This window comes from Miniopterus natalensis, chromosome 5 (genome assembly GCF_054644295.1).
Source record: "Miniopterus natalensis isolate mMinNat1 chromosome 5, mMinNat1.hap1, whole genome shotgun sequence".
NCBI classification, from domain to species: domain Eukaryota; kingdom Metazoa; phylum Chordata; class Mammalia; order Chiroptera; family Miniopteridae; genus Miniopterus; species Miniopterus natalensis.
The window spans coordinates 58,897,781-59,186,138 of NC_142085.1; the positions used below are offsets into that span (position 1 = coordinate 58,897,781).

At 39.8% G+C, this 288,358-nt stretch overlaps 5 protein-coding genes across 7 annotated transcripts; 3 read left to right on the forward strand and 2 right to left on the reverse strand.

Annotated features, from left to right (window-relative positions):
• Nucleotides 1–27,134: 27,134 nt before the first annotated feature.
• CCN6 (cellular communication network factor 6) lies at nucleotides 27,135–38,837 on the forward strand. The gene is made up of 5 exons (XM_087817563.1): nucleotides 27,135–27,188; nucleotides 29,665–29,959; nucleotides 33,379–33,621; nucleotides 36,542–36,735; nucleotides 37,761–38,837. Exons 1-5 carry the CDS (start codon nucleotides 27,141–27,143, stop codon nucleotides 38,040–38,042), a joined length of 1,062 nt encoding a protein of 353 aa, XP_087673689.1. The 5' UTR covers nucleotides 27,135–27,140; the 3' UTR covers nucleotides 38,043–38,837.
• A 149-nt stretch (nucleotides 38,838–38,986) lies between these two features.
• TUBE1 (tubulin epsilon 1) lies at nucleotides 38,987–51,425 on the reverse strand. Its single transcript, XM_016217539.2, has 12 exons — nucleotides 51,378–51,425; nucleotides 51,205–51,278; nucleotides 50,556–50,608; nucleotides 47,840–47,897; nucleotides 46,387–46,502; nucleotides 44,960–45,081; nucleotides 43,735–43,922; nucleotides 43,353–43,528; nucleotides 42,438–42,578; nucleotides 40,865–41,005; nucleotides 40,095–40,269; nucleotides 38,987–39,792 (listed from the first exon to the last, which is right to left on the reverse strand). Exons 1-12 carry the CDS (start codon nucleotides 51,400–51,402, stop codon nucleotides 39,634–39,636), a joined length of 1,428 nt encoding a protein of 475 aa, XP_016073025.2. The 5' UTR covers nucleotides 51,403–51,425; the 3' UTR covers nucleotides 38,987–39,633.
• A 175-nt stretch (nucleotides 51,426–51,600) lies between these two features.
• On the forward strand, nucleotides 51,601–63,288 carry FAM229B (family with sequence similarity 229 member B). 2 transcript variants are annotated; one of them, XM_016217561.2, is made up of 4 exons: nucleotides 51,601–51,697; nucleotides 57,964–58,119; nucleotides 59,745–59,883; nucleotides 61,064–63,288. In XM_016217561.2, exons 3-4 carry the CDS (start codon nucleotides 59,759–59,761, stop codon nucleotides 61,179–61,181), a joined length of 243 nt encoding a protein of 80 aa, XP_016073047.1. In that variant the 5' UTR covers nucleotides 51,601–51,697; nucleotides 57,964–58,119; nucleotides 59,745–59,758; the 3' UTR covers nucleotides 61,182–63,288. The 2 variants fall into 2 exon arrangements, with proteins under 2 accessions (XP_016073047.1, XP_016073048.1); XM_016217562.2 differs by lacking the exon at nucleotides 57,964–58,119.
• A 4,980-nt stretch (nucleotides 63,289–68,268) lies between these two features.
• On the reverse strand, nucleotides 68,269–185,438 carry LAMA4 (laminin subunit alpha 4). Of its 2 annotated transcripts, none has more exons than XM_087817565.1 (38): nucleotides 185,099–185,438; nucleotides 150,731–150,832; nucleotides 143,775–143,899; nucleotides 138,457–138,537; nucleotides 134,549–134,763; nucleotides 132,291–132,386; nucleotides 127,828–127,979; nucleotides 125,918–126,028; nucleotides 120,262–120,373; nucleotides 117,134–117,301; nucleotides 116,749–116,942; nucleotides 112,776–112,892; nucleotides 108,527–108,675; nucleotides 106,223–106,364; nucleotides 105,279–105,375; nucleotides 100,929–101,045; nucleotides 99,220–99,399; nucleotides 96,401–96,540; nucleotides 94,116–94,289; nucleotides 93,087–93,232; nucleotides 92,505–92,667; nucleotides 91,565–91,698; nucleotides 90,926–91,097; nucleotides 88,349–88,480; nucleotides 87,098–87,240; nucleotides 85,541–85,679; nucleotides 84,698–84,835; nucleotides 82,917–83,050; nucleotides 81,646–81,810; nucleotides 80,700–80,853; nucleotides 78,579–78,766; nucleotides 77,178–77,367; nucleotides 76,218–76,373; nucleotides 74,826–74,985; nucleotides 72,977–73,107; nucleotides 71,800–71,893; nucleotides 71,195–71,314; nucleotides 68,269–68,735 (listed from the first exon to the last, which is right to left on the reverse strand). In XM_087817565.1, the coding sequence occupies exons 1-38, from the start codon at nucleotides 185,288–185,290 to the stop codon at nucleotides 68,590–68,592; spliced, it is 5,469 nt and encodes a 1,822-aa protein (XP_087673691.1). In that variant the 5' UTR covers nucleotides 185,291–185,438; the 3' UTR covers nucleotides 68,269–68,589. The 2 variants fall into 2 exon arrangements, with proteins under 2 accessions (XP_087673691.1, XP_087673690.1); XM_087817564.1 differs by having other exon boundaries at nucleotides 132,312–132,386; nucleotides 185,099–185,348.
• A 61,909-nt stretch (nucleotides 185,439–247,347) lies between these two features.
• RFPL4B (ret finger protein like 4B) lies at nucleotides 247,348–248,199 on the forward strand. Its single transcript, XM_016217479.2, is given in 1 exon segment — nucleotides 247,348–248,199. A coding segment is annotated over 1 exon segment (852 nt).
• The last annotated feature ends 40,159 nt before the right edge of the window (nucleotides 248,200–288,358 follow it).

The following is a 288,358-nucleotide window of genomic DNA, read 5'->3' on the forward strand; positions in this document are numbered from 1 at the left end:
TATGCATTCATTGGTTGATTCTTATATGTGCCCTGACCCAGGATCAAACTTGCAACCTTGGTGTATCAGGACGATTCTGTAACCAACTTAGCTACCCCGCCAGGGCCCCCCTCAGTATTAATACGAGCTCCCACTCAAGTCCTTTATTATCACAAGGGGAGACTGGACTCATACCAGAGAGATGAGGAGTTGCCTAATCTGGGCTTTGTGATTGCTCACGTATAGGGCGATCATCTTCTCATCTCCTTTCTTCTTAAATTCAAACTCAGGTTTGTTTATACCACACAGTGATGCCTCCGGAGCTATTTGAGCAGGAACCACCAGTCTACCTTGCTAAGTGCTTAACTGAAAGTGACAGAAACCCAGCTGACACTAACTTAAGCACCAAAGCGAATTTGTTGGCTCACGTAACCAGTGTCAAGGGCAGCCAAGCTTCAGGAATGGCTGAGCTCAGGCACTCACATTACATGATTAGGAATCTGTAGCTCTCCATTTCTTGGCATGCTTTCCTCTCTGTTCTCAGGCAAGCTCTCCTGACCTTATGAGCCCCCAGCAGCTCCAGGCTTACATCCCACTGGCTGGAAACTTCAGCGAAAGGAGAGCCAAGTCCAGCGACTGGGTCTCACTGGGATGACTTGGTTCATATTCCAACCCTGCCCCCAACACGGTGGACTGTGGAACATAACACCCTTGGACTCTATGGAATGGGAGTGGGTAAGGAATAGCTCTCCGATAGAAAAGTACCAGAAAAAGGGTAACTGGATACCAGACCATCTCACCAGCAGGTGCCCTGTCTTAGATTTAAGTTTCCTTCCTACTCCCTTGAGCTCTATCCTTAGTGGACAAGCATCTCATACAGGGGCCTGAGTTACAAGTGCCCACTGAATTCCCAGCTCAAGACAGAAAGTGCCTTTTTTGAAAGTGAAACAATGAGGTTGTTTCTTAAGGAACTTTAAAAAGAATACTTCCTCCTCCACTCCCTGCTTGAATTTAATCTTTTATATTTCCATCAGAAATAATTTCTAGTGTTCTTTCATCTACAAATAAGTGCTGGTGTTGTCTTTGTCTGCATGTATTATTTATCATTCAATTCATAGTGTGTCTCTGTCGATCAGCCTGTGGGTGTACGCGCCTGAATTTAAATGAGAATTTATCTGTGTGGTCAAAGAAGTCCTTTAGATGTCAGCTCCCAGAAAGATGCTGGGAAAGGCAGTGCTTGGCCTTGGGCAGCGAGAAGGAAGCCTGCTCTGGAGCAGCTGGGTCTACAGGGGCCCGAAGCCCTTCTCAGCTGTAAGATCTCCAGGCAGGTGGATCTAGAAGCACCAAGGGCATCTCACAGATCTAATGCAGCCTAAAGTTAGCCCCATGAAGAGTTTCTAGATTACATGATGCAGCAATGCAGAGCAGGTGGGTACCTTGCGTCTCGCAACTGATGAGAGCTCATTGCCCATTCTCCTGCTCAATGACATGATTTCCCTCGCAAGAGGCAGCTGTGAAACAAAAGGAGCCGAAACACAGTTCGCTCGTTCCCTTTAACTCTTAAGTGGTTATAGGTTTTCAGAGTTTGTTGGTAGAAATTATAGGTGCTACTTGCAAAATAATAATTCTACCTGGAGCCAGAGGCTGAAAATAATCGTTCTCCAGACACTGAAGAGCTTCTGTCCCCATGGCAACAGGTAAACTCTCAGATGTAAGTCAGAGTAACAAACACCTTGCAGACCTTTTGCTCACTCTGTGGACCTGGGCTTGGTTTTGTTCGTCTGGGAAATGTCAGCAGGGTCAGCAGCGAAGGCCCGGGGCGTCGCAGGCTGAATGAGGAGCAGACCAGACTTTATCTTGATAAATCCCTGAGAGCAGATCTCCCATTCTGATGCACTTTTAGAGAGATTTTATTAAAAGACTAGATGCTTTTTAAGAGAATCACAAGTTGGGAAATTTCCTTTAGAGTTAAAAAAAAAAAAAAAAAGACATTTTTAGGCAAATCCCCACAAAGGGTTTTTTCTTTCTTTCTTTCCTCTCTTCCTTTCATTCTCCAAGTATATTAAACAAGTGATTTAAATACGAGGCACAACAGCAGCCAAACTGGAAAGACAAGACTCAAATGTGAATAAATACAACATGTGTCATATACACTAAATGCTGCGGCCCCGTGACACAGGCCTCGATTCACACAGGTCAGTGTGGCCTAATAAACTTGAAAGAATGTCAAACAATAACTCCCTTTGTGAATCTCATTTAAAGAAAAGGTTTCCACATCAAACACATCCTCTGGGGATCGTGTGCGTGCGTGTGTGTGTGCGCATGTTATTAGACAAGCTGTCCCTACAAACCCGCCAGAGCCTGGGCTACATGCGAATTACGACTCTTGGATGTGACTCCCTTCCCTTCTTCCCTTTGTTTTCTTTTTCTCCTGTTCCTCCCTCTTTCATTAGCACTTTTTATAGAGTATCTCTTTATTTCCTAACTTCATGGAGGTCTATGTTCATTCCTGATGGGGTATCTTCCATCACAGCACTGTGAAACGTGGGCCTAACTTGCAGGTTTCCGCACTGTCCCTCCCACTGGGGTGTGGAGTTTATATTCTCCGAATGGAAGTCCTCTCTGGGCACTTGAGTTGCGCACTATCTTTTTACTTTTTGGGGACAGGGTTTACATATGACCTTCTCTTTGCTCCACAAACACAACTTTTCTTTGATATAAGATGGTGTCCGACTTGGTGCCTTTCAGAGCCCCCCTCAGATACAACAGGGCTGGGTGGTTGTCGTGAAGAGTGCAGACCCCAAAGCCACACCACTGGGGTTCATGTTGACGCTCTGCCACTTTGGCAAATCACTGACTCTCTCGGTGCCTTTATTTGCTCTTCTTTCAAATGGGGATAGCAGCACTCACATCATGTTGTGAAAATTAAATGGGTTATTTGCACACCTGGGCTTCCGTGAGCATGGCCTGATGAGTCTAACAGAAGTCACCGCTTCACAGGACTCGTGCGAGGATTAAATAATAACACACACAAAGCATCTGGTGTGGTGCTAGTCACACCGCAAGCACTCAATAAATGACAGCAAGTGTTATCCCTCCAGTCTTGTTGGAGCCTGGTCTTGTGTCCTCTAAAGTGTCACAGTTATAAAAAGGTAATTATACCAGCCCGGTATCTTCTAGAAACTCTTGAGAGAACTTTATATCTTTCTTGAACTAACTCCTTGCGAGCTGGTGCTACTTTACTTACGCCTCTTTTCATTAGCATTAAAGTAACGTCTCACACTTTCTCAAACCTAGAATTAAAATTAGAGGCTGCATTCATTGCCCTCAGTTACATGAGGCATAAATAAACTTCTCTGAGAGACTTGGAAACTTGCCTAGTTCAAGGTTAATTAGCTCTATTATCTCTGGAGTGTGTGCACAGGGTGCATTCCTCCCACCAACTTAGAAACCTTGTTATTTAAAGACCTTTTAGTGCTTGGGAGGGGGCCACAGAGCAGCGTATCTTGAAGGGTCAAGGCACCTCTACTTGTACTCGGGTAGGGGAGGGTGTGGTACTCCTGACCACAGTGATCAAGGGTTTGAACTTCAGCGACAAGACTTCTGTGGGGAGTTTTTAGAACAAAGTGAGCCTTAGCAGTAGTAAGAAGGACTCAGAAGATAGACTTTGGATGAACCAGTCAAGTAAAGTCTCTGGCATCCATCCTATCTTTTTTTTTTTTAAATATGTCTTTATTGATTTCAGAGAGGGAGGGAGAGAGAGAGAGAGAGAAACGTCCGTGATGAGAGAGTCATTGATCTGCTGCCTCTTGCATGCCCCCCACTGGGAACCGATCCCACAGCCTGGGCATGTGCCCTGACCAGTAATCGAACCTTGATCTTCTGGATTATAGGTCGATGCTCAACCACTGAGCCACACCAGCCGGGCTCCATCCTATCTTTATCAGATCCTAACATTTCAGTTAGAGCAGTGCAATGGGCATTCTCTCTGCTGTTCTGGAGGGCAGCTAAAAGATTCTTTTCAGGAGTGCCTCCCAGGACAAAGCACCTTGAAAAGTTGTCAGTGAGTGCTGCCTCCAGGTCCTTCCTCCCATTCTCTCTGGAGACTTCTCCCGTCCGGGTTTTGTCCTCAGCTCTCCATTCAAACTGCTCTTGTTGAGATGGAGTGAACTCCACGTTGCTAAACCCAATGCTCTGAGATTTCATTATATTGGACCTTTCAGTGCATTTGACACAGTCTACAACTCTGCTCTTTCAAAAATGTTCTCTGCTTATGTCTCAGAAGCCTCCCAGTTTTCCTCTAGCCGCCCCAGCTATTCCTTCCTGGTTGTCTTTTATGATTTCTCCACATATCCAGGACTTCTGAACGCTGGAGGGCCCCATGTTTTGGACATCTTTTTCTATGTGCATTCCCCAGGTGGTCCAGTATTAAGACAGCAAATACTACCCTTATGCTGATGAGGCATAGATCTATACTTCCAGCTTGTACCTCTTCCCTGAAACCCAGACTCATAGGGAATTGTTTATGCAACATCTCTAGGATCTCTGTGGTAGGCTGATAAATGGCCCTCCAGAACATACTCACATCCTAGTCCCTGCCACCTATGTTTGTTATCTTTAAATGGCAAAGGGGACTTTGCAGATGTGGTTATGTTAAGGACCTTGAGATGGGGAGATGATCCAGGTTCATCTGGTTGAGGCCTAAATGTAATCACATGTAACCTTACAAGAGAGTGGCACAGGGAGATTTGACACACAGAAGGGGAGAAGGCATGGTGACCACAGAGGCAGAGATTGAAGTGATGCAGCCACAAGCCAAGGGATGCCAGCAGCCGTTAGGAGCTGAAAGATCCCAGAGGGGATATGGTTCTTCTGACACTTTGATCTCAGCCCAGTGAAACTGATTGGGACTCCTGGTGTCTATAATTGTGAGAAAATGCATTTTTGTTGTTTTTAGCCATCAGGTTTGTGGTAATTTGTTACAGCAGCCATAGAAAACTAATACCATATCTGATAGGCTTCTCAAACCCTATGCACCCAGAGCCACACTCCTGAGATTCCTTGCAAGCCTGCTCTTCTCATAGCACTTCCTGTCTCAGAAAAATGAAAATTCTGTTCTTCTAGTTTCTCAGTCCAGAAACCCTAGAATCATCCACAATTCCTCTCTTTATTTCATATTTCACCTCACACTTAGTGAATCCTGCTTGCTCTACCTTTAAAATATATCCAGAATCACCATCTTTGCCACTAACATCCAGCCAAGCCACTGTCACTTCTTGTTTGAACCATTGCAAAAGCCTCTAACTTGTCTCTTTGTGTTCTCCCTTGCCCTTGACACAGTGGAGAAGAGACCACAGACCACAGATCCTTCTTATGCCTCCCATGGCCCCAACAGCAGAAGCCAAAGTTCTTATGATAACTTCAAGGCCCTCTATGACTTGGCCTCTGTTATCTCCCTCACTTCATCCCCATCTTATACTCCTTATCCACTCTCATTCCAGCCACACTTGCCTTCTTCTTGTTCTTTGAGTGTTCCTGCCTCAGGGCCTTTGCACTTGCTGTTCCTTCTCCTTGGAATTCTCTTCTCCCAGGTATCTGATGGTTCACTCTCTCACTTCTTTTAGATATTTCAACTGTCATCTTCTCAGTTAGGCCTCCCTGGTATGCTATCTAAAATTGCACCCCCAATGTAAATCCTCACACATATCCCTACTTTAATTTTCTCTTTCACTTTTATAACTTTCTGACATAGTATATATTTTACTTGTTTATTGTGTTAATTGTCTTTTTCCCTCACCAGGATATGAATTCTATGAAGATGTGGATTATTTTTTTTAGTTTTATCCATTGCCATAGTCCTAATGCCTAAAACAGCACCTAGGACATAGTAAGTGCTCAATAAATACTTGTTGAATGACTGATTGAATGGATTTCCTGGTGACCATTTTGGCCAGGAGAATATACATATTTACATTCTTTCCCAAAGTACCTGTGAACCCACATACATTTAGATTAAGGTTCACTAATGATCTAATAGCAATCACCCGCCAGCTAGTAAGTGGCAGAGCCAGGATTGAACCCAGTTCTGTGCTGTTGAGACCACACTATGCTATGCCCTATGCATGGACAGAGAACAGTAAGAGTGGTGGTGGTGCTGGTGGGGGTGGGGCACTAAATATTTGACTATGGTAGTTGCAGTTATTGCATTTATATAGTGCTCAGGGTATTATTATCTGCCCTCATTTTTATGGGAGAAAAAAGCACAAACAACAACAAAGAAGAATAAAATTGTAGCAGATGTTTTACAAGTTTTATAGTGGATTTTCTGTGCTTTTTACTATTCTATTGTATTTCTGACAGTTTTGATATTTTTTGTCTAGGATTTTAGGATGTTACATTGAGACATCATGGAGTAAAAATGGGGGGGGGGCATGATTCCCCCTACCCTGGAACTGGCCTGAAAGCTAATGACTTATTTTTGCATTTATTAATCAGAAAAAAATTGTTAAGCCCTCCTATTGTGCTTGGCAGTGTGTCTGGGCACAGGAGTACCTCTGACCATGTCAGACATAAGACCTGCCCTCTCAGAGCTCAGTCTTGCAGGAGATGAGCAATTCAGATAGATGCTGTGGAGGGGAAGTACAGCAGGTCACAGGGATCCAAGGCCAGAGACCCTGGAAAGAGGGTGATGATGAAGAACCAATGTTTAATGTTGGTGGACACTGAGTCAGTTCATGAAAAGTCCTGAATTTATTTCCATATCATAAAAGAAACAATACTGTGGGTACATGTGTAAAGCACTTAGGTTGCTTTCCTGTTACTGAGCGATGAAGAGAGTTGAAAAGGGATGGAGTGAGGTAAAATCAAAATTAGCCGAGTCCCCTGTACCTCAGAATGTGATCTCATTTGGAAAGATGGCTGTTGGCAGGTATTGCTTTTCTGTGCCCCTTCAATTGTGCCTCTCACACCTTCACCCCTACCCAGCTTACATGGTGTCAAAGATCGAGCTGGAAAACAAGCCACTGGCCAGTTAACAGTTACCCAGGCAGTGTCAGGAGTCTTGCTTCTGCTCAAGACAGGGTCCAGGCTGACCTCGGTCCCAAACACTGGAAATCACTCTTTCAGTCACACTCTTCCCTTCCATCGTTTTACTAAATGGCCCGTGGCACAGAGCACGGGCAGGTCCAGAGGACACACCCAGGACCGCTCTGACGGCCAAGAAGGGTGCAAGAGAAGCCAGTCCTCAAGTGACAGGGGAAGACCCACTTGGCTGTCAGCGTGGTGCTGAGTGTGCAGGAGGCAAGAGGCCTGGCGAGAGGCCAAAACAGGTGCCAACTGACAGAGGAGGGGCAGCCAAGACAGGCCAGTGCTAGGAGAGAAACCTGACACTTCAGGACTCAAACAAGTTGGCCACAGACTGGTTTTCATTAATTCCCGAATGATAAAGAGGAGGATTGTGTCTCACATCTCAGCGCACACCATCACCTGAGCTTGTGTGTTTAGAGCTTTCTAAGTGAGCTGCATGTCAACATGGCTGCAGTTCTCATTCCATGTACTGGTCCAGTCTTCTCCCAGCAAATGCTTTGGCCATGTCCTCAAAGTAGTTTATTAAAGAACCCTCCCAGATGCCACTTTAGATGCTTATTGGCTAGAGTTGACCTTACCTGATAATTCAGATCTATCCAGGGGTCAGAGCTGGAAAATTCAGAAAGCCATACTCCTTCCAGAATGAAAAGGCCAAATAAAGTGCAAACCAACTGGTACAGCTAAGAAGTGTGGGATCCAGAGAAGCCGCAGGCTTACACCGGTGTTAAATGATGGTTTAGTCACAGATTAAAGACAAAAGCGTGGAGCCTTCGTGGAAAAGCCCCAGCTTCCTGCTGCTTGAGTCTCATATTGTGGGAAGGGAAGGGTCTGTTGGAGAAATGCCGCGCTGTTTTCCACCGCTCTGAGATTAACAACAGTTCAGACAAGTTTAAGAGAAGGGGATTTAAGGGGACCACAGCAAGAATCATGCCACCTGTTGTGTGTGGCAGGCTCAACTCACCACACCCCTCTTGGACGATTCCTCCTGCTGGTACTCGTTGCAGACAACTTATTCCTTAAGACAATGACCTTGGCCCAAGCAGATTTTCTCTTGTTATTATGTTCGAATTATTATGTTTGGGCTAGTTTACAAAGTGGAAGTTGCCCTAGGACTGGGCTGAGGGTCAGATAAATGTGCCATGGTTTGTGTCCAGAAAAAAGGCAGGAGGAGTGATAAGAGAGAACTCCCAGAGGCCCACAGTTCTATTCCAGAGGGATTCAGATGAGATCTCCTCTGCTGAAGGTTGTTTGGAAGCATCCTCCATGAATTAGTATACTTTTCATCTGAAAGATATTCCTGTTTAAGATTCAGAAACCATCTCATTTACTCCTTAGTATGCAGATTTTCTACACATTCTATGTCTTTGACACTGTCAAGATGTGCAAGATACACTAGAAGGGATTTAGGGTTAGGAAAGCACAAGGAATCACGACATTTAAGACTTAGTGATCAGCATGGACTGTCCTTTAGAGAAGTGACCTGTTCAGCAGGGATGCAGCAGGCATGTTGGTGAGTCTGCTTCCCGTCTCCATGTTCTCTGAGGCTACTGTCCCTGGGGCCATTCTTGGGCAGGAGGAGAATCTGGCAATCACAGTGGCTTCTTTCCTCTTTTGTACATCATTTCTCTGTAATTCAGCAATTAGTGGGGGAGAGGGGGGCACCCGTTTTCTACCAGCACTGTTCTCTTTCAGCTCTCCTCCTCTGTTTCTAAGTGATCACAGAGATTCAGGGAGTCAAAAGTCAGTGTCTTCAGGAAAAGGTTAGACCTCTATCCACCCATAACCTCAAAATAATTTTAGAAAGATCTGAACATCATACTTGTGTTTTGACACATTGACACCCAGGACCCACTGATTTAGAGAAGATGACTGTGTTTTTGGTGTGGGATAATATGCTCAATTAAAATCATTCATGCATGCATGTATTCAACAGATCTGGACATCTATCATGCCACCAGGTTTTAATTACAGTTTCTGACCTAACCTTCTCTTTAGGCTTTTTGTGTTATGGTCCCACCCTACTTACCTGATCCTACTCCCCATTCAGATATCTCCTCTTTTACTGACTACACACAAGGGTATATCACAGTGTTCTACAGTCAGTTACCATGCAGTGTTGGTTGTCGACCAAGCCAGCATTTGTGATACTTACTGTTGGTCTCATCACACCACACCTGATCATAAAAGCAGCAAGATCTCCAATAACTATTTGGCCCATTGGTTCATCTGCGAAGCCCCAACCTTTGAGCATGCACAAGATCATCCACGAGGAGCATCTTGGGCTGCCTGGTGCAGCAGAAAAGGGATATTTTGAGAAACAGGAATCTAGGGCAGTTTCTGCTTTGAATTTGGGACCAAAGCTAATTTAAAAGGCTGCCAGAAATCTGGAACCACTTTGTTGGCTGGAAGTTGTTGATGAAAGCACGAAGAAGAGTATTTCCTTTTTCTCGAGGCCAGTTTATCACATCCTGGAAACAGTCCTTGGATCACAGGCCTCTGCTCTCTGTGCTCGAATGCCTTCATTGGACCCCATGTCCTTTTCGTCGGGTTATCCTCTCCCCCAGACTGAAATCAACCTCATTACTCTTCTTTAAGTCTTGCCCACCCCCCCACCCCCATGTTTAGGCCAGCATCTTTAATCCCCTTTCTTCTGGCTCTTGTAATTCATTACCATCCTTTCCCCCTTCTCCAGAGATGACCTAAAATCTCATCAATATCCAAATTATCCTCCCCCAAAGTGTTTATTAAGGGACTCTGCTTGCAGTGCTGGGCTGGGCAAAGCACCAAGTAAGGTCATGGAGTGAGGCCCATGCCCCTTGGGTGTGTTGTCCTTCCATAAACACCAACAGGAATGGGAGGGTCAGGACTTTGGGTCAGTTAATACTTCTTTCTTTTCCCTTTACTCTTTCTTTTGCATATTATTATTTTTTGTCTGTAAAATGGGAATAAAATAATTTACCCAAAAGTTCTTTGACAACTGCAAAGCCCCATGTATGTACTTGTTGCTATTTCCATCCCCTGGCTTCATGCCTGGCACTTTGGGTTCTTGGTAATTGTTTGTTGAAAGAGTCAGTGAATGAATGAGTGAAATAAAAAATAAGTACAGCATAGGAAATATAGTCATTAATATTGTAATAACTATGTATGGCACCAGGTGAGTACTGGAAATATCGGTGGGGAACACTTTGTAAAATATATGACTGTCTAACCACTATGCTGTACACCCAAGACTAATACAAAATAATCATGTAAACTGTAATTAAAAAATGTTTTTAACTTAATAAAATTAATTGAAAAAAATTTCCTATCTCATGGATAAAAAATATAGTCTCTATACTCTGCTTAGCACCTGGTTGAGAAGAAGCTACACACACTCATGAAACACCATGAGAACAGTGTATAACAGCACCTCATTAGAGATGACCTTTTGGGTAACAGCCATTATCTGAAACATTGTTAAAAACCTGTGTCCCCAGATCAGCCAAAAAAATGTCCCTAACCACATGCACCGAAGTGCATGCAGTTTATTCATTAAGGAGGCCTTCAAACATAATCTGTTTATTCTTATGATTTTGTTAATTGCCTAACAAACACGCTTCTCTGGGGCCCCAGCCTCACAGCAACATTTTGGAGTAAATGGAAAGTAGAACTTATTGTGGGCCTTGAAGGTATCACTGTGATAGACTCTGCCTAGTGTCTTAACTGGTGTTTTTACTAATGACCACTTCTGATCCAGTGAAGTCTAAAGTACATTTAGTATCTTCTGAAATCATTTAGGTTAAATAATACATTTGAGAAATTTGTATGCTTAAAATGTGAACTCCAGTGGTCAGAAAAATGCAGGATAAGTGTAGCATGGCTGTCACCAGGTGCTAGAGGATGCTGTCTAGGTTCATACATAGTGATAAGATCAAGCAGAAGCTCACAGCGGCCACCTCCTCCGAGAGGGGGGGATTTGAGCAGTGACGGCAGGTGTGGTAGCAGGTGCCTTACTCTGTGCTCAGTGATATTCTAAGTGCTTTACCTGTATTAACACATTAAATCTTCACGACGACACCGTGTCTCAGAGAGGTTGAGTAACTTGTCCAAGGCTACACAACAGTGAAGAGAGGCAAGTCTGGCTCCAACTCTAGGCCACTCATCACTGTGCTGATTGCTTCCCCAGGTTTTAAACGAGGGGAATAAAACTCATTGGTATGGAGAAGAGAGCAACAGGAGCCATGCATTGAGAAGGGATAATGAAGAAAAAATAAATGATTAAAATTGTACTTTAAAATATTGTGAGATAAAAAAAAAAAAAAAAAGCTGCCATTTACTTTTCTGTGTTAAAGAAATATCCAGGGGAGAAAAAGTGTGGTTTAGGGAATTGTCTGAATGATGCATTTGAAGAGTCTATCATTAAAGAACAGGACACATCCTATATTGTGGGGTGATTATAATTTCACAAAGCTCTTGTTTGTGTGTGTGTGTGTGTATAAGAGAGAGAGAGAGAGAAAGAAAGAGAGAGAGAGATTTAGACTGTGGTGTAAAAGATTTTTCTTACTGAGAGTTGCAGTCAAGGGACTTTGCAAGTCCCTAACCTGTAGAGCGTGGTGCTCCACCAGGACAGAGCTGGCTGGGGTGGGCCAGGAATTAGGGCCAGAGTTGCTGCTCATTGCCTCTCAGTCTCTTGTGACCTAACAGCTCCATCTGTGTCGCCTGCTCTCATTTCCAAACCGAGGGCCCATACCTGACCTACTTGCTTGAGGAGCATTCGGAGAGCAGTTATGTTCTCCAGGGGCTCTTATTGACCTCTCAGGCAATAAACAAATGTGGACCAAGCACCTACTGTGTGGAGGGCCCTGTGTTAAGCACCTAGGGTTCTGGCAATTTTGGTCCAACAAATATATGTCTGATGTCAATTTTAAAACCAGCAGAGAGAAAAAATTGTTTTGAAATGGGAGAAAGGAAACAAAGTCCTTCCCCTGTATATCTCCTTAGCTGGACAAGCTTCATTTAAGGGTTGGGCTTCAACTGTTTTCCTTTCCAGTGGGTATGCTCTGAGTTGGCACACAAATTCAATGTGTGAATGGTGTGGGAGTGGAAAAAGTTGCATTGCTATTTCTCTTCTTAAAATTAACAGTGGAATCCTTATGAGAGTAGTGTAGGCTCCGGAATGTGCCTCTAATGGCATAATTAGGGAGTCCTCCATAAAAAAATAGTCCTCATTCTTGCCAAAATCGGTACCCCCTCCTCCACAACCTCCTCTGAGAGGCAGCTGACTGACAGTTGCTCTGCAGGTTTCTCTAAGTCCTGGAATTTTGCTGTCAACAGAGTATCCACACCCTGGCCATTAGGGCTTCTCAGGTGAGGGTTACAGATGTGTCTGCCTGCTCTGCAGTCCCGTTGCCCTTAGCTTCCTGGCTTTTCTGAATTCACATGGATACCTCAGGGATCTATAATATGTGTACACACCCCCAGGCGTGGTCAGTCCCTAGTGGCTCAAGGCTACTTTGATGGGGAAGGGCCTTTTACACAAACGTAGTCATCATGGGAACTTGTTAGAAATGCAGATTCTCAGACCCCACACCAAGTCCTGCTGGATCAGAACCTGCATTTTAACAAGACCCCCCCCGTCCCAGGTGATTTATGTGCACATTAAAGCTTGAGAAGCGCTAGGACGGACAGGTGAGAGCAGTGAGCAGGTGAGAGCAGCTCAGAAGGCAGTCTAGATTTCTGTGCGGAGTCTCAGACAACCAACCAACTAACTAGCCAGTCAATACCTACATTTCTGTGGAACATCTACCACGTTTATCATGATAAACAGTATTCATGATTACCTGTGGGAGAATCAGAGTAATAAAAAAGTGCAGTCCCTGCGTTTCCCAAGTAAAAACTCCCTCATTGTGGTTGCAGGATCAAAACGATAACCTGGCCGGGGAGGGCAGTAAAGCGGAGGCATCTGATCATTCTGTGGTTCCAGCAGCTGCAGAGGGTGGAATCAGCCACGGCTCCTGCAGCTACTGATTGTGATATATTATATGGGTGGTCAGCGCCCGCAGTAGAGGAAAAACTCTGATTTTGATGAAGGTAGGCACCGTGTCCTATTGTGGCTTAAACCTTCTTCAAGAAATTCATCAATGAGAAGTTAGTAGTGATGGAATGGTTATAAAACCATCCTTCAGCGATACACCAATTATATATTTAAAGTGTTCCGGTTCTTAAAGCCACGTTTGACCCTTCACTTTCTTACTGTCCCAGTGTCCACCGTGCATCCCAGGCTATTAATTTTTCTAGAAATTCTTTTTTGCCCAGCCGGTGTGGCTCAGTGGTTGAGCGTTGACCCATGACCCAAGAAGTCACTGGTTCCGTCCCGTCAGGGCACAGGCCCGGGTTTCGGGCTTGATCCCCAGGAGGGGGCGTGCAGGAGGCAGCCGATCGATGATGTTTCTCTGTCATTGATGTTTCTATCTATCCCTCTCCCTTCCTCTCTCTCTAAAAATCAATAAAAAAGAAAAGAAATATTTTTCATTCACTTCTTCCCCCTCACTTCCTGTGCCATCCCTGCTGTCCAGTCTATTATACCTTTTGGTTATAAACAGCTATTAGGTGACTTTCTTGTTTCCAGAATATTTCCCCAAACACATTTTAAAAATTCCTTTAGCTGCACAGAGTTTCCCAAGACAATGTTCATCAGGCCATTTCCCTGCCCCACGAGCATGAGGCTGTTCCATCTGAACTTCTCCTCTTGGACTTCAAAGCTTCTGTGAGCTAGCCTCGTGCCACCTGGTTAAACTTATCATTTATGTCCCAAATATTAATCAGGTTTCTCCCCAATATAATTTCTCTGAAAAGAGAAAAGCCACTTTATATTTAAGACTTTACAAAGCGTGGTGCCTTTTGTAAAGAACACCTATAATATGGTTATTTTCTCAAGTACTTTATTTGGAACAAAAATTGCTACTTAGACAACACGTATCAGGCTAATGCCAGTTTGGGATGCTTATTGAGGTTACCTGTTAGAATTACTTACCAAAAAAATGTAAGCAAAAAAAATTTAACACAGTTCAGTAATTATTTCTGAGAGTATGACCTCATTTCTAAGATTTTTAAAGTAATTTTTTTTAAAGATTACTTAGAAAAATACAGCAAGAGGTTACTTTGTGGAGATCATGAGTCATGAGTATGTAACTACAGGAAGACGGTAAAGAAAAACCAGTCTGACCTAATGGGATGGAACTGGTAAATTGGCAGCTTGGATATAACATTTAGTAACATCTTTGAACCTAAGATGATTATATAGATGGTGTGCTCGCTAAAATTGTGATGGATGAATCAAAATACAGCTGCAAATGGTAATGAGGATGATGCATATGAAGATATGTAAGAAGTGTTTCAAAAACTGGGTTATAAGAAGTGAGAACAGAGAAATCTGGGCTTGTGTGTTATATGAGATATGATTCTGAAAAGGCACATGCATTAGACACAGAGACGTGCTGCCCAGATCTCCTTTAAGGAGGAACTTGCTGCCGAGAGGTCAGTACCATCGGGGCCTCCCTGGGTTGCAGACAGTTCTGCAGCCTAAAGTCTCAGTCTTGGGGTAGCCCCATCCAGTGATGGAGCGAGGTACAGATACAGAGGCCTGGCCACCTTGGCTTCACTTGGGATCACTCTGGGAGGCTCCCCACGCTCCCAGCTCCCTGCAGTGTTGGCAGAAGCTTTGTCAGGCCTATGTCACAATTTAACATCTTTGCCTAACCTGGCTTCCTCCCCTTTCCTTTCGCAAGTGTTGGTCTCTCATAAACATTTTGCACCCCAAACTCCCTCTCAGCATCTGCTTCCAGGGAACCCACCTTGTGACAGTAAGGATACTACATTAACAAATACTGAAAAAAAAGACACTGACCAGTTCATCTACATTCTTACATGTTTATACATTCAGGCTGGCTACAAAAAAAAAAATTTTTTTTAAAATCATCTCATTGAGAAAATTGGATATCACCTTATAAGCAAGATTTTTTATTTGTATACACTCCATATTCCCACCATTGTTGTATTCAGGTGGGTCCTCTCACAGTCCCTCCCACCCCATGCCCACCCCTTCTCGAATCCCATCCCACCCCACCCTTTCCTACTTTTAGATTCTGCTGCATGCTGGTTTTTCCTGCTCTCTGGCGTATCTATCTAAATTGGACTCATTCTTCAGGCTCTTCAAGGAAGGTACCACTTCCTCCACAAAGACCTCCTGGCCTTAAGCAGCCCTCTCTTACTATTCTTTTATTTTAAAATTAAGTTAAATTTGATTTTAACAATACAACTCAGTTAAGCACAGCTATTCTCTGTTTCACGTAAACCAGATACCAAATTCCTACTTCCTGGTACCTGATATGACACACGGCATACAGAAGTTACCCATGAAACACTAGTCAATTGAGTAGAACACATGCATGATAACATCAATATTGAAAATATTAGGAAACTTATCCAGGAAAGTTTAAAATTTAAATGATACTCTGCAGCAGTATATTCCAAAGCCTGTTTCCTGGATCTTTTTTTTTTTTTTAAGTTTTTATGGTCAAATTTATATGGAAAATGTTGCCTGCCATATCTTCTTATTGAGGATGAGCACACTGGCTATTAAATATTAAAAGATCAGAGGACTCCTAAAAAGTAAATAATTCCAGTTGACTTTATTTAGCCCAAACTACTTTAATAAAAATACATTTATTTTCCTTTTGAAATAGCATCATTTAGCATCCCTGTGGAGTTGGTGTTGAGTAGAGCAGATTCTGGGAGCCATGCCCTGGCAGATAGCAAGGCCTGTGTCAGCTTGGAGAGCACGGCTAGACCTGGCTGCCAGAGAGATGAGCTCTGCGTGGCAAAAGGGCTGATGGCTGCTATTCCCAAACCTCAGGTGGGGAGCGTGGCTCCACAGGCAGGTGGAGTAGAGCACCAGTCCGAGCACAGGAGGCCAGAAGAGGAGCAGTGAAAGGTCGGGCTGGCCATTAACACCAATGACTCAGTAAAGGCTCACTTTGGGCAGCCAGCCTCATCTCTGGCCAAACACTGGAATCACCTGGGTAAGCTTTAAAACATCCTGATGCCTGGGTCTAACCTCTGGAGATGCTGATGCCATTGGTCTGGGGTGGGTCCCGGGCACTGGGATATTTAAAGCTCCCCAAGTGATTCTAATTGCAGCCAAAGCTGAGAGCCACTGCTTCAGGGAAATGGGAATGGGGATATTTAAAAGACATTTTCTGCTATACTCTAGGTTTCCTTTACTGAGTGTACCTGTTGTACCAGAAGTTGCTCTGGGAATTTGTCAGCCCCTGCTACATACATAACTGTCTGTGTTGCCCACCTTGGAGCCTGAGCCTCCGACTTCCAGTGGGGTCTGAGGACCCTGAGCACTGACACCACCCAAGAGCTGGTTAGAAATGCAAAATTTCAGGCCCCACCCAGATCCTAAACCACAGTCCCTGAGCGATTTGTATTTGTTTGAGAAGCTATGGGCTCTGGTCTCGACAGAGCTGCCTTGTGAAAAACAGCTCCACTCCACTTAAAACCTGTGATCTGGCATGTCTACTTGTGTGGCTGTGTCTTAATTCATCTTAATGTCAAAGGCACATTCCTCCCCATCAGCAGTCACCTGGCCTCTTGTACATCAGTTCTGCCACCATTGAGGATGACTGACCATCTCTTGAAGGAGCCTCCAGGGTCCTCAAATTGAATTTTTCAAAGACCAGTTAATCAATATTTTAAGTGAGGCAATCCCGAATTGGTGAAAAAATGTCTAGCTGCATTCCCCTGATGTGGTCAAAGCAGACAAAAACCAGAAATGTATTTTTATTTATATAGATGAAAAATGACGTCAGAAATGGTTCTTTTCCTTCGTTGTTTCAGATTTCATATGGAAATAAGAAATTAGACCCTAAAAATTAGTCAGGTCATTGAAATGAATCTGAGCCTGGTACAGAATAGTCTGCTTATCCAGGTGTTCCTGAAGAGCTAGGCAGGATGCATGAAGAAAGGGGAGTTAGGTAGAACCCTCAAATGCCAGAGGTGAGCTCTTCATTGTAAAGGGTTGTGTTAACACATCTAACTCCACCTTCATACATGATCATGGCCGCCCCATCAGTGACTGTCTAACAGCTTGAGTCTGAGTCTAATTCTGCTGCTTGTTACCTTAACAGAAGGATTTAATTGTGAATTTTCCTCACCATGAAAAACAAACAGACCAAAACAGTCTCATACTTTTGTAATGAGAAGATGTTCTGGATCATCAGGCTTGCTCTTTCTTTCTCCATTACCGAACTCATGGAAGGTCTGTCATTCAGGGGCAGGGGAGAGGGGGAAAAGTGGCTGACTCCTCATTCCACTCTGGGAAAGTGCTTATGCATTGACTCATTAATTAGCTCCCTTATTCAACACTTACTGTCTTCTGTTCTCTGGAAGGAGTCCTAGGCATTGGGTATACATGCCCTTGTCCACCTAAAATTCAGAGAAGAACCCACAGTGGATAAACCATCCAACTAAAAGTTTCCAGGAAGAACTTTACACAAAACTATAAGATAATGTTTTATCAGTAGAGAATACTAACTTATTAATCTAAATGATAAGATCATCATAAGATGTTCAGGCACATCCATTTTACATAGAAGATGAAAATTTGACTTGTATATAAATTCAGTCATTCTGAAGACAACTTACTTTTCTCTCTCCAGAGTACATCATCAGCCCAAGATCTGATACTGGTAATTTTGGGAGCAATGCAACATGTGTGGTATCTGCACAGTCCTCTGGACTCTTCCATTACAGGCTGTGCCATGTATAATAATCAGGCCAATGTGGCCAAGCAGCAGTCCAAGCACCATAGGATCCTGCAAGAATTGACAGAAACATACCCGCCTTGGGGACTGGAGCAGTAATATTAGTTGATGGTAATGCAGCCAGAGCCCAAGGAGCAAGCTGTGTTTGCTTTTGGTCACTAAATTACTCGAGGGGGTCAAAGGGAAAACCAAGGTTCTTGGATACAACCCAAAGACCCCCTCCTCCCTAGCTTATGCAGAGAAGGAATTCACTGGAAACATAATAGGTAGCTCATGGAATCAATAGGAAGGCTGCAGAACTAAGCTTGAAAAGGGGAAGGCTGGACAGGGGAACCAGTGAGGGTCACATGAAAGGAGACATCTGGTCAACACTGGCGCTGCCCCCTTTAGGGTTGGGCTCTGAACATCAACTGCACTGTGGCGATGACAAGCATAAGTCATGTTGGTGACTTCCAAAGGAGCATTCAATTAGCCCAGCCTAGGTCACATATTGACACGGTAGCTGTCAAGGGACAGAGAAAAGTGTCATTTAGCAACCTTCAGCTCCTGGAGTAGGAGATGGGCCCTGTCTCCCACCAAAAGGCATATTCTGGAAGATTTATTTTCAAATGAGAAAAGGGTGTGAGTGCTGGGCAGCCAAACACATAGCAAATGTTCACTACAGATAGTAACTTTAAGGTTGTGTCTCCCTGAGTCCCCCTATTCATGCCCCTTGCCTGTGGTCAGAGACTGCGAAAGGTTAGGTGCCCCTGGCCTTCTACACAGGAAAGAGGACAAGTTAGACTTCCAAACAGAAGGATGAACACGTTAGGCCTCTGCTGAATACAGTTACCAGGAACCCAACCCAAATTGACTTAAGGGAAATAGAAATATTATTTTAAGATTAGCGGGGAGGAGTGTATGTCATGGAGCCCAAGGGCTAATAATTGCTAAGACTTTGGCAGTGACACAAGTCCAGTAACTTGAATGCCGCTGGAATTCTGCCCCTAATGTTATTAAAATTAATAGTAATATCTGTGGAACACTTATTATGTCCTTGCATTTATATTTTACAATCACTCTATGAAATCTGAACTTAAATCACTGCCAATCTACAGAGGAGGAGGTCTGAAGAAGTTACGGTATGTGACCAATACCACACAACTAGTAAGTGAGGAGCAGGTGTCGACCCAGAGCATTCTCCTGCCTTGGTGCAGACCATTGTCCTCTGCGCCTCAGCTCCATGGACCCTGAATTTCACATCTGCTGTCCATCAGCCCAGGGCGAGATCACACCTTCCTATGGCCCAGGTCCAGTCTCTCAAAGAAATGACTGTGATTGGCCAGTCACTGCAGGTGCTAGGGGTAAGGTTAGGTGCTAGGGGTAAGGTCGCCCTGAGTGACTCTGCCATAACCAAGCAGATAAGATTTATGACGGCTGGGGGCTTCAGGGGCAGGTCAACCGTTCCCAGAAAATAAGGGCTGCTCGCAGCCAAACAATTGTTAACTACAGATTTCAACCTTGCCTCTTGTGTGACTTTTCATTTTTGCCTTACCTCCAGCAAGTTAGAAATAAATTTAATTTTTAAAGGCAATGGCTAACTCATTCCATGTGTCTGGGAACATCTAATTCTCTGCTCTCTTTCAAGGAACTGCTTTCTTCTTTTATTTTTTTTAATCACTGAAATTTTTTCAGTTTTCCTATTTCATGTTGTGCTTGAATTTTGGTAAGCTAACCTAGAGCCTTTATGGAAGGAAGTGAGGTATAAATCATAGATTAACAGAGAAAATGACTACAGAGTTGTGCTATTCAGCATGCTAGCCCCCAGCCACGTATAACTATTTAAATTAATTAAAATTAAGCATAATTCAAAATTCACGCCTTACTTCCACCAGCTGTATTTTCAGTGTCCAATAGCAAGCACGGTATCTATCTCTAGGTTAGGGACTGTTTCCATCATTGCAGAGCATCTACTGGGCAGTGTTGCTGCAGAGGCTTTCACCAATGGCGTGGACTTTCCTCTGAAATAATGAGCCCCCTAAAGGAAGAGGCTTGCTCACCCGAGATGCCCTCAGACTCCCAGGAGCTGTGAGTTGTGGTTTCCTTCCCCACCGCTATGCTTCCTGCTGATGACTTTTTGACTTGCTTCTCTATTTGTTTTCTCAAAGCCAACATTTGCATCACATAAACTTGAGATACTTGTTTTCTATAGTAAAAAAAAAAAAAAAAAAAAAAAAAAAGGTGTACAACTGTAATAGGCACTTTTTTGGGGGCTGGAAGGATATTTGTCGCTGATACTGAAAATTTAATGCGAGTACACAAAGAAAGAGGGGTGTATTACCAATGAAAATTATAAGTAATGCTTGGGAAAGACTCAATGAAGTGTTGAGTCTTTACAAAGTGTGTTGAATTATATTTGGTGGTTACCAATCCGAACAGTATCTAGAAGGATTCTTGAGTCAAGAAGCTTTGCATTGTCATTTTACAGGAAACCCAATGAGACAACATAGAGGATGAATTATGTATGTGGTTTGCAAAGAAAGAGAACAATACAGCACTCTAATAAGAAAATCTATATTCAAAGAAAAGGCGTTGGCCCAATAAAAGGATTCGTGAGTGAACATATATTTTCAATTTCCTGTTACAATAAAATGTTTGTGTGTATGGTATCTTTGTGTGATCCCTTTTGTCTGAATGGGTTATCGCCCTCTCCTGGCCAGGAGGGAGCGATGCCACCCAGGGATCCCACGGAAGCCCCACCCACGGCTTCGTTTCAGAGCATCTTGTTTTATTTTGTTAGAATGTGCAGATTTCTGGTTGCAATGCAGGCTGAAAATGTAGCCGTGGTTAAATCAATATAATTAAATTAGTTTACATCCAAACTATTTGCACCTGTTTATATGAGAATGTTTTACGATTGGGTGGTGAACATCCTCACCCCACCCCCGCACGATTCCATTGTCTTTTCATGACATTCGGTAATATTTTTAAGCAGATGTTTATTTAAAAGGCAGTGGCCTTCAAAAGTACAGCTGAGATTCCCTGGTGCCGCTACTCACAGTGACTGTGAAATAAAATGCATTCTGACCCTGGAAAGGTGCAGCTTTGGGCGAAGGAAGGAAACAATGCGCGCGGCGGAGAGCTCCGCCCTCACACATCAAAGGGCTTTGCCGATGCGGAAAGCGCCTCGTAGCTGCGTTCGCGAGGCTGCGGGAGACGGCGCGATGGCGCCGGGCTCCTCCCACCTCTGCGGCGCCGCGGGCGGCAACGCGGGCGCTGCGGCAGAACCGCCGCCGCTTTCTTCTCCGCGCGCGCGGCCACCCGGCGCTGGGGAGCGGGTCCATTGCGCCATCTAGAGTCCGTCGGTGCTCACTGCAGGTCGGGTCTGGAAGTCAGAAACTGCCATCTAGAGTGCACGGCGGGGCAACGGCCTCCGAGAGCAGATCTCATGTTAGAAGACAAAAAAGAGGTGAGTGAAATGTTTATTCACTTCCTGAAAAATGGATAATTTTAAGGCTACAAACTCCAAGTGCCAATCATGTAAAGTAAATAAAGATTATCAAGCACCTGCCAGTCATTTTGTGAGGACCAAGACTATACCAACAGGTCTCATCAGTCTCCACTTTGACCTGACTCAGTCCAGTAGGGAAAATCCAGATACATGCCCAGTTAAATTTGAGTTTCAGGTTAACAACAAATGACTTTTGGTATATGCATGTCTGCTATGCACTAGAAAAACTTAACTGGCTATCTTATCATTACCATTATCATTGTTTTTATTAGCTACACCAGGCAATCCTCCACGGAGATACACGATTGCAGTACAGGTTTTACAAGGCCCAGCGGTGGTGCACAAAGGGCTTGAGGAACTTTGTTGGGGTGCTGGTTGGGAAGGCTTCTCAGCGGATGGTTCATGGGCAGGGTTCCCCTGGTAGAACAGCACAAGCCAAGGCAAGAGGCAGGGGGAACTCACAGCACAGCAGTCCTGCACTGCTAGAGGAGGGGAGAGGCCCGAGGGGAGGTCACTGCGTCACAGAGAGCCTTCCACCATGCTACCCAGGAGCTGGATTTTATTCCACAGGCAACGGGGAGTGAAAGAAGGGTTTTGAGGAGAGGGGCGTGGTCAGATTTGTGTCTAAGGAAGATAAATCTGGCAGCAGTGTCAAGGATGGATTGGAGAGGTTAAGAAGCCTGGGGGTGGGGAGGCCTGGAGGAGACTGTCCAAGGTCAGTGAGCTCGTAAGTAGCAGAGCTTGGATGCGAACTGGGTTCTTCTGGCTCCAAGTCCAGCATGCTTGACACCCAGCCAAGGGCCTGTCCGTCTGATTGGATTATGGTTGACGCAGGCAATCATTTCTAAGACCAGGAACAACACACCACATTATGCATGCTTTTCCTTCCCTGAAAGATGAGCTCCACCCACATTTGGAAATACAGAAAACACCTTGTCTCCCTCTCCTCTCCCTTCCTGCTTCTCATGTGGCTGCTCTCAATGCCTGCATCTGATTAAGGCAGCCCTCTTTCCCACACAGGGCTCCCCCTGCAAACCAGACTAATAGGGCCAAGTGACAAAGTGAATTAGACCCCGCTGAGGTATTTGGCCTTGTTTTCCTTGGGCCACAGCCTGACTTTTTGATGCCCTGGGAATGAGGGCACCTGTTTCTTTTCAAGGAGACTCTGTTGTGAGGCCCACGCAGATGGCAGGGCCGAGAGTTGGCGGTTGTCAGGGGGCTGCTCGTTCTTGGACCTGGTTCACTAAAAGCTGGGTGGGAGGCCAAGCCGAGCCTGGCAGCTCTTCCAGCCCTCCCTGTGAAGTGGGGCATTGGCAGCGCCTTAGCACGCACAGCACACAGTGCACAGTGCCATCCCTCTGAGGATGCACAGGGGCTGGTAAACTAGGCTCGTGTAGTCCGTGGAGGAAGAAGACAGGATACACCTATGCGCTCATGCCTGTCTCATGAGAATCATGTTGAGATCCTGAGGCTAGAGCTTTGTAAAAAAAGTTGGAAATGCATTTAACAGAAGATATACGTATCGGAAAAAAGTAAGTGAGAAGTGCAATAATGAATAATAGAAAACGGGCACGACAGGATGCAGTGGCTAAATAAATGTAAGCAAAAGTATAGACACGCTTAGCTTTAGTAGTTATTGGGTGATGTAAGGGAGCCATTTAAAGTCATCAACAAGTTTTTACTGATAAGCTGCCATTCAAATGTCCTTCAGCACTGTTGGGACTGCAGTAGCCACCAGGCTGCAAATTATCAGAGATCTAGTTGCAAGCCCTGCTGGTAGCCTATAGAGAGCCAACGTTGACCAGACAGAGGGCCCCAGCATTGGTTTTGGTTCCAATGCCTGGCCCCAGGATTGGTTTTGGTTCCAATGCCTGCAATTTTTTTCAGGGGAGAGTATACGCTCAAGGAGAATGGTGATTTTGTGAAACTTACGATATTTTGTAGCAAGTAGGACTGTGACTCCACAAATCCAGGAATATAGAAAATATCCATTTCTTTCTCATTAAAATGAAAATTTTAATTAATTTTTAATTAAAGTTAAAATGAAAATGAAACCTGGGTCCTAACCACCCCCTCCCATCTCCACCTGCAGATAAATTTATTTTAAGCTATTATTGGTGCAGTCCCCCTGATCCCATCACCAACACCATCAGAGGTTGAACAACAACCCAGGAGACCTTGCTGGTGCCTAGGAAAGGGCCAGGCCTCTCTGGTCTTCACTTGCCGAGCTGTCTTCCCACATCCTGACAGACCAGGTGTGTGCAAGCACTAAAGGCTTTGCACGCACACAGAGTTCCTCGGGCACTTGCCACTGCGGACCCCCAGCACTGGTCAGTCTCCTGGGAGCACTCTGGCACCCCAGGTTCCTCTGGGCTTTTCCACTGCCATGGGGACAGCTGAGCGTCCAGTCCTCACCCAGCCACAGCTTCACTCACTTCCTCCTCCTCTCGGTACCTCAAATTCTCTCCCCTCTCTCCTCTCCCAGCATCACCTCTTCAGTGAGATCAAGCCTCCCTAAAAGGCAAGAGAAAGCATGCCAGCAGCGTCCTTTTCCTGCGTGGAGGGTGGATGGAGGAAAATGTAAAAGGCTTTACTAACTTCTGGAAAATGAGAGAAGGGAGCAGGAGGAAGAAAAACGTTGAGACTACAATGCTGATTAGTAAAATAAATCATCCTGCTACAGGATGTGATGTGAATGACAGGCCACGCGGAGAGGCAGCAGAGCTGGGGGTTAAGTGCTTGGAATCTTGGTTCCACTTCTTGCTGTCCATGCGGCCGCGCCTCAGCTCCCTCATTCATAGAGCAAAGATGGTCTTAACAGTGCCTGTCTGGCGGCGCTGCTGTGAGGTTCTGAGTCAATACGTGCACAGCACTGAGCACAGTGATGGGGCGCCTTGAGCACTCATTGTTAGCTGCCGTTATCACTACAGCTCTAGTCTCATTGATGCAAAAACACCGACCCTCCCTCCCTCACAGCACCCCCGCAGTGCATGACACACCCACAATGCCTGTGTCTTCTCAGGGCTAACAACACCGCCATCTCCACAACCAGTAAGAGGAGAAGAAGGGAGAGGGGACAGGAAAGGAGAACTCATCCTGCGCCAGGTGTGCTGACAGGAGGTGTGGGTTCTGATCTCTGCCTGCCCCCACTGGCCGACCCAGCCAGGAGAAGGGACTGTGCTAGCTGTGATGACGGTCCTCGTAGCGTGCTTTCAGGAATCTCATGGGAAGGGCAGTGGGATGTGCTCTTTGCAGATGGAGCTCGTCACCATCAGGGGTGTGCATTTTGCCAGTGGAAAGAGCGCTGGACCAGCAGTCTTCCTCAACTCTTCAGCTGGCTTCATCTCTCTACTCGAAAAATCACGCTTCCTCCTAGATGTCTCTGTGCCCCCTAATCTAACTTAGCTCCTACCTGTCATTCTCTCTTACAGTTTCTTGTTGTTCAATATTGGCCTTTATTCCATTTAATTATGGATACTTGGTGTCTTTGTTTAGTGTCTTCTCTTGCAGATTACATAGCTCTAGAGGGCAGGGATTAAGTGTTTTATTGACTAAGTACAATCACTTAACTTCAAGTTTTTAATCTGTTAAATGAGAGAGGTAATACTGCTTTCCCCTACCTCACTGAGCTGTGAAATTAAAAAAAAGATAATACATGTGAAACTTCCTTGTAAATCACAAAACATGCTGTAAATATTAGTTATGCTCAGTACCACGTCTGTTTGAAGGCACAGCACAAGCCGAATACTGGTGAAATGAGCTCCTAGACAGATTAGCATTCTGTTAAATGGGGTGATAGAGGAAAGTGCTGAGGACAGGATGTACACCGTGATAGCTCTTATTGTCTAAACCTCTGAAAATATCACGTTCACCTAATCCACCCATAGCAGGCTTGGAATGGTTTAATAAGAGCACGCCTGCGGCTGGAGATGCCTGAACACAGGTGACAGCGAGTAACCAAACGCCCATCAATTCTGCGCACTGGGGGAGGTTTCACAAGTTAGTTCTCAACTAAGATGGTCCTTTTCTACCACGAGGTAAGGATGGTGAGGATGACACCTTCTCCTGCCCATGGCAGAGATAATGCAGAGGGAGGGAAGCTGTTTCCAGAGCAATGGTGGCTGCTGCCCCCATTTCACAGGGAGCAAATGGGAGGAGCATGAGTCTCCTAAGTTCAAGCAGCGCACAGACGTGTCTAAATCACAGGCGGGACAGTGCGAGCTGGGCAGGAGGCGTGTAGTTGATGAACTGCTGGTCCTGGGCTGAGACGTGCCTGCTTTGGGTGGACCAGCGAGGACATGAGAAATGATCCATCCTCATGGACAGATATCGGGAACCTAAAGATCAAATGGTGTTAAGCTAGAAAGAAATTGATCAGATTGGACCAAAGCAGGCACCTTTTGCTTCACTAGGGCCATTTTGGGTTTTGCCCTGTTTACTAGGGAGGTGGGATAAGGAGTTGACGCCATGAAACTACACTGGGTATTCCTTGTTGTTCGGTCTGTATAATTATGGTTTAATTAACTGCTTGGTAAGCTGCCTAGGGTTTGTTTGCATGTTTCGCAGTGTCCTTGGCTCTCCAAGGACCCCAGATTCTGTGTTGTTGGCAGAAAGCCCAGGTTTTCCCTAGACCCTCAGCACAGGCCTGAGTGAGTGTGACTCGCTGTCTTTATACAGCTGTGACTGCCTTGGACAGAAACACAGGTGAGCAGGGAGTCCAGGCGAGGTCAGGTAACAGGAAAAGGTAGGATAGGTAACAGGTCAAAGAGAATAGAGGAAGGCCCTGGGAGGGGGGCAGGAGGGTGCACCGAAACTCCATCCACAAGAAGACAAAGCCCCTTCACAGATGCACATCAACGTACATGAACAAAGCCCAAGGTCGCCTAAGTAGGATAGGCAAAGGTCACACATGGCCAGACACAGGAGGAGATGGGGTGCCCACACGTGCCAGGGAGGTGAGAATTAGCAGGAGAAGGGGTACACATCTGTAATATGGGTTTTTTAAATCTTAATTTGTTAAATGAATGACTGCCACTAGCATAATTGTTTTGTTTTAGCCCCAGAAGGGCGGGGTTAACTTTACTCTTAGCTGTGGTGGGACTGTGGTCACAGAAAGGGGCTTCTCAGGCCAGGTACTGCAGATGCCCCCACGCCCCACCCTCCACCGTGTCCCTTCCTTTTCTCCCCCAGTCATAATCCACCCGGCGTGGGAAATGCGCCGTGACGGAGGTCCGTTCAGGCACTGGGGGGGGGGGGGTCTGGAAGCTGGAGGAGTCAGGGCAGGCCTTTGGAGACTGGCCCATGCGAGCGGGGAGGCCGGCGCAGGCCGTGGGCGGGAGCCGGCGGCACCCTGAGCTTGGGGGCCGGCGGCACCCTGAGCTTGGGGGCCGGTGGGAACGAGGCAGCACCGGGAGGGCCTGGCGCGGGCAAACCCAGGCCCCAGGGCCAGGGCAGAGAAGGCGGGCGCCTCGAGCCTCACCATTTGCCCCCAGGCCCGCTCTGGGCTTTAGGAGCAGCTGGAACCTTTGCTCAAAGGAAAGCGCCGCCTGGATCAGCCGGCTCGCCCAGGGAGGAGGTGCCCACGCCCTCCTGGCACCCTCCACGGCCCGCGGAGGTGGGTATGGGGAGAAAGTAAACAGGGCACTGACACAGACCCGCCGAGGCGGGGGCAGAGCCGCGGGTGCAGCCGGGGCAGGGACAGAGGCGGCCTTTGTGCGGCGCGGGAGCCCGGCCGCCCGCGCGGGCTGCGCTGCGGGCCTGCGCCCGGTCCCGGGAACATGCGGGGGCTGCTCCTGGCCGCCCTGCTCCCCGCGGCCCTGTGGCAGGTAAGCCCCTCCGTACCCCTTCCCGGCCAGGCTAGCCGCGCTGATTCAACAGCGCAGAAGGCGGGGGAGAGGAGGGGAATGCCGTGTGGGGCTGCTTCAGGGGACGGGGCCATTTTCCTTCCAAATGAGGCTCTGTTTCGGTTTATTAGCTTCTGCGAGGCAGTGGAAAACATTTCTCCCTTTCGGGTAGTGGCATTTAATCCGCCCTCCGATGCGTTCGGGCAGCTCGGAAACCTGAGTCGTGCGTGTGTTTGTATTGGAGCGGAGCACGGCCCGGAGCCGCGCCCGGCCGGCGGTGGCCGGGGCCCCTGTGCGCCCTGCGCGCCGTGGCCGGGGCCCGTGCGCCCTGCGGGCCGGATCGGCCGGGGCTCGGGCCGGGCTCGGCTCTCCCTGGAAAACAGGACCGCGGCCCTTTCTGCAGTGAAGCCTGGTCTTGTCTGAAAGGAGCACTTTGGAACAGACGCTTATATTTTGAAAACATTCTATGCCTGTCTTTTCTCAACCCATGTGTGTCTCACTTGTCGTGAAAGGGAATCAGTCCATGGAGACTTGGACATGTTTCGAGCAACAGACCAAAGGGAAGTTTAATTTAACGTGACCGATTCATTGCCTTAGTATTTTTTAATAAGAAGATTAAAACAGTGTGAATTACTTGTGGGTTTATTTACACGGTGAAGGTTATTGCTTGCATAGAAGAAAGACAGCTTTTGAAATCTGGTGACTTTGCAGACAGACGTGTCTGTGAGTTAACACCTCGTTGGGTGGTAAGTAGTAGATATATCAGAAAACGTGGGATTGAAAATGGTCATATTATATAGGGAGCGGTTTAAGATCTTACAAGCACCATAACAAGAATCTCAGTGGTGCAGTTTGTTCGCTGGTACTGTTAGGCAGAGGGGCACATTTCCCCAGAAGAAGTTGAGAGGGGGCTGCCTCTCTCTTGTTCCACCGCTCTTGAGAAAAGTCCTGTCATTACTGTGGATTGAGAGCTACAACATGGATGTGCCCCACATAAAAACCAAAACAAACATAAAAAGGTGCTATAGATAGAGCGATGAGGAAGTATTATTTTGATGAATTTTGCCATTATAAATTGTTGAGGGCTCTGATGGTACCTACCATTTATTGAACATTTCATATGTGCCAACCACTGCGCTAGCCACTTTCGTCATCATCTGAATGCTTGTAAGGTGGTTATTCTTAATCCCATTTTTACAGAGGAGGACTGAGGCTCAGAGATCAAATAAATGGGAGAAAATTATCTAAGACCACAGAACTATGCCGAAGCTCAGTTTCGTTGTCAATGCTCTCATTTTCTATTCACCATTCTGATGGCTCTTGTTTTGAGATTCTGAAAACAATCAGTGCCTGAAGAAAAGAGAAAAATACAGTTCTTTTACCCACATATTTGTCATTTTCGAGACTATTTTTCCCCGTATTTCTGAATTACTGTCCATTGTAATTTCCCTTTAGACTGAAGATCTTCCTCTAGCATATCTTGTGAGGTAGGCATATTGGCAAAAATTCTCTCAGTTTTGTTTATCTGGAAATGCCTTTGATTTCATCTTCAGTTTTGAAAGATAGTTTTACTGGAGATAGAACTCCAGGGTGACAGTGTTTTTTTTCCTTTCAGTATTGTCTCTGGGCATTCTGTTCTCCCCCTCCCTCCTCCTCCTTTTCTAAAATAAGATAGCTGGTTTTTTTTACAGCAGTTTTAAGGCCACAGCAAATTTGAGAGGAAGGCGCACCGACAGTGCACCAGGGTTTTCTTTTCCCCGCGTGCTCACCGTTCTTCGGAGCAGAGAATGTGCAGGACAAAGGGGAAGCCCGGAGAACCTGAGACCATTCTGACCATCTAAGCGAAAGATGAGGGTGGCTTACATCACTGCGGCGGCAGGGGGCTTGTTAAGAAATAGAGTGCCTGTAGGCTGATGGGATCGGAAGTAGAATGTAAGAGAAGCGTCAACAATGACCTGGCTCCAAGGTATTCTGGAAAAATGAAATTGGCGTCCGCTCAAATAGGGGTGAAGAGTGGATTGGATGGGAAAATTGGGAGCTTGGTTTTGGTCATGTTACTTTTGCTATACTCATCAAATACCTGAGAGAGGAGGTCTGTTAAGTAGGCAGTTGGAGTCTGAGTTCAGAAGAGAGGTGTGGGTGGGAGATATGGGATATAGTGAGGGAAGATACTGAAGAGGTCTTAACCACAGAGGGCTCCAGTGTTGAGAAATGGGGTCGAGAAGGAACCAGCAATGGAGACTGAGAAGCAGCAGTCAGTGAGAGGAGGCGTGAGAAAGTGAAGTGCTGGGAGCCGAGTGAAGAAAAGCTGAAGGGGAGAGTGACTGTGTCAAATACTGAGAGATGATTATAACTCACTACACTATAGCTTAGCAATTTGGGGGAAATCTATTTCTATAAAGCCTCTGAAATTAGTTTGAGGAATCATTTCTAACATCACCTTTATCATCAAATGAAGTTCTGCTGCAGGGCACAGGGCACGGGGCCATTAGACGTGACTCCTGAAGGAAGGCCTGGAGAAGTATCAGAAGTGCATCATCGTAAACAGTTCTGTCAGTGGCCCTGTAGATGTCCTCGGAAGCCCAGTTGCCCTCCTGGAGTGAGCTTGGTGAGGGATGGCTGTGGATGCTGTAAAATCTGTGCCAAGCAGCCAGGGGACATCTGCAATGAAGCTGACCTCTGCGACCCACACAAAGGGCTGTACTGTGACTACTCTGCAGACAGGCCTAGGTACGAGACCGGAGTGTGTGCATGTAAGTGTCTTCTTCTGAACCTGCTAGAAAAGGCTGAGTCTAGACAGGATATTTTTTCTGCAACTCTTAATTTGGAATGATCGGCTTAGCTTGGCTAACTATAAGGTGGCTTTAGTTTTTACGCACCAATGGGACTAGCTTTGTCATATTGGACACCATGTGAAATGAACAGATGTTTACACACGTTCAGAAACTTGTTATTTTAATTGCATTGAAGTAATCTTGCAGTTCTCAGATAATTGCTTTTAATGGTTAAAATACAAGAAATTATGTAAATAGAGTCTGATTTCTTAAAGTTCCTCAAAATGACAGTTTTTGTTAATATTGCCCAAAGCAGTCTGAATTCAGCCTTTTCTCTAACTAAAAAGTAATCTTGCTTAAAATGTAAGGGTATCTATTTAGTATTCAGACATACTGCTTTAATCTCAGCCTTACCAAATAACCATCAAGTTACTGTATGTTTTACTGAAGCAGATCTGTAAAAAAGAAGGTAGGGGCACCCCAAGTCACAACCTGACCCTCAGCTTTATGGGGCTTAGCTCTGGAGTGTGATTGAGACCATCTAAACCTACATTTTGCCAGTAATTCAGGATGTCGATTTAGGATTAAGAAATAAAATTTCTAAGGGAAAAGAAATAGTCATGCTAGCTGGGCAGTCACTTTGTAGAAAAGCCCAAGGCTTTTACTCCCACAACTGAAAGGTAAATTACTCCCAGAAGTTTGGTTGTGAGCACGGAGTAAGAGCAAATCTTCGGAGATGGGCTGCACATGTAGAGCCACTCCAGTCTGACAGCCCTCTGCCCCTGCCATCACTGTGTTAGGATGTAGGCCATGGGTTCAAGTCCTAGGCTCCAGCTGCTGGGTGAGCTTGGTCATGTTTAACCTCTCTGTGCCTCACTTACACCATGTGCGCTTCCTGTCTTACAGGGTTGCTAAGAGGATAAATGAGGATAATCCAGTGTCTGGTATACAGTGGGCTCAAAACTTTAGCTTTTATTTGTGGAAACTCGACAGAGAAGTCATGACCTAACCGACTCTGTCATTCAGGACACTCCTGTCTTCGAAACAGTGCTGGGCAAGCTGTTTCATTAATCTGACAAACACTTAGTGACCAGCAGCTGGGGACACAACATGGGGGCAGGGGACGGGGAGGGGGGAGAGACAGGCCCCGCCCTTACATTGTCAGAGTTGACTGTGTCAGACAGATCTTTCCACAAATCATTTCACATACTGTGATGAGTATTTTAACAGAGCGTAGCCATGAGGTTGGGGGTGAGGATGATCTAGAACTGGGGTCACAAACTAAGCTCTGGTGCCAGATCATGGCCCTCCCCTGATTTTATACATAATGTTTTATTGGAACTCAGCCACCCCCATTCAGTTACATAGAGTCTACGGCTGCTTTCTAATGGCAGAGTCCAGTAGTAGTGACGAGGCTGAATGGTCTGTGAAGACTAAGATTTTTACTATTTGGCCCTTTACAGAAAATTTGCTGATCTATGATGTAGATAAATGGTTTTTAAACTTTTTGGTCTGAGGACCCCTTTAGTTTTAGAAATTAATGAGGACCCAAAGAGCTTTTGTTTAAGTGAGTTATCTCTATTGGTATTTAATAGATTTGAAAATTAAAAATATTTGCTAATCCATTTAAAAATAACAAAAATATTGCAAACTAATAGGAATAATATGTAATTCATGAAAAAAATTTATTTTCCAAAACAAAAAAAATTAGAAGAGTGGGATTGTTTTACATTTTTGCAAATCAAATGTTTAGCTAACAGAAGATAGCTAGGTTCTCTGCTTCTGCTTTCAGTCTACTGCTATATGATGTTTTGGTTGAAATATATGAAGGGAATCCAGCCTCACACAGATATATTATTGGAAAAGGAAGGAATATTTTAACAGACTTTTCAGATAATTGTGAATATTCTTTTTTGATATGATATTAAAACTTGAAAAGTGGTAGTTTCTAAAAAATTAGCTGCATCATGGAATCTAAAACCACATCAATGAACCACATCAATATCAATCTCTGTGACATTAAAATACATTGGTCCATCCTAGACCTACTTGGGATGGGTCTTTTACTCATGCATAATTTTGTACTGTGCATTGGTTATTTAGAAAATATCAGTTTGGAACAATGGGTTATGTAGAAATTCCAAATGATACATGTAATTATATAATATTTTTAAAAATCACATTAATCCTAATTCTGTCAGAAAAGTCTATATATTGGGTAGCTATAAAGTTCTCAGAGGTAGATACAAGTTTTCCAAAATTCTAATTTTTGCTTAAAAGCTTGAATTCTATCTTTGACAATAAATACTGTCAGTTGTTTTGCTTGAAGCTACAGCCTCACTTTGTTGATTTTCAAGAAAATGTCTGCCAAATACCCAGTCTGAATAATCATGGTTTATCTGTCAGTCATTTCTTCAGATGAAATTCCCACTAAAAAAAGTGGTTGGTTTGGCCCACAACTCAAACAACAGTGTAGGTGCTTTTAAGATAACTATTGTACTGTGGTACAATACCTACAGAGATGTTCTGTGTATATATTTCCCATTTTGTTACAAAAACTATTAAAAAGATATATATTTGATGGTTAAGATTTTTTAAAAAATGTAATTTTTACTGTGTCTTCAAGGACATTCTTTTTGTTACAGTGCATTTATGTACAAGTGCGCGGCAAGGAAAAATACAATGATTGACCTATATAGTTTGATTCATGCTAAGGTGCCAACAGCAGTCTTAGTCACCATTGCTTTTGCACCATCAGTGCAAATATCAACACAGTGAAAAAAGTCAGTCACATCTTAGTACTCCAAAAAAGAGTTCTGGCCTTGAAGATTTTCTGAAAGGGCCTCAGGCATCGCCAAGGGATCGGTGGGCCACACTTTGAAAACTGCCGATCCAGGCCAGGAATCCCTCTCAGAGGTCGTGAAAGTTTCCTCTAATTCTCTTAACAAAAAAATCAGTTACCATGCAGTACTTATAGTTAAACAAATTATAAATTTTTTCAGCCATTCACATGTCTTAACTTCCTAAGAATATGTCCTATCCCATTGTTGGACATCTGGGGAAACCTCAGTCTCACCAGCCCCCGGCCCATCGCTCAGATTTACAATCTTTATCTCACTGCTATACTCATTGTGATTTTTTAACTTTACTCCAGAACAGGGCCTGTACTTGGGTTTTAATTCTGGAAGCCACCCTTTGAGGCTCACAGTCTACAATGTAATGCTAATGTCTCATTTTCACCTTTTACAGATGTTCTGTGAAGGAAGCTCCAGATGGGGCCTAAGAAATCGAGAAATACACTTTGTAAAGGACATAGCTGTTTCCTCTGTGGCTTATGATGGGAGGGTGAGACTATCAGTTATGGCTTCTTTGGCAATTCTGCTTTTTTCTCTTTTCAGACCTTGTAGCTGTGGGATGTGAGTTCAACAGGGTACATTATCATAACGGCCAAGTATTTCAGCCCAACGCCCTGTTTAGCTGCCTCTGTGTGAGTGGGACCATTGGATGCACCCCTTTGTTCATACCAAAGCTGGCTGACAGTCACTGCTCTGGGGCTAAAGGTGGAAAGAAGTCTGCTCAGCCACACTGTGGCCTGGGACCATTACAACGGCAGCTTTCAGCAACCCACAAAACAACGCCAGGTGCTATAAGTAGAACTACTTTCCATGTCTGACTTACTGTGGTTTTGCTTCGTGTTCCTCGTATGCACCAGAGGTGCTCAGAAAGTACTTCCCGATGGGCGGCCAGCGTGAGATTAAGTTGGAGTGTGCCGTTTTACTCAGTCTCTGCTTCAGGCAGTTACATTCTGAGTATCTGAAAAGGAAACTTTGTAATGTGTTAGTTTTTTCCAGTAAAATATTCCCATTTTAAAAAGCTCTACTAGGTCAGGGAAACTCCTATTTGGCTTATTCCCATTCAACCTCTTCTCAGGAAAATGGACCCAATGTTGTTCATACGTACCCTGGAAAAACTGTTATTTATATTCTTATGTATGGGCAAGAAGTGTGAACCACCAGTTCCAAAAATTCTCATAGGCGACTTTTCTATTTGATAAAAGCAGAAATGGAAGGCTACTGATTATAAATATTTGAGGATATGTTTTGCATTTATAAATATTATTTCCAAAAATAGAAAACTACTGATGTAAAATTATCCTAGGCATTCTTAAGTGGGTAGCCCAGGTATGTATGTAGTCAGGAACATGTAATGAGACTCTTTGTTTCTCATCTTGAACACCTGTCATTTAGAGTCAGTATATTCATAAACTTTGTATTCTGGTCTGCTCTAGGTTAGCATCTCATTTCAGTGCCAGGGTATTCTGGGGACAGGAGTTTCAAAAATGCCAGCATATGAAGCACAGATAAGGAAGGACTTAAAAAGTGCAAAACTGATGCCTGGTTATTATTCACATCTGTGTTTTCATTCAGAAATCAATGCATTTTTCTTGAAATTTGGAGCTTAGTGAATGAAAGATGCCAAGGAAATACAGAATACTTATGCTAAAAACTCTCAAGTTCACTTGTATCATGTGAAATAAGTTTTAGAAATTTAAAAACTAACTATATGAAAAGAAAATCCTCAGGGATTCCAATTATGCCTATTAATTTGAAAAAAATTTAATAGGTTGCAGTGAATTTGCATTTTTTTCAGAATGTACAATAACAGTTGGTTTTCTGCATTGGATCTGAGTGACTTAATATAAGTTCTTATAACTTCTTCGGTGAGAGAGACCACCTTGTTGGTCTCATTTGTAGAGTGAGAGCAGTTTCAGTGGGTTCACTTGGAACCTGGTTGGAGGTGTCAGATGGTCATTCTTACTGGTTAGTGCTTTGATACAAAAAACAAAACAAAAAACAAAACAAAACACTCGAGGAAATCTGGTAATTGAGAGTTGGGCCTAGGTAAGTTTCAAAGGAAACTATATGTTCAGTCTAATATCTCTCTTCTGCTTAACTGTGAAACTATATTTATGGGCCCAAACAGGAGTTTGGTGTTTAAAATTAAGCATAGTGACAAATACCCACTTTAAGATATATTTGTGATACTAATTTATATACATGGTTAATTCCAGATGGTTTCTGGTTAGAATCTAGCTTTTGCTTGGTCAGTATGAAGCATGCAATGACATAATGCCCCTGTGCTTTTCTCACTGCTCACCAAACACTAAACTTTTCTTTAAAAATCTCTTCTAGTTTTCTTGCTTTTTAATGAATGTTAAGCAGATTCCTGAACTGCAGCTCTTGGCTTAACTTTAGGTGGGGTTATCAGTAATACAATAATCTAACCTACCTTTATTTATTGCAGATGCGTGCCAGGCTTTTAATCTGCTTCCTGCATTGAGGTCTTTAAACTGTTGTCTACCTTCCAGGTATCTTCATGTTTCTGCTTCCTCACCCTCAGTTCTATGTGCAATTGCAAGATCCTACTGTAATAATACTGACAACAGTATTAAAATATTTTATACAAAGATAGCACATACTTCAGTGACTGATATTTCCTATCAAGAAAGCATTTCTGGGGGGTCTTTTTCAAGGTTTAAACTGACATTTTGAAGTAATGTAGCCAGAATTTTGCAGTTGAACACTGCACAATGTTATTCCCAAAGCTCCCATTTTAGGATGCATATTAACCTTCAGGAAACGCTCTGAGACAATAAACCATCTATAGTTTGCTGAAAATCAACCAAGGGCCAGATTCATCCATGAGCAGAACAAGCAGCTCCCAGTGGGTTTACAAGGAGGCAGACGAAGGTTATGCTCTCCTTGTATTTTCTTTATGTCTTCTTTATTCAGCCCTTTGTTTCTGCTAAGGAGCAGGCCGCGGAGGGGCTCCGTCTGTCTGCCCACCCACCCACCCATCCATAAGTGCGTCCATCCACTCATTCTCCATGCCTTCCCGAGTGACTGAAATGGCTAGCCAATGGAGAGATACCACAGGCCTGACACCGCAGCGAATGAGTGACTAAAATAGAGTACACATTTGCCATGACTTAACATATGAGCGTTTAGATTAGTTCAGTGTAATATGTTTTCTACAAGACTAGATTAAAACAAGTGGAAGAAAAATAACTGGTTTTACTGATAGTTTAATTCTCAAATATAACTGTTATATTTTAGATTTTAACATATCATGAAATTTAACATTAAAACCACATCATTCTGATTGATATTTTAAATTCCCTAATCCTACTACGGTCTATTTCAATGTCTGTTGGAAATATCAAGCATGAGGCAAGAACCAGAGAAAAGGCAGATATCCATCAGAACATAAGCTTTAGTACTCAGAGGATGGGCTAAGCAGAAAGAAGCAAATGGTATCTATTCTGTTTTTCAAAGATAAAGAATTTTATTCTTTCTAAAAAATTGGGCTGTAACACTTGACTGAAAAGTAATTTGGGAGTGGGAGAATGGTGAATTAGACCATAAGCTTATTTTATTCTGAGTTACATTATATAAAAATAAAGGTTCAGATCTATTAAATACTATTAAAAATGATTAAAAAAATCTATCTACATGAGTACATATATATGTAAACACATGAACTTTCCCACCTTTATTTTAGCTTATAGGCATCTCCCACTTATTTGGAAAAGAAAATGTCTTGTGCAAGCAACGAAGTGGACCCCTTGCTCCAGAACATGTGGGATGGGAATTTCGAACAGGGTAACCAATGAAAATAACAGCTGTCAAATGAGAAAAGAGAAAAGACTGTGTTATATTCAGCCTTGTGAAAGTAATATATTAAAGACAGTAAAGGTAAAGTTTAATTAGATTTAACTTCATTATAATTCAATATTAATAGAGTCCTGTAAAATATGTGCACATATATGTGTGTTTTGGAGGGATGGAAGGTGTTTGGGTCTCATAAAAATAAAATCACCTTATTATAACTCTTAAAGTCAAACTATCTCAGCAGAAAGCAGTTATTACTCTAACTGCATTTTATGGGGAAAATTTTATCACCTGTTTAATAGTGCGGGTCATGATCAGCCTGAACTGTTACAGTACTCTACCAACTGTTTTTTAAGAGTAGATCCTTTTTAGAATCTAACTTATTTCTATATTAATTTTATGTAGTGAAATCAAAGCAATGGATAAAAGATTTTGACTGTTACATAATTATGAAAACAGACTTTATAGACATCACAGAAGTTCTGATCTTAGTTAAATATCACCAACTTGGAGGGGGAACCACATCATTTCTAAAATACTGTGCTTAGATAGTACTTATCAATGTTGATAAAATACTCTTATAACTAGTGTTCGTTTTATTTCTAGAACTATGCAATATGACCGTCTCAAGAGTAATTTTTACAAATGCTACAAACACTTCTCATCCCTGCTATTCACTATTAGAAGTTAACTCAGTTTTAAAGGGATGAACATATTTATTCACCTATTCCTGCACTCAAAACTGTCTGAGCTGTGTAAGGGAATTTGCTAATTTGTAGGTAAATAAACATTTAATAAGACTTAGCTCTTGATATTAAACAAAACAGAGAAATTTTCATTTATTGTGGAGCGAGGTAAAAGGTAGACAGCAATAATCACTGGGGACTGGGTCCTATAACATGACAGAGCCAGGACAGGGAGGACTGACACCTCTGGTGAGAAGGGATTTTAAACGTAGAAAAGAAAGTTACTAAATAGCAGCTATTAATGCCCTGGAAATAATTTATGTCTGTGTGTTCGTGTTGTAAAATGTTCTGTTTAGTATCACTTTTCTAATCTATTGTAATCAAATTTGAAGAATGACTTCTTAATGTTATGTATCTTTTTAGATCCCCAAAGGAAAAACCTGTCAACCTACTTTCCAACTCTTCAAAGCTGAAAAATTTGTCTTTTCTGGATGTTCAAGCACTCAGAGTTATAAACCCACTTTCTGTGGAATATGCTTGGATAAGAGATGCTGTGTTCCTAATAAGTCTAAAATGATTACCATTCAATTTGATTGCCCAAATGAAGGGTCATTTAAATGGAAGATGCTGTGGATCACATCTTGTGTATGTCAGAGAAATTGCAGAGATCCAGGAGATGTATTTTCTGAGCTCAAGATCCTATAAAGCCAAGCACATGGGGGAAAACTTAGGTTAATCATATCATTACATCAGAAAGTTAGAATGGTTTTAAAAAGGTGGCAAAACTACCTTATTGGTTTAAAATAGTAAGAATGCCCAGCTATTTTCAGATGACTGTATTTAAAGCATTAGGAGCTTTTAAAAAGATTCTCCTACAAATCTATGTAAAATTTGAAAACCTTAAAATTGACCTCTTACTTTAAAATGTACCTTATAATCATATCATACACAGATACTTTGTTCCACCTACATTTTCCATATATAATGGAAAAACTACACAGTTTATAAGAAAGCATTTTATTGTATAAAATAATCTGGAATACTTGGTTGAAGGTGAGTAAAAAGCATATTGAAAATTTAAAACTTTATCTGCACTTCAACAATGTAGCCTAGGTTCCATTCAAATGGTAATAATTTTAAGGTGAACAAAATTCTTGATTAATTCCTAAATAGGAGTAAGGTTAAACTGTAAACATATTTATAATTTCCATTGCCCTATCCTGAATATCAGTGTATTAAGATTTCTTTAGAAAGGAGAAAATGGAATTTCATTGGCTACTACTGACAACTGTAATTTAGTTTTTATACCAAATACTATAAAAAACAAAATATCCAAGATAAAGACCAAGAGCAGTATCCTTACTTTGAAAATGACATTACACTAAAGAAGGCACACAACAAAATTTTTCGGCTTGAAAATTAAGTTGTTCCTAAAAATTACTTTCTGAAATGATAAATCCACATATGGATTTAAAATATAAATTGTGATTAAAGATAAAGATTAAAGATTAAAACTGGAGAGTATAGTAACTGGAACACTTTCACTAGACCATGATGGCCATTTACTGTAAAGTTTGAAGAAGACACCAAGCTTTGTAATGTTTGTTTGTATAAATGGTGACAAGCAAAACAATGATAACAAGTAGCACTGTTTAAAAATATGAACATTTATTATTATAAAGTCAATGAGTTTGATAAAGCATTATACTTAAAAATAACTGAATACAAATACATGCTAAAATAAATGTAAACTGTGATTCTTCTGAGTGCAAACGAGGTTATCCAAAGAAGAAACAAAACCTCGACAGTTGTAATAAAGCCTCTCCCTGAAGTTAGTGGATATTACACAGAAATATTTATATTGTGGTCTCCAACTCCCTGTAATTATTTTTAAAGAATCAGAAGAATTTAAACAATATGAAAACATAAATTATAAATAAATATAAAAATATATCTGTACAAGATTTTTATTGAAGACATGATTCTCATTGTATAAATGCCTAAATATGAGTATAAATAAAGTAAAATGCTGAAGAGCTCTATTCTCTCAATTTTAGAAAAAGGGAATTTTCTGAAGACAATGTTTGAAGTTAAGGTACTAGGACTTTACTAATTTCACATACTGGTATTATCAAAAAACAGTCATAAAATGGAACAACCCTTTCAGACAGAAATACTTCCTAATATGGAAAATACAAACTGGGCTTTCTGAATGACAGAAATTCTGAAACAGAAAGGTAAGATGACAAAAACAATGGGAAGTGAAGAAAAAGGAAAAGCATTTCTGGGTTCTGTTTTACACAGCTACGCTCAGTCTAGGGAAGTCTTCCACAGGCATGCTTTTTGTGGCATCCAGTTGGTTGTACTCCTGAATGAGTGCTGATAGCGATGACACAGCTTCTGTGAAATAGCTTTCCTCCATCCCTTCAATTTGCAGATAGTGATGAAGATGAGCCTATAAATAAATAAACTGAATATGTCGACTATTTTCAGGAAATTTAACATATTCAACTATCCTAGAACATATACATTATTAAAATGATAGTTCACTCAGATTTACAAGAGGAATGAAACTCAAATCCTGTAGACTCATATGATTTCTCATTTAGATCGTCTGAGTGAGATTCTGCTCGTCAGCTATAATCAGTACAATGAATATAGGAGACAGGGTCACCCTGATTTGTAACAGTACAATTCTTGGGAATACATCTTAAATAGCCAAAACACACATAGTTACAAAGGTGTACTGATAATCACCTTTTTCTTGTAGAGCCTCATGAATCTCTCTCTCAGTTCCATGAAGGTAGGCTTCACACACGTGTTATTTGCTAAAGCTAATAATGAATGGGAATGGCCCACAGGAGGTACTGAACACAGGCTGGTCTTCCAGCCTTCTTGATTCCAGGAGACAAACTGTAGAGAAGGTTTTAATCTGAGATGCAAAAACTCAAGGTAAGAATTAAGATACTTAAAAATGTCTGCCATGTTACGGCAGCCCACATTAAACTAGACATTACTGCATTACTGATGGTACCATTAGTTTATAGTGGAAGTTATCCATTTTTTACTGTTAGCAGTATTGTGGTGCAGTCTGGACATTTAGTTGGAGGACATTAGATTGTGATGGTGATTCAAAAAGCTAGAAAAACATTCCTTAACATCAGAAATCTGGGGATAAAGGTACTATAATTTACTTTGTAATTCAACACGTCAGTTTTCCTAAAAACACTGTTAATAAATAGTAAACAAACTTAGAAGCACTGTAGTGGTGGTAATAAACATAATAATTAAACTTTCTGAACACTTTCAGGAAATAAAACACATCATTTAGTACTTGTAAATAACAACTCTGTGCTATTCTTCTTCTACAGTTGAGGGAAATAAGCCTTGGAGAGCCTAAGTAGCTTGCTCAAGGTCACACCTACTTAAGTGGCAATGTTAAAATTCGAAGAGAGACCATCCTAACATGCTACACTGTCACAAGCAGTACACATAACAAATCATCTTGAAAAAATATAAAATCAAACCTTTCAATATTTCTGCGAAGATCTGAAATCTGGACATTTCCTCTAACCATGAGGGCACAGGCAAGGTAGAGACTATGTTTGGGATCGGCCCGAATTAGCTGGTGATCTTTACTAAAGGCATCTGAGAACATTTGATCCAACCTAGAACAATGAGAGTCACTATTTATACGAAGTATCACATCTTTCTTCTATGTATAACTATAAAATGAAAAAACAGTCATCTATAGGTAAATAAACTTTATACGCAAATATATTCTAAATCTCTGCTATGATTTTCTTAAAGCAATCTTTTATGGAATACAAGAACAGAGGAAATCACATATCTTTTGTTTTGGAATAAAAAGCTCCTGCAATATATTGATGGTTTCAGGTAGCTACAAAATGTTAACTCTATCATGAGTGGGCTCTATGGATTGACTTTGGAAACTTGTGTCATTATTACTTATTTCAGTATGCCTATCTACTTCATAGTATCAGAATGATCAAAACTAAAAGCCTACAACATTAAGAGAAAATTACTTTGTCTCTGTAAAATATATCATAAATTAGTTAGGAATAATAATGAGGAAACTATCAAAGGACAGTGTTAGGTTCTATTAAAGATGAAACTCCATAGTAGTGTTCCTGAAAAGGGAGACTTTTAAGTGAATGAAACCTTTTAACTTCATTCTTTAATCCTTCAGTTAAAGAGGGGAAGATACAGGTGACTGACAAAATTTATATCTATCAATACACAGCCTTGTAGGTCCTTAATATGGCCCCACTTAATTCAATACAAATATGATTAGGTTCCTTAGGTAACTCGAGCCAGAGCTATGTGTGCTGAATCTGCAGAAAGTCTGGGAAGAACTACAGATATCACACTATGCTGCCTACTCATTTGACAGATATTTACTAAATGCCTACTATGTGTCAGGCATGATTCTTAGTGCAAGAGACCGAGCAGTGAACACCAACAAAAAATGTCCTGCTTTAATGGAGCCTACATTCTATCCTGATTATCCTACAGCAAGGATAGAGGACTCACTTAGGAGATGGTGAGCTATGGGGAGGTTCACAAATCCTCCACTATTGTATTCAAAATTTTGGTGTGTATGTGCTTCCTGAATTTTTATGGAGTCAAGGAAACCCAGAAAAGATTAAGAACTGCTAAACAAAAGTGGTCAAACTCATTCTTGATTTACCTTTTGTCACAAAATATAAAAACTAGTAAGCAGGTATTTATAACTATTGGATACTTACCTTTATTTACATTAGAAATACGAAATTTCAAAAAACATACTCATGTCTTATTTTCATTTGATAAAAATGAATTAGGTACAGAACTAATATTTATTATTGAGAAATTTAGTTATTAGATTTAATTTCAAATAGTTAATATTGAAATTTTTTAAACAATGACTTCTAAATAAAGAAGCATTCATATAATGGAAAAATGGCTGCCATCAATTTTATATACTCACAAAGAAAACGATATGAAGAAATAGTCATTATAAACTTTTCTCTTAAAAATTTTTTTAAAAAAAGGTATCTCAAGTTCTCAAGTAACTGGAATAAAGTTACTATAGCTTACCTTCGAGGAGGAATGTTAACATCTGCCAGTGTATACAGAGGTGTTAGGCTTGACACAAGATAATGCAGTTGAGGAAAAGGAACTAAATTCATGCTGATTTCATTGAGGTCCATATTAAGGGATCCTTCAAACCTCGAGGAGCTAAAACAGTAACATTAAAGCATGAGAGAAAAAATTAAATTTAAAATTATACACTTTAAATGTAGCTTGATTTATTCAGTAGGCATTTTCTTAAATCCTTTCATACCCTGTTCTTCAGTAGATGACATACTCTTTTTTCCCCCCTGTATTAGTTAAATTTGGTATCATGAACATGTATAAAGATAATTAAAATCTATAGCAATTCTTATTTCTGCCTTATCTGAGGTGTAACCAACTTACTATTACAGTTGCTCCTTACATTTATAAAAATATCCTACTTAAAACAGACATTAGATTGAGTTGAACACATATAGGTAATTATTCTGTAATCTTTATAAAATTTCTCAAGGGTCTGCTCAATAAGCTCCATAATTTGGAATATAACAATGCCAAAGCAATCTTTTAGATTGAAGTCAAGGAAATATTTTGGATCAGCTAATGAGGTACAGATTAGCTGGTTTTAAAAATTAAGACATTCTACAGCAAAAAAAAAGTTTACTTTTGTCTAACCAAGTGTTTCTCAAGTGTTATCTATCACAAAACCTTGTATTATTTTAACACCTATTAATAGTCCATGGAATATACCTGGGGAAATGCTCCTTCGGAGTGATAGAAATTAAAATTATGGTCTATCACTCCCAAGGTTTGAAACCACTAGACAAAATAAAAGAAGCTCCGGCAACTTAGAATAACTAAAAATATCCTATTACAAACATCATGAAAAGCACAGTGAGGTTTTTAAACTGTCCTTATGTATACTACGCTTAGGATTACCTTGTTAGGTTGAGCAGCAAATTTGCCACAATGTTGTTCATTGCATCAAAAGGCTTTTCCTGCCGCTTTTTAAAAGCTCCAGCACTGGAAGTAACCAGACTCTTTGGCTTTACAGTTGTACCCAACTTTCCAGAATTCACCACAAGGTCAATTTTGCTAATGATGTCAAATAAAGACTTTTAAGAGAAAAATATTGGGAAAGAAGTTTATTAAGAAGAGCACACATAGGTGACATTCTATCAGGAAAGAAAAAAAAACAATTTAAACTTATTTTTTCTCTTAGATGGGAAGGCTGAAAAGTACTTTTCATATAAACATATAAGCATAACACAGGAATGACTGTATATGCAATATGTCCGTAAATTACAATGTCATTTCTTACTTGGTTGTCAATGGGCAACACACAGTCTGCATGCTCATTAAGTTCCTTCATTGCCAACATGCTATTATAAGGTGAAGTTATGACATCATCCTCACCAGAAGGATAAATTGAAGTTACAAATCTATATACTTCTGGGAATTCATCCTCAAGCACCTTTAAAAGAAATGTGCCAAGTCCAGATCCTGTTCCTGAGGATTAAATTTCAAAAAGAAAACAGCATAAATGGTTCAGAATATAATTGCGAGTAACTTGGAATTTTATGTTTTTTTTTGGTGTAGAAATATATAAGAACTTTTCATGTTCAAGTTATTCCTGATTATATATTAACTTCTAATTTCAGATAAAGAAATGAAGACAACATGGGTAGTGAGGCTTAAAGTTCTGAATTCAATCTCTGGCCCTTACTGTGAGGTTGAGAGGGCTTTCTATATTTCATTCTTTTTCATATTTAAGTCATATCTATATGATGTGAAAAGAACTGACTGAAGGGTAAAAATCAACTAAGACAGCATTCAGTCTACACTTGATATTAGGCAACTTAAAAAAACAAAATATCTTAACATCTTTGGTGTAGTACAGAGTAGAGTAGCTCAGTTGGTTAGAGTGTTGTCCCAATATGCCAAGGTTTCCGGTTTAATCCCTCCCTGGTGAGGTCACATACAAGAATCAACCAATGAAGGCATATATAAGTAGAACAAATCGACGTCTGTCTAAAACTCAATTAAGAAATTTTAAAAAAAGAAAGGCTATGATGTTAAAAATACTAGATGAAAGTGAGGGAGATTTTTTGTTGTTGTTAATCTTTAATGAGAAGGACTTTCTAACCATTATACAAAACTAAAGCCATTATAGAAAAGATAGTTTTGATAAGGGATTGCATAAGCAAACTTTTAGGAGAAAGTCAACATTCCCAAAAAGCTCATATATACTGAAATGTAGCTGGAAACTAAAGGTAGAAGAAGAAAATTTCAGATTCCATTCTATTAACTGTTTTTTTTTCTCTCTATTGACTCTTAAAAGGATTTATTTTTTAAAAATGGTAATAGTGACACACTTTGATAAATATTTAAGATAAAAAGCTGTTTTGTACATACATTCATAAACACAAACACTCTTCATAGTTCTATCTTTATCAAGCATAGGACTAAAAACAAGACTTATGTTTGCAAATGAATTCCTAGTGGCACTTTCACATTGTTATAGGCGAATGAATGAATAACTTTACCTCCTCCCATGGAATGTATTATAAAAAAACATTGCAAACAATCACAGTGCTCTGCAGACTTTCTGAGTTTCTCTAAAATCTGTTCTTGATAAAGATTGCCAAAAATTTTGTGTCCCACAGCCCTGAAAAAAAGAACATAGATTTAAAAACATTCCTTGCATTTTATTATTTCAAGATTTTATTTCTGATATAAGTGAAAAATTTATAGAGAAACTTGAAAAAGTATTTTTACCTCATTAAGTAAATCCTATTCCTGTTTCATATCAATAAATCATAAGCTATCTCAAAGATACTAGGTAGAAAATTTAGTAAATATATATATAATCCTCAGATACCCTGATAAAATAGCTCATTATCAATGGATATTAAACTATGGTTTTCTAAATTTATCTTCTCATTTTTTTGTTATAATTACAACAAAACAAGATTTTCAGTAAACTCTAATTGCAGTGAATTTTACATATTAAGCAGAATGTGGTTAACTGGAAAGACAAAAAATTTAAAACTATTTTGGTTTAAAATATGAGAAAAAGATTGGTCACATCATGCTGTTACTAGATGAAATGGCACACAGTAAAAACTGATGTTCATGAGGATCTGTAAGCCTTTTTATCTGCCCAAATTTGGAAGTTCACTATGAAGAACTAAAAAATATGAATCCGTTACAACATGCAGTCAAGTATACCTCAAAAGTTACAGAATAAGTTATTCAACAATTAGAGAAAAAGCCAGTTGTGTGGTCAGATGGATTCACTTATTTAATGAATGGTTTTCCCAAAATAACTCTCGCGAGGGCACAAGATTCAAATTCATGCTTTAGTAAAATTACATATCACTACACATTATGAACCTGAGGAATGATTGCAAATAGTTAAAATAATAAAGATTAGATTTGCAAATAGAGAGGAGCTACTTAATTTTCTAAAGTCTCAATGTAAAATTTTAAATGATCATTGTTGGTGCTTTTTTTCCTATTAAGGAGAAGCAACCACTGGAATTTAAGGGCGAGAGACCCAGGCTGAGCTTGAATGCTGGGACACCAGTCTGGCTTGGATCTCTGTATCAATTCTATTAAATCTGACCACCTGGAGAACTTGATAGAGTCAAATAATATAACAATTAAAATACTTAAAACTTTTGTCACTATTATTATGCAAGAATCAATTTACAATGAGGAATTTAGTAAATCAATTTTTCGTGATTCATCTCTTATGAGAAAAAAAAAGAATTAGGATATAAATGGCTTCCAAAAATTATGAAACACCATCATTTATCAAGGAATAGATGATGGCTGAAAGGCCTAGAGTTAGCTATAACTTAGCTAAGTTATATTTTGATTTCATGTCAGCAGAACCTATTAGAATGAAGATAAGATGGTTCATTTTTTTTAGATGACATTTTCTTTTTGATGTTCAGCATATTCTCACCAATTATTCCCTGAGCCAGAAATATCAGTGATGAGCTGCTTGCTATCAAATACATCTCTCAAAGGTCCCTGAAGAATTTCATTTACCACCCCTTCCTCCATGTCAATCAAGACAGCCTGAGAAAGAGAAATAAAATTGAATTAACATATTTTTCTTTAGTCACTCTGTAAGTGAAAATAACTTGTGAGCTCAAAGTTGCATTGCTCTTTTTATAATTTAAGCTTAATCAAGTCTTTATTTGAATCTTTATGTAGACTCTGATATAAGAATTAAAAAATAATTTCACGCTGCTCAAAAGGTGAAATCAAATAAAAGATGGATTCTAAACACCCTACTCCAAATTACCAAGTGTGTGGAGGGTCGAATAATCCCTTCAGCTGATTTTCTAACCTTTTAGTTAGTTAGTTAGTCATGTGCCTATGTGACTATAAATTTCTTGAGAATAAGGTCTCAGAAATCTAGAAGGTAACCTTAACCAGAGAAAATTATGTAGGATGCATTAATGCATTTGCTCACTAGGAGCAACAATGCTGCTCTTTGTGAATCACAGCCAAAAACTGTCCAATTCAAGACAGTGAACTTATTATTATGTGTAAATCCAAAGCACTAGGTAGATGTCAAAGGTGACAACAGGGTCCCTCCTCCAAGTAACTCACGATCTAATTCATTGCCACAAACTTCACTGACATAATAAATAACCTCTATTACTAAGAACATCAGAATATAAAACATAACATTATCTATGGAAAGAAACAGAGAAGGCTAGAAGAAAATACAGCAAAATGTAAGCAGGAATAGCTTGGCAGTAGGATTATATACCCACTTCCCCAACTGTCTTGTGCTTTACTTCCTATATTTTCTACAGTGAGGAAAAAGAGTTAAATAGTTAAAGAAACAAAGCAAAGCTAAAAAAAATATTCTGAAATAACCTCAGGGTACACTATAAAGCTATTAACTCTTTGATTCAGTGTCACAAAGAAAGTGCCTGGTTTATGGGTTTTTTAAGTTCTATGATCATGTAATGTTAAGCACTTACTACATATGCCACTGTTCTAAGTACTTTTACGTACCACCCCATTTAATCCTCACAACCCCATGTATAGGTACTATAATTATCCCTACTTTATGCATTGAGGAAACTGAGACCTGGGAAAGTTATATAACCTGGCTATGATCACCCAGCTAGTAAGAACTAGAGCTGAGATTTAAACCTGGCTAGCCTGGCTGCAGAATATTGACTTTTAACCACCAAACTATATGCTCTATCATCTTATTGAAGGGAGAGAGTCAAGTTTGATATTTATAGAGTACTGGCTCCAGTAGAATTACAATTTGTGAATTCAATTATTTATGTAGTTAATTAACTATGCCACTGTAAGCTGGCAACTAAAATAGTATCACACAGTATATTAGAAACACATGCGATCTAAGAATCCAAGTATATGTATCTTACCCGTGCTTTTAAAGAACAAATTTTACCCTTGGAAATACTGCCACCATCACCAACCACTCTGAAAGATAAAAAATAATTTAAAAAATCACAAGATCTTTCAGGGCTATTAGTGCTATCAGGTATAAAGTTAATTTCCATTTACAGTGGTGCCTTGGTTTTCCAATGTAATCCGTTCTGGACCGTTCAAGTTCTGAAACGTTCAAAAACCGAGGGATCAACAGCCGACAGCTGGGCCTCAGAATCTTGCCCTCAGCGGAAGCCATGTGGGATGTCTGACTTCTGAGGCATGTTCAAAAACCTAAGCATTTCCTTCCGGGTTTAGGGCATTCGTAAACCAAAATGTTCACCAACGGAGATGTTTGAAAACCGAGGTACCACTGTATATAATAATGCTACTTATAGGCCAGGTGAGACAGACACAAAAGATAACAAAGGAGCAACCATTCCTAATCTTCTCCCTTGTTTATCTTCCATTAGGCTAAAGAAGTGAGGTACTTATTTCCCTGGTTTTCTTTGTAGTTGGTGCTGGCCAGGTAATCCAGATGCAGTTGGTGCCAATTCTTCTGTTTTCCTACTTTGAACGTGAATATGGATGTGACCCCTAGATTGGAGGCTGCCATTTCATAGTTATGAAGTAATAAACATGAAGTCAAAAAGTTAACACACTGAGGATAATGAAATGATAGACAGGATCTCTTGGTCTTTAAGGCACTTCTCCAAACCTAGAACATCCAATTTCCTGATTTATCTGTATCTGAGATAACTGGATACCTTTATTGCTTAAGCTGTCATTAATGAGGTTTCCTGTTATAGCTAAACCCGTATCAACTAAGGTACTAGTTATATACCACTATCTAAGAGTGTTCCTAGAATTTCATGTTGAACATAGTTACCAAAGTAAATAACCTAGGACCAAAACATAGTGTATGTGTTAATATTGTTTACAAGGCAAAATATATGAAGGGAAGCAGAATTGAGCAGAAAATGCTGTAGGTCAGGGGCTAGTAAACTACAGTCCTCTAACAGCTGCTTGTTCTCTTAAAGTTTTATTGGAACACAGCCACACAATTTTGTTTATGTACTACCTGCATTCATGCTATAATGCCAGAGTTGAGTAGATGTGACAAAGACCTCATGGTTTGCAAAACCTAAAATATTTACCATCTGATCCTTTACAGGAAAGGTTTGCCAATCCCTGGCATAGGTAAATTCCTATCACCCTGTTAAAAAGGTATGATCATTTCCTCAAACAGATGAAGAAGTGTACATGAAGAAGTGGTCTTGTTTTCAAAAGATTTTTTTGTACTAACTTATGAAACAGATGCTACATGTGTTGATAGTACATGGAAAGAGCAATATATGCCAAGCCCATTCTCCCCTTCTTCTCAAACTTGACACTGGGGAAATAGTAATGTTTGCAGGTTAAATTATAAAACAGAGTAGATGACAGTATAGTTATATGAAGTCACCTTAATAAGAGGGAATAGCTCCCAGGCTGAGTCTCAACTATGTAATACTCAGTGAAAGGACTGGCATCAAGAATAGTGGGGATGGGAGTAGGAATTTAGTTAGAAGCACCTAAAAGGAAGTATTACAAAAACAAATTTGAGTCTCTTAATAGTATTTAGGGGAGAGGATGTTCTGGTTTCACAAACAAGAGGGAATATAGGCTATATGACAGATATCTCCATATAATGAAGATAAATGACACCAGCCATTAGGGCAATACACTGAATTTTCTTGGTCTGATTCCATGGTCACCAAGCGACCCTCTATTAATTAGCTTTTTAGGTAGATTTCCTACAGAAGAGAATGTGCTTTTGAAGAAAAATGAGTAGAATCTAGACTTCTTGAGTTATAGTTTCTGCTGTCAATTAACAAATTGACTTCTGCTTTTAGTTTGGTATATCTGCCTGTACTAGACAGCACTGGGCCCATTCTCAGGGTGTCAACAAGGTTTCTGAGTTTATAAGCCTAAGGGTCAGACTCTGGAATTCACCAAGAAGTGAGGACTAATTAGCCTTGCCCAGGAGATAGCTGCTTCAAATACCCAACCAATTCAAATAGAACTGGAATTTTTATAGAATTAGATTAAAATTGGATATTAAGTGTGTTATTTTTGAGTTCAAGTCCACCACAGTTTAGCTTTAAGTGTTTTGAAAATGCATGAACTTAACAGTTTAACTTTCAAAAGCTTATAAACTTTGAATGCCAAATTACTCTTTCACATAAAATATTATCTGATTATGTATAAAAGGTAATCTGACAACTGCTTTTCTCCCTTTCAGCGCATTCTATTCATAGAGCAACTATTCCTGACCACAAATAATATAACAGAAATATAAACAATATATTTTTCTTTCCAAAGTTCGCCATCACTGGATGCATTAACAACATATCCTACGAGCAATTTTCAGCATTCCTTTAAGTGAAACTTTATTTACAGGTCAAGTTAAAAGAAGGCACACTAAAGGTTCTTTTTGCTGCTTAATAAAGCCTTCAAAGAAAACTTATCCTACTCTGAAGCACAACATGAGAATAGTAATGATATGAGAGTAATGAGAAATATGCTTTTAATGAGAAAAACAAACAAAAAAGCCAAACATCTTCTTTACAGTTATTAACTGTTTTTATTGTCCTTTGAAGAATTCTCTTCCAACCTGTTGACATGAAAAGTAATCATTAGGCTATGTGACAGCCTTTAATCTCATCTTACCTCGTATCCACATTTCTAAAGAAGCTGCTTATCGCCTCATCATAAATTCCTTTCTAAAAAGAAAGCAAATGTTTACAACATTTAAGTTCAGCCTCTTTCCCAAATGAAGTCCATTCAACTTAATAATCCCGCAATCCTGAAATAGCTGGTATGTGGCTATGCTAAGAAAAAGCAAATCCTCATAAAGTGCTTAGACTGAGTCTTCCAATCCAGAGCAGAGTAAATGCCCTGCGACCTACGAATTAAGTTCAGGGAAGGATGCAGAAGGCCCCACTGGACTGGAGAATCAAAGGAGAGCTTTCTCTGAATTTTTGGTGATCATTTTAAAAGCTGACCACTTAAATCAAGGAATACCACGCGTTTCATATTTTACAAAGTACTTTCACATATACTATCTCATTGGTCTTTACAAGAATCCTGATAAAGAGGAGACCCTGAGAATTAGAGGAAACTTAAGACCAAGGTCTCTGGCCAGTTCCGTTTAGTCTACTACGTGTCTAACGCCAACAGACGTTTAAAAACCAGTTTGTTCTCTACTAATAAGATCCCACACAACGTATACCGGCCAGATAGAAGCTCAGTAGAGGAACTCCTGCCGTCCGTCGGGAGAGCCTGGGTGACAGCGGGGGCCCGGGGGCGGGGCGGGTACCTGGTTGACCGCGGCGTGCTCCCTCAGCGCCAAGTCCCAGAAGCAGCAGCCCACCTGGTTCCCGCACTGGCCGACTGCGACGAGGCAAAGAAAGGGAGGACACCGGACATTAGACGGCTGACACGGCCCCCGGGCTCCCGGCCGCCGGGCCTTCCCCTCCCGGCGCAGCTTACCCTGTACCACCACCGACTGGGTCATGCTGCAGCGCAGCCCGCGCCGGGCCCTCGGGAGCCCGCGCGGACTTTCGTATTTCCCCGCCCACCAACGGCGCTCTCCAAGGGGCGGGGCGGCCGTCAGTCAGCTGCCGCCGTAAGTCACGCTGCTGCCGCAAGTCGCTGCCGTCGCTACGCTCTTCCGGTTCCGGCTGAGATTTTCCGTCAGGAGACCGCCTAGTGCGCCTGCCTCCCACTGTTACCATAGCGACTGCGCCTCTGGACGGCAGATCCTGCTGCCTGGTCGACATCCTTTAGCGTCGGCAGCGCCCGAGCCCAGGGTAACCGGCGGGTGACTAGGCTTTGGAGTGGGGTTTTCAGCCGTGTGCCCTTAAACTGCCCGTGGTCGCTCCTTAGAGTGTTGGTCTTTGTTCACAGCCTCAACACCAGGGTGGGGGGTCAGATTCCGTTTATTCAGGGTCCCCGGGACGCTGCGTTAGTATCTCTCCGTCCAGCAAGCCCTTTGTTCTGATACAAAACGGGGAATGGCGGTGAGCCCAACGCATCCTCAGACCGAGCGGGTGGCGAGATGACGCCGCGACGAGGTGGTTATGCGCTTTGACAACATGGCGCTTAGACCCGACCAGTGTTGGCGGGAGCCGCGGGCTCCAGCCGGCGCTCCCAGGCCCTCGGCGGTACGCGGGGGATTCTGACGCGGACCCCGCGCCGAGACCCTGACGGTCCCGGTGAAGAGGCGCCGTGTGAGGTGCGGCGGGGTTCAGTGGGCGCGGAGGTGAAGGAGTACGGGTTTGAGGGAGGAGATGGAATGAAACTGAGGCGTTTATTTAGGTACAGTGTTTAGATGGGAGGAAGGAGGGGAAGACTGAAAAAAAATCCAGGCATTCCTTAAAATGACCAGCTCCTTAAAATTGTCTACTTTCAACCCTTATTGATCAGTTTACACCAGATTTCAATGAAGAGCTCCAGCACTTTTTAAATGAAATGAACATTTATCACAAAACTTCTGAGGAGCTACAAAAGTTTAGGAAGACTCCATTAAAAAAAAAAGTTAAATTATATGTGCAATTAATGTGTGATAATAGGAACACCTTATTCCTCCTCCAGGATAAGTAATAGTTTTTACTACTTTTTTCTGGTAGCTGGGAAGTGGAAGAGGCGCTAGGTGGTTCATGGCCCTGAGGCTTTTCCACATTGCCAGTTGGATGTTTTTCACCTTAGTACTTACATCACTTATGATTAATAGGCAGCTTTTAATCAGTTTTTTGCAATTGGTGGGTTTTACCCTGAACCCCTTATTAGTGAGCATTGAGTCAGTGGTGCAGGTGCAGTCGGGCACCTCCAACATTTCACTTCAGGTCTTGATGTTGAAGTCCCAAAGTCCGGGGCCTCCAAAATTTGCCAAGTTTGGTCCAGTTTGTAGACAGCGATGTTTGTAGGGGTGTGTCGGTGAGCTACGGTTCCAGCCTCTCTGGAATTTTGGCCTCTGCAGAGCTCTACCCCCCAAGCAGTGGTTCTGTCCCAGTCATCATTCCCCAGAGGTCATACGTTGGACCCAAGTTAAATTAAAGTCTTAACAGGGCTCAATAACTTTATTCTGGAGAGAATAAGACTGAGAGACAATTCTGCTTAAAATTCACAGCAGGACCTTACATACCACCACTTCAGGACCTCCGTAGAAGCAGAAAATGTTTTTAGATACAATTTATACCTTCCAGGAGTCCACACTGAAGTCATGAATCTGAGCATATCCTGGAGTTGAATACTCTCCTAATTAGATGGACTGAGAACCTCGTTTAAGATAATCAATATACTCAGAAGAGCAAGCAGAACCTGTCGTTCTGGAAAGCTACACACAACTCTAGCGAAATTCTGTCTAATATAGCGTCTGATACAAACACAATGAAAAGGAAAATATTACTTATCATTTACACTCCACCTGTAAGGGGAAGAACAGGTTTCAGATAGGCGGAAAGAAGTCAAGGGGAATTTACCCACACAATAACAGGGTATGGTAGATTGAGTTATTATTCTAAATTCTTCCCTTCTGCACACGACTGTGCAGAACCCCCTGGTATGGTAGAGTAGGTAGAGCATTCATCTTTGCCTCCTTGACTCTGGGCTTGGTCATGTGATTTTGACCAATGGAACGATGTCAGGTATGAAGCTAGAAGGGGTTTTAGATGTGCTTTCATGCTTTTGCCTCTTGGACTTGGCTATTTTTCCTAAGAAAAACTGCCTCAGGTGGTTGCTGTTTCCAAAATGATGAAGACATGTGGATCATATCAGTCTGAATCTCAGTTGTGACGTAGAGTCCTGCTTATCCTGGTCAAACCCAAGGAAGGCAAGTGAAGACCAGCTATTCAGGAGACTGCAGCCCTATGAGCAAGAAAAATATTAAAATATTTTTGCTCTAAGCTGTGAGATTTTTGTAGTATTGGAGCAATGGCTGACTGGCAAACCAAAAGAATAGATTGGGCAGAATTTCATGTTAAATATGAGCAAGAGAAAAAAAATCATTGAGAATCATACAGACTACTACTGAAAAAGGAAGGAAGGAAAAAGGGAAAGGGAGGAAGGAAGGTAGCATCAAAAGATGGATGAAGTACATGACCTGGATAAAACCTCCTAGGGGGGAAAAGAGGAAATTCATCACATACATACTCTTTGTGCTTTAGAGGAACTTAAGAATATGAATTCAGTAATACAGGGACTTAAAGATGCTAGCAGTGTATTGAGAAGCAAGCTCTATGAGGGCTGAGTCTTGCCTGTTGTGTTCACTACTATATCCATACAATAAATATTTGATGAATAAATGAACTAAAATGGAGATAAAAGAGCACTGGAAATTAACCGAAGGCCAAAACACCTTGAAGAACTAGTGAATAATTAGAAGCATGAAGAAGCAGACTAGAGAGCTGAAATTCAAATTACTGATGCAGAGGAAAGGCTTAGAAAATCAAAGAGAATACTGAAGGCAAAGACAGAGGTACTAAATCTCTTAGAAGACAGTGTATATGTAAGAGACAGATACAGTTCACCTCAAGATTAAAAAGTGCCCCTGAAATAAAGAACACAGCAAACGGAAGAAGAGATGTCCTTACTGATATAAAAATTATAGTAAAGGAAGAAAAATCTGTAGTTTAAAAATACACTGTATTCCATGGAAAAATTTCTACAGAACAGTCAACACTAAGGTACATATCTTGGCTGTTATTCAGTTTTCAGACTAAAGAAAGAATTTTTAGGTATCCAGGCAAGAAATGAGGGGGGGTGTTAATGGAGAAAAAATAATTAGGCTTCTTTAGACTCATCTATAGCACTTAAGTACTGGAAGATATGGAAAAAATGTTACAAGGACCTGAGGGACAATAGAATGTGTTCCAAGAAAATGATACTTCTGTAGCTTTTCAAGTCATTAAAATATCATTTGAATTTCTGGGTACTTGATCAGTTTTTATTCCTGCTTGCACACTGCATTTCTGAGCCTATCTCTTTTAAGGAACTATAGAAATGGTCCCTGAAAGAATAGCCTTCTGAGCCTATCTCTTTTACATATTACTGGACAAACACAGCAACATCAACTAAAATGTTATTAACATTCTTCCAACCTCTTCGCCTAACACTAAAGTTCATTAATCATCTGCCTTCTAAGTTATCACAGAGTTCTCCAAAGGTTTTTCGAATAGGCTTGCCATTGAACAACGTAGATACCTAACGATCCTTTCAGCTTCCAAGAACAATTGTCACTGCTCAACCAGTGAGTGCTCTAATGACTTATATTTTAGGTTTTTATGGCAGTAAGTCTGGACCTAAGTCTGTATAAATCAGGATAAATTTTGTTACACTGTGGTACCAACCAACCCCCAAATCATTTCACCCAGCAACAGCAGAATACATATTCTTTTCAAGTGTACATGGAACATTTACCAGGATAGAGTGTATTCTGAGCAAAAACAAGTGTCAGTACATTTGAAATAATTAAAACCATTCAAAAATGTTCTCTGACAACAATGGAATCTAAGAAATCAGTAACAGAGAAATAACTAGAATATTCCTAAGTATTCGAAAACAAAATAACATAGTTCTAAATAACCCATAGGTAAAAGAAGGAACCAAAAGGGAAAATTTTAACTGAAGGAAATGACAATACAAAATTTCTGGAATGAAGGTAAAGTAGTGCTTTGATGAACATTTATAAAATTAAATGCTTAGGTTAAGTAGGTCTCAAATCAATGACCTAAGCTTCCATTTTAAGACATAAGCACATTAAGCAGAAAAACGTAAATACTAAAGATTAGAGTGGAAATCAAATAACTAGAAAATGGAAAATAGAGAAAAATCAGTGCAACCTACAAATGTTTCCTGAGAGATTAAAATTCTTTTGTGGGCTTCCTTGCTCATAAGATAAAGTCTAAAATCTTTAACTTGGATTTATGTTCCAGCATGGTTTAGTTTCTACTTATCTCTCACCTGATTTCTTCATTAATTTTCTCAGTTGTTCCTTCAGATCTTTTGTCCTCTCTACTGGTAGATGACTTTTGCACACGCTGTTTCCTTTGTTTACCCCCTCCCCAACTGTCTCAATGTCTTTTCTTCCCACCCATTTCCATCTAGTTGATGCCTACTTGTCCTTTAGATTTAGATTTGATATCCTAGCCTAGCACATCCCCTGCCCTAACCTGTAAATTCCACTAGGATGGACACTGTGTGTTTTCATCAATATTTTATTTTCAGCACTAAACATGCCTGGCTGGTGGATTCTCAATAATTAGTAGTTGTATGAGCGAATGGATCTGTTTTGTTAGGATATGACCAGTTCAAACACCACTCCTCTGCATCTCATGAATCAGTATCCTGAGGATTGAAAGATCATTATTCTTGAGCTTATGAAAATTAAGGAGAGTATTTAGAGTTCACCGTCGCTGCCACCCCTCCCAATCATTTATATTTCATTTATTCATTTCTCTGTGAAGATCTGCTGTAGAGTCAAGTTCATTTTTGTCTTCTGGAACATTTCATGATTAAGGCTTTGTCATGTTTGATTTGTTTCATGGTATCACCTATACTAAAAAAAGAAACTTGGTACAACTTGTACCAAATAAACTAGTAAAAAAAATAAATTAGAGGAATAAAAGAATATTCCACATGAGAGACTTTACTCTGTAGTTTGAAAATATATGGATCCCTAAAAAGTGAAATCATGCCTCAACACTTTAATTTCAGGAACTATGAAAAAAGATGAGAACATGCTGATTTAATTTTTGTTTCCCAGATATTGTCTTTATTACACATTAGATTTTTTAATTCCTCAAAACAATTCTGTAGAAGGAATTATTATTCTTTTGCAGACAAACTTTTAGTGATTTGCTTAAAGTCTCAGTTAACATGGTCCTAAAATTCAAACCGAATTCTAATGCCAAAACCCATTATTTTCTCATGCCACCTTCACTAAAAATGGTAAACTATTAAAATTTCTTCCCATCTGAAGGATCAGATATCTAGGGCCTAATGACCTAACAATGTCCAGCAATTATTTCAATTTGTCTGACTGTGACACAATCAGTTAAATGGTTTCTCTAAGCGAAAATTGTGATCATCTATTCACTGATAGCACCCTAGTAAGAAAAAGAAGTTAGAGGTAAGGTTTTTTCAATCTAACATCAACTAAATTATGTAAAATGCCAATTTCCTATAACATAATCATATAAAAACAGAGCAGTGGGAAGTTAACATAAAATGTAGGTAGTAACAAAGATTTTCATTAAATGCAAAAATGCTTACTAACATTTAATAGTTCAGTTACCAGCTATGAAAATTGAAAAAAAAGGTTAACTGAAGAGTAAATTTCTGTCTTAAGGGTTAAACCTAAGTATTACACTCAGTAAGATTACTGTTGACATAGAAATTAGGAAAGGGAAGGAAGTCCAGAAGGTACATTTCAGCTTGTTGCTGGAGCTATGAATTGAGACACTTTATTCTTTAGCAGGTAGAAAACTATGTGAAAGAATCTTTGATGTCATAATTTGTGGGTGTCGCTGGGACAGTTTATCATCATTCCTTTGGCGAAGATGTTATGAACAGAGAACTTCAGGGTCCAGGGGACAGAACAGAGAGGAGAGTACAAGATGCATTATTCCTTTCTCAGCTGTCACTGTTGCGGTCGTTTGGGAATTTCAAGGCTCTTTTGAGGAAGCAGGAGAGAAGAGCTAGTCCAGGCGTTAGCGAGCTGTGAAGAACCATCCACGGAGAGCTACAGAGGAACCTGTAAAGGTGTAGTTTGAGGCCACTGCAGTGGGGTGAGGATATTGTAGGTTGGGTTTATAATTTGTTACTAGTTAAGGGAAAGTCTGGAAGATAAAGGTAGGATGTAAAGTGAGAGAAGCTCATGAGATTTTGTGCAGATTGATTAGACTGTAGGTCTAAAATAGGTACAGGTAAATCTATTCACAGGTTAAAATATATATTGTTAGAAACTAAACAAGGCAGTGACAACAAGAATAAACCTTGAAACAAACTTTAGAGACAATTTTCAGCTGTTTCAGACTGCTGCTGGAGCTATGAGTTGTGACATTTTATTATTTAACAGGTAGGAAACTATGTAAAAGAATCTTCTGATGTCATAATTTCTGGGTGTCACTGGGACATTTGGTCATCATTGCTTTGGCGACTTCAGGCTTTTGTGGACGGTCAGTAGGAGCGATCGGTTTACTCACCTCTCAGGAATCAGACTCGGCCTATTTTGGTAAGTCTCTGTGTCCTTGATCAAGTTAGCTAAAACTTAATATCTACATAAGATAGTTGTGCTAAACCATAGATTTTACTAACTTGTCATTGAGCATAACATTTTTTTCCTTGGCAATTGATACACAGTCTGTAAAAACCATTATATAAGAATCAAATTCCTAAACTTTATTAATTTAGTTTTATTATTACAGACAATAAACATTTACTTGTTAGGCATAGAATACTGAACTAGGTATAAGAAACAGTGCTAAGACATTTTTCACCTTTCCCATCTTTTGTTGAAGACATGCAGATTTGTACAAGATAGAGTTAATTACCCACTGTGTGCCAGGCACTGTTCTAGGTATTAAGGAGTCAGTTAGTGGTGAAAAAGACAGACAGGGAATGGGATGGAGTTACAATGATGAAACAAAAACACAAAAAGTTAGGGTACTGGTTCTTCACTGGTTCCTTCTCCACCAGAGGACATTTGGCAAGGTCTGAAAATATTTTTGAATGTCATAAGTTTTAGAGAGGGCTGCTATTGGCATGTAGTGGGTGGAGGCCTTAGATGCTGCCAAATATTCTGCAATGTCCAGGACAGTCCCCTTCCTCCCCAACAAAAATTATCTGGCCCCAAAGTCAATAGTGTCACAGTTGAGATATGATGAATTAGAGTGATGATAACTGTTACAAAGCAGAAATAAAGAGTGCTATGAAAACTTATATTATGGGTAGGGGTTATAGAAGGCTCCTCTGAGAAAGTGAAATATAAATTCAGACTTAATGAATGATGCAGGTGGCTCTAGCAAGTAAAGGGTGTTAGTGGGGTGGGGAAGAGTTCTAAGCAGGGGCAACAGCAGGCAGTAAGGAGTTTATTTTATGTAGCTCTCTGTGTGTATATGCGTGTTTGTGTATGTGTGTTTTACATGTACAATACACTCTATGTATATATACTTATAATGCTCAGTAGCATCTGCTGAATAGTAATTGTTAACATTTATTGAGCACTAGCTATGTGTTAGGTACCACACTTTATATGTACTATCTTATTTAATCTTATTCTGGAAGTAGATTCTATTATTATTCCCAGTTTATTCTTGGGAAGCATATTTGGTTAAGTACCCTGCCTAAGATCACATAGTCAATCCAACTCTCCCAAGACACTTTCTTAATAATGCACTGTAAATGTAGAGAGGCTGGTGGGAATGAATGATAACTAGGAACAGAAGGGTTAGCTAAAGATACCATGGTGATGTGAAACTCAGCTGTACTTCAAAAGCAGACAGGGACTTAGCCATGCAATAGAAGATAGGAGTAGGGGCTCAAGCTTGTTGGTCGCAATACCCATAAAGGCAAACTGAATATTTTTTTTTACACAGCAGAAATGGACTTCAGTTATGTTAACCATAGGACATCGTTTACCTTTGACAGCTTGTGACTGTTCTGTATTTGTTGCAAAACTTAACATTTTATGTAAGGAGGAGTTGTATAATATAGTATTTATATACTTTTGTAGATATTTTTAAATCTCATTTTCAGAATGTTGGAATATGCCTAACAAAATAGTAACATTAAAAATTCCAAACAACTATTTGAAGACAATTCGCCTGCCCTATCCATTATTGTAACTTTCTAATCTAGGTTTTCAGTGAATTATGCCTTTGCGGTTTGGAACCCAGCCACGGAGGTTTCCAGTGGAAGGAGGAGATTCTACAATTGGGCTGGAACCTGGACTGAGCTCCGGTGCTGCCTGTAACGGGAAAGAGATATCACCAACTAGGTAAAGTCTTCTCATGCTGACAACTGAAACAATGTGTAATGACTGTCATCCATACAAGCCTTAGCTGATGCTCAATATTAGCAAGAAAAAAGGCCAGGAACATTGTTGTTATTAAATTGGTATTAAGAGATCTCAGGTTTTCTTAGCATAGAGTCTGTATATTTTATACCTCTGTAAGTCTTAATGATAGGCCAATTCTTCTTTTTAATAAATTTTTAGGGTTTTTTTTTGTTGATAGTTTCAAGATTAGATAACTTTCAATTAAGCAAACCTTTAGTGCTGTTATATGCAGGGCACTGTTCTGTTGGCAAAAGACTAAAAATATGAAGACTCAGACTTCAGATTTAGTAGAGCTTTGACTTTGGCAGAGGGTGATGTAGAGTATAAAGTTTCTATAAAACAAAATCATTTTTGCAAAATTGAAGAAAACTATAATAGAATTTGTCCATTTTTCTGTTGTTTACCATAGCAAAACATTGGATACTAACTGCATTGTTAGGTTCCTCATGGCTTGGAAATTTTTAGAACACACATTTAAGCTTAATGAGGTAGGTAGATACTTTAAAAATCAGAATTATTCAAGGATATAGGCTACTTTGGGAAGTACTGAGCACTTGTCTTTAGAAATGTTAAAGGTTGGTTAATTATTTGGTGGGAATGTTGGAAAGGAAATTCAAGCACTAGATGTTTTTTTGGACTAGGTGTCATTTTTAAGGGTTCTTTTAAATCTGAGATTCTATTAACATTTGAACAGTATATGGAATAGTACGTTCAGTTTTATATTTTTCCACAAATATTCTAGTTTTTAAATAGACTCAACTGAAGTGATTTTAAGGTGTATATATGTGTGAATTGTCTTAGTATTATCACTTACGTTTACAATTATGCACCCCCGCTTTTTTTGTCCTTTAGCAATCATGGTATACCTTTCAAAATGAACACTTGGAGGGTTATCTTTGTATTTATGAATTTCCTGTGATTAAATGTATGGCAATAACTACAACTTCTTTGCAACATAAGTCTAAAATATATGCCTCATGAGTGTGACTGTGTTATAATTTCTTTGTGACATTCAAAGATGTCAAAATTGTTTAAAACAATTGAACATGCACTCAAACTGGTGCTCTGAAAAAGTTTCCTTTTTAGTATCTAACTGCATGTTGTTTGCTCTTTTATTCAGGCAACTCCGAAGATGCCATGGAAGTCATTGCCTGACAATAACTGATGTTCCCATCAATGTCTATGCAACAATGAGAAAGCTACCTGCACAAAGCAGCAAGGAAATGCATCCTAAATAACATCATCGAGCCTTTTGTAGAGGCTGACTAGGTCAAGGGTCATGGAGCAGTAGGGTCTTATGATCTGGTAAACAAATAAAAGTGGTGGCACCTTTGGATGATGACAACAGTTGACATATTTACTTTTAGTAAGAAAAGACAGAAATGTAGTCTGTAAAACATGTGAAGTAATAAGCCATCAATTATTTTGATAGATAAGACAGAATAATATTTCACAATTAGAAAGTACTTTAAGAGATCATCTTGCACAGAATGGATCATTGATAATAATTCAGGATGCTTATTCCACCTTGATTGTCAATCAGGAAGGGCCCATTATTCTAAATGCTTAATGTGTTTTAGGCGTTTCCCTTGTTTATTTTTGAGTTGCTATGTAGCTGAACCTTTTCACTTGAATACCCTAAGCCAGTTTCTGGCTTGTGTTTTTTGGAAGAATACTCAAGACCAAAGAAAGTTCTTAATCCATGGTTAAGCTGCAAAGCATATAAAGTGCTTTCATATGGGAGCTCACGTTATTGGTTAAATTCATTATAATAGGTGAAGGCCATGGTTCTAACCCCATTTTTTCAGAAAAAATGATAGCCCATAATCACACTGTACCTCAAGTCTCAGCCAGTCATCTTGAAATTGTCTACAGTTGGCATTGAGAAACTTCAGGTGGATCTTTTTGTTTGATTCGACTTAAGGATCAGTTTTGAGGTCTAGGCCAGCTCTCCATGTTTTTTTTTTTCTTCTTCTTGTAATAGTCCCAAGAAACTCAGCCTGATTTCTTTTCCTCTTGATGTTTGCCACCATCCATCCTGTGAAGTTGTCTTCTACAAAAGACTTTAGCATCAGGTACAGTTCCTCTAGTTTCTTGTCTACCTTGCTGCTCCTGAAGATATACATATAAGGCTTTTAAAATGAAAAGTTTATTAGTTTATAATTATATGGATTTAGATGCATATGCATGTACTACATGAGGTGAAGAAGAAAAACTTTCAGGGATTTATAAATGGAGAAATTCTGAGAGTTTTTTATATTATATAATAATAAAAATATGTAATAATATATGTATAAACTAGAAAAATTCACAGTGTTGGGAGGTGGTTTTGAATTCCAGTCAGCCAGAGTGGAAAAACCTTATTAGACATGTTGGTCATTGAGTAGAGAGACTTCGGAAAAGTCATGCCTTAGAAGGAAATCTAAACTAGCACTAGGCTAAAAGCTAATGTATACCAACTTTAACAAAGCTTAAAAATGAAATTTGAGAGAACCAAGGTGATTCTAAGTAACTCAATTGTCTGCCAAATAAAATTTGTTACTCCTTAAGGAAGAGGACAAATCCAGAGAAGAAACTGCCCAGGGTGAGGGAAAGAGAACAGGACAGGAGAAAGGAGTGATGAAAAATTTCTCAGAGCTCACACAAGACTGGGAATAATTTATGTTTAGGCCATAGTGGAGAGATCTTTTAATACATGGAGCACTGAGTAGAGTTCTCAGCAAGATATTTCAGTGGGCGTAGCTGTGGGGTTGGGGGATAGGAATAGCTTTAGGCTGAAGGCAGCTCTGTACCTGTGCTAACAAATCTTAAGAGCAAAACTTGAAAGGATCAAACTGTTTCCAAGTAACTGAACTGCATCCAAAGAGGGGGAAAAAACACCCTCAAAATGTAAAGAACTACAGTAAAATCCAACACCAAAAGTGTAAAATTCACAATGATCAGCATCAATAAAAAATTACCATGTATGGAATAAAAGAAGGCATATACAACCTAAAGTCAAGAGAATCAGTCAGTAGAATCAGATTCAGAATGAAGATGATAGCATTGACAGACAAGCTACCACAAATATTCCAGCAGTAGATAAAGGCATAATTATGATGAGAGAAATGGAAGGTATGAAAAGGACCCATGTCGAACTTCTAGAGATGAAAAATATAATATCAGAAATGAAAATGTAAACCAAATGTGATTAAAAACAGATTAGATACTGGAGAAGAAAAGATTAATGAACTTGAAGACATAATTATGCAAATTATCCAAAATAAAATATAACATAAAAGGGCTGAAAAAAAGCATAAATTTTATATTTCAATATGAAGTGGTCTACCATATACAGGGTGGGACAAAAGTAGGTTTACAGTTGCTTGTATGGAAAATAATACAGTAATAAATAAATGATAATACAAGAATAAACTGTGTTTTGCATACTCACAACTGTAAACCTACTTTTGCCCCATCCTGTATGTAAGTGGCTTCCCAGAAGGAGGAGAGAGGAAGATAAAAAATATTTGAAGAAATAAAGGCTGAATTTTTTCATATTTGATGAAAACTACAAACTCACAGATCTAAGTAGTTTAACCAACCCCAAGGAGAAGAAACATGAAGAAAACAAAGACCATATAATTAAATGATCTGAAAACCAGTGATAAAGAGACAGTCTTAAAACCAGACAGATAAAAATGACACATTCATTCAGAAGAACAAAAATAAGAATGAGAGGACACTTTTCATCAGAAAACATGTAAGCAAAAGGGCAATAGAACAATATCTTTAAAAGTACCAAATACTGTGAAGGCAAGACTTTTCATTAAAAAAAAAAACAAAACAGCTGGAATATCTATATTAATAATAGACAAGAAGATTTTAGACCAAGGAATATTACCAGGGATAGAGAGAGGCATTTCATAATGAAAAAGGGGTCATAACTCCATATTTACAGTTGGAGATTGCAACATCTTTCAACAACTCTTAGAAGAATAACAGTAGAACAGAATACTGTACATTCTATTCCAACAGACATGGAAAATTTACCAAGAATAGACCATATGTAGGGAACAAAAGTCTCAATGAATTGAAAAGCAGGCAAAGTATGCAGACTATGAAAAGCATGTTTCATAACAAATTAGAAATCAATAACAGAAAAATATCTGGAGAACCTCCAAATATTGGGATACCAAATGACACACTTCCAAATAACCCATGAATAAAAGAAGAAATGACAGAAGAAATTAGAAAATATTTTGAACTGAGTGATAATGCAAACACAACATATCAAAATGCATGGGGTACAGTTTCTAGTAGTGCTTAGAAAGCAAATTTTTTCATTAGAAAAGGAGAAACATCTCAAGTCAATGATCTAAGCTTTTACCTTAAGAAAGCAGGAATGATGGACAAACTGAACCCAAAATAAGAAGAGAGAAAGAAGACCAGAAACCGATGAAATAAATGACAGATAAATAGTAGAGAAAATCAATTAAACCAAAAGCTGATTCTTCACAAAGATCAATAAAATTACAAACCTCTAGACAGAACTTTCAGGAAAAAAAGATACAAATTACATCAGGAATGAGAGTAGGGACATTACTACAGATTATAAAGACATTAAAAGGATAAACAATTTTTTTACAAGGTTGAATTCTTTAGTCTTCTAAAGCATCTGCCTTGAATAAATGTTTTCCCACATTCCTTACGTTCCTAGATATGATCTTTCTGTAAGGGACTATTATAAACAGGTCTTAGGGTAACCCTGTGGCATCATTCTTTTATAACCTTCCTCCAGATTGACATCAGCTCATTAATCAGCTGTCTTAGGACATGATCATTTGAAAACATGTTCTGTTTTCACTATGTCTGGCTGGGCTGGAGAGGGATTCGGTGCTGAGCGGCCCCCATCACTACACTTTAGAAATTTCTTGAGGGAATCTGACTGGTGTTATCATGCTACATTTCTCTTATGAGTGTGCCTCTGTCCCATGCTCTGACAGATCATATATGGCTTTCATCTTTCAACCTCAGCTAGTCTCTGCCCTCTCCATCCTGTGCCCTAGAAGTGTGGTCTGGGGATGTGTCCTCTGGTGTGACATTTATAAACTAAGTGGCTTTGTCCATTCGATGGTGACCAACCGTCTTCCCTACTTTTTGGGACCTCTCGGGACTTTAAAGATTACCAAGGACTTGAGAGAGCTCTTCTGTATTGATGATGGGTTACACCATTTCTCCCCTCACCTAGTCCCCACAACCTCAGGCAAATCAGAGATCTCTGGGACTCAGGGGAACCCAACTGGAGAAGTCAATATTAATTTTTCTTTCCCTCAGACTCCCAGACACTTTACAAGTGATTGCCTTAGGAGGTGAGGTGAAGGGGTAACTTTTACAAAAACTCCACTTTCCTGAAATTCACTCAACAAATATTTATTGAGCATATACCTGCATGTCAGGCACCATTCTAGGCTCTTACAACACATCAGTGCATAACACAGACAAAATTTGTGGAGCGTACATTCTGGACAGTTCCTCCTCTGTTACCTTTCTAGTCTCTTTATATAGACTGTTGTGCTTTGTGTGTGTGTGTGTGCGCGCGCGCGCGCATGTGTGGTGTGTTGGTGGCATTGTGATGTTACATTGCTGGTTGTGCTGATATAGCTTCTCTGAGTCAATCCTAATAGAGAAGGGATTGGGTCCAAACCTCAGTTTGGTGAACTTAAAATGTGGTATATTTGTTTTATGGTCCCAGCTATAGGCTGTAGTCACCAATGTATGGAAAGAGGAAAGACTGCTAGACACCCTGTACCACCATGTTACATATAAGGATATGGAGGCCCAGAGAACAAATATATCCCAGTATCTTCTGACATGTGCTCCCCTCCCTTACCCCTAAAAACTTTGGGCTGAGAACTGAGGTGGCTTGTACTAGATAAAGGGAAGTGTTGATATATTCTCCTAGGTCTACAGAATGGAAAATGCTAAGATTTTTTTCTCTTTTTTTAACATGTGTGTCTATACATGCATGTAGTAAGCACCTAAAACCATACTTTCATATAGTTTCATTTTGGCTTTAGCTTTTACTGCTAAGTGCTTGATTCTTTCCATGTTTCCCAATTCAAACTTTCGAGAGAAAATATTCATTTTTTCATACTACCAAATAATGGGGGTGTTGCTTCACTGGGAATCTATAGATCAGTTCCCTCAACCAATCAGCTGTGGCCATGAGAGGAGGAGGTGGGACCTGGCCCAAATAGCGCTGCTCCTTCATACTGGGGCTATGGGAGGCCCCTTCCATTTTGAAGGGGGCTCTAAACTGGCAGGGACCATGAAAACAACTGGTCGAAATTACCAGGAGCACCCAACCCATATTTCTCTATATGAAGTTCTGATATCCTATGTTTAACTAAAAGAAAAAAAAAACCCTTTTTTCTCCTTAGACAGGAGATGAAGAAGATGAGAGTCCCATCTAAGAATTAAATCAAGCTCTTACAAATGCTAAATTCAAAGTTTCAGAAGGTCATTGTGTGGTTTGAAAGAGGTATATGGGTCAGTAGCTTCTTATTTGCCAAGCATAACAACATGAAATACTAACTTTGCAAATTCCTTTATAAATTTTGGAGAAGGTAGAAAACTTTTTGTGGTTTTAGTATGTGTATATGTGAGTCTGTGTGCATGCCCCTGGAGCTATTGGAGGTCCAGATAGGTCTGCAGCTTGACTAGTTTAGTTCATTTTGGGCTACTACTGAGAATGAGGGGATAGAGTGGTCCTCCAGGATGCCTCAGGAAACTCCTTTGGAAAAGAAAATGGTAGGCAGTTTCAGAGCCACTTCTTCCCGCTTGGGTCTTAATGAAGGGATATTGTGAGGGTTCAGTCTGTACCAGCTAAGGCCCTAGATTCTTGGATTCAGAGTTTTTAGCCCAGAAGTTACATAGGGCCCTCAGGTTTTGTTTGGTCAGCCTGGAATTTCCCTGTTGTGGTTGCTGTTGCTTCAGTTTAGTTACCAATTGAAAAATCAGGCCATTTCAACCCCCACCCCACCCCACCCCATTTCACATTACTAGCTACTTTGGGAAATTCTGGCTCTTCAAGACTTGTGTTCTTTCATGGTGACAATGGGATGAGTTGAGCACCTGCTTCCTTCTAAACCAGCCATGGCAAGTGCCCAATTGATTTGCTCAGTCAGACCCTGCCAGCTTTGCTCCTTTATGGTACTTCTCTGGTTGTATAGGCATTTGGATTTTTGATTCCAGCTTTACAGACCAGTTGAGAGTTTGCCTGAAGGCAGATAGTTCTCCAGAGGCAGAAAGCAAGGAGATTAGCCTGCTGCCCTGCATTCAAATTCTGGCTCTTCAGTCTACCTGAATGGCAGCTGACAAGTTACCTCACTGTTCTAAGTCTCAGATTTCTCATCTGCAAATGCTACCTTATAGGATTAGTGGGATGATAAAATCACTAGACCTTAGCTTATCATGGAGCCTGGCTCTTAGTAAGTCCTCTATGAATTGATGATATTAGCTATTTTTATTGATATCTTTAACATTATTATTAACGTACCTGAGACAGAAGGGCAGCAGGGAAATTTAAGTATACATATATAACATTTTCAAAGTAAGAGTTTATTTTATTCTCTTAGTAATTCCTCAAAATATTTTATTTCCTCCCCTTGCCCCAGTTATTTTTTTCCATATCTTTAATCCTGTTGATATGAAGACCTCTTTTCTCTCATTTTGTTTTCAAGTTTAGTTATCTTTTCACGCGTAATTCTTTTATTTCAGTTTCTGTGTTTTAGTATTCCACCAGCTATTCAAGCCTATTTTTCTTTTTCTAGACTTTATTAATATATATACCTAAAAAGATTATAAAACTTAGAAATAATACTGGTTGTGTTGCAGATATGTGGGGTAAAAACCTTTTAGTAAAAGAACTTCTATACTTTTCAATTGAATTCATTATTTTGTCTTCCTCTCTGCTGTAACACCCTCCCTCCAGGATTCCTACAGAACACGGTAATAATATCCCAGAGGAGCCTCCCCTTATGTACAATTTTATTTTTATTTTAAAGAAATAAGGAAAAAAGTTTAATTCCTTTTTTCTTTGTTAGGAATTTGTTAGGAATAATTTGTTAGGAATTTATTAAAGCTTGATAACTGTTTTAAACCTATCATATTCTTGTTATACTGAAAGACCAAACTAAAGTGTTAAAAGAAAATCTGTTTCTAATTTTAGATTTTTATGTAAATCAGTAAATCTTTCTAGGATAAAGAAAGGTATACCAAAGATATTTTGGTATAGATTGAAAGTTATCTTCCATGAAAGAAAGATGAATCTGAGAATCTAGCCACACTTTAAAAATGTGTGCCAGTGTTTATTTAGAATCCCTCCTATTTTATTAGAAACAGGAACAGTAATTTCACCAGCAGGAAGTAATACAATACATGTAAGTTTAACATTCCTTCGATTGTTGTACATTGCAGACATTTTAGATCCAAGGTAAGAACCCAAATGAGAAATAATAAACATCCAGTCCCTGATGACTCATTTAAGTCCTGCCCAGCTGGCTGAAAGCTTCGGCGGGAGGAGGTGCTGGTCCTCCTGGCTGGCTTTGTGTTTCTCTCAGTGCTCTGAAGAACTTTGTTCTTGGACGTCTTTGCTCTGCTGCATCAGGCTGCCGGGCAGGAGTTGATGCTCACAGCGCCGCTGACCAGGGCTGCTTTGCTGAAGCTCACCGGGCGCCCATCAATCACAAAGTGACGGATGCAGCCTGTGAAGGGCCTGCCAGGGGCCAAGGGTGGCGTCAGCAGAGACTCTAAAAAAGAAAGAAATCAAAGATTGCAACTGAGGCATCCCAAGCCCAGATATTACTTCATGGTAAAAATGTACAAAATAATTGCACATCAAGATGATTTACATGTCACAAATGAAAGTTAGTTATTCTCAGGATCATATTCTGCTTTTGAAGTAAAATGAACATGTGGTAATTATAAAGTTTTGCCATTGGTTTTCACAATCAAATTTCTAAGTATGTTTTAGCTGTCTTCCAAGGCGGAAATTTTCCACCTACGTGCAAAGCCTCAGCAGTGAATTTTCAGGATCTACCAATGCTTTTTGGAGGTAATTTAACTTAAGCCTCACTTATTTTGTGTGTTTTGCTGAGAAGGCAGAAGAAATTTTAGCTTCTATGTTATTTTTGGACTTGGTTGATGTTTCTATTTAATTCATATCATTATTGTTCACCCTTAAGCCTCCACGTTTTTGCCAAACTCATAAAATATAATGAGAAAATAATTCAAATAAACCAAATTTTAATTTTTCTGAGCTCAGGGTTTAAGAACTATAAATAGGATAGTGATAACTAGCCTAGTCTTTGTGTGGGCAAAGGTGCCCTGCAGTATGCCAGGAGAACTTTCTCATCTTAATTAGAGATCTAGAAGAAGCCTTATGCTTATTAATTGTACAGACACAATTAAATGTGTTGGAATGATAGAAGCAATATAATTTAAAGCAATTTAGAGTGCTTAGAAAAATTACGAAATTAAAATCCATTTAGTCAAAGCTGATTATTATGTACAAATAGCTTGTGAGCAGGAGCAGATAAAAAATGCAAAACACTTAGAAATCAGTAAGTCAGGAAGGAACATAAAACAACACAGCAAATTAAACATCAAGCAGCCATGATAAGTTTTTCTAAGCAATGTGGATTAAGAATATGCAGAAGCTTTGTACTGAAAATAGATCACGGAAATAGCATTTCATATATAGAATGATAATTATAAGGTTTTAGACTTGGAAGGGGCCTGAATAATCAACTCCCCTTTTCCCTAGATTAGTATGCCTATATATATTCTTTAAGCCTGCTCAGTGTATATCACCAGAATAAAAATAAGTGAACAGGAAAGACTAAAGGGGAGAGACAGCTGTTTCTTCTGCCCATTTTGGAGACTAGTTTTAGAACATGGCTTTGATTCTGCCCAAGCCTACTGCCTTTTAGTTCTTGGGGGACATCATCTAGAAGAAATAATTCATACAGAAGTTATGGTGTGCATAATTCACGACACGACACAATCTACTGTAGGTAATAACAATAAAGTGCTCCAGAACGCTAAGGTAATTGATTAATAAAATCAACACACGATTTTAAGAGTGAACATTCCTCAGGTTGAAAGCTTGGCTATATACAGAATAATGCAGGACTTTTAGTACCTGAGCGGTCAGGTTTGTGTGTGCGTGTATGCATGTGAACTACGTTAACAAATTTTTTTTTCTAATTTTGATTTTTAAATTATCATACAGTAAAGCTGACTTATTTCAGTGTATAGTTCATTGAATTTTAATGCATTAACTTTTTATTAATAAAAATAATGTCACCAGGGTCCCATGTGGTATAGAAGAACTGGTTGGGATTCTAAGAGAGTTCAGTTCATATAGGGTCAGTCTGAAATAATCTAGTTAGGAGGCAAAGAAAAATCATGTTTTTTCCCTTAAACTCCCCACCAAATTCCAGATGTAAAAGTTGGTTATTTTCTTATATCCTCTCCAGCTACATAGCATTTGGTTTTTCCAAGTTGGTGAAATACGTGAAAACGAACACATTCAGTAAAAGATCATGGTCCCTACTTCCGAGGTTTGAAACAATTGTGGGACGTTCATAAGAGTCGTCCTCACACCATCCTGGATGATTCACCATTCCTGGGAGATGACAGTGGCGATGTTACTGATGATGTGTATGGAATTGCAGCTGGGAACCTCCCTTAGGAAATGTCACTACATAGGAACAACAGAACTTAGGGTCTGCAGCTTTTTGTGAGATTGAGCCTAATCCTGGACAGGAAGAGCCACATATTCTCTTCTTTCCTACTAAGCAAGCAAGGCAATCAGCAAACTTTTAGTCTTCCAAGGTTCTTGGATCCTAGAGCAGTATTAGAAACAGGTTTCTTTGTGTCTAGATAAAAGGGTGTTTCACTGTGTGTAGGTGAAGAGGCACTGTAAAGGGAATAATACACAAGCAGGTGAGGCAGAGGGAAAGCAATATGTATCTACTGGTGAGAACGCTGGGGTCCGGTTCTTAGGTGTTGCTTTGTTGTGACCCTGATGTGGGGAGTCACAGTTGTCAGTATACTTTTTCTTATGAAAGGACATTGTTTATGAAATCCTTAGAGTTATTAGGTGAATTGTGAAAGCACATGGCTCATTCTTAATATATAACAACAATGATGAGAACTTACTGTTTTTTTGATTTGGAACTTGTCCTTTTTAAACAATTCTTACCTGGAACACCTCCAACAAACACAGGCTCCCTGTGATCAACTGGTTTTGGATTCAGGGGTCCAACCACATGGTTCACTTCAGAGTCTACATCCAGCTGAACCACATTGGAATCTCTAATAACTAAAATACAGGGCAAAGACTGGTCATAGGTGGCAACGGAGTGATTCGTTTTCACAAGAACTAATTTATCACAGCAATGGCTTTAATTCAGAATAATTCACACTTTCTTCTACATCATTGAAACGTCAGTGTCTAACCAAACAATCATTGTGATATTTTCCTTTGAAAGGGAGGATATTTAAAATACTCTTTTCATATAAATATTTAAGAACACTTAAAATATTGCCACATTTTTTCTCCATAAGTGATGCATTATTTAAATAACGCCCCAAGTTTTGGCAGCATTCATATTTTCAAATACATGTGGATTCAATATACACATTTTAGTACAGTAACATTTGATTCTCTTCTTGGCTACTTCTAGACTCTCATTTATCATTTATTCCATCTCATAAGTTATAGTCTAAGTTCTGCCAAGCATCATCCCACAGGCGGGTGTGTAGACTCACTTTATAAGGAAACCCAGGACACACAGCTCTTCTCACCTGTAATCCTGTGCCATCTGCCATCACAGAGACTCTGCTTGGGTGTTACTGAGGTGGAAAAGTCTCTAATGCCATTGTTGACTTTCACTATGACCTGCAAAAGACCGGGCACAATATATATCTTAATTTCTCCTCATCATGATAAGACTAAATTTCCTAAATAACTCTTAGGGAAGCAATACTCTCACAAACATCTATAGATGCTTTGCAATTTGAACACAAGGGGTCGCTCTGCAGCAGGCTAAGAAATACTTTAAACTGAATGATCGAAGGAGAGAGAACAAAATGACAGGAGAGATGGGAAGGAGAAATAAGATAACAGAATGAAGTCCTTTAATTTGTAAAGATGCTTGACAAAGTGGTTACGGTATTAATGAAGAGCATGGACTCTGGAGCCAGACTGCCTAGATTCGGATCCCAGTGCTCCCACTTACTTTGTGCCTGCTTGCTCATTTGTCAAATAGGGATGGTGATGATAATACCTACCTCACAGAGCTACCAGGGGATTAAATGATTTAATCCATATAGAACATTTAGAATAGTACTTCACACATAGTAAGTACCATATAAAGATTCATTTTATTATATGACTTAAACAGGATGTGTCAGAACTCAAATAAAAATCAGTTATATATCAAGTTAGGGACACCAATAAAAATATGTTGCTTTTTCTTATATTTGAATAATCTCATGAATGTTCTTTAGTATATTTTAGAATGAAAGTTGTGCTTAATTACAACAATTTTTTAAGTTTGTAGCTTTGAACATAATATATGTATGTATATACACGTCTTGTATACATAGATTATAGATAAGTATTTTAGTGTTTGCTGGTTTTGATACTTGGGTATGTTTGCTGTTTCCAGTTATTGTAAAAAAAAAAAAAAGTCCAATTCTTCTGTTAAAACCCTTCAATTATGTGGTTATTGTTGATGATCTTTTTAAAAATCTGTGCCACATTTTCTTGGCTCTTTGTTCTAATCAAAACAATTCCCAGCATGTAAATTTGAATATAAATATTGCCTGCATCTAAATTTCACATGATAGCTTCCCTGCTTTTTTTCTTTCCTCCCAGTTAGGAAAGATTGATGAAATCATTCTGTAAAATAAATCTGCTTTAGATCTAGAGTCCAAGGTCATAGGAGACAGACTGTTAAAACAATTTTTAACACAGTACCTGCCCATTTTTCATGTGAACATTCAGGTACTCCCCATTGACACTGTGACCGTGAACAAGGGTTCCAGAACTGCTTCTGGGACGGACCTCGAATGCAATCTCGAACTTCAATCCTATGTTGAAAGACTCATCTGTGGAGAGAAATACTAGTAGGTCTCAAGAACAGCAACCCACATTTTGTAACTGTGGTATGATTTTGTAATGATATATTTTTGTATCTGTGTTTGAAAGTATGACACCCTTTTCAATAGATAAGTAGAAAGTGGCACTTTCCATGTCAAACACACTATGGAAAGCTCTGTGGGAGACAGACACTAGCACATCGCTCTTGTGGGGTGTGGGGTGTGGGGTGGAAACAGCATGCTGAAAATACGCTATGGCTGTGGGAGCTCAGGGGAGGAGGAATTGATTCCAACTAGCAAGGCCATTTAATGTTTCCCAAGTGAGAGAGGAGGAAAGGGTACAGCAGGTACAGAGGCTGGATGTTTGGAGAGCACTGTGCAGGCCAGTGCGGCTGGATTGTCCCCGGTAAGGGGAGGAGGCGGCATGGTGACCGTGGAAGGGCTCTAGTGTGCAAGTGTGGAATCGAGACTTTATTCTGAATTCACTGAACAATAAAGCTGACTAGATCAGATGTGTATCGTAAAGCAATTCTTAAACAAATAATAAATAACCGATGCCAGTGCTGCAGAGCATTTCGTAGGAAAGAGGAAGTGAGGTCAGCAAAAGCAGTTAGGAACTGCTACTGGGGTGATGAAAGAAAATGAATTCTTCTTGAGAATAGCTGTGTTCACTCCAAGGACACATTGCAAACTGGGGCATCTTAATCATGTTCACTTGATGTGTCTTCTTATAAATCGCTTCTTAATTTTTCGTGCTATTACTAGTTAATGTTTATGGGAAGCATAAATTGTGCAGGTTGCTTTGCATTTTAAGCTGTCCATGTCTCGGGGTTCTTATCACTGAAATCTAATGAAGGGCTGAGAAGTGTGAGTGTAGATGTTTTAGTAGGAAAAAGGAGAAGAAAGTAAAATCATGAGCTAGACAGAGAGGAAATATTCCCTCTGGTTTTTCTACTGGGCTGGGTGGTGGTTAACGAGATGTACCTGGCTGCACTGGATGCCTTTGGTCGGGTGCACAAAGTACCTAAGGGCCTTGAGAGCAGGGACATGGAAAGCGGTTTATACCTTCTTCCCATCCTCTTTGCCAACACCTACCCTAGTGCTCACACCTAATGGTTGTGCCAAAGGATATTTGTTGGAATGTATTAGATGGTGATTGTGTGTAGCCCGTTAAGCTTCTATTTATTTTTAAAACTATTATGTTCTGTCACCTGGCAGAGGAACTGTCATACCGGAGAGGCACACAATAAAAACTGTTGAATGATAAAGAGAATAAAAATTCAGAAATAAAATTTCTGAAGGCTAGCATTGTCTGCTGGCGTTGCAGGGCAAGGGGAGGAAGTGGAGCTTTTATTTTATTTTATTGGGAACAATGGGTTGTGCTATGAGGGAGCAGAGGAAGACCTAGAGGGCAAGGTGGCCAAGAGCTGACATGGATCAGACCACAGAGCAGCACGGGAAATCCTGAAGGAGCCAAGACGGTCTAGATCCAGAGGTTTGGCAGCTGTGGAGAAGGTCTGGTTGGGGAAAGCAAGCAGGGATGGGCACAGTGTCTGGCCTGGTGTGGTAGGAAGGGGGAAAGTGGTCCTTGTGGAAAGAGGCCAAGTTTTCTGGGGCCAAGTGAGCCTGGCACTCTGATATTTTACCTCTGGGCCCCAACGTGCCAGTTAGCCCCCTTTGGAAAGAAGTATTTCACGATTCTTGTTTTCAACGTAAGTCACTGTTACCTAGGACTGCGTAACCTCCTCCTGTTGAGAAGTATGTTCCTGTTTCCGTTGGACCTTCAAAACAAGGGGTCACGCTAAAGGTCTGGGACGCAGAGGGGATGGAGGCCCCGTTGAGCTGGAGGTCGCCGAGGCAGCCACTGAAACTGTAGACTGAGTTTATCTGAGAGAAGAAGACATTTCTTTAAGAAGATATTTCTTCCATTTTTCTCAGCACACACGGACGCACCACAGGGAATCAAGATGAAGGAATCTAAGTCTTGAGGGAAGCCATGTAATTCCTTATTTATCTTAGCTATCTGAATGATGAATAGTTTTCCAGATAGTTGCTTTCTAACTAGTTGTTTGAAGTTGGAATTTTGCTTGAAAATGTCAGCCTACAAGCAGTCACACTATGAAAATTTTTACATACACCGTGACCAAAAGAGCAAGTGTGGTTCTCAAACTAAATATTAGAAATATTCTAGTTTGTTTTTCTTCAGGAATGATAGCTATGTCCAAAATCACCTAGTGCTGATAACCACGAGCATAGTTCTTATTAAATCTACCGTGGTTAAACAAATAGCAGAAAGCTTGCATCTCTGGCTTCATTAGCTGTTTTTGTGGTGGAATATTTATCATACCACAGGACATGACACTTGGGCCATGAAGATAATTGATTTCACACTGCTTTTGAAATCATTTAAATAGGCTGTTGTAAAATTGGGGCTACTTAACTAAAATATAATTAAACATGAACCTCTCCTCCTCTTTTTTGCTGTATCCACATATGTTAATGAATCTTAGAAATGTATTAACTCTGTGTTAAAGTCAAATCTATGTTTATGTAAGAAAATGTAGTCCTTTAATGCATTCCCTTTATTGCTAAATGGTTTTTAAAAAGTATAATATTTTAAACTTTTAAATTATAAAAATAATATGTTATTTACTAGACCCTCACTTCTCCCCAGGGGTAACCATGTTTCCTTGCACACTTTCAAACTGTGTGCGTGTGTGTGTGTAAGAAACAAAAATGAGACCATAGTTTACATAACTGCCTGAAAGGTTTTTTTCAGTCAATACTACATAATTGAATGACTTTCTTTTTTTTTTACACTAAAAGTATGGGTACTTGCTGAATGAATAAGCATCTTCTTGAGACACAAATTTTCATGACAATTTATATTTCTGAAACTTTTCATCTGACTTCTACCTAAGAATGGAAAGATCACTCCTGACTTTGTAATGCTGCGGGGCAGACAGACATCCCATAGGACAACACCCACTTTGACATCCCATCTCCAGCCGAACTACAGTTTCACTCTGGCTAGTGTCCTAATCATAACATGAGGGCTGGATTAAATGATCTTCCAACTCTGAAGGTGAAAGGCTCTACCCAGTCACAACCTGGTTTACCTGGACGTTTTTCACAGCTCTCCCAGGAGCCACACCTCCCAAGTAAATAGGACCTTTGATTTTCCAGGCAGCTCTAGTAGGAGGAAGACTTTCTTCGAGGACTCGAAGACCATCAATGACCAGTCGGCCACTGCTCCTTTCCCGAATAAATATCACCTGGGTGGAGAGAAGGAAAATTGCACATCTCAAGTTCATCCCAAGATGAGGGGAAAGGCTATGTTGCCTCTCCTCCCAACTTCACTATTGCAATACTAAGGAAAACCTGTAGAAGTTCTTTAGAAAAAGTAGCCCTTCTCTGAAGGTCAGGAGTTTGTCTCTTCTTTAAAGCTTGGTTGAAAGTTACAGGCTTAACTTCTGGATGCAGCTTCTAATTAGCAGTGTTCTCGATGAAGCTCTCCCCAGTTGGCCAGTCCACATGCTGTCTCCTAAGTTTATTGTAACTTATTTTAAGGCAGCTTACACTGCTTACTCTTTCCATTGCATACACACTGACTTGCTTCAATATTTGGGTAGTTCTCCCTGTTATATCCTGTCTTCCTAACAGATAGACTCCTCACTTTGTATCTTCCACAGCTTAGTCCAAAAATGACATTCAGCAATTATTGTTGAAAATTTAGAACATTAGATAGGTAGTAGGGAAAAAAAAAGTGAGAAATCTTTAGAAACCAACTTCAGTTTGTGTTGGCCATTGATTCTCTGGTTAAAATAATTGCATTAAAAAAAAGTTGATCTGTCAAAAAAAAAAACACAAAAAAACACTCAGCCTGTATCTCTTTTAAAATAGTGTGCTTCAGGATTTTCAAAAGAAATTTGATAAAGATTTTTAAAATCAAACTCTGAGCATACGGAAACAATTTAAAAATAGAAGGTTCTAGAGAAACCAATAGTAGGGCATTAGTGTCAGTCCATTTGCCAGTGGTGCATATTTGCTGATAATAATATTCTCTGCCTTCAACTTACGTCATGCCACAGTCCATCGTTATATTTCTCCTGGCTTCTAACCTTCAGTTTCTTGTGGCCAACATTAAACATGAAAACCAAGCGGCCGTGGGCTAAGAATAGAGTCATGAAGTCGTTTTCTTCTTGATCTGAGACATAGAAAATCATCCCATGGGAGGAACGAGTTTTCAGGCGAATGGAAAACTGAGATCTGGTCAAAGAAAAGAAAAAGGTTACCTGTAAAATGAGACTGAGGGTGAGCTCTAACTTCCGAAAGCAATACACGGTGAGGGAAAATAAATAAGAAATAAGTAGCCATTCTGTATACTCCCAAGCAGCAGTACTCCCAGGGACCCCTCAGCATTATTAATGAATACTGGGTAAGTGCTGCTGGTGCAAAAATGTAAACCCTCTGTTTCCTTATACAGCAGAGGTACAGTCCCCATGTAAGGAAGTGCTGTTTCCGTTAAAGATGATATCATGTCTTGCTTTAAAAATGTGGTTGCAATTAGTTTAGCAAATCTATATGTTAAGGAAGCTTTTCCATGTGGGACAAAATACTAGTGAATGATTAATATGTATATGGAAATTTGCATAGAGACAATATGATTTGTGTACTATCTAAAATGTGTATTCAGTTGTTTTCCCCAATAAAAATTATTCAATGGCTGTCACATGTTAAATGCAGCCACCAAAGTGTGTAGGCATGAAAACATTCTAGAAATTTAGCTCCAGGCCATAGCTAAGATATATTTATTAGGCTAACTTCTAAATTATTCCTGAAGAATACAAAATGCTGATTTTGCCTATTAGACAAATAGCAAGTTAGAAGGTATGAGGGGTTTCTTATTGAATGCACTGCCTGTCTAAGTGTTTGATAGAGCTATATAAGACCTATATAAGAATATTTGGGTGCTAACACTAAAGAAGTCTTTAATAATTCTAAACAACCTGAAGATTTGTGAAATACCAGGAAGAGATGAGGAGCTTCAGAAATAGTTTGAGGGCCAACAGAGATTATTATCTTTTTCCTACGATCTTTTCTCTGTGCCACTTTAATCACATTTTTTATCATCAAAATAAATACTAAATAGTTCATGATTTATACTTCCCAATAAATTACATTCTCTGTGACTTTCTTCCCAAATGTAAGGTGTATAAAACAGCATTCTCTGAGGAGTTTTCTGTCTTTCCAAAAAGACCAGACAATAAAGAGGGGAAGAAGGGGCGAATTTCAAGGACCCGTCTGACCTTGATACCACCTTCCCTCCCCCGTACAAGTTATTTTCAGATTGTAAGTGGGATGCTTCTGACCTGCTGGAAGGTTAATCAGGAAAGATACTGAAAATACAAATATGCAAGCAAGGATGAAGCCTAGTCATTGTACTGTCTCCGGAGGGATAGTGTAGTGTGTTACTTTACTTTTCACCAAAATCTTCTTTTAAGTGTTCAAACTCTTGGCGGCTGTTGGCTGTCCCTCCGTACTGATAGGCGTGCTCTATGGCTCTCGGGCTGTTGGAAAGGTGGCAGTGAGAGTCTTTGGGCGCATTCCTCTCTAGGAATTTCAGGCCAACAGGATCCCTTGAAGGTGCATCTTTATTTTTCTCTCCCTATAAGAATAAGAAAAGAAATAATATTAAGGGATAAAAGTGACATACTAGTAGCAAAAACTCATTTGTTATTTTCTTAACAACAATAAAATAATTAAAATGTGTACGATTTGTGCATTTCCCATTAATGAAATGGTTACTTATGTTTACCACCGCAAGCAAATGGGAAGAGAGCAACAGTGAACTAGGCTACAGGGGCTCAGCAAAGCAGGGGTTACTGGACCTGCCAGTCTCAGTCTATCAGCCCTGCCATCCTCTGCTTCAGTGTGGGCATATATGGACTAGGATCTGTCTCTTGACTCCTACAAAGATTAAAAAACTCTGATATCTTTACATTTGGCAACCAAATACTATAAATTCTCTGTGGATATATGCTCTGAATATTAATGATAATAAAAAAAGAAAAGTTATAATTTAACCAATTACTTTATTACCATATAACACAGACACTTCATTTATTTTCCTAAATGGCTATGTGTGAGGTGACTCGAACCCCATTAGGCTCTGACTTTATCAATGGAATTTATTTCTCTGAGGGTCTATTAGTTGCAGTCCAACTGGTGATACCAATTTCAATTTGGCAAGATTATTTTGTTTCAGATAACAGACAAACTAGGTAAGTTACTAAAGAAAAAGAGGGCAATGTTTCACGGCCAGCCGGCGTGGCTCAGCAGTTGAGCATGGACCTAGGATCCAGGAGATCAAAGTTCGATTCCCGGTCAAGGCACATGCCTGGGTTGTGAACTCGATCCTTAGTGGGGGGCATGCAGGAGGCAGCCGATCAATGACTCTCATTGATGTTTCTCTCTCTCTCTCTCCCTCTCCCTTCCTCTCTCTGAAATCACTAAAATATATTTAAAAAAAAAAGAGGGCAATGTGTTATAAGGCTATGGGGGTCTCTTAAGAACACAATCCAAGAGAAAATAGAATAGTGGGCTCCTACCAGAGGCAAGAATAGGAATTCGAAAGTTGGAAAGAACCGAGGCATTCCTTTTCTGGAAGTCTCTGTTATCTCAGCTTTGTTTTTCTCAGAGTGTCTGCTCTCATTCTTTCTATGCAGGACAGCTTTCTGCCTTTTCTCTTTCTAGTTAGTGCGGCTTGCTTTCTCTGCGCATGATTAACCCAGAGCTCGTAGGTTTATGTGTTTTCTATCAATGACCAGCCCAGACTAGTCTCTCTGCGTTCTGAGTTTCCAAGAAGAGAACATGATGACCCAGCTTAGTTGACATGATCTACCCTGATCCAATCATCTATGTCAAGGTAGATGAGGTCACATAACCTAAAACACTGGGACTCCCCGGTAGGTAGGGAATCAGTTCTCAGAAAAGGGGGTAGTTGGCCAGAATTACTGAGTCAAAGCAAATTACTTTCCAAAAAGGTAGAAGTGATTTTAAATTTCTGCATGAATGTATGAGTGCCTGTCTTACCACCTATGTTCCAACCTGAAAATTTGTTGTAATTTTTATGTTTTCAAATTTAATTGGGAAAGTATCTTCTCAGTTGATGCCATAAATCATGGTACATGTGAGTGGCTGACATGAAGGTCAAGGGAAGAGGGGGAGACAAGGGTACGATCAGAAACTTTAATAATTTCCATGATTGTGACCAAAGCCTGAGATTGTTACACAAAAGGAAATGATACTTGAGAGTAACAGTACTAATAATGTGATATATACAAATTCTAAGTATGGAACAATTCTAACCATGCTGTTGAAAAGTAGTTGTAAGTATGAGTAAAAGCTGATTCCAACTGTTTCTTTAGGAACAAGAATTGACGCAACAAAGCTGGTGAACTGGAATATCTGCTACTACAGGAATCTTATCTTTCACATGTACAGTCGCAAATGACAGTAAATTCTATAAAGCATCAGTGTCCAAAGTTGTGTGTGTGGAATAAGGGCAGCTGGGGGCCTGGCACAGCATTCTCTTTTACCTTTCTATTCTGACTCGTTTTAGGCTTTGAGGAATTTTTTCCTTTTTTGTGAAGGAGTAACAACGGCGAAGACTCGATGGGACACTCGTACAGAGAAGTGTGGACCTTTTCAGAGTACCGCTGGAAATCTTCGACCTCCACGTCTCTGCCCACCCTACGTTTGGAACAAAGGGGAAAGGAGCCTTAAAAATGCTGTTTAGAATTACATGATGAAAACTGTGGAAGTCAGAGAACTTGAGCAATTAAACACTTTTGTGTGTGTGTGTGTGTGTGTGTGTGTGTGTGATGGTCTTTATCCATCAACCACTATCTTAATCAGAATCCTTTAAATGATCATTTAACCAATGAATTAATAACTGCGCCTGGTACCAGGACATCCTGACAGATGAACATTGTCTCCCTCACCACACTCCGCGTCACTGGGGCCTCTGCAGTGCTTAATCTTGCTTGCTCGGCACTCAGGCAGCCCCCATTGTCTTTGTTAAGGACCTAGATTAACGGCTATGTTTAAAGTCATGCATTAAATTAAGAACACTTTGTTAAACCTCTAACAAGGATTTGGGTATGTGGCTCTGAGCTATATCATTAATAAGAAGTACAGAAATAATCACATCTAATATTTATAGCTTGCCGTATGCCAGGTGCTTTAAGCACATTATCTCATTTAATCCTCATAACAAGCCTACCAGGCAGGCACTATTATTATCTGCATTTTTCAGGTGAAGAAACAAAGGCTTACTTTGCCAAAGTCATACAGAAATTAAAGGACAAGAAAATCTAATTACAAACCTAAGTATGTCAGTTGCTCAAGCACATGCAAGCTTCTAATTACTACCTAACGCCTCTGGTAAATTTCATAGTTCTGTTTTTAATAAAGCAAATATGTTCATTATTGACGATCTTCTTTATCAACCATGCAGGTTTATAAAAAATAAAAATATTATACCTGGTAAAGTAGGCATTACTTATACAGCCGGTGAAATTAGCATACTGGGGACTGATAGGTGAGCCACCGAAGTAAAACTTCTTTTCATCTGCTTGTGTGTGTTCCGCTTTCCCTTTGGTAGGGTTCTTACTCCCAAGTCTGCTTTTATCTACTATCAGTTCATATCTGCAAAGGAAAAAGCTTCTTTACACACCACACAGCTATCATTCTACCTTGAGTTCCATTCCAGGTTGCAGGTTTTCTCAGGGAATTGGAAGGGGACATCTGGTTAATAGACAATGATTTTCTAGACTCTTTACGAGGCCTAGGATAAAACAATTGAATGTTTCCATACAAAAAAGACCCTCCAAACCATGACTGGACTTTAAAAGCAAGAAGTTAAGATGGCTAGTCATCAGCATTGGTTTCTTTTTTGTTTTTGGTGATCATTTCAACATGTTTGTGGGAGATCATTTTCATTGCAAAGCACAGTGAATGGTTTTGGTCCTGATTGGAATGGAGCCCAGAAAAGGCCTATTAATGTTTCATGTGATGGGAGGGCTCCACGGAAGTGGCATGGACTAGGAGCAGTCTACAACAGAGGGCCATGTCTTATCCCAGGAAGCTTCTCATTACGGAAAAGAAACTCAGTATTACATATTTTAAAAATAAAGTTGGAGATTTTAAAATGTGGCCATAAATGTGGCATTCTCAATTGCCAAATTTAAAACTAAATGAAACCAACATTTGCTGAGCTCCTTCTGTGGGCAAAACACTGCCCTCCACTGAGTAAGTACTATGTTCAGGAACTTCCCTCAAGGAGATTATAGCCCATGGTTCTTGTTTTTGTTTTTTAATTTATTTTCATTGTTGAGAGTATAGACGTCCCCCATTTTCCCCTTTGTGTACCCCTCCACCCTTGCCAGGCCTTAACCACACTATTGTCTGTGTCCTTGGGCTACACATATATACATATAAGCTCTTCGCTTAATCTCCCACATCCCTCTGAGACCTGTCAGTCTCTTCCATGTTTCCATGTCTCTGGAACTATTTTTACCAGGAGGGGGTGATTTATATTTTTGTTAAGTAATTGCATAGTGACTTATTTTTCATGTCTTGAAAATTAAGAGCAATTTTTTTTTTTTTTAAAGGAGGTAAGCAGCTCCTTTCATCATTTTTTTAAACATTAGAAAAGTACTAGAATAGCCTGTTATTCACAGTGGCCATCTGACAGAGTCGTGCCCTACAGAGAAAGCCTTGGCGCGGGAGGCGTGTGCGGCGAGGAGCTGTACCTCGCGGCCGAGACAGAGGCGATGACGAAGTGCGGCAGCCCGTCGTCGTAGCGCTTGTCTGCCGACTGCACCCGGGTTCCCCGCACGCTCAGGAGCACGGTGCCGTTCGCCAGCGACACGGAGAACACGTCTGGCTGAAACGCAAGCGCAGGGCTTTAAGTGGGGAGCCAGGGATGCAAAAGGCGAACATGTTTTCAACGTTTGCTTCATGCTATCGCCTGAAGGAACGCCCAGTGTGAAGGAAGTTCGCTTCTAAAATACTTTCTATGAATAACAAAAACAAAATGCTTGATTGCTTGATTAGTGCTGCCTGTAAAATCAGACACAGTTCAATGGAAAAAGACATCTCCTGTATTTAGAGCTACAAATTTCTCATGACTTCGTCATGTTGAGAGTTGCCTGCTGCGTCATGTTTCACTTCTAATCCCTTTGGAAGAGGCAATATTTTAATCTTGGGGATGTGGCTAGCTGGCCAGGCAAAAGTTAATTTGCTAGTTTGGCCTTTTAAACATTTCACTTTTCATCTATCGAGGCAAAAGAGAAATTAAAAAAAAAGGCACCAGGTTAATATTTCTTTTTCTGAATTTGTTTATTGTCTTAAAATATTGTCGAAATGATAATCATGCTTCTCTTCCCTTATATAGGCAGCAAACTCTACAGAAAGCCCAGCACACAATTACTTTTTGGGGGCCAAAAGTGCTATTTAATTAACCATGGTAATCTGAGGCAGGTTAGGTGACAGAGGTTTTACCAAGCGCTTTAAATTCTCACAGATGCTACTGATTTAAATTCAATTCAATATAAATGTGGTAATACAAAGTAATAAGTATGAAAAGTGAAAGCTGCTGTCATCAATTATATTATGACCTGGCCCATCAGTGTATCTGTTTGGTGATGACCTTTTCAGAGATAAATCAGTTGAATCTTAGGGTCACTATACCTCTACAGATCTTATTTTATTCTTGAAATAATATATCTTTAAGTTGAGCTCGAGTGTTCTGCAAATGTTTTACAAATGCAAAAAGAGAAGTATGTTCTTTTTACTATTTTATAAATTAAATCACACATACGTTTGTTATTAACATACAGTGGTTCTTAACATTTTCTGTGCTCTGGACTCCTTTGGCAGTTTGGTGATACATATGGGCCCCTTTGTAAAATAATGTTTTAATATGCATAGAACAAAATGTATTGTAACACAAAGGAAACCAATTACATTGAAACACAGTTTCAAAATATTAAAACAATAAATCTGTGATATAGTAATATATGTACATCTTTATTAAGGCATTAAATAATAAAATCTAGTAGCAGATCTAATAACTACTATAATTTAGAAGTAGCAATGAACAAAAATAATATTTTGAAGTATCTGTGACAACTTAAACATGAAATGAAAAATACTTCTGATTTCTATTAATGAAAAAGTTACAGGTCCTGTTAATATTATTGTGATTTGTTTCCAACATTTACAATTGAAGAAAATGCTAAATTTTAGTTAGAGAAAATAAAGATGTAATTTTTCCCCACCCAAGTCTACAGACCTTCTGAATTCTTCTCATGAACCCCTGAGGAGTGGGTCTATGAATCCCAGGTTAAGAACCCCTGATGTACAATATATATAATATTTTATAATGTGTCTGAAATGGAGCATTCTGTGTGTGTACATGTTTGTCAGAAGGAGTCTAAATAGAAAATCACTATTAACGTGCTTAAAGCTGTTTGTAATAGACAAAACAATTATCACAAAGAAGTTCCCTCAGGAAAAAACAAATACTTACCCCTGAAGCATAATAGAATAGTAACCCATTTGGCTGTAATGTTTGGAAATTAAAGCCTCCTTCAAAGCCATCAAAGAAAGATATTTTCTGAGTTGAAGCAATGAAACTCTGCCCATTGAAATATGCTCTGCGAGATATCTGTGTGCCAAAAAAGTGAACTTAGTGCTTGTGATAATTACCAAATGCTTAAAAGAATTTCTCACATACCAAAAGCCTTGTCTGCTAGTTTCTATATTAATAGTGTTGTTTTTCAATCCTCACCTGCGGATATTTTTCCCATTGCTTTTCAGAGAGCATGGAAGGGAGAGAGAGAGAAAGAGAGAGAAACATCGATTGGTTGCCTCCTGAAGGAGCCCCGACCTGGGCCAGGGATCAAGCCTGCAACCAAGGTACGTGCCCTTGGCTGGAACTGAACCCAGGACCCTTCAGTTCACTGGTTCGATGCTCTAACCTCTGGGCCAAACCGGCCAGGGCAATAGTTTTTTTAAAACTTCTGGTTTATACTGGAATTCTGGCGCGTTAGCCTGCCTTCTGTGTGCCTCTAACAGGTGGGGCATCAGCTTCTTCCCGTCCACTACCCTGAGTAATAATGGCGCTCACACAGCCGCCCTGGGCTTTGGAAGCCCCCCTCATGAGAAACTGAGGCAACTGGAGAGGTCACAGAGCAGCCCCACTAGCCTTCCTGGCTTAGTGATTCTTTTTGCTGGTGGCAGGAAGGAGCCTAAGGTATATCTAGAATTCCAAAGAAGCTGGAAAGAGCTTTACAGCTTTTGAGAGTGATAAGTTTCGTGTCTTATTTATTATTTCATCTTATTAAAAAGCTTTTGATTGATTGGTACTTACAAGAGAGTCTTCTGGGCATCCATAACCAACTCCCAGGGTTTCTGTCTGCTCTAATAAATTGAAATCTTTCTTTTGGAACTGGAAACCCTTCATGCATCCTCTGAAGTTGATATCTAGGGGAAGATGTGCTCTTAGAGTCCTGGGAAAGAAAATTAGTCCTCACTGATAGAGCCGTGACGATGATGCCATCCTACATATGTAGGATATGCAATTTAATTTTATTTATAATCATTTATAACTGACTTATTTAAAGGTCAAAACTGGTCAATTCTTGGCAATTTCACATGGTGTAAGCTATAAAAGTAAACTAAGAAGCACTAATTTCTTATGTCACAATTGGTAAGTTAGGAGGAAAACCCAGTCTTCAGCCTTCCACTAATCCACTTGGGTGGTAAACTTATTTTCTTGGCTTTATTTGCAACACACTGTAATCAACTAAGGTTTCTGTGAATGTGGGCCTTAGGATCCTTAGGAAAGTAAGAAATCCTTTATCTTTAAGATCAGGGATGGCGTTTTTCTCAGTACTGTAATCCTATTACCTGTTACCATTCCTGGTATATAGGAGTGTCCAAGAACATGTTATTGGGTATTGAATGAATGAAGTTAATATTGATCAAATTACAATGCCTTCAATGTATTTGAGATGAACACTAGCCAAACTAAGGTGTAACAGTTCCCTGTATTGTGCTCCGACCAGATCATACCGGGAGGGTGGTACTGATAGACAGTTTTGGGTGCACATAATGGGATACATGGCAGTTAGAGGTCCAATGTGCCATGGTTGGAGGACTGAAGAGGCTATTTAGTTTGATATGGAAGCTTGCAGAGCCTTTTAAAAATATGAAGCATTGTGACATGGAAGGGAGATGGCACTAGCTGTGATTCAATATATGGAAAAGCTTTATAAAAATTGAAGTCGTTTAAATTGATTTATTGTTTTTTGCATTCAGAGGTAATCATAGGTATATCACTATATTTATTCAAAGAGAGGTGTCAGGGAAGGTTTTTTTTGAAAAAATATTATATTGTGGCCTTATCTCAGAGCTTTCAGAATTTCTGGGGAGTGGTAATGGACAATGGTGTTTATAAAAGCTCTCTAGATTATTCAAATGAGAACCAGGATTGAGAACCACCGGACTGGAATATCTTAAAGTTGTCTCTCAGTCTTAAAGGTTTCTGATGCTATGAATTGATTGTAATAAGAGACAGTGAATTTTTGGATATATTAGAATAATGTTTCATTACACAAAATTCACAACCCCTTGGATAGCCTTAAAATTTTTACCCTCAGATGCTATTTGAGAATTCAAGTAAGTTTAAATTAAGACTAAAACAAAGAAACCTGTAGATCACATCTAATAAATACTAATTTAAAGAAGTCCCGAGGACTGGCTGCAGAGGGCCCAAGGTGCTTAAATGTGTGTGTGTACACCTGTGCACATGTATAGAAGTACCAAGTGGAGAAGCTTACACCTTTTACTAGATCTATCCTGGGTGCTGAATATTCAGCCCAGTGCATTGTTAGGAACACACAATCACTTAACAAAGAAAACTTACCTGGATTGCAAGACTTCTGGGGGAGCCCCTCCAATGTATATGTCTGTAAAAGGTATTTTCATCTTTTCATTGTCCATGCTCTTGACATGTCGTCTGTCAACTACCAAAATCATTTTCTTATCATTGTGGTAAATGATTGAGATCTGGAAGAAATAATATGTAGTAAGCCTTGGTCACTGTTTAAAAATCAACTTTTTGACGACTACAGTATATCTTAATTATTCTGATTAAAACAGTTGGACGTCCATGTTCTTATGCTTGTTCACAGAATGGGGGATAGATTTTCCTTTCTTACTCACAGACATGAAAACTCTTGCTTATAAATGCAGAAGTTCCCATTTTCTGGAGGAGGATTTCCATGTGGAGAGGAGCCAGTCCAGGAAAAGTCTGTCATGAGACCAATTGATTTATTTGGCCCCTTTGAGGGGATTCGGGAAACAGGCACCTTCTGGACCCTAGACGGCATGTTGCCACGTGTTCTTTTTTGGTGACATAGTGAAAAGCCTTAATAAATCTGTGAAAATGCTAGTCAGAGAAATAGTTAAAATAATCTTTTATTGCAAATCATCCTTATGAAGGCTATGGACTTTTAACTGAAAAGAGAAACATAGCCTCTTACTCTCCACATTTCGGTTCAACTTTAAAGATATTATGCATTTTATACATTTTATTAAATAGTAGATTTAAAGTCATTGTTAATAAAAATAGCTGAAGTATACTACCAGTATACTGCACATCTATTTCAAGACGAAAGAGCAATCTTTGTGGGTTCTCTTTATATGGAATCTGTGTTAGTATTTTCTAAGTTCTGGATAAATGATTTAAAAGGAGATTCTCTATTTACTTATATCTACTCCTTTTACATTTAGTGGGGCTCAAAGGATAAGTAAAAAAAAAAAGGCTGTGTATCTATACTCTGGCATTTTCAGCAAATGTATAGAAGGATTCTATAGGAACATCACTGTAATCAAGGTATTGAGCATAGCAGGAGCCTTTGGGTAAATGAAGTAACTAAAATGAATCTTTCAGTGAATTTTTTTTTAGAAATGTCAATATGACAAAAACATCCATTTTTTTAAAGCAAATGTTTTCCTGGAGTCAAGTACATGAGAAACCTTCAGTCAGTCTTTTGGTGTTCACTTTAATTACTTTTCCACCTATCTTGGTTGAACATCTGATTGGATCAATAGATCTACATTCAAACAAAACCAAATAAAACAGAAAAACTACCCAAACTGCAATGATTTGTACCTCATGGTATTTTGCATCATTAATTTGAGCTTTCTTCAAAGTGTCTTCAAGATGCACAGGGCCGTTGCTAAACCCAAAGTCATAGAACACATGCAGGAAACCATTGCGCATTTCCAGGCTGAAAAACATACTCTGTGGAGAGAAGGAAATGATAAGATGAGCCTCTGCTATTACAAAAGTGCAGAGTTAGCTGAATTTGAGAAACAACACTGTATTTTTTATTACTAAAATTGTTTGAAGATTAAGGATGTCTCATGAAGTTCTTAAAATTACAACTACATTAGCAGTTATGTTTCATATTAAAATACCAAAATGTAAATATTTATATACAATTTAAAACAACTATCTCCTCATTTTTGTAATTTACTGTATGAATCAATGAAATTTTATGTTTAGCTTATTGACCTTCTAAAAATTTTGAAAACAGAGTATTATAGGCCATATGTATTCAACTACCTTCTCTGTAGGGAACTTTTAAAAGTTGCAACAAGCCAACAGATGTGATTGCATTTCATTTGAAGAGGGGCGTTGGTGATATTAAAACTAAATTCTAAGGTATGTCAAAAAGAACATTAAATAATTATCAGCAAATATGGATATAAAAAAGAAGGCAGTTTCTTTGTTATTTTGACATACTGGATCTATGAAAATAAATATAAAATTACTATGCACTTGGACCCCATTATGTTAGAGAACCAGAGTAACTGTAACACTCAAGTAATTTACTGGGCAGGCTTGTTTGTTTCAGAAGATTGTTCATAGATACAAGAATTCGATGGATTTGAAAAATAAGCTAATATGTAAAATCCTTATTTTACAGAAAGTGACTTTCTGAGTGAAGTTTTTTATATTCCTGAGAATATTGAAAACAATCCATTGGGGGATAGAAAAAAATATTGCAACATCTATATTTATACTCATTTAAAAACTCTAAAATAGAAAGAGAAGCTAACTTTTCATATTTAATACACGGATTGACACTGGGCCTTCATTTTGTCCTTCGGATGGGTTTTCACGGGATTCCTACATTATATGAGGCCTTAAGAGTGAAGTTCCACACTTGAAGGCTGGCAGTGGCCCCTCACCCATTTCTTTGCTCTTAGCCTTTTGCAATTTATGGCAGTGCGCTTGGTTACATGGATTTATGGGTGAGGTGACTTAAAGAACGGAATATTTTCAATCACTTTCTATTGAAGTGTAGTGAGGGACAATATTTTGAGACAGATATTTGCAGATTATGTCCTACAAATTATTAAAAAGATTGTCAAGTTTAGACAGTTACACATTTTTCTTTATAAAATGAGTTACTCTAAACTTGTTGACCTTTATTTGTGATGACAAATGTCTTTGAGTAGTATGAAACCTACTAGTTATTAAAAAACCCCAAACATACTTGATCTGTCATTTCAAGGAAGTTGTATTATAACAATGGATAAGAAAGTAAGGTTTTTAAAAATAAAGTTATACAATGGAGAGATGGTTTTTAAAAAATATGTTTGGAAATTTTTCTATTGTTAAGTGAGCTTGTTGATGAACACAGTGAATGTGTACTTCTTATAAAAACTCTCATATCTGCATTATTAAAAACTTCTGGGAAGAAATTTCTAACTTGTTTACAAATCTTTCAAATGAACATTTCCAATGGTCTTAAACTTTTTGTTACAGTGTACGTAATGACACAATATCTGATTAGCCTGCAAGACTGACATCAGGAAAGCTGGAAATGTACCAGACAAATGTTAAAGACAACTTTTGCTAGTTGGTGGATGAGACTGAAAAATGGCATCATGATCAAGTAAGCAAAGCCACTTTTTACAGTTTTATTTTTATGATGTATCTTGTCTAGTTATAAAGCCAGTAAAACTTAACATTGAAATAAACTGGACTTAGGACTTTTAAATCATCCTATCACAAAGAGTTTAATGAGACTTTCCAGGCTACTTAAGCATATTTAATTACATTGCTCTAACACTGCTATTAACAACAATTTTTGTATCATTAACAAATAAAAATATTTTTATTTGATTTCATCTTTACTTTAAAATAACATTTATTTTTATTCAATATTATCTTTATATAAATTGTCTTTTATTCCCAGTTTTAAGTATTACAGCCATACATGGTACAGGTATATCATTAATAAATAAGAAATGTATATATGTGTATATATACACATACACATATAGTAAACATGCAAACTTTTTTTTACTGATTAGGGCATATGATTTAAAAAGTCAGTGTTTAATTTCCCTAGACACACTGCTTTTCCTAAATCTTGGCACTGATTTTCCTCAAAATTCCTTTAGTATATTAAAGAGAATATATTTACTATACATCCAAAAGAGTAGTACAAAAAAAACCCCAAAAACCAAAACAAAAGAGTAGTGCAGAGAAAGGCATTTCAGGGTTGCTTTTACTTATTGCTGACATCACTTCCCTAAAGAAAATAACCCAGTTGTGATTTCTAAACTAACACTTCAGTTTGACGGCATGAAACAACCTTGTCATGTTCCTAGAAATACGCATAGGAGAAAGTAAAGGAAATCAAGGCGATGTAGGACTCTTGCTTTTACTCACTCCATTGACCATCAGGAGCACAAGTCCATTGTCAGCTGGTGTTCGAACTTCTATGTCAAAGCGAGTCACCTGCCCAAATTTCCCTCTCCGGGTGATGTCCCTCACCACGGCATAACTAGAGCCATCAAAGAAATAGCTGGCAGCCCGGCTCTGCGTGAAGGCGAGCTTATCTCTGAAATAAAAACGCAGGCATCATATAGACATTACAATGCTATGCTTCTCAAGTGAGGCCCTGTTAACCCGTCTCATGACATCTTCCTTGGACCTTCCAGTATTTAATTGAAGTCATGATGTCTGCCTGGCAACATAAAAAGGCATTTATAGGCAGGTTAAAATAAATTATCTTTACTGGATTTCTTCTCTACCCTATGTGCCAAGACAACAGAAGTCTCTAGTGAAACCCCAGTCTCTGGAATCCTAAATCAAAGCTGCAAACAAGCTGTTGCACTTTTTATAATTGTGCATGGTCATCTGTGCTAGAGAAAATCTGAAAAGTGTTTTGCACACATGACTGGTATGAAGTTGCCAAACTGGTTTTCCCAAAGGAAAGGTTGAGAACCTGAATACTGACCCACACTTGTCTCACCCGCTGTTCTTGCATGGCTATCAAAGTCTTTAGTACTCTCAGCACTTTCTTACCTGGCACAGGGCACTGATTTGGAGGTATCCATATTATAGATGTGCTTAAAGTTGTACAAGCTGACCACATCATTATTCAAAGTGGCCAATTCCAGGCAGCCGGTGAAGCCAGGCAGGTTTAAGCTGGCAGGAAGCTGTGCAACAGACAAAGCAAAGTTAACTGTCCCAGGGTCACATTTCATCCCGATGACACAGAACAGGCAATGGTTCTACCAGGTAGGTCCAGGAGATCTACCCACGGGTATGGATATCTTTCCAGCCGTGAAAGAGTTGGTTGTACATATCTTAGCAGAGAGGATGGGATTTATTCAGCACATACTATGCCAGGTGTCCATTGGACAGTGAACTCATGACCCAAATCAATCCTTACACAAGCTCTGTGAAGTAATTATTCCTGTTCTCATACATAGAGAAAGTAATTCTCAGGCTCAATAATGTGCCTATACCTAATAAATAACAGTCCTGGAATTGAATCCTAGATCGACTCCCTATCTTCTTGGGCCTTTCCTTTATTTACTTTCATCAGGTCTCACACCTCCTCCCTAGATCCCAGCCCCTCCTTTATATTTTATCTTATGCTTATATTAGTTAACTAAGTTTTTGAAACTGTCATCTGTGAACCCGAAGACTATACAGATACTCCTGCAGTAGGTGGGGGTAATATTCATTACATATGTGTATATCAAAATGAAATGAATTGATGTTCCAGTGTTAGCTATAGCTTGAACACATTTGACACTATGAAAATGTAGGTAGCAGAGGCCAGATTTATATACCAGATTTATAGATCCTGGTTCAGAATTCTACTATCCACTGAGCTAAGCTCTGTCTTAAAATATCAAGATCTCCATCCCACCCTGAAATCATTGTAGGTCTTACGAATTTTTAAAAATGATCATTATAGATTTGCAATAAGCCAGAATGTAGCTGGAGAGTTTACCTTGAAGTTTGAAGGCACGCCGCCAACATAAAACACAGTGTCCTCAGGGTCCAGATCCAACAAGGAGTCATCCCCTGCAAACTCTCCCTTTTTAATAAACTTCTCTTCTGCAGTGCTACTCAGACTTGGGACTGTTAAAAACACCTTTCCATGTTTTCCTACCCTGTTAAGATAAAGAATTTTTACTCTTTAGTAGCCTGATAATTTATAGAAAATACATATTTTTAATGTCACAATTTAATGTTTCCTTGTCACAGAATCTGTGATTTGATTTCATCACACTCATTAGCCTTTATAGGATGTCAACAATCAATGGGAAGGGAAAGAAGACATTCCATCTCGAATTAATTCATGGATTGGCCAGATAAGAAGATGTAATAATAAGATTGGTTTTTAAAAATGATGACTGTTTGTTTCTAACCTTTTGTTTTGTACTAAGGTATATGGGAAGGAGTATAGGAATAATGGAAGAAAGGGGGAAGAATAGAGGAAAGAAAGTGCTACTTACAACAGTGCGTGCATGTGTGCGTGTGTGTGTCTTATAAAATGTACACACAGCCCTGTGTCATGGATTCACTTTACCTTTCAATCTTGACAATGCTGAAGTAAGCAGGCCATGAACTGACAGGCTTGGAGTCCAGGGGAATCTCTACATCCTTAGTTCCCAAATTATAAACATATACCAGGTTATCATTTTTGATTGCAAGACCCATATATTCCTTTTTGGCCTGAAATGTAAAGAAGTCACTTAAATAAAATCCAAATGAATGAATATCATCTTATGTTTTCACTTTTTTATAGGACAATAAACAATTCCAATACTTCGTTGTATCCAGGTATGTCTGGCCTGAATTACTACCAAAGCTCCTGTTAGACTGGCAGTGTGTCTTCCTTCCCAGACCCCTGTGGCTGCATCTCTCTGCAGCCCCTCTGGGCTTGTCCAAGTGCACCTGAACAGGGAGGCAAGCAACTGCAGGCTTGTGGACATTTGATGGCTTCTGGGAGTGTGTTAACCTTATTTATATAACCAGGGGTGTAATGCAGCCTGCCAATAACAATTGCCAATAACAAATGCATCTTCAAACACGATAGGCTTCTGTATTCTGAAGGTCTTTGAAATGCTACATTCCGACTCCTCAAAGTTAGCAGTGTGAGGCTGCTATGAAGCAAGCCCAGAAATATCCCACACAGAAGGAATTACTTGCCTTTAAGTCACTACTTTAGTCTTGGCACTAAAATGATCTATACCTTTCAAGTTACCAGAATGGGAATTTTGTTGGCACAGGTAGCTTTGTTGCAAGGTAAAGGAAAAGCATCTATTTTTCCATTTACTATTATTCCCTCTTTTTAAGTAGTACAAATTGCTAGTTACAAAATAGTCACAAGGATGTAAAGTACAGCATAGGGAATATAGTCAATAATATTGTGCTAACTCTGTATGGTGCCAGGCAGGTACTGGAAACATTGGGGGAACACTTTATAAAGTATATGACTGTCTAACCACTATGCTGGGAACCTGAAAGTAATACAAAATAATATTGAATGTAAACTGTAATTGAAAAATAAAAATAAAAAACACAAAAATAAAAATATAAATAAAACCTCTCTTACGTTTTTGCTTCCGAGGTATAGTACAAACTGATCTGCAGGTCCAGGCAGCTCTGGCTGCTTCACAGGAGGTTTCATGTACAGGCTCAGGGATGTGAAGGCTCTTAAGTCATCAATACTGGTTTTAGGGTGCACTTCGACTGCAGACTGGCCATCAAACATCATGGAGACTTGGATCTGGAGTGACAAAAGTATTCCATTAAGAGTAGGCTGCAGAGATGGGCATAGTGCTTTCCCATGGCTCTCCAAGGGCTTCCCTCCTTCCTGGTGGGGTCTCTGAGCTCTACTCTTCTCCATGCCTTTGTTTACTTACGTCCTCACTTCATCGGAGGAAGGATTTACGGCAGATTGTAATATAGGTTTAAATTTAAAATGGGGCCACAAAGGAAGTCTAAGAAAGAAGATAAAAATGAATTCCACAATGAACTACGTACTTGGTTGGGGTGAACGAAGCAGCTTAAAGAGACACTTAGTCAGTTACACAATTCACAAGGCCTATAAGATGAACAACATTGAATTGATCAGAAGTATAACTAATCTCAGGCACTAGTACAGATAGGAATTTCTCCCCAGGGTCTTCAAAAGAGAGGATGGGGTGAAGCTCATCCTTGACAGCATCTACACAGTGAGGAGGGGTCTAGACCCAGCTCTGAAGTCTGAGACAGGGTCTTGAAACCTGTCTATGTAAACATGAGTAAGCCACTTAACCTGCAGTTTCCTCACCTGTAAAATGAGGACAATAAGTTTGTTGTGAGAATGAAATAAGATAACTATAAAATGTATTCCAGTGCCTGGCTCTATCGTTACAATAATTCTAAGGACAAGTTCATTAATTGTGTCTTATAATGATTCTGCGAAAGGCATTACAACAAAGCACAATTCAGTAAGTGCATTTCTAAGAGGCCCCGTATGATATGCTAAATGCATCTGATTCGAGGTGATTTTTAGAGTATTCAGAAGTGGATAGACTGTGTATATCCCTGCCATTTATGCAAATATTTCTGAATGATTGGATGTATTTGGTTAATACTGATGATGAATGAGCTCAAGATTATATTTCCAGGTGCTAGAGTGCAGCTGTTCTATGTGGCCAGTTGAGTAAACATCAATACATGTTAATAAATAACCAAGCAGTGTGTGAGATTAATGAAAAAACTGAGTCAGAGAAGGATGTATTTTCTGCATACAAAGCATCTCACTTTGAGGAGCCTACTGGGTTCCAAAGTCATTGCCAAGACTCTCTTTAATAAATGGTTTTAGGTGTTTAAGCCCCTGAAATTCTACTCCATGTGAATAAAATTACCAGAAAACACTCATAGAAAACTCAGCTTTTGAAATGCCATTCCTTGACAATAATAAACCTTTTTTGAAATGTCCTCCAGGTATCTAATTTGTGGTGTGGAATCTACTACCAAATATTATTTAAAAGGCAGGTATACTTACCAATTGTTATCTCCCGCTATTACAAAATAGTTGATTTCCAACTCTTATTTCTGTCAGTAATTTAAGCTAATAATCTGTTCAGGCCAATTCTCGATTGAGAAAATAAACTCTTATAATTTGGTTGTGAAAAACACTGCTGGTCTATAAACCAATAAAGAACAAAGTGAAAGAAGGCCAAGAACAAGGCCTGCTTGGCCACACTGCGAATGTTCATTGTTCTGTCGGATACGTTCCCACCGACGCTGCTGCCAGCTGTGGTGTTGCTGTGTGGCTTCCGTATAAGAGCTCAGAATAGGGTCTTTGTTGAGATTAGTCAGTGTAACTGGTATGTGATTCCTTAGTTAAGCCTGTGGGTGGGTCATTAAAAGCTTCATGTCCCCTGTGTTGTACCAGAAAATTCTTTGAAGAGGTAGATGGGCAAGATTATTCCATACAGTGATTGCATTACAACAACTGTTAAAATCATAAATAATGAGTAATTATTATTATAATAATAATTGGGTCTTTTATTGTGGTTGGCTTTACTTGATTTCTTTGGCTCTCTGAGCTTTGCTGACTATGTTAAGTTTGTGGTCATAAATCGTGGCTACACATTAGAATCATTGGGGAGCTTTAAGAAAATACAGGTGCTCAACCCTTTCTCTTGAGAGCCTGGTATATTGCTTTGAGCTTGGGGCCAGGAAAAGGTTTAGTTTTAAAAGCTCTTTGTGTGATTCTGATCAACAGAGGGAGATGAAAACGACAGAGCTGGATAACACAGTAGACGGGTTCCAGGCTCTGGAAGCTGCTTTTCATGTTCTCATTGTCACCCAGTGACCAATGATGATGACTCTTGCATGGCTTACCTTGCTGGCGACACTTCTGGTCTGAGCAATGAGCTCTCGGATCCTCCGGATGCTGGCAGAAACATTGCTGGCAGGCCGCTTCTGCTCAACTGTACGAAGCTGATCCAGTAGCTGAGGGACAACCTCTGTCAGGTTTCTTACTGCAGTTAATAAAAATTAATCACTTAAGTAAATATCTCATCATTAGTTACATTTCAGGAATCGGGTGAAGAGACAAACACATGGTTACTTCTGGTAGAACTATAAGAAATTATTTTTAATCTTGCAAAATTAATAGTTAAGCCCAAGGCATAAATTATTCCTATTTTGTGACATCCATAGCACACATTGATTTATAAATGTATGCAGAACAAGCTGACTTACAAAGCCTATGTCTAAAGGGCAGGATCCACAACAAATATGCAGATGTTCTTTTCATCACACAGCACAGGTTCTGTTTGCATTTCTAATATAACTGATATAACGGCTTTAAAAATGCCGGGCAAAAGGAGGTGGAAGGGTTACTTTCCAGGACTCTCATTCACACCTCACACTGCTGCTGCAACGGTCCCAGCAGAGGCAGAGGTAGATGGAGGAGACAAAGGAGCACCCAGAAAAATGCCAGGAGTGCCCAGATGAGGGTGGGCAGCCATGGCTATGGGCCCTGACAAGGGTGATGGTACAGGAAGATCCTACTGACTTTTTAGGTTATTTTTGTTTTGTTTTTTTGATGAATAGAGTTACAAATCGAAAACAGCATAAATCATAAGGCTACAGCTTGAGGAAAGAAACCCCAATTACAGAGAATGGCAGAACTCTCTTCAGAGTCAAATGAACTGGAGCAGTGGTTCTAAGGTGTGGTCCCCAGATCAATGGCATCAGTTTCTCCAGGGAACTTATGCTAGAAATGCAAATTGCTTGGCCCTGCCCTAAACCTGCTGAATCGGGACCTCTGGGGGTGGGCACAGAAGATTCTGAGGCACACTAGTGTTTGAGAAGCAGGGGACGAGAGAATGAATATCTCACGGGTATTCTCTTACCTAAGGCCAGGGCCATGGTCACTGACTATTAGCAGCTGGACAAGAGCAAGCCTCTTACTGAAACCAAACTAAACTCAGATTGAGGAGAACATGTCAGTAAGGACCAAGGAAATATCTCTTTTCTGTACTTAGGAAACAAGGTGCTTCTCCAGCACAAAGAATAGAATTAAGTAAAATAATAGCGATTACCAGTTTAATACAGAGGTAAGTATTTGTTGTTTGGATCACTGACCACAATAGCCATTTTATAATAATCTTTAAAAATTAGAGGTAATAAAGTATATTTAAAGTATTACATTAAATTTTGATTATGGAAATGTATATGACAGGGTTCCCTTGCTTTCAATTCTGTTAGAGAAAGGAAGCCACCTTATATGAGTTTTTATAAAGTATCTTATATTATGGTATACTCTTTGATTTATTTTGTTTTGAATCACAAAATGCTATTTGGGGAAAACACAGTAACCTGAAACAGTCTCAACTGGTGCTAGCTCTGGATGCTTACTGAAATCATTGATAGAACTGGAAAAGGAGGGAAAAAATTTAACACAGATTTAGTAAATAATCCTGAGGCAATATCTTTATAAATGTAAATATCGAATGTCACGTAGACAACTGTTTTAACGATCAACTTTTAAAAACAATTACGTGAGCGGTTACATGAAGAAACTCATGACTATATACTTAAAAGGCAAATATAAAAGAGCTAGCTTCCTGTTACGGGAATGGCTGTTTGCAAAATAGGATCAAATTTCTAGTGATCATATACGGACTAATAAAGTTGTTTCTTAATTTGGATTGGAAATAAAGGTAATATGGTCTGTAAAACCACGGATGAGCTATGTTGTACACCTGAAACTAATATTGTACGTCAACTGTAACTTAAAAAATAAAACTTAAATTTAAAAAACACAAAAAAACAAACCATGTTCGAGAACAGGAAGTTCTAGTCATGATAAGGACATTGATATTTAAGAGGCATGAAGAGAAATAGAAATATGAGACTGGAAAAAAGAAAATGCCTCAACTAATGTGTGATTTTAACATCTCTGTGTAACTAAATAAATTAGGTAGGCATCTAAATATTCCCCTTTCGTTGCTATAATTTGGGTTGAAGGTGGCCAACAAGCTCTCCTTCTTAGTAAGAAGCTCCATGATGTTGGGCCCATTACAGTTGTCTACATGACATTCGATTTTTACATTTATAAAGATATTGCCTCAGGATTATTTACTAAATCTGTGTTAAATTTTTCCCTCCTTTTCCAGTCCTATCAGCGATTTCAGTAAGCATCCAGAGCTAGCACCAGTTGAGACTGTTTCAGGTTACTGTGTTTTCCTCAAATAGCATTTTGCGATTCAAAACAAAATAAATGAAAGAGTATTCCATAATATAAGATACTGTCGGCAGGAACCTGCTTTTTGGGGACAAAGATTAAGCAATGCTGTTTAGTCAAAGCAATGCTGTTCCCTAAGCTTTTCCCTAAAAGCAAGACCGTGAAGTTATTTACTCGAGGATGTGACTGACCTCCCTGAAAGAACCAGGCTTACACTGATTGACACAAGTGCTACCGCGTTCCACGGAGAAAAGAGCTGTGTCCCTTAACCAGTGTGCTCAGCGCTTCTGTGAAATGTGCATATTTCATACGCACACACATCGACAGATGCACCGAGCACAAGTTCGTCTCCTCTCCTAAGCTAACTCCTACAGAATTCGAATCTGAAACAGAAACCGAGAAAGTTGCTTTTTCACAAAATACGCGCGGGGGTCGATGGCCCAGCTGAGAGCTTTCTAGGCGATACCTGCGTCCCTGGCGGTGTCCACGGCCGTGCTGTAAGCGGAGGAGTCGAAACGTTGCAGACTCTGCGACCAGCTGCTGAGGTTGTCGGCCATCGGGGCGGTGGCCTGCTGGACGGCCATCGTGGTCCTGTTCGCCTGCTCGGTCATCAGCTTGGACTGGCCCAGGCGCTGCTGAGCGTCACCTTCACACAGAGCACAAGGACACTCGCTTTGCAGGGAGGCAGGGCATTTGTTGGGAACATTAACACCCATTGATTCACTGGGTGAAATAGGCCTTAAATTTTGAGTTTTAAGCCAAACTAACATCTTCAAAGATATGTTAATTGTGGTGTCAGTTAGGTGCACAAGAATATTGTAAGCAGTATTAATAAGTGAACTCGAAAGACTTTAAAGTCTCATTAAAATCAGGTAGCGTGCTTAAAACATTTTCCAATTAGAGGTAAATTTTTTAAAAAAGTAATTAGCATTTCCTCAGGTTAGAGACCTGGTGAGAAAGCCACAGAAATTCATCTAAGAGTTAACTCATAAAACGTTTGTGTCTGAAATTCACTGTAAATATCACTTTCTTCTATGTGGAACAATTTTTGCCATAAAAATGATGCTCCAGTACAGAAGTAAATAGGTAAGGAAAGGTATTTTGGAATAACAAAAGCAAGTTTCAAAAGAGCACATATAGGGAAATTCAACTTTTATTAAAAATCTATATCTTTAAAGTAAAAATATTTTTACGACAAAATGCTTTTTCCCCCTAGGTAATGACATTACAAAATATTTTTCTTCCTATCTTTTTAAAAAAATTTTTATCAAATGCTCACGTGTTCTGTAACAAAAATAATCAAAAATCACCCAGGTGAGGTTGTAGCTTCAGTTTTTTAAAGTGAAGAAACATTTAATCCAACCTTACATGCTCTAAACTCTGGCGGCAGTAGCGTTGAACCCTGGGTCCGCTTCTTTTTGGAACTGTGCCTTTTGCAGCAAGTTCCCTGACCTTGGCAAGCCTCAGGGTTTAAAGGTTCGGGTGATTCTTTCTTTCTTTCCCACATGCGATAATGTGTGTGAAACGTAGCCCGGGGCCTAGCTTGTGGTAGCTCTGATGGGGCTGCCGACAGGGCCCTTGGTGGGTGACACCCTCCCCGCAGGGCTTTGGGGTCCCAAGGCACATAGTCCAGCATCCTCGCCCAGCCGGCACGGCCTGGCTCTCGCTGTGCCGGGGAAGGCACATCTGCTCCCAGTCCCCCGTCTTTCTAAAATACACCGCAGTCCCAGGTGAGGCCAGGCGAGTGCTCTTGTTTCTCTGCTTGGCTCGCTGGTCCCCTGGCCTCACTGTAAGAATCATGTGGCACGTAACAGAGGACAGCTGTTTCCACTGGGGCCAGAGGAACCCAAGAACCATATTAGGGCATATTTACTAATGAAGAAAGATGTTCACAGCGAAGGAGCCTGCTGAGCAGGACGTATAAGCAGCATGGCTCTATGAAGACACACACACACACTTGGAGGAAAATTCTCTCAGATTCCACCGTCACCCCTGCATAGTGTGGTTTCCCAGAATGTGTGTGTGTGTCATGAACATAGTTTCTTTCGTCATCAGAAAACAATATTTATTTATAACAAGACTGATAAGCAAACAATCACCTACTCCTTCCTCAAAAGTTTCTCTTAATACCAGCGAACAAACAGATGAGGCTTAAGTTCTGTCCGTGATCCTTACCTCTTTCTGTGGCTTGCAGCTGCTTAATGGCATCATTCAATCTGTTTTTAAGGGCACTCTTTCTTGCTACAGCGCCACCCACACGCCTGCTGGTGTCAGCCACCGCCTCCTCATTGCCTGTGGAGAAGAAGCCAAAAAAGTACCAGTGGGGCCAGGATGCCAGAAAAAAAACCTCCATTTCAACAAGGAAAATTCTGACTTGTATCATGAAGTCATCTGCAGTGCTCTGGGTATGACATGAGCCTGGAACACCGGTTCTGGAACGTCGCATTTTAATTATGAGGTACAGGGTTGCAGAAAACTTGCAACCTGCTTTCGAGTGATTTCAGGTGCCATAAAGTGACTCAAGAAAGGTGTAGAAATAATGGCTAATTTCTTTGATTGAAAAATAGAGCACTGTTGTGACTAATAACACCTATCAGAACAAACGATAAAGGGCTGAAAAGCTCCATCTGCGTTTATGGTGATGGCTGGTTATGTAAGAGTATTCTGTTTTCTGAATTGTTTTAATAAAATTTTAATTGATACACAGCATACATCTTGAAAAGGGCATATATTATAAATGAACACCTTAATGGATTTTCTCAAACTGAACACAAGACATAACCAGAGTCTAGGTCAAGAAAATAGAATATTATTAGCACCCTTACTGTTTCCTGGGACTTTGGTAGTTACCCGAAGATGACCATTATTCTGAATTCTATCTCTGTTTGTTAGTTGTGTCTGTTTTGAAATTTTATTAAAAAAAAAAATACAGGGCTGTAATTTTTATATTTTTTTGTATCTCTGTCTTAATTTCTGTAGAGTTGTAAATCTTGATATCTGGTAGTTTCAATCTTCCATCTTTGTTTTTAGTCTTCAAAGTTGTGGTGGCTCTTCTTGCCCCCTCTCATTTCCATAAAAATTCTAGAATTATTCTGCATATAATGCTGGTACTTTAATTTGCATTATATTGAATCTATAGATAAATTTTGCAGAATTGTCATTTTTACAAATTTGAGTCTTCCTCTTAATTAATAACATTTTAATTATTCTTCTTTAGATCTAAACCCTCATTTTGATCTCCATTTATTTAGAATGTCTTTAATTTCTTTCATTAGTGTATTACAGTTTTATGTGGAGAACTCTTAGCATCTTTCATCAGATTTACTGCCAGGTATTTTATGCTATTGCAAATGGTGTTATTTTAAAAAGTTAATTTCTAATTGGTATACATAGAACTAAACTGGATTTTACACATTGAATTGTTAATGTGGGGCTTCCTTGTCTTGCTTTCAACTTGGTGGGAAAGCTTTCAATGTTTCAGTTTTAATTTGCTGAATATTATTTTATTATTTTTTACTGAATTATAGAAGCTTAAGTTTATGCATAGTTTGCTATAAGTTTTTAAAAAACAAGAATGGGTATTGAGTTTTGTTAAATAATTTTCCTGCATATAGTGAGATGATCATATAAATTTTCTTCTATATTCTGTGTGGTGAACTACTATTGATGTTTTAAATGTTAAACTATCCTTGAAATCTGGAATGAACTTAACTTGGTCATATATTACCATTTTTATGTATGTTAGATTTGCTTTGCTAATATCTTGATTGGGATTTTAATATCTCTTTATGAGAGAATTTAGCTTATAATTTTCCTTTTTGATAATATCTTCGTCAGACTTTGGTGTCTAAGTTTTGTTTGTTTCATAGAGCAAGTTAGAGAGCATTTTCTCTTTTTCTATTTTCTGGAAGAATTTATATATGAGTGGTGTAATTTCTTCTTTAGAAGTTTGGAAGAATCCATTGATGCTTTGAGATTTCTTTGTGGGAAGGGTTTAATTACTGATTAAATTTATTATACATGCATATGTACATACAGTTGATCAGATTTTCTATTTGTTCTTGTTTCAGTTTTGATAGTCTTTTTCTTACAAAATTATTCTTGAAAGTGTGCTTGCAGCATAGTCCCTAAACTGGGTTATCTTGGACCAAATCCAAACCAATCAGGATGTGATAACTTGTCATCTGAACTGAAGGATCAACTTCCCTAAAATGTTGGGTTCATGCTTTGTTTACTTTACAAAAAATTAAGGAATTAATGCTTCTTGATAAACAGAAAAATATTTTTTTCACTTCTCATTATAGTCATCTCTTTATTTCCAATGGGCTTGTATAAATATATGCTCTCCCATTGTGCACTTGCTCTTTTCTATTGTATGGTCTGCTATGCTTGGTTTATTGTTCAGTTATCTTTTCCCCACATGTGGATAATGGGTACACAATGGGTGGTGCTTAGTTGATTCTGTCACCAAGTACAATGTAACCAAAGTAAAAGCATTTCTTCTTTCTTATTTCCTCCAGGTAGTGCCTGATAATTTCCCAAAATTCAAAGAGGGACTTAAACATACTTTGTAGTTGTATTGCATTCTCTCTCCCTCTTTTAACTTCACTTTTTTAATATTGTGGTACAAAAAATCTTTTATCTCTTTCTTTTGGATCCTGTGACTACAAAAAACACTGGCTGATATACTGAGAAAGAATATATTTAGCTCTATATTTGGAGCTCTTGATAAAAATAGAAGAAAATCTATTTTGAGCTGGATGTTTATAAGAAGAAATGTTTCATAAAATGTGTGTCCTATTTGGAACTTATTGTCTTACATAAACATTTTTTATTTTACAAATGAATTCAATAGAAGATTCCTTTAAATAGCTGCTTCCTTATTATAAATTGTTAACTGTTTGACAATGAGTAACAGGAAAAAAATGAAGATGATTGATCATTGAAAGCCATTGGGTATAAATTAACAGTAATCTGGAATTACAATGTACCTCAGCAGATGAATATGGTTTAACTTGAAAATTTAAATTTATACCACTAACATGTGTGTTGTTTAAAGGGAGGCAAGTTCTTAAGCATACAATTCTAATTTCCCTTCAGTGTCCCTTTTACAAATAAGCAAATGAAAGGATTTAACCAAACCAGATCATAAAATAGGTGACAAAATCTACAATTTATTCAGAGACCAATGCAGAGAGATTTATCTGTGTGTAAAATATGGAACCTTGAAGAGATATCATTCCCAAAATAGAAAAATTGCTTTCACAAGGTTCAATAACTCAATAATGAAAGGATTGAGAAAATATCTTGCAAATTATCAAGGAGAATAAAATATTTAAGTCATTGGAGCATGAAGATTTGTATATGCTGGTCTTCACATCACATGAGAAAAAAGCAATACACAGATATGCCAACATGTACTTAAAAATATTTTACTATTAATTGAATTCTTTACTGCTACTACTCTAATTCTTTTCTAAAGAGTATGTTCAAGACTGGACTTATATAATTAATTAGAATTGAGAAACTTAATAGCATTTTTTATTGCCCTTGTTTACCCAGAAGCATAAAATAATAGTTGCTTTATGGTAACAAAATAGTTAAATATTCTGCATATGAAAAACAAATGCATTTATCCCATGTACTTCTTTGTAGAAAAAAAAGGACAATTAGATTTGAGATTAATTGCTTTGATAAAATTACACGAAGTTTTCAGTTTCAAGCTTGGCCTTTGTTTTTAGGTGGTAATTAGAAGTTAGCTAGATAATGGATTTCCAATCTCAGTCAATGCTCGAATATCCTTAGAAATGAGTTCATTACCTCAGAGATGAATAATGTTCAGTGAAATTCTTATTCAATTCAATTGTTTTTAAGAGTAACTTGCAAGATTCAAAATTGACTAAAATGATTCACTTTTATCTTTTCCTCCCTGTCCCATTCTTGGGGGCACTTGCTTCAGCAGGAGCAAACCCCAGCCTTTGAAAATGCTTCTTTCCCTGTGGTCATTAGGTTTGTTCTAAATACAGTAAACCCGAAAAACATAAACTACAAAGAAAGTGCAAATAACCTAATGGCTTTGTGGTACCTTAGCCTCCCGACCCTCAGTGATGACCTTAATGGGGCATCATGGGTAAAATTTTAAGGAACCTTCTGAATTGTTCAAGAAAGAATAAATTATGTGCAATATAGTTTTAGTGTTAAGTGTGCTTTATGGCATTATCTTTTTAAAAATTGGTATTTATGGTAAGGTTCTATTAATTAGTCTATTTGATTAGCAAGAATATCCACCACATGTTTTACTATATTAAAGTGTTGTTTTTTTAACCCACAATTTATTTTGAAATATCTCGTCTTTGCTTTGTTACACCTTGACTCTGAGCAGGAACTATTAATGTATTGTTCAGTTGAAATATCATTTATTCTTTAATCCTAGAATTTTGAAACCTGTCTACATGCAGAAATATTGTTTGAAAGGAGGTAAGCAGCTATAAACCAGAAGGAAGCTGGGAAAGTGAAGATACTTACTGGAATCTGCCCTTGTTTGCAGTTGTCTGGCTTGACTGAGGAGGTTCTCACTTTCATCTTTATGGTAAATGATTTGAGTGTCAATCCCACTCACGGCCTACAAAGGAATTGAGTGGAGAGAGTAAGAATGATCGCAGATGAGCTAGTCATGACTTTAGGATTTAAATGATGCAGTTCATCTGCAAAACACTGAAGAAAATTCATACAGCTTCATTTTCATAGGTCACCTTTCAAGGTCAAGGGTGAACATGAGACAATAATGTCCTCGGCATTTTCAAGATAAATGTTTTTTGAGGAAAATTCAGTGAACCAAGAATGGCACCTGGCTGAAGCCCCACCAAAGTGCTTGTCATGTAGAAGCCATTGATAAACAATTTTTGAGTTGAAAAAAATCAAAAGGTGAAAGGAATTAAAAAGTACAAATTGCCAGTTATAAAAATAGTCATGCATGTAAAGTACAGCATAGGGAATATAGTCAATAATATTGTAATAACCATGTATGGTACCAAGTAGGTACTGGACTTATCAGGTTGATCACTTCATAAGGTATATAAATGTCTAATCACTATGTTGTACACCAAAGCTAATATAATATTGCATGTCAGCTATAATTGGGAAATAAATTGAAAAAAAGAAAAAATATGAATGTCTGCATAAAGCATATTTTCTATCAACCAGGAACTAGTCTTGAAAATGTTTTATTCAGGGATCATGACTTAAAAAAACTGTCTAAAAAACTGGCATTTGCTGTCTGGAGTAGGGCATATCTTGAAGAACTTGCACTATTGAAACATTCATAACATGAATAGAATGGTCTTTTCTTAGTTCTGCTCTTTCTGCCATTTGTGTTACATTGGAAGATCAAGAGATGACAGTAAAAACAGAAAAGCCATATCTGGGAAAAGGCAACGTAAAAATGAACTTTAAAATAAGGGATTACTCACATCGTAAATTTGGTCAGTGATGTTCAAAGCCAATTCTGCTGTATCGTTGGCTTCACTAACATAATTGGCAATATTTTCATAGACATTTGAAGCGTCCAAAGCCTTCTGAACCAGCCCATTCATATCTGCACTGTGTAAATTCCTGTTAATGAACAAACTTGTCATTATTTTTCCATCTTATCCCCTTGGGAAACAGGGCCATTTGTAGGGCTTGGTTGGAATATTTCTGAGACCACAGGTACTTCCTCTTATTCAAAGTCACCTGGCTTGACAAGGTTTCCCTAAGCTCCTTTCCTAGAGGCTCATTTCCTTTGGTGTCTGCCTTATGGGGACTCTAAAATCACCCTATTTTGGCTCCATGGTAGCTCCCTGCCTGGCAGTAGCCACAGGAAAAGGAAACGATGATTTAAAAACAGCTCTCTACACCTCTTCAAGCAAGAGTTTATGTGGGGGCGGTCGGGCAGAGGAATGAACCCACAATCATCCTCATCGGCTGTTACCCAGATCAACATCGCTCTCTCCCTTTCCATAAAAGAAACCAAGGCTCTCAGAGAGGTGCACAGCCTCAGCGTGGTGTTAGGTATTAGCTGGTTTCACTGTTTATTCAACTTTATTTTCCTCTTTTCTTATATGGCCCTATTTCCCTTACATAACAGATCATATTTTTCCATTAGAAGGGGAGCAACACGCATGAAGCATCTCTGTGCAGATACTGGGCTAGCCCTGTTCCATGTATTATGTCTTTAATGCTTACTACATCCATGACCTAGACATCATTATTTCCTTTTAACAGAAGCAAGCAAGGCTCTGGGAGAGGGTACATGGCTTGCCCAGGGCACACACTGTTAAGACCTGTCTCCCTCCTGGGCCCCAGGGGCCTCCCTTAAGCACACATCTCCATTCATACCCATCCCCCCTCTGCGCTATGCACCGTGTTCCCTGCCTTTGCTCCTTTCTGGCCTCTGTAGGTTCATCTGACATTTAATTGAGTGACCATCACGCCCTGGGCACTCACATAGGTGCTGATAATATGCCTCCGAGGATTGATGCGAGGTACTTCAGGGACAAAATACGTGAAATGATTGGTACCGTGCCTGGCACCCGATAAACATCAGGATATATTTTTATACCTAAGGTATTTCCTGAATTGGAATTTCAAACTAGTCAATAATTCATTTTATTGACAAATACCTCTTCTTCCTCTGTAACATCAATGCCACCCCCTATCTGCAGCTCATGCTCAGTTATTTGTCTCAATTTTATTCTGTTTTAAATCCACCAGTTCCACCTCTTTTTTCTTAGTTCCAAACATTGAAGAGTGGTATCCCTTAATGCATCGGTCGCTTTCAGAAGGTTCTCCGTGACCCAGTCTGTGAGGTCACAGACCCCACGCTGGCTCATGTCTTCAAGCGCCCTGACCTATTGAGCTGCCAGTTGTTTCTCAGCCTCCTTCCCTCACTCAATTCTCAGGAGATTTGGAAGGGTATTTGAAATTTTTAGCAATCAGGAATAAAAAGGTGATTTAAGTTTTGAACAGAAGTTGCTGTTGGTTTTTATTTTGTTCATGACCTTTACCAATTCTTGTTTTTAATTTCCAGATTAGCAGTCCTTTCTCTATAATTAGCAGTCCTTTCTCTATAATAGATAAATCTCATTATTTATCTATTATTTCAGGGTCATGAATTCAATTCCAGTCTTTCAGTACATTTCAATTAACATTCATTGAGTGCCCAAGGGGTACATGACTCTCTTCTAAATGCTATGAGAAAAATCATCCATTGATTTTTCTCTTAACAGGTATTAAAATCAAATAGATCCTGTTGGTCACTGTGGAGTGTTGGGAGTATTTACCAGAAATCAGTTGTATTGCCAATTTCCAACCAGCTTTACTTAAGACACTTAAGTATGGAACACTAATGCCACCTATGAAATAAATAGGCAATGATGGTAGATTTAGACCTTGTAAAGCGATTTATTTGATAATATTTTTTTTGCAACAGTTATGCCCCTGCCCAAAATGCACTAGGTCATCCTATTAATAATTGTGAAACAGAACCCCCCAACCCTAAAACACAGGCCTATGATCTGACAGATTTTTTTAAATTAAAAACTGTCTCCCCAAAGCAATTATAATAAACAATGATTGATTCTCAGACTGACTATCAATAAACAAATAAATAAGCAAACCTAACCCTCAAACCAACCTGCTAACACCATGTCCCAGTAACTCTGGCATATGGAATTGAATAAAAATAAGTTAATCAGCCCATGTAGATATTTACATTTCTAAAATTGGGATAGTACCTGCTCAGTTCATCAGCCTCTTGTTGAAGGTTGTGTGCATGGTCAACAGCTTCTTGGACTAAACTATGACTGAGGTTACTTAGGTTGGTTAGCTTTCCCTGAAGTTCATTTTTGGCTCCATCTATTTCAGCATAAATCCCTGATGCATTCTAAAAAAAACATTTGAAAAAAAATGAATTGAATTTAGAAAAAACTTAAAACATTTTTCCCAGGGAGCATTAAAAGATAATCTCTATTCTTCCTCATTATGGAGTTCAGTAAATTTCAGGTCAGGTCTACATGAGCCTACAATATTGCAAGAGTATATTTATCTATTTCTCTTGTATCTTTAACTCCTTCTTCTCTACTGATTGCTTCCCTAGTGTTCAGACTTGCTCTGCCATCTCTGATCTGAAAACTAAACTAAACTAAACTAAACTAAACTAAACTAAACTAAACTAAACTAAACTAAGCTAAGCTAGCTTCTGTGACTGCTCTCTCCTGGTCAGTCTCCTATTTCTCTGGCCAGGAAAGAGACCTTAAAAGCGGTGTTCCTCAGGGTTTGACTCAGCCTTTTCCCCCCCAAGAAATCTAAATCCTCTGTCTGAGCCCAGGCTTTTAGTCTTCAAATTCATTCTCTGCCACTCTGCAGGAATGCTGATCTTTCTATTAAGCAAATCTGATTATGTAATTTCCCCTCTCAAAACCAGCCATTGCTTTGCACGCACAAATCCAATTCCTTAGCATGTCTTCATCAACTGACCCCTCCTCTCTCATCAATCTCATTTCTCACCACTCCTCACCCTATGCTCCAAACTTGAGTAACTGATTGTTGTTTTAATGCTCCATAATTTTTCTGGCCCCTGTGTAGTTGTGCATACTATTTTCCCTGTCTGGGGAATACTGTTCCCTTCTTTTCTATCTCATCCATCTGGAAAAGTTCTACTCATCCTTCCAAATTCAGCTCAAATATCACTTTCCTTATGAAGCCATTCACTGACCTCTCTAGGGTGAGTTCAGTATGGCCACATATGTTTTTAATCCTCATATTTCATCACTGTAATCCTTTCACTAGAATATTACACTCACCAGGTTACACAATCCTGGGAGACAGAAACTACATTTATTTTTATATTCCCAGAATGTAGTACACTTCCTGGCACATAGGGTTTATTTTTATGAAGACAGTATTAAACCTCTAGCTATTTGGTTAGTCATCTGGGGAAAAATACTTTGAAAAAAATATCTTTAATTGTATAAGCAGAAAAAAATGCCATGGACATTCCACCTTTACTCATTAATTCATTCAACAAGTATTCATTGTGTGCCTACTATGTGCCAGGCGCTCTTTGAGGAGATAGACTACATATCTGTGAACACAGTCTCTGCTCTCAAGGAATTTACAGTCTGGTGGGAAGATACAGATAATAAACAAGTGATCAAATAAGTGAGCAAGTTAATTGCAGGGAGTAAAAGTATTCTGAATAAAACATACCGGGTGAGATGAGTTGGAGAGTGATTGAAAGTAAGAGGCCCACTTAGCTTGAATGGTCACAAGGACACTAGCCGTTTGAAAACTTTGGGACAGGTGAAAAGGGCCTGAGGTAGGGAAAAATATAGTAGTGCGTAAGAAAATTAGAGAGGAGTTGGAGTGTAACCGTCTGGAGTGCAGTGAGTGAAGGAAATAACGAAGCATGAGGTGAGAGGGGTGGGCCAGGTCACTTAGGGTCTCATGGGCCATAGTAAAATGAGCTTGTTTCTTACTTTAAGTGTCACTGGAGGTTTTCTGTGGTAGAAATAATGGGATCTGATTATGTTTTTAAAGGATTGTTCTGCCACTGCATAGAGAATAAGTCTTGAGGGGCAGGAGTGGAGGCAAATGGATGAGTAGGAGGCTCTGTGGCAGATCACACTGGAGATGAGGAGACAGACTGGGGAGCAGCAACAGAGAAGAGGGTAAGCATTCATTCTGCAGACAGGGTCAACAGGTCCTGCTGAAATGGGAGTGAGAAGAAAGGAGAAATCAAAAATGACTCCAGAATTTTGATTTGAGCCATTGGGTTGTGCCATATACTGAGATGGGGAAACTAGGGAAAAAGCAGATTTTATTCAGAATATTTACATTTGATCTGCCTGTTGCATGTGGAAGTGGTAGATGAAATTGTCATTTTGCTACAAATAATGCCGAGTTCTTACTTGAAAATGTCAAGTAAGCATTTGGATGTAAGAGGTTGGAACTCGGTGAAGGTAACAGAGTCAGAGGTATAAATTGCGGAATAGTGCATATAATCAAATTTTAAAGCCATGGGGTTCAATGGGATTAACTAGGGAGAGAGTATAAACAGAAAGGAGGGCCCAGTACTGAGTACTGAGCCATTCATTATCCAGAGCAGGGCTCAGCCTGGCCCAATGCCAAGTATGGCCTGAGGCCTGTTTTTATATAGTTCTGGCTAAGAATATTTTTTACATTTTTAAGGAGTTGTAAAATAGAAACAACAAACAAAAACCAAGAAAAGAATGAGAGAGAACAGTCATATGTGGCCTGCAGAGCCTAAGTGAGCCAGGTGAGCGTGGTATTGAAGGAGCCAGGACAGGAGCTTTAAATAAGGAGGGGAGGCTAACACTGCGAGGCCGAGCAAGCCGAGGAGAGAGGCGCACCATGCTTGTGCACCATGGTGAGCTTGCTGGGGACCTGGAGGAGCACGGCCTCAGTGGAGGGGCCTGGGCTCCCATTTGAGTGGGCTGAGCTCAAGAGACAGCATGGAGCTGGGGCGTGGGAGTGGAAACAGCAACTGTAAGTGGCTTGAGATATTTTGCCATGAAGTTGAGAAGAGTAATGAGTCAGAAATTAGAGGGGATGTAAGTCAGGGCTTTTTTCTTTTCACTTTTTGAAAGATAGGGGATATTAGAGCATGTCCGTATGTTGGCAGTCATGAGCCAGTGAAGAGTAAGAACTGGGAGAACCAGAAGAGAGACGGCATGCTTTCAGGGGCCATGCCCTGCTCCCCTGTTCCCAAGGTGAGGAAGGATAGGGTTCAGAAAATAGGGGGAGCGATGGGATTGTGAAGGGAAAAGGGACACTTTGTTATTTATTACAGGAAGGAAGGTAGATGTCTGGGTACAAATGCAGGTGAGCTGGTACATTTGGGGAAGAAACGTGAGGGGAGTTCTCTTTGTCCTTAATTTTTTAGTAAGCATGAGGCAAACTCACCAGCAAGACTGACAGGAGAGGAGGTGGGTTTCCCACCAGTCACATTGCACTGGTGTGGCCACGATGCTGGGGGGACTTGCATTTACTGGGGATGTGGGGTAAGAATTCTCAGGAGAGTACAGTAGAGGCATAGTATGGAAGTTAAGGATGTTTGCAAAGAAGATCATATTGATCATTTTAGCTGCTTAAGGGGGGAAGAGAAGACACAAGAAAGGGATACATGAAGTGAAGGAGGTCTCCACGTGGCTAGAGAATTGCTGGAGTGGGGATAAGAGATGGTGCTCAAGGAAGGAGGTGCTTGAAACTGAGATTTGACAGGAGGCGCTGTTACTGATGACAAGACCTGGGCAGGGCCATGGGAAGGATAACAGAGGTGGACTGGAGGGAAAGCTTGTTGGACAGGAGTTCAAGGAGCTGGAGGTCTGAGAGCCGGTGAGCTCATCCACCTGGATTCTGATCTCTCTAAGGATAGTGATGGGAGTAGGGATGGAGAGGAAGATGGAGCTTGGTGCTGAAAGAATGAGATGGTGATCAGATGACTTTAAAATGATATCCTTTCAAAGGTACTAAAAATGAGCTAAGAGCAATTTGGTGTTGGCCTGGTTCACTGCATTTTATTGAAAAATTTTTGCTTTACAAAGTATGACTTTTATTGATTTTGACAGCCAGCTTTATTAAACACACAACTTATGAGCAGAGTGAGTAGGATGGACCTAAAGCTACACTTTCAACAGAACTTTCTATGATGGTATCCGTCCTGTCCAATTTAGTAGCCACTAGCCACATGTGGTGCTATTGAGCACTTGAACTAGGACTAATGTGATTAAGGAATTAAAATTTTAAATCTAATTTTATTTTAAATCATTTAAATTTAAGTAGCCATATATGGCCAGTGGCCACTGTCCAATGAAAGAAACTAAAAAATTCAGTGACCTGATCTTACTTTTATAAAGCCACTAACTTGATTTGAATTGGACTCAATTCTTCTGTGACACTGAGCTGCTGTTCTAATCTGCTATCAATACAAACCCGAATAAGTCACATTTGTCCTGTCCTTACCTTTATTATATCATCAATTTCAGCAAGGGTCAGACGAGGCACTATCAGAGAGTCTGAAGATGTCCTCAGGGAGGCATTCACCCCATCCATGTGTCCCCTCACTTTGTCATGTTGTTTCTGTAGGAAAAAAGGGCAAAGGACAGAGGAAGAGAAGCTGACTCTAAAGAAAGCATCAGGGAGAGTGGTCAATGTTGACTCGCTGTCTTTGCACTCAGGCAGATCTGGGTTCTAATCTCAGCCCCAACACCTAATTGCTGTGCAACTTTGGGGAATTCTACCCTCAGAATGCTTAGGTTTCTCATATATGATATGGAGATAACAAAAGGAAGCACCTTGGGAACTTTGAAGCATGTAGTTGTGATTATTACTTAAAATATCACCATTTCAGAGTTAACACTTGACTCTTTTCTCCATAAATGTAAAGTGGAACTATCAATAAAGGATTGAAGATAGGCTCTATATTTGCAATAATTGGAAAACGAACTAATTCAAAAAAAGTATTTATCGTGTGCTAAGTTGGGGCACAAATAGCTCATTTGGATAGGAATAAAGCATATACAAAACAATCTTAATGTCCTTTATAAAATTTAAAACAGTTCTATTATCAAAGCATGAAATTGTGATCTTGCTTTCTCCCACTCTGAGCTCATCATGGTAGATGCTGAGAATTTTTGAGTTGCTGACATATTTTTTGATGAATGCTTTAATTTCCACCTTCACTATTGGGCAGGGATGTTGTGATTCTGAAGAAATATTATAGAGCTTCAAATGAGTTCAGAATTTGAAAGCAACACATAATGAAACGTTAAGAAGGAAAAGTAAACTACTCATTTTACAATCTGAGTAAAAAATGAGTTAAAGTTACTTTAGAAACAGTAATTTCAGTTGGGGTTGAAATATATAAGCTATGGTATATAATCTAGGATGTCCTAGACATAATTACAGAAGCCCAGATATAGTAGGACATTCATTAAAACTTAAGTTGATTTTAATGTCTTTCTTACTTCCTGAGGTCTTTCCTGATTTAGTGGAAAGGAAGATGGAGTCCATCTTCTCCAAATATGTTGCTACAGGGGAAGACAAAGGTCTAGGGACAGAAAAGAATCCCATTTGAACATCCTCTTAATGAAAGAACATTAAAAAAATCAATTTCCCCTCAACATCCATCAAGCTTAAAACAGTGTGACTATCTGGGGTTAATTATTCTTGTCTCCACAAGGAGAAGTAGTTATAGAGCTCTGCACAAAAGCAATATTTTAAAGTATATAAGGAAGGGAGGTGGAAAAGATTGGTATTATTTAGCTCTCTCAGAGCAGTTTTCTTTTGACTCAGATGGAGTCTGAGATACGACCCCATCCGGAAGCCCGTGAGTCTGGGTCGCCTTAAGGGAACCCTGCTACACCCTGAGGTCACGGCCAAACATCAAAGCCCTAGCTCACAGCACTACATGGGAAGTTCATCTGCAGCAGTTGGAAAACATAAGCTTCAAGTTAAAGGGCTTCCCCCACTGATCATATATACCATTAGAAAGAACGAATAAAGTTAGCTCGGGAACAAATAAAGATGTTCCCACAGAAAGATGGTCAACTTGAACAAAAGAAAGTTTGGGAATCAAACAATTATAGAAATGACATAATTAGCACTATTCTGCATGTCAGTATCCATTTCATGTAAGTAAAAAAAAAAAAAAAGTTTCCCAATCCTTTAAAAAAATGATAGAAACAGTCTGGTTGCTTTATGAGATCTCTAAACAGTGCTTTTTAATCTACTTTTGAAATAGAGAATCTTATATTCATCTGATAAAGATTTTTATCCTTTGGTCTTGGATATGGAATTATTAGTAAATATGTAATTATTAGTTGTGTGTGTGTGGCTACTGTTGGCACACATCAAAATGATTTTTTTTGGTGTTGCATAAAGACTGGAATTTTGGGGTTATTATAATGGATGACATTAAAATACTTAAGTTGAATGGGGGAGAGAGATCCATTAACAGACGGTCAAAATATAGAAAGAGGTGAGCGGAAGGCAGACTATGGGTTGCTGAAGAGGAGCTCCTGCTAATCTGGGAGGGTGAGGTAGGCCTCCTGGAGGAGGTGATGCCTGGGGTTACCCAGGTTGAGGAGAAAGGAAGTCTGCTTTTCAGGTGTATGGGTTATTGGTAGAGTGAGGCTGTGTGAACTGAGTGTGTGAAGCAGGGAAACGGCAAGGAGGACGGCTGAGGAGGCCGGCAGGGCGTCGGAGAGGCCTCTGCGTGCACCTGACACAGCGTAGATTATCCCATAGGACGGTGTCTTTCCCATGTTTCTAACCACGACCCACAGTAAAAAATGTATTTTATATTGCCATACAGTAAATACACGTAACTAAAATAGAAATGTGATGAAACCAAGTCAGCAGTTTTCAAACTGTGTGCTGAGGCAGGCACGCTGATGCACCACGAGAATTTTTAAACATGCAGCACCTGACTACTGAGTCAGGGGCGCTGACCTCTTTTCCCTTAGATTGTCAAATAAAAAAATGACAGCAGCCAGCACAGCAATAGCCATCGGCTGTGAATGAAACAAAAATATACCTTTTTTTTTTTTTTGTCAGATAGGCAAAAAATATACTTTTTGGTGTGCGGCAGAATTTTAGCAATTAGTTTCTGTGTGCCGTGAGATGAAAAGGTTGAAAATCGCTGCACTGAATGGTTCACGAGCTGCAATGTCCAGGGCACTGCGACAGGCTGTGAGGAGGACGGGCTGAAGGGAACGGTCAGCGATTCAGGTGGGCCACTCTGGCAGGAGGGGAGGATGAGTTGAAAGGGAGCAAAAGCGGAGGCGGGGCAGGAGGAGGCTATTTCAGTTGAGAAATGAAGGCCCAAGCTAGAGGAGTGATAGAGAAAAAGAAAATAGAAAAAAGAGAGCTAAAAATATTCCGATGGTAAAATTGGCAGGATCCTGTGGCTGACTAGATGTGGGAGGCAAGAAAGGGGAAATTCAAGACTAAGGATGAATACCAGTAATTCCCTTGAAACCTACCCGAAGAAATTACTGTGTTATACTTATATAATTTTGTTGTGTAAGATAATCATGCATTTGCTTAACAAAGAATGCTATCCTGACGATTATTATTCTAAAAAGATTGGCTAAGGGATTGCTGCTATTAGAGAATGGTAGTGATAAGTATAATTCACTTTTATTTAGGACATTTTATGAGGACTTACTGAGAGGCAGTGATGACTGAAAATCAGGGTAGAGAGCCTAATTTAAGTTGATTTTGCCAACCATAAAAATAAACATAACTGAATTAATGAGTTTACTCATAGCTATTCCCTATTTTTTCTCTCTACTATTTATAAATATGTCCAAAGATGCACATCTCTCCTATGAGATGACTCCTCTCGACGTGGTGGCTGTGAGTGCATGCGTTGTTCGGCCCTGGATTTGTGGGCATACGTAAATCCTGGCCCCACAGGATGACTGCCTTTGCAAGCTATGGGCACATCTGGGATTTCCTCACCTCTGTATTTGCATGACCTTGGTTTGAATTAGATTCCTTATGTCTACAGCTGCTGACCGGCCTGGCTGTGAGATTTACTTATCCTGCCTTTCCAAAAATGACACATATACTTACATGAACATGGTTCTGGGTTGCTTTAGTGTTCTAGTGCTCTCAGTATAAAAAAAAGTTAGGCATAAGAATAGGGCGATACTTACTCACTTGCAAGAGCAACACATTCATACATGTGGACCCAAGCACCAAGAATGATTGCATTCCTATCAATGCAAAAGTTAAATAATTCCAATGGTTTCATCTTGATTTTAGGTGTACACATTTACATTAGCAAATTACAGTGGCAAACAATGTGAAAATATAAATATTTAAATGTGCCAATATTAAAAAAAACTGTATACCAACTCTACCCTTTTGGCATAAATTTGTGTTGTTTCTGCCTGAAATGCATTTATACTTAGAGTGTCCCCTGTACCTCATGGTCCCGCTGCCTGGCTGCCGTGGCTCTGTTCATGTCTTCCGCGTCCCTGATATGGTCAAGGGCCTGGTCAAGGGACTCCTGGAGGTCTGACAGCTTAGCATTGTAGTCGTCCAGCTGTTCCAGGACCACAGGGAACAGAGAGCGGGTGTCGTTGTACAGACGCTGCCAACTCTCTGCCTGGGTCAACACTGGGAAGAGAAATGACATGGAAACTCAGTGGGCCCTTCTCCTGTCTCCTCCCATCCACCCAGCATTTAGCGAGAGGCAAGCTTGTCAGGCTAGGCCTTTGTTAGCAGCAGAGGTTGGCCGTGTCCCGTGTCCTCTCCCGGGCCCACGAAGCGAGCAGACGTGCTGGGCTCTAGGAGACGAGTGCACCTACATTCCTGGGCTTCGTCGGCCTCTTCATCCGCAAGCTCCCGCTGAATGAAGAATGGTTGACGGCCTCGAATCTCCTCCAGCATCTTCTGGGCCAGCACCAGCTTCTCAGAGATTTCCTCAGGGCTCAGCTCCTGCTGCTCTCCATAATAGAGCATCTTGTTGCTGATCTCTGAAAGGAAGGGCACGATGAGAGAGGGCAGCGAGGAGAGACGACTGGGCATTTCACAGCGATGCCGCTGAAAACACGGGCGAGTGCAGGTGAAGGGCAAGGCCGGTCTGAGGTGAAAAGAGCGCACTGACGTTCGCGCTGCAAATGCTGATGCTGGCCTCTGAGTGCAGCGCTTATTTCAGGGAGAAGTAAAACCTGAAGAAATCTCTCCTCTTTGCTTCCCATCTAGTGCCTTCCGAATGGGAATGGGATTAATACAGCGCCTGCCCTGATTTCATGGAAACCTGTGTCTGGTTTCAATAGTGATTCAAACATGCTGATATTTAAGGCACACAAATCTGAGGTCTTTGATCAATCTTTTATATAAATACATAACCTGAAGAAAATGTTCTGAGATATCGCCTGTCATATGTAGGATGCATTGGAGATATTAATCATACTTCAGCCAAGGATTTATCAAGCCTTTAAGCCACAGTGAGAGTATACTATAGTTGTTCAAGTGAGTCTTTCAGATTGTTCTACAGACTAGCTATAATATAAAGGTTTGTGAATTTTTTCTCATGTGCATTTTTTTCTTCGCAATTGTTATTTGCCTTCTGTAGTGTAGCTGTTTGTCAAGACTGTGCTATTTTGACTCTGGGTCATTTTGACCCCATGTCCAAAAGTTGGATGGAGATTTTAGAACTGGATGGACTGCTGAGGTTCAGAGGGATTAGATGAGTTGTTGAAATACTAGCACAGCTGAATAGTTCTCTGACTCCCTCCATCTACTACATATGATCATATGAAAGTTATATAATTGCCAGCTTGTCTTACAGAAGCTCGGGGGGGGGGGGGGCATTTTATCTTCCTGGCATAATGAAACTGTGATCTATGCAGTTGGCCAAACACTGGTGTCACATAAATTATACCAAATAAGGGCTTGTATTTTATATAGCTAATAGCTTGAAGGTTACTAGGAGTTATTTTAGAGATGGTTGGGAATAGGAATGACACACTAGTGGTGTTGTGCAGCATTCCTGAATTGTGAAGAAAGAGAGATAAATGAGGAAAGAGGTTTTAATGCTAGAAATATTACTGAGAAAGTTATAGGGACACCAAGTATGCTAAAAAAAGCAATATAGGGATTAAACATTCACTTTTCAAGAAAGTCTAAAACACTAACTCCTGAAATAAACTAAAATAGATAGATTTCCCCCCCTTAGAACTTGCACTTGCAAGGCTAAATTCTTTGGTGTTTTGATAAAAAATATTCTATTTACAATTTTGGTCTGTTTTATTTTAGCCACTTCTGAAAAAGGGAATGTAGACAATAGCATTTTTGCCTTTTGACTTTGGAGACTGTGTATACATTATTATAAAAAGGTAAAAACTGATGGAAATTATTGTTTCCCATTTACATTCTTTTGTAATGTTTTTCATCTTTTCTTATGCTTAACATAGTGATTTTCAACCCATGTGCTGCTGCACACTGTTGTGTGCAAGAGTCTTTAAAACGTGCAACACCTATTTCGTCAGGGGCACTGACAACAATAGCCCTCCGGTGTAAATATATCAAAATTATGCCTTTTTTGGTTAGATGGGCAAAAAATATTTTTTTGATGGGCCGAAGAATTTTAGTTGTCAGTTTATGTGTGCCGTGAAATGGAAAGGTTAAAAATCGCTGGCTTATATGGGTAAATAAGAAGGCTTTGAAACTTTCCTAATGAAACACTTGAGGTCATTTATTTTCTCTGAATGGCTTACTAGGATGCTGGCTTTATTTGCTACCTAGAGGGACATTTATTTCTTAATTAGATGAGGTCCGCTAATCTAGGTTTAATCTCACTTTTAGAACAAATCGATATTAACTGTAAAATGTTAGAGGAAAAGAATATTTTATTGGTAGATGCGAAAGCATGCCATAATGAGGATGGGAGTGGGAAGCGTTTCAAATGTATGCCATTCATGTCTACAGTGCTTTATAGGCACCGAAGGAAATATAGCAAATGCTTAATTTTGGCTCAATATATCCGTTTTCTTGGAATGTGCCCCTATACCTCAGTATAAAGATATGCATCTTTCCCTGTGGGTCCCTTTACTGCCATTGTGCCCCGAGGTGCACTTGGTATTGTCATCTAGCTCTTAATATATAGGATAATAAACACTATGGGGAGGCACACATACTGCTTCCTAGCAGACTGTAACCCGAGGAATTTCTCTTTATCTCAGAACAAACAAACTGCCTGTTTTCTGTTGGTAAATGAAGGCTGGTTTTCAATGTGCTATCAAGATAGGCTTTAGAATGCAGCCTGTACTAACCAGAGGTTAGAGCACAAATAAGTGAACTTCCAAGGGGGAGGGTAAAATCTACCACAAAGCTTTGGGTAAAGAAATCTCTCTCTCTCTCTCTCTCTCTCTCTCTCTCTCTCTCTCTCTCTCTCTCTCTCTCTCTCTCTCTCTCACACACGCACACACACACACACACACACACACCCTCCTCCCTGGTTTTCTTTTGGATTGGGGACCAGAGCATCTTGCCTGCCTGATTCTTGGGAAGGAGCATCAGACTCAGCTCAGGATGCTCTGGGTTAGTAGACAGTTTACTGCCATTCTAAGGGCAGTGTTTTTGCTGCAAATAATCAAGAATAATGTGAATCCTGTTCAACTGTTGCATTTTAGAGGCACCATAGCATGAGATTTCCTCCGCTGCAAAGATATTTGGCATTCCACTTCCGTAAAAGGCCTGGAAAGTGAATGATTCTGAACATTTATTCTTGAAAATTTACAGATTATAAGTAAGGATGAGTGCTCAGAAATCCCAGGTAATCAAACTTGAAATGCAGACCTCGTATAAGTTCAAACCTATAACACTTTAGCAGCAGTTCTTGGCACAATTGTAAACACTAACAGTAGCTATTATTTTTTGTTATTGTTAATAACAGGAATGATCAAGCTGAGCCAGAAGAGGTTATATTTACCTTGGATTTTATCCCTCATGTCGTGGGCTTGCTCTACAAGCTGAGTTGCGTGGTTAATGGTATCCATACTTTCCTTCTGAGCCAGTTGGCTCTTTCTTGAGGCTTTACTGTCCTATAAATAATCCATGTAAGCACCAGATTATATTTACAAGAAGGGAATGCTGTATATGTGTCTATGGGGGTGAGTAGGAATAATGTTTTTCATAAACATAAATTTCCCTGACTTATGAAAGTTCTATAACATATAAAATGGTCCCTGAAACCATGCATGAAGGCTGCTGTGATGACCAGCTTTAGGGTTACAGAATGCTGTAAAATCAGATGCCATTCCTATGCCATCCATCACAGTTCAATCCAAACCAACAAGCTTTCATAGGTAATTTACCCTTTGAATTTTCACTGTATCTCAAGATGCCAGACTAGGAGATTTTCCATGTGCGTTGAGCAGTTTGACATTGTGCTGACTAAAGAGCTTAAAGCTTCAAAGGGAAAACTGTGGAGAAAGTAGGCAGATCTTGAAATGCTCCATGCATCCTGTGGCTCCTGGGTGGTCCAATCACTGGTGAAACTGAATTACCACAGAAATTCAAAGGATTCTGCTCGCTGGGCTAAGTGCCGTTTTCAGCGCTGCCCTCCAGATTCCCATCAACAGTGAAGGCGCTTGAGTACAAATAACTGTTCAGGCAGATTTGGCTCCGAGTGAATGACCCTCTTCTCCGGGAAGCTGACTCCATTCTCTCAACTTAGGAGCTTCTGTTTCAGAGTTCCCACAAAGTGTTTGTTAAAATGAAATCCCAACTCAAATGTGGCTTCTGAAGAAAGGATGTGTGGGGGAGCATGCATATGGGTGTGTTCCTGTGTGTGTAAGGGCAGAAGCTGATCTAAGAAATGGTTCAAGGCCAGGACGCGGGTCTGCATGCAAGGCATGAGGGACATGTGCTTTCTTTTGGCATTAGAAAGACTGACTCATGGGTTATATTTAAGAGGAGGACTTCTTCAGTCTGCACTTGGTAGATGCCCACTTGCTTCACCTGGTGTTCTTTTGTTTGGTTTTGGTTTCGGCTCAGGTCTGTCACAGAGGCCTGTAGTACCTGAATGGACTCCAGGGTGGCCTGCCACAGAGTGCTGGGAGACCCATTGCACAGTTTCCCCAGGACAGGGAAGCAGCCGTTGTCTCCTTTCACCCATGGTTTAGCCAGAGGATTATGCCATGTTTACACCCGGAATGTTTTTACGCTTCCCAGGTATAATCCAAGCAAGTGGTCCTTAGGAAGAGAATGCAGAAATTGTATCATCACAAACATAAGCCCTAGAGGCTTTTTATGGAGCAAGTCTGAAATCCCCTCCACACAAGCTCCCTGGGCAGCAGCGACGCAGCCGTCAGTCCCTTCCCTAAACAGTGGGCTCTCTGAATGGACATTGCGTCCTGAGTCACTGTTTTCCTTCATCCAATTCCTGTCCTCTCTTGCCTTGTTCTAATGCTTTCCAGTGACTCAAAATTCATGGTCATTTTAAAATTAGATGATGCAGAAAATAAGATGAATATTATTCCTGATGACACCTCTCCCTGCCTTTTAAAAATATGAACACAATCATTTAAAACATTTAAAAAAATTTAACAAGTTGATCTTTGATCTACTTGTTTAAATTGAATTCTATTTGCACAGCACAGCATATTTTTTACTTTGGCTTCTTCCTTCAAGGGAAAATGCTATTGTTATTAATGTGTTCATTTAATTTATTATGGAAACTTTGAATTGAAGCAATGAAAAGACAGCTGGAGGATCCCTGATCTCTAAGAAAACCTCTTCTTTCTGACAAACACCAGAGGGCGCTTATATGTATTTAACAAAAGACTCAGTGGCAAAGAGGAATGTCCATTACTTTAAATTGCAAAATTACTGGCTATAACATAGTAATGCTTTATGTGAATGTTATAGTTTTTTCTGTAATTTTGCTTATGGAAGGAAATTATATGGACATATGGTTAAACAGGTACACCTTGCCTTAAGAAAAACTGAAATGAAAAAATTATCTCACAACCATAAATCAGTTAATGGTTTACACTGCAAATGGAATAATCATTTACTCACCTAAACAGTGAATTCTCCTTGTAGATATTTGATGTAAAAAGTGGCAAGAAGTTTTTGTCATAAAGTGCATAAAGTGTAATGTACCTGGAATACTAGTTTTTAAAAAAATTAACCAGATTGAGGATGATAAATCTATCTCGGGTGATCATTATTGTTGAAATGGTGACACTTTTGAGAGTGAAAGGGGGAACTTTTAATAATCACTCTGGGAGACCAGCATAAACAGGGACAGTCTTGAACAAAACAGCAGTAGGAATACTGGTGTGCCACTTCAGAATCTGTAGAGTGACATTACTTCTGTGCATGTGCCCACCTCCTAAACATGAAGACTTCCAAATACCTGTCCAGCCTTGATCTCTTCCCTGAGCAACAGACTCAACTCTCTGACTGCCCTCTGGGCATCCATAGATACCTCATCCTCAAAATGTCCTGGGTAAACCAGTCTGTATTTTTAGTCTTAGTCATCCATTTCTGCAAGTCAGAGCTTTCTTCCTTGTTTATCCTCATATCCAATTGGTCACCCAATTGTTTTTATTCCACTTGTCATTCTGGCCCCCCTCCTGTTCCCCACTTCCATAGTCTTAGTTAATCCTTGTTAACTGCAGTTCTTTTCAGATGAAGATAATGCAGCAATCAACCACTCTTGTTTAGACTACTGTGCCAGTCTGCTAATTTGTGTCCCTATCTTCAGAGCTTTTACTCACCAATCTATGGTCCTTACCGAGGAGTAATGCTTCTGAAATTCCAAATCTGATCACCTCATTGTTCTAGGCAAATGCCTCAATGTCTTCCAAAGTCCACAGGATGAAATTTATATGTTCCTAGCATGGTGAGCAAGGTTCTTTATGATCTGGCCTCTGAGAACTTCTTTAGCATTATCTCCTGCTCCTTACAATTAATCTTCCAGAAGGCCAAGGCCAAAGTTCTTCTAGTCCTAAGAATATAATGTGTTGCTTCACACCTTTCTGCTTTGTGGTGATTTCCCCCTGCTGGGAAACACTTGATAAACTCCTAGTCATTCTTCAATGCACGGGTCAATGCTCATCTTCTCTGAGAAGTCTTCGCTGAAGTACCCCTGCCCAAACAGTTAGTTATTTCTTCCTTGGAGTTATCTCTTTAGGTTGTATCATGCCTTGATTATTGAATGCTGTTATGATCTTTTAAAAAATATATCTTTATTGATTTCAGAGAGAGGAAGGGAGAGGGAGAGAGAAACATCAATGATGAGAGTCATTGATCGGCTGCCTCCTGCACGCTCTCTATTGGGGATCGAGCCCGTGACCCGGGCCTGTGCCCTGACCTGGAATCTAACTGTGATCTTCTGGGTCATAGGTCATTGCTCAACTGCTGAACCACGTGAGCCAGTATATAATTTTTTAAAAACATGTCTAGTTTTCCCTACTAGACTGTGAACTCTTTGAGAACAGGGGTATTATTTTATTAACTTCAGTATCTCTAGCACCTAGCACAATAATAGTTATATACCAGGTATTAAGTAATGCTTTTGGAATGGAAACATATTTTTATTTTTGTCCTGCCTTTTTGTCAGGATCAGAAATGAGGCTTAGATGTTTTTGATGTGTGGAGGTGACCTGCTTTCCTTCCATTCCTAAAGATCTCTTTTCATCAAATTCATGGGCATCCTTTAGGGGCTTCCCAGAAGTACAGGGTGGGAAAGGGCTATAGGATATCCCAAAAGGGGGCCAGGGGACTTGGGTATGGATGTTGGAACAAAACCAGTAACTTCACGTTAATATAAATTGTGAGATTTGGGTCACATGAGATTCATGTGACAGGTCATTTGCATACAGAGGTATTTCCAAGTTCAAGAGGCAACATTACTTTCTTGATAGAAATCTTTCTAAGACAAAGCTTTTCTTAAATCCTTCTTAGAATAACGTATGGACTCTCCTAGACTAAGGGCTTGAGGGTGCTTGAGAAGTCCTTGCAACAAACTCTGGGCATTGACTTGGAAATGTTTCAGTAGGTCCTTGTACCATCAGGACTGTTGCAGTCAGAAGGACATTATTTTCAGTAAGAATCAATGGAAACAGCTGGGTGAATGTTCCAGGAGCTTTATCATCAACCTCCTGCTTTGGTGGCATGCTCTTGTTGTCCTGTAGCCTTTTCTTCTGGGACGGTACTTTCAAGCTTGCTTATTTCTCCCTATGAAAGCCTGCATTTAACTTATATTGAAAGTAAAAAAAACTACACAACAAAATGGTCTGAGCTGTGGGAGGAACTAATCTTGGTGAAAACATTTCCTCAAGAATTGAGACACCTTGGGCAAGTTCCAACCATGATATAAATATAAAATCACAATGAGCTTTTCAGGAAGATTTCTTTCTTGGTGCCTCCTTTGAAACGTAAGAGATCTCGCTGCTTTTCAAATGCTGGCAGTTGGATTAATATGTGGCATTGTATGGGAAGCAAGGACGATTTTCATGTGCATTTCAAAGTAGTTGAATCTTCCCAGGGTCCAATTAGAGAAATTAACATTTTTACAAGCTTAATTTCTTAAAAGTTTAAGAGCTCCAAGGTAAAAAGAGATTATCAAAGTCATTTTAACCTTTATTTTTGTAGAAAATGAGAATTGTTTTTGAAAAGCAGTTCAACAGTGTATGTCAAACACCCATATAGGAAAGCAGAAATTCTAGAGCACTCTGGGCAGCACTGGTGGAGCATAACAAGGGGGAAAAATGTATTAAACATTTTAATATGTTAAATATGACGCCTTGTGGCTTAGTTGTATTTTTTTTTATTACTACAGAGGATGGATATTTTTCCATTAGACTCCTGGGGAGTGTATTTAACAGTTTCTCACACTGACTCTGCTCAAGTTTCAGTGCTTTTCTTGTTAATTTCTGAGAGCTTTCACAAGTCATATTTTCCTTAATATATTTCTTTGTCTCATTGACATTTTCATTTATTTAGTTGTTTTACTGGGTATTGGAAATTTTATCTTGTCAAATCTATTATAATTTTTTATTGTAATTCCTCATGCTGTATTTAAATGTATTTTTATTTCCTTTTAATTTTTCATAAATATTTAGTTCTGCTTTCTTGTGAATTTGAGATTTAAACTCAAGTCTTTAATCTGACTGGAATTTAAACTTAGTATATAGTATAAGGTGAGGGTCGAAAGTGATTTTTTTTCCTGGCAAAGTGCAAAATTGCTTTCTCAGCACAATTCCTCTTCTTTCCTTTTATTATTTAATACATCCTTTAGCAAACATTTATATTTCATATTTTATATAGTAAAGCTTATTTCTGGATGCTCTACAGCTCTTAGTCATAACATGCTAAGGCAAACAGCTGAACAACTATTCTAATTGAAACATATATCAACCATATTAACCAGCAGCAAATATAAAAAAAAGTTCCCCATAAAACACAGTTTTTCAAGGAAACCGGTCAAAATGGGAAAAACAGTAGAGACTGAGTATACCCTTGATTTATTTTAAGATACTTGAGTCACTGCATATTTTCTGAGATGTGTTAAACCTCAGTTAACACCAGCTAAGTCCTTTCTCTGAAGGTAGCCCCAGAAACTGAATACATACCCTTTCAGCTAATTCATCCAGGTCAGACAGAAGGCTTTTCATTGTATTCTCAGCATTGTTGATTTGTATCTTTCTGAGAATATACTGGTTTTCTCTTTCTGACAATTTTGTCTGTGGAAAAATATTTTGAAAATAATCAGCAGATGTGTACACCAGGTTTGTAAAAATAAACACAAAATTCTTCCTATGTTAGAGGACTCAGAGTAGAATGTGAGCCTCTGTTCCCCAAATAGTGGGTCTACAGGCTGTTACAGGCTGGTATGAAGGTTGGGGGTCTGTATGAAGGTTCTCAGGGCCCTTAGGGGCTAAAATTCTTTGAGTTCTGCTCATCAGGCAGAGACCCTGGCCTGAGCTGTGCTGGCCATGGGGAAAGGGCAACTTTTCCTAATTTGCACAAATGCACAATATAGACTGGTGGTGGCCTTGGGTGTCTGAGCTTTAAAATGCCAATTTTGGAAGGCTTTGGAAGAAATGATCAACCCACACAGATGAATATAAATGTAGTTTACAGCTTTACCTGTGTCTTTTTTTTTTTTTTTTTTGGAATAAGGAGGGCAATCCTCTTTATTTCAGACTATTTGCCCCTTTCTTTGAGGAGCTTGGTCCCAATTTGGCTTCATTCAGATTCCTTTAGAGTAAGCCCATCAGCCTGGGCACTGACTTCCTGTCAGCTATAATTATAACTATCTTGAAGTTGTGCTCTTGGGGAAAGAGGGTTCAAGTGGTATCAAGAGGCCTGCATCTGGGTGACTCCTCTGAGACTTAGTGCCTTCATGTGTCCAAACAGATGACTGGACAAGAAAGATGTCTAAGTTTGAAATAGAATGCTCACTAAGATTCTATCCAGCTCTACGAGATTTTGGGATTTTCGTTCTGTTTTGCATTTTACATATTTTGCCAGTTGCTGTGCATCTCATTTGCACTTCAACAAGCACTTACTATGAGCACTTACCGTTCTAGGTACCGTTCTTACTGTTCTACACATATCAACTCACTGAATTCTCTCAACAACCCATGAGATGGTTCAGTAATTCTCCTCAATTCAGATGAAAAAACTGAAGAATAAAGATGTTAAATAACTTACCCAAGGTTACATAGCTAGTAAGTGTCAGAATTGGCATTTGAATGCAAATAATCTAAATTCAAAGTTAATGCTCTTAACTATTATACTAAATTGACTAACGAAGTTAAAAAAAAAAAAGAAGTGTGCTGGTATTAATTCTATTGTCCTTTCCGTTAATTATTATTGTTTTTAAAAAATATCTGTTGGTTGTGATAGAAGCCCATGATACAGAGGGGGAAAATAAAACCACTCCTTAAAGCTTAGATATAAAAGCACTATAAAAGTCTGTTGCCTGCCTTTAACTTGTTTATTAGAGATTAACCACTAGGCCTGCGAGGAGAAACAGAGCATGCGAGTATGTTGTGTGCCTGAGTGTGTGTGAGTGTGGGAAAATGAGAGAAAATATGGCAGTGAGAAGGAAAGGTAGGGTAGGAGATAGAGAGACAAAGATAGAAATAGAGAAACAGAGAGACACAGAAAAGTTCCTAGAGAAACTCCTCAAAACATTGCAAATTGAGGGTAAGGTAATGGTAAGTGTGTGGTAATTACTTGAATGACTAATGTACAGCTTCGCCAAGGAAATAAGAGTGTTTTGTGTCCCTCAGTAGTTTTGTACATAGATACTAGTTTTTCAGGCATTTCATTTTCTGTATTAACCTCTTTTATAGATTGCAGCTTTTGGTTTAGGCTGCAAGCTCATGCTTACAATTAATATGTCATAAATTCCTGGGCCGAACACTCTGTATTATAGCCATGGGACTCGGATACCAAAATGGATAGGAGTTACTAGGAGCGAGTCTGTGAAACCAGAATGAAAACACGCAGTAGGCACAACATTTCTGCGTACTTTGAGGAGGTAGATGGTGGAGTTCATTTCATTCACGTGTCTGTGGGCAGCAGCACCAGAGGACACACTCAACAGACCGGACTTGCTCTCTTCAATGGAGAGCGCAGCCAACCGCAGGTCGTCACTCAGATCCCAGATGCACTTGTCACAGCCTGGGGATAGAATGGCATGTTATTTCTTCAACATCAAAAGTTGGCTGGGAAGCATGCTGCTTTAAGTAGATCACTATATGCACTTCCTTAGTTAATACTATTTTCATTTTTGTTTCTTTAGGTGCTGTTCTGGGCCACAGACTAGTCTTTACACTCAAAGTGGAGAAGAGCCCAAGATGAGCCAAATTCTACATCAAGCACTATCCCCACTTAAACCACACCGGAAAGCAAACAACACATGCAACAGGGAAAGTAGGTTAACATGAATACTGAGTGCTGAACTGAGACAGAAGGAAAGCACGAAAGGGATATTCATCTGAGTAGGGGAGGTAAGGAGAAGTCTTGTCCATTTTTCTTTGGTGGTGGACAGCCCTCTGGGATGACTCTCTTCATGTCAGGCTGTTGCTTGGCGCCTGCTGGTGAAGACAGCTATTTGCTAGGCACTCCTTTCCTATAATTTTTTTCCCATTTCGATTCAAGTTCTAGCACCTCCTTGGCCTCACCCCAGGTGTGACCGACTCAGCACCTCCCTATGGCCTGACCTCCTGTCTGGTGAGGTAGTTGCAATTTCTCATTGCTCCCCTCATTTCACAATTTAGTTCCCCAGAAACCCCAGTGCCCTCCTGGGGCACACTCACAAGTATACCCCTTGAAACTTTCCTGTTCCCAGTCTCTCTCAGGTTGTACTCTCTCCTGGAGTACTGGTAAATGGATACTAAAGTGTTAGTAGTTGTTAATATGTTAATTTGTTACTAGAAGTTTAACACGGCCTTATTCATATCCACTCTCAGAGAAACAGCAGGCTGGAGGGGAAAATGGGTAGGGCCAGGCAGGTATCTTGATGTCCTTGAAGTGACCTTGCTTAGGGGACCACCTATGGTATCAGTGTGTAAACTTTGTCCTGCATGTGCCTCACATTCTGTGCTATCTTCTAAAATGTGATTCATTGGTAATGTTAATCTCTGTGTCCAGAGGGACTCAGAGCTTAGAGATCAAGATACTTTTGTTTGGGGGAGGGGATACTTAATATTAAAAATACCTAGTCTTTAAATCACTCTACTTAAAGGTAAATATTAGTTACTTTCTTTTTTAAAAATTAAATGTGTTGGTGTGACATTAGTTCATAGGGTCATATAGGTTTCAGATGCACATTTCTATGATGCGTGATCTGGGTGTATCATTGTGTGCCCACCACCCAAAGTCAAATCATCTTTCATCACCATATATTTGGCCCCTTTACCCCCTTCCCTCTGGTAACCACCATGGTGTTGTCTGTCTGTGTCTATGAGTTTCAGTTTTATATCCCATATAGAGTGAAATCACATGGCTCTTAACTTTTTCTGACTGAAAAGCTATTTTAGCTATTTCGCTTAGTATAATATTCTCAAGATCCATCCATGTTGTCACAAATGGCAGTATTTCATCTTTTCTTATGGCTGAGTAGCATTCCATCGTATATATATATATACCACTTCTTTATCCAGTCCTCTATCTAAGGACATTTTGGTTGTCTCTATGTCTTGGCCACTTTGAACAAGGTTGCGATGGTCATGGGGGTGTACATATCTTTGCGAATAAATGTTTTTGAGCTTTTCTGGTAGATACCCAGAAGAGGGATTGCTGGGTCATATGGCAACTATATTATTAATTTTTTGAGGAACCTCCATACTGTTTTCCATAGTGGCTGTACCAGTTTACATTCCAACCAGCAGTGAATGAGGGTTCCTTTTTCTCTGCAACCTCTCCAACACTTATTGCCTGTCTTGTTGATAACAGCCAATTGTTGTAAGGTGGTATCTCATTGTAGTTCTGATTTGCATTTCCCTAATAGCAAGTGAAGTCGAACATCTTTTCATATATCTGTTGGCCATTCGTATGTCTTCTTGGGAGACATGTCTGTTCAGGCCCTCTGCTCATTTTTAAATTGGATTGTTTGTTTGGTGTTGAATTGTATGAGTTCTTTATATATTTTGGGTATTAAGCCCTTGTCGGAGCTGTTTGCAAATGTCATCTCCCATTCGGTTGGTCGCCTTTTTGTTTTGCTGTAGGTTTCTTTTGCTGTGCAGACGCTTTTTAGTTTAATATAGTCCCGTTCATTTATTTTTGCCTCTACTTCTCTTATTTTGAGATCAAATTCGTAAAATGTTCCCTATGACCAAGTTCTATAAGTTTAGTACATATGTTTTCTTCTACATACTTTATTGTTTCAGGTCTTTGATCCATTTTGATTTAATTTTTATACAAGGGAACAAGCTATAATCTAGCTTTATTCTTTGGCATGTGGCTTTCCAATTCTCCCAGCAGCATTTATTGAAGAAGCTTTATTTTCTCCATTGTGTATTTATGGCTTCTTTGTCAAAAATTATTTGCCCATATACCTGTGGTTTTATATCTGGGCTCTCAATTCTGTTCCATTGGTCTGTGTAACTGTTCTTCTGCCAATACTATGCTGTTCTGATTATAGTAGCTCTGTGGTATAATTTTAACTCAAGTAGAGTGATACCTCTAGCTTTGTTCTTTGACTATTCAGGGTATTTTGTGGTTTCATACAACTCTGGTGATGTTTTGCTCTATTTATTTAAAAAATGACATTGGGATTTTGATGGGGATTGCATTAAATCTGTATATTGCTTTGGGTAATGTGGCCATTTTAACTATATTGATTTTTCCAATCCATGAACACAGAGTATCTTTTTATTTCATTTTGTCTTTTGCAATCCTTTTAATAATGTTTTCTGGTTTTCAGGATATAGGTCCTTCACATCTTTTGTTAATTTTATTCTTAGGTATTTTATTCTTTTGGTTGCAGTTGCAAAAGGAGCTATTTTTTTCATTTCTTTTTCTGAAGTTTCATTGTTAGCATACAGGAAAGCAGTGGATTTTTGTACATTGCTTTTGTATCCTGCAACTTTATGGGATTTGTTTATTGTTTCTAGTGCTTTTTTGGTGATCTTTAGGGTTTTCGATATACAGAATCATGTCATCTGCAAAAAGTGGCACTTTTACTTCTTCCTTTCCAATTTGGATGCCTTTTATTTATTTCTTTTGCCTGATTGCTCTGGATAGGATTTCCAGAACTATGTTAAATAAGAATGGTGAGAGTGGGAATCCTTGTCTTATTCCTGATTTTAGAGGAAAAACTTCCAGTGTTTCACCGTTGAGTATGATACTGGCTTAGGGTTTGTCATATATGCCTTTATTATGTTGAGGTACTTTCCTTCTATATCTATTTTATTCAGTGTTTTAATTATAAATGCACATTGTATCTTATCAAATGCTCTTTCTGTATCTATTGATAAAATCATATGATCTTTAGCCTTTGTTTTGTTAATGTGGTGCATTACATTGATTGATTTGTGTATGTTGAACCATCCTTGTGCCCCTGGAATGAACCTCACTTGATCGTAGTGTATTATTTTTTTAATGTATTGTTGTATTAGATTTGCTATTATTTTGTTTAGGATTTTTGCATCTATATTCATCAGAGATATTGGTCTGTAGTTTTCTATTTTAGTGTTATCCTTGACAGGTTTTGGTATCAGGGTTATGTTAGCCTCATAAAATGTGTTAAGAAGTATGGCCTCTTCTTCAATTTTTTGGAAGAGTTAGTTACTTTCTTTGATAGAAGGCTTTCTAAGGCAAAGCTTTCTTTAAACCTTTCTAAGAATCAATCAGTGACTATTCTAGGCTTGAAGGATGCTTAAAAAGTCATTAAGACCAGTTCTGGGAATTGTTTTGAAATATTTCAGCAGGTTCTTGCACCATCAGGACCGCTCATGATTTGATTGATAGGAGTGACAGAAAAATCCAGGAAATAAAGACAACAGCTCCTTATTTTCATAAGGCCTGAATGTTTTATTTCTGGTGCCACTTTAGATTTGGAGTGATTTGGGAAAAACCACTGAAATCTATTGGTATCTCAGTTTTCCCAGAGTTGTAAAGCATTGTCTATGTATCATATCATCTGGAGATCTGAGGAGAAAAAGGAGCTAAAATAAACTCAGTCATTGGGAATTATGTTTCTGAATTTGCCTTTATCTGCTAGGTAAGATGCTAAACTTAAAGACTTGATAAAATAAGCTTTGTAAAGTAGAGGTGTTTAAATGTAAATCACCAATTTGCAAATTAGAATCAAGTAGACAACAATATTTTTTGTTTAGGGTTCATTGGTTGAGGCACAGACTGGGTTAAAGCCAGGGGGCAAAACTCAAGCAATTTCTAGAGAGAGGGTATTGCATAGCTCTCCTTAATCCAACACCTGCAGCACATTAGAGAAAGTGGGGTTAGTCAATCATATACTGCTATTTTTACTTATGGTTGGGCAGTCCATGCCTGTAGGGGGTTCAAAACCTTCTTCCAAGCATTCTCCAGTTACACTGTCACATGGTCCTCCCCCACAATTGCATACTGTGGGAAACAAAAACAAGAGATTAGGGATTCATTTCTTAGTGCTTAAAATATGGCAGTGTTTTCATGGTTTCTAGAAATATTGGCTATCGGTATATAATTCCTCAATGGGGATTAATTATATTCTATGCTATAGAGATCGTGCCCCTCACCCAATTAAGTCCGGGCCCAGTGAAATTTTCAAAGATGACCCTCGGGCAAAAGCAAATTTAAATTTTCTAGGACTTCTCTCCAAATTTGGGGGGTTTCTGACATGATTGTGCAATAGCTTCAGTCCAGAAAAATCCTGGTAAATTTCCCAAGATGTAAGATAACCAGGGAGCCCATTATTCAACTGGAATATGAAAGCCAGCCTTGCAGTGTAGACTGATCGTCCAGTTTAACCCAACTTCGGGGTTGATCACTGCCAGGTGTGAGGGAAAAGCAGCCCAGCAAGGAGGGAGCGAGGAGGCCCAAGAGTAAATCTTGGCTTCCACAGTGGTTGGCCCTTGGCAGGGCTGACTCCAGACCTCCAAATGACAGCTATCAGTGGGATGGCTAGGAATAATGTCATGGAGAGAATTAGGGACATATTTACATAAATTTAGAAGACCAGAGAGGCCATAATTCATCTACTGAAGATTTTCAAGAAAGTCATTTGGAAAAACACACAAAAACCCCATTTCATCAGACTGTTCATTTTCCACTGAGTTTCAGAGTAGAAATTAATTTGTAATATTTAAAAAGGAATTCCTAAGCTATCCATACTAACAATAAGCTGAAATAGAATTGTGAATTTTCCCCACCTCTTAACTATCTTTACAGAAAAATCATAAAAAATGTAGCTTTAAAGGGAAATGAATTTATTATATTTCAGCTGTTTAATGTTCCACAAAATGTGGATTTATTAAACAATTCAGCAAGATTACACTTATTGCTTTTAACATTAGCTTCTTTTCTAAGAGTGATCTGCTTCTATGTAGTTGAAACAAGTTTAGTAAATCTTTTGAGAATCAGAACATTTGTAAACATCTAAGGCTTTGATTTTGCCAGCACTCCTGCCTTTTTAAAAACTCTCACCCGAGGATGTTTTTATTGATTTTTTTTAGACAGAGAGAAAGGGAGAGAGAGAGAGAAAACTACCTATGTGAGAGAGAAATATTGATTGGTTGCCTCCCGTATGTGCCCTGACCGGGGATCAGATCCTCGACCTTTTGGTGTCCAGGACGACACTCCAACCAACGGAGCCACCAGGCCAGGGCTGCCAGCGTTCTCTCTGATGCCTGCTTTTTTTCTTTAGTCTGGCTGGACACAGAGCTCTCTTCCCTGTGTTGTTTTTGGTATTATGCCTCTGTGGGCTTTGCTTTCTTGTGGACATGTTTACTTTTACTGTGATTTCTGTAGATCACATGTGTTTCCTCCTCAATATTAACCTTTTCACTTAAAATCTTTTTACGCGGGACTCTATTTTAGTGAGGGGATTTTCAATAGGAGCATGCCACAAGAGGACAATACCTCCTCCTCACTCTTCTTCCCCTCAAAGTCACAAAAGAGTGAGAAATATTCAGTCTCAGCCTTCCTTTATTCCTAGGGGAAGGCAGTTTAACTTTACCTCTGAAGAGCTTCATTCTATGTGGCCAATGGATTAGAGAAATTATTAATAAAATGTGTACATCTCAGCCTAAGTAAAGTCAACTCTTATACTCTACCTGAGGTATTTGCTCTGACAATTTGAAGAAATTGGGAGACGATTAAGCTCTACCCTTGACTTGCTCACTTATTTCACTGAAATGTCAGTTTTATCAGACATAACTGAAAAATAGGACTTGGTTTCCAGAATAAGAAAAGTGATGTGAACCATGCAGGTTTTCATTCAGGATTCTGGCCAATCATAGGCTATCCATGGAAGTCTGATTTTCTTCAGATTTTGATAAAAATTGGAGGGATATAAGATGGTAAGGCAAAAGTGCATTTGTGTCAGTGTGTCACAGTTCATGAGCTAAGTTACATTAGTAGCCTTGATAATATTTACCCCTGGTGAGTTTGGGATGCACATTCCTGAGAATGTACATTACCCTGGAAAAGAGACAAGGGGGCACTTGTGATATTTCCCCAAGATAAACTTGTCTAAACCCAGTATACACATTGGCCAGGCGGGTGTCTTAGGATTTACAGTATTGTACCTGCACAGTTCTTGGCTATCCTGGCATCCCCATAGTAGCCAGGGGCGCAGTGTTCACACTTAAATCCGGTGGTGTTGCGTAAGCAATTCCTACACTGGCCAGTGACCTCATCGCAATCTTCAAAAATCAGGTTGGGATCTGAATTTCCACTGCAGTCACATTTCTTACAGGTGTTTCCAACAAGCAAGGGGTTGCCATAGTAACCAGGAGCACATCTGAAGGGGAACCACAAGTTAAAAATTTAGCAGTCATAGCTTTTCTTCCTTTGTATCTTCTTTCCCACCTAGAAAAAAAGCATAGTTAATATTTGTGGTTTGCTTTATCAGAATTCATTCACGTCTCCCTTCTTCTTAATAGGACTAGACTTTGTTTTTAAGAACCCCCTCCCCCTCCCCATGTTACAGCCCGTTCAGTTTGGCCAGCCCTCCAGATGCAGGAGTGTCTGGATATGCCCAGCGTGGGTGTTCTTGGTCATCCCAGCAACTGGAGTGCACAGCTGGCACACGATGGGTGGTGCCCGATCAGCTAAATGTCCTGCAATGAGATGCACCACTAGTGCACGGCTAAGAATTGTCTTGCTCACAATGTTAATAACACCTTGTGAGACACACTGGTATAAATCACCACCCGCCCTGCTGTAGGGAATTGTTCAGGTTACCGACACCTGAGCCAGTCAGTGTCTGGTATTGTCCTGTCCGGAACGGATTGGCTCAGGGGTGGCTCAGTCGGAGTGGAGCTCAGGGCTCTCTTGCTCGGGGGTTGTGGGGATGCATTCTTTTCCTCTGCAGGCGAATGAAGAGTCAGGTGGTGCTCTTAGTTCCGACAGCCACCTTGTGAGTGAGGGAAGGCAACGTGGGGACAAAGCAGAGGGCAGAGCTGAGGGCACTGCCTGTGAACAGAGCTGAAGCCTAGGGAACCATTCTCCTGGACACCTTAGAGCTCTGAGCCTACAGATGCCAGGCACCTAACTGCCTTTGTTGTGGAGACACAGCCGGTGCCTATGGTCGTGCTGGCTGGGCCCTTCATGAAACAGCCCAGCCCAGTTGGAGAGTGGGGGCTAAAATCCATCCAACCTTTACTGGCCTTGCCAAACTTCACTCTGTGTGGGGCTGCCTCTGCTCAGAGGAAGAGCTGCCTTTCTCTCTTTTTTCCAAAGTTGCCCTGTGGGCCAGCAGAGGCTCTGCAGTGAATGGTGGGGCCTGCAGGCCCCTTCTAAGGGCCAGCTGCTACTTGGTTCCTGTCAACTTCTGCCAGATTGTAGCCTCAAGGGAATAAAAGACCTGTGTTGCCAGATCTTCCTATTTTTTAAAGAAAGAAGTTAAAATTTGGATTTTATGTTGGCTTTGGACTGCAGGCTGGAATGGGGAGACCAGAGCAGGGTGTGGAAGGTCTGGGCTAGGGCATTGGCCTTGGGAATGGAAAAAAACGAAGGACTTTCCAAGGAAATCAGTAAGAACTGGCCAGTAGTAATATGATACTACATTTTCAAAAGCTTCCATTTAAAGTAATAAAATTATGATTCAGAACATTTGAAAAATAGAGAAATAAAAAAACCCCAAAACACACACCTGTAATCGCAAGACCCTAAAGAAATCATTGTTCAACATTTTGCATATGATCTTCCAGCCTTTATTCCTATGTCTCAGTTTTTTTTCTTTGGTGTAGTTGCAATGATAGTATATGTTCAGTTTTTACACTCTTGACTTGCCTTGTATCTTATAGCCTCACCTAGGGGAGTTTACTTAGTTACCACAGGCAACTGGGAGGTAGGCCACGCAGGCCTGGCATTCTGAGGTTGAGAGGCTGCTTTGGTTTTCAGGCTCACATAGCTAGGAAGTCAAAGTGCAAGACCCAGACCTCCTGACCCTCATGTTCTTTCCTTCACTCCACCCTGGACCACACTGCCGCTGCTGTAAATGAATGAGTGAATTCATCCAACAGAGGGACAATTCATGTCTATTTTATGCAAGATGCTGAGAGACAGGAAGAGGAAGAACACAGCCCATACACTGAAAAAACAGGAAACAAATTAAGCATAATTATACATAATATTGTGAACTCTAGAAATCAAGGTCTATGATAAAGATAAGATTGAATTTAAGTGACACACAACCTGCAAAGAGATATCCCCAAGAGAAAATGTTTAATGAGTTTTGTTATTCATACTCATTCATGTCTTTGAATCTCTAATTTACTGTCCCCCTAGTTCCCAAGCCAACATAAATCATTCCTCTATGGAACATGTGGCTAGATTGAATTTCTAACCTTTGCTGCAGTTCACCAAACAGAGAATATTAGACTCTTAGGCTCATTGAAATTGGACTTAGATCTGCCACCTTAATGTGCAGCTGGGGATTCTGAGGTCCAGGAGTGAAGGAACTTGCCCAAACTCACAGAAGTTGGATGCCAGTTACTTTCTTTTCTCTGTTAAATTTCACTGTATTTGATCTCCATAGGTTGCCCCCTGGTTTTCCACAAGAGAAAAACCAAATTCTTTATTCTGTAAGTCAGAATCTCAATCACAGTGTAAACCTACTTTAAATTACTTTGAGTTTCCAGAACATCTTCTGGTGAGAGGTTCAGAGGCAACTCTGTAGTCATAGTCCCAACTTCAACCTTACAGATTTTATAGGCTCACATAGGATGAAATTCACATGGGCCCTCAGCTTTTACTTTCCCTCTTCCTTTGTAGGAAAAAAAGGGGGAAATCCCACAACCTTTTAGGGAAAGAATTATCCAAAATTTTGCACATTTAATAATCATAATAGCAGTGACCTCCGAGTATAGAGATTTTCTCTGTACCATAGACATTATGGCCTTTTATAAAGAGTTGCAGAGCTACTTTTTGAGAGCTGGAGGGTGTTTTCTTTGGAGGTGAGATGGCTTACCATTTAAGACTTATGCTTTGATCCTGAGGTTGAGCGAATCACATTCAGGGTAGTTGGGAGTGTGCTGTTGTGAGGGGAGCACACTGCAAATGTTGGTCTAGCTGTTGGACTGGTCCTTCCTGGCCCTTCCTTCCCTGTCTTTATGGACCACATATCATTTTGCTGCCTTAACACAATGACGAGGCCAATGTTAATGGCATTTCTGTTGAAAATTAGAAGACCTCTCTGTGAGAGAGATATATATAATTTTTTTTTAGTGAAAGCCGTTTTGCCATAGAAAACTGTGAGCAGTTGACAGGTGGGGAGAATGGGAAATACCTTGCCAAGAAATCATTCAGTGGGAAGCTTCGCATCCTTGGTTGCCAAGGCCTTTCTTGATTGATTAGCTCACATGGGATGAAGCCCAGAGCAACTCAAAAAAAGAGAGTTAGGCCTAAATAGCAAAAGGGATTTTGGAAGTATAAATTCTCATAAAATTTGTTATTTTTCAGGGGAGGAAATGGTGTAAAGAATGAGTTAAATAATAGAGTCATACTTTTTTCAATGGATTTTAATGGATTGCTCTGATAGAGGATTTATTTTCAATTTTACTTCAGTGCATTTCAATGTATTTTAAATTTATCCCTCAAATAGGGGATTGGATTTACTTTTTATTTCCGAAGGAAGCCTCACTCTCCATTAATTTTACTACTGGTTCTCAGTGATGGAGAAAGAGGGGAGTGTTACCAAAACCATCCAGAGAATCTTTTTAAAATACACATATTCATCTTTTTCTTTCCATGTCCACCTATCCAGATGTGGCCCTGGCCTGGACCTCTAGGGGACATACTGTTATATCCATATCTGGGGCATGGAGTTAGGAAAGCTTCCCCACTCAGTTCTGAAATGCTACCCCATACTCCCTTCTCTCAACCATAGACTCCAGGACCTATTGAAGGGGAGCAAGGCAGAGCTGAGGAGTGCAAGAAACAGGCAGATTCCTTTGACCCAGAGAAGAAATAGCACGATTTATTAGCCTACCTTTCACAGTTAGGTCCAGCATAGTTTTCTTTACAAATACACCGAACAGCTCCACTTTTTCTATAGCAGGATTCTGCAAAACTAGAATTATAGGGAAATATTAGAAGTCAGTTCCTAAATGGGTGTGGTCATTTGCTTTATTTAAATTAAATCTTTTTCCTTTCAGGAAAGTTTAGACAGCAGGCTCAGACAGAAAATGCCACTCCATTTAATGAAATCATTTTTCAGGTTCACTTTACTTATTTTTCCATAGAGGCATTTCATTACTTTTACTTGAAGCAGTGGAAATTTTAGAAAACCATATATGTATATAAAATGCAAATCTAAAACACATATTCCAAAGGTGGATAAAAATAACCAAATCTTGCCTGCAATTTTAGATTTCTATGAGAATTTTCTCTTATTCCCATCACTTTCTGTGTATCAATTTGAAAATTCCCGCATTTTTCCTTCTGTAGATCTCTTCCACTCTTCAAGATTATGAACCAATTCAAACTATACTTTATACTCTTCATAGAACCTTAATTTCTGTTATGTGTATCTTGAAAATTGGGAATAAAGGATGGAGGGACTGCTTAGTTGATCAAATTCAAAAAGCAAGGACTCAAACAATAGGACCCACAGTAAAAGGACTCTAGTCCACGGAAACCCTCTCTTAATTCTTCATCTTTGTTTTTTGATAGATAATAAAAATTAGGACAGAAAAGTAATAAAAATATTAGTTCAGTAGAATAAATAACCAACTTAATTATTAAGGCAGGGGAAGTGAAATATTACTCTGCTCATGTTTGGATAATTCTACACTGACACCTGAATCCACCCATATGAAGTGGGTGTGAAATGTTTTAAAGCATCTTAAATTAGTTTTGGCCTAGGTACTATATAATCAATGGAGTATGATCTGCTGTTCTCACATTCCTGCGTGTATCAGCAATTTTACCCTAATGGGCTTTCAGAGGAAACAAAATGGATGTGTTTGCTTTGTTTAAAGACATTTATAAAATCAAGTCAGAAAACAATATGTGCTTCTCAGTGAAAGGTAATACCCACAGTTTATTTTCTCTAACAGTTTGATTAAAAACATCCCCATGAAATTACGTTTCTTTGGCCTTTGCTCTTTATTTTGCTTGTTTTTACTCCTTAGTCTACTTAAAGAAACACTGTTGGCTGAGTCCAGGACATGACCAAACCCTCATGCATGTTTCTTTGAAGATGTTTCTCCCAGCAGCCTGCTTGAAGAACCGAAACATCTGCTGATGTCTGGAGTCATCTGCCTTGAGCTAATGTCCTGCTCTTCCAAACAGATGACATTTTCCTTAATTGGAGCCATTACCATAGCTACTAGTAGACATAAAGGATGTCTGGCCAACCCCAAAATAAATAAATGAATTCTGTGCAAATGGTCCTTGGGAATAGCTGTGTGACCATTGGTCTCTGTGGTGGGAGACTCAGAGGCAATGCCAGCCGCTGAGGGTTCCTTTTTTTTTTTTTTTTTTTTTATCAGCATTAATTGTGTTTTTCTCAGAGGAATGTCTGACTTGGCGAGGAAAATGAAAACATTGTGCCTTTCTCAGCCTGCACTAACAGCCATGGCGCCCTTTCTAAGAGGAAAGGAGCCTTTTGCTCTTGGAAAACCCTCAAGAGAACTTAAAGAAAAATAGAATCAGCACTGTTTGTTTGCTAAACTCCCTCAGACATTATTTCCTTGCTTTCTGATATGGATATTGTAACTAGAAATCCAAATCCTGGGTCTACAGGCTCAAAGAGCAGACCTCTGAAAGTGTAATTTAGATTCCATACTTGCTGCCTTTCTGAGCTCAAATCAAAGTCCTGGCAGTTTCATTTTTACAGAGTAGAAATATGAATTTTTAAAAAGCTGAAAGAGGCAATGGTATATTTGATTTTTGATAATATATTTGATTAGCATTTGAGATCAATTAGCTAAGTCAATAATGAGGCCAGATCAAAGGCTAGAACTTCACAGGGCCCAGGCAAATTTGCCCTGTTTTTTGTTCACAGACTACCTCCCATCCCTAATTTTTGTAGCCAGTTTTCCCCTCAAGGGATTTGGGAAGTAGAACTATCACCACTACAAAGAAAACAGGTCTCTCAACACCTTCCCAATTCCTCCACATTCCCACATATGTTCTTTACTTATAGCTGGTGTATTTTTGCTTTTGTGTTAATTTTCGGCAGGTTTTTCAACCTCAAATCTGTACTAGTTTTCATGTCTGTGAGTATGTTCCTAACTGCTGAGCACATTCCTTAAGACCTTCAATTGCTCTTTGGAACTTGGATCCACTCACACACACACACACACACACACACACACACACACACACACACGCACACATGCACACACACGCGCACACACACACAGAAAGAACATGGGTGGAAATGGTGATCCTTGATGTCTGTGGAAACTTCCCTTTCAAGGCAAGAAGTTTATTAACCAATTGGAAAGTTTCTGCTTAAATTATTTAGAAGAGTTACCAGCCTCCAGAATACCTTGATTCACTGAAATACTGCATAATCTGGCCTAAAAGGGAAACGGTCATTGCTTTAGGAGCATCATAATACTGCTGTATTTTGACCTGTCTTAATAAAGGCAGGACTTTTTGACTGTTTTATTCACTGCTGTGACCAGCGACTGATACACATCTGGCACATAAATGCTCAATAAATATCTCTTGATTGCCTGTAGACAAAATGTCTCAGTCCATAGAAATGAGGTTCCAAAAGGCTCTTATCTCAAGACACTAATGTCAGAAAATTTAGGTTAAAAAGCCTTGCCATGGGAATGGGATAAAAAGTGCGAAAGTCAGACAGTTGGCATTTAGGGTTGCCTTTCTAATTCATCTATTAGTTTCTAAAGAAACTGCAGCTCAAAGCTTATTAACCTGTTTTGAGCAGCTAATGCTATGTAACATCTTTGTTTACATGGGCAAATGAGTGAAACCTGTTATTAGGAAATTGGAGGTAAATATATTTATCAAAATCACTATATCACATAAGAGAGTGACATGCTAAACATGTCATCAGATATGGTTGAGACTAATGTTTGAAGGCAGAATATTAATGAACAGTAAAACAATATACCTAGATGAGGCAAAGGGAGCTCATAAATCAGGACACACTTGAGTGGAAATAACAGAACATTTAATGTTGGCGTTTTCTACTTTCACTCTCAGTCCCATCCATTTTGCACAGGTTATTAATACGATCGGACATGAAAAATCACAAAGCAAGGGCTGAGGCAGTTTAATGATTTCTAAAGAAAGATGAGGCTGTAAAATGTCTGGCTTCTTCCCTGACTGTCAGACCCTCAGAGGATTTGAACAAATCACAGGCTATTAGGTGAAATGTTAGTCGATAATGGTATTCAATTAAGGACAAAAAATTAGGGAGACTTTTGGTTGTCATCTTCTCTTTTTTCTCTTTTAAGAAAGTGTGTGTATGTGGGGGGGGCAGGTATCCAGGACCTTTTAAGTTATTTTATATGTGTTGTTTAATTTAATCTTTACAATAGCTATCAACTAAATATTAATCCAAACCCTTATAACAGTGCCTGACATGGAGCAAGCAAAATATGTGTTAGGGAAAAGATATAAAGTATGTGCTTACTAAAGCAACATCAACCACACACCTTTCCATGTGTAAGGCACCAACCCAAATGGTCCACAGATATTATCCTAGTCCAACTTTATGAGGCAGATCCTGACAGCAACTTTGATTTACTAAGGAAAAACCTGAGATCCAGAGTTGCTAAAGTAATCAATGAATGGAACCATGATCTGAATTTAGTCTCCTTGACCCCAAATACCATGGAAAGTGAGATCTTGTCTGAGATCACACAGCTATTATGTGACAGAGCACAGATATTTAACCTAATTTCATTGTTCTGTCTACTTGAAGTATATTTGTCCTGGGTTCCTATCACAGAGCTCCTAAAACCTTTGGAATTTCAAGACTGACTTTTGTCCTTCATAATGAGTTCCTTTCAACCATACCAGAGTTCATGATAATGAAGTGATTCTTGATGGTCACCTATAGCCTCTGGATGGAGGCTGCTCTGCCAGAGGAACCAACTACATGACTAGAGGATTGGAACTTTCACCCCCCTCCCTCCCCCAACCTCAGGAAAGAGGAAAGGGGCTGAAGATTGAGTTAATCATCAACCATTTAATCAATCATGACTATGTAATGGAACTTCAATAAAGCTCTTCAACAGCAAAGGTTGGGGAGCTTCTAGGCTCTTGAACACATTGATTTGCTGAAAAGATGGTGCCCTTGGACAGTAAGCACACAGAAGCTCTGGTCCTTCCATCTCCTCATCCATACCCTGCCCTATGCATCTTTTCCATTGGGCTGTTCCTAAGTTGTATCCTTTATAATAAAACTCACTTTTCTGAGTTCTATAAGTCATTCTAGAGAATTACCAAACCTAGTGGGGTTGAGAGATCCCTAAATTTGTAGCTAGATGGAAAGAAATGTGAAAAGCTTGGGTACCCCATTCTGGCTGGCTTCTGAAGTGGGACTGCACCCGTAACATCTGGGGTCTGCACTAACTCTGGGTAGTTAGTGTCAGAATTGAATTGATTGTAGGACACCAAGTTGGTATCAGAGAATTGAAGAACTGGTTGATATTTGGAAAACCAAATACCAGTACACTATTTTAATTCTATATTCTGTCATTTTAAAGCCAATAAAATGGCTAGTAATGACTTGACTACTGGATTTATACATATTAGCTATCTGAAAAGAAATTCATTACTTCCATTAAGATGTATGTCTAGTCTATTTAACTTCTCACTCAAGTCAAAACATAGCCAGAGGTGAAAATTAGTTTTCTTAGAGATCTTCTATGAGGTGATTAGCCTAAAGCATGCATTCTGTTTGTGTTCTAATTCTGACTGAAAAGCCTATTTGACTGCAACATGTAGGGAAACATCTGTTCTGTCAGAGTCAAAGGAAATATTACCACTGAAAATATTGGATTATAATGAATCCCTTGGCATTATCAGTTGTAATCTCTCTAGGTCAAGAGTTAGCCAAGAATAGATGAGATTAGCCTTGCTTATAAAATGTGGGAGACTTCATTATGCACCCCAATATCTTGAGAATGGAGTCATCACCTATACTGCAAGTGTTTAAGCATCCATGAAAGTGTATTAGGCTAGAGACCTTTCCTGTATCTTTTCCAGTCTCATCTCAACATGAGGTGCTCGGTTTTGACTAGGGAAAAACTGTAGAACTCTGGGTAGGGCCAAAAAGGGGGGGATAAGCAGTAGAAGAGCCAATCTTCCTTTAAGACTTACTTGGCCAAGTGTGGTAGGGGACAGGGGCATGGCTGGCAGAATCGGGGGGATCCCCTGATGGAATCTCCGATATAACCATCTAGGCATTTCTCACAGTGCTCTCCTGTCGTGTTCCGCAGACAGTGCTGTAAGACAAAAGACAGGAAAATTAACAAGAACACAAAAGAAATTTTATAGACAGTGAACCTATAGACAGAAGATGCCAGGCTTGAAAGAGTAGACAGTGTGCAAGAGTGCTGGTCATCACAAGGCAACAGTGCCCCAGTCAGTGCTAGAAAGCGCATACAATGACGCATGACTTCATACTGGACTTGCGTGTGTGCACCAGCAGCCTGGGACTCTCTTTAGAGTCTGTGTGCTTATTTCAATTCTGAGTGATAATCACAATGATCAAACTCTGGATGTTGTGAAAGCATCAGCTTACCGACTTGGAATGAATATGAAATGAAAAAATAAAATCTTCCTGGCGCTCATCTACGACAGTGGGAACAATTTAAGGATTTATGGGCTTGGGAGAACAGCATGTGTCATACTGAAGCATAAATGGAATGGAAGGTAGGTAAAGAGTATTCTGCTAATGGGCTGGTATCTTGGATAGTGACACACAAGAAATAATAAGCTGGTTTATTTGTATGATTTATCCATTTGTTGTGAAGATAATTAGGAAAAAAGGCACAAAACAGGCTGGCTCTTCTGCCTAGGTGCCTGTTTATCATTCAAGATCTTTATTTGATCTCAAAACTTCCAGGAATTCCTCCCTGATGCTCCCCTCCTGCCACTGCCCACATTCACTATCATCTGCTCCCAGACTGAGTATTTAACCACTGCACTGCTGTCAACTTGAATGGAGTAGGTACTTATAGCTCTTTGCCCAGCTGATGGGTTGATTTCTAACTAGTACTCCATAAGAGGCAGTAATGCTAGTTCACTGGCAGTTTTCTCCAACTGGACTGGCCTAGATTGCACAAGGCAATGCCATTAGCATTATGATATTTTTATCTTTACATTCACCAGAGTGTTTAAAGGTTGAATAGGGTTTTCAGTAAAAAATTATACTGTTAGAATCAGAATGCTATTGAAGAGACATCCTCCTGTTTGAGCAATTCCCTTAGAAAGATCTATGCACAGAGATTCAACAGAACAGCTTTTTCCAAACAGTGCTCTGTGGAGGAAGCCTGGGAAAGGCAAGTAGTCAGCTGAACTCTGAGCTCTTTTGTCTTTATGCTCTGTGTTGAAGTTCAAAATAAAATAACAGTGAAGCCCTGCTGTAAACATTTTACATAAATTAATTCTCACAGTATTCTAAGGAAAGTTACATTACGCCCCCCCCCCCCCCCTTTACATTTGAAGAGCTGGAGGCACAGAGAAGTTAAGTGCATGGCTTAATGTTACACAGATGGTAGGTGACAAAAGTGACACTCAAGCTCAGGCAATCTGGCTCCAGAGGCTAGGCTGTTCATTCCCACATTATAGTGCTTCTCCAATGTGTTAGAGGTAAAGGCTCCTTTCCAAAGGAGTCACAAAATGACTACATGGGGAGGTGTCACACTATTTTATGAATAGTTTGAGCTTCAAATGAAATACAACACACTAGTCAAAAAAGAGGGATCCTATTGTGGCAACAAGCCATCCTGGTTGAACACCTTTTGCACCTTTAATTGGTCATCTTTGGCTCCTGGTTAGAATTACATTAGAATGGAGTTTAGGGGATAATTCAGATTGCCTGATAGATCAATGAAAAACTCTGAAAAATAAAGTCTGATCTGCAGGCAACAGGATGTTAACATAGTTCCCTCACAGTTCTTAATACTGAGTCTTGTGCTAAGTCAGTTGTCAGGAAAAAAATGAAAGAAAAACTGGCAAAGGGCAAATTAGTCAATTGGTATCCGGACCAAGTAAAGGAAATTAACATGCACCCAAAGCCAGCTAAAAATCAGTGGCAATGTCTCATTCCAGGGAAAACCAGAGAGCCTTTCCAACTACCAGGAATCCAAGCCATGGGCAATCTGGCAGGGCTACTTATAGGCTGGGGTCAAATTTGTCTGGGTCCTTGTTGGACAGATGAAGCCCATCTGTGCAGGCCATTCTTTGTGCCTGAAATGCCTATTAAGCTGTGAAAATGAGCTAATTCCCAATTCTGTCCCCTTATGGCTCAACAGATGCTTTGGATTCCTAGTCAGGGCTCTAATTCTGCCATGGCAGCCAGGGGAGCAATTATCCTCTGAGGCAAAGCCACCAAATCTCTCCTGCCTCTAAATGCTCAAAGTGCAAACATTGGCTTTCCTCATCTGCCTCCTATTAAAGGGTTTGTAATGAAATTCCCTAAAAGGCATTGATACACAGTCTGGGAGATGAGCAGAGAGATGCTGTAAGCAGGGACTAGCTCTTCCATTTTCTAGCTGGTTGACACTGAACAAGTCACTTGGCCTTTCTGGGTCTCTATTCTCCATCTGTAAAATGAGAATCTAGACTAGATGGCCTAGCTAGATGGCCTAGTTCTAAAAATTTTTTGTAAGTATGATATTGCAAATATCCCTTTGCCTCCAATGCTCTATTTAAAAAACAAACAACAGAAAATAACAATGACATCATAAGAATGTTGTTAGAAGGGAAGAGTTATTTTTAAATAAAACCGATCTCACTAAAAATGAAAAAAGCATTCTGAATCTTTGGCCAATGGTTAAGAAAGCTACTATCTGGACAATGGATTGCAGATTGGTATTAGGAAAGACAGTGGATACCAGTTGTGTCTCCTTCACATGAGAAGTGATGTTGTTTACTAACTTGGCCACAGCACCAGCATAATGTAGGAAGAAGGCCTGATGTGGTTTGTCAGGTTAGCCTTGGTGTGGTTTGCCACATGCTTTGTGCAAAACTATAGTCTATCTAGATCTGTGTTTCTTGAAGTATGCTGAGGGAGGTGAAGACTATTTTTATAATAATGCTTAGGTTTTATTTTCTTTGGCCCTCTAGTTTTCTTATGAGTGTAAAGTGGAGTTCTGAAGCTATAAGACGGGAGATACCATCACAGATTGATGCAGAAGCAGATATGAGTTCTAACTGCCTTCTATTAAGCCAGAATTAAATATATTTTCAATTTGTAAATTGAAATGTGATGGATTTATTACTACATGCAATGGATTTATTATGGTTATTTTCAAATAAATTAATAAGAAAATATTATTAAAATGTTCAGTTTTAAATTTCAAATGCAGAAAATATAGATAAATGTAATCCACATAAACAAAAACCACTTGGCAACCTGAATAATTCTTAGGCGTGTAAAGGGCTCATGAGTCCAAAAAGCTTGAGAAATTCTGCTCTATCTAGATCAGTGCTCCTCAAACTTTAGTGTGCACACGAATGCCCTGGGAACCTTATGAAAATGAAAGTTCTGATTAAGGATGTCTGGGCTATGGCCTGAGTGTCTGCGTTTCTAACAGGCTTCCAAGTATTGGCAATTCTTCTAGCCTAGGCTGTACTTTAAGAAGCAAGTTTCTGGCTTATTCCTCAGCATTGAACCTGAGCCAGAGTCTCTAGCATAACAGACAGTACCTTTTCCTGAAATAGTGACCTAAATATCTTATAAAGTATAATATCAATGGTTTTTGACTTAAGTTAGTGATTTTTATCAACCAATTCATTCATTCACTTAACAAACCTGGATTAAGCTGATATCCTGACAAATAATGAGCTGTGACTGTTACGAAAATGAAGCAAAGCTGGTCCCTTCCGTTCATCAGATCACAGACTTGTGAAAGAAACAGAGAGATAAACAAGGAATAACCTAGTGTTTGTGCTCTGACTGAAGCATGCATTAAGTACATTCCTGCTGTGGGGCAAAGAGGAGGGAAAGGTTCTAGCTTTTCCTGAGAAAGTTGGAGAAGCTTAATAAAAGTGATGACATTCGAATTAGGCCTTGGAGGTTGAGCAGGACCTGCCAGGCAGAGAACAGGTGAGCACAAGCTCGGACACAGAGTGCAAGAGCACAGAATGAGTTTAGGTGGTGGCGAGAAGCTCAGTGAGGCTGGAATAGAAACTTCTGAAGAATTTTAGAAAGGTGAATGCCTTGCCTAGGTTGTGTTTTTAAAAGGTGTCTCCATTGCTAGTGAGGAAGACACATCAGGGAAAGGAGAGCCTGGAGCAGGCATTCCTCCCACCAGCCATCTCTCTGTCCCATAATTCCTTTCTTATGTCTCCTTTCGGAGCTTTCCTAGGGAGTCTGCCATATCCACTAGAACTGCCTGGCTTTTGGGCCCCTCCCTACCAAATTCAGCTGAGAATCCTGCCCAACATGTTCCAGTTCTGATAAGACACAAGGTGGCCTTCTGGAAAGACACACAGTACATGTTGGATTTCACAAGTTAAGCCACTTTTCACTTAGCCACATTTCTGCATTTGGTAAGTTAGCATTCCTCCTGTGAAAAAATCTCTAAGCTTTTATGTTATGTCCAGAAATGGTAACAACTTTATCTACTCTATATTTTATTTTCAAATGGCTCAGTTCCTTAAAATCAGTTTGTAAACTATAAGGTCAAATTGAAATTGGACATTGAAATAGAAGAATTAGAAACAACTGAGGGAGGACACAGCAGAAGCATTATAAGCCTTTAAAATAAAAGCAAAATCAAATGAAATAAAAGAAGGCCTTTTATTTTTAGTTGCTTATAGAAAATGGAAGACAAGAGTTAGGCCAGGTGAACTACAACAACTGACTGAAACTCTGGTGCCCACAGCGAGTTGCAAGGAAGTGTTCATGTGGAGCCGTTGCTTCTTCTCTGGCTCCCTGAGAACTGAGAATGAGCTAGAGCTGCAGAGCAGGAGCTGAGAAGCTGGCCTTGATCGACCAGGTGGCTGGAATAGGGATATGACTGGAAACAGCCAGATAGGCGTTTGATTCCAGTGTGACACCACAGACAACGAATTTGCCAACTAAAGAGCAACACATTCTTTCTACATGGCAAGTCTCTTCTGCTCGCTGACTTGTGCTTAATTAAAAGCAAGTTGCATTTTTCGTCACTCTAAAACTAAATTTATAAGAAAATATCTATGTTTTAGCTCTGGGGATAAGATAGTGGCTGGTTTTCCCTTTGAATCTCATGCACAGTATTTATCTGTATTGTTGTTTTGTTTGTGTGGTTTTACATGGACGGTTTATTACTTTAATGAGGGAGATAAAAGTATTTCCCTCCAGGTGTGTGTGTGTGTGTGGGGGGGGGGGCGTGGAAGAGCCACCATTAGGATGAACAGAGTAGCTGCTCTTTTTTTCAATGTTCTGTCTTGAAACAAAGGAGTTGTAGGAAGATTGGCAACTTCCCTGAATGTGCACAAAAGTGTTTAACCCTAGTCCATCCCCAAATTTTATTAGAACCTTGTATGCCCCTGGCACAATGAAGGAATCACATGATGACTGTCCCTTCAGAAGCTCCTGTCTAGTCAGAGAAAAACCCATGATAACTCCTATTCTGACAGTCACTGTCAGTAAGCGTGGCTTTGTCCTAGCTCTCCGCAGGCACTGGCAGGAGGCACTTACTTCCCTTTAATTTATTTGTTTCCATCTTATTGACTGCCTAACAGTAGCTGATGGACTTGCCAGTCCCTGTTGACTTACATTTTAGTAAACCAGGTAACGAAGAGCCTTTAATTAGTCAAACTATCAGAGCTGTACGTTATTGGTTCAAGCGCATCCATGGGATTTTCTTTTCAAATGTCACCGGGATTAAAATAACAGGAAACCGGAGATGGAAGCACTAGAAAGGGGTAGATTTTGGCAGCTGCATGTGCCTACACTGCTACAGAGGACATCCTGGATGTAATGGTTATTTAAGAAGATGGGGGAGGGGTCACAGAAACGCCAGGACTGAACAAACACTACAAAGAGGTTAGTGTTTGCCACTTAATTCTCTCTGGCCCTAGAAAAATGGCAACTGCTAGGTTTAAAATAAATGAAAAGGTTCTAACTTGCATCTTAATGCTAATTATGAGTAAAATAACACCTTTATGTTCACACCTTGGAGCCCACTTATAATAAAAAATTATCTGCTTAAAAGAATAATTATTAATTTTAAGGTAAATAGGTATATTTAATTAGGTATTCTTACATTTTATGCAAAAATACTCTTGCAGTTCCAGAAGGCCTCCTTTGTCTCATAGGAACTTGAAGAACCTAATTTTCTTGATATATAGCATAGCTTATGAAGGAAAATGTGATCTTAGGGCACACGTCTTTAAAAATGCCTCTTATGACTTCCACAGAAGCTATTACTGATAAACTTTTCAATTCCCATTTTCACTAAGTTGTCAGTCCAGTCAGTAAAAATGGGAAATATGTAGCAAGTGGACATTTGCTAGAAGGCTTCTAAGTCCCCTTCCTAAGTCTCTATCATATTTCCTGAAGAACAGTCTACCGGAGAATTCATTCCAGTTAAGAAAAAAAAAAGTCACCTGGGGGCTGAATCACATAATTACAAAGACCACAAGGCCAAAGCTTTCATTTTTATTAGCAATTGGTACAAACCTGTTTGTTTTTTTTAAATTTTGATCTGTAGACCCGACTACCTTATAAGTTGTAAAATAGCCTATGAAACAACTGTTTTATTCTCCCAGTTTATGTGGAGCGAAGCCAAACATATGGCAAACTGTACTACCACCGAGGACGTCGGATGGGGGACTTCCTCCCAGGTGCGTTATTTTCAGCCTCACCGGCCGGCAGCGGGGCCCACCTGCGGGAGGCGTTTGCCCCTGGAGCACGTGCGTGCACACACACGCCTGGGGGCCACTCACAATCACAAGCAGTTTATATGGGCGTTTGACAGGACAAGCTGAAGGGTCCAAAAAAGAGCATGGTTAGCAGTTTGCTCCTAGGTAGCTCCAAGGTCCAGGAAGGATATTGTATTCCCACCCGAGATGCAAAGGGCCAGTGGAATACGTGAGCAGTGCTGAGCGCCCCGACTTACCACGCAGAGGCCAGAGCCGTCCAGGCACTCGTGGGAGTTCCCGTTGCAGTCGCAGGGCACGCAGTCCCCCGACGGGGCGCGGAAGAGCCCAGCTCCGCATGTCTGAAACACACGCAACAAAGGCATGTTCACTAGGGAAAGGGTCAGTGTGGATCGATGCTTCCTGAGAAGAGTAAGAGGAGATGGTTATGAAACTATCTAAATATTGCTTTACAAAACATACTAAAATATTTATGCTACCCTTCAGTGATAGGTGATATATATCCAATTTTCTTTGTTACGCATTTTTTCCTCTCTTCTCTCACTTTGCCCAAAAGTAGGAGGAACTTTACCAGGGTCCCATCAATGTAAGGAAGACTGAGAAAACTTCAGGGAACAGTAGGAGAGAAGAAATGTTCTAGTGTTTGCTTCCAAAACAAAACAGGAAACAAAACCATGACGGTTAGGGTGAGGGATCCCATCACGCTCCCTATAAAATGTCATGGATTCAGAAATTATTGGCTATGGCGTAACAACTTAGAGCTGTGTCTTTCATAAGCTTGGGCTCTTAACATTTTTTATCTTTTCAGATCCTAAAGTTTTAAAGGGCAGATCCTATGTGGGTGCTGTTCATATATTTCCTTTATCCTCATAACTCTGTAAGGAACACATTTTCCTCCATCCTAGTGACAAGATTATTAGACCCAGAGGTGCTGAGTGGGTTGTGGCAACGTCAAACCATGCTGCAATGCACCGGTGGACCCGCACATCGATGAATTGCCCTCCCCGAATGTCACTAGTGCTCCAGTTGAGAAACGTCGTGAGATTGTTCCTGGTTCATACAATTGGTTTATAGATACGTATTTATGTTTCTGCAGAATGTCTCGATGATGGAAGGCAGAAACGGCCTTATAGGCCTGGAGGTCTACTCCCTGCCCACCAGACAGATTTATATCTAAAGAATTCCAGAGAGATAAGAATCTGGGTTGTTATCACAAACTTACAAAGAAGGAGATTTCCCCCTCCAGAATGACCCACTGTAGTTAGTACTGTTGTGGCTACCAGGAAATTTTTCATATTTGGCCGAAGTCCCTCTGACTGCTATGCAAACCTGTTTCCTCTTACTTTTTTTTCTCTGTAAAGAAGAAAAAATCACTAGACACCATTCACAGTATAAAAACACCACCAGTTTGCATCCTAAAGCTAAAATCTAGTATGTTCTATCTGGAGGAAGTTTAATAGAGTATAATGACATTAGCCCATGAAGAAAAGGCAAAGAAATACCATTTTACTAAGTAAGAGGAAGTAAGGTTGAGAGAGAACAAATTTATAATGTATAATGGGGAATTTGTGATTGATAGTAAGCCTTTTCCTCAGTTTCTGTTAGAGAACAAAAGAGAGGGAAAGGTGCTAAATTGCAGCTGGAAGCATTTAATTTAGACCACCTAATTTCACATTTTGACTTTTGTTTCAAAATAGAAAAACACAGGTTTTCACTGTTATACAGTATATATACATACATATATATATTTTTCTGAGTTTTATACATATATACATCTTAAACTTCTTTATTTTATTTAAAAATATATCCTGGTCATGAGATATAAAATTGATTTGATGATGTTAACTGTGTTTCTTCTTGCAGTGTGACATTCAGAGGGTTTTAATTATAAGAGAAACGGATAAAAGTAGTGAGGAGTTTCTATTAGTAATCTCAGTAGCTGCCAAAAATGTGGTTTATGAGCTTTCTAAATGACCATGTTACAGCCATCTAGGGAGATGCTGAGTCAATAATTCTGGTGGTAAAGCCACAGATTCTGTATTTTTTTAAATAAAATAAATATTGCATTAAATTATTTTATTTTAATTAATTCTTCTCCCCCAGCTTTATTGAGATATAATTGACATATAACATTCTTAAAGTTAAGGTGTACAATGTGTTGATTTGATACATGCATATATTGCCAAATGGTTACCATGACAGCATTAGCTAACATCTCTATCATCTCACATAATCACCATTTCTTTTTGTTTTGAGAACATTTAAGATTTACTCTGTTAGCAACTTTTAAGTATATAATATGGTATTATTAACTATAATAACGGTACTGTACATCAGATACCTAGAACTTATTAATCTTATAACTGGAAGTTTGTACACTTTGACCAACCTCTCCCCATTTCCTCCAGCGTCTGTAAGCACCATTCTGATCTCTGTTCTATGAGTTCCAATGAGTGGAGCAGAGACTGGAGGTGTATTTGCAGGAGAAAAGCACACTGATGGTGGCAGGGAGTCTGGCAGTGATGCCTGGAGATCTACTTGTACCATCAGCTATAGTAAGGGCCCAAATAATCAAGTTTCAGTAAAGTTATTTTAAATTGATATTACTTCAGGTCTTTTAGGCATTCCTGCAGCTCTTCCTCTGAAGAGGACAAAGAAAATTAAAACTTGCCCTGAATAAGTCATTTTGAATATGACAGTGGCTAATCCCTTATATCCTTGAGGCTCTGGCTATATCAACACTCATTTTTTTGCACACACACACAAAAAAATTGTCACAACATAGAAAAAACAAACAAACAAAAGAAACAGAAAAAGGTAAATTTTGTATTTTAGAATAGCTTTAGTTTACAGAAAATTATAAGGATCTGTTTTGGCGTTTCTTTTTCCTGTCCCTAGGGGACATTCTGGAAGAATGTGGGGCACTTCTGGCTTGCCATAGCGAGGGCATGCTGGGCATGGTGCAGCGTATGAGAGTCCCACACCGTAAAGCATTATCCTTCATCCTGCAAGATTTGGGAATGCCCAACAGGACATTCCTGTGGGTTAAAAGCCTGTTTCTCTGAACCCACAACCTAACTCCATTTTTCCTATTAAACACAAAACGTTTTTGTAAGCTTTCAACATGCAGTGCATTTTCCGAGTATACAACTACCATGTAAATCAAGGGAAAATTGTTTGGTTCTGCATCATATCTCAACACGCAAGTCCTGGAGCAGGGCTATAGAAGACAGAGCCCCGCGAATCGTCAGGAATTCAACAGCTACAAATGCATGCAGATGCAGGTGTGTTGAACCAGTGACTCCAAAACCACCAGTGCTTCTGGTGTGAGTGATGTAAGTATTCCAACATGTAAACTCACTCGATGAAATTCTGAATAAATTAAAGCAGCTGTATTTTTTAAAGTCCCTCAAAGATTCCAGTGTGTGACCATATTTGGAAGGACTGCTTACAAGCATCACTCGCAGGGCCTTGTACATGTTAATTGCTCAGTGAACGCTTGTGATTTGAATGGTTTGGATCAGGATAGGAAATCTGAGGCTTATGCAGCTGTTGGAAACCAATGGTTTATACTGCTAATCCACTCACTGCTTGCTGCTTGTGCTGGATTTGGTCTCCAATCTTTCCCAGCACGGTCCAGGCAGCCACTGCATGCACTGAACTGTGTGCAAGATGAAATCTTTATGTTCTGCCAAGTTTAGGAGGAAACTTCACTCTGAGAATCTGTGGCTATCCACCTATCCACTCCCCAGGGCCAGGCTGTGTGTGAAGGATGACTTGGCTCCAGTCTCCTACACTGTAGGAGATGGGAAGGAAAAGGGAGGCAGGGATAAGTCTGCGTGAAGCAGTCATCTGGCCTCTTGCCGAGAGGGTGAGGTTGAGGGCTGGAAACCTGGCCAACTCCTTTCCTGCTAGGTTTTGTACACCTGAAAGGATTATAGTTTCTAATTCATCTATCTAGAGGGGAGGCACCATTTTTAAATTCACATAAAGGCACCACAGAGGCTAAGGGAAACCCTGGTCATGGGGAACTTCTGATGCCATTACTAGAGCCTGTATCCTTGGATACCTTGGGCCTTGTGAGGGAGGACCAAACTTTTCTCTACACATCTAGGTTCTTCTGACTAGTCTAATAATCAAATTGACATGAGACAGGTTAACAAGAGAAAATAACCAAATTTAATCACATTCATACATATGGGAACCCCACGTACATGAGAGAGTTAGAGACCCTACATACATGAGAGGTTCAGAGACAGAAAGGGAAAATGAAGTACTAATGCCATTACCTTTAGGATGAGGTAAGAGCCTTGGGGATTAAAAGGGAAGGAAGTCATACGCAGGGTGTTCAGTAATTAGAATTTTGCCCTGCCCTATAAACAGGCCATAAAAGGTTCTTTCTGGCGATAATTCTTATTAGGGGCAAAGTTCTTAATTTAAATTATTTAAGGGAAGGGTAAAATTTTATCATGAGCTTGCAGTATCTTGATTACCTTCAGCACAAAAGAATTTACATGCCAAAGTGTCACATTTTGGGGAAGTCCTGTTCTGAATCCCTCTAACCTTGTGCTGTAGAACTTTAGAGTATTCCTTGGAGTGGTAAATCGTTAAGTGGTTCTGTTGTAGGTGGCGGGGATGGCACCAGGTATTAGACCCATGGGGTCAGACTGACCTGGGCTCAGCTACCTCGGTACTTGAGTTCTGGCTAGGAAAGAATTCAGAGCCAAGACTCAAAATTATAAGAGAACACTTATTTGGAAAATCACAGAAGTGGAGGAAGTAATTCATAGAAGAAATGGGCTTAGGAAACAAGTTATACAGGTAAAGGAAGGGCCCTAGGAGCTTGGGTAGTAAGGAAGGTAATGGCCGTGCCTGGGTGGCGAGGAGGGGGCAGGGTGGGGAGGAGGGGGAAGGAGAAAGGGAAAGGTGCTGGGGGCATGCTCCCCAAAGTTAGAGCTCACTGGGTCCTCTGTCTTAAGGGTTTTAAGGGTAGAGATTTTAGGGGAGGCCCCAGGGGAAGATCTCATTATAATATTCAGCAGTTTTCCAGGTATGCCCTTTCAGGGTCTAGGTCTCCATTGATTGATTGGTCTGTGCCAGGGCAGGGGGTCATAATTCAATGCAGCTGGCTCTGGAGTCAGCCTTGATATGGCTTGTCTAGTTTTGTTGCTTTTCTGGGCCTGGAGCTGAAATATAACTGAGGCCTAGATGTTATCCCTAGGGAGGAAAGGTCAAGGGGTTCACTGCATGACTATTGATACAGTAGGGGAGGAAAGGTCACCCTGGGGGCAAGGTCCTACCCTACAATTGTCCTTTGCTAGGCACCCAGGACTTTCTGCCCCGGTGACCTTCTGTACCTGGCCCATCGTGCTTGCTCTGCTTATGTCTGTCTAATTGCCTACCACAGTTCAAGAAAATTTGAGTATTCTCAAGGAAGAGCTGTTTAAGTTTGTTTCTTTTATATAGAAAAGTCATCACTTTTTCCCTAGAAAGTTCTGTTAATTTTTACTGAATCTCTTCTTGAAATTCTATAAGAACTGGTAAAAATGACCTTTGCTATATTATTAAAAAGGTAGATATTTTCAAGAATAGAAGCAGATTTTTAAATTATTATTATTATTTTTTTAGTTTTGCTCCTGGTTAGCAATCTGTTAGCTAAGTGATTCCAAGATCTGTATTTTTTAGAGGCCTGTGAAAGCTGAATAGTTTTAGCATCTGCCTGCTTTATTTTGGAATGGACCCAAGAATTTACTAAACAAAGATGATGTTTATATATATATTTATGTATGTGAGCAAGAGAAAAAGGCTTACAATCAGTTTTTAGATGCCACAGTCCAAAGTGGGCTGAAAGGGATGAAAAATATAAAATCTCCCTTTAAACCCCAGAAAAAAAATCTTAAAAAATAGATACATACTTGAAACATATAAAGTTATCAATATGTGAAAATCATTGAATAGAAATATTTACTTTTTAAGCTATTTCAGTCAAATTATTGTTTTGACCAATTACTTTCCACTAAGTCACTTTATAGACCTTTTACAGTTCTCCATTATTAGGCCACTTGGTTATAATAGCTTGCCTTCTGCTCTAACACTAAGATTGGATTAATCAATAACATTTATTTCTGCTTTTGAAGAATGAGAGTGAAAACTGCCATTTGCTTACTTGGTTATGATTAATGTAATGTCTGGCTTGGAGTAAAAATCAATGTATGTGTACTTGACTAGTTTTACATTCATAGAACTTAGAACTAGATGGAACTTTAGGAGGAAATTAGTGTGATATGCCCATGTGCCGCTTACATTTAAAGGAACTGGAGATGAAAATATATGTTGATATCATTGCAGAGGGCATTATGTCCAGAGGTCCATCATCCAATCACATTATTTCATAAGATATAATTATAATGAAGTAAGATTGTATTTTAACATAGAGAATAGCATTTATATAGCTGATTGATCAGTTTTATCTTCATTTGAAGTCCCCTTGCTAACACTAGACTTAAACCAGTAATACTATCATTGTATTAAACATTTTTGTGCTTTCTTAAAATTCTTAAGTTGTGCTCAGTATGAATCCTTTAGGTGTAGCAAACTTGTAAAGTCAGTTGGGATAATTAAATAAAGTATCAAATGAAGTAATACCAATTTAGATGGAAAACTTTCACAAAAATCTTTGTGTTTTCCAAATATTGCCAGAGGAGCTAATTAACTGGCCACAAGCCACTACTTTTGCATAGACACTGAATTTCTGAGAGCTTCAGAATTTCTGTTAAAAAGCCTGATTGACTAAATAAAATACTCTAGTAAATTCTCTAGAAATCTAAAGTCCCCAATTATCCACTTAAACAAACTAGCCAATAACTGACATTGGCAAAAATGACCAGATTTAGGAGTCTGAAGTTGTCTCTGAGGATGTGAGACACATTTTGAAATCTCTGAGTAGGTGCTTATGTCCCAGAGACTCAGGCTCTAATCTTCAGCTTCAACAAACAACGATGAACTAATTAAAATGAAATTCCATTACAAAGAGCACACTCTACAGTCCTGGTGCCTATTCTAATAGGATTTGACCTATAATTGGAATAGATATTTGCATTGTGTCTTCAACCAAGGATTTACAAACATTTTACAAATATTGACTTATCTTCCTTTCTGAATTAGACTTCTAGAATTTTTATTCATAAACTTTTGCTTTAATTTACTGAGGCTCAATGTGGAAAGCATTAAGAAAATAAAACCTCTCTAAATTCATTCAATTGTGTCCAAGTTATTGCTACCTTCCAAATTAGCATTTTTCAAATTTAACAGCACACATTCAATTATCTTTTATTTTTGAGCTTAGGTTTTTGTGTGTATATGATGAATCCATTTTCTCTTGTTTCCAGGAAACAATGATTTTTCGCTCTAGTTTTAGTGAAATCTGATTTTTGTTTATTAAATGAGTCATCTTAAAATTTAGTCACCTTATTATTAAATATTATGTTCAATTGGGAGCTAAAGCTTTATTCCTTTACTTAGAGTCCATGGGTCCTGCACAATGCTGACTTCCATCTGCTTAAAAGTTGGGCAGACTTAAGAATCAGGTAGTATGCAGGAATCTTCAGTAGGGTCCAATAGTTCAATTTAATCTATTAAAAAATATAAATTTAGCCTTTGCTGGGGAGGAGTTACTTCTGAGAATATATGCATTTATTACATGGGTAGGCATCTCACAGGCCATTTTTTCGTGTCTGTAAAAATAAAAGATAAAGTGTCTGGGATGGAATGCAGTCCTGAATTAAGCTATTGATAACTTTGGCTCTTTTTTTTTCATGTAGGGTTTAACAAGCCCTGATTGTTCATATACAAGCTGTTCTCAAAGTGCCAAAATAAGTTAAATGTATTATGCAACACGCTCCAGTTAGCAAAAAGTTGGCTTCTTGATTGAATTTGCTTGAATATGGAGAGAATTACCCATGTGTCCTCCCCTGGGTCTTCTTAAGCTCTTGTTTGCGCAACTGAAATTCCTCACATTTCAATAGGCAAAGTTAAATTTTAGATTTTGACAGTGATTTCACCGTTGCTTGATTAGGAAAGTGGTTTCGACATTTCTCAGAGGTTTACACAGTTCAAAGGTATTTCTTCTTAGGATTGGCATAATAAAGCTAGGGCATCAGATAAGCACAAATTATGGTGCCAGTTTCTCCTAGTTGGCTCTTGGAGCTTCCTTTGTGCTTATTGCTTGGGATTCATGCCTGCCATGCCTTTGGCCAGCTTGCAAAACACTCCAGCTCTCAATGTAACCACCAAATGAAAAAGAGACATTTTTTCAGGTCCTGAGGGATTCTGAGAAGTACAGAGCTGTTAAGCCAAGTCCCTTTATTTTGAAAAGTGGAGAAATATTTATTGTGACATTTATGTTGTATTTATGTGAACGTTCCTCAGCACTTTTTATGGGCCTTGTACATATTCTCTCAGGCATGAAAACTAGTGTGCTCCACTCAAAGATCTCAAATAACCGTTCTCAAACCCTGCACTTGATCAAATGCTTATTTAGACTATAGCTACCAACAGACACAGCCTGTGATGAAATACTTACCATGCTTGCTAATAAATACATCTCTTTAGTTGTATAACTAAAAGGATCCAACAAGGAAGTTTAAAACCCCAAACCATAAGGACTTTCCTTGTGAAATGTTGGGTTTGGAATGATTATGTTCAGGAATTCTCATGAAAATATTTAAAATTTTCTCCTTGAAGAGTTAAACACTTAAGTTGCTCATTTATAGTAGCAATTGCCACTTATATAACCTAATGGGGCTTTAGTGGTGCCCTTTTTCCTGAAAAAATCTCCTGCTAACATCTGGCTTTCTGCTCCGGCTCCTCCTCACACTGCCTCATGGAACTGGCTTGTTCTTTTCACTCCTCGTTTTCCAAGCTATGGTTACACAACATAGCCTCTGCCAGATTTTTTTATATCTGAAAACTGACTCATTTTTATTTAACTTTCGAGTGCAAATGCCCTGGACACATTTCCAAGAAAGGAAGAGATGCGGACCACAAGGGCTAGCTATAATAATGAAGAGAGGTGACTGCAGAGCCACAGGCACTTGGGGGATTTTGACATGACTCCTTAACCGCTTAGAGCAGGAATCAATGTTGTGAAATGACAGACATCTCTGTCATCTCCGTCTGGGTTTTTATGAATAATAACAGCTAATATTTATTGACACACACCAGGCCCTGAGTTCAGTGCTTTTTATGGACGATCCAATTTGATCATGACCATTTAATGGGGGTAGAAAGAAAGGACTGTTCCTCTTCGTCTGCTGTTCCTTTCCGTGTTCTCCAAGATAACCGCCTTGTTCCTTTCTCCTCTTTACACTTTTTGTGTACACACCTCATAATGCCAACCTCTCCCGCAGTTTCACCCTCCATCTATACCCCAGGGACTCCCAAATCCTCTGTGTATCTCTGATCTTGCTCTGTTATGCCACAGTCTTGCTTCCAGTGCCTGTTAGTTAATCAAGTCTCTCTCCAGTTCTACAGGCAAGTGGAATTGAATGTGTCCCACGCTGACCTTATTATATTATCTCCCTGGTTTATTTTCTCCTTATGTTATACCTCAGTTAATGATAAAGATTATAGAACATAAAAGGAAAAAGTAATAGATTAACACTTTTAAATTACATGAATATATTTTGCATTAATGCAGTTTTGGGAAATGTTTCCAAAAGAGTGACTCGTGCAAGGATCAGGGAATAGTCTGCAAGGAGAATGAGAGAATGGAAGCACTCAAGTTCTGCGTCTTCCTTTTCACAGTCACGGTGCTGTCACTGTTTATTTCAAACCTGTGGTTTTCAGATGGTACAATTTTAAGTCAGAAATAACCTTACACAATTCTGAACTGTTATCAATTTACTCTCTAAACTGATACCTCTATCTATGTTGGGGTGAGCTGTAGGACTAGAAGCTCGTTGAATTAATTTCAGTGTAGAATTCAATGTTTATTAAAGGTTAAGTAATCAGAATGTGCTAATTTGAAGCCTACATATTTGTTATATTATTAAAACTCAACAGTAACCACAGCAACTGCTTACACCTTAGACAACAAAAGATTTCTTAGGGAGGAGAAACTTGTCACTGACATTATTTAGAATTGCTGGCCTGTGGTGATAATAAAAAGCAGACTGAGGTTTAGTGAGTTGTATTATTGTTTTTAAATTCTCTGCGCACAATGTGTTCCTCAGTGTCTCCACCTAGGTTAGGCTGTTGTCACTCTTTGTAAACCGGTACCTCATAGAGTTTACACTCTTCCTCGAGATATTTACCAAGATAATTCTTCCTCCTTGTTCCCAATACTATAGTTTAGTTCAGGACAATGGTGTTTCCTTTTTGGATTCTTATAATTGCTCTATTCTCTTGCTCATGACTTTCTTCCTTCCAGTCTGATCTTTATTGACAAAATTAAAAAACAACAACTATCATACTACTTTTCTGCTTCAAAGCTCCCATTGGCTCTTCATTCATTAATTACATGAGTACATAAAATTTTTTGCATGACATACAAGGCTCCTTTTTTATTATCCAACCCCAAGCTGTCTCTGTAGGGTCAACCTCTATTCCCTCTGCTCTAATTAAACCACTAACCTCTCCCCTACCCCACCCAAATATACCATTATCTTGCCCACTTTGACTTTGCACACACTTTCTTAGAGACTTCTGGTTCTTTCTCCCCTCCAATACCTATGAATCCTTTCCTTATTCTCAGACTCATCTGCACATCCTCTGTGCTCACATGGCACTTTGCACCTACCTCATCAGGGCACGTGGAACATGCTATTACAGTTTTTAATTCACACTCCTCCCTCTCTGAAATCACTGTGAACAACTTGAGGCAGGGATAGTGTCTTATTCGTCTTTGCATCCCCATCGCTTAACAGGGTGATTAGCAAATAGCAAGTAGGCGCTGAAGGTATGTTGACAAAATGGATTCGCATCTGTAAAGAGTGAGCTAAGGGAGGGCAAACCTGTAAACACTTTGGAGAGCAATTTGGCAAACTTCACAAGTGAAAATCTCCAATCATGAATGAATCCTTTAAATATAATATTGAGGGGAAAAGCCAGCTGCAGAATGGAAACAATACAATATTTACACTGCACTCAAAAACATGCAAAATAATACTATGCAATACATTGTGTAGGGGTACAAGCATGTAAAGAAAAGTATAAAGGAATGAAGGGGAATCTAAGAAATCAAGCCATTTAAGGGAAAGGAGGGGAATGAGATTAAAGAAGGGTACATGGGTTTCAATTACATTGATAATATTTTATTCCTTAAGTTACAGGGAGGGGATAAAATGCTTATGAAAGAAGGAAAGAAAGGAAGAAAAGAGAAAAGAAAAATAAAAGATCCCACTTAGGTTGGCTGGATATTGGCTTTTCACATCTAGACCTGGTGAGGTCTCTAAACAGCACCCCTAGGAAGTGACTAATGTGGCCTTGACAATAGATTTAGATGCTTGTGTATCATTTCCCCAACTTCCTTGTTATTCACTTATGTATCATTACCATTACACACAGTTAAAAAAATAAGCAAGAGAACATTCCTTTCTTAATCTGTTCTTCCTTTGTTTTTCATTTTACAGTGAGCAGTGATCTCAGCCCCTGTGGAAACCTTTCACATAGTTGTATCTGTTTCAGTTAAAGCAAGTATCAGGCTACCTGTGCAACCTGGAAGACTTTGGGTTACTTATTCATGCTAGTTGGGACTTACTAATTTAAGGCAAAGCTAAAATATTCCCAAAGTAGCGCACGACACTACCATTTTCCAATGCCTGAGAAACTAAAATGTTAAAGCCCAAGTAAGAGGGCTTACAGGCTAGATTTCTGCTCTAAGAGGGGAATTGGGGTCCAAACTCAGGGAGCTCCATCTCCTCAGGGACAAAGACAGGTAATAATGGGAGCCCTAACCATCCCTGGTTAGATTGGCAGAACATGGCAGAGTGAAAAGCAAACTCTGGTTAAAGGTTGCCCTCTCCAGCAGGTCTGCAGTTGAAAAGGAGGGACAGAGAAAGATTGTGCAATGATTCCTACAAAATGAAGCCGAATTGTGGAATTTAAGACTTTATTCTCATAATCTGCTAAGTATTTTTGGTATAATCTCTTTTCCATTATTCCCTTACATGAAAGTAAAATAATTTGTGAACCGAAACAGGTGGTTGCAACAGACACTTTTGGAAAGGGTTCTCCCACCAGAAGGGAAATGAAAAAAGCCACGGATTTCGAAAGAGGAGTTGCCATTGACCTAGTCAGTGAGTCAGGGGCCCCCAAGAAAGAGAATTCGCTTCAGAGGGCTCCAGTGAAGAGAATGGAGCTAGAGAAAGAATGGATGGCTTGCAGAAGTGTGGGCAGACTGAAGCAGCAAGGAATGGAGGGGCAATGGGAACAGAGGCCTGTCACTCCTGGGGCTCAAGGGGCAAAGCAGCTTGTTACACTAACTCAGGGAGAGGCCAGAGCTGTAGAGGCGAGGCTGCCACAGGAACTCCAGCCGTGAGGAGGTTACAGCTTTTGCCCAAGAGGCAGAGCTGAGGCAGAGAGGGAACAGGGCAGAACTGCCCACCTCTCCCTTCTCCTTCCTGGCAAGGGAACCTGAGTGCTGCAGTCCACAGGCCGGCTTCTGGAGACAGAACAAGGAAGGCGGGCAGGCAGGCAGAGCTGGAATCTGAAGGGAACGGACAGGGGGAGGTGCAGAGTAATCAGCACACCCTCATTCCTAGGGGTGTGGCAGGAGGGGGCACTCAAGAAACAGTGGAAAATAACTGACTTGCCAGCTCTTTGTCTGGGGACTATTCAAATGGTCCAGTAGACGTGTGAAATGACATCTGATTGGCTTTCTCAGACAGTTTTAGGCTAAGGCCTCTTTCGAATAATCATGTTGTTTTCACCAAATCTTTGAAGGTTCATTAAAAAGTGTTAATTTACCAATTAGGATGGTTTTAAAGCTTGAAACACAAGCAAAGTCAGCATTTGTTGGAAATGTATTAAAGGTGATGCCAGACGTTCTTGTGGCTGTGTGGATTGAGCTAGAACTAAGACCAATATTTGGGATTATTTACATCCTACTTCTTTTTAATCACACCTTCCTTGTGGCTTCATTCCTTGCTGTCTTTGTTGGTGGGGAGAGGTGATCTCTTTTGTGGGTTTTGCCTCCTTGGAGAGGCTCCTGAGAGCCTTCCTCAGGCATAAGACTATGAACACAGGCAAAAACATAACCACACCCATTATCTCCTCCAACAACCTGAACTGAACTTTACATTTCATTTAAATTTAATCAACTCTTGGGAGATGACTAGTGTTTGTTGAAGTGAAAAGGCCTTTTTAGCTTTAATTATTCCAAACGTTAATTTGGTGGTGACAACAGAATTTTAAGTGGTTTCATTAGGGGCCATAGTCAAGACAAAGCATGAATATATATGCCTCTTAAAAGACATATTTTTGGAATAGCTTGTCAGAGACCGAAAAGAACTACCAAATTGAATTCTATCCATCTGGAGACTGAGATTGCAGAATCTAAAGATGGTTTGCACTTTGCATATTTGGACTGTCCTATCATAATTTATAACAATATTTAAAAAGTGACATATTTCCCCTGTTCAGTTGACAGAGCATATTTTCAGGGAATCTAAATAGATAAGGGTTTGTATCCAAAGGTGGGGTCCGTTTCAAATAATTTTGATAGGGTTCACAATATAATGTCATAAATTCATTGTTAAATCAAGGCAATTAAGAGCATTTCATAAACGGGCGGTGGGGGGGATTGCCTTTCAAACATGTTCTTTTTCTTACTCTTCTAACAGTTTACAAATTTTCTCCTCTACCCCCTGCCCCAGTAACATACCTTTAGGTAATTTTTATAAAGAATTTGCACCCCAAATTGTCAGAATATGATGAAAATCTACTCTGACATTTTAGAAAATGCACACATGCGTATCTATGTTCAAGTCCCCATTTGCCAACTATGCATCTGGCAGCCATTCAATAAATATTTGTTAAATGAATGAATCAATTTCTTCTCCAAATATGCTTGCATTTGGGATACCCCCCAGCTTCTAAACCTCACTGATTTATTTCCCATGTGCACTGATGGGATGCACTACAGTTTATCCCTTACAGCAGCCATAATTCCCTAGAGTTACATCCTCTGGAGATAACTGGAGCAGTGGGAAACATGAGGTCATCTGGATTCCAGTTCCAGTCCTACCACTGGGTGACCTTGCCCAGGTTATTTAGGTCTCAGTTACCCTTTCTGAAAAGATAGTAGTGATCACTATGTTATCTCCTAGAGTGGTTGTGAGGATCAACTAATGTTGTGCATTTAAAGTCCAATAGAAGGGCATGGAGGGGCTTCAGTAGCTGTCAGTTTCTCCCCTTCCTTTTGGATGTGTCTGTGCCCGGGTTATCCGTTTTAACTGTAGCTCTTCAGTGAGCTGCACCTCTTTCTTTCTTTATGACACACGGCTTCACAATGACCCTTCAGGTTACTGGCTTATTGTCTTTCTTCCTCAGAAGACTTATGCAGAAAGAACAGAAACTACATTTGTCTGATTTGTCACTATATCCTCAGTGCCTTGCATAGCAGGCGCTTAATGAATATGTATTGAATGTATCTTGGCATTACGGTCACAGGATCCCAGAGCTGGCCAGGGTCTTAGCGGTTACCTCATCTAACCCCTCATTTTAAATTCAGGAAAACTGAGACCCAGAGAAGTAAGGGGCTTACCAAAAGTCATCTGCATAGAGCAGGTTAAAGCCACCCTCCGTGCTCCTTCCACTGACCCACACTTTTTGACGATGTTGGAGAAGAAAATGGTGCTGAGAACTGTAGGGGCTGTGCTGTAGCTCATACATCTTCTGGAGCTGCAAACAGGCACACTGTCTACCTCTGCCTGTCCCAGGCAATCTGGGATAAAGATAAACTCTGCTCATGGTTATCGGATTTATCAAGAATCTCATTAAAATTATTCCATTAGCACCACCTCTCCTTTTTCACTGATGAGTGCCAGTGCCGTCATCAAAAGGTCCTAATACCACTCCCCAGGCACGGGGGTGAGGAAACGGTAGTGGGATGGGGTGAAGAGTGGAGGTGGGTAAAGGGAGAGGAAACGCTTGTAAGCCTTGCTCAGGTTTTCTCTGTGCGTGTGGCTCAGTCAAGACAGGCAACGTTGGCCCTCAGCCCTCAGTAATTACTTGGTTTGGCATACGGCAATTATTCTTAATTTAAATAAAATACTTTACAGCTGATGTTTCAATTTTTAGCAGTTTCTTTCTATGAAGGGCAGATGGAAATGGACCGCAGAGCAAGTAATGCAGATTTCTCAGTAGAGAAGGCAACCCTTGTTAGAAGCTGGTTGCCTGACATGCAGCTGTGCTCCTGACACCCCTTTTTGTTCCACCGAGGGACCTGACAATGAGTCTTGGGAAAGGATGCCCCTTTGTGTAATATACCCCAGCATGTGTGCAGGTGTTTCCCCTTATGAGTCAGAAGCAGATGTCTGGTTAGGCAGAATGTATGACAGTTTGACATATGTCTGGTCCCACCTAACAGGAAAACTATGACCCATAAACTGCACTAATAAAATACCATCACAATTTTGCCTGAGCCATGAAACTAGCACCCTCATCCTTCAACACTGACGGAGGCTAGGTCCCACAGAGCTGGTGACGGGCCCAGGGTGGGACTGTGTGTTGACCCTCCACGCTGCCCTATATGTATTTTATGAGACAAAGTTTATGAGGCAAATGACAATGAGACTCTACTCCAAGTGTTCTTACTTGTAAAATGTGAGCAGTAGAATTCATTAAATAATATTTTACATCTTTACTATGTGTTAAACACTTAGAAACCTCAGAACAACAAAGATTAAGATCAAGATATTTGAGTGGTAGTCTGTTCAGGGACTCTCTGTTGACAGGGCCATTTTCAAGTAGTTCATAAACAAATATATCAAACACCAACTGCTTACAGAGAGCAAGGCAAAGGAGTTATCATCCTGAACATTTAGCCCCTTAATTTGGGTAACTAATTAAAAATATGCTCTCCAACAAGTGGTAAATCTCTACTAACAAACTTAACTACAAAATCATGAACTATTCCTAAGCTACTTCTATTCTTTTAAGAACTTGAATGATATTCAAAATGAGCACAGAATTGCCATTCTTTTCTTGTTATTTGGAATTATTCCCTGTGATTTTTCTCCCTAACTTCCCACCCCTAAGATTTCATTTTGTGATTCTGGTAAAATGTTAATTTATATCTTTATTTCATTCAGTTTTACATTTATGAATGGCATAAATACAATCTGCACATTTCTTTTTAGTAAAAATTCCGGAGGATAGTTTCAGAATCACTTTACAATCTGATATTATTGGTTTGTAGCTATAAAATTTTCTCCCTGAATTAACTGTTGCGATCTAGATAGTTGTTCTGTTATAGAGTGTTTATAAAAGTGAAGTTGAAGTACACACACTAAAGTGAAGAGAAAATGACCACAAAGGAGATGGCAATGCCTCGAGTAATACCAATCTATGCACTGCCTTTTTAATGCCAATAACATAATACACATGTATGGAAGGAAATGTTTGGGGAAGGCTGAGAGTGTTTGATGTAAAGTAATTCTGTTATCTGTCATTTGAGGGGGGAAAATTGTGCTGATTTTAAAACAATACTCTAGTTACAGATGTTTCCAGACCCCTTCCCTGATCCAAGGAAACAAAATACCATTCAGCAACAAGCCCAGATTTAGAGATGGGGCTTGTTCCAATATAAACATTTCTTAGTGCATAGTCAATTTTTCCATATACAGTGGGAAAGACAACACTTTTAGCTTAAAAGGCATTCTTGCCTGCAATTCAGAGATCCTGGACTGAATAGCTTAGGAACACTGGTTCTCCGTTGATGTCAAATCGAATGCTGATATGTTTATCAGAATTATGTCCAAGTGTATACATGCAAAAAACAATATTTGGCGCTCTCCTGGCTTTCAGTATTTGGTTTGGTCACACATTCATTCTACCTCCCTGTTTCACCTACCACTGTTTACCTGGAGCTTGGTTTAGGGTGTGGCACAAAGTAGGCATTCAACAAATAATGAGGAATGCATACATTATTTTTTGAGCACCTATGGTACTGAAGGCACTTGCCCAGGCACTTTGGGGAAGCAGAAGATGAGTTATGGACACTGTGGGCCTCCAGGAGTTTAGTAGGGGCAATTAAGGTGTATATATAATACGAAGTAGAAAGTTCTAAGGATCATAATGTAAGAGAGGCACAGAGAAATGCTGAGAGAGTGTATAAGGATAGGTTACTTTTAACGTGGGGGAGGGGGTGAAGAATGGTTCTTTGAAGGAAGTGGCATTTGTGCAGGATTTTCTGGAAGGAGGAAAGCTGAAGCTGAAAGTCTAGAAAATGCATTTTCTAGTCACTCATAAGGTATATTCCTTCTGTTGTTTAACTTCATTCTTCACTCCTGGTAATCTCCTTCAATAAAGGCACCAGATGGGCCTATTTTTTTCCTACTTGCTGGAATCTTCTTTGGAAGGATTAGTTGAATATCAGCAATTAAACTTGTGTGACATCTTCAGCAACCTTCCAGCTTACAGTATTCTCATGAGGAGATACCTCTCTCTTTCTATGCTTTGTAGATATTGTTGAAGACATGCCCCAATCCCTTAAATAACTGTTAGGTATTCCCAGAAGCATCAGTAGTTCTTAGTGGTCACCAGGATTTATGACTGATGGTCAGATGGCTTAAAAGTTAGGAATTTTCCAATCAACAATAATTTCCAAGTTATAATTTATACATAGGGAGAATGTCATTCAGCTATAAAAAGACAGTATTTTTTTTATTCTCTTTTATCCTGCTATCTAATATGCTTTGTCCAAAATGAAATGAGCCAAAGAAAGGTGGTGGAAGTACTTAGTTTTGTGTCTCTCTGAGTAGATACAAGGTTGATTTAGTTGACTTAGCACCGACCAAGAATTAAAGCAAGAACCTGGTGCTTGGTTTTCAATATTCTACTATCAATATCCCAGTTACTGAACAGCTGAAATCGAGCAAAAAACTGCCCTCATTTCAATCTTCAACTGCTATTTCAGTTTTTTCCTTTTTCTTGAAATTTGTAAATTTCTTAGGTGATCTGAACTAAGATCATAGGAACTTCAGACTGACTCTTAATCTCAAAGAGAAAGCACGTTTTCTAGATGAACATGAACTTATGTTAGCAGATTAAGAAAAGAGATTGTAATCAAAGGAAAATCAGAACAGTTTAGACAATCTGAGATGAAGATATAATGTCTTAAGACATTATAGGATTAAGGAATTAATCTTATATAAGGAAATATTAAGAGAAATTAATACTTGTTAGCTTTCAAAATAACTGAATGGACGAGCAGATAAAAAATACGTTCTACAGAATAAAAATCAACAAAATGCTTATTTCCACTAACATTTTGATATATTGCAGGTCCAAAAACACAGGTCACAGGAAAAATGTACTTCATCTGCCAAAATAATCACAAATACTCTTTGAGAGTAGAAAGAACCCAGCCCTTTAATAAAACCCAGGGATTTTAAGCACCTTACAAAGAGCATTCTCCTTCCTTTATAGAGATTATTACTCTGATCTTATAAAGATATTTATATCACCTTATACACAGCATTACTCTCACCATCCTGAGGATAACCCTCACATCAGAGACTAAGGGAGAGAACAGGGATGATGGTGCCCGCCACTGTGAAAACGAAAAAATGGGGGGGGGGGGTAGCAGGTTAGAGTTGTCCTGCCTTCCAAAGACCTGCCTATTTTGCTGACCATATGAGGGTCACCCTGAAATCCTTCTTATTTATATCTGCTATTAGACCCAGGGCACATCTAAGCAGATGTTATTCATGAGGCAGCCCTGGGACTTTAGCAACTATAATTTTGCTGGGAATTGGCAGGTTTTCTTTGAGAAACAGGTATTACGTATTTCCTTGCTGTTAGGAGAATTGGGGGACTTGGTTTTGAGATCGCAATGAGAAAGCTCCACAAATAAAATGGAGATACTGAAACTCAGGATTGTTATAAAGCTGGCTAGGAAGGTTTCAGTGGGATATGGCTGGCAGAGTAGGCCACTTTGGTGCTACCACATATTTCATATTCTTATTTAATTTCTCATGTTGCAATTTCTTTGCTACATGAAGGAAAGTTTCTTGAAGTCATATGGAAACCTGAAAGGTGACTATGTATAGGAGGAATAACAGACATGATATGATTGGGGAATTTTTTAAATTAGTTCTTCATATTGTTTTAAAACAAAAGTATCATTGTTCATTTTTGAAATAGTGCTTTTTTTCTTTCTTCCTTTTAAGATCCAGGATGTGTTGTTTATTTTTACATGACCAACAGAAAACTCTAGCCGGAAATTCTAAAGCCTTTTTGCACTTGAAAGCTTTCTGTCTAAGTATACATGCCGAAAGCCTAGTTTAAGGGATCAATAGCCATATGGGGCCAAAGCAAAAATCCTTGAAATAAAAGAAAAAGCATGAATGAAGCAGGCATAAATTAAATTCAAAATTGGGATAGACACAATGACCGAAAGACCAGGAAAACTTCTACTATTTTACTACTTAAATAAGTTAGAACTCGGGCACAGATGGTGACATCCGACATGACAAGAAGGTAAACATGGATATACTCTTGTCTGACCCAGTTGTTCAGTGTCCCAACAGACCACTAGGTATTCCTCAGCCCTGTTATCTGTCCTGCATCCATGCTATGGTGCAGAGGGCGAGAGGACTGCTCTAAGAGCAGGGAACTTGGTTCTGGTTCAAGCTCTAAAAACCTTGAGGAAGTGCCTAAACTTCTGGCTCCGGTTTTCTCTTTCAATGACATCAGTGGCATGATGATTTCTAGGCTCTTCCATACTAACATTCAGAATTCTATAAAACCTCCTGCTGCCTCAATAAGGTCACATGCTATGAGACTTTGGGTAAATAAATGATTTAACAGCTCCATGTTTTCATAAATTAGATTAATAAACACCTGGCTTGTAAGACGGCTATGAGAAATAAAGGTGGAAATAGGTAGACATATATCCTGTAATCCACGGAAGCTTTATAAGTATCAACATTATAAGTATTCAACTGAGTTAGCAGTTATTGCAAATTTCAATACTTGGCACCTGTGAATAACATTTTTCCAATATCAATAGCTTTTTAAAGGCTGAGACATAAAGGAAGCTTTCCTAATCCATCAAAAGATCAATTCTCCCTTGGTGTTCTGCATGAATGTCACAAAGCAAAATAAAACAAGCTGCAGCTTGCCCTCACGGCACTGTGAAACGCTTAAGGTGTTACTTCTTTATTCGAATGAAAAAGTAAAGGTAAAATACAGTTTTCAATATTCATTTTCTTCCTTTTAATAGACATAGCATTCATAGTGGAAGCATTTTGGCTTTTGGAGATAAAGGACCATGGATATGTGTAATCCTGTGTTGAGGGAGGGAAGATTAGGAACAATCTTTTTTAGCTCGAGGTGCAGGTAAGAAACTGTGGTTTAGGTTTTAGGATTCGATGATGTTCATGGTGATGGACTAATTGGTTTAGAAAAATAAGAACCAAGCAAATATCTGGCCACTCCCTCTGAGGACCAAAACATACCGGTTGTTTGGTCTACTCATTACAACCCTCTCCTTTGTCCAAAATTCCTTTGTTGTTTTGCTCAGCACTCCCAGGTAGTAACTGAGACAAAAATGGAATTTCCTAATTTCCTAGGAAAGGGCCAAAAATATCCTCAGACAAGGAACAGGAAGCATAAAAATATCTCTCAGGAGAGCACAATTGTTTAGAGATTGCTAGCTCATGTTTGGAGCTGCTGCACAGGAGCTCAGAGCCTCTGCGGCTCTGGGTTATCAGCACCACGTACTGATGCTGAGGCAGGGTCTGCACTACTGGGAAATTCAACCGCCTTGCAGGCCCTGATTTGAACAAGATTTTGAGTAACATTTTTTTTTTTTTTAAATATATCTTTATTGATTTCAGAGAGAAGAAGGGGGAGGGAGAGAGAGAGATAGAAACATCAATGATGAGAGAGTCATTGATCGAGCCCGCAACCCGGGCATGTGCCCTGACCAGGAATCGAACCCCGATCGCCTGGATCCCAGGTCGAAGCTCAACCGCTGAGCCACGCCCGGCCGGGCTGAGTAACATTTTGGAGACCTTTCATGATTTCGAAAACCAACTTGGGTGCTCCCAGCACAATGGTTCTCAAACATTTTGGAACAGAGAAATCTTCCCCACCGCCCACCTTAGTGAAATCTCATGCGGAATTCATCTATAAGAAAATTTAAAAGGATGCTCTGGTAGAAAGAAGCAGAGCCCCAATTTCCTGGTGCTCCCCCTCCCTCACCCCAAGGTATACCTGAGGTATTTCCATGAAACTTTAGCTTAAAATCCACTGATTTTGTAGGTATCATGTTAAAATTACTCTAAAGAGATTTTTTCTTCCGTGTTGTAATATATTTCTACAAACACCTTGACTTTTTCATCATCTTTGCTCCCCAAATATATGACAAGTCATCTTGTAAGAATCTCTGCAATGATTCCAGTATGTTTTTTTTCCTTTCCAGACCATGGCCACCATCCAAATCCAGGCCCTTCTCTCTCTCCTGGGCAATTACCAGCATATAGCATAGGTGACCCTGATGGGAGGCTCTTTGTTGTCCAATCCACCCAACAGCTTGTTTCCAGATTGATGCTGATGGAGCATCATAATGTGTGATGAAACTCTCATTGAGTTTCTTTTCTGCTCTGGAATCTTCAGTGGCTCCCTCTTGTCCAGTGTACATGACTGAGACTATATGCCTTTCTAGGAGAAATCCTTTGTCTTTTGTCTTTACTAGTCCAGTCTGCTCAGCTTAAATTTTCCTCAATCTAAATATTCAACTCAAATGCCACCTCTTCCATGAAGTCACATGTGACCTTCCCACTTTGAGTGAGCCTTCTAAACCCTCTAAAAGTTTTTTTATAACATATCAATTTAGTTGTATTACACTATCAGTGCACTTGTTTTATCTCTTTAATCATGTTTATTCATCTTTGTAGAATATGAGGCACTTGCTTTAAAAAAGGTAGTAGGTACCTTTTTAAAAAAAAACTAAGAGAAAATATTAATACTGATCAATTAAGTGTCCCTGGACACCTAAGGAATACAAAGTGATAGTATAGGGCCCAACATACTATTTTCCATATTTTAAAATATCTAATTAGAATTAATTGTGACATCCTGTTTAAAGAATGTATAACTAAAATGAAATCCTAAATTTTGTGTTTGTTTTTGCTTTTAACCAAAGTTCATACAGATGAGAACACTGAATATCTTATTTTACTAGAAGCTGTTGCTCTCTCTTTTTTTAAAGTTACATAGTTTTTATATTTTTAATTTATCTTTATTGTTTTCTCTTGCAGTTATAAATTACCTCATTAAAAAATAAATTATTGCCTAACATATTTTATTGGTTGGCATGGACTCGATTATACTCCTCACTCCCACCCCCAGTTTCTGTGTGTCTGAAGCCCAATGTACTTGGAGCTAAGGCCTATAAGAGAAAATAAAGGTTAAGACCAGGATAAGGTCTTATTCTAGTAGAACTAGTGTCTTTATCACAGAGGAGGAGACACCAGAGATCTCTTTCCCTCTCTGTACCTGTATAGAAGAAAGGTCCCATGAGGAGCAGAGAGAAGATAACTATCTACAAGTCAGGAAGAGAGCAGTCACCAGAAACCAACCCCAAGGGCACCTTGATCTTGAACTTCTAGCCTCCAGAACCGTGAAAATTTAAATTTCTGTAAGCTTCCTAGTTTGTGGTATTTTATTGTGGCAGCTCTAGCAAACTAACACAGTAGACAGAATAGTTCAAAGCATGAGGCTACAGGAATAGAAGAAATAGTAGAGATGCTTGGGCATGAAAATTTGGGGGAACCACTACCGTATACATTCCCCTCCCAGGTTAACAATGGCCTTCATGAGTGACCACTGCTACACTAGCTAATCTCCTAGTCCAGGAGGGCATAGCCTACCTGGGTCTGAGCCACATGGAATCATCAGTGCCTCTTGACAGTCGGCTCTTAATCATTATGTGCAAATGAATAACTCAGTTATTTCAGACATATTGTTTTATACAGTGATGGAAAATTTCTAAGAAAGGAGGTAACAGTCTGTTTCTTTTAGATCTGATAAGTCCTGGCTGTTGCTAAACTCCCTTTCTTTTTATATCGTCATTTATAGAAAAAAATAAAAAATCAAATGTTTCTATACCTTCACTCAGTTTTCCTACGATTGACATAACTCTGTCTAATCGTTTTCCCTGAGGTTCTGCTTTTACTACATCTCAAATTCTTTTCTTATCCTTCTATTAAGTGCTTTTTAGTAGTAGGTCCATAAAGTAAACTCAGGATTCCACTGAAATGACTAATGCTCAGCACAAATTTAAATGTTCTTTACAGATTCCTCAACTACTAAGACTACTCTGGCATTCCTGGATAATACTGGGGACTCTTGTTAGCTGAGATAGTCTAGGACACCCTGAGATAAAAAACAGATGTTAGAGGGTCATTATAGAACAAAGTTTAAGAGCTTGGAGCCAGGTATCCTAAACTGTGACTTTGGGTAAGTTACTCAACTTATATACGACTCAGTTTCCTCATCTGTAAAATGGTGGTAATAGCAGCGTCTTCTTCATTATGTTATGAGAAATAAATGAATTAATAACAGACAGAGTGCTTAGAACAATGCCTAGGGCACAGCAAGCGTTAATCAAAGTTAGGAATTAAAGCTACAGATCTTAGAAATCAGCCAGTTTGCCTTCTGGAATAGGTTCAAGGATAGCTGCTGTCCTTTATGGTTGTTATAAAAATAGCAAGGGGCTCTCTCAGGGCTGAGGCTGCACCAAGGAGACCTGGAGTCTGCCAGGGGAATGGCAAGGTCTCCTCTGACGCAGCAGGAGGCACAGACCTCAACTTCAGAGCACTTTTGTGCAGATCTCAATCCCTCTAGAAAAGTACCAGCTTGCGTGTGGACTAGCCTGTGCAAGTTTCCTGGTGAGGAACCAGCTCCTCCATATCACTTAGCATTATCTTCCTAGCCTAGGACCACAGACCACACTCCTCACTCCCTGAAGACACATTAACCTGAATTAGAAAGCCTCCCTTGTTAGCAAGAAAAACATTACAATCTCACTATGTTCTGAAGAGTCTGAGCAACACCCTGTTTTCAAGTAGATTCCACAAATATATTCTTCCCCTGCCTCCCCTTCCTTCCCTTCAAGGACACAGGTTCTCCAGAGGTTGTATTTCTAGGCTACGGGTGCTGGGAAGTAGGCAGGAGTAGGAAAGCTTCTCTCTCATACTATGTTTTCCTTAAAACCCCTCTGAGCACCTACTACGTGCAGGCCAGTAAGTGACATAACCTTTTCAGCTTCTTCAGACTCCTTGAAGCAGCAGTTTGCTTTGAAGCTTTTTTTAAATTCTAAAGTGTAACTTTTCAGGCCAGGGGCTAGTAGCTGTGAGCCCCTCACTAGCTTCACACAGCCTTGATATGGTTTTATATTTTAGGCCTCCCTATAATTACGGTATATTCAAAAAGCTTCCCTTTTCTGGATTTTCAATTTCCCGTGAGTCCATTAAAATCAAGCCCAGCTGCATTTTAGATGCTAATGCTTCTCATACTTTAATGTGCATGTGAGCAGCCTGGGGATCTGGTAAAAATGCAGATTCTGATTCAGGAGTGGGCGCTGAGCCTGCATCTCTAGCACATGCCCTGTGGCGCTGATGCTGCCGTCCTTGGGCCACACTGAGAATCTGGAGGGCTTGACTCCTCCTCCCTGCAGCCAGTAGCAATCAGGGCATTCACACACCAGGGCAGTTTCCCTCACGTGCTGACAATCCTGACATCCGGAAAGGCCCTTGAAAATATTTGCTTCCAAATGCTGCGTTCTGTCCAATCTAGAGCAGATTATCGAGTTAAACTTCCTCTTTACCTTAATGTGAAGACTCAGTTGACAGCTGTACTGTGCCTGCTATAATGCAGAGATTTTAGTGGATGTATATAAGGAACCAATAATCTGTCACCAGCTTCCCTTCCTTTTGCAATGCATGAAAACACATTCTCCTCTCTGGGCCTTCTGTCATGTGCCACTTAGCTGTCACGAGGCACATTGATGTGAATCTCCTCTCAGTAGTTCTCTATGTCCCTTACCTCTTCCATCATCACCCTTCCTGTTTCTCTGGGTGCAGCTTCACGTTTAGAGCCATCCTGACTGGTCTGGAGAGGGCAGGTGATAGCCCCTGGGAGCCCTGGTATGGGAGACTACTGACACATGTCATCGGACACTTAGGTGTCTGTGGCTAAAGCTGGCTGGGAAGCCTCTTGGTGTGGCACCTCGCAAAGGCTCACGTCCATGGCTGGGCCAGTGCTCTGGCCTGCAAACCACCCTCAGCCCTGCACCTGGCATTTCGAGGAAGCAGGAGAAGATTCCATTAAGACAGCCCCACCCCATCCCCCTGGAGATGGGCCTGTTTGCCTCAGGCTCTGGACTCCTAACGAGGGGCTCTAACTAGGACAACAGCTGTGACCCTGAGTGATTCTTTTCCTTAAGCCAGCTTCCCTTTAATTAGTATAAAGCTTGATCTATTTATTAGGCAGTTATAGAACTTTGTTGCTAAGAGGAACCTTTTTTTGTTTTGTTTTGTTTTGTTCTTTTTAATCTGTAGAAATTGAGGCCCCGAGAGGTGAAGGGACTTGCCAAGGCTCCTTTAACTGGTAAGGGTGATCTGGTTATTAGTGGCACGGCCGAGAACCAGAACAGTCAGCTGCAGACTCACAGTGCAGTGCCTGTCCCATTTCACTCCATTCCGTGAGACTCTCCTACTGATAAATCAACTTAAGGATAAATAGAAACAATAAAAAGTAAAGTGAATAATAGTATATTAGAAGTAAACAATTTTTCTCATATATATACATGCTTTAACAGCTAATAGCCCAGTTTTGAAAATGAAATGCATTTTAATAAACACTGCCTTTCTAATTATTAAAAACGTGTATGTACATTTTGGGGGATGCTCTATGTATATATGTGTATATGTATGTGTGTGTGGTTGTGTGTATGTATATTCACTTAATTATCTCCAGTTCTGAAGCTAAGGGTGAGAACATAAGGCTGGAAGTCAGAAGACATTGTTCCTGGCACTGATGCTAATGATCTTTGTGTCCTTGAATGAAGAACCCCAACTCCCTCCCGAGACTCAGTTTCTTCTCCTACAGAATGAGGGGTTGACTCTCTGAACATCCTTTCTAGATCTAACATTCTACGATCCCTTTGATTTCACCATTCACACTGCAAGGTGCCATAGAGTTACACATCCAATAATAACCACCCACTGGCTCTACATTCAAGCAGGTCCCAGTTATGCTGACTTCTGCGCTGCAGTAGAGGCCTCAGGGACTGTCTCTTATGAACAGGATTTCAGGGTGTCGACTAGCATTGATCATGACAGACAAGGGAACAAAAAAGAATGAAGCAATTAATCACACACCACAGAGAAACACTGGTCCATCTCCAGGTTTTCAGACTCTGTTCAATTTTCAAATAACAGGCATTTAACACCTCACCTGTGACCTGAGGATTGACAGAATCACACATGACAGAACCACTCTGATGCTACCAGGACTCATGTCATATCCGCAGGAAGGGAGGTTACACTTAGGGTACCCTTAGCTTGTCATACTGTATCACTGCTGGTCAAGGGGAATCACACACATTGTGGCTGTGAAGCTAGAAAGGGACTAGAGTCACTGTGCTGTGGAAGAAGAGGCCAGCCAGGGTTTTACACCCAAGACTTGGAATATGTGCTCTGGTTCCTGTGATTCTAGATGGTTCTGCAGCCCCAGCACCAGACAGTGTGAGGCTCACTAGACAGTCTCTTGCCTTCTGCTGGTGTCTATATTATCCATTCCTTTGGGCCAACATTTGGCTTTACAGAGCTGCTTAATTCAGTATGCTATGCTGCAAGTCACTTCGTAAACAGACTACAGCATTGCATGTAACAGTCACGTGTGAGGTGAATGTCTTTGATCTCTGGACTCCCTGATTTCCGTTAATCATGCCACTCCATCTGATGGAGGGCATAATTTCAAAGTAAATATTAATACACAAAATCTGTACTGTACTAAACTGTCCTTTTAACTGTGGCGTACAGCATGGACTGCTGGTCTAGGCTGCAGGAGGCTTGTGCTAATGCAGCTGTTATTGTTACGGGTTCCTCCAATTCAACAGTTCTCATGCAGTCATAGATGGAGATATTTCACTCCATTTAGGTAAACACTAGCTCGCTAGCTTCCACCAAAATACATCACACAAGCTAAGAAAGTCCTAGAAGTGAAAAGGGGGTCACACTGTGTGTTATTCAAAGTACATCTGACCACCCCTCTCTCATTTTGTTTTTCAAACAGGATTTGTTTCTTTATGTATTTTTCCTTTATGCAGAGGATTTGGGTTTGTATATGACCATTTTCCCACTACCATTCAGCCTTGGAATGCAGTTTCCCCCAAGTTTCTCATGAAAAAGACTGTGATTCAGAGCTGAACTGCTGGCAGCTGAATTTCATTAAGACTTTGATGGGAAACTTAAGTTGGAATTACAAACATCTGTGGTTAAACTTCCCTTTAGTAGAACATTTCCCAGAATTTAACCTCACCACACTAGGAGCAAAAAGAGAAACAGTTGAAAAAAATACTGCTCTTTGGCAAATGCTGGAGTAGATATTTAAATATTCTTCTATGTGGTCACTCTATTTTGATGAACTAGCAGATTTACTTGTTTTAGAAAACAAATAAGTAATTGTTTGCAAATGCTAAGCTTTGGAACTCAAAGAGTGTATTGGCAATCTGATTTTAATGGTTTCTAATTGATCAAATGTCTCAAAATTATGTCTGACCATCATTATATTTATATCATTACTTTGAGCAAGAAAAAACCCTGAAAGAAAGGAGTGTTTTTGGCATATACTTCAAGAAACTAGGACAAGTCAGATTTGAGAACTTAATTGTGAGAGGAAAAAAAAAATAGGTTATAGTCCTTGTCATATCAAAGATATTGTTTTTTTGCTTGTTTGTTTGTTTTTAGATTTGGGGGGCTTTAGAAAAACCATTCATTTCTCTTAACTGCTCAGATCATCCTATTGCTGGGGAAAGGCTATGTTCAAAGAACCATTAGGGATACAATGATTATAAAACTAAACTACAGTCTCTTTCTTCTCCAATGTTGGGTAATCAGCAAATCTGTAAACAAAAATTGAAAGTAATCAAATGTAAAGAATAAATAAAAATTTACATAGCCTGATACTACAAATCTTAACTTGCAGATAGGTAAAAACAAAGTAGAAGAAAGAGAGAGGTGAGGTGAGAGGAACAGAAGAGAGAGAACTGAGGGCAGACTGAGTCAGGCAGCTTATGTATATATTATTTCACTTAAATTTCACAACAATCTTGCAAGGCAAGTGCACTTCTGTTCATTTTACAATCAAACAAACAGAATCTTTGAAAGATGAACAAATTTGCCCAAAGTCAAACAGCTAAAAAGTAGTGGAGCTGGGTTCATAGTACATTTGTCTGGCTAGATGCCCACATTGTGCCTTTGATGAAAGGTGAATTTAAAATGTTTTAATTCAGAGACTGCAAATTAACAGCCCTCGGGCTGAATTGGGCCATCAGATGTACTTTCCACAGAGCATTTTTTAAAAATTGAGTCAACAATTTCACTTAAGAATCCAGATTCTGTCTTCTCTTGAAAAAACAGAAGACCTGGCAACAAGGAGAGGTAGCTGCCCCTCTGGAAGAGGCCCTCTTCCTTTCCTGTTCTTTTGGCTCCATCACTCAGAGGATGTGTTCCTTTCACTGCCCAGTTACTTTTTTGCTTGGCCTCTATAAGAATTTGAGTTTTCTAACTTTCTCTGTACCATATGATCAACAATTCTACTTCTGGGTATATATCCTAAAGAACTGAAAGCAGGGACTCAATCAAATATGTGTAGGTTAATGTTCAGAGCAGCACTATTCATGGTAGCCAAAAGGGAGAAACAACCCAACTGGCCATTGACAGGTACATAGACAAACAAAATGTGATATATACAGGCAATTAAATATTACTCATCCTTAAAAAGAAATAAAAATTGGACACATGCTCAAACATGGATGAGCCTTGAAAACACTATATTAGGTGAAATAACGCACACAAAGGACCAATATTGGCACAAAAGGACAACTATTATAGATTCCATTTATATGAGGTACCTAGGGTAGTCAAATTCATAGAGAAAGAAAGTGGAATAGCGGTTGCCACGGCCTGGGAGAAAGGGGTTAATAAAAAGTTATTGTTTAATGAGTATCGAGTTTCAGTTTGGGAAGATGAAAGAAGTTTTGAAGGTGGATGGTGGTAATGGTTGCATGACCATGTGAATGTACCTAATGCCAGTTAAAACAGTTAAAATGGTAAATATTATGTTATATATACTTTACGACACCAAAAAAAAAAATACACCTTCTTTTGGTTAAATCAGAAAACTCTGGAATTATAGCAAAAGCCATTCTATTTTCCAGGAATTTTATAATAAATTCTGTAAGATAGACCATGTATGTATTGCTGTACGTGGTTTTGTTTTGAATTCTCTGTCTATTAATCTAAATCAGGAGTTTCTAATGTAGACTATAGCATCATTTAAAGGAAACATACTAGAACATGCTTATAAAAGGAAAACAAGATACAAGAAAATTCTATAGTTTAAAAAAGAAAAGAAAGAAATCTATCAGGGAGACCCAATGATATGCTGGGAAAAGAGAACGGAATTTGGAAACCCCATAAAAATAACAGCTGCATTAGTGTAAGTCTTTTGCAGATTAGACCAGTAGTCCATGCTGTAGACCATCTCCATCAATTTGCTCATCGGTAAAATGGGTATAATTTTCACTATTGAGTATTAAATAAGATAATCCATGTAGGTTCATGGGACATAGTAGAAGTTTATAAGTGTTATTTCCTTTTCTATTTGAGTAGTAGTTTAAAAAGTAGTTAATAGAGCAGGAAGGTAAGTTATCTCAATTCTTTGGTAATCCTAAAATTGTACGATACTTATGCCATTCATCTAGCAAGCACTAGGTAAATGGTCTTTGAATAAGATTTTATATATCTTCATTGCAAGAAGTTCCCAAAACTTTGACTAAAATTATGCCTGCAGAGGATTCTGTTTACCTAACTACCTTTTTCTAGATACTCCTTCACAGTCGAAATTACTCTCATTAACTCCTTTGTAGCTGTGTTACTTGCCAGGTAGGGTGCCAGGGCAAATGTTCTATGCCTTGGTTTCCTTGTTTGCAAAATGAGAAAATAACTATATCAGTCCCATTAAGTTGTCATGAGGCTTAAAGGAAATAACTCATGGAAAGTGCTTAGACCAGTGTCTGGCAAACACTGGTAAATACTCAGTGAGCGCTAGCTATAAGCCATGCTATTATTATTACTGCTACCACGACTATATTTCAGTCCTTCTAAAATAATGTTCCCAGGAACCTTCTTTGGTGTTTGGTGAGTTGGTGATTATACCCACTGGTCTATCTCAAGAGTAATACTTTTTGCCCATTACCATCATGGCACTTAGGTTGCAGCCATTCTTACAGAGCATTGACTCATTCTGCTTTATATAGTGGCTATGGATATATTTTTTGTTCTTAGAACACTTATCCTTGAGGATATCCGGGATGTGACTGCTTTCTGTCCCTCCTGGCACCTACTTTATTGCTCTCTATGTGGTAAGGGTTCAAACCTACTCATCGGATGACTATTAAGTGAATGAAATAATGACTGCATGTGGGGGTTCAAATTCCCGAATTGCTCTGTTCAACAGCAGTATAGAATGGTGGCTCAGGCCAGTGACTGGAGGTCTTAGTATGATTCTACATGTCCTTTTCCAAGGTAAGGGACCAAGATAAGGAAAAGAAAAGCAGATAGTGAAAGCTCTAAACTGTCTTTCAAGAGACATTCTGCAATCCTTTAGCGGCTGGGCGCCTAACTACGCACGGGAATCGCATAACAGTGGAGGGAGTCAGAGGAAAAGTCCCTCATCACTAGTCTAGTTCGTGGGCTTTTTAAAAGTAGGTAAGTTTGTCCAGCATGGGCTACATTGGTACATGTGACTCAAGGGCCAATAGTTTTTCTTGGAGGGAAACCAACAACAACAGCAACACCCAGTCGGGTTGCCAGGAGATAAATTCCAGTTTTCCCCTCTCAGGAAAGTTTGCTCATATTGCCCCTTATTTTCTCAATTATCTACTAGAGGCAGTAACAGCACCGTGGCCCTCCACTGCCTCCCACCTTGCCCTTTCAGCAGAGCCCCTGCCCTCTCCTTCTGAGTCTCTGTGTGGCTTCGTTCCAGCCATGCACTGTAGACCTCTAGCCTAGTGTTCTTGACCTTGTTTAACTCCTGCTTCTTTTTGATAGACCAGAATGGCCCTCCTTCCAAGGACACTCTGACAGCCTCCCCTCAGGGACTGTTCTCATCTCCACCCCTCCAGTTCTTTTGCACATCCACATGGTCAAGAAGATGTGTGCTTAGTTTTACTACTATAGTGATTATGACAAAATAAAGACTTTCTTTTCTTAAATGTGAAATATCAGAATACTGAATATACCTTTTTAAACTGCCCAGTTTCCCCTTTGCCTACCCCCACCTATTAAGAATCACTGCTCTCACCATAAACTCAGCAATAATGGACTCAGTGAATTGTAAAAAAGCAGAAGGTGGGAATATCCTCCTAATGAGGACAGAGTGACCCCCTGGGTGTTGTTTTTTCAAATTCTTTGCATCCTGGGGGGAGCTGGGGCTTGTTTTGGAAGGAAAGGAGGGACCTTTCTCCTTGGGCAGTCAGTGCTCTCCAGCCTTTTTATTCAATGCATATTTCATGTATTTGTTCCTCTAACTCTCACCGTGCACCACAGTGTGCTGGAGTCCATGTCACAGGCTGAGGACCCAGGGGTGGAGACGACACAAACCCTGCTATTGAAGAGTTTGGGATTCTTAGGGAGGCCTTCAGCCAAGTGCCTCCCACTGCTGCATGTTGGCTTTAGTATTTTTCTTCCTCCCCTTTGAAGGAGAATTGAGCAATAGCCATTCATATAAATCCAATTCAAATAAAGTGAACTTATTTTTAGAATATCCTTCCATCCACATCTCCAACCTCTCACAAATAACGTATTACATGGGTCCATGTTCTCTTTCTCTCTTTGTAGTTGTAAATATAATCTCCTGAACCAATTCAGCAGGGTGGTTGTACCGTGTTGTTAAATCTCCGGAATGTATTTGGTTTAAGGTCTCCGTAGTGGCTATAAAGAGCATGGGAAACCCGATGGTGGGGGTGTCAGGATCCTGTGGGACTGCAGGCTCACTGAAGGCATTATGTGAAACTATGTAGTGGGAACATAATTACCCCAATTCCACCCTTTCTACATCATATACTTTGACCCTCCTGGAATGACTAATAGTTTCTTTCTGTTTCCCTAAATCAAAGGCCTCAACTGGTATACTGAACGCATGAGACTCTGACAATATTACAAATTTAACTCACTGTAGGGCATTCTTTCTAGCTGGAAGAATATAGACAGAGATATAGCAATATTAAGTAAAATAGCACCGCACAAACACAGTTCTGAGAAATATTCGCAGATAAGTGTTTCTTTTTATCCAATCATCCACGTATTTTATAATAATAACAACAACCCTTAGGATGTATAAAGCACTTATACTATGTCAGGCATTGTGTTAAGCACTCTGTATGTTTTATCTAATTTCATCACAATAACTGTATGAAATGTGAAGTAGACATCAATAATTCCTCTAAGCCTCAGTTTCTTTATCTGCAACTTGTGCATCTACAATTTGCCCAAGGTAAGGAGCAGATAATTGAAATTTAAACTTGGGATCATGAGACTACAAAGCCTGCAAGTAAACACTCTGGTGTACCACCTTCCTATTATTTTACTGAACATAAGGGTATACAAGAAATTGCTCAGGGTTCAATGCATGCCTGTCTCTTTAGAATTAGCAGACAAAAATACAGGATGCCCAGATAAATTTGAATTTCAGAAATGCAATGAGTAATTTTTTAGTTTAAATATGTCCCGTGCAATATTTGAGACATAACCAAAAATCCACTTGTTGTTTATTTGAAATTCGTATTTAATTGAGCAGCTTATATTTTTTTCTGGCAACTCTACTCTTAAGCATTCTTTCAGAGACTTTCCATGCTCAAAGCAACAGGTGGAAACAATGTCTCTCGGGGTGAACTCCAAGCCTTCCCAGGACTTCCCAGGAGTCTCTCCTGGGCCTCATGTCTGAGTGCTAAACTGACCAGAAGCCCTGCCCCCTTTCTCACAGAGGTTGCATTTTGCATCACAGTAGGAAGCTGGTATGCTCTATTCCTACCCACCCTCCCCTCTTTTTGGGGCATGGGTAGGGCTCACTCCTGGAGAAAGATCATCTTCATGCACCTTATTTTATCAGTAATAATAACTACAGTTATACTAACAATTAGTAGAATTAATAGCAATAATCCAGACTTCCTGGCTTTTAGAAATGGTGTCAATCCACATAACAGCTTTGGCTCTACAGCTGCTATAACCATAGCTATAGGGTGTGTGTGCGTGTTGCTAGATCAATTTCTCCTTCCTTTCCCATGAACTTAGGTGACTTCATTTCCCTCCCACTTAGCGTCTCCCACGCCCTGGACAGGCTGTTGTCCCTCTCGCCCCGGCAGCTCTTAAATCACTTACTCTGGGGTCACCTTCCTTTACCCAACTTCTACACTTTGTTTATACTTTCGACATAAAAGCTATTGTAAAGTATTACAATAAACAGCAACCCTGAATAAGCCTATCATCAATAGCATATCATTTGGGATAGGGCTTGACCTTCATTGTAAGTCTTCTTTCTGGAATACAGGGCTCAGGGCTATGGGAGGTGTCCTCTCTGCAGTTTCCTAACAGCTTCTTTAGTGCCCCGTCACCTCACCCACCCTGCATTCTGCTGACTGCACAGGACCTTCCGTTTAGTCTGTGACAAAAGAACTGGCCCTGCCCGGTTGTTCCCGCTGTCCTAACCTGACAGGAGCGGGAAGCGGTTCAGGGCACATGCATTAAGGGCTGTGGCCTGACCAAAATGACTCTACTGGGGCATCCAAGGGGCAGAAAGTCCTAGAGGTGCCGCTGCAGCCCCAGGTGACGGACAGTCTGGCGGACTGACTCTGAGCAGGCAGGACACAGGCACTTTTGCCAGTTTGAACGGTGACATGTCCCAAAGCCTCCACTCACAGTATCCAAATCCAGTTCACAAAGTAAACTTTTTATTTCCAGTTTCTGAGCTGATCTCCAGGTGAAGCTCACGGCAGGTGGGGGAGGGGAAGGCGGGGGGGGGGGAGCGGAGCGCGGCGCCCACGCGCGGGGCGCAGGTCCCCGCGGGCGGCCGGGGCGGGGAGACGGTACCTGAGCGGCGGGCGGCAGCCTTCCGGGCGCCCCGCGCGGCGCGCTGGTCCCGGGCGCGTCCTGTGTGCCGGGCGCGGGGCTCCCCGCAGTGTCCGAGGGAAGCGCGGCGTCCCCGCGCGCCCCGAGCGCGCAGGCGGCGCCCCAGAGCAGCCACAGGGGCAGGACCGAGCGCCGGGCTGAGCTCCGGGCCATGGGTCCGCTGGCATCCGCCCGGCGCCGGGCTGCGCAGCCTCTGCCCGCGGGGACCCCGTGCTGCGGGGGCGCCGCGCTCCCTTCACCTTCCCTGCGGGCGCAGTGTCCAGATGTGGGGACCCCGGGCGCCTCCAGCTGCAGCTTAGAGAGAGAGGAAATAAGGAGAGGGCGAGAGTAAGGGAGAGTCTCCCCTCCCTCCTTTCCCCTCTCTGCCTCCCTCCCTCCCTCCCCCCGCCTCTCTCGTCTCTTTCCCCACCGTTTGCCTCTCTCACTTTTCTTCTTCTCTCTCTCTGCCCAGAGGCCCTGGCTGAAGAACACACAGGCGGATGGAAGTCAAAGCCGAGCATCAAAAGGCAGACTGGGTCGGGGAGCCCGCCCGCGCGGCCGCCTCCCGTCCCCGCGGGCCTGGACTGAGGGCAGCGGCGCCCCGGCCTCCTCCCCGCGCCCTGCTCACCACCCCCTCTTCACCTTTTACGTCCAGGCCCCCGGTCCACGCCGGCCTTTCACGCGCCGAGGTCGGGCTTTCCCTGGAGCTCCCCTCCCCGCCCAGCTTGGAGCCCCTCCAAGGACCCAGATGAATATTCAGCTTTGCGGTTGCTTCCTCTCATCTCTTAGTTATCTAGCCAAGGTGCCCGGCTGTCTTATCTATATTTCTATAGGTCTTTTATGTACCACCCCTTAGTTTGCAGGAAAGTGGGTGGAAAGGGGATTCTGGAGCCAGAGGTAATGATTTCAGATGGCTGAGGGAAGGACACCCACCTTCTTAGGCAAGGTTTCTCATTTTTAGAGATGGGCTGCTGCGTTCTTTGTGTTAATATCCTCTCTGTAGACTGACTGGCTACCCCTCTTCCTCCTGACAGCCCTCACCCAGCCTCCTCACGGGCTTGGAGAAGAATATCTTTCACTGCAGCACTGGAAAATGACTTCATTACTCCAATGCATGAACTTTTATTTACAAAGAACATCTTGTTTTCGCCCTAAAGAGGAGCTTTGTAAGGGGCCCGGAACAAGGCTTGGAGTGTATGAGCCTGTTAAATATACAGCCCACAGCCCCGACCTCTTCCTCTTGGCCTGTAATCTCATGCCTACCTCATCTGTCTGAGTCCTGTAACCTTCCCAAGACTTTGGGGAGAAACTGGGCTCCAGTTATGCTGGGGTACCCCCATAGATGGGTCAGTGGCCACGACAGCTGATCGGTATCTCTGCTTACATTGGCTTCATAATGGAGTTTGACACATTCCCGCAAGACCCAACCATGACTTAGAAAGGATTAGATGAAACAACGGTAAAATGATTCCCCAGTAAGTCTCCAAGTGTTTGATAGCACCTACAGTGAAGCAATAGAGCATTTTCACAAAACCTAATCATTAACTCTATTTTATAGGACAACAGTCATTTTATCTAAGGATAAAGGAAACAACTATTTATTTTGTACCAACTATATGTCAGATGCTTTGCATATGTTATTTTATAGCCTCGCAGCATTCCTGCAAAACAAGAAAGTTCTGAGAGACTAGGACACTTGTCCAAGGTCACACAGATGGGAGAAAGCTGAACTGAGGTTTGAACCTGGGCCTCACTGATTTCAAACTATCTTTCACATCTATACTGCTTGAAACTCACAAAATAAAGGCCATGAATTCAGAGGAAGAGGAGACGGCATGCCCATTTTGATTACCTTCTATGTGACCCCCAAATTTGCGTAAATTATCTCATTTCATTTAATCTTCACCATAATCCCACGAGATAAGTATTGTTATACCCATTTGGTAAGTGGTAAAAGTTCTACTAGAACCCAGGTAAATCTGATGTTAAAGTCACTGGTTTTAGACTATAAAATGCTGTGATATAAAAGTGCCAAAGCTAGAACTAGACAAAAGTTTTTATATGTCCCCAAATATTTGCAATGTTTTCATTTCAAAATATAAAAATAGTACTGCAATGGACCATTAAGTCAAATTATGATCACTTTCTTCCATATAAATTGGTTAAGCCCCTTAAATAAGTGAAAACTTAAAAATATATGTTTGGTTTGATTGTAAGAAATATCCAAACCTGTAGAAAATTTTTGTGAGGTTATTTGAGCCAAATTGATGACAATTTCTGGGAAGCAAAAATCTCAATGGATTGACAAAATGCTCCAAAGAATGGCAGTTTTGCAGCTTATTTTGTACATTAGAATCAAAGGAGGACACTTAAGGAGGGTTACACGAAATCCATTGGTGGTTGATTAAGGGGGCCTGAGAAAGCAAGGAGGGAAATCTCTGAAATTGGATAAAAAGTAAAATGGAGAGACAGTACTTCTTTTACATTGGTGGGTACCGGACAGTTAATAATATTTACATCACAGAGGGATAGCGTTTGGGAACTAAGATAACAATGAGGGGCTCTGTGGTCTCTGCTCCGGTACAGTGCGAGTGCCCTGAGGGTGTCTGGGAAAGATTACTCTGCGGTTTCAAAGGTATGTTATCTTAGATACAAAAGGACAATAGACTGGCTCGCCTCGTTCAGATTGACCTTTGTTGAGGAAGCTACAGGCCTAGGATGTGACTACCTGCCATGACAGGCTTTCAGTCAGGAATTTTTATTTCAGACCATCCTATGTGGTTACTTTCAGTGTCTGAGCTTAGGGCTCACCATGCTGGCCTGCCCTGAGCTTGTCAGGTTTAGTATGTCTCCTCTTTTTCATCCACAGTTGGTTCTTTGAAAAACTTGTTGGGAGACAAGATGACTAGACTCTGAAGAAGGAAAATAATTCTCAATTATCCTGTCCCACTCTCCCTTTAAAAGAACTTTGAGTGATGATGATGATGATAGACGTATACATCATATTCTGACTTCAGATATAGACTTCTTTAGTACACAAAAACTGTTCCCATTTGTTTCCTGAAGGACTGTGTCCTGTTTTTCATTAACTGTCAGTTAATCACACACTTTTTTATTTGACCCAGGGCCTCCACTCCCTGCTTACCAGGTGGTGCTCAGGTTATGTGAGAGGCTTGGGCAGTGTGTGTAAGGGTGTATTTTTCCAAGACCTATGGGCTTCTTATTTTTTCATTAAATCTATGCTTCTACCTCTTCCTCCTCATCTTCTTTCTGCAGATATTATCATTATTTTTGAGGCAAAATAGCATAATACACAGGAGCATGGGTTTTGTATGAAATAATAAATCTTAGATCTGCTTACAGAAGTTCTGGGACCTTAACACACAACTTAGTTTCTCTGAATGTCAGTTTCCTCATCTGTAAAATGGGGATAATGATAGCCCTTTCTCAGAGTTAATTATGAATAGTAAATGAAATAGTATATGTAAAGTATTCACACAGGTTGGCATATAGTCAGTGCTCAATATATACTCTTTATACTGTATTTTAGGTCTTAAAAAAGCACAGAATAACTATTTTTAAAAAGAAAAAAATAGCCATGTTTATTTATTCTGTGACTTGGGTAACCTCCCATTTGCTGAAAATAGCCTTTCGTATTTCTGGCTGCTAAGTGGGCCTTCCCTGTGTTAACCATGAATGAGGCAGTCACGGATCATAAAAGAATAGGGCAGGCAGGCAAGGGGAGAGCAAAGGGCTGCCCCCAGACCGTGAAAGGCCTGAGAGTGGGAGGATTTTATTCCTGCTAAAACTACAACTAGGGAGTGTCTCCAGTGTGGCTGCTTTCTTATCATGACCCTCCCTCTCTTTCCTGAGATTGGGACCGGGCAGTCACCAAGTACTTTCATGTCCATTATCTCCTTTGGGACTCCCACCTACTCTAGGACCCAAGGAGTCTGCTCTGTCATCCCCAATGCACAGAAGAGAGCACTGACCTTCAGGGAGGCTAAGAGGTTAAATGACAAGGACACTAAGCCAGTTTATGCAAAACGAGGGCCCCACATCTTCTGACTCCCAGACCAATGCTTTTCTGGGCAGACCAAGCTATTTTTAGTTTTGGCAGCAGCAGATCTGGCCGTTTGAAGACTTTATCAAAAGAAGGTACCGAAATTCCCTTTTGCGTTTCCCGGTGCAGTTATCAGCAGATAAATATCAAGTTGGCCCATTTCCTTCAGCACTTGGTTGTTGGGCCTATCCACAGTGTCCAGGAATCCAGTGAGGGTGTTGCTAATGCATCCCGGCTGCCCTTCTACAAATAGAAAGTCACATCAGATGCTATTTTGGATGTTTAGGTGCTAATCTTGGACATAATTAGACAGAGGATTGTTGAGTGGATTGTTGTGTATTAGTGACAACAAGGTTATGTTGAGATTGGTCAGAGGGGAAAGCAGGGTTGGCTCCCTGTGCTGAGATCTCTAGCTGATAACCAAGGGGCAGAAGGTAAGGTAGAAGACAGTGTCTCCTTTTCTGCCACACTTCTCTCCTCTCAGGCTGAGCTTCTCCCCTGTGAAGGACTTGGCGGAAGTTCAGGCTATCTGGGGGGAGCAACAGTAAGCGTGCTAGGTGAGGATGGGGACCACCTAAAAGTTGCTCTTCTGCCCATTAGTCTTGTAGGCTTTTGTTCAGGATGTGGACAGCATGTAGCTATCTATGCTTCCTCTCCTGACTATGGCACTGTCACAGCCTCATTTGGCTTTTAGCAAGTTCTCCCTGCATCTTTTTCATCCGTCCATCCATCCATCCATCCATCCATCCATCCATCCATCCATCCATCCATCCACCCATCCATCCATCCAATTAGCTCTTATTGAACACAATATGGCAGGTTAGATACTGAGGGTAAAATGATAAAAATCATGATCTTAACTCTCAGGAAGTTAAGAGTCTGGTGAGACAGACCGGAAATAGACCCTGTAAAGAATGCAAAGCTATTAACAGGAGTTCAAAGGGAAAGTCCAGACATGCTCCTAATAAAGTGTGCACAACAAGCCCTTTACCTGGACTCAGGAGGAGTCAGGAAAAGTTCCAGGAAAAGGGGGCACCTGTGCTGTGTCCTGTCTGATGGGAGGAGGGAAAGAGGGTGCTCCAGGAGGGAACCGCTTATGCAGAGGGCCCTGGTGCCACAGGAGGGGTGAGGAAGCCACGTGATTCTCAAATGCTCTCTGAGCCCTCTGTTCACAGTGCACAGCCAATGCCTTCAGGGCCCTGTGACTGAACCAATGTGAGAAGAAAGGGCTTCCTGGCTTCCTAATGGTCTCAGCGCTGCCCTGCAGTCCAGGCCCTTGTGCAACAGAGGGATCCTCCCAAGATATTTATATCCTGAACAAAAGCCTGAGAAAACTAATGGGAGGAAAAACATTTTTTTAATTAAAAAATAAATTAAAAATTTTATTGTGGTAAGAACATAGCACAAGATATACCTTCTTAATACCTTCTTAACCTGCTTTGAAGTGTAGAGTGTGCTATTATTACCTACAGACACAATGTGTACAGCGAAGAACCACTTGGAGGCATTCCCCATCCTCAGCTAGCACCCTCACTGTTGTCCCTCCTCCATAGCCTGAAGCTCCCCGCAGTCCTCCGCCTGAGCTGAGCCGAGTGTGAGCAGAAGAGAGAGGCCCTCTTCCATCTTACCTTCCTGCCACTTGATTGTCAGTTGGAGACCCCATGGCTGGGCTTGGGAGGGGGCTGCTCCTTCTTGCTTCTCTGGCCAATCTCATCATAACATTGTTGTCACTTTTTTTTTGAAGTGAAGAAATTTAAGCACAGGAATGACATGATCATATTTGTATTTAAAGAATTTTAAATGTACCAGATAATATAATTATAGTAGAATCAGAAAGTCGGATATGAAAAAAGGGGAAATAATGGTCACCAGGAGTCGTTTCTCTGTGGGGCAACAAGTTCCAACACTGAAAATGTTTGGGTGTAAGTACCTTCAGACTTCTGTTACATCAATATAAGTGTGTTCCATCTATTTTTATGTTTTATATATTTTGTATGTGTAAAATACATTTATATATGTTCATTTTTATGTATTTCACCTATTATTTTCTTAGGAAAATGAATCAAATGTACACAATATCTTAAAATTTTCCTCCAGGTCACTGTAACTTCAATATGTTACTGTGAATAGCTCTCAGCATTTGGATTTGTGTTCTGAGAGGAACATCTGTGTGGATGGGGCCTGGATTGGAGGGAAGCACTGTGAGACCTGTAGGGGGCTGGGAAGACCTTTCTTCTTACACTGGCTCTGTAAGCCCCAAGCTCAGAGACCATACCTGTGAAAGGTAGGGGGCTGTGTGGTTAAATTATGTAGGACCATTGAGATAATTATAAAGATGTTGGCATGGGCCCTGAGTGAGATGGGAAGTATTTGGAGGACTCTGTGCAGAGCAGTGACATGATCTGACTTAATGTGTGCAATGTGAAGAATAGACTGTAGGGAAAGAGATAAGAGAGGAAGCAGGGGGACCATTTAGAGGCTATTGCAATGATATAGGTAAGGGATCATGGTGGCTTGGTCTGGGATGTTAGCATTAGATGTGAAAAGCCATCACATTCTGGATTTATTTTGAATGTGGAGCCAATGAGATTTGCTGGATATGGGGAATGAGAGAAGTAAGCACTCAAGACTGATGTCCATGGTTTTGGCCTGAGCAAACTTGAATGATCGATTTGCCATTACTAGAATGGGAAGGACTCTGGGAAGAGCAGGTTGGGGGGAATGGAGACAATCAAGAGTTTAGTTTTGGACAAGTTTTTTTTGTTTTGTTTGTTTTTGTGATTCCTCTTAGATCAGATTCTTACATTATATTCCTTACTTTTTTTAAATACTTGTTTTGGAAACATCATATATCCATACTACATAATGTATAACGCACAAACTGTTATTTTACTGGGGTCTGTTCTGCAAGGTACTGTGGGTAAGACTATGGATGATACTATGAGACAGCCATGTAATCTAGTAAGGGAGATTTAGAACATGTACCTACATGTTCATTCCTAAAACAGCCATTCCTACAACTCCACTCGGTGTTCAAGATAGGCACGTATCCATTGCACTTGGGGGTAGAAGCAGGAAAAGATCCCTTAGAGTTCAATGAGAAAAGTAGGTATTATGTATAGATTGGAGCTTTATCTCCAATCCAGGTATAGGAATTAGATATGGGAAGACAGGTGGGGAGGCCTGGGAGAGGGAATTTCATGCAAATGGAACAACATAGACATAGGCATATGAGTGGGAAAAGACAGGCATATTCAGGCAAGGGCAAGGGCAGACTGGCTGACGGATTGCACAAAGTTCATTTGGGTAAATCATGGAAGATAGTATGGAATATGTAGGCATGGTTCTGAGTACTTTATAGTTTAGTACTAGAAGAGAGAGAGAGGATCACAGGGGAATTAGGAAGGATTAATTGGATACCCATGTGGAGGGTGCACTGGAGTGGAGAGACTGGAGCCTGGGGGACCAGCTGGAAATGGTTACAGTAATAGTCTAGGCCTCAGGCGGCAAACACAGAATATGAACTGCCACCATGTTCCTGAGCATGACTCCCCATCCCGGGGAAATACAGATGCAACACAGACATCTCTATTTGTAAAACCAATATTTACTTGAAGCTGAAGTGAACTTTAGCTTCAGTAGGCTCATCCCCTCCTCTTGGAGGGGAAGGATAGGCCTGGAAATAAAACAATGTTTGATACTTGTGTTTCTCAGCCAACACATGCTGTCACAAGTTTACCAAGCCACAACATGCTGGGCTCCTCTGCCAGGGGCAGGTGTTGCCCAACAGTAAGTCTTATTAGATAGCTTCTATCCATCACGTATGTTATCCCTTAGTAAAGTTCATGCATTACTGGCCCTGGGTCTACTTCGACTATTTCAACTACGTCTAAATAACCCCCTAGTCATTCTCTCCCTTCCTGTGTTTCTCAGTTTTGCTTTCTTTTCTTCTTTACTTTGTCTTCATTTATTTTCTCAAAAGTTCCACATGACTTTAATTATATTTATCTCAAGCTAAGTGCATACATATTTTATTTAATAAAAAGATCACTTTTTTTCTATTAAACCAGCGTCTAAGACCTCTTTTCTTTTTAATAATTAAATGGGAATATGTGTGTATATATATGTGTAAAAACAAACATGGTTTTTCGGGTTGTAATTCATGCAGTTTCTTACTAATAAATTAACCCATAAACATAAGTTCTCATCTTTAAATACAGTCAGATTTCTCTATGGGAATTTCTAGACTAATTCTCATCTTGACATCACTGGGACCTGGAGATGCTGATAAAAACTAGTGGACTTGAAGAGAACTCTTGATAACTACTCTTATTTTCCATAGAGCATTCACACCTTCTTCACACAGTACTTGTGCCAGAGTCTTATTGCTGCTATTATTATTACTAGTAATTTTCATATTATTGCTGTTGTTATATGACTAATATGTTCTGGAAAAAACTAGAAGAGAGAGAGATAAGTTAATGATTATAAAGTTATTAGAATTTCTGTTATCTATAGCATAATCCAATAAGTATTTTTCACTTTTCTTTCAGTCATTTTAATATCTAGAGCTATAACTTAACTGAGCTGCTACCAACGCTATTACATGGTTATGGTCTCATTATCAACCTAAGACAACATCGAGCCCTTTATTACAGGTCCCATCTTAACCCTTAGCACCATTCAGATAATTCAAGGTCCCAACTACTTTGTCCTTAATTACTTGGCTCTTTCCTTCCAAAGTGCTTTTTAGTATAAATCATGTCCTTAATTGACTCAGTTATCTATTTCAATTTCACTGTAGACTCAGACTAGGAATTAATACCTAGAAGTGAGTCTAGGGGACTAAACCATAATTTAAGGGACAGTGTCCTGTCTGGTATTCTCAGAGACTCAAATTCAGGCTATAGTTACTAAAGGTTTTTAGTACTTTGGCTTTTACACTGGTCTTCATTTTTCAACCTTTTGAATATGTAGATGCTGTCACCTACACTCTTAACAACTCTGTGGAGTGAGCATTACCATCCAAGTTGAAGCTGAGAGAGATGGAAACATTAGTAAGTAGCAGACCATGACCCCAAGGCTGATCTTCAAGTTCTCAGCCTGGTATGATTTCTTCCCATTACCCCTGGCTTGTAAAGTCATCAGTTTGTGACATTTTTACTTGTACAACCCAAATTAAGACATAGCTAAGCAGCAAGGATATAAAAAGAGCAGCATTCTCCCTAGCTGGTTTCACTTAGTGGTTAGAGCATTGGCCCTCAGACTGAAGGGTCATGGGTTCAATTTCAGCCAAGGGTAGGTACCTCAGTTGCATGGACCCGGTCAGGTGCATGCAGGAGGCAACCAATTGATGTGTCTCTCTCACATTGATGTTTTTCTCTCTCTCTCTCTCTCTCTCTCTCTCCCCTTTCCACTCTCTGAAAAGCAACGGTAAAAATATCCTCGGTGAAGATTTAAAAAAAAAAAAAGAGCAGCATTCAAGTTTGCTGTTTACCAGATTTTGAGAAAAAATTCACTTATTGTTTAAAACAAAAATATCCATGACAAAAAATTGATTATGGGATAGGAGGAGAGAAGGAGCATGTATGGAAAGAGACTTAGTTCATTCAACAACTGAACAAAGGCTTCTTCTCTCTCTTTCCTTATTAACTAGGACACCTTAGTGCAGACAGTTTAAGAACTGGGTTTGCCATAGCTCAGGCTTGTATTCTAGGAGAAGGGCTCTCCAGGGTGAATGAGATTATGTGCCAAAGACCTTGAGGTCAGCGTTTCTTCCAGTTGTCTATGAAGAAGGGTCCTGGGTCATTTCTGTGCTTAATATGGATGTATAGCCTTTGGGAAAGGTCTAGTGGGATTTTTAACCTGGTATTATGATGAATGATGACCATCAGTTCCACGGAGGGCCTGGGAAAGAGCCCAAGGAGAAGGACAGCTGGTGTTCTTATCCCAGGGCTGCCCTTCATTAGTCACAACCTTGAGCTAGTTTCTTAAGCTCTCTGGCCTTCACGCTTTCCTTCTACAAAATGAAAAGTGAGACAAGGTGAGCCTAGGGTCCCATTCAGCTTCAGGGCTCTCATGTTCTAGGAGAGAAAGCATCCCCAGACACTGACTGTTCTGGCCATGGCCAGGAGCAAACGGATGGTTCAGAAAGCAACACCCAGAGGACTATTCCGTGGCCTTCCTGCTGGAATCATTAAGCCCAGGGTCTGGTAATTTGTGCCTGAAGCTATATTTTAGGTTTCTTAGGAAAACCTGTGGATTTGTCATGGAACAAACCAAATGTGACGAAGGAAAGAGAAATTGAGTTATTGTTTTAAATTCTGCCAAATATAGAACTGTAGCCCAGAAAGAAAAAAAAGCCACTGGAGACCACAAAGGGAAAAGAATGTGGAAATATGTCTCCTGTCCTTGGTTCACCCTTCTACCCTACGACCTTCACTGGCCCTCCCTGGAACAACAGGCCATCGAACCATGGAGTGCTGGAGATGGAAAAGGACCCGGCCCCCATACAGGACACTGCAAGAGGAAATTGTGACTCTACTGGCAGAAAAGGGTAGTCACTCCCAGCCCTTAGGTCACCTGCAGGGCCATTCAAAAAATATTTATTTAGTTATAATGTTCAAAACGCTAAATTTTATTCATTTCTTTTAGCCTTTATATTTTCTTAGCTGTGAATCATTTTATCCTTGCTTTTTGTGAAGATGCTAAATGCATAAATACAATTGGTAAAAAGCAAAAGGGCAAACTATGACAAAAGATGCGTGACATTCATAAGCCCAAGGCCAAGTGTAGATACAAGTCTGACTCAGCTGAGTAGAACAAAAAACATCTGCTTGTGTGCAGGATGCTGAAGAGCATGGGGCATTACTATTATGCAATTTGGGCAATGATTCCTTATTTGCTCACAGATTTTATGTAATCTATTACATAGACTAAATAGAACTCTGTCTTCATGAAAAATGTTGTTATTTAACCCAATAAAACAGTAATGATTCTGAGACAATTAGATAGCTTTGGGTATAGCACATATGGCCAAAGTAGGACATAGGCAAATTCAACCTTTCTGGTCTACATGTGATGCAGACATGTGGATAAACTATAAAAGGAAAATAAATTTAAAAATAAAAAGCAAAAGGCCAGGAGCATAAAACACAAAGCAATCACAGAGAGATCAGAAGAACGTTGTCTGTGCCTTCTGTCCCCCTAGCCCCAACCCCTTTTAATAGCTTAAACAGTTGCCTCTGATCCCTTCTTGGACAATACCGTATGCTCTGGTCCACCCCCCATCCTGGCAATTCCCTTACTGCATCATGGCTGGATATCATGGCGGGACATCAGTCTGGGAGAAGTCAGTTCAAGCTGGGCAGAAGACAATATCAGCAGGGTGTCCAACAGGCTGGTCAAGAGGCACAACCTCTATTCCAGAAACAACTGCCAGGATGTTTAGGCCTAATCAGCCACTGCCTTAATGGGGGCCTGAGACTGTAGCTAAACCTACACAAAGTAGTAGGTCAGCATTCATCACGACATTTCTGGGAACCAGCAGGCATTTTGATTCAATGATGTTATTTCATGCTTTGTTAAGCCAGTAGGCACTGCCTGTTACAATTGGAGCAACACTTCCCTAATCATAACATTAGCATAGCTACGATTCTTTGAATGAAAGTAGAGCAACCAAGTGGCCTTTCACTCATTTGAGTCAATCAGTCTAAAGGCCAATCTCAATCATTAGTGAGACAGTCAGTCCCCCATTTTGTGCCATTTTCCATTAGCTGACAAGTTCCAGCTCCTTATTCTGTTTATTCACTGCTGTGAAACACTGTTTGCCTCTCAGGGCTCATCACCATCTCCCCCCACCAGCTTGCCCTTTCGGCACCTACTTCCCCTTTTCTCCTTTCCCCTGCCCCAGCTCACAGGGTACCAGGCGATAACATGGAATGCCACAGCACAGTGCAAACTCTATACGGCAAGTCCTTCCTCACCAAGGTCCTCAGAAGTACCTGGAAATTCATTTTTTCGTCTGTTTTGAGTTTTTTTTGCATATTTTTAGAAGCTGCTGTACTGGACTGACACCATCACTCACAAATGATATGTTCTTTGGCAAAGCCTTTTGTCAAGTGAGTGGCTAGACTGAATGGTTTCCAAGGTCTCCCTGGTTCTAAAGCTGAGTCCATGTTCGAACCTTCTCCTTTCCCAGATGCCAGTCGATCACCCCTGCTCTCACTCTCATGGATGACATGGTTCCTACTTTATTGAGACACATGATTGGGTTCCCTAGGTTTTCCTCCTTTATGTAACTTTGTCATCATTCACTATTGCCTTTCAGGAGAAGGGGGCTTGACCCTTGCCAAGGCTATCTCATCATATTGCACTCTTCTTCCCTTTTCTTTAGTGATTTTATATCTTTTATTGACATATTGAAATTAGCAAGAAATGAATGCTTATAAAAATTTAAGAATACAGAAGTAATTAGAGTAAAAGCAGATGTACTTCTCTTCCTCCACTTCCCATCCAATCTTACTCCCCAAAGATAACTACTTTAATTTGCCCGGATTTCTTCCAGAATTTTTTCTATTCATATACAAATATATATATATATATATATATATAATATATAAATACATAAAACAAGCATGCACTTTTTCACATTATACATGTTATTCTGCAACATGTTTTTAAAACTCGACATTCCATTCAACAACTATTTATTGAGCACCTACTATGGGGTCAAGTTCTATGGTAGGGCATGGATATACAAGGGTAAGAAAACAGATATGGTTCTTGCTCCAGCAGAGCTTATAGTGCAGTGGAAAAATATTTTGAGTTTAATTCCATTTCAATATATACATATTTTGCTTATTGTTTCTAACAGCTGTACAATATTCTGTGGAAGAGGCCTACCATGATTCATTTAAATGTTCTTTTATTGAAGGACACTTAGGTTCTCCATATTTTTCTATCATAACTAATATTATAATGAATATTCTTGTATACTTGCACTAGTTTTTCTGTGGGGCAGAACTGTGTTAGTGAAATTGCTAGGTTGAAGGGTATACACATTTAAAATTTTGATAGATATTGTTACATTGGTCTCTAAAAAACTATACCAATTTATCTTCTACCAATAGCAACCAGACTCCTGACCTCAGTCCTCCAGGCTCTTTGAGCTTTTATCAACTATCCCCCTTTTTATTTGCACCCCTAATCACTTCCCTCGTCTACAAAAAAGCTTAGGTCATCTTACATCTTAAAAATGTAAATATTTTTTCCATTCTGCTATTTTTTAGGTTATCAATCTGTCTTTTTCATTCCCTTCATCACTAACATACAGCACTTCCTCTGCACTCTCTCAACTCTTTTTTTAAAAAAAATATGTCTTTATTGATTTTAGAGAGAGGAAGAGAGAGGGAGAGAGAGATATAGAAACATCAATGATGTGAGTCATTGATCCGCTGCCTCCTGCACATGCCCTGCTGGGGATCAAGCCCCAAACCCGGGCATGTGCCTTGACCGGGAATTGAACCTCAATCTCCTGGATCCTAGGTCCATGTTCAACTGATGAGCAATGATGGCCAGGCTGCACTCTCTCAACTCTTAAACCTCTTCATAAGTTTTAGGTTCTCACCATAACATCACAATGCTTTCTGAAAAGCCACTAGTCACTGCAAATCACTACATTCAACAAACTTATCTCAGGTCTTAGTTTTTTAAACCTCCGGGTAGCTCTTTTTCCCTTGTGAAGACTGTCTCCTCTTCTGGCTTCTACAGGAACATACAAAACATAGGAAAGAAATGAGCTGACTGAGGGAAAATGTGGATAAGATGGTGAACTTTTATAATGAAAACCCTGGTCATCAAACAATTAAATAATCCAAAGGTCCTCTTTATGAGGACAGAGATATATGCAAATATTAAATGATCTCCATTCAAAAAGGACAAACAGACACACACAAACAAAACTGATATTTAAAGTAGTAAGTTCATAGCTATTCTCACATGTGCACTCCCCCAGAGGCTGGTTTGATGGGCCCAGAGGCTGACTCCATGTACCCTGTTGCGAGTCAGGAGCCCACCGACATCCATTCTGGGTGTGTCTGTGATCCTGACACCATGGCCATTTCAATGTGTTCTGTTCCTTTACGAAGCAGCTGGAGATAAAGTATGACATGAGCAAGAGTAAGTTTAATTAGCACATGCCTTGCAATATTTCCTTCCCTGAGGATTAACTGTGCTTTTCTTGTTTGGGATCAAATCAAATCCAAGTTTTAAAAAGCATCTTATTTTCTGAATATATTTCTAGATTAGTTTTCAGAGTCAGCACAGTATGAACGATCTAAGAAACAGACATTGTGCACAGTCCAAGACGGAGAGGATTAGCTGTCTTTTTTACCTCTCTCTGCAGTTCATGAGAGATATGGCAGCCAGAGCAATACTCTAGACCTCTGGAGAGAAATGTTCTTGCTAAAACACAGGGGGAAAGGAAATTAGGATAAAGAGAATTGGGAAGTCGTGGCCATGTCTCTCCCCACCCTGTGCTGCTCCATCCCCTGGGGAGGCTGCAACAGCAGGGCTCTGCCACTTACAGAGACAGCCTTGCTCAGCAGCTTCTCTTCTTGGGCAGCACACTTGACTTACACAATTTGGGACTAAAGTTATATCTTTTCCCTCTCCACCCAGATGAAATCATTTCCTTTTATCATCCTGCAGCTTAGTTCTTATGGAAGAGAGGAGTTAGGGTTATAAAAGAAAAAGGGAGGGAAAGGCAAGGGAGAACAGCCAGCTTATAAACATGCCAGGGGTTCATATGTGAGCTGGAAAGAAAGCTCACACTTGCTGAAAGACCATGGTGCTTAAAGGTCTGAAGTCGTCATATTGATGGTACACTTTTCCCATCTCTGCTGAGCCAGACCCTGGAAAGGTACCATGCCATTCCCTGAAAGGAATCTTGTTAATTAGCTATATTTTGATTTTGCTTTTCAGAGATTATTAGGGCTTTATAATTGCAAAATCTTGTTAGGAGTTAACAGGCAATTTTCAAAGTTATATTAAATCATGGGGTGGAGAAAATACTCCTTAATCCTCATAAACTTGCAAAAATGGAAAATGGCAAGCTTTGCCTTTCCCCACAGCACATACAACTTGAAAAATAGCATGAAGACTGCATCCAAACTCTCTCTCTGCCCTAAAAATGGCATAACAATCTAAAGAATGAGTGCATACACTAACATATGTTGTCAGCTGTCTTAAAAGGATGTTTCCATAACAAAATGTTATTTCTTCAAGTCACATTCAATATTTTTGGCTAGCAGAGGACAACAAGGGGGGAAAAAAACAAGACACTTTTAGGGCAGAGGACAGACTTAAGAACTGTTGGGGGGGAGGAAGGGAGAAAAAAGGTAGTTTGAAATTCACTACTCCTCTGCCTGTTTTATTTAATTTTTGAGATGGGTGGGGAAGAGACAAACTGTAGGAGTTTGGGGAAGACCAATGCCTCAATGTTGGGAGTGATTTGGAAGATGTTTTTGTTTATTTTCATATTGAATGCTCCGTTACCCAAAGGGCCAAAGTTGGGTGAACATGGACTAATAGCAGGAGAGAAAGACCCTACTACTCTCAGGCTGTCCCCAGGGAAGTACCAAGGCTGGCCTCTCAGAGAGCTTTCAAAAAAGGCAGTCAAGAATAGAGTGAATATTGGCTAAGATATTTAATAAGAACATGTAGACTCTCTTTAGTGTTGTATTCAAGCTCTGGCCTCTCCCAACACACACACACATACACACACAACCTTCTGTGGTTCAATTCTGGTTAAGAGAGTTTTGTTTTTCATTTTGTTACATAAGGTGGGAAAAATGAGTAGCTCGAGAAGCTGGCTAGTGGGGCCTTTTGGATGTCCCCTTCCATTAGAATTCTGAGCCTTCAAAGGATTTGCAAATTATTGATGGAAAAAAAGATAATTGGTTGAGAATATAAATTCTTAACCATGCTCACTACATGTTCAATGATTAGTACTCCTTTCATCTCATCTTTATGCATGTCAACATGGTTTAGATTGTAAATCGGTCAAGGGCAGCAGCAGTGACCGTAAGCCCTAGATTTTCTAAGATAGCTTTGATTTCAGATGTCCTGCCTGTGGTCCCCTGAAATACCCTCAGACTTATCACAAGATCTGTCCATTGCTCTGCTGTCTATGTGGCCTCATGTCCAGAAAGGTGCTTAATTAAAGCTTTGTGGTGTAGGCGAAAAGGAGCCACATACTACACCTGGCAAGCTCAGGGGAGGCCTGTATGGCGAGCCTTACAAACTCAGACGCCTGAAGTAACCCCAGGGTGGTCTGAAATGGAAACTTTCTAACTAAAAGTGAGTCATGGCAGGTCTCCCAGGTCAGTATCTCTTTTTGACAAAGGTCAGTCTTTGCTGTAACTGAGCCTGTCCACTGTTTTTTGCATCTATGATAACATATCTTTGGAATGTCAGGGTAATTTCCTTTTCCAGACCCCCCAGGGCACAATCATAGCACCAGAGTAGCATCCACAGAACCCCTTATTGTTATTGGTTGTTGTGTTAATCGGTAACTATCCTGTACCTACCAAGGTAAGAGAAGTATTTGTCTCTTCATTTTATTTCTTATTCAATTTCAGAGATTCCCCTGTCCTTTGCTTTCTCTGGCCTCTCTAATTTATCACCAATAGATTTCTTGTAACCCTCCTTCTACCTCCTTTGATTGTAATGTATAAAATAAGGTGCGAAACTGCCATTCTCTGGAGCATTTTCTCAATCCCTTGTGATTTTGTTCCCTGGCAATTGTCGTCAGTTTGGCTCAAACACACTCATAAAAATTCTTACAGATTTGGATGTTTCTTATGTCGACAGAGGTGATGGTAGTGGCAGGTCCTAATCTGTAGCTGGTCAGTGGTGACATCCAGGCCAGGGTCTCCTGCTGCAGACTTGCTCCCATAAATGGACATGGTTTTATTTTTCTCAGAGATCCAGAGGAAGGAGAAAAGTCCCTTCAGAGCATCTGGAATACTTTTTTTTTAAATTGTAGCCTGGACAGTTTTGCTTGATAAAGTGAAATTTACTCCACTGTTGGCAATGACTGTCTGAATGTCTTATTTTCAGGAAATGATCTGTAGTTCATAAATTTAGCCAAAACATGAATAAAGTTAAAATATCCTGAAGTGAACTTAAACTCATTTTGGAATAAAGAAGCTCCCCAGTGAGATGGGACTTGCCTGTAAAAAAAAAAAAAAAAAAAAGTTATACTTTGAAAATGAAATTTTACTTTATTTTCATCTTTAGTTTTCTTGATAAATTTTTCAGCAATTCATTTGAACAATTTGTCTCCTTTTGGTTCTCATCAAGTACTGTGGTAATTTTAGCCATTTAAAGTGATTCAATTTAGATTTTATGTTTTAATCTCCACTATCCCCTCCTGAACACACACACACTGCTGGGAGGACAGCTTCTCCAAGTTCTGAACCGGGTAGCAGAATGATGACTGCTGGGGACACTCACCAGCACAGCTGACAAGCATTTGAAAAGTGAAGTGTCCCCTTAGTGTCATTTAGGGAGCAGAGTAATTTCCTCCATCAGAGATGAACACTTGGATTAAAAGAGACTACTTAGTTCCCATAAAAGTTAGGGCTTGAAATAAGTGCCTGAAGCAATCTTTTGACCCTAAAGTTGAGGCCAACCACCCCAGGGCAGGGTCAGAGTTAAAAAAAAAAAAAAAAATGTTGTTAATAGAGTTTAATGAAGTGAAGGCTATTTCCAATAGAATCTTCAAAAAGCCCTTCAAGCTGCAATTAGCATTTCCTGTTTGCTTAAGAACAGTGACCTAACCCGTTCACAGCCATGGATTCTTATTTTTTGGTCTTACCTTATGAGAGAAAGTAATATAATTACAGCATTTGAACATTCAGTGTTATTTATTCCTTTCCCCTCCTGCTCCAGCCATACCAAAGGTCTTGACAGTTTTCTGAACAAGGCATGTCATTTTATTGTTAGCCTTTAAGCATGCTCTTTTCTTTTAGAAAATCTCTTTTCTTTCCTCTGCTTCTCTTTGCCAGGCTAATTCCTAGTTATCCTTCAAGTTTCAAGCTATACCTGCTGACCCTGTAACTGGGTGGGGTGCCACTCCTGTGAGCTCCCCGAACCCCTGTCCTAATTCACCCACTTGTCACATCTTTACTTGTCTGCCAGGACCTTCCACCACAGCACCATAAACTATTCTCCCCAGTGCCTGGCACGTGCACACTCAATATTTTTTGGATGAGTGAATAAATGAAGAATAGAGGAATGAACAAATAACTAACTCACTTTGTAATTTATGGAAATACAGTGTCTTTCAAAATATTGTGTATCAGGATCACTTGAAGTACTTGCTAAAAATGCACATCTCAGGCTCTAGCTGCAGAAATTTTGCGTAAAGCATAATGATATATGTGACAAGCTACAAATAATTGGTTACTACCAGAGCTTAAAATGGGAGGCAAAAAGTGGAGGTTGATGAGGCTTGAGGAATAGGCAGGGAGTAAGATCTGGAGGAGCTTGGCGATGAGATAGGGTTTTATCTGCAGTACAGGTTGTGTGGAGCCAGCAAAGGGCGTTAAGTACGATTAGATTTCTGGTGTCTGTGTAGTAATTCGATTCCACACTGGTTCTCAACATTGGCTGCATACTAACAAAGAAGTAATGATGCCTAGTGTGCCCTGAGAGATTTGGATTTAATTGGTTTGAGGTATGGTCTGGGCACTCAGATGATTTTAAAACTTCCAAGGTGATTTTACATAAAGTCAATACTGAGAGCTACCAAAATACAAGAGAAAATTTGTCCATATAATTTGGAGATCAATTAACTCTTTTGCAACATCTCTTAAATTGCAGTTGTGTATTGAGAAAGGGCAAATTAGAACAATGAAATATCACCACACACCTACCAGAATGGCTAAAAAAAAAAAAAAAAAAATAGTAGTAAACCTAAATACTGGAGAGGACTCAGAGTAGCTGGTAGGAATGTATGGCAGTTTCTTATAAACCATGCAACCACCATATGACCAGTAGTATTTGTTCTCCCAGGCATTTAACCCAGAGAAATGGAAACTGAAACTGACAAAAAAATGTATACATGAATGTTCCTAACAGCTTTAATTATAATAGCCCCAAATTGGAAACAAATCAAATGTCCTTTAATGGGTAAATGATTAAACAGACGTTGGTTTGTGTATACCATAGAATATTACTCAGCAATAAAAAATAAACTGTTGACACATGTAGCAATTTAAATGGATCTCAAGGGCATTATGCTTAGTGAAAAAAGTGAATCTCAAAAGGTTGCATACTATCTGATTCTACTTATATAATATTACTGAAATGAAAAAATAATAGAAATGGAGAACAGATTAGTGGTTGTCAGAGGACAGAAATGGGGTGGCTGTGATTACAAAGAGGTAGCCTGAAGATTTTCTTTGTGATGATGAGATAGTTCTCTGTTCTGATTGCTGTGGTGGTTACACAAACCTATACATGGCATTAATTGGTACAGAATGACTGGCACATACAAGCATGCACACACACCAATGAGTGGCAGGTAGAAAGTGCTAAAACCTGAATGTGATATTGTACTACAATCATATAAGATGAGCCATAGTAGCTGTGGGTAAGGGGTACATGGGATTCCATGTGCTATTTTTGCACCTTCCTGTGTGTCTGCTATTATTTAAAAACTTATAAAAATTATAGCTGTGTGTTGTTCTTCATTAGTTGTATTATTTAAAATTTCACACATTTATATTTTGATTCCTTAGCTAGAGCAGAGATTTAAGTATAATAAGTATCTCATAATTGTCCTAACTCAATTCCATGCAGTTAAATTCAACTCATTCCAATAAATATTTGAGGGCTTTCTAGATGCAAAATTAAGGAGGTTTGATATTCTCACCCTGAATATCACATTGTTCATCCAGCCTAGCACAGTCACATGTACACAGTAAGATCTCAAAAAATGCTATCATTTGACTGGCCTTATACATTTTCATGGTGACATGTGATAGGTCCTTTATTTATATTAGTGCTGTGTTTTATTTACTTTCTTTCTCTGAAAAGATGAAACATACATTTTTCATATTAATTTCTGTTATTTAAATTTTGAAGCCACAAGGACTGGTTAAAATATTCATACGCTCCATAAATATATTTTAGGTTCCGAGTTGTAAGTATGATTTAAGTACATTATTTTACATCAAAAGATATATATTTCCTTTACCTTGAAATCAAGACAAAACAGCTTAGGCTACCAAATGACATTCTTGGTCAATTTTTTTCTTTTAATAATCACCAAGCTTAAATTTGTGGGGAGAAGAGCAATTTTCTTAATGTTTTCTACTTGGTTCAACATTCTCAGACAGCAATTACAAGCTAAATATCATTTCAGTAAATGAGAAATTCTTGTTTTCATGTCCTGATTGGCTTTATTACACAAGAAGGTTAATTGGGAGGCTTCTCCAGCCTTATCTAGGTAATGATGAGCAGCTGTAGTAGATTATCCTTCCCTGCACCCCCACATCATTTTGATGGAACAACACCCAAACATGAAATTGCACTGCAGACCCTGGTTGCAATTATTTCTGGGTGAACATCACTGGAAGTCAGAGGGAAACACAAAGCCTGAGAGGAAATGTTCAAATTGGCAGTGGTTGCCCCACCTCCCCTGCGACCAGCTGTAGGGTTTGACTACTGGAGTTCCAATGAACTGTGTTCCAACCTAAGGATATACTTAACTGGATCTTTATCCCCAATAAGTGATGCCACCCATGGCGGAGAAATGTGCTTGGCTAATACAAAGGCACTAAATGGCAGATTTTTGTATCCCCAACATAAGAATAACATTTCTGATTTCAGTAGCAAGGAGAAAGGATGCCCCTGACTGCTTTGAAGAGCTTATAAAGAGCTTTATTTGCCTTATGATATCTTTAATAACAACAGCTAATATGTTTGAACACTTATTATGGGCCATGCATTGTACTAAGTGTATCACATTTAACACCTCAGCGAGGATAGAATTGTTATGTGGATGCTAGAGATAATATCTAGCACCACGAAGCCAGTAAGCCTGGGGCCTAGTGAATCCAGGCCATCCTTCCCCAGAGACTCACGCTCATCCTAATAGGTAGGTTAGCAGAGAATGCTCTACAGGGAACTCATGGGGAGGAGGTTGCCTGACAGAGCACTTATTAGGACAGCAGATATTTTTCTAGTTTAGTTACCAATTGGCCAGGTCACCGAGTGGAAGCCAGCACTCTCTCTAGGCATCTACGTGCATATTTGAAATGGCTTGCTTTCTACTGTGTGGTGTTGTGATGCTGCAGTGTTTGTTAGGGAGATGAAATTTTCAGATAGAAGCAACCTGCTTAGTAATAAAGGAAAAGCTGTCAATAATGCTTTAGATGGAAGATGGACATGTGCCTCTGGTGCCCCTCTTGCTGGCTTCTCCTTGTTCAAGGCTCCTCTCCCCATTTTTGGTCTCTTCTGCAGTTTGCTTTTGTGTAGAGGAGGCCGAAAGCCTCCTAGATGGTCTTCATCTAGGGCTTAAGGGACTTAGCAAACAGCTTTTCATCCCACTCTCTGTTTTTAAAAGGGTCTCTTTTACCTTTCTTATCTTCTCAGCAATAAAGTAGAAAAATAGGTTAAGAGGGAGGTTTGGAATCAGACAGACCTGGGTTCAAATCCCAGTAGAGGCACTTACTGTCCCACATTTCGGTCAAGTCAATTTCCCTGAGCCTCATTTTCCTCATCTGTAAAAGGTGACTAACGGTGACACAATCTTTTCGGGTTGCTGTGAGAGTTAAATGACATCATTCATGTAAAGCCCTGTTCCTGGCAAGTGGAAATGCTCAAATGTTAGTCATAGATAACTGTCAATAACACTTCAGCTCCACTCACTTCTAATCCATTATCCCTGCTCTTCCCATCATTTGGAATTCCATTTTTCTTCACGACTCTTTGAGCTTCCTTAAGCTCAACATACTATTTGGCAACCATGAAGACCATGTGTGTGTAGTTCTGTGCAATTTCAAAGCTTACATTGCTCTGTATTCCAGTTGCCAAGCACTGTAATAACCACTGCTTTCTTAACTTTTCCTTCTCTGATATATTATTTAGCACCTGTGTAAATCTATGCAGCTGTGCTCAGCTATGTATAAATATTTGCTTATGTGCTTCTATTACATTTATTTATGTGATTCTGTGTACAGTCAGTTGCTCTATCAAATTATAAACTCCTCAGGGCCAAGGGCCACACTTTTTTCTGCAACTGGTCCAGGTGTCCTCCCAAGAATAGCTTTCAGGAAGACTGAAACTTCAATGTACGCCACTGCTTTAATAAGATGTTAATGACAAGTTTCCAAATGTTACACTCTTATCTAGGGCATTATTTCTTTGAAAAATGTCAGCAATAGCCAGTATTCTATAGAAATGTCAACTTGGGGGCCTTTAGTTGGTGATTTTTCACATATAAAAAATTATAAGAACAAGTCTACAATTTGAGAAAAAAGTCAATAAAAAAAAAAAAGGGGCTTAGTATTTGTTACTTTCAAGAAAACTTCAGACTGTATTTCCTTTGATCAGTGAAGTAACTGATATATTGGATTAAGAAAATATCAAGTCATACACAACAGTCATGATAACAACAGCTGCACTTTTAAAGCACTTAGTAGGTGTGAGGTGCCTTGCTAGGAGCTTGGTTTGTCTTGTCTTACCAGCTTTCCCGGCACTCCCATGAGTAGGTGCCATGTTCCTTAACTAAGATTAAGAAAGGTTTACCCATTTTCCAGGATGCATCTAAAAAGTAATGGAGCCAAGCCATGTTAATCACTGAACTATATTGGCTTCTTCAAAAGAGAAAAAATTTTACAGATGAGTTATAAAGATAATTCCAATGTTTCTTTTTTCTTCTTCCAACAAGACCACCCCCTTCCTGACTGCCCCCCAAAAGGAAAGGAAATTCTACCAGTATATTCATGCTTGAGCTTGCTTAGTGTAGATAAATAATGACAACTGCAGGGGTTATGGATGGTTTGCAAGGCAAACTTAGAAAAAAAAAAGAAAGAAAGAAAAGTCTCTCCCCAGTTGTTTGCTTTCATATGCTCCTGCTCTCCACGGCCCCAGCCCCGCTCTCCATTCACTGCTTGCTGGTGACATCCTCAAGGGAGTCCTGTCCTGTCAGAGGGAAGTCATTAGGGACCATGCCTCATTGCTTTTCAAGAGGAAAGACAGGAAATACCTTTTGCTTTCTCTCTCTTTTACCCGTATCTTCTCCCTTTTCCCTCCTCAGCTCTGTTCTTCTGGAATAAGTAACAGCTAACTTCACCCAGGTGTTCGGTAACTTGAGGCCTCCCAGAAAACTGTCTGAGAATGCTGGCTCTAAACATGCACACCGCAGGCAGCTGCTTGGGCCGGCTCTCTGGCAGCCTGGCCACCCCGCCTCTCCCCCGGTTCTCAGGACCCGGCAATTCCAGAGCTAGCCTCTGGGCCTGCACGTACAGCATGCTCTAATAATAAAAACATCCAGTTGGGCTCTTCCAACTTCAAGCAGTCTGTGAGTCTCAGCCTTCAGCTGTAGGGGAGCCAAGAACCTCTCAGTGGAGTGGGGGCTATGTTGTGGCTGATTTATAGAGGAATTCTTACATTTGTTCTGTTTTACAAGAGTATGGAGAGAGCTTCCATGTCATAGCAACATGCTATGTTCTATAATGTGACGATGGAGGGCCCCTGGGATATATACGGAGGCTAACGGTGTTAAAACTTTAGGCCCCTCACTCAGATGCCTGGTTTCCAATAAGGGCTCTGCTGCCTTTATATTTCATAATTGTGTTCTATTTTCTAGTTCTTTAAAAAGACACCCCTCCCCCCCAAATTGTATAATCTTCAGGCCACTTAAAATCTGGATCTAGCCCTGGTTGTGTGACTTTTTGAACACTAGTTCTACACCGGGTTAGACTTAAGATATTCAAACCCTTGAAGGTTAAATATGAAAAAGGGCAAATAATATGAGCAGCTAACATTTCTTGAGACCTTACATGTATTGGGCATTGTTTTAAGCATCTTTCTTATATTAACTTCTTCAGTTCTTATAATAATCCTAGGCAGAAGGGGCCATTATCAGCCCATTTTAAGGACGGGGATGCTGACCTTACATAATGCCCCAGGGGTCCAGCTAGCAAGTGCCAAGATTGGATTTGAGCCCAGACGCTCCGAATCCAGAGCCTGTGCTGTCAGCTGCTGGACTATGCTGGCGAGAACTGAGAGTTTCTATCTTATTTCTGGTTCTGCTGGTGTCTTTGTTCTTTATCTTCAGTAGGTCTATAAATTCCTTTTTGCCTTCGTCTACTCATCAAAAGATTTTCTGTCTCTGCTTTCCAGAGATGAAGATGGATTTATGTTAATATAGGAGAGTAATCAAAGAATATGTAAAATGTACTCCAGCAGAAATCCAGAGAAGGCAAGTGACTTGCCACTTGGCAACAGAACTTGGGTTGGGACTCAAGACTCTTTCACTCCTTACCATGAGGGCTCTTCTGCAGAATATATTGACACTGTAGTAGGTATAGCATAGAGTCGAGTCTAATATGTATGGGACAGCATAGTAGTATACTAAGTACAGAGTATAGAGTAGAATTTCTATATGCATTCAAAATTGGATTTAAACCAGTGTTTTTATTTTAATTAAGTTAAAAAAAAATTAATTGTAAATAAATGTATCTTTGTTCACATCAAAAGAAATTCCAGGTTGTAATCCTAAAGGAAATAGTTTACTTTTGTGACTAACATTATTATTTTTTTAAAGAGCCATTAAATAAATAAACCATTATATTTCAGTTCAGTGTTATTTATGTTTTTAATACATTCCTCTGTAAAATGTTGCATAAATAAATAAGTTGAAGTTGTTGGCTTAGACAAATCTAAAACATTTACTCCCACACGAGGAATGAAATGTAGATTTTTCTTTTGAGGTTTAGATGTTTCTCACAGTATTATAGTGGTTTACTGGAGTTCTGCCCATACTCAAGGTTCTTACATATCTGAAACCTACAGGAAACACAATGTGTTATTGTTCTTGAGCCACTTGGGCTTTATAGATCTCGACTGAGTTAAAAAACTGTATCATGGGTAAAAAGCACAAAGTTGTGTAATTACTTTCTTCAAGTAATCCCAGAATTTTTCACTGTTGCCCTAATTATGTACGACAACAGCTCCCTCAAACACCATTTTAAAGAAACGACCTTCTTGCCCGGCCGGGCGTGGCTCAGCGGTTGAGCGTCGACCTAGGATCCAGGCGATTAGGGTTCGATTCCTGGTCAGGGCACATGCCCGGGTTGCGGGCTGCAGCCGATCAATGACTCTCTCATCATTGATGTTTCTGTCTCTCTCTCTCCCTCTCCTTTCCTCTCTCTGAAATCAATAAAAGGTAAAAAATAAAATAAAAAATGACCTTCTTTATTTCTTCTCGAATTCTCTGTGCGCAAATTGTGAAGGCTCACAGTATTTTCTGTCAGCTCTGCCCTCACCTGACCCGCACTAAGAACTTCCATTTCCTTCACATTTCGCAATAAGTCCTCACTAGGCCTTTGGGCTATAAAAGTAACTGAAAGGCCAAGGGACCCAATTGGCCCAGTCAGATTTCTGTGACCTTCTCACCTCCAACCCTTTGGACCTTCAGTCTTGCCATCCTAATAAGGAGAGAAAGAAAGAAAACAATGCCTCTCATCTAACGTAACTTCTCCTCAAGATACCACACTATGTTCTTGCTTTTTCCCCCCCTTTACATTCTTGGAAGGTGAGTTGACACGTTGCTACAACATCCTTGGCTCTTTCAGACGCCTCCCCATTGTTTGTGACTGTGGCGCTGACAGACACAGTCGACCGCTCCATTCTCTGAACTCTCTGTAGTTTTTACTTTTTAGACACCACTCACATTTGGCTTTCTTCTTAGCTCTTTGACTAGTCTCCCCCACTCCCCATCGTTATCTTCTTTGCTGATTCTTTTCTCCCTGCCTATATCTTAAATGTTATCAAAATTTACAACCGTATTTGTTGTCCTTTTCTTCAGCTTTACAAATCACCCTGACTCATACCACCCAATCTCTTGGTGTGAACTACGATTCTTTTTTTCTTTTTCTTGGTACAAGTTCTGCCTCCTGCTTGAACTTCTTGATCTTCTTATCTGAGTGGGGGACACAAACTTCCTTGAACTACTCCAGCTGGAAGACTATAAGCACCTCAAGCTCAACATGGCCAAAAATAATACTTACTCCTTCTTTGTAAAAACCCATCATCTGTCTTGTGTTCTCTATGGACATTGGTAAATGTTGTCGCTGTTGATGAATCCATTTCATCTTAAAATGTCAGAACTCTTCAACTCCTTCCTCTACCTCACTTCACTATTCAGTCATTCGCCTAAACCCTGGCAATTCTACCTTGAAATCCCTCTCAAATCCATCTTCTCTCCTCTATTGTTACTTGCAATATGTCACATGTCATCTTTCAGCCTAGATAATTCTATCTGCCTAACAAGTGTTTCTGATTTCAGTAGCTCCCTTCTTCTCTCCATCTCTACTGTACTCTCTTCATGCCACTAGAGTGGTCTTTTTAAATATGAATCTTATTAGGAAATAACTCTGTTTATAAGCCTATAATAGTTATGTTATTGCTGAGTTATATCATTGAGATGAGTTGTATTTTTTTCCTTTTCACTTGCTCTTATTTTCTACACTTGTTACACATGTTACTTGTGTAACAAATCAAAAGTATTATTTAGAAACAAACTGATGGGTTTAAAGGAGCTGACCTAAGAAACTTTGGAAAATAATGTTTTTACTAGATACCATAAGGCTAAAAACAACAAAACTATGTTAAACACTGTACTCTAGTTGGTAAATTTATTTCTTACAGGATACGGGTTAATAATTGAAACTACAAGTACAAAAGGACTAAATAAATATGTAAATAAATTATAGATAATGGGCTCCAGGTTTCTCACTGTCAGAGACAGAAGTTACAAATAAGGAAGTGGGGAGTGAACCCTGTGGGCAGGATTAGAGTTGGAAACATCAATACAAACTCATGTGTATTTTAATATCAGATCAGATAGATAGATAGAAAATAATTATAAATATGTGTGTATACATGGGTTAGTATATATGCATATGTTTCCTAGCTCTGTCCTCAGGTAGGCCTAGAAGCAGGGAAACGCCAGTAGCAACACACACACCCATCACCAGATTCCAGATTCCGTTTTCCAACATGAGGAGAAATGTCTGATTCTAGTCCTGGGACAGGAAAAACTCAGGATGAGCCTGGAGCATTTGTTGTGCCAGAAAAAAAGAAAGTGCATTAAAAAAATATAGAGAGAGCATGTCAAAAGAACAGAGAAGGCAACCTGAAGGAGCTTGGAATGACCAAAAGTAGAACAATTTGAGCAACTAAAAAATAAAGTTGGATTATAATTCCAAAAATTACAACTAAATCTCTGGTTTCATACTAGTATAAACAATTGATTGAATAAACAAACAAACAGATAAAAAATAAGCAGAGTTTTCTTAGAGAAGTATTCCTAATAATAGATGTAGATAACTACTTCTCTGTCTAGGAAATCAGCTTAATTGTCCTCACTTGCTCTTATTTTCTACACTTGTTACACATGTTACTTGTGTAACAAATCAAAAGTATTATTTAAAAACAAACTGATGGGTTTAAAGGAGCTGACCTAAGAAACTTTGGAAAATAATGTTTTTACTAGATACCATAAGGCTTCATTGTAGGCTTTACTTAGTGATTCTCTTCTAACAAACTGTCATTAGAAAAGAGTGTCCCTGCATTGTAGGAACTCAGTACTATTTTAACAACTTTTGTATAAATCTAATATTATTCCAAAATAAAAACTAAAAAAGAAAAATGAAAGCATGGCCTCCTACTATCTATGCAATGCTTATCAACTTGTCTTTAAAAACTCATCTGGAAGTTTTTCAGTTTACATGCCTGGGCCCCACCTGGGAGGTTCTGATGCAATAGGGCTATTGTTGAGTCAGAGAAGCTGCATAATTGTGGCACAGGAGAGTCTCATATACTCCAAATGTTGCAAAATCACTCGCCTATAGGACAAACAGAGTCTGCCTATGACATTTCCCTCTATAGACTGCCAAGTTTTTTATAATAAACAATTGCTCAGGGACCATAGCCAGGAGTGTAAGGAATTTAATTCTAAGACTGAGTAGCTTTTCACATAAATTGCCAGAAACCTGTGCATTTTACTTATAAAAGAGTATATTGTAAGCTTGCCACTTGACAGCCATGAGCTCCAAAGCTCAAATACTATTTACAGATGAGGGAATTATTTCCACATCTTCATTTTGCATTCCATTTGTTTTGAAGCGAAAATTTACACTTGACACATTTCTAGCAGGATTTTCATATGGTCGTCCTATACTTGCAAGCTTCTTGTGAAACTGAAACACTCTAAAGTTATTTCAATAAACAGACCAAACCCAAACCAAGTTGGTCACATGTGGCAGCAAGTTTAAAAAGGAAAAAGGTGCTGGTAAAAAAAAAATATTGAAAAAGGTTAGAAATCAGAGAGACCGTGTAAATTAAGTGTATGTATGCGTCTCTGTGAGGGTATGTGTGCACAAGCCTTCTTACTGAGGTCCGTGAATATCTAAAGATTCATGAAGAAGTGTCAGGGGTTCCCTGGATTCTCTGAAATTGAAGAAAAATATATGCATGTATGTTTCCCTGGGCATTCTCAATGAGGACAGTGAGCCAAAAAGAATGAAGGAACACAGACCATGGGTAGTCTTTTGAGAAGCAATAGCATACTTTTATATTCATCACATTACACTTTTAAATCATAGAACTAAAACATTTATGCATTGTGATCTGATCTCGTAACAAGACCTATTGAAAATGTAGAGCTTAATTTTTTTCAGTTAAGTGTTAGAATGCAATGAACATTCCCAGAAAGGATGATTAAAATCAAAGCCTCGGTGTACGGATAGGTCATTCAATCATCACTGTTTACAAAGCCCGAACTGTGCCAGGCACAGTTCTAGGATTTTGGAACATATTAGTTGACAAAGCAGACAAACATCTGTCTCTCACCGAGTTTGCTTTTAAGGAGGGAAGATAGAAAAGAAAGAATAAACAAATTAAATAGAGTGTTAGAGGGTGATATAAATACTATGGAAAAGAGGAAAAATAGAGCAGGCCCTTACCCTGCTCTCCACCCCCAAGCGGGGGTTTGAAAATTCCAGTTGGGGGTGGGGAACTGTTGCATATTAAATAAGGTGAGAGGTAGCCTTAGTGAAGAGGTGAGATTTGTTCAGAGATTCGAAGGAAGTGAGGGAATTAGCTATGTGGCTCTTAGGGAAGAGCATTCTAAGCAGAGGAAACAGAGCAAAGGTCATGTTTGGGGAGCGGAAAGAAGCTTCTGGAAGGAACTGAGCAAGTGGTGAGGAAGGATAAGGGTAGGAGAAGAGGAGAGAGAAGTGATGAGGCAGTGGGGGTGCTGTAGGCATGGTAAGAACTTGGGTTTCCTCTCTGTATGAAATGGGAGCTACTGCAGGTATTTTGTTTTGTTTTTACAGATTTACAAGTATAAACCTTAGTGTACCTTTGTCAGAAATTGACAAATCAAGTCAACACAAAATATGGAAGGCTAGAGGAAATTTGATAAACCAAATTAACATATTAACCAGCTTAAAAAGTTGAGAATGCATTTACTTTTCAAACACTGAGGAAACAGTTATAAACATTGTCCATATATTAAACCACACATAAAATCTTAATACAGTCAAGAAAGAAGAAACCATAGATAGCATATTATCTCACAACAGTACAACAAAAGCAGACATTAACAAGAATAGAATAGTTTTTAAAAATATATATGCATTCAGAAATTTAAAAGCACTCTTTCAAACAAGGATTTAACCAGGATATCTTGGTTTAACAAGGATATCAAGCCAAATTACAAACTATTAGTGACAAGAACCCTCTGTGACATAGTCAATATGTTAACCAGAAGCAGTAAATTGAATTGAAAACCTCTCAGGATCTCCAATGTTGAAGTTACGGCATTGACTGGGAAGTAGTGGGCCCTGAAAATTGGGATAGGAACATGCAGGTGGATCTAATGTAGCTGAAGAAATTGAAAGTCTAAATTCTGCTTACTTTGCCAGTAGAAGCAGACTTTCCTCTCTGATTCAGGAAGCTGGTCTTAGCTTGGAGAACCTGCAGCGGCCCCTCCTTTGAGGCAGTTGTCCTGCAGGGGAATGCTGAGAGCTGTAAGACTGTATACAGAGGAATAACAGGGCTGATGTTTCAAATTAATTACTCTGCCTGTTGTATTGCAGAAGATGCTAGATGGCAACAGTGGATACCTGGAGACTATTTAGGAAACTATTATAGTAATTCAGATGAGAGAAGACAGTGACTGGATCCATCTGTGAGCAGTGGGGTTGGTGAGAAGAAATCAGAGTCTTGATATATTCTGAAAGTAAAGCCATCACCATCTGCTGACTGGTTGTATGAGGCATGTGGGGAAAGAGAAGAGCCAAGGATGACTTAATGTTTTGGGGTTTAGCAAATAGAAGGATAGAGTTTCTCCCACCCTCAAATGAGATGGAGAAGGTTGCAGGTGCAGCAGGTTTGGGGGGAAGGTCAGGAGTTCAATTTTGGATCTGTTAAATTTCAGAGGTTAGACATCCTAGTGAAGATATGAAGGAGGCAGCTGGCTATAAGAGCCTAGAATTTGTGAGAGAGGTTTTCATTGGAGATCTACATCTGGAAGTCATCAACATATAAATGATGAGGACATCCTGGGACCTAATGAGATCACAAAGGGGGTGAGGGTAGATGAAGAAGGGAAGAGGTCGAAGACTGTGCTTGGGAATCTCCAGCTCTAAGCCTTCAGGGAAAAGTAGAAGAGCCAATCAGGGAAACTGGGAAGAGCGGCCAGTGAGGGAGAAGGGCAACTGGCAGTGTGTCATCCTCGAAACCATGTGAAGAGGAGCTAGCAATCAACCTCGTCACATGCTGAACTGACAGACAAGTAGGACTGACTACTGGATTTAATAACTTGGAAATTACTGATAACTTTGTCAAGAGCAGTCTCAGTGGAGGGGTGAAGACAAAAGCTTGATTGAGTGGCTTCACGATGCAATGAGGAAAGGAAGTAGAGACAGACAGGAAATTTGCTGCAAAGGAGAGCAAAGGAAAGAGTTGCTAGGAAAAGGGTCATAACAAGCCTTTTTTTTTTTTTTTTTTTTAAATTGATACAAATAATAGCATGTTTGAATCCTGATAGAAATGATTCGTCAGTGAAAAATTAATGGCTGAGGAGACAGAGACAAGAATTGGTGCACGGACATCTTTGGTTAGGCAAGGGTGGTGGGATCTAACACACAGGGAGAGGGGCTGACACTCAGGAGGATGGAAATCTCATCTGTGGAGGAGGCGAGAACACAGAGAATGTTGGTAGATATTTTGGTAGAAGCCTGTGGAAATGTTTTTCTTAGTGCTCCTGTTTTCTTAGTGAAGTGAGAAGTAAGGTCAGCAGCTGAAAACAAAGATAGTCCAAAAATTCTATGAAGATATAAATATATCAATGAAACTCATTACCTTTTATTTAGCAATATTTATTTGCCAGAGTTTCACTTGAATGGAATCAATGGAGTCAGGGGTTCAGTTTTAGAAGTGCCATAATAATGTGTGCACAGAACAGCTGCTACGTGCAACTCATGTCCAGCTGTTTGATGTATAACTCAAAGTGATATTTTTCCAGAACTTGGTATACATGGAGGGAAATTTCAGGGCTTCAGTCCCTTGGCGAATGCTCTAAAAGGAGGGTAACCCATGGCAACTGCACAAACTGCTCCCAGATAACTCACCAGAGAATTTAGGAGTGGAAATCCAGTGGAAATAGTACAGACAGATTCATCTTGACTCCAGAGGTCCAACTCCACCCAAAGTCTAAGTGTGTTTCCTCTTCTGCATCTTGTGAGTTTCCTAAAGCAAATATTCACGTCTAGTCCATGTTTCTTTCCATTTAGCTGTCAGGTCTTTTTAGGTGTGCAAAGCCACTCAGTTCTCACTGGCTTTAAAATCTGATTTTTTCCCCCCTGGCATCTATTGAGATGCCTCACAGCAGAGCCATTCCTGCAAGCCTTAACCTGGGGTGGGGTTGGGGTGGGGGTAGTGCTCGGCAGGGGGCTTCCTGACATAGCAGCAGCACTTGTAAACAGATAAACATGTTAGGAAATCAACTTTTCATTTAATCATTCATTTGTCTATCTAGAACTTTGGGATTTATGAAGAATCTCAGGATTGTGACCCATTGGAGGTCACCTTAGATTGCATCCACCACACCACCACAGGTTCTACACCTGATCCCTGAGTTTTACAGACTTTTGACCCCTTGTCAGAGAGGAGCACAATTACTTCCCAACATAGACTCAGCTTTTTCTGTGTCTTGCTATCAAAGCAGCCTGCTGGCTTCTCTTCCCTTTAGGATTTCCGGGACAGAAGTTAGAGGCATGTTTTCTGTGTTCTACTGCAGGAACCATGCGTGAATCCCTCTGACAGTTGCTTTGAAGCCCATTGTCTTTGGACTTGAAGCAAAGGAAGTTGAAACTGACATTGCATCCCTGCCCTTTGGGTGGAAAAAGAACTGGTTGTCACAGCATAAATTTCTCCAAAGAATTCTACTCAAATCTTCTTTTTCCTTTATATTCTGATTTCTTTTTATAAATTTAATCTTGTTGATGGATTCAGGGTCTGGTGGAAACTTCAACTTCCGTAATAGGAAACCAATATATTACTGTGTAAAATGCATAAACAAAGACTAGCAGCATGTGTATATTATTTAAAAATGTATCAAATATTAGAAGAAACATTTAAAAGAATGAGAAGTGGGTGACACTGGGAAGCAGGAATAGGTAAGGGCAAGGGTGAGGCAATTTGCTGCTGTTTTTCTTTATAATCTCTGGAGCACTCATTAATTATTTAAGAATATTTACCTGTGTGATTTGAATTTTAAGCAAAATAAGTTCAGAGTCACTACTTTCATTTATTCTTTGTCCTTTCATATGCTGTTAGAGAACTGAACATAGGAATTTTTATTCTTTAGTTTACTAGTCTGCTAAATGAGCACAACAACGCTTTAAAATTAAGAAATAAAAACTCTTGGTAAAATGTTTTGAGACCCTCTCAAGAAACATGCTTTAAAATGTTAGTTGTGATGAGCCAATTTGCCATCATCAAACCTTCTAAACGTTGAATCAAATACTCTTTGTCTATGTTACTTCTGCCCCAAAGTGTTGGTCCATTTGAGACTATTTGGTCTCAGCTGAGAATGTATTTGCTGAACACAAACTATGCTGATGCCTTTTATCTAATATGGCTTAAAGTTGAATTGTTGATTGCATGTTTGACATTCCTGGAAGCCAATGCTCACTTTAGTGGAATATAGTCTGTCTAAAATGTTCACTAATCTTCCTTATTATACTAATCTTATGCATTAATATTCTAGGCATATTAATGCGTACGCATATTGAACATATAAACTGTGCAAGTTAGGAAATCAAAGCAAATGCCGCAGTGCTGAAAGCTGCATTCGCAGCTGGGAGCGGTGGGAGAGTGTAGCATGAAGCAGCCTGTGTCAGTGATCATGAGGGTTAGGCTGAAGTCACAGCAGGCACAGTCCCTGTAATCAGCAGCTGGGCTTGTCAATGTTCAGGCTTGAGGAGGCTGGTGCTCAAGGAACTCTCTTTTGAGCTGTACTTTTCAACATTTGAAAAGCAAATTAGAAAGCAGAGGCAGCTCTTCCTATTAAACTTAATTATTTATCTATCTATTTTAAACTGACCCAGGCCATTTCGGAAATGCACAACTCTGAAGTTATTTTTGGAGATAATAGGGGATTCCAGTAGTTTGATGCAGGTGAAGTTGAGCTCCTATCTCACTACCCTGATGTGAGTTGATGATAAAAGAAATTCTCAAAGAAAATTCTGAGTCACCTATAGGCATTTGCTACCATTTGTTACTCAGCAGGGCCAGGCCAACTTACTCTACTTTGAAAGGCTCAGGAGGTCCTAGCTCCGGGTCTTTGGGTGAATTATCTACATGTTTCATGGGAGGTTTAGGTGAGACAGACATGACGATTTCCTGGAGGCAGGGTTCCATTACCCTGAGAGCTGACATCGGGCAAACAGAAGTCTTCAGGGGGCACAGACCACAGACCAATTTTAAGTTCTTATTCTAGAGTAGGGAGTTTCTTGAAACTATTTTCTTTGAGCTCTCCTATTTATCTGGAGTGTCATTCCTTTAATCACGGAGAGCCCATTTCTAATATTCTTTATGCTAATTTCCCAGCCTATTCTTTATGCTAATTTCCCAGCCTCTGGTGAGAATGGAGTAAAAGAAACGTGAAGACTTGTACTGGCTGCTGGAGTGTGAGCCTCCCAACTAACTACTAACTAACTAGCTTACTAACCATCCCTGGGGTGGGAATTTCTGCTCAGGACAACAGACTACACCTAAGGGTTTACTTACACATGCTGTTTATGCTGAATTATTTTAAAGAAAAACACAGACACCATAACAATGCCCATTGTTGAATTATATATGGTTGCATTTTCTCCTAAATATCAGTGCCCCTGGAGCAAGGGAGCACATATTTGAAAACAAAACACTTGAGGGAATAATATTGCATTAATCTCTCACACCGGAGCTTGATGTTTCAGCTGTGGACCGGGGGGGAACATAAATCTTGCTGTTTCACTTCATTCTTCTTCCATTTCTGAAGTAAATTTGGCAAATGGACTGCAGGCTCCTGGTCATGACTAAGCTGCCCCCAAACCATTGGAAGCTCTTCATCTTTTCGCAGTGGCATTAGCAGAAAATTGATGTCTTACACGTGACGTTAGTTCAAACATAACACCACCTCTCAAGAGACATGTTCTTTGTCATGGCTCTGTACTCCCAGGTTAGCTCTAAAGGAAGAAATTAGTCTCTCTCTCTTCTATTTCTTGCATTAAAAAAAAATCTCTTCCAATAAGGTAATTGATCACTAGTTTCTTTTTATTAAATAGGACCAACCTGCTTCTACAAAGAAAGTTGAATTTTCATTGTTCTAGGTTATAAGAAAGATCTTCTAGAAATAGAACCTTCTATTGTTTCTGCTATACCTTTAAAATTTTATAAATCTACAAGTTATCCCTTGGCTGAAAATGTCTCATCTGGGTAGAACCAGTCCTCTGCTGAGCCTTTTCTTGGTGCCTTTGTCTCCTTTCACCAAGTATCATGAACCATGAACTCCTGTAAACACTCAGGTTGCTTTGGACATTTATATTTTCATTCATCCATTAAATATTTACTGATCACCATTTGTCAAGGGGAAGAGGGTACATATAAAAATGAGGAAAATGCATCATTCAACCACAGTGAGATACTTAATGATGGCTCTTTAACAGCAATGTTTGAATATTTCTCTGGGGTTCCTTCCCTTATAAAATTGAGTATCTGTAGAATGGCATGTTAATTCTACTTCAAAAAGCCATGGGTTAAGCTATAAACCTAGGGCTGAATTAACCGTAGCCTCCCTCCCTCGCTTTCTTTCTTCCTTCCTTCTATTTAAAAATAATCTAGACAGGACTGACAGCTCAATTAAGTGAAGCAAGCAAGAATTTTCCAGCTGGTGACAACTTGAAAAGAATTATATCAAGAAAGAGAAATCAGACTTCCTATGTGGAAAGCACCAAAGATTGGACCTGCACAGCATGGACCAGTGCAATAACAGGGATGGGCAAGGCACCGAGAATGTGGCCAAACCATCATATCTCTCCCTTGTGCCTTTCAAAAACATGGATAGAAAATATCTCCAGCTCACAGAGAAGTTATATTGAGTAGTAAAGTACAACCCCTGCACAGAGCCCCAGACAGAGCAGGTGCACAGTAAATGCTTGCTTGCTGAAGTAATGTTGACTTAAATTGCCTCTAAAGCACCTTTCTCTAACCAAGAGGTATTTATGGACCAGATTCTGGCACCACCATGCACTGGCTTTCTCAGAGTAGTGTCTCCATACAGGCAAACCTTCTAATCCCCAGTAAAATAAAAAATTCAATAACTATTCAGGAACTTGAAGATTTAAGTATGTAAATGCTCAGTGTCCTTCCTACGTGTAAACATGTCTGCAGATGATCCTGGTTGGTTCTTTGGAGATGAACCAAATGCTTTAGCTAGTGGTAGAACATTCTCTCTTCCTTCACTTGTATAGACCTGGCCTAACTAAAAAATAAATGTTTAGTTAAGATGATCTTCAGCTTGACCTTTCTGAAGGCACAGTGGAGCTGTCCATGGCTATAGTTTGGAATGTCTCAATGTCAGTGGAACAGTGCTGCCAAGGAAAGTTCTTTTTCAATTACTAGTTGCTCAAGGAGTTAATGACCTTTAACACTTGCCCTAGTGTTCAACAAGTCAACATCTGTGGGGGTGTGGTAGGCAGTTAGACAGACAAAAGCAGAGGAAGGACAATGGGCCAGGTACAGAAAGTCACCAGGGCAGAAAGCCCTGTGTGCCTAGCAGTGGGCGAAACTGGTAAACCAAGGACCTTGCCTCCAGGGTAACCTTTCCTGCCCTAGCATATCGTTGTTTATGTGGTTGGGACCCTCCCCTGACCTCTTCTCTGCTGACATGTCATTGGTCATGTGAGTTAGACCTCCTTAGAGGAAGCACAAACAAGGGGCCAGAGAATAGCCCTTAAGCACTAAGCATCCAGGACAGTGAGGTTCTGACCCACATCAAATATATCCAGGCCTCAATTGTGTTTCAGCTCCAAGTCCATAAAAGCAGAAAAACCAGACAAAGGACTTTTTAGGCTGACATCAGGACCAACTACATTGACTAATGACCCCCTACCCTGATCCCTACCAAGCAGTGGAGACCACGACTCTGAAAGGACACACCTGGAAAGCTGATGAATATTATATTGAGATACTCCCCTGGGACCTCCCCTAAAATACCTGCCTTTAAAAGCCCTTATGGTGGAGGAACCAGCACAGCTCTCTCTATAGAGCACATCTATGCCCTTCTCCAACCACTGCCCCCAGGTGTGTTTTCCTTGTCTCTCTCCCTCCCCTAAGCTCCAGAGCCCTATTTGCCTCTGTAACTTGTTTTCTGAGCCCATTTCTTCTACTGCTCACTTCTTCTACCTCTGTGACTTTCTAAATAAACTTTCTCTTATAATTTGAGTCTTGACTCTGAATTCTTTCTTAACCAGAACTCAAGTACCAAGGTTACTGAACTGAGGTCTGGTCTGAGTCCACCAGTCTAACACCTGGCACCATTTTGCCGTCAACAGGGGTAATAGATACAGTGGATAATAGGGAGCAGATTTTACTTTTTCTCTTTAACCAATGCAGCACATTGATGTGCTTGTAACTGATACGTGAGTTAGGCTTATCATTCAGCACTCTGGCTAATCATATCAGTTTGTAGTATTCACTGGAAAAAACTGATGGCTGTGCTTACGAAGTAGGGCTATTCCTCTCATTTTTCTACAGCCAGCTAGTTCATAGCTTTCAAGTTATGGATAGGTAGGCTGATTTATCAAGAACCAGTGGAAGGAGTGTGGTGTTGGTATTTAAACTCATCTATTATTTGATATTGGGAAAGCATCTTCCCTGCTCTGAGAATTAATTTCTTGATTTTTGTAACAGTGCAACGTCAAGGCTCAGTGGGATTTTCCCTATTGCCAGAAATCGTCAGTAAGACCCAAAGCTGAGAATGTACCCCAGGTTCTAAGCCCCGAGAAATGCACATACTGGAACCTGCTATCTCTTTACAGAGCTCACTGAAAAGGATTATTCCAGCAGACTTGGCAATACCACTCCACTATCCCTCACCCCTGCTAATATAAGAAAACTGAGAAGAAAGCTTTTTGGGGGAGTGAAGTGCTCATTTATGCTCCTCATAGTGTGTGTGTGTGTGTCTGTGTGCGCGCGCGCGCGCCTTCGAGCACACGTGTGTGCACAAATGCGCACACTCACAGATGGAGAGGTCATTGGGTCTGTGATTCTCTGCATTGATATGTGCCTCTTTTAAAGAGATACTGAGATGGCTCCCACATGTATGTGTTGCAAGCTTAGGAACTGGCCAAGGAAGCTAGAACTTGGAGGCAACCGTCTCTAGGGGAATCCCTCAGTGAGAGACAAAAGAATATGACACACCAATGTCACCTGGGGCAGCCAGAGATGAGGCCCCATTTTGTTAGACACCGCCAGCGTCTAGAGTTGTGAGTTAGAGGGAGTATGTTGGTGAGGGGGAAGCATGTGGAGCCATAGTCAAGCAAGGATTGATGATTAAGGGGAGGTATGCGACCTCACTCTGCCCTGTCCCAACTCTAGATGACATGTTACAGGGAAGAGAAGGAAGGGGCAAGGTATCTTTCTAAAGACCATGCTCCTGTCTGGGAAAAGGGAGAAGAAAGTGATGAGTTGTACATAACATTAAATCTTAATCAAATAAAGTGACTAAAAACCACGGAGTAGGCTAAGATGTTGTCTTGTTCTAGCATAGTTGGGGACAGTTATTGGAAGAAAATAAAATGGTTTCATATTCAAAGCCTAATGAGTCCAGACTCTTCAGTATTCTCCTCTTACCTTCTAGTTCATTGTTTTTCTACTATCTGGTGTCCTTGGCTAAATGTTGTCTCTCATAATCCAATGCTATTCAGAACATATTAAATATTTCATTCTACCTATCTCATATCTTAGTTATACAAACCTTTGAGACTTGAGTCAGATCCCAGCTCTGCCCAGAAGACTTCCTTAACAACCCCAGGCCCACTTTCTACCCTACCCTTTCCCCAGTTTCCCTCCATCATTTTGGCATTTTCTGGAACCCAACCTTGCTTTTCATTCCAATTGACAAACCCTAGTTCAAGACTTCATGAAATCTTATCTCTGAAGTTTCCACATACTGCCTAAGGAGAACTGGCTGAGCACCTGATGCATTTGGCCTTGCACTCTGAAACAGGGCAGCAGGAGCCTGGAGGAATATGTTTTTCTAAATCGTACAAGACTGTTAGCTCCCCAGCTGTGTACCTATGAAATGATGAATGCTCAGAGGGAGTATCATTTTCTCAGTCGCATCAAGGTGACCGTGTACTTTTTAACCATTCCTCTCCCCAGCATAGTTTCTTCTGACTTCAAATTATCCTGTTTATGGCTGACAAATTAAATTTTTTTAACTCGGGAAAATATTTTCTGTACATAGAAGTCACCATCAAGGGCACACTAGCACCATATATATCAGATACTGTTGTATAAGGGCTAGGAAGAGGCTCAGCCTGGGTGCGCAGTGAAATGAAAAGCTTCCTAGCCTATCATTCTCAAACTTTAAATGGGCACACAAATCACTAGCGAATCTCATTAAAATGCACATCCTTATTCAGAAGGTCTGGGTGGGATGTGAGATTATGAATTTCTAACAAGTGCTTAGGTGATGCTGACGATGCTAGTCCGAGGACCACACTTTAAGTAGCAAGCAAATCTCATTTAATCCTCACGAAGGTCTTTAGGAGTTGGGTGTTATTTTTGATCCTACTTGTGAATGAGCAAATTAATGGTCAAACTAATTAAATAATTTGTTCAAGGTCACATATCTTGTAAGTAGAGGAACAGGGACTCAAACTCAGGTCTGCTTGGGTCAAGACCTCTTTTAAACCATTCAAGTATATTCCTTCTGGAAAGGTTGGACAGAAGAGAATGGACTTAAGGAAGGAATTCCATTCTGAAGCTAATGCACTCCGACTGAGTGATGAATTGGCTTTGATCTTCTCAGTCAAGTTGGTGAGGAGGTCACTTGTTAGTAGAAATGGAGCCTGGGGGAGTGGGAATGAAAGGCTTACAGAGAGTTTGGAGGATTTGGAGCAGCTGTGGTGGGCCTTGGGCTAAGGAATCAATAAAAGGAACAACAGGGCTGTCCCCAGAAGGAAGGGCCCAGATCAACTTGGGTAGAGATTAATGTGGTTCCCAAACTCCACATTAGAATCACCTGTGCATCTTTTACAACTTTCAGTACTGATTGTTCCAACTAGTTCACAGTCTCTGGGGGTGGGATATAAGGGTCAATATGTTTTAAAGCTACCCAGATGATTTCAAAGTACAGATCATTCTGGCAACCACTGCTGTAGACTATTTGCTTCTAACACTAAAGGGGCAAAGTCTTTAATGATTTATAAAGAGTCTAAAAGGCATTAAATAAGGGTTCTGGGGTTTGAAATAGTTCAGGGTTTGGCAAACTTTTTCTGTGTAGAGCCAGGTAGTAAATAAAATATTTTAGGCTATGCAGGTCAAGAGACAAAATCTAGGATGTCATATAAGTACTTATATAATAAGAGAGAAAAGAAATGTGTACAAAATTTCCATTAATGAAATGTAAAACTTTATAGACACTGAACTTTGAATTTCATATAATTTTTATGTTGCAAATATTATATATTTTTGTTTTTTTCCAACCATTAAAAAATGTGATTATTATTCTTAGCTTGCAGGCCATTTAAAAATAGGCAATGATCTGGATTTGGCCCCTGAGTTGAAGGGGTGAAATTTGCTGACTCCTGGTGTGTTTAATGACATACCTTGTGGAAGCCAATGAAGCCATCAAATGAGTGTATTTAACTAAATATATATCAGTATTCAAAAGACTGCCCTTTGAAAAATCATTGTACTTTCTAAGGACAGGGTGCAAATCAAATGACAACATTTTGAGGAGAAATCTACTTTTATCCACATTTTTCATAATAAATTGAAAAAAGCTGGCTGAAAATATGGACAGACTACACAGTCTACTACCTTGAGTAGTGTGCTTTGTAAGTGATTCAAAATATTTTAATTTAAATATATCTTATAAAGAATATAAATAGGATTTTGATTTAATTTTAGAACATCTTGGTGTTTAACCAGCTGCCAGTTCTCTCCAGGCCCCGATTTTTTAGACTCCTGGTTGTAGAGCACAGCCCTCTTGTTTTTCTGTTTTGTGTTTGGGATACAGAGATTATAGGCCAAAAATTGCAATTTTATGGAAATGCTATCTATGTCATCAGGTGAATAGTCTGAAATACATTAGAAAGGTCACAGAAATCACTCTCCTGTCTTGAGGCATTTTATAACTAGACCATCCTAATTTATTGTATTAATAACTTCAGGTAAAGTTTCTCATTAGCAAAAAACACAGAAAAACATTTAAAGAAAGAATAGAACCTTAGGACCTGAGGGCCTAAATATTGTGTTTGTGATTTATTTACAAATGCATAGTTGTTTTATTTTCTTCCTGTGTACAAAAACATTCATTTTCTAGCAGAAGTTACCAGAAAATAAAAAGCTCCTCCATTTGGCGTTTGTCTACCTTGAGAACTTGCCAGCCATTGAAGGGCGCCCTCTGCTGTTGATTATATTTATTACAGTGAAATTTGATTTATATTGTGTTTTACCCTGCCTTGAACCTACTCAGGTTTTTAATGTTTCTATGATTGCACATTTCACATAACAAAGAAAACATAAATTCCACAATGCCAGCTGGTATGGTTAATAATCTGTCAATTCTGCCCTTTTTGAACTATACCACAGCATGGGAACATCTGGCAGTTTCCAATTTCCATGTTAGAGTGGGGTTTTGACCTCTATTTCACTTTCAAATGGGTCTCTTTGGCGAAATAACTCTGCTTTCTCGATTAGCTTTACCATTGACACCCTTTACAGTGCATATGAGGCTTTAAACCTAATGCTTTAGAAGGTAATTGTGCAGTTGTCAGAGAAAACTACTCTCTCCCCTGCTCCTTTAATCTCCTTTGTTATTTTCTCCTATCCATTAACTGTGAATGCTCCTTGAATCTTACTTCTTGGGCCTTTAATTTTTAAAAAAGTTTCTACATTTGTTGCATCTGAGGGCTCATCTCTTCTCACAATCCTAGTTACCACGTCTACACTCTTATGCTGTGTCATCTACTGGGCCCTGGAGGGCGAGCAGAGAACAGCGCTTTATTGGGTGCCTGCTCCATGAGCATGGTGGTATGTATTCATATGTGCATATAACATAACATAACATATGAAAAACTATATAACATATAAAGTATATATTATGTGTAACATATAAAATAAAATATGAATATAAAAATGGATGTAAAATGTATCTCTTCACCTCTTTTTGTTCACTGGCATCAAACTATCTTCATTCCCTGGGACCCAGTTCTTGGGAAGCAGTTTTACAGCATCTGTGATTCTGAATTTATTCCTGTGCTACCATTGAAAGTTGGTGTGCAAGCATCTCCTAACCTCTCACTGAGGAAAGAGAGAGGAAATAATTACTTGTAATTTATTGTATTACAGATTTTGGAGATTCTAGAAGGTTTCCAAAGCAACATCCATGATCTATACTACCAAAAGTGATTAAAATTACTATAAGGTAAATATGAAATTGGGACTGTGATAGGCTTAGGTAGATTAGGAAACAACTACCTAGACAAGCTGCTCGGAGAGAGTGAGCGGACCTGCAGTGTGTGTTGTGGACTCATCAGAAGCCACTGACACTTCAGGTCAGGCCACCGATTTGGGTTTGTTCCGTTGCATCACATGCCTGATGCCACTGTTCGTTGTGCCAACTCCAATCCTCCACTACCACCTGGAAGGGTGTGGGTGAAACTTGGTTCAAAAAGAGAATTGAAAAGGTCTCAGTCCCAAAGGTGCCCACGTCTGGCAGCACAAGGGCCCTGTGTGGGGTCCCGGGTGGATTGTAAATCAGCTCGGTTCACAATCGTCTGACCCCTGCCTCTCTCCAGTTTTTCACACCTCAGACAACAGCGTGATGTGTGAGGATTTCTTTCTCTTTCGTTTTCCTCCTCAAGAAAGAATAACACTTTGCATTTCTTCCTTTGTTACCTGGCTCTCTATTTATAGATGAGAGCAGTGTCCCCTCCCCACATTTCTAGAGCAGAGCCTTTGAAGGTTTTCCTTCCTAAGTGCACACCCTCGCTTATGGGGGACACTGGATTTTTTTAAAGTTTCTTTTCCTGCTAACTGACCCTGAGTCAGCTTGCACATGCTGACCTAGTAACCGAATGACCTTTTGACACAGCGAGGGACTTGTGTTTCTTCAACACTATTATAAACACCTAAATTTTCCTGGGAGATGCGCTAGGTAGCCTCATTCTTTCATATTTCCTTTCTTACTCGAAGCTGCTCCTCTCTGGACAGGGAAGCCCAAGGAGCAGCTGGGAATCGGAGCATGTTGGGGGGAGAGCAGCAGGGTGCGGCCGTCGGTGTGCGGAGGCCTCAGTTCAATCAGCCCAGGTGTCCCTCAGCTAATCGAGAACTTAGCCGGGGTGTCCTGAGGAGCTGAAGCCCAAGGCAATGCTGGGCAGGACCTGCTCTTATTAATTCACCGTCAACAGCTACCTGCGATCTAAGGGCTGGAATGCCAACAGGAGGGCAGACAGAAATCAACAGGCGCCAGGTGCTGTGAGAGGTGAGCTGTGAGCACGACCAGGCAGGAGGCGGGCTGGGAGCACCTCCCTGCGGACCCCGAGGCTGAGGGTAGGGAGTATGGGGAGCCCCCTCTGTCATCGGGTGGTTAAAAGGCGAAGAAAACACCTTTAACTTGAACCTTAGCGTTTGGCGCTGTTGCAGACTTGATGTCCTTGAGTCCCTCAGATGTAGAGACTATGATCCCAGAGATGAAGTTTTCTCTGCTGGTTCTCAGGAAGCAGCTCTGAGCCCCCTCACGGTGTTCGAGCTGGGAAGTCATCCTTGTTTGTTTTCTCTGCAATTACAGAGAATCTAAGCAAAGTCTTTTCATAACAACAGCAATGGTGATCGCTGTTCTTTTAAATACTCCCTGCATTTTATATTCTCTGTTAGGTCCTTTGCATACAAATTTTTAGAAAAATCTTGTACAATAGTATTGTTTTACCTATCCTGCGGGGAAAAAAAGAGATAGATGTTAACTTAATAATTTAGTCACTCAGATAGTAAGTTTTGGAAAAGGGGTGTTAGTCTGATATTCTGCCTCATCATAAACCCCTGCTTTCAGCTGTATTAAACCCGCAAACTACAATCTCTGTGTCAAAGCTGTCAGCGTCTGCAAATACTTTCCAAGTGATGTCTGTAGGTGGCTTCTAAAATGTTTTAAAGTGCTTATTTATTTTAAGTTTTTCAGATTAAGAGTCATTAAACAATTTTAAAGAAAGGAAACACCCCTGTCAAAAAAGGAGTTGAGCTCTAACTGGAGGGATAGAAGGATACAGGAGCAGGATTAGATTCTTGCCATGACTCTTGGACACACTGCTTTACCTCTCTTCTATGTCGAAGATTCTTTTATTTCAGGTAAGGAAATGTGACATTTCTGTCAATGACGCGAACCAAGAGAGGGCTTTGTTACATTATAGTGATTGTCTAACCTGGACACACTCTTGACTGTGACAGTCGGGGGAGAAATTCCTTCTGAGGACCACACTGCAGATGTTGTTTTGAGTTGAGAGTCACATCCATCATATCTTTTGCGGGATGTGTAGAGGTGAGTGGGCCTTTCTTGGTTTCTGATGTTTTGCTTTAAGGATTTGACTGAAAAGTTCATTTCCTTGCACACCAGGAACAGTGTTTGTAGGTCAAGCTTCCAAACTGTGAAATACTTGAACTCTCTGGGAAATATTCTAGGCATATGATTTAACTTCTGGCTGACTAGGTCTTGAATGGGGGCATTAGAAAATATGGGATGGGGGGACAGGACCACACCAACAATTGGCCTGAGGAGCATAGTTGAGAACCTTAATGATGTTTGCCAGTCATCTCACTCCTTCATTACTACATCCTTTCACTGCTTCTGCACAAAATGAAGCCCTGAGTCTATCTGCCTCCTCTACTCCCATGCTCAGGAAGGTCAACACTGTGGATGAAAAGCCAAGCCACCTGGCAGATCAGGGACCCTGCCAACAACTGGTCTCCAGCCTTGGCTGCGTCCTCACAAGTTCCTGTCAATGCTTTTAGATGTTCATAGTTGTTGCCCTTTTGAGGTCCCCCAAAGATTCCCCCTACACTCTTTAGGATCATTCATGTCCCCCCTCCTTAGTGCCCTCTTCCTCTGTCTCAGTGGGTGACTTTGCTACCCCTACCCTGAGGATAGTAAGGTCCCAGGTAAGTCCTTTATCGGCCACTATCTGGGTACCTACATGCTTCCCTCTGTCCACACCCACACTGATCCCCATGACCCTTCTTCCTGTCTCAGAGGGTAGCTTGCATCTTTCTCCAGTTCAAGTCCTCTAGGCCAATGACCTAAGTCATGGCCTGCAAGCCACTCGGAGTCCTCTGGCATCTCATTCCTACAGTCATTGTCCCAACTCTTCTGTCTCTCCAGGCTCTCCCTTTCCATAGGTTCCTAAATAAAGAAAGTGGCTTTGAAGCCATTTCTCTCTCCAGCCACCATCAAGTCTCTCTCCTCTTTTTGAGAATTTAAAATTTTCAAAGGAGTGGGCTAGACCCCTAACTTTGCTTTCTTAACTCGTATAGGGATCTGGTTTTGTTCCCACCGTTTCTCAACTACTCTAATGAAAGTCACCAAAATTGCCCTCGTGACCAAGACGCAATTGACCTCTGTGGTCTTTATCTATCCGGGTCTGTGGGTGTCACTTGGCTGAGCCGGCCATTCTCTTTTTCTTAAAATACTCCAGAATACTCTATGTATTACTTTGGTTTCTCCAACACTATGCCCTGGTTCTCTCCAACCTGGCTGTGCTTCTCTCCCACGTGGGCTCCCTTCCCTCTACCATCTCTCTCTCTCTCTTTTAATAGGAACTTTTTTTTTTTTTTAAATATGTTTTATTGATTTTTTTAGAGAGAGAGGAAGGGAGAAGAGGAGAATAGAAACATCAATTAGAGAGAAGCATTGATCGGCTGCCTCCTGCACGTCCCCTACTGGGGACTGAGCTCAAAACCCAGGCATGTGCCCTGAACAGGAATCGAACGAGTGACCTCTTGTTGCACAGGGTGATGCTCAACCAACTGAGCCACACCAGCTGGGCCCTCTAGGAGCTCTGAAAAGTTTGTTGCAGGCAGGATTAAGCGGTAATGAAGAGGGAGGGCTTTTGAGTTAGATTGTCTCTTACTATTTCTGCTTCCATAGATTCTTAGTCCTTATGTGCCCCAGTTCCCTTAGTTTTCAATGGGAATAATAATATTTCACATTGTTATGAGGATTAGATCAGATAATATACGTAAAATGCTTAGTATGGATTTTTTCATTTCAAAAACAAAATTTAATTGTCATAAGCTAATTTAATTATATAAAGAAGCATTCCAAAATGAAATATTAAGTTTCTAGTTTACAATAACTCACCAAGATCCCATTTCCAACTGTAAATGGCCTAGGAACTAAAGATGCTCCCTGACTAAGTGTTTGACGTACAATGTTTTTACTTCATGATGGTGCCAAAGTGATAGGCATTCGGTAGAAACTTCAGATTTTCAATTTGGATCTTTTTCTGTGCTAATGATATGCAGTATGATACTCTCACGTGATTCTGAGCAGTGGTAGCCCAGCCATTCAGCCATGTGATCACGATGGTAAACAATCAATACGATACAGTGTACTGTGTTGCCAGCATTTTTTGCATATTGTATTTTGTGTTTTAGCATCCCATCATGTCTACAAAATGCCCATCTGTATCTCCTGCTTCTGGTGAGGAGAGGAAACCAATCGCTCTTTTTAAAAAATATATATTTTTATTTTTTAGGGAGAGAGGAAGGGAGAGGGAAAGAGAAATAGAAACATCAATGAAAGAGAAACATTGCATGCCTCCTACTGGGGCATGTGCCCTGACCAGTAATCAAACTGGCAACCTCTTGGTACATGGGACCACACTCAATCCACTGAGTCACACCAGCCGGGTGAAAACAATTACTCTTGAGATTAAACTCAAGATAATTGCCCAACTATAGGCTAGTGTAGGAGTAATAAGCACATTTAAGGTAGGCTAGGTTAAGCTCTAATATTCAGTAGGTTAGATGTATTAAATGTATTTTTGATTTATGATATTTTCAACTTATGCTGGACAACTTTATCAGGACATAACTCCATTGTAAGTCAAGAAGCATTTGTATTTGAAAAATGAAAAAATGTGCTTTTCTGAATTTGTCACGGCAGAGCCAATTCAAAATTTTAATTATAGAGGAACATTTAGCAGGGTTTTAGAGCATCTAAGACAGTTTTTTAAAATATCTGAATATCTAGTTTTGATGACTATGAGATTTTTTTAAAAGGTGTTAAAACTAAAAAAAAATTCAAAACTGCGCAAAATCTCAAAAGCACTAGAAATTTTGGAATCACAAAATATTTTTTGTGTAACTCATCCTTATAATTAAGGCAAGCCATTATTAGATTTAAAAATAGGTAAACTTTATTTCAAACTTTATTTCTGGTAAAGTAATACAATTACTAGGGATTTATTGGCTTTTATTTACAAATATAATAATATACACTTTTATTAGTTTAGGTTGATTTCATAAATAAGAGCAAATCACTACTCAAATGCTTATAAAATTCAGATACATGAGTAAAATCTTATAGTTGTAATTTGATATTTCTCTTCTTTTTATTTGGCTATTCTAGAAAATTAAAAATTTATGTCAACATTTCAGAATCCTGATGAACACTTTTTCCCCAAATCCCAACTTAATTATTTTTAATCAGAAGTTTACAGATTCTTTTAAAAGTGCATTAACCTTTTGAAATGTTAGGATACTGTTTAGTAAATTTTTTATTCACTAAATAGTGAGTATTTTGTTCTCTAAATTCTTTGGTCTGAACATCAGATCAATGGGATGAGAAAGCAATCCCTGCTTTAGGTGCTGTGCACTCGTTTGCCAGGTGACCACTTGTCTTGATTTGCCCAGGACTGTCCTGGTTTTAGCCCTTGTCCTGAGAAATTCCTTAGGCCCAGGCAACCAGGACAATTGGCCACCCAAGGCTTGGCCAAATTCACCATGTGGCCTGATCAAAATTTTCTCCTTGTTTCAAATGAAAAACAAAACAAAACAAAAAACCCCTGGGCTTTCACTCATGTGTCCTCAATTAGAAACGGTTCCAGACATTGATTTCATGCTTTAAGAAGCTCAGCCAGGTTTATTTATGTGCTTTGTTTCATGGTTCTTTTTCTTGCAACCTGATGCTAAATGTTAAAGGTAAACATTTTCAGATCAAAATGGAGCAAGTTGGGTCTACTTCTGAGCATCAGATGTCGGAATAGATTCCACGTCTGTATCAAGAGCACTTTCATCTTTACCATTCACTCAGGACTTAGAAATAGGACTGATGATTAAAAACTGAGAGCATCTTTTCATTTGGTAATATAGCACCGTAGGAATGTGAGAGTATTTCCAGCTCTGGCTCTTTATGGTAAAATTATTCACATTTTAGTTTATTTCACTTACCGATTACTGACCCACCAAGAGGTGCATCTTATACCCCCCTGTAGGAGGAGCCTGAAAACTGCATCAGTTTCTAGGACATCCCACATCAAGGAGACACAATGAAAACTGGCAGCAAGTGGCAGGGCCATTTAGTGACTTCCCCTGGCCATCTCTGTTTCACGGTGCAACTTAAGGTGGATGAATGGTTTGCTCTGGGCTCCAGGCCAACTAACTGGTCCTGGGGAAAATCATTCTCACACCCACGCTTGATCCACACACACCCTGCAACACTCTTCCCTGCCCTGCAGACCTCCAAATAAAATCCTTATACTCAAGGAAGCAGCAGGTTCTTTCATTGCTGTCTCTGGGCTACAAGAATCAAAGAGCAAAATGGATGTTTTCCTCTGAGAGCTGGCACTGAGCAGAAGGAAGGAAACGACTACTCCAATTCAAGCATGTATTAATCTCTGGAGCAGTGGGGTCTGGGGAGGGGCAAAGTTGGCTGAGGATTCAGTGGGAAAGTCATAAATTTTGTCTCTTATCCCAGCAACGGAGATTCTTCCTTTACAGTGCCGCCTACTCCTGTTTCTCTTTTAAAAGGAGTTTGGATAATGAACAATCACTTTCTAAATTCTCAAGTTCAAAAAAATCTCTCAGTAAAGGAAGAAAAGGGTTTTTTTGAGTAAATCTGGACAAATCATTTAAAAACATGCTCGGAAATTTCAACATTCACACGCATCTCATGAATATACTGTTCTAATCTACAGAATCTGGTACTAAAACAAATCAACAATACTTCTTCTCTTTGATTCTTTAAATATTTAAAAAGATCAATTCATATATTTTTTATTTTTTTTAAATATATCTTTATTGATTTCAGAGAGAGGAAAGGAGAGAGAGAGAGAAAGAGAGATAGAAACATCAATAATGAGGGAGTCACTGATCGAGCCCGCAACCCGGGCATGTGCCCTGACCGGGAATCGAACCCCGATCTCCTGGATCCTAGGTCGACGCTCAACCGCAGAGCCACACCCGGCTGGGCAATATTTTTTATTTCTTTTTAAGAACTGTCTGTCATTCAAAGATACAGTGATCAGTAAACACTGTTGATGCTTACTTTTAAAAATGATGACCCCAGCTGACCTGAAACTAATCACGAGGACACAATCCAGAAGGGGGACCAGTCTACAAGTCAACTGGCATGGACTTATCAGAATGTGAGTGTCCTGAAAAACTTTTTTAAAAAGGTGGTGGTGGTAGTGGGCTGTTCTAGAATAAAAGAGACTTAAGAGATAGAAGCAAATAGAATGTAGACCCTTACATCTTGATTCCTTTTTTTAAATCCTCACTCGAGGATATGTTTATTGATTCTGAGAGATAAAGATAGATGATAGATAGATGATAGATTAGACAGATGATAGATGATAGATAGATAGATAGATGATAGATAGATAGATAGATAGATAGATAGATAGATAGATAGATAGATAAAGAAACATTGATGTGAGAGAGAAACATCAAATGGTTGCCTCCCATTTGTGCTCCGACCAGGGGTCGGACACACAGCCTATGAAAGGGAATCTAACCTGCAACTTTTTGATGTACTGGACGATGCCCTAACCAACTGAGCCACTCGGCCAGGACTACACTTTGATTCTTGATTGTGATGATGATATTGTGATTATGAAAGATAATTCCTTTGTTCTTAAGAGCTAAAATGTCTTGATGTCTCCATCTTATTTTAATCAGCAAAGACACACACAGAGAGGAGAGAACAGAAGACAAATGTTTAAACAAACACACACACTCTAGCCTAAGTATTGAGGAGCTCACATTGGAAAAATTCCCTGTTGCTTGTGGTTCAAGGCCAGGCAAGCCCACAAGTTTGCCATTTTGCCTCCGAGTATAAATCTGGCTATCCCAACATGTTCTAAAGACCCCACTTTAGTCTGGCTTCCATTCAAGTTTTAGCTAACAGGGAGAAGAGCTTTATTGTCTGAAAAGGTATGTCAGCAGAAGAATTTCTTACAGATGTCCCTTACAGAAGTATTCCAAATTTGTTTCTCTCAATTAATTTTTCAATCAATTCCTACACCCACTTCATTTTATTTTTAATTTAATTTGCAAATAAAATGGCATTTGCATTTTCTTGAGTAACTTTGTCCTTCCAATTACCTCTCATTTCCATTTCTAGAATCTCAATTATGTTATGATATGTGCCACAGTAATTGCATTGTAAAAAGTCATGAGCCATGATAATAGGGAGGCGATTCATAAAGAAATTCCCTCACTATCTATTCACAGTAAGGCCTTGATTCATAAATTTGAAAGAAAAATTCCACGACTATCTGAGACAGTGGAACATCTTTGTGTTTTAATAGGTCAAATAGCCCAGGATACTAGGCCTGTTCACATGTGGCAGTTTTTGAAGATGGTTTTAAAGTAAGACTTTGGGGCTTCTTACTTCAAAAATATCAAAAGTAGTTGGATATAAATTTGCTTTTTTAAAAAAAGGATCTTCAGCCACAAATTTGACCATTCTGCTCTTTTGTTGGGTCATCATTTTTGAGTATCTGACAGTCAGCAAGTGGGTCCATAAAGACCGATTTCAGCAGTTTCTTGGCAATAGAAAACATTAAAGTTTTGCCCTAATTCTTTGATACCTTTGGAAGACTCTTTGTTTTCTGTCCATCACTCAGTCTTTTGCTGCTTGTACTTGAAGTATCAATATTTTTTTCTCAAAAAGCATCTGTAATTCAACTAATTTCAATCAGAGTTTTAATGATGCACTGCTGGGCACTGCTGGGCATGCAGTGGGGAGATGCAGGAGTACAATGTGCCCTCTTGGTTTCTAAGGTGGTTGAAAGCCAGCAGGGAGCAGAAGACACACATACACATTATTCTCATGTTACAAAGAGTATGTGGTATATTGCTTATGGGAGTTATAATCAAAGTGCTGGGCTGGCTTCCTTACTCATTACTTGAGCATGATTAAAGGCTCCTCCTGCATGATTCCAATGTTCTTTTCCCCCAACATCAAGAGTAGTGCAACTACACATTAAAATTATGGCTAGTGGGGTTACCAGCTTAGAGTGTGAGTTTCTGGAGTCAATTTCATGGCATTTTATTTAATACCTTCAGCATCTATCGAACGCTTTTGTACATAGTAGAGCCTTTAAAATTATTGTTGCATAAGACGAATGGATGGATGGATAGATGATGAATAGTTATCAAGAAAGCCTGGACGTATATAAATAGTCCCATGATCAGATTGATACAAGCTTCAGGATTTGGAGGTCTTTTATTTCAATGTTACTGATTTTGCTTTGTGGACCCAGGGGTAAATCCTTCCCATTGCACATGAAATTCATGAGTCTGTATCTTTTGTAAGATTGGCTGCATAGTCATCTGTGTATTAATAATTCTGAGTATAATTATTCTTTAGTTATTTATCTACGATACATTCATTGAGTGCCTTCCCTGTGTTAAGCATGATGCTAGCTGCAGGATCAGCTCCATAATTTGCAGGTCCCAGTTCAAAGTAAAAATGTGGACAGACACTTGTTAAAAAATTAAGAATTTTAAGCATTAACATCAGAGCATTAAACCAGGTGTGGGGTCTTTCCAGACCTTCTATGTAACTGCATAGATCACACATCTATGAAGCCGACCCTATGTAAGGGTGAGCAGAAACTGCTCTTACCCTCATGGGACTCATAGTCTACTAGCAGAAACAGATTATAAACAAATAATCACGTTAAATAATTTGACCTTTTGGTAATAATAAAAACAGTATTAATAATAATTATGTGCTAGGTACTCCAAAGGAAAATAAGATTCTAGGAGGCAGTTTATCAAAGGACTGAGGCTTAGTCTGGGGCTCAGGGAAAGCTTTGAGGAGGAGCAAACCAGGGAAGAAAGGAAGGGGGTGGCTCTAAGACCAGGAGAACATTTCACCAGTACATGCTCAGTAACAGAGGCTGGGAGGAGGGCCTTGGCTCATCACAGGTGTGAATGCAGGGCCGGATGTGGAGAATAAAAGAGGAAGAGTGGTAGGAGTGAAGACTGAAGAGGTAGGTAATGTCCAGACACATGTCCAGATACATGGCCTGGGTAAGGGTTGTGGTCTTTATCTTAGGGACAATGGGGATCCACTGGAGAGTTTTAACCAAGGGGCAGGGAATGGTGAGTCTTAGTAACAGAAAGACTGGAAGAGGGACAGAGGAGATGCAAGGCCACCAGTTAGGAGGCTGTTGTGGCAGCTGGGGCCAGAGAAAGGGGTGTCTTAGCCTGGGACAATGTGAGAGTGGTAGGGGGATGTGGCTGGCTGTGACAGGTGAGCGACTTGGGCAAGCACATGGAGAGGGGAGGGGAAGGCAGGAGGCATGGAGGGTTTTAGACTTAACTTGTATGAGCATGATACTGGCAGATACATAAAATTAGGGGCCCAAATGACATTTTGCTTGGCCTTGCCCTTCTAAAAAATGATTCAGAAATATGAGATAAATATTTGGAGCATGAGAAAGAATGAAAAACTTCTCTCGTCTACAAACCCATCTCACTTTGGGGGAGTGAGAAATTGGTGATTTTGTTCAGTCCCTTGAGGACTGAGAGCTGTGGATGGTCCCAGTGAAAGGTCTGAAGCCTCCTTTAACTCTACAGGAGCTGTTTTGCTCTGAAATGTTGGATCATCAGGAGGGAAACGAATGGCTAGAACAGCTGAAGCGCAGAACTTTTGCCTTACTCTCCCCTACCCAGGGGACAGCCTTGCCTTTGCAACTGTTAGCTTTCCTTAAAAAGGGAATTCAAACTGTTTCTGGAAGATCTGTAGAAATCTGAAGGCTCAAAAACAAGTCTTTCTTGCAAAAGTTCTTTAAGTAAAACTGGCCATCAAAAAACAAAACCAAGCAAAACAAAATAAAGCATTCCTTTGATATAACAAATAAAAAAATCATAATGGAGCTCTGCCAGCCTTTTGAGCTGATGAACAGGGGGGTAAGGACCAATATGACCAAAATTGCACAGCAGGAGTGACACCTCCCTCCTCTTTCAAACCCTTGCTCTCCCCACTAAGCTGCTGTGACTATTTTGTTTCCAATGCTTCTCTTTCCCAGGGACCGAATTCTTGCTTACCTACTCAAGGAATCATCCTACATTGTTATTCACCCAGAATAATTTTTACAAGACCATGCTTATCATATTAGAAAAAAATTTATTTAGAACTGTGGCATTTCAGGCTCTCTAATGCACAATGTTTCTCAGCAATGAGGCCAGAGCTTGCAAGTCTGGCCTTTCCTAGGGGTCACTGGTATTAGGTACAAGTTATGTGTCAACCATGCAGTAGTCACAGACTAAAATTACCTACTGAATTGAAACCCAGTATTCAGTTAGTAGTATTAGTGATTTGGTGAATTAAATCCATAATGGAATTCTATTTGAACTTCAAAATCTCTTCCCCCACTGACCAATCAGAATTGCTAACAAGCTCAGCTGATGTGTGTGACAGCTCAGCGTTATTTCCTTTCCTTTGGCCTCACTATTGCAGAGAAATGACCAGAAGTTAGGTTCCAAGATGAAAAATAGGAGAGGATGGAACAATGTTAAACTCTTGCTATTTGAACAATTGATGACTAATAATATTAGAAGAGCAAATAAAACAGACTTGTATGAATATTTTCGTTTCTTCCACATATGTATAATTCAATTGTCTTAATTAGAGTTGTGTGCTTTTGGATTAATTCTTTTAAAAACCTGAATACCTTTTGTCTGTTCTCTTTGATGCCAAGAAAAGTGATTACAAATTTTATAAATTGATTTCCCCTCAGTGAAACAATTCCTTACCTAATTTTACCCTACTGTTCCAAAAGTTCCTAAAATCATCATCCTGTGGATCTCAATGAATCTGACAGCATAAGTGTGCATCTATCATTTTCCTTTTTTACTGATACTTATAAAACCTCCCACTAGCTAAAGGCAAGTGATGCTCATTGATTGGGTTTCTACCTGCCATCAAGGTTAAGACGATAAATAATGAAGACTGGGGCTGCAGTTCCTGAAAAGACCCGGGAGATGGCAGTATGCAACACAGATTCTGGAGCATCTCAGACTTGCAGCTGCAACTGACTGGACAGACACTGAATCTCTGGACATGAATCTTGTTTTTCCCATCCCAGTCAGAGAAAGAACTTGGTTTTGCTGAATCAGTACTGTAAACTGCAGTGATGTGAGCTACTTTGACACCAAAGAACATTAATGTGCTTTAATTTAAGTCTTAAAAATCTGTGCTTCAAAACTCTTCTTCAATGCATGGCATAGTCTTTCAGTTACACAATGTGCTTCAGTTATATCATGACCTCCCTGTGCTTCACAGTTTATTAATCCCTAGAACAAGATCACTCTGGGAAACCTGCAGATAAACCCTCTGGACATTTCATAAGCACATGCTGAATATACCGGGACTTTGTGGTTTGATTTTTTAACATCATGGGCAGACTAATTTAAGCATCAGTGTGTACTTGCAAGGCCAGGTTTCATTAGTCAACTGTTTCTTGACTACTTTAAAACATTTTTATATTTTTACATTATATCTCTCCCCAACTTAGTCATCATTTTCCAATAGCCTTAAAAGGTATGCAACACACCTAGTGGACAGCTTCAGGCCGTGTCTAAGCATCACCATCCAGCCACCTCCATAAGCAACACACTCAGGGGTGGACTCAGAAGGCACCAAGGCCCTGCTGAAGTTAAGTCCTGCTCTGTGGGGTAGGCACCTGCATAGCTGATCCTCCAGCTGGTCAGAGGTCAGTGGTCACAGCCAGTCCTTGCAGCTGAGTGGCCTGGGAGTAAATCCCTCCCTTTGGCATGCTATTAGCAGTCAAGGCTCAACTGCAAGAAGAGGGTGTACATGGCCCACATGGGGTGTGTACCTTAAGGACCTAGCTTGGGTGATCAGGGAGATTGTGTACTGAACCCTACAGAACTCCTACTACATTAGGCCACTCTACCAAGCCTGGGAGACATGACAGCTCTACCTGATTCATAGAAACAAGCACAGAGAGGCTGCAAAAGTGAGGAGACAAAGAAACATATCCCAAATGAAAGAACAGAACAAAACTCCAGAAAAAAACCCCCAAACCTAAACAAAATGGAGACAAGCTATTTACTAGATGCAAAGTTCAAAACACTAGTTATAAGGATGCTCAATGAACATCGGGGCACATGTGGGAGGAAACCAATTGATGTGTCTCTCTCATACAGATGTTTCTCTCCCTCCCCCTTTCTCTTTTTCTCCCCCTCCTTCCCTTCCACACTCAAAAAAAAAAAAAAAAAATCAATGCAAAAGATATCCTTGGGTGAGGGTTAATAAAAAACCACACACAATAAAATGATAATAAATAAATATTTATCAACAATTGAATCTAAAAGTCAAAATAAACAAACAAGCAGAACAGAAATACTCATAGATACAGAGAACGTTTTGACAGTTGCTTCATGGAAGGGTGGAGGGGATGGGTGAAAAAAGTGAAGAGATTAAGAAGTACAAATTAGTTGTACAGAATAGTCATTGGTATGTAAGTACAGCATAGGGACTATAGTCAATAATACTCTAATAACTATGTATGGTGTCCATTTAGATTTCAGAACTCTGTCCACTTCTACAATTGGCTTTTCCTGGCCTGCCTCACTCTGCTGGCACCCAAGGCCCAGTAAAGCTGAATTGTTAGGCATTCTCAGAGTTGCCTCCATTGGACTGGGGACCTTTGGATTCCAGAATCGGGCTGTTGATGGTAGGGGATCTTTATGCTCAGTGCCTTTGACACATCTCTTTTGGGAATTGCTTTCCCCTTTCCCCTGAATGCTGGTGTTTCTCAAGGCTCTGCCCTAGCCCCTCCTTTCTCACGCTGCACAGCTTTCATGGGCAATCCCAATCACTTTGCTTTCTTCCAGTTACCATTTACATTTACATGCTAATCCCTTCCATGTTCACGTCTGTAGCCAGATCCTTCTCCTGAGATTCAGAACTACACATGCCTCATGTGACACTTAGATGTCTTGCTGGCACCTATAGTAGGAGCATGGGGTATAGGGATATAGTAATACATTATATGTGATAGGAATAAATGTATTAATAAATTCATTATGAACTATCAATTCATGATACTTTTGGACACTTCCTGTGGATAGTCATGGATAATTGGAATTTTTTTAGGTGGGAGGAGGGCTTAGATAGGAAAGTAAAGCTACACCGATTTCCTCCATTCCTCTCACATAGGATAGATTAACTGACATTGCTTTCAGAGGTCTTTGATGCTATTTTAAGAAATGAGCATTAAAATGAATAAGGGTTCTAAAAAGAGGATGTCTAAAAACTGACCGGAATATATTGTCCTTTGTTATCTACATGAAGATGTGGCTAAAAGGATGTATGAGTAACCAGCAGTCCATTACATACCACGGACTGTTTTGTTTACTTCATGACATTATTTACCTTCTCATCGATTTTTCTTACCTCCTTAATTATGCTATAACATACAGGGCATTGACTGTATCACTCTGTTTTTTTTTTAAAAATATGATTATTTACTGATTTTTAGAGAGAGAGGAAGGGAGAGGGATAGAGAGATAGAAACATCAATGAGAGAGAGACATTGATCGGCCACCTCCTGCACATCCCTTACTGGAGATCAAGCCCACAAACCAGGCATGTGCCCTGACTGGAAATCGAACCAGAGATCTCTTGGTTCATGGATCAATGCTCAACCACTGAGCAACACTGGCTGGGTTGTGTCACTCTGTTTTGTGTTGTTTTTTTTCTTGGATCCCCTCAGTATTTAACAGAAAATCTGAAAGATAGTAGACATTCAGATGTTAGTGTGCAAGGCTTGGGGGGTTGCTGGCTAGTCTGAAGGAGGACAGCTATTTTGATTAGTTTTTGTGGACTTACCCCATGACAATGGTCAGCATGCTGCTAAGATGATATGTTGTGTCTAGGTGATAGTTAATTGAAAGGTTTGACTGCATCAGGCATCCTCTGCTGAGTGCACAGGACTGTGCCGACTCTGCTAGTTAATCATTGCCATTTCTAGTTTTTCAGTGATGCCATGCTATGGAGGTCACCAAGAGAATTGTAAAAACAAACTGAAGAGCTAATGTCCACTGACAGGTACTGACAAGGACATTTAGAAGTATATAGAAGCTCTAATGAGTCACACCTGTCTCTTCAGCTAGGTGAGAAACTATAAGTAAAATGCAAAATATGGTAGGAAACATAGATCGGATCCAGGGTTTCCAGTCTCTGAATGAAGTCTGATGAGTTACTACGACTATCAAGATAGCATGGATCCATAGTTCCAGAAGCTGAAAGAATTAGGTTAGCCCCTATTTTAACTAGACTTCAATTGGATTGAATTGGATTCATAAAATAGATAAATCCTATGGTACACTGATTTCAACAGAATAGAAGTTTATTGTTGTCTCATGTAAAAGACAATGAGAGGTAGGCAATCCAGAGAGATTTAGTAACACACCGAGGTCATATAGTTTGGTGGTAGTTTTAAATGCATCATCTGAGAGGTTAAGAGGATAACAGCACCTACTTCATAGAGCTATAAGGAATCAGTGCTAGGAAACATGTAAAGTACTTAGAAAATGCTTGGCACATAGGAAGTGCTTAGTAGGTGTGATTTATTAATGTGAAGGAGCCACAGATGAATCATGTGGTTGTATAACTAACATCGTGATAATTTACCTGGAGGAAGGATGCAGGATACTATGAGGGTATAATAGGGGCTTCTGACCATACTCTGGGGAACACTCCCTTGAAGAACTGACACCCCCACTGCCTGAATGAAGGATGAATAGGTGTTAACTGGGTGGTTGGGTGGGGCTCCTTCTGGTCAGAGAGAACCAACCTGTCCAGAATTGGGAGTACGGGGGAAGGAATGAGAGGAGGCTTTGTGTCTGGATTTCAGAAGATGAGGCTGGAGAGAGGGGAGGAGCCAGAAGGACATGGTAGGGATTTTCGTGTATAACTGAAGAGCCATGGCAAGCCGCTGAGGATGAATTGGTGGAGGAGGGAGTTATGGCGCTTGCATTTCTGCCTAGTGATCTGAGCCAGACTGGTAGTTTCTGACCTCTGTGAGGCTGATAATTGGGATGGGAGGCAGTTGCCTTGATGTATCTCTGTTCCCAGAGTGGGGGTGAAGCCCAAATCGGTTTAAGAGATCTTCAGGCTGCATTCGGTAATACATTAAATGTCAGATAATTAGGTGGAAGGGAAATTTATTTTGACTCAGACTTTCTCACCTACACAAAAGTATTTCAATAGCCCTAAACCAGAGGAGAAAACATATGGCTAATCTAAAAACTTTTATATTTGGCTCTGGAAACCACAAAGTAAATGACCCAGTGGCAGGGTCACATGTGTGTCCTTATTCCTGCACTAACCACTTACTGAAATTCACACTGAGCCCCTTTGGGCTCCGCTCAGGGTCTGGTCCTACAAGGTGAAAGGAGGGTGGGCCCACTTGGAGTGACTAAGCATTACTACGTTATGTGAGAGTGGATGGCTTACGGTCATTGCAACTTATATAAAGACCCAGGTTGGAGCTTGTTATTGTTACAGATAGTTTTCTGTAGGTAAATAATTCTGTTGACCACCATTATACAGATAGGAACATACCCTGTGACAAGAGCACATAAACATTAATTAATTTTTCTATCAGAAGAAAAAACAAGCGATCCATTAATAAGACCAGAGTAGGAATTACATATTACCAAATATGTAACTATAGAGTCAATCCACCTTAACTTTTTTTTGTAGAGAGTCTGTCCTTTAAATAAGCATAGAAGTGGAACATACAACATATCCCAAGTGCCAAAAATATTATTTTCCTGAAGCTCTGCAGGAGAGAGTGGGTGTGGCATTAATTCAGAGAGGTGCCCTCTGCTTCTTGCAGACAGAGAGAAGGGCTCACTTTAATGTACAACCAGGTAGCAGAGAAGATGGAAGGATGAGGATTGGAGAGAAGAGAAGGCTGCAAAGTCATTCCGCTATAGCTGCTGCCTTTTGAAAAATACAAATTGTATTTTGAGCAAACACATCACACCCTTGTAAAGGTATCAGATTCCTGACAGGGCAGACATGTGCCCCTCCCCTACCAGTGGCTGAATCTTATCTCCTTAGCATGTGTGAAAGTCCATTTCATTTTTAATCAGGAACCTATAGAATTAAACTTTGCGATTTAATCTTACCTCATAGAAAAATTAATGATAATTAAAAATTATTCTAAACATTAAAAAATCTTCATGCGCATTTTTGTTATATTATAACGTGGGCATTAAGATGTTACAGGGGGAGATTAAAGATAGTGGCAGACTGAGTGGAAGTTACACTGACACTCTCCTGGGACCAAACTGGAATTACAACTAAAGTATAAAAAAACCATCCTGGATAACAAACTGCAACTGAAGACGAGCTGGAGAGCACCCTCATAACCAAGGAGGAAATGTGGAGACCACATAGAGACTGGTAGGAAGTGTGGAGGTGTGAGAGGGCTGGCGGGGCTCCCACAGGCAGCAGCTGAAGGTCAGGAGGGGTATCTCAGCTGTGGGGGGTTCCCACTGAGGACTCTAGGGCCTAAACCCCAGGCTGGGCTTCCCAGCCAAGAGCACCAGAACTGAGAAAGGTGCCCACATAATATCTGGCTGTGAAAAGCAGCCAGGTTTCTATCTGCCAGGGAGAGATGGCTGGAGTTGCAGGCACCCTCTTAAAGAGCCAAAGCACAAAGTTTCATGTGTAGTCACTCACCTTGGGGTCCAGCAGAGGGAGGGCAGAGTGGACTGGAGCTGTGTGTGCAGAATCTAGGGTTGTGGGCTCTGGAAATAGAGTTCAGAGGACACCCCTCTGGATTCCTGGGCCAAGTCATTCCCCCATACTGCAGAGGACACCTTTCTCAGGCAGACATTTACCTTCCAAGCAGCTTTTGCCTGAGGGGGAAGCAATTGCCCTACCCTGCTAGAAATCTCTCACTCTACTCTGTGGAGTTTCTATAGCCTGAGGCTCTTTAAGAGAATCAGATTAATAAGCCTGCAGGCAGAGGCAGACTTCAGAGTGCTTTGAGTCTTTTCCTGATCTCCTCTGGGACCCGGGCCTTGGAAAAGCAGACTTTGGTGAGCATCTTGGTTCTGTCCAAATGCACCCAGCTCCATCAGAGGGGACTTCAAGCCTTGGGTTGTTGATAGTTCCAAACAGAGTACTCAAGGCTAGTCACAAACAGCTTCTGATGCTGGCCTGCACCAGAGACAGTCCAAAAAAACAATTAAAAAACAGGAAGATAGTTTAAGGGAGCTGTGAGTCAACATGAAACGTAACAATATCCACATCATAGAAATGCCAAGAAGTAGGATTAAGTTTACTTGATTGGATCTAGTTGATCTAATCATTTGGGGTCACAATGTGGATGGAGCCAAATGTGGGTGGAGTTCGTGTCCCAAGGACTATAAAAAGCCAGAGTATCTGAGCTCAAACACACTTCAGAAAGAAGTGAAGGCCAGGAGAGGTGGAGTTGAGAGCTCAGACCTTCAGTGCCTTCACCACCTTCACTGAAAGTCCTTATATCAAGGTTACTGATCTCTTCTGTCTGGGCTATTTCTGCTGTCCCATTCCTTTCTCTTTGGCCACAATTTATCTTTCCAATGCCTTTACCTTTGGATTTCAGGAGAGAAAGGATCCATCTTAACCTGTTTCAGGGGAACTTTATTCACTTTCCATTTATTCACTCACCATTTTCAATTTCCTGTTAAGAAGTCAGTTTTTTTTGGAAATGGTGATAGGGGATTTGAGGAAGAGGATTATCTCTGTTGCTGCTCAACCTGGCCCCATCAGGAAATAGGAAGCTTCCAAAGACTCCGTATTGCACCTGGGCATGTATCCTGTCTATGCTTACACACTTTGTGTCCCCAGAGTCTAGCTGGGGCTGGAAGCATGGAAGGCTAATAAGTATTTGTTGGGTAGAAATGAGTTCCAGGATGTTCTAGTAACTCAGTTTTTTGTCCTTAAAATTGATTCTATAATGAGCATATTATTTATTTTGCAGTGGTTTTGACTAGTTTTGCTCACATATGGTAATTTTCTTTGAAATTTTGAGGGCTCCAAAATTTCATCACTTTTCTGTGATGAGTAGGGTAGGATTGGCTTTATTTTTATGATTATATCTAAATGTAGAAATAATTTTTCTTGAACTGCAGGTGACCTACAAAGGAATATTAACTAGGGGCAGAGACTGCTCTCCTAGATCCCATTAAAGACCCAGTTGGACTCAGTTCCCGAAGACAAGACTTCACCTATAAGTCTCCAGATAAGGTAAACTGTCCTACCTGAAAAGATAGTGTCCACTGTCCTATTTCTTTCTATTGTGACCATCTTGATTTTGGATAGTTTTCATAGTTTTCTTCACAGATTGTGCCTTTATTATGATTCTCTGGTGACTCAACTTCACTTTCATGTATCAATTATAGAAAAATTCATACTATTTATTTTTTGTATTGGACTTAGGTACATCCTGATGGTTGAAGAGCAACTGTACTGAGGCTCTTGATCACTCCCAGAAGCTAACAAAGGGCCATTTTAGTTCAGTTTACTGCTAAGGAGTGAGAAACCATGCTGACAAGTCTGCAGGAAGAGGCAATCTGTCCAATTTGTCTTGGACTTTTCTCCAATCCCATTTCCCTCTCTTGTGTGCATGTTTTCTGCTATCATTGCATTCAGATTTGGCTACTGAAAAGGAAGGATCTGAAATTGATCTGCCCCATATGTCGAGAAGTAACCGAGAAACCACCTTTGGAAGAATTGCAAATTAAGTCACTCACTTTTTCCATCAAACAGCACAGTTTCCTACTGGAGCAAAGTCTGTGCCTGAGAGGTGAGTTTCAGAAGTTTAGGGAGGATATGACCCTGGATGTAGCCACCGCAAACACCCGCCTAGTCCTCTCTGATGACCTAAGGAAAGTCCACTGTGGGTAGATCTGCCACAACCCGATGGAAGATCCCCAGAGATTTGCCTACATGGCCTGCGTCCTGGGCACCCCGTGCTTCTCCTCTGGTCGCCATTACTGGGAGGTAGAAGTGAAAGCGGGGAAGGAGTGGGCTCTGGGAGTCTGCAAGGAATCAGTTGACAGAAAGAGGAAGAGTGGCTTTTCCTGTGAGCATGGCTTCTGGATCATCAGCATGAGGGCAGGAGCAATCCACTCCAGTTCCATCTCAGAAACCAGAATTCCTGAGAGCCCTGGCCTTAGCCACATAGGGATTTTTCTAGATGTTGACGTGGAAGAAATCAAGTTTTTTGATGTTAGAAATGATGCTCTCATCTATATGCACAATAATTTATTTTTGGAGCCTTTGCGTCCGTTTTTCTGTCCCGAATTGCCTGAAGGAGAAGACAGTGGTGGCCCACTGAGCATCTGCTTGTGAGAAATTCACAATGTTCTTTCTGCCACAGAATTCTTGGACTAAATCCATTAAGTACCTATCCTAACCTGCCTCAATTGGTATAACTGACTGAAACTATGGCAAGGTGAGGAAAGGGAACTCAAAGAGGCCATGGAAATATGAGGAAAGAAAAGACCTGGGCTGAGCTCCAACCAAGGCTAAACAGAATCGGAGCAACTCAATCCTACCCACCAGGATCAGAAAGGGAATGTTTGAGGGGACTGAGAGAAACTTTCATGGACCCTAAAATTTCTGTTTGGGAGGGAGACTACCCTCTCACCCTCACACTCCTAGAATGTAGTTGATTTGAATGACTGACTATATTTGACCATAAAGCCCATGTGATGTAAGTGGGTTGGACCAATGATTTTCAGTTCTGGCTTCTCATTACAAGCACATGAGGGAACTTTGAAAAATACCTACATCCATAACCATACCTTGAACTAATCAAATTAGAATCTCTGGGGATGGGTCACAGACAGTGGTACTTTTCCAAGTTTTCTAGGTGATTTCAATGTGCATCCAGAAGTCCACAGATGAATTCAGCAAATCTGGAATGGGGCCCAAGAATTTGCATTTGCAATAAGTTCCCAAATGATACCTTTGGGGAGTACACTTTGAAGCTAGTAGACTAAAGGACAGTGTATTTTAATTTTAATTATTGTATTAAGTCAACAAATTAAATTTTAAAAGATTAATTTAAAATTAATTTTGTTTTCATTATAATGCAGTTTAAATGTCTGCATTAAAACAAACAACCCTTGGAACAATTGAAGAGAAGGGAGGGAAGAATGAGGAAGATGGGTGGTCTTAGGTGGGATTAGTTCAGTGTGTTAACAGAACACAAGGCATTAAGAACATTCTTGTCTACTACCCTCTCCCACTTCCCCACGTCGATCACAAAATTTCCATCATCAATTCTAATACCCTGATCATACCCAAAGGTGTATAGTATTAAAATGATTGCTCACTTTGATGACCCAAGTCTGTGTTCTTAATATTTGTTCTAGAATTTTCTGTAAGTAAAAGGTCAGTTTTGCCCTGGCTGGTGTGCTAAGTGGTTAGAGAAGGGTTGCAGGTTCAATTCCTGGTCAAGGGCATGTATCTGGGTTACAGGTTCAATCCTCCATCCTGGTCGGAGAGTGTCTGGGAGGCAACCAATTGATGTGTCTCTCACATAACTGTTTCTCTCTCTCCCACTGCTTCCCTCCCTTCCACTCTTTCTAAAAACCAATGGAAAAAAATATCCTCAGGTGAGGATTAACCGCAAAAAATAAACAAACACCAGCTTTTTTTCTTAAGAAGCAACCAGGAAAAAATGGTGAAAATTCTGCTTCTTAAAGGCTACTGTTTTTGAATAGCCCTTAAGTTTTGTCTTAGAGTTTGGTGAATGCTGATGACCCTAGGATATTCACCCTTGTGTTATGTGTCCTGAGTGCCCTGCTTCTGCTCTGGCCTTTGCTGGGGGGTAAAAGTGGGAGAGAGGAATGGGCTCTGGGCCTCTCTGCTGGGCCTCTGATAACAGAATCCTTTAAGGACATTAGGTCACACAGGCCAGAATTTCTGTCAGCCATCTCCTCTAGGTGGGAATTTTCCTAGATACCGAGTTGAGGAAAATGCTGTTTTGTGTGTGCGTGTTTGAAATTTTGGTTTTCTTTTTCTTTTCTTTTTAAAATATGTTTTTATTGCTTTTAGAGAGAGAAGGGAGAGGCAGAGAGAGAAACATCAATCGGCTACCACCTGCACGCCCCCAAAACTGAAACTGAAACCAGGCATGTGCCCTGACTGGGAATCGAACCAGCTACATTTTGGTGCATGGGAGGACACTCAACCAACGGATCTTTTTTGATGTTAGTGATGAGTCCCTCACAACACAGTTCAGCCAGGAGGAGGCAACATTGAAACCCCATCGAGCATCTGCTTTTCTCTCTCCAAAGTACTCTGAACATAGTGCTATGAATGCAGTGGTTTTCCATTTTCAGGATGACTGACAGGATATGTGTGATGCATCTTAAGCCAAATCCTGGATATTAGATGTTGAGGTTTTATGAAAATCTCATAACCCTTCTAGCTCACCTTGATCCCAGTTCACGATCCCCAGCCTGTAGCCATTGCTTTTGCCTTGACCACCTTGCTGCCCATAAAGAAAGACAGTTTCCTTTCCTTCCCAGGAAATTCAAGAAACTCACTTGCAGAAAACTCAAATTCTTACTTTTTATGTAGGGAAATTAGGCCTCTGTCTCTACTTTCTCAAGAGGGAGAAGCTTCTTCAGTCAGTTGTGGTTTCAAATAGTACCGCTCTTTTCACCAATATTCGAAGGGCTTAAATTATTTTTTGTTCATTTTTCTTAATTTTTTTCCTTAATCATAAATTGAGGTAGGCTGCTTTGATCAAGGTGTTTTGTATTGGCTGAAAGGGTGTTTCCATGGAGAGCAAGTGGGAGTGGCTGTCAGTGAGATAATGGGAGAAGGGGCCAGGAAGAGAATTGGTGCTGAGCAGTGGGTGAGGTGTGGGGAGTGCACCTGGGCTGGATGAAGGCCAGGCCTTGGGCAGAAAGAGGACTTGAGGTAGAAAGATGGTAATTTATTGACTTATGCTGATTAAGTTGAAGTTCTTTCTTAGTTCCATGTGAAAACCAAACAATAGACACTGAAAATGACAAAACAATAATTATTTTCTATTTTTCCAATAAAAAGCCCCCCACAAATCCTTAGAAAACAAGTACTAGGCCCCGGCCGGGCGTGGCTCAGCAGTTGAGCGTCGACCTAGGATCCAGGCGATCGGGGTTCTATTCCCGGTCAGGGCACATGCCCGGGTTTCGGGCTCGATCAATGATTCTCTCATCATTGATGTTTCTATCTCTCTCTCTCCCTCTCCTGTCCTCTCTTTGAAATCAATAAAGATATATTTAAAAAAGAAAAAAAGAAAAAGAAAACAAGTACTAGAAGAATAGGTTTAAAATGTAAAATAGACCCTATTATACAATGCTCTGGTTAACAAATGATCCATGAATCAGAAACAAATAATGTTTCAAATAATTGAAACATTGATTGAACATTTACTGTGTGCCAGGCACATAATTCATTGTGTACATGAATTATTTCATTTAATCCTCACAAAAATCATAGGGGGTGTGTGCTCTAAAACCCTTATTTTAATAATCTGGAAAAGGAAGTAAAAAGGTTAATAAAGCTTAAAAGGATTAAAGGCAGGGGTGGGGGAGTGGGTGGAGTGAGAGTAATCAAAGAATTAAATGCATAAATGCATAACCGCATGGACACAGACAATAGTTTGGAGAAAGCCTGGGGGTGGGGCAGATGCCAGGTAGAGGGGACCAATGGGGGGAAAAAGGAGACATCTGTAATGCTTTCAACACTAAAGATAAATTAAAAGAAAAAGGATAGATGTAATTCAGAAAATACAAATAACAAAATATTAGTACTCTCATTTAAAATAACCTTTCCTCTGAGATTCATCAGTCTATTCAATGCTTCTGTGTCTCTGGATCTATTTAAATGTAAAGTTTCAAACATACACATAAGATAGCATTTTAAAAAATTATCTTTATTGTTGAAAGTATTACAGGTGTCCTCTTTTTCCCCCATTGGTCCCCTCTGCTGTGCTTGCCCTGGGGTTTTAACACATTATTGTCTGTGTCTATGGGTTGTGCATATATGCAGATAAGTTCTTAGGTTAATCTCTCCCCACCCCCCTAACCCTTCTTTCCCTCTGAGATCCCTCAGCCTGTTCCAGGCTTCTGTGTCTCTGGATCTATTTTGTTCATCAGTTTATTTTGTTCATTAGATTCCACATATGAGTGAGATCATGTGATACTTGTCTTTCTCTGACTGGCTTATTTTGCTTAACATAATACTCTCCAGTTCTATCCATGCTGTCCCAAAGGGTAAGAGATCCTTCTTTTTTAAAGCTGGATAGTACTCCATGGTGTAAATATACCAAAACTTATTTATCCACTCATCTACTGATGGGCACTTGGGCTATTTCCAGATCTTAACTATTGTAAATTGTGCTGCTATGGACATAGGGGTGCATAAATTCTTTCTGGTTGGTGTTTTGGGTTTCTTAGGATATATTCCTAGAAGTGGGATGATTGGATCAAATGGCAATTCCATATTTAATTTTTTGAGGAAATGCCACACTGTTTTCCATAGTGGCTGCACCAGTCTGAATTCCCACCAGCAGTGCCCAAGGATTTCCTTTTCTCCACATCCTTGCCAGCCCTTGTCATTTGTTGATGGAGCCATTCTAACAGGTGTGAGGTGGTACCTCATTGTGGTTTTAATTTGCATCTCTCTGATGATTAGTGACTTTGAGCATTTTTTCATATGTCTCTTGGCCATCTGTATGTCCTCTTTGGAGAAGTGTCTATTTAGGTCCTTTGCTCATATTTTAATTGGATTGTTTATCTTCCTTTTAAGTTGTCTGAGTTCCTTATATATTTTGTATGTTAACCCCTTATCAGATGTATCATTGGAAAATTTGTTCTCCCATATAGTGGGCTTACTTTTCATTTTGTTGATGGTTTCTTTTGCTGTGCAGAAGCTTTTTATTTTGATGTAGTCCCCTTTGTTTATTTTCTTTTTTGTTTCCCTTGGCCTAGGAAGGTTATATTGATAGGTACTTATTTATTGCCATTTTAATTCTTTATGGCTATGTTTCTCTCTCTATTTCTTCTTATTATAGTAGCCCCTTTAACATTTCTTGCAATGTTGGTTTGTTAGTGATAAATCTTTTAGCCTTTTTTTTGGTCTGGGAAGCTCTTTATTTCACCATCTATTTTGAATGATAGCTGTCCTGGATAGAGTAGTCTTGGTGTCAGATCCTTGCTTTTCATTACCTTGAATACTTCATGCCATTCCCTTCAGGTCTGTAGAGTTTCTGATGAGAAATCATCTGACAGCCTTATGGGAACCCCTTTGTAGGTAACAGATTGCTTTTCTCTTGCTGCCTTTAAGATTCTCTCTTTGTCTTGAATTTTTGGCAGTTTAATTATGTGTCTGGGTATGGGCCTCTTTGGATTCTTCTTGCTTGGAACTCTTTGTGCCTCCTGAACTTGTGTGACTTTTTCCTTGACCAGGTTTAGGAAGTGTTCTGCCATTATTTCTTCAAATAGCTTCTCTAAACTTTGTTTACTTTCTACATCTTCTGGCACTTCTATGATGCAAATATTGTTATGTTTCATGTTGTCCCACAGCTCCCTTAAGCTGTCCTGTTTTTTACTTTTTGGCTCTCTGATTGAATGATTTTTTTTTCTACCCTGTCTTCTAATTCACTGATCCAATCCTTGGCTTCCTCTAATCTGCTGTTTATTCCTTCCACTGTATTCTTTACTTCTACTATGTCATTCTTAATTTCCTTCATAGTTTCTATATCTTTTTTTCATGCTGTTGAGCATCCTTACAATCAGTATTCTGAACTCGATATCTGATAGATTGCTTATCTCCATTTCAGTTAGCTTTTCTTCTGGAGAATTCTCTTGTTCTTTCATTTGGGGCTTGTTTGTCTCCCCATTTTGGCTGCCTATTTGTGTGTTTTTATATGTATTAGGTAGATCTCCTAGGACTCTCAGTCTTCTGGATGGTCTCTGGTGCTGGTAAATGTCAGAAGCTGTTTGTGACTGCCTTGAGTACCCTGTTTGGAACTATCAGAGAACCACAGCTTGTGATTCCGTCTGCTGGAGCTGGTGCATTTGGAAAGGGCCAAGGTGCTCACCAAGGTCTGCTTTTCTAAGCCCTGGGTTCAGAATCAGATCAGGCAAACACTGCCCTGCCAGCATGGTTCAGTAGTTGAACATCAACCTATGACCCAGGTGATCACAGTTCAGTTTATGGTCAGGGCACATGCCCAGGTTTCGAGCTCGATCCCCAGCGTGGGGTGTGCAGGAGGTAGCCGATCAATGACTCTCTCATCATTGATGTTTCTATCTCTCTCTCTCCCTCTCCCTTTCTCTCTCTGAAATCAATAAAGATATATCTATATATTTTAAAAGATCAGGCAAACACTGAAAGCATACAGGGATCCACCTTTGCCTGTAGGCTGATTGTTTCTCAATGAGCCTCAGGCTGTAGACCACATGAAGGCATAAACTACAGGGTTGGGGGAGAGGTTTTACAGCAGGGTGGGGCAACTGCCACCCCCCACCTCTGGGTAAAAGCTGCCTGGATGGTAAAAGTCTGCCTGAGAAAGATGTCCTCTGCAGTATGGGGGAATTACTCACTCAGCACAGGAATCCATGCTCTATTCCCAGAGCCCCCAAACTTGGACTGATCTCACACAGCTAGTCCGCTCTGCCCTTCCTCTGCTGGAGTGCAACGTGAGTGGTTGCACATGAAATTTTGTGGGTTGGCCCTTTAAAAGGGTGTCTGCATTTCTAGCAATCTCTCCCTGGCACACAGAACTCCCCCAGTGTTTTTCACAACCAGATGCTATATGGGCACATTTCTCAGTTTCTGTGCTCTGGGCTGGCAAGCCCAGCTTGGGGTTTAAACCCCAGAGTTTTCAGTGGAAACCCTCCACATATATCCTTCCTTACCTTCAGCTGCTGCCTGTGGGAACCCAGCCAGCCCTCTCTCGCCCCTGCACCTTCTACCAGTCTCCACTTCTTGTCTTTGGTTATGAGGGTTTTCTCCAGCTAGTCTTCAATTGATTATTGAGGTTAGTTTTTCTATATTTTAATTGTAATTCCAGTTTGTCCTAGGAGAGTGTCAGTGTAGCTTCCACTTAATCTGCAGCCATCTTGTAACCCCTCAAATAAATTTATTTATTGGAGACTTTATCATCTTTTTCTGGTAGTAGGTACATAGGAAGTGCCAAGAAATCAGGTATTGGTTATAACCCTGGACCTCTGGAATATACCCATTCTAACTGCTGGGAGCCAATGTTTTGTCTTTCAGTTCTCTACTTGAGGATGAGACAGAGTTTGTGGCAGCTCATCAGATTATATCATTATCTGATCTTCAGAGGCTTCAGCTTACTGGAGGCCATGATGAATTGTCTTTCTTTAACAAAACTTCATCATCTGTCCTTTTGTTCTCCGTCAACTTTCAGATAAGTCACCTTGTGTCTTTGTGACTCATTTTTATGAATGCTGAAAGAAGTAGTCAACACCCTGTGACAGGGGCAATAGCATTTTCCTAAGGCTCAAGCCTTGGTGATTACTTGATCTGAATCTAAGAGGTGACAGGTAATAGTTTAACCAACTGCTTCGTCACCTTGAAAAAACATATGCATTAATGAAAGTGTACCTATTGAATTATTGTAATACAATGCTTGACCTTCTAAAAGATACTCACTTCCACCCTAATTGGATTCACTCATATCAAAATTTTAGTTCCTTCCCTTGTAGGAACCAGACTCTTTGGTTGTAACTGATCATAATCAAACTCAGAATTACTTCCCAGAATTCATGGAAGAATTGAACAGTTAATCTTCAGTGAAGCAGTTGGTTCTCCCAAGCAGCTGTGGCCAGGAATTTGAATGCCACTCAGATATCATGTCTCTCATCTCTGATGTTTGCATCATAATTTTTAATTTGCTCCACAAAATGTTAAATAGAGCCAGCAATTGTTCATCATTTTTCCATATTATATCTTCTGCCAACACAAAAGTGTGACCTACTTTCTCAGTTTTAGTCCAAAAACATTCTTGGGAAAGGCTTCACTTGGCCCAGCTTAAATGATGTATCCAAACCTGGGCCAATCAACTGGGGTCATGGGGTGAGGTCATGCAAGGATCTCATCTCCCTAGGAAACCATTTGGATGGAATGGCTGTGGTGAGAGTAGCACATCCTTGGAAAAGTAAGAGACAGTGCTGGCAAAACAATATTTTAGATGTTCATGACAAACTAATCTTGAGTTGGGGAGCAAAATTTGTCTTACATCAAAATATATGTAATACTATGTTCCTTATACACATTAACTTAAAGTGTAGCTGTTAGAGGTAAAGGGAACACATTTTCCATTGTCATTTCAAACCTTTGTCTCTCTTTCACTCTGAAATAACCAACTTATAAGAACAAGGCTGATAGCTCACTTTAAGAACTGAAATCTTACAGCACTTATTGACTTTGCCATTTTCAATAGAAAAACTCTCTTGCAGTATTGATGACCTGAATTATAAGCAAGAGAGTCGAGAATGTTGGAATGTTAACATAATGGATCTCAACTATTTTTGATATTGGTGGTAGAGAAATGTTGAACCTGGAATTAGAATCATTTTGAAGCATGATAGCCATCAAATAAGGCACTAAAGTGATTTTTGACAATCTGATATATATGAATGGTTTAATAAAATTACATAGATTGAAAGGTAATAGTGGCATCATTTTGGCTCAGCATGAACAGTTTACCAGGGCTAGTTATTGATGTCTTTCAAAGAACTTGACACAAACTTGAATTTGACGCAAAATTGAATCTGTCAATAGATTTGCTGCCATTCAGTGACTTTTACATTCTGGTTGTTTAAAAATATAAGAATTATACTTTACACTTGAGAGCTCATTTTAATTAAAATCTCAAGACTGAATTATGCTTCCTGTACTCTGATTACAAGAAGATTTAATTATTTACTCTGTATCTGTGCAGATACCACAGACCTGATTTATTGCTGGAAATGGTCTTCAATCATAGATAAGCATTCTGAATATTCAAAATTTAAAACACATCTTAGTAACTGTTGAAAGTCTGCTGAGAACTAATGCCTAATTTTAAAAAGTAAGAAAGCATACTTTGGGTTGATAGATGCAGACTTAAAAACCATTAATTTAGAATAGTTAGAAGTGCCCCCTACTGTTATAATTTACTCTGCTTCAAAATTTCAGAAACTCTTTGACCCCAAATACAGAGAGTGCTCAATGATTGCAATAATTTCACCTATGTGTAAAGTATGATAGGTAGTTGCAAACTCAGGCACATTATTTTAAAATACCTCTTTTGAGGTACTCTCTTTAGCATGATGCAGTAGTATTCTTTTTTAAAAAATGCATGCCTATTTATGTAGATTGGATTGTATACTCGTCTAATAGAAATGGAGATGATAGTCATTAGGATCTTATTCATTTCAACTCACATTAAAATGACTGAAATTTAAAGCATTCAGGAATGAAACAGAAGGTAGATGTGAGAATAGAAATGTATGAGGATGTACCTTTTCCCTTTTCTGCTGCAGCTTAAATTTAGTGGTTTCCCAGTGTCCAGGGAGTGGACGGAGAGATTAAGAGAGATACTATGACCTGGGAGTACTGTTTTTTGCCTTCCTGAGTGAGATGTGAGTTGTGTTAAAACTGAGGGACTTCAAATAAAGTTGCTAAATATCAGACTGTGGAGGGAGCATTCAAGAAGGAATGACTTGTAAGAGATAAATAATTTGACCATCTATACTAAAGAATTACTTATAACTGTTTCTCCGAGTCCCTATGCATATGAGGTGGTAAAGGTGTAGAATAAACTAAGTCAAATAACTGAGCATGGTTTAACCCAGGTTAGTAAATACAGAGGATATAGCATTGGGCCCCTGCATTGTGAGTGCAGGATGCTCAGGACCATTTAATTGAGAGACAGTGGTTTTCAGGATTAAGCTTTAGGAGTGGGTAGCATCAGATATTTGACACAAGTGGGCATAGAAGACAAGATGCCTTAGGGTGCTTCCTGTGTCACAACTTCGAGGACACAAAGACAAGAGATAGGGAAGATTTGGGAGTGAGAGTGAACCTTGGCTATATATTGGTGCTTGTGGCTTTGAAAGAGCCCAAGCAATACATTCTTAAGAAGATAAAGTCCAATGTCAGTGAAATGTGTGAGCTGAATATCAGGAGGAATAAGTACTCCCTTAAAGATTTGTGTGCTCATCACTGGCCCTATTCTACCAAACTCAGGGGACTATAAAATTTTTAGAGTTTAATAGATAATAAATGTGATCTGTAAATTACTGTGTCCAAATTTACAAGCTTATATATTCTAACTTAAAGGTAACAAATGTGTGCTAGAGTCCCTGCCTGCTGGAGGACTGGCATCCTAGGTGATCCCAAACAATTTAGGAGGTAAAGGCCTATCATTATAAAGATTTGAAGTCCAAAATCACAGCATGCTGTAGTGAGTCAGCCACTCCTCCAGGATAGAGAAGGCACCCTAAGACTTTAGCATGATGGTGGTTTTCTGGCTGTCACACACCGTTGGCTGAGAAGGGGGCTAGCTATGTATCTTCAATTGCAGCATGCTTCTGGTTGCCCCAGAACCTCCAGCAGAGGGCAAGACTGGAATAACCTAGGTCTGTTCCATCTTCTCCCCGACCAGAGACTCAGGAGTATGGAGCAGTGTCTCACTATTTTGCTTTCTTTCTGATTCTATTCAATGCCCTTTGACGGTGCTGGATGTGCCTCAGTGCCTGCCTATAAAGAGAATGGGTGATCTATATTTATCCTATGCCAAGCCAACAAGGGGATATCATTGACTGATCAATAAGTTTGATTTAACTGACTACCTCCCTCACTACTCAAATCCACCCCATTCCACTCAATTCAAAGAAAGAAAAGGAGATGGAAAGAAGAAAAGAAAATGAAAAGAGTCAAAGAAAGAGACATTGTTTACATATGGATGTATATAGAAACATATTTTAATAAAATATTTGATTTCACTACATAGAAAAATAGAATTGTCAATCAATTTATTGTCAGAATTTGTGAAGGCCAATGGAACTAGACTGAGAAGATAATCAGTGATTTATGTAAAAGGGATATCAAGCAAACCTGCAAGACTGAAAGAAATCAGGAAGGTCCTTTATGCCACATTCACTGTCAGAACTCTGATTTGGAACACAACTTTTCTTTAAAACCTGTTTTCCCCTCTTTCTACTTGGGGCAGCTTGTACCAACATCTATGGGTTAATTAGCTATAAAACAAAACAAATCACTTAACAGGAATATGATAACCCAATTTAGCAACATGTCCCCATTAACCTGCTGCAAACCCCTCTAGCCCCCTATGACCTAAAAAACTTAAGGCCCCATCATTCATACTTCCTACCATTATTCTCTCCCTTATAAATCTTTCCTCCATTTCTGCACTCCCATCCCCCACAAAATATAGTATTACCATACATTTGCAATCGCTAATTATTTAATTGACAGAAAGGTGGAAGCCATTAAAAATAGTCGGTGCATAGTTAAGATATTTGGCTGTAAGAACATAAAGCTATCTCAAATGATGGGGATTTATTTGAGGTTACCTCTGTGGCATTGAGAGAGATGGAGTTTCACAAGACTGCAACAGTTGAGTCACATGAAATAAACAGGAACCATGTTTCATCCAGGGTTTACAGAGCTTCCCTGAGAAGGACGGGTGATTCAGGATTCAAGGCTGCTGAGGGGACAGGGTTATTTCATGGGCCCTTACTGGCAGTCCTCTAATTCTTTGCTGAGCTCCCTCCAGTTTTACCATCAGACGGAGCTCAGCCAAAGGGGCATTGTGTTGCTAAATTGAGTTATTCTATTCCTCTTGCCTAATTACCATCCTGTCTATCCCCCTTATATCGTTACCCTACGGTGTATTTTTTATTTACTTCATGTTTCTGCTTACTTATAATTTGGCTCCTTTATGATTTCCTTTTTTTATGTCTGCTTTTGGTGAGTTAAATATTCTTCCTTCCCAATCTATTAATTACAGGTCTTTTTGTATTCACACAAAAATTCCCACCACAGTAAAATTCCTGAGGAAGATACTTTGATTGGGCTAGATAATCACCATGATTCCTGTTGGGCAGAACTTTTAAATGGGTCAGTCTCTAGCAAGGTGCCTACTCTAGTCCAAACAGCTATAACTGGTGTGCAGGATTATTCATGCAAACTTGTTCAGGGACAGGGGAAGAATCCCCACGGCTGTTGCCTAAGCAGAGCTGATGCTTAATGGTTTTCTTTGTAAGACAACTATTGGATCCCAGGTGCTGTAACTGACCTGTGTACGGTGTTCATAGAAGTCAGATTTTTCCTAGAAATTGTACAAGTCAAATTCTCTTACAACAAAAATCTACAAATATCAGACTAAAAAAAGATTAAAATACATTGATAGTTATATTATTGAATAAAAGTTAATTTGGTACATAGCAGATTTGATCCCCTCCCCTCCCCTCCCCTCCCCTCCCCTCCCCTCCCCTCCCCTCCCCTCCCCTCCCCTCCCCTCCCCTCCCCTCCCCTCCCCTCCCCTCCCCTCCCCTCCCCTCCCCTCCCCTCCCCTCCCCTCCCCTCCCTTCCCTTCCTTCCTACTTGCTTCTTTCTTTTTATCTCTTTAGACTTTGAGAATTCACTTCATGCATATTCTACATAGTTTTGAATTGATTTGTCACAATGCATACTGTTGAGCCTTTTCTTTGTCCTTAAAGTCAGTCACTGTAGCCATAAACTTGCAAAGTGGAACTAAATGGTATCTATCAAATTTTCTAAGCCAAGGGTGCCATGATTGTTGTTTACAACTCTTGCATGATGGTTTTCTGGAGGAGCATGTTCATTGTTAAAGTATCAAAGGCATGTCAGGAGAGATTATTCTCTACTTATCATTTTGTATAAAAACTGACAATAACAGAATTTAGTAACAGTTTTAAAGAAAAAATGGAAAACATTTAAAAACATTTTTAAAACATAAAGATTTGTAAGTTTTACATATTTTTGTCTCTCGCCTGTTTATCTAGCTATGTATGACTTATAAACTTTACTTTTTAAAATTGGAGCCAGTCAACCCTGGGTTAATATTACAAATCTACTGATTATTAAATCCGTGTCTTAGGCAAAGTATTAGTCTAGCTTTCCGTATCTTCACTTGTAAAATTAGGATAATAATTTTACTCTTATAGAGCTTCTCTTTGTAAGACCAAATCAGATTGAATTATATATTAAACCTGAAATTCACCAAACACAGTATTCTGGTTCAATGCATGAACTTAAGAAATAGTAGGTCTTCTCTCTTCCACCATAAAACAACTATTTTTATTTTTGCTTACACTTTGTGTGGGCTCTACCTCTTTTACAGAAGAGTGGGCACATAACTTTATCAAGAAGAGATAGAGTGAAAGTGGGTGCTATTACGTATTAGAACTGGAGAATGTGTGTAAAATAGGACTGTCTCCAGCAAATTGGGAGCTATGTTACCCTATTTATGGACCTTTTCTTGTTGGTTTGGGTTTTGGGCTCTGGCAGTTATTTAGGTGTTGAGAATTTACAGACCCTTATTTACTTGGGATTTTCTGGAAATATAGTTTCTTCATTCTTTTTTAACCCCTCATGTTCTTACTTCCTGGTTTCAATAGTCAATCAGTGTGATGATCCAAGGCATGTATTCTCAACTCCTTAGCACCTCACATTGACTAATTCCATCTTTCAGAACCCAGCATCTGCACTCAGGGTTTTGAATGATGCTGGAGAAAAACAAAAAACCATGTGGACACTAGCACATTTCTCAAATGGGTCTTCCACTCTGCCCAATAATTTAACTACATTTCCTTTGTTCTTCTACTCTCTGAGGGACTATCTTACGTATTCTGTTCTCTCTTCAAACAACATTCCCTTCCACTATTTTATCTCATATAATGTACATGCTTCTTATTTTACTAAGACAATGGAAGCAATTAGAAAATAACTCTGCATCTCCCCACCACCAAACATATAAACTTACCTGTCTTTGAACAGCCTCTTCGATCTTAGTTAATGGCATTCTGGCTCACCCAATTGCTTAGATAAAAACAAACAAACAGCAGCTTTCCTTGATCTTCCCTTTGTGCTATATAACCACACCACCAGAAATCCTATTGATTTGACTTAGAATATATATTCTGAATTTTGAAAATTGTCTACTGGTTTTCAGTCTCTCTCAGAACAAAGTCAAACAAATCTAAAATCATACAAGACCCCAAAGTCATATAAGACCCCAATCAAGTCCAGCCTTTTCTATAACGTAATCTGTATCTCTCTTTACTTTATCCTACCCAGGCACAGTATTCTGAAGTTTCCTCAAGTCCAGTAAGTTTGCTTATACATCTATGATTTTTTTCTTGTTTTTCTCTTTTCTCTGTCTCTTCAATATTCCCGTACCAACTTCTTCTCTGTATTCAAGTTTCTGTTCAAATTTATTCTTCAGTGAGGCCTTCCCTAACCACCTTACATAAACTTGTCTTCTCCCCACCTTTATCCTTTCTTATTTTTGAAAACAATATGCTTTTATTGAGAGAGAGAGGAAGAGAGAGGGATAGAGGATAGAAACATCAATGAGAGAGAAACATCATCGATTGGCTGCCTCCAGCAAAACCCCTACTGGGGATTGAGCCTGCAACCTGGGCATGTGTCCTGACCTGAACCAAACCAGTGACCTCTTGGTTCATGGGTTGATGCTCAACTACTGAGCCAAACCAGCCGGGTTATTATTTCTTATTTTAATTCATAGCACTTACTACTATTTATTTGTTATAATAGTTATTGTTTATTTTCCACACTAGAATTTAAGCTACATGATGTCAAGGATTTTATTGTATTTATCACAGCTTTCCCAGTGATTGTCATAGTGCCTGGAATACAGTTGGCATTTAATAAAAACTTTTTGCATAAACAAATGGATAAATGGATAAATCCCATCTTTTTGCAGTGTTCTCAGTAGAGTCTATAGAGTAAAAATGAGTCAAAATTCATAGGTTTGAAATAATTTATTTTTGCCTCATTTTTCTTCCAGAAAGGACTTTTCTGCTTCATTAATTTTCTATCACTTACTTAAAGAATTTTGATTCCTTGCATTTTTCTATTTATTTTCTTGCTTTTGTTAAAATATTTTTTGGTACAGTTTCACAGACCACAGTTTTCAGCTACTCTTTTATGAGGATACCATTGTTTTTCAAGAGGTTTAGCTAGTCCTTGTTTTTTCAGAAAAATGGTGTAACACACACATGTAATTCATATGAGGCTATATTTCTTCCTGATGGGGTTATTAGTTTAATAAATATAAATCTTGTGTTATAAATCCAGCTTTCACTTTTTTGTTTCATTCTCTGTACTATGGTTTTTATTGTTAGACAGCATGTTCATTTCTTTCATGACCTTTTCTTCTTCATGCTAAGTGACTCCTGTTTGTGTAGCACTGTTTCATGGTGGGTGATCATCAAAAGAGCAAACTCTCTGATTTTTCATCATTGAACAAGCATTAGATTTTTAAATTTGATGAAAATATTCTCTGATATAGTTATGACCAAATCAGAATTTGTTCATAATTTTTTTTTCTTGGCCAAAGCTCTAATGCTAACGAACTAGATGAAAGAACTATCAGGAGCACAGTCTTTGGAGTTGGCCAACTTGGGTTCAAATCTAGTTTTGCTACCTATACCTATAATAAGGAGAAAGCTTTTTAACTTTTTTGAACCTCAGATCTTCTCCCTCTGAAAAATGGCTAATAAAGTGCAAGGGTTTAGTGTTGTGAACATACATAGTAATGCTTATAAAGTACCTGGCAGATTGTAGCTGGTAAGAATGCGCCAGATAACTGACATTGTTGCTCTAGCTATACTTCTTGAAGGTTTTACCTTACAACCATAAGCTCCATATAAATTTAGGTAATTTATAGTTATTAACATTTTTTAAAATTGGCACTCCTTTTGTTTTTTTTTAATTTCTTTAAACCAAGACATAATCTGGTTAACTATTTTCCTAAAACCCACCCCTGGAATTGCCTCATATTTACAAAAAACAAATGAGCAGAAAGGATCTTATTTTTGCAGTTTGTAAATGTGACTTTGTAGGATAAAAACCAGGAGCTATTGATCTAGACAGATGGAAGGGAAGGAGCAAAAACATGGAGGTAAGACAGATCATGTAAATTGGTGTGATTAGATCTCAAGCTGCTTTTGAGTGTGGAAGGAAATGCAGTTACAAGGTGATCAGATCTCAATGGGCTCATCAGGCATGCCAAAGAACTGGGATTTGTCTCTAAAAAGTATGGCCAAGAATGGAAAGACTCTGCAATGAATAATGGTATGCGTACACTGCTGTTTTAAAATAGTTGTTATGTCAAAAATGTGGAGGCTGGAGATAGGGAAGCCAGTTGAGTACTTGTGAGAAAGAAAGCTATAGTGGATGCTGTGTTGTGCTGCCCAGATTGTCCCTTCAGGATGCAGCTCCTGTCTGGGAGCTCATATCCAATGACTGGCGCCTACTCAGTGGCCAACCCCCTTTCCGCAGAGCCATCTCAGCTTTGGAGCTCCCTGTGAGACGAGATGAGGTCTCTGTTGTATCCAAATCACAGATCAATTTCTCCTTCTGTCCAATCCTGCTTCCCTTACTTCCTTTTAGATGTTATTCTCAGTGCATTCCCTAATAAATTCCTGCACAGAAATTTCTAGTTTAGAGTCTGTTTCCAAGCAACCTGACCTAAGACCAAAAAAAAAAAAAAAAAAAAAAAATTGCAAAATTTCAAATAAGAAATGATGAGGCTGTAAACCAAAGGACTGGTAGATGGGGATGTAAATAAAAAAGATAAATTCCAGAAATGTTCAAGAGGTAGAGTCAAGATAATTTTTTATTTGACTGTGTGTGTGTGTGTGTGTGTGTGTGCCTGTGTGTTTGTGTGCTAGGTGAGAGGGTAGGCAGTGCGAGGCTGGCAAGCAGTGAAGGAGAAGACTTAGTGTAAGATAAGCTTCTAGTTTATGGTTTAGTCAGTTTGGTGGTCCTATTTCTCTAGGCACATATGATGCCTGAGCGCTCTCCTGGCCTGTGCTTTCCCTAGTCTGGCTGGGTGTTTAGGGCTGGGAGGAGGACTGCCTCCTGGTCTATGTAGTCTGAAGCTTGGGAAGAAGAAAGATAGTATCTAGGCCAAAGCCAAAACGGAACCAAACAGAAAGCCCACCTAAAGCATCAAACCAAAAAGTACTTGCAGAAAGAGAAATCTGAGTCATCCAGTGAGAGAAGATGCTTTTGAAATGGGGGTCAGAGGAAGAGCCTGAAGAAAGTCCTTGAGACATTAGAGTAGATCCCAAAGCTCTTTGCTTCTTCCCTGTGGAGAAGGAGCTTTGAAGGTATATGTTCTTAGAACAGATCAGTAGTGGGGACTGTGACTGAAGAAGGACACACAGGAGGAGGAGTATGGGGTGAAGAAAATGAAAGTTCCTTAATCACGATGTCAACTTTTCATCTTCTCCCCAAGACCTATAGGGAAGTCTAGAGTGAAACTTAGCAAAATTACTGATTTCTTTGGAAGAAAGTGTTGGACCTTGTGCCTATGAAAGGACTTTGTCCATGAAAATGTTGTACCACTCCCCACCTTTATTTTTGTCTTCTCCTCTTCCCCCTCTTTTCTTTAATTATATCTATCCTCATAGAGAGGTTTGATTAGACCCTTTGGTCTGGACTTGAGAACTGAAGCTTAGAGAAGTTCAGGCTTTGACCAGACAATAAATGATGCTTCTCTGCATTTAGTGTTTTCTGATTCTGAAGGGAAAAGGGTGACTAACTGAATGTAAGGGCTCCACAAATCTACAGAAGCCAGGGTTGGGGGTAATTCTCTTTCTTTTAAAATTTATTTTTTATTTATTTTTATTATTTTTTAAAATTTATCTTTATTATTGAAAGTATTACCGGTGTCCCATTTTTCCCTCAATTGACCCCCTCCATGTTGCTCCCACCTCCTCCCCAGGCCTTCACCCCATTATTGTCTGCGTCTATGGGTTATGCATATATACATATAACTTCTTTGGTTAATCTCTTCCCATCCTCCACCCCTCTTCCCTCTTCCCTCTGAAATATGATCGTCTGTTGCATGCATCAATATCTCTCTGGATCTTTTTCGTTTGTCAGGTTCTTTTGTTCATTAGCTTCTTCTTAAAGACGATCCTTCAACATTTCATGTAGTACTGGTCTGCTGGTGATGAACTCCTTTAGCTTTTCCTTGTCTGAGAAGCTCTTTTTCTGACCTTCAGTTCTAAATGATAGTTTTGCTGGGTAGAGAAGTCTTGGTTGTAGTTTCTTGTTTTTCATCACTTTGAATATTTCTTGCCACTCCCTTCTGGTCTGCAAGTTTTCTGTTGAGAAATCAGCTGACAGTTGTATGGGTGCTCCTTTGTAGGTAACTAACTGCTTTCCTCTTGCTGCTTTTAAGATTTTCTCTTTGTCTTTAACCTTTGGCATTTTAATTATGATGTGTCTTGGTGTGGGCCTCTTTGGGTCCCTCTTGTTTGGGACTCTCTGTGCTTCCTGGACTTGTAAGTCTATTTCTTTCCCCAGGTAGGGGAAGTTTTCTGTAATTATTTTTTCAAATAGGCGTTCAATTCCTTGGTCTCTTTCTTCTCCTTCTGGCACCTCAATAATACAAATGTTGGGCCTCTTGAAGTTGACTCTGAGACTCCTTACACTATCTTCATATTTCTAGATTCTTTTTCTTTTTGCTGTTCAGGTTGGGTGCTTTTTGTTTCCTCATGTTCCATATTGTGGATTTGATTCTCAGTGTCCTCTACTCTACTCTTGATTTCCTGTAAATTATTCTTCATTTCAATTCATGTAACCTTCATTTCAAATTGGTACTTTATTATGTCATCAATGGCCTCAATTGTTTTCGTAATACTCTTACTAATATGCTTGAGCATCCTTATAACCATAATTCTGAACTCTGTATCTAGTAGCTTGCTTCATTCTACTTCATTTGGTTCATTTTCTGGAGATTTATTCTGTCCTTTTCTTTGGGACATGTTTCTTTGCCTCCACATTTTGGCTGCTTCTAGGTGTTTGTTTCTGTGTATTAGGTAGAGCTGTTATGTCTCCTGGAATTTGTAGAGTGGCTTTGTGTAGTAGGTGTCCTGTAGGATCCAGTGGCTCAGCTCCCCAGTCACCTGAGCTGGGCCTTCTAGGTGCTCCCCTGTGTGGGCTGTGTGCACTGTCCTATTGTAGTTGAGCCTTGGTTGCTTTTGGCATCACTGGGAGGAATTGACCCCCTGGCCAATTGGCTGTGAGGACCAGCTGCAACTACAGCCAAAGAGCTGCTGTACTAGAGAGACCCCAATGGAGCAGGATTTACTTCAGTGGAGCTTTGTTGTTCACCAAGTGCGCCCCTTGAATGTGTCACTCATGGATGTGGTAAGGTTGTAATCCAGCGTGGTTGAGTCTGACCACCAGGTGCACTGTCTCTGGGGCGTCCCGGGAGGTGCAAAGTCAGCCTGTGCCAGTGCCTTGCCCAGGGCCACCCAGCATGAGCTACACAGCAAACTGTAGTTGGCTGCTACTTGTGCTGGGCTTGGCGGTGTCCAGGAGAGGCCAAGCTATGAGCCAATGCAGCTGCCGCTAGTGCCAGGCCTGGGGCCGCTTATCAAGCTGTGTGGGGCCCGCTGCTGCTTGTTGGAGAGATTTTAGGAAAGTCCTAAGCATGGGGCTCGAGACGTCCCTTGCCCAGGAAAACCCCTGGAAATGGCCTGGATGAGCTGCAGGTGGGGAGGGGCGGGGCCTCCGGGAATCACGGGGCGGGGCCAAAGGTGGGAGGTGCTGGCGATTCAAACATGGCGCCTGCCTGCCGGCTGTGCGGGGAGGACTCGCCACAGGAGCCATGGCCTCCGCCAGCCCTTCTGCCCGGGAGGAAGCCGCCCTCCGCCTCTTGCCCGGATCTCAGGCAGGTTAGTTCCCCCCGAGTGTCCCGGGTCCTTTCAGGCTGCTGCCCGGTGCTGGGCTCAGAGGGAGCGTCCGAGTGAGTCCGTGCCGGGCCCTTTAGAGGAGCTGCTGGGGCTCCCGCAGCCTCCGCGACCCTCAGCCACAGTCCTCGATGGTTTCACAGTCCTGAGCTGTGGGGATGTCTCTTCCCGGCCCTGGAGCCCTGGGCTGGGGGCCTGCTGTGGGGCTGGGACCCCTCCCTCCTCCAGGAAAACTCCGCCACCGAGATTCCCTCCGGATCCGCCCGCGTCTCTGCCCCTCCTCCCGCTCTCGGTGTTTCTTCAGCTCCCTGGCTGTGGGGCTTCTGTTCACCCAGATTTCAGGAGGCTCTGAGTGCTGGTGGTTCTGTAGTTTAGTTGTGATTTTGATGTGGTTGCGGGAGGCGGCAGGTGCAGCTGTTACCTACGCTGCCATCTTGTTTCTCTAGTAATTCTCTTTTTAGTTATCTAAAAAGACAGCACATGTCACCCAAGAAAAGAGCATTTTTCCTCAAACTATTGTCTGATCTTGTATGAGGAAAGGATACTTTTCTATTAGCATGATTTAGAATCCTTTCTCTTTGTGAAATGTAATCCTAGACTGGTGGTACTCAGGGGCATGTAAATCTTCATTGACTTTGTTTTGTTTGTTTGTTTTGTTTTTTAAATTGTGGTAATGTACACATAACATAAAATTCACCATGTTAACCATTTTCAGCTTACAGTTTAGTAGTGCTAAGTGCATTGGCATTGTTGTGGAACTAAACTTCAGAAATGGCTTTTTTTTAATCACTGTCTTAGCATTTCTCATCTGTAAGTGGCCTTGTTAGACACTTGGCACGGGCAGCTCTTCCCCTAATTGAATTTGCTCGATGCCCTGGAGAGTGGCCTCTATCCATTCATTTAGCACTGTATTAGATTTGCATGACTGCTGTAATAAATTACCACAAGTTCAGTGGCTTAGAACAATACACATTTATTATCTTACCTTTTTGGAGGTCAGAAGTCTAATACATGTCTCACTGGGTTAAAGTCAAGGTATCGACAGGGTTGCACTCCTTTCTGGAGACTCTAGGAAGAGATCCAGGTCCTTGTTTTTTCCAGTTTTGAGAGGTCACTCACATTCCTTGGCTTGTGGCTTTCTTCCTCCATCACCAAAGCCAACATCATAACATTTCTCTTACCTTGGTTTCATCATCACACTTTTTCTCTAATTCTCCTTTCAGCTTCCTTCTTACACTTCTTACACTTGTGATTAGGCTCACTCAGATAATCTAGGATAATCTCTCTATTTTAAGGTCCATTTATTAGCAACCTTAATTCTCTTTCCCCACGCAATTTAACATGCTCACAGGTTCCAAATATTAGGGTGTGGACATCTTTGGAAGACCGTTATTTTTCCTATCACAAGCCCCAACTTCCAACCTGGTAACTAATTCTGTTCTTACTCATGAAGTGGCTTCTCTACAACTTGCTCAATCAACCTTTCTCCAGAAAAAGAAAATCTCAAAGGTAGAAATGGGCTTAAAGCTATTTAATTTGCGTAGATATAAATCTAATTTTATAAAAACCATAAATGGAATCTATGATCTTTGAAGTATGATGTTGCTACTCAGAAAGCATAGTAGACTATATTTGGTTGAAGGATGGAAAGCTACAGTTTATCATTTTTAGGGATGTGAAAGACCTCATAAATAATGCTCTACAAAGGGCATGAAGCCCACCTACCATGGTATTTTTTTCTGTATAAGTGCTTCTAATATTTGAAAAATTGCTTACATTTTATGACTATAAAATTGATAGAGTTAATAAAGCATTCTTACAAAAAGTAGTTTATTATACATTTAAAATTGTCCTTCACCTTAAGACTGGAAAACTGGAAGAGTTCTAAATCATGAGCTATTTGAAATGAGATACTGTGTAGTATGTGTTGTCTAACAATATTTGGGTCATCTCTGACAGCCATAGCTTTATAAATTAATTAAAAAGGAAGAATCCTTTTAAAATATATCTATGAGGACAGAAAATAAATATTGAAATACATATTAAATTAGGATCCTTCTATCTGACACAAGTTTCAAGCTACCCAATAATACACTTTCTTTGTAAAGTCTACATAGTCGATTTCTTTGTAAAGATGATACAGTCAATTCACCATCAGCAGAAAAGATATTCTAAGCTAATAAAAACTGAACCCTTGTGTCCCCTCCTCTTGTTGTTTTACCAGAACTGAAGATCAGTAAGTCAATCAGACAATATTGCTGAGGGCCTCTATAAGCAAGGAATTGTGATTAATTCAGAAAAGTAAATGAAAAAATTATCTTTTAGAAGGATCCTGCTAAAATAATTTTGTGTCGTATATTGAAAGATGTGTATATGTGGCAAGAATATCCTTGGTTAAATTTAATAGTTATTCTTAGGCATGTTCCCCCCAAACCAATTAGGATGTTTTCAAATTCTTGCCTTGGGCCACTGGGGTCAGGAAAAGACCTGCATTTATACTGAAAAGAGAATGATCATCTATCACCCAAATATGTGTGGAAGAAATAAAATGAGGCAGATGTTCACATTCTAACTAACATCAAACTTAATATCTCTTGGGTTTGACACATGCCACAGGCCTTAGGAGTGAAGGGTAACTTAGGTAACTAATTTACACCCTGTGAAAGGAAGCCAAACACGAAGATGTAGCCTATTAGACACTGCTACGTAAAAGCTCCAGCATGCCTCATGTTAAAAAGCACTGTACCTGCTGAGATTTTTTTTAAGTGTGATTATTATTATTCAATTAAAAACACTCTTAAGTTTTTATGAATTTATAAAATGATTTATCAGCCTTGACTATGGGTTGCTCCAGATGTTGCTTCCCAGACTAACTTTTATAAGCCTATTTTATAAGTCAAAGAGCTGTGAGTCAGGGTGACTAGTTATAGCCTCAAGTCTGGAGAGGTGATAATCATTTAGGGGTCAGGAAAGCAATGAAATGGCCATTTGAAAGTTTTATATTTTAATGAGTGTATGAGATAATAACTGTAGGTGACAACAGGCCCAGGTCACCTATGAACGGAATATTGCCTTAAGAGTCTTTCATATTTTCTTATTATAAAAAATAAACCTAAACCCAGTGGAGGTGGTAAGCAATGTCTTGTGATCAAACTTCAATTTAAGGCTCTACTGCATCCTCTTATTTCCAACCTGACCTTACAAGTCAACTTCTACCCTGAGGCACTGATGTCTGGGGAAAGGGAGCTGCTGAGTCTTCTAAACAATGAGACAAAAGTTGACTTACGGATTCAGTATAAATTCATTTATTCATTCAGTAAATATTAAAGGAGCACTCACAGGGTTCTGGTGACAGACAAAGATACCTGGGACACTGCCTCTACTCTCTAGCAGCAAACATTTCTTTATATGAGGAAGAGCTAAAGTGACTGGGACCACAGTGAACATAAAGAGCAAGTGTCAGGAAATGCAGCATGGGTTTTGAAGACCATCAGGATAACTGCATTTCACTGTAAAGGAAACAGGATAGGTTAGAGCTTAGCTATGGATTTTGAGTTGATAGACCTGGGTTTGAATTTTGCTTCTGTAACTTCCAATATCTATGACCTTGATTTATTTAGCTTCTCTAAGCCTTTGTTTTTGGACATAATGATAACGACTATAGAGTTTTTGTAGAGATCAATAACATTATTCTAAAAAACTTCAAAGCTTGGCACATAAAGAGTGATTATCAAGAGGCAGCTCTCATTTTTACTGTTGTTTTTATCTAAGACTATTCAGAGGTTTGAACTACTTTTTGCTTGGGGCAAAGAATTGGAATCAGGGAGACTCCTGGCCAGTGATGTGATAGATCTGTGCCATGGACTCATGATAGCTCATTGTCAAGTCTTCAGCAATTTTATAAGCTGTTTGTTAAATGCAGCCATCTTTGAATTGGCTATGTTGGGAGTCTTTACACTACAAAAAGAAGCAAATGCCACAAATTAGACGTCCTGGGTGTCCACCTGATATACCAGAACATCATTGTAAGGGAGTATCAATCCTAGCAGAAATATAGGACTCTGGGGGTTGGGAGTGGAGGTGCAGGGTGGGGTGGGGAGAGAGCTTCCATGTAGTTTAGGTTTTAAAGTCCCGTCCTCAGGGAACCTAACCAGAGTCAAAGGTGATGTCAGAATGATAAGAAAAACATGGGAGTACATACCCTCCCTCATTTAAACATTTTATCTAAGGCTTTGAATGCACTGTTTAAATGTCATTTTTATTGGTGCATTCTGGAGTTGAAAATCACAGTCTCAGAGCGGCCCAAATATTTGTTCCTTGATAGCAGCTGTTTTTAATATAATTGGAAGAAATGGAGCACACATGTAGTATAATATTTATAAACACGCCTTTATCGCCAGCCGGTTCTCTGCAGTGAATAAGAGTGCTCAGGGTGCCCAAGCAGCACCCTGGTCAATCTCCTTCCTGTTTTTTGAACTATAACAGGAGGATTCTTAATGGTTCTGAAGTATTTAAAATCCAGCCTGGTCCTTATTATGGACAAAGCATTTCCTGTGCCCTATCTGATGACCGTTGCTTGATGACTTCTGTCTTTGCCTTCATTAGAGATGGGGAATAATGGGACAGTACCCTCCCTCTTCCATGACTGAAGTGAACGATGCTGTAATTAAGATCCTTCAAGTCCAGGCTACTTTTAAAATTTCTCTCTTTAATACTGTTTTATGAAATTTTCATCTACCTAGATTTCTCCCCTATATTCTTTTTTAAATATTGTGGGTTTTTTTTTCTCTCTTTCTTCCCTGGACATTAACTCTCATTTACTTTTCCAACTAAAAACACATTTTTTGTTTCATGAAGTCCCTTATTTGGGGCTGCTGCTTGACTGTTGAACTAGTGGAGCCCCATCTGACGTATCACTGGCCCACTGGTCCTCTTGTACTGTCCACAGCTATCTCTAGACAGCCATGCCCATTTTTGAAGGTACTCCATGCACCTCTGAGGTTAGGAGCCAGGCAGTTTATTTATAGTGTCTTTATTTCATTGGCCTGCTTAATTTTGCAGTTTGGAGCTATCAAGTCCCAAACCTTAGTGACCAATGAGGTGTGAAGTCATCAAAAGTCTCTTAATTTTCTCCCTGAGTGAACCTGGCACTTGAAAGTTTAGAGTTATTAATGGTGGTTCTGTGAACGACGAAGTTGTGCTTACTTGGCTCAGAAGACCTTTACAGGACAGGGTAGACATACTGTTAACATTTCAGAGACTGCGTTTTCCATCGGCTGACAGGTGAGTGCCAATATAATCAGAGATAATATCTCCAAATAGTGTTTTTCCTGTCCTACAGTGCACCATCCTTCCCCATGCGTCCTCAGATACCCTGGCCAATGTTTTGTACTACTTAAGCTTTCTGGAGCTGAGGTGTCACCCTGGGAAAAGAGATGAGAACTTTGAAGTAACTGACCTTGTTTCTGCCATCCAGTGAAATGGGCACTAAAAACTAAAATTAAGTTTAAAAAGTAAAGGGTACTATTAAATATTTAGCAACTGTATCATACTGGTACCAACCAATCAGAACAGGTGTTGGTTGAAAAATGCTGAAGCCCACCTTCTGTGTCTGGCATAATCTCTTAAATTTGCTAGGCCATGCAGAGGGGTGGGGTTTGTGGAGTAGACCCTAGGGTGGTAGTGGCAGTGGAGAGGGATGCACTTGAATTGATATTGAATCATTCCATATTTAACATCTTGATCTCTGACTTCTAGCCTCCAATTGTGAGACAATAAATTTCTGTTGTTTAAGCCACTCAGACTCTAGTACTTTGTTATAGGCACCTTAACAGACTAATACATATAATGACTAACCACGTTCTTTACTTGGTTTGCTCTTTATATATATTAAAAGCATCCAGGTATCACTAGTCATTTGAGGAAAACCAATAGCATGGACAAAAAGTACTAAGATGACTAAATATAACAACTAACCTCAGAGGAAACAGATAGTTCTGGAAACAGAAAAGAGTATGAAAAATAATTATTAATCATGAAGATCGAAGAGGCTTTTATACTAAAGGGAACTGCTTAAAAGCTTAGAAAATAAAAAAAACACCTCTCAGCTCCTCAAACAAGTCCATCAGACAAGTGTAGCAAAAAAATGTAAAACTCAGACAGTGTAAAAAGATACGCAAAACTCAGCAGTGGCAAGGTATTGGCCCACAAGCAGAGTGTAGCCAGTAGATGTATGTTGTTGTACAATGTTCTAAAATTTTTTAATGTGAATGAGTTAGGCATGACATATATTCTTCAGTTCACCATAGTCCTCACTGTTTCTCCTTCCACAGAAAGTTTAATTTTCTTATATTAATAATCTGGACCTTAAAGCAATTTGCATTTTTAATTCTTGCAGTAGGACGATCTCATTTTTGAATATGGATACAAATCCTAAATATGCTGCCATTATATCCAATTCAAGATCAAATTGGAAGAGTCATTTATTATATTAATAAAAATATACTTAGAAATATAAGGATCATGCTAGACATATAATTAGCATTTAGTAAGTGTTTGTCATAAGCATAAGGTCACTTTTCTAAATTCATAATGGAAGAATTAAGCCAACAACTCAACTCATATCCACTGCTCTTTTAGTGTATTCTTTTTAAAATTTATCTTTATTGTTGAAAGTATTACAGATGTCTTCTTTTTTCCCCCATTGATCCCTTCTACCCTGCACCCATCCCCTGACTCAGGCCTTCACCACATTGTCTGTGTCCATGGGTTATGCATATAAGCATATTAATTCTTTGGTTAATCTCTTCCCTCTGACCCACCCACCCTGGCATTCCCTCTTAGAATCATTGGTCTGTTCCATGCTTCTGTGTCTCTGGATATATTCTGTTCATCAGCTTATTTTGTTCTTTAGATTCCACATATGAGTGAGATCACATGGTACTTGTCTTCCTCTGACTGGCTTACTTTGCTTAGCATAGTACTCTCCAGGTCCCTCCATGCTGTCTCAAAGGGTAAGAGATCTTTCTTTACTGGAAGATTTTCTGTTCCATGAGGCTTCTCATTACATTTTTGAAATATGTTGAATAACTTTGACAGTGATTGTGGCACAGTTTTAAATAGAATTTATAATACAGGTAAAACCTAGTTTGATTTAGCAAGCATGTGTTTTGGGAAAATCTGCTGGTAGACTGGTGGTAAGAAATCAAGGGAAAAGTATAAAATTAGGCATGATTGACAAAAAAAGATTAGCATATTGTTAATTTAAAAATTTTTAAATTTACTTTTACAAAGATATGAGTTTTTTTTAGAGATTAAAGATGCAAAGGTGCAAAAATTTATATAAAAGACTGTCTTTTGAGTAAAAAAAGAGAAACAAATATAATACATATTATTTAAATAAAAAAGAAAGACAAGGAAGATAAATCAGAAACAAATGAAACTTATGACCAGTAGGACATGGTGGGTGAGACTAGGATAGAATAATGGGACATCCCCTTGACTATATCTATATATTTATAATAACATAAATACATGTTTATATACTTTTATATTTATAATTTTGACTCTGAAACTTATTAATTTTTATATTAGAAGTGATCTTAAATCAATAGTATAGGAAAAGTCCTAAAATTGAATACAAACATAAACAAATAAACATGAATAAATATCAAATAGAAAACATAACCAGACAAAAGAGAATAAGAAGAAATCCAACTAACTCTTGGAAACAATTCCTTGTACATCTTCAGTGGGAATGAATAAATAATAAGGAGAATCATGCAGTGTTGAATTAGAATTAGAGGTACCAGTGATTTTAAAAACAAAAAAGCCCACCTTTATTTAGTAAAGGGGTCTAGAAGCAGAACATCCCTTGGTTAATAAGCACATCTGGTGACCACATTTTGGTTTCTAAACATCATTTCCCAATAAAAAGAACATGGGATCTTTGTCGAAATGACCAATTCCATGGCAAAGACAAGAAATGCATAATATAAGGATAGGAGAAATAAATTGCTCAAAAACTGAAAGAGACTTGTCAAAAGGATATGATAATAGCTGAAAGGGGTTCCCATTGGCCAAATTTGACCAGCGGAATAAATAGCAAGGATGAATGTGATGAGTTTATGATAATACTAAACAAAATTAAAAAATAAAAGTCTATCTTTGTAGAAAAATGCTAACTATAAATGTGGAAGAAATGAGTAATATAAATAGAAAAATCACCATTTTACAACCATACTTACTCAGGCAAGAAACATCCTGAATGCTAAAATCATGGGTAAAAGACTATTAAAAGAATGATATTTTTACACAGTCTCAAAATATCACCCTTCAAGTTAGTAATTACAAAATAGAAACTCTACTTTTATGATATTGTAGACATCTGGTAGATATTGCCTTAGCCAGGTTATCAAAATATCATCAATGGGGGGAGAAACAATCCTGATGCAATGTATTAAAAAGAATTCATCTCATAAATTTTAACCCGCATCCTATCATGAGGCCAATTCAGGCAAACCCATATCTAGTGGCTCTCAGCAAACCTCTGGTTATACTCTCAAAAATATTAATACCTCGAAAGGTAATAAAAAGGTTGAGAAACTGTTCTTGATTAAAGAAAGCTAAAGACGGAAAAACAAAATGCTGTGTGTAAACTTTGATGGAGTACCAAATCATCATTGGGACAGTGGAGGTAATTGAATATGAACCATATCATAGATAATATTATAATATTAATATTTCCTGGTGACAGTTTTACTTGGTTTTGTAGGATAATGTCCTTGTTCTTAGCAGGTACAATCTAAAATATTTGGCACAAAGGGTAATGATGTTTGTTTGCTGGTAATTCTTAAAAGGTTCAGCTTATAGTATATAATATCTATTACATATATGTAAATGTATATGAATACACACATATCTATATATATGTAAACACACATATGTGTATGTTTTTGTATGTATATATATAAATAGACACAAAAGCAAATGTGATACAATTTTAATGATTGGTAAATCTGGGTGAAGGGTATAATGATGTTTCTTAAAGGCCTTAGGTGAGGTGGGAGCCGAGTGGAGGGAGGCAAAGGGGTGAAATGGGGGACATCTGTAATACCCTCAACAATAAAAAAATATGTTTCTTGTGGTATTCTTGCAACTTTTTTAGGTCTGAAAACTTTTAAAATAAAATTGGGGAAATGTTTGAAGCTTAACCCTTAGTGTGAGGGAATAGAAAAAAAATAAGTAGTTTTTTTTCCCTATGGCAAATATAATAACTTGGTAGTTTTAGCTTAATTAACCAAAATAAAAGCACAAGTTTCATAAGAAGGCCAGCAAGGATTCTAGTCTTAGCAGTACCACTAACACTGTTTCCTAGTGGTAGTATATCCAAAGGCAACTTGCTTAAATTCTTCACCTATGAAATAGAGATAACAATAGTACTTACCTATGACAGAGGCAGTTGGTTGCCTAACCAATATCCATTTTACCTTTTTCTTACTAAAAGAACTGTAAGTTTTATGACATTGGTAAGACTTTCAGCTATATAACGACATTTCACAGATACTTTGTAGGATGGTCATGTCTTGGCTGAAGAGATGTGAGTGTAAATCATTAAATAAGGGCTTTGACAGGTGGTACAGTTAGCTGACTGACACTTTTTTTGCCTTTACTCCTTTCTCTTCCTCTTGAACATGGATGCAATGTTGGAGCTCCAAGCCATCTTGTGAGCATGAGGCTGTGGATACATCTGCAGCTGGAAGGAGATGGGGTCACTGAGGGCATTGTGAAGCTTCTGCACCAGCCTGGGATCACCTACTGTGGACTTTTTGTTACATGTAGAAAACACACCATTATTTATTTAGTTGAATCAACATTATTTAGGTTTTCTACTAAGTGAAACCAAAAGCAGTTCATCATTTACACACTAGCATATAGTTATGAAGGTTGAATTTGATAAAACATGTAAAATGCTTAATACCACTCTTAGTACTAAGAATGAAAAAGCTTGATAGATGGGTAGCTACTGTTACATCAATATAAAGAAATGTTCTTTCCCATTGACCTAGAAAGAGAATGGATGTTTTCCTTTCCTTTAAAATTACCTTTCAAAATATTTCTTTTCAGCTCAGAGTTCTTCAAATCTCTAGTCTTTTAAAATATAATTCCTTAAAGTGATTATTATAATCAGCCATATATTTGAAATGAAGGCAGTAAATAGTTTTCTTGAATTAATGTAACCACATCATGTTTAGTGAATAATTGCTGTTCTAAGAGTCAGAATGATTTATGAAGTTATAAAAGTGATTATCAAGTATGCTAGATGAATCCAGATATATAAAAAAGTTGTATATGAGTGATATGTGGGCTCAATACATAAAAGAAGTATAAATATCGGTATTTGCAAAACACTGGCAAGATGGTAGAATAAATAATGCAATATATAAAAGGGCAATTCTGTATATTTCTTTTGCTATACATTGGTAAATCAATATACATATGCTTAACTTGATTTGAAATAAATCCAGTATGGTTGCATTCCAAAGTCAGAAATTATCTTTAAAAACCCATATAATATTTCTTGATTATAAGGACTAGCCAAAGTTTTGTTTAATTTATGATCTGTACTAAGATGTTTCCCATATCTGGATATAATATATCTCATGAGTAATTTTTCTTTCTTTCATGTTCCTGTTCAGAGACTGCCTGTGTGAATAAGACTCTCTTGATATAAACAGGGTATGGTGTGACTAGAAAACAAAATCCCTGACTGGTGGTGAAGTAGAATCCCTCTTGAGTTTCCAATACTTTGTTATTCAAGTCTTTATAACACAGCGATATCACACCAATTTTTAAACCAAAGACTCTGATGATCTATGCCATAGTATATAACACGCTTACTTTTGCGTGTAATGAGAATTTGTTATTGAACCAAAGAATTATAAGAACAAACATCTTGAATGCCAAGGAAGTGCCTGGCTCCACACACATTTATCTTTTTATTCCTCACAATAACCTTGTGAGGTGGGCGCGATTCTCCACATTTGTATGGGCTGGGAAACTGCATCAGTCAGGGTTTCAGCAGGAAGCAGATGGGACCCTCAAGTTAGGATAAATCAAGGATGGCTTAATAAAAGGATTCTTTATGAAGGTGTCCTCAGGATGAGAAACCCACAGGAGATAGTTCAATCTCCCAGGTCTAGTCATAACACAGCTGTGCCCACATCCAGGCTCAAAGGACAAGGAGAGGAAGTGGGAGTGGACCCTGGACCCTGGAAGGAGACTGGTAGAACAGGATGGCTAGAGAGAGCTTGTGGCCTTTAATCAAATGACAGAACTGACTGGAGGGGACATTGCAGGAAGGGAGTTGCAGAGTAAATATCAGAGCTCACTTCCTTCCCTCCAATCTCCCACTAGGATCCCCACAGCTAAACTTGAAGGGAAGCCACTGGGCAAGGATGTCTGATGACATAGTCTGGTGACTAAGAGCAGAGTGGAGGAGTGGACACTGCATCTGGGAGGACAAGTGGAAGGTATCCAACCCAAGAACTGAAGCTCAGAGAAGCTAGTTTCTTTGTTAGAAGTCATATAGGTAGGAAGAGGGGCCTTCACTGGAACTCACATCTGGCCTTCAAAAGGCTTTATTCTTTCTATTATATCAAGTGATGGCTCCTACCTTTTTGGAAATGAGCAGTATAATTATATTGGCCATGTCTTCTCTAATCATAATATTTCTCAATAGAAACTGATATAGAGTCTTAATATGTCTGTGGATCCATCCATTTGTTTAACAGAACATCACAAGTAGAACATAACGCAAAAGGCCATGGTTTATATTGTGATGGGCATACTCCATACAGACAAGGAGTAGGTGAATTTTCTGTGGCTATAAGTAGCATAAGTCCACATAATTGACAAACAGAATGATTTTATTCTTTCAACCATGTATCTGATTCTCCTTTATTGCATAAGTCCCTAGAATCATTAAAATTCAGGTAGGGTTACAAACCACTGTCTTCAAAAGAACATTGTCATCATTACTTTGTTAAGGTCTCAACAAATAATAGGAAATCTATTTATGTATCTTGGACAATGGTTTCAAATTGTCCAGAAGAAAAAGCAACTTTTTGAAAAATAATGAAATTGCAAGCAGATGATAATTTTCTTCTTCATCAGCATCAGTCATTGTCACCGATAACTGTTTAGTAAAACTGAAATGATATGCTTGCCATGTACATGAACCATTGGAAAATGAATCTCAATTTTGCAAGTTTTCATCAGAAGTAAAGGACTTTTCCTTAAACGCTACCAGGGCCATAGTCTAGAAACATGAGAATATAATCACAGTTATGTTTTCCCGGGCCATTGTAGATTTTATTTTAATTAATAGAGTGAATGAAAGTATAAAGAATGTTTTTTTTGGGTAATTCCTGAACTGAATCATTTAATATTTCAATGGAATGATCTAATTTTAAAAAAATGTGGGTAGGTTTCCAGAACTTATAATCCATAATTAATTATTTTTCATGTTAGTTAATATAGTGATAGGATATGGAAACAATATTGATCTAAATGTGAAAACCAACTATTTAGCTTATAGCTAAAACTTCATCCAAGCTAATGCTGAATTCTGTATGTTATTCAACAGAATTATTGAGAATCCATTTAACACAGGATGATAATCGCTTTTGAAAATATTTGTGAAATATTAGCAACATGGAACTGCTGACATCTTTGCAATTTCTTCTATTTTATTCAAGGAATTCAGCTAAAGTACAAAGCAGGGCAAAAGTAGGTTTAGAGTTGTGAGTATGTGAAACAGTTTATTCTTTTATTATTAATTGTATTATTTTCCATATGAGCAACTGTAAACCTACTTTTGCCTCACCCCTGTATATTCAAGGAAATCAAGTGTTCGTTTAGATTTCCATTTTAAATGCTTATGAGATGTAAATTATAGGCAGAACTTGAGTAGGTAGAGATTCAGAAAGAATCTTGTGCATAGTACAGTATTTTATATTGTTATCTTAGTGGCATTTGTTTTGGTTAATTGAAAGAGAAGAAAAGGTGTGTGTTTCTCTGGGCAAGGGGCAACAGCATCTCTTTTTATTTACTAAATATTAAAAATATGCATAAAGCAGATACTTAATATGGAAACTTGGGCATTGCCTTGGCTGGGTTCAAACGTACAATCAGGGTTATAATAGTACCGACTCTAATGGATTCTGTGAAGAGTGAGTGAGTCATTGTATGTGGAGCCTTTAAATCAGCTCTTTTCAAATAGGAGGCTTTCAATAACTTCACAAATATATGATCTGCAGATAAAGGCTCTTCACTGCTCATGTTCTAGTGTGGGTCATGTTTCCATTGGCATGCCAATCTTTTATATTCTACATATAATAAATGCTTTATACAAAAGCTATGCAAAAATTTATCACAAGGAAGTTAGAATGATTTTAAATTTGCAATTTTCATATTGCTGTTGCTTTCAGAATTAAAAAATAGAGAAATTGAAAAGTTTTGAAAGAGTGATGGAAGGGAAAAGATGAGAGAATATAGTCCTGAAGCTGGGAAACCTGTGTTTTATTCTGAGCCCAACCATTAATTAATTGTATCATCTTTGGGAAAATTACTTAATATCTCAGGTCTCAGTACTGTTAGCTATGAGATGGGCATAATGATACCCTTGAGATGATACATATGCTCCTACTCACTATGTTCTTATCATTGAAGACCATTTACATCCATATTTTGTATTTCCAAATGCCTGGAAATCTTTATTCCTTTTTTAATCTTTGGGATGTGTAAACAATAGCCAAGTTCCTGTTACATTCCCATTCTTTAGGTCATATGAGTTGAGAACCAGGGAAGGGGCTCAGAGAAGGAGGCCTGGAAAATCACTTTCATAGCAACTAGAAAAGCATTTGGTCATTTAGATGAGAGACACTGAGGGACTCTAGCCAGGCACAGCAATCTAAGAGGCAGAAACCACTCTGTTAGCCTTGCTGGACATAGTCATTTCTCACTTCATTAGTCCAAAGTTCATTCTGATCTGGGAATCCCACGCCAGGAACACAGTTCATTCCACTTCTAATTCAAAACACCTGGACTCCTTTGGCCAGAGGCCACATCCTGGGGCTGGCTCATCTCTGTGTGGTGACCTGATCCTGCCTTAGCCTTCACTACAGCCGCAAACACGCCACAAGGAAAGATTAATTTTAGTGGAGCAAGGCCAAGAAAAACAAACATAACTGAGAAGTTAAAATATTAAAAACCTATTAGCTGAGACAATGGGAAGCTTACATTAGCCTTGAAGAAAGAAACATGCCTAATTAGAGAAGCAAGAGCTATTAGAAGCTGTCTATGAATTAGTGGGAATGAGAGCAAGACACCTATAAGGGTAAAGCGATTGTAATAAAAGCGTTACCGGAGCTTCGTTAGATGAATAAAACCACTCATTTTGTTTTCAGGTTGATACTTTGCTATTGATCCTATTCCTGTCCTGAGAGTTTCAGAGGCGCCAGTAGGGCTGGGGCACTGATTTAGCTTCATGAAGACACAGACAGTGAAAGAGAGGGGGCGTGAACATGGATTTGTTAGTGCCAGCAGGTTTTCGGCTGAACATCTGCATTCATAGGTTGTGATGTATAGAGCACTTGTAGTGCAGTGTGATGATTTCCCAGTTTGTGTTTTGTTAGTCTATCCCTCACTCATTACTGCTTGTCTCCGATTCCAGTTTTTCTTGGCCCTTTTGTATAGTAGAGAGAAAAAGCAGGAGAGGAAATGGCATTCCAATTAGAATCTTTGCTCTACCAGGATTCAATTACAGGTTCACTTAAGTTCAACAAGCCTTTTTCTTTCTTCTGTCAGACATGATGCTGAGAGCTGCAGAGATAAATGGGTCTTTATTTTAAATGAATCATGCCCAAGGACCTTCTTCACACCTTGGGATTGGCTACCCTGATTGTCATATCCACTGGTCCTCACTCACACAAGGACATAGAGTGCTCACACTAGCCTTAATATAAGGCCCTAACACAACTGATCATCAGTAGTTCTGATAATAGAAATTGAGGAACATTATGGCTCAAATATGATGGCTTTAGCACGGGAAATAGATTGAATTTTCTATAAAAACTGACAACTGGCTCTGGCCAGTGTGGCTCAGCTGGTTGGTGTCACCCTGTGCACCAAAATGTTGCCAGTTCAATTTCTGGTCGGTACATGCCCAGGTTGCAGGCTGGATTGCCAGTAGGGGGCGAGCACGAGGCCCCTGATTGATGTTTCACTTTCACATTGATGTTTCTCTCTGTCTCTTCCTCTCCCTTCCTCTCTCTCTAAGAATCAATAAAAAAATCTTAAAAAAAATTGACAGCTGATAGTGACATTTCCATCAGAAAGGTATTAGAATACTTTCCATAAAGATACTATTCTCCTGTATTGGAAGTATGACAAACCAAAATTTTGTGTCTAGGACACGGAACAACTAATAAAAGAAGTATACAAAAAATGAGTTTTATAATATATAGGAAAGAAGTAAATATTTAAGCTCCTACCAAGTTTCAGGTACAATGCTTTGCACTGATGTTCTTCTGTAGGTGGATATGAGTCAGGCTTTAGTGGTGATGAAAATATTATTAAGTACCAATTGGAAATAACCGCTGCCCTGCATTCCTTGAGTGTATGCTTCCATCTAGCCTCTTAAGAACTTCTCAGGGGTATATCCCCAACTTTCCAGGATCTTGGTGACTGAAGGGGAAAGACTTGGTTCAATGGATGCTTCTAATACTTGTTCCAGTAAAAAAGTTAACATCCCTTGAGATTGTTCTACACTCAGGCAATGCTGGATATTCTTTATTTGAATATTGTCCCTCTTATTTCACTAACAATGGGGAAGGCAAAGCTCAGAGTATTACAGTGACTTGCTGGAAGGGGCAACGATAATTAGAGGCTGGGCTGAATTTTAAGCCTGGATCTGACTCCAAGCCTTTCCCACTAAGCCACACTGCCTCTCCTGGAAGTAGAGTGGGGGTTATAGAAATTTAGGGCATGTCAGAGAATATCGACTTCCACTTGGCTCTCTGCCTTTTCTCCTCATAAAGTGGCTTGTTAGTCATTAATTTTGAAGATTTAACTAGTACCTTTCATATGTGGGAAACATGCATGGTATTACAGGCCGGGAAAACATGATTGCAAAAAAAGTGCTCTATAGAAAATGCAGCCACAGTACCAATAACAAATGTACAATGCTTTTCTAATGGGAATTTAAATATATGTAAAGGAAGGCATGAACAACATTTGTCCAATAGCAAAAATATGGAAACTATTGAAATGCACATCAATAGGGAGTGATTAAATCCACAAAAAACCTTCAGAGAGTGAAATATTGTGCAGCCCTTAAAAAGGTGGGGTGGATCTCTATGTGCGGATATGGGAATGTGTGCAAGATAAATTAAAAAACGGGACAATAAGTATAACATTTTCCCATTTGGGAGACAGTAAAATGGTAGAGTAAAGAGATCAGTTGCTGAATGGCAGGTGTGAGAAGAGGGGAGTTTTTCGAAGATCTTGCAGCAGAGGGACCAAATGCCCTGAAGGCACTAGGTACCCATGAGAAGCTGGATTCATGCTCAGAGTCTTTGCATGGTGATACTTTCCAACTCAATGATTACACAAAGGTAGGTCTGATAGAGCGAGTAGCATATTCACACTTCACCATAATGAGACACTAGTACACACTTATTAAAATGGCTATGATTAAAAATACTGACCATACCAAGTGTTGGTGAGGATGTGGAGGAACTGGAACTTTCATACACTACTTGTAAATAAATAATGGTACAATCACTTTGGTAAATAGCTTGACAGTCTCTTAAAATCTAATCATATACTTATCATATGATTCAGCTCTTAGGTAGTTAACCACTCTTAGGTAATTAACCAAGAGAAATGAAAGTATATTTCTATACAAAGACTTGTACACAAATATCTATAGCAGTTTTATTTCAATCATCAAAAACTGGAAAGAACTCAAATGTCTAGAAACTGGTGAATGGATAAACAAATGGTAATATATCCATATAGTAGAATACTACTCAGCAATAAAAAGGAATATACTATACAACACAAATTAATCTCAAAATAATTATGCTGTGTAAAATAATCCAGGCAAAAATTACTGACATACTGTATTATTCTATTTATATAAAATTCTAGAAGTCACAAGCTAATCTGTAGTGACAGACATCAGCTCAGTGGTTGTGTGTGTGTGGGGGGGGAGGGCACTATAAGGAGGAAGGGAGGAATTGAAAAGAGACAAAACATAAATTTTGGGGGTGATGAAAATTTTTATTTTTATTTTGATGATGGCTTTATTTTGGTATACATTTTTGAAAACAAACAAAATATACACTTGTGTAGAGTTGATTGTATGCCAACTATATCTCAATAAAACTGTTCTAAAAAGTGAAAACGAGAAGAATTCAAGAAGACTCTAGATTCTCTTTTGGTAGAACAGAGAACTAACTTATACTGCTTTGTAAATTTATAAACGTAAAGTGGGGTAAAAGGTGGGGCTGGGGGGGCAAGAGAATATTTTAAAAGTCTTTTAGAGATCTGAATATGACATGTCACTGAAGCAAAGAAGGGTCTAAATGGACATTAAAGGTTCCAACTATTTTATTAAAATCCTGCTTTTGTTCTTAGTTACATGCCTTTGAGTAAATAACTGAGGGTGTTCTGCTTGTTATTGTACAATTAAAAGTACAATCCGAGTTTGTAGTTGAGGAAGGACATGTTCGGCATGTAATGGTGAGATTGGCAATTGAATCTCTTAGGGACATTTTAAAGATTGTTTATGATTTGATTCCTTCACTTTTCATTCATATAAGGGAAAAGAAGCTTGTAAGTTTTTAACAGTCTACTTTCCTCTTCATAAGATTGCATTTTATCACACTGGGTTTTTTTTGGTAGAATTTTTTAATGTCTTACCACCAGCTGAGCCAGCTGGTGTCTTAAAGCTTTGGCTGGGATAATTGGATCATTTGTTTTTCTCAAACACAGTGCTTAGGAGCTTTTCTGATAGAAGAGCTCCTCAACATATTAGCCTGCTTCAAAGCACCATCAGCAGAAAACAGAGCTCTACTTTTATTTTTTATTACTTTCCAACAAATTTCAGAGGAAAAGATCTGTTCCTTTTCTGTGTCATTTCTCCACTCCCTCTGGATTGTTCTCTCAGAAGTGTATGAATTCATTCCAACTGTTGTAACATCAATGAATCTGAAAGTGCTCATGGCAAGGGCGATGATTTCATCCCATGTGGAACACAGCCTTGGGAAATACCAAACACTGATGGTGGCTTCAGTGTGGTGAATACAGTGATGCTGCATCCTTCATCTCTGCATATGAGTTCCCCTAATGGGATCACACACAGAAACATAAAGCAGGATTCAGGGTCATGGTGTAAGATTGGACAATATTCACACAGGTTGCGAGATGGCTGACTTTGACAGCTAAACAATCTTGGTGCTTTGAACATTTATTTACCTTTAGAAATTTCACCCCCTGCTAATCTTGTAAAAAATGAATTAACTTTTGTCAACGTAGAGAATGAGAGTTTAGTCATTGCCTATAAGTCAATGTCAGGTCCACGGCGTTTTGATATAGGAAAGTTGCTTCTGGATGCTCCTACTGAACAGCCCTCAGTGGAAGGAGATTATTACTCCCAGCTCACACATTGATGCAAATGTCCTTTTTCACATAGTGTTCTCAATGACCTTGTAACTAGTACAAATAGAGAAGTACCTTCATGTGGAATTTTCAAGGAAGAGGAAATTCCTTAATATACAAAATAAACCTTATGAATATTACTAATATGCTAAGGAGCCCCTTTTCACAGTCCCGCTTTCTCAAAATAATTGTGCACCTGCTGCCATGGAAGAATTTATGACACATCATCCAGGCAAGTAGCTTAACACCAATGTTTTCCACAGGTTCGGGCTCAGACTTCTCAGCCAGGGCCCTTTGCAATTCCAGGTCAGAATTGTAATAGACAATGAGTGCCTAATGTGAACAGAGTAAAAAAGATTGGGAAGAGGCATGAAAAAAAGACCAAAATTTATCTTCTGAGGAGAACTACAAGATGAGGCTTCCTCACTCTCGGACTAGGCATGACACCTTTTCACTTTGTAGGGTTGGGCCAGTGTCATTATAGCAAGAGATGTTTTCTTCCCAGAGAGTTTTCTCCCATATGTCAGGTGCTAGAAAATAACTTAGATTGTAAGTGACAATGTACAGAGAGCACTATTTCCACATATACTTGCCTTAAATCTTCACAAATAGGTTGAAGTAGGTGCCATTGTTATCTTAGTTTGCATAGGAGGGACCAGGTTCAAGGCTGTTAAGTGAGGCCACATGGCTGGAGAGTGGAATTCTCCATTTGAATCCGTGTTCTCTGATGCCAAATCCAGATATTCTGTTAGTTGTTTGGTTTAACATTATATCACCTTAGAGAATTAGATTCACTTTTAGAACATATTATAGCAATCCAATGCTAAGTAATGAAAATGCTTATCCTAAGAGGAAGTTTAACTTGATAACAAAGTGAATGGACTCTGGAGTCAAAAGGCTAGCATTCAAATCCAAGTTCTATCATTCACAACTGTGTGATCTTGGGCAGTATTCTTAACCTCATTGTTGATTTCAATAATGTTATTGATTTCATAGAGTTGCAGTGAGCATTATTAAGTTAACAAGCATAAAGCATTTAGAACACTGCTTGGCACCTTTTAAAGGCTGCCTATTAGTTCTAACCATAGCAGCAAACACCATTGTTACTATAATTGATGCTTATTATAATAGTAACAGAAAGCATTTATTACATTTCTTCCAGCTCTATGGGAATAAAAATTAGGTCGGAAAGACATGCTTTTATGTTGATTTGAATCCTGCCAGGAATACATTAGACATTGGGGAGCTGCATTACTCTAGCAAATTCTTGTTTCCATTCCCAGCCAATACTTTAAGAACCAAAAAAATGCACGTTCATTTTGTAAGGTGTCTTATTTATATACCCTAACCTTATATCTAAGAATTATTGGACTCCTCATTACTATTTTGAGTTCTCTACTACTTGGGAGGGCTGGTAGTAGGAGTGACTACTCAATTCACATGTGCACCTTCCCTATCAGACAGCCTGTTTGTTGTTGTTTTATCTTCTTTCTAAGGGTTGAATTCTTGGGCATTTCTTCTAGCTATATCTATATCCTTGCAGTTCTCATTCAGTCACGTGGCTCTAAATACCAATGCTCTGCTAATAATTCCAAAATTCATATCCAGGCTGGGTTTCTCTTCTGAACTCCAGACTTATATGACCAACTGCTTATTCCACATCACCTATTGGAAGTCCAATAGATATCTTGAACTTAACATAAGTAAAACCATTTCCAATCCCCCTGTTCAAACTTGCTATACCTTTATATTCTTTTATTTTAGATGTGCTGTCTCCATCCTTCCAATTATTCAGTTCCCAAATCTTG

Bases quoted from the DNA above. Each gene is read 5' to 3' on its own strand.
- TUBE1 (XM_016217539.2), bottom strand. From the start codon at position 51,402: ATGACCCAGTCGGTGGTGGTACAGG. The intron at 51,279-51,377 runs GTAAGCTGCGCC...GCCTCGTCGCAG, and splicing joins CCAGTCGGTGGTGGTACAGG to TCGGCCAGTGCGGGAACCAG. The intron at 41,006-42,437 runs GTAAGCTATAGT...TCATTGTTCTAG, and splicing joins GTTAACATTCCTCCTCGAAG to GTTGGATCAAATGTTCTCAG.
- FAM229B (XM_016217561.2), top strand. From the start codon at position 59,759: ATGCCTTTGCGGTTTGGAACCCAGCCACGGAGGTTTCCAGTGGAAGGA. The intron at 59,884-61,063 runs GTAAAGTCTTCT...TCTTTTATTCAG, and splicing joins AAAGAGATATCACCAACTAG to GCAACTCCGAAGATGCCATG.
- CCN6 (XM_087817563.1), top strand. From the start codon at position 27,141: ATGCGGGGGCTGCTCCTGGCCGCCCTGCTCCCCGCGGCCCTGTGGCAG. The intron at 33,622-36,541 runs GTGCTATAAGTA...CCTTTATTTTAG, and splicing joins AACCCACAAAACAACGCCAG to CTTATAGGCATCTCCCACTT. The intron at 36,736-37,760 runs GTAAAGTTTAAT...GTATCTTTTTAG, and splicing joins ATATATTAAAGACAGTAAAG to ATCCCCAAAGGAAAAACCTG.
- LAMA4 (XM_087817565.1), bottom strand. From the start codon at position 185,290: ATGGCCCGGAGCTCAGCCCGGCGCTCGGTCCTGCCCCTGTGGCTGCTC. The intron at 87,241-88,348 runs GTACAAATCATT...TATTTCTTCCAG, and splicing joins ATGATGCAAAATACCATGAG to ATCTCAATCATTTACCACAA. The intron at 73,108-74,825 runs GTAACAGTGACT...TTCTCTCCACAG, and splicing joins AGGAGGTTACGCAGTCCTAG to ATGAGTCTTTCAACATAGGA.